The sequence below is a fragment of the Ochotona curzoniae genome, unplaced genomic scaffold (assembly GCF_017591425.1).
Source record: "Ochotona curzoniae isolate NIBS_2020 unplaced genomic scaffold, NIBS_Ocur_1.0 contig_908, whole genome shotgun sequence".
Lineage (NCBI taxonomy): Eukaryota > Metazoa > Chordata > Mammalia > Lagomorpha > Ochotonidae > Ochotona > Ochotona curzoniae.
Genome location: NW_024466607.1, coordinates 37,198,952 through 37,486,394, shown reverse-complemented (window position 1 = coordinate 37,486,394; position 287,443 = coordinate 37,198,952). Strand labels below are relative to the sequence as shown.

Below are 287,443 nucleotides of genomic sequence, written 5' to 3'. Positions count from 1 at the left end.
GTCTTTCCTTGCCCCACGGGAGTCCAAAGGGCTGGTGCTTTGCCTCTATTTTCTGGAGGGCTTGGGCTTGTCATCCTAACAAGATACCCATTTTTCCAAGTTCGGTAACTCACATCTTACTACTGATCATTTTTTGCCTTTTGCAACATCATTTTCTTGTTGCTCAGCAATGTCAGCTAGCGGCCTTCTGCTGTCTCTGATGGTCTTCTAAGGAATAGCTCCATGCTTAGAGGAACTTTATTTCCTCAAAGATCTATTGACTTTCACTTGAGAGAAGCGAGATCTCTCGTTTGCTGTTTCACTCCCCAAATGGTCAGAGCAGCTGGAACTGGGCTGGTAGGAAGCCAGGAGCCAGTAGTTTTCTCCAGGTCTCCCATAAATACAGGGGTCCAAAGAGTTGGGCCATGCCCTGATGCCCTCCCAAGCCACCAGCAGGGAGCTGAATCAGAAATGCAGCAGCTGGAATAGAACTTGCATGGAGTTCGACTGGAGGCATAAAGCCTGTTAAAAATGCACAGCAAGTCCCCCAGGTGGAGGGCATGCGCCAAGCCTCAGGGAGTCCGAGGAGGAATCTAAGAGGTCTGAATGCTGGGGCTGGGAGGTGCTGATGGGAAAGAACTCAAGTGCGTGAGCACACGGCTCAGGCTCAATTCCAATGACCTTGGGTTGACTGCAAGAGGAAGAGGGACAGCGTGTGGGGATGAGGAGGCGGAGGCAGCGAGAGCTTTCTTCCAGATGCTCCTGCTGTGCCCTTTAGAAAACATCTGGCTGGGGCCAATGTTTACCGACTCCTTACAAAGACCTGGGAAACCCGGAAGGCCGAGGGGAACATAACAAAAGGCAGTCAAATTTTTCAGACACATACAAGGGGGGGGAAAAAAAAAAGATGAAGGTACGTCACAGAGTTAAAAAAAAAAATGGAATTAAAACCACACACTTCCCCAGAATGTTTTGGAAGTACTCTCATATTTATGAACGGTACTACAAGAATTCCCAAGTTGGCAAAAAACAAAACTACCTCTAATTAAGGTGCGAATGTGAAATCCTGTCTTTGGACCAAGGGTGGGGATGGGGGTGGGGAGAACCTGTGGCTTCCTCATAACAGGAATTGTTTAGGGAAAGCCAAGCATGGGGAGCAGGGTTAACACTGCTTTTCCAAGCTGTCATGAACGGCTGCAATTACATGAAGTTAATTTTAACTTTTGAGGCAATACTACTAGCCACGTAAGGAAAGGAGTATTACTAAATTTTCCGCCTGAACAATTTATGACAACACAAAGGCTATTTATTGGGAAGGATACAGAGCAACCAACCTGAACCCATCTCAACTTGTCAGTTGCAAAAATCTTTTGAGCGTAAGCCCACAGGGAAAGACTGTATGAAGCAAAGCTCTCCTAAGATAATGCACACAAACCAACATAGTCTATTTAATAAAAATATTTAATGCTGCCAAAAAGGTATAAAAATACAGTAGGAATGGCAGTACAATACAAAGTAATCTCTCCTAATTTATTTCTTTTACAACTTTCTACATTTCATACACGCATTAAAAAACATTGAACAGTACATGAAATTAAAGGGTTCTGCAAAGTCTTCTGCTGGTGGGTGCTCTTCATTCCCTGGATGTAAGGTTTACTTTGTAAACAGACAACTGTGAGGCAATCTACAGGTTTTAGCAAGCCTCACTTCAGTTTCCGGAGTGGGTTTCAGGTCTTGCTTTGCACATCAATGGTTCAAAACTTAGAGCTGCAGAATATTCTCAAGTCATGAATACTTAGGTGTCTGTCAATCTTGGCCTAAAACATAAAATAAGAAGTCATCTATTCAATTCGTATTTACCAAACACACGGACGTACAGAGACACACGCAAACATGAAAGGACTAACAGTGAACCAAAAAGGCAACCAAAAAAAAAAAAAAAATCAATCCAACATAGTCACATCCAACCGCACTAAGGGCTTCACTGGTATTATGGCACAACGACTCAAGTCCTTGATTTTCCAATCGGATGGGTGGTGTGAAGCTGACCCATGTTAAAGCCCCATAATCCACATTCTTCTTCAAGAACTGCTAACTCTGAATTTTCAGGCCATCCTGTCTTACGCAAGAAACGTTCTCCATGCGAGCGATCGACAGACAAACAGGTTTAAAAGAAAGGGATTAAAAAATAAATAAATAAAAGGTACCCACAAGAATTTGGCAAGACTGTTCGGTATGCGCTAGACTTACCAACACTTTGGAATTCAATGCAAAAGTCTAATCCAATTTGGACTTCCAATGTATAACACTGCTAAAAATATTATCAACGTAATGTCTGAACATAAAGTTGGCTTACAGCTTTAAGTCACAGATTGTTAACAGATGTTTTTGTCCTGAAGGAGAATCCTAACAATTACAGCTACAGAACTGCAGAGACATGATACTTCGGTTATTACTAATGTAAAAGAAAAACACACACATAAAATAATTGACAGATTTATTACATTTCATACCAAAAGGTAAAAATCAGTGTTAAACAACGGAGGGAAGGACTGTGCAAAGGCGGTTATTAACCTTATTTCACAACGTATGTAAAGAACTAAACTTCTGGGGAGGTTCATGGTGTTACCACTCTAACGCCTTTCACGACCACCACAAAAACCCAAGTCTAAATGTCCCTCGCTATCCTATCTCCACATACACGCATGGGAGCGCACATCACTGCTACACATCTCGCCAAAACCTTCTAATGCTGAGAATTAGATTTCTTTCTGCCCACTGGCTCCTTCCAACAGGAAGGTGCAACTGTCCCGAGCCCTTCTGGAGTGTTGTCACTAGTCCATTTGGTTCTGAGGGGCCAACGCTGACGGAGAAATGCCTCGCATTCTGCTGAGGAGCCCCTGGGGTGAGAAAACGCTCCATGGACACCCATGACAGAGATCTCCAGCCCTGAACCAAAGTGGCTGTAGGTTCTGACTGCTACAAAATACGTAGTTCCTTCCCATGCTTGCAGAAGGCCTGCTCTTTCAAATCCAGGAACTCCGTGTGACCAGTCAAAAAGAAATCATATGAATGGCTTGGATTACAGGCTATTCATACGATTTCTGGTGTTTTCTGGTTGGAACTGTAGTTCCAACTGTTTCACGCTTTTGTTGTTTGAAAACAAGGCAGGGTGATGGTTCGGCCCAGGGGTCCAGGCTCGGCTCAGGAAGCCTGTGCTCCCTCGGGGTGCCTGGGTTTGACACATGGCCCTGCTCCCGATTCCAGCTTCCCCCACTGGTGCTCTGCCGGGGCGGCAGCGATGACTTAGAAGTGGGGTCTCTGTCTCCCACACGGGAGACCTACACTGAAGCCCTGGCATCCGGTGTCAGTTCCCCAGCCTGCTGCAGGTGTTCACGGAATGAGGCAGTAAATGGGGGGTTGTATTTCTGCCTCTTCGGTAAGCGCAATGTAGAAGCAAGATGATTATTTTGGATCCTAACAGGTGAGAGTGGTTGTCTATATTTTTTCAGCTAAACATCTAGCTCAAATATTCCACAGGAACATAAACTGTGTGACGTACTAGGGAAAGTAGGTGGGGTGTTGTGATTGGAATACTACAGATGGGGCTGAATCTCAGCTCTGGCCTTGACTCACAGGGCCATCTTGGGCAACTTATTTGTCTATCTGAAAACAGGAACAGTGACATCTGCATGGAAGAGGTGTTTTGTGGGTTGGAGTCTGTATTTAAACTGCTGGCACAACTAGGCATGCTCAACATACACTGCTGTTCTTCCCCAGAGGTCGTGTCTTTAAGTGTATCTTTAATACAATTACCAAGATGGAACCATCACCCATGAAACCTGAAATCACTGGGAGGGGCAACCGGCTTATTTGCCCGGCTGGAAAGAAAAGTGAGCCTCCTCTCAGAAATTCTTAATACGTTCATTTGGCTCGGTTTTTGCTGTGTTACTGACAAAAGTAAAATGAGCTGAAGCAAATCAAACGAAGTCTGCTGTGGGTGCTTTCTGTGGAGAATGTGACCTCGCAAGCCTAACCTTCCCTCACTAGACCAGAGCATGGCTGGCTGCCTACAGAGCCCTCCTGCCACGGGCCAGCTCCATCTGGCTGGTGGCAGCCACCCTGCACTTCGTGTCACTTTGGTCTTTTCACAGCAATGTTCCGTGGAAATGAATCAAGGTTATTCACATACTTCTCTATCTCACATTGGAAACGGTGGTAGAGAGAACCTTTCCAAGGACCCTCTCCTCAGGTCACCAACTTGAAATACTGCAAAGTTCTTATAGAAGCCATGTGCAAAACCAAGAGCACCAGCTGTCTGAAAATCGAAGCAAATGAGAGCAACAATGAAGAACAAGTTGATGCTTCTTCAAGAATGATCTCCAAAAAAGGGGGAAAAACAAACATCAGGTGCAACTGTCCCTGCAGCTTCCGCAAACTGCGTCATGCACAACCAGCAATATCCTGAATCTGATAACCCATACTCTACTCTAAATTAAAAGACCAAAACACAGAGAGAACAATGACTTCCCAGAGACGGCCAAGGCTCTTCCAAATGTGTTTTGGTGTGAGGTTTCCAATGCCAAATACAAAGTCATTAGTGCTGGCATTGTAGAGTAGTGCGTAAGGCTATGGCATGTGAGCCGGGTAGGAGCCCAGGTTCAAGTTTCAGCTGTTCCATTCCTAATCCAGCTCCCTGCTAATGGTGTAGTAAATACAGTCAAAGATGGCCCAAGTGTTTGGGCCCCCAATACTCACATGGGAGACCCAGATGAGCATCCTGGGTCCTGGTTGTAGCCTGGCCATGCCTGGCTGTTGCAGCTTATCTGGGGAGTGAACCAGCAGATGGAGGATCATCCCCTCTGTGTATAACTCTTTCAAATAAATAAATACATGTTTAAAATATAACAAAAGCCATTTAAACCAAGCAGAAGTTGCTCACACCACTCTCTGCTTATTCCACGGCTCTGTCCTCGAGTTGAGCAGACAGGGAAAGGATCAACAGTGACAGCGAGGAACAACTTTCCCCAAGACAAGGAGTCTTTCTGAACCCGGACTCAAGGGAGGGAAGCGCTCTGAGGGGAGAGCGACAGTGCTTGTGCAGACTGCTCTGGGGTGTTCTTGGAGCAAATCCCTGCTGCTGAAGGGCAAAATGCAGTAGCCAAAACCATACCATCTTCCCGCATGTATGAAAAACTTTCAAATGTCACCCAAGAAAGAACAACAAAGCTTAAATTCCCAACTCAGGATGTGCCGTGAAAAGGTTGTACTGAGCCCAGGCACACAGGGAACAGTAAATGTGCAGGGTCTGAACTGAGAACTTTTAGGAAGCTGACACAATCTGAGTTTCTTTCTACCCAGGCATGTGGCCATATCCACATACCCAGGGAACAAGAGACAGCTCAACGTCCAGTATGTTCACTGTGTGGGTCTGCTGCTGCTATTAGCACAGAAACACTGCTGGGAGACACAGCTTCGAACAAATCAACCAGGCCCGACATGACAGCCCAGTGACTAAATCCTCGCCTTGCATGTACTGGGATCCCATATGAGCACTGGGTCATATCCCAGCTGCTCTTCTCCCACCTGGCTCCCTGCTTGTGGCCTGGGAAAAGCAGTCGAGGACGGCCCAAAGCCTTGGGACCCTGCACCCGTGTGGGAGACCCGGAAGAAGCTTCTGGCTTCAGATCAGCTCAGCTCTGGCTGTTGTGGCCACTTGGGGTGTGAATCATAGAACGGGAGATCTTTAACCTCCTTCTCTCTGTAAATCTGCTTTTACTATTTAAAAAAAAAATTTTTTTTTAGAATGCATCAATCAAGTCTGAAAACACTGGGAGGAAAATTCAGTGCAACAGGTCAACCCCAAGGTGAGTCATTCAGACAATCACCAAGACCTGTATTTTAGGTCATTAAGACACAGTTCTAGGAGGGAAGGCATGGGGAGGGGATGCGGGAATCCGAGAGCCTATGAAACTGTATCATAAAATGAAATCAAATACATGAAAACAAACAAACAAACCAACAAGGCACAGTTCTAGCACATAGCAACAGATTAGATTTCTCATTTACTTATGAGAGTCCATGCCTTTCTCATCCAAAAACATGCAAGCCAGGGCTGGTGTTGTGGAGCTGCACGTGAGGCCATGCCTGAGAGAGAGCCGACTCATGCCTGGTCGCTCCATTTCTAATCCAGCTCCCTGCTAATGGGCTGGGAAAAGCAGACGAAGATGGCCCACACACTCGGGCCCGTGCCACCCACAGGGGAGATCCAGATGAAGCTCCCGGCTTCAGCCTGACCTCATCCAGACACATGTCTGTTTCTGTCTCTCTTTCATGTAAACAAAACCTTTTAAAAAGCAAACAAACTAAAACAAAACATCAAACACCAAAACAGGGCCTGGCGTGGCAGCCTAGTGGTTAAAGTCCTCACCTTGAATGCACCAGGATCCCATGTGGGCTCTGGTTCTAATCCCGGCAGCTCACTTCCCATCCAGCTCCCTGCAGTCAGCCTGGGAAAGCAAGGACGGCCCAAGGCCTTGGAACCCTACACCCGCGTGGGCGACCTGGAAGAGGCTCCCGGCTTCAAATCAGAGCAGCTCTGGCCGTTGCGGCCACTTGGGGAATAAATCATCAGACTGAAGGTCTTCCTCTCTGTCTTTCCTGCTCTCTGTATCAATCTGACTTTCCAATAAAACTAACTAAATCTTTTTAAAGGAACAGTTTAAAAAAAAAACAAAAAACCAACGTCAAATAAGGTCTTCTTGAAAGTAAAGGAGCCTTTATTAACTGTTAATAGATAGTTGAGAATGCGTAACATGCATAACCTTTTCTGCTATGTACCCAGCTCCAAACTCCGGACAGAGGCACCCGGGACAGCCAGATGAAGGTCAGCCTTGACTTCCTCTCTGGGAGTGTGCAACAAACGGTATGTATACTATACATGGTGTATATCCTACACTATACTATATATAATATAGCAAAGAATAATATACAGACACAATTGCTTACTATTTATCTATATTTATGGATTTATCTACATAGGGTACATATCTACATATATTTGGTTCTTAGCAGACTGCATTAAAAATATTTTTATCAAAGTAACAATCAAGATGGACTAGATTATTTCCACATGTACATCAGCAGGCAATTTGGAAAAGTAAGAGCTCATTACATCCGCAATGGCCAACAAAAACATTCTAATATTGCCAGGCCCTGGTCTTTGTTTATATGGAGATATTTTTCTAAAAGAGAAATGACCCAATTTCTAAAAATAATAAATCTTTTTTCAATGACAGCACCACAAAAGTAAAACCATGGTGTCTCAGGATGATTACCGCTTGAATAACAACACCTACCTCATCAGCTGGCTGCGGGGATTGACTAGGACAATGTAAGAGAAGTGCTTAGCACGGTGCTTGGCACCTTGTAAATGACCAATCCAGGACAGCCACCATCACCTTGAACTGATGCTGAAAGCAGAGAGGGAACTGAAAATAAACCCAAGGAGTGTTCTTCGTTTTCAATTCCATGTATACTGGCTGATCCATATCATCAACTCTAATGGACCAGTTACAAGTTACTGAGGAGTCAGAATCCGTGCTTTGTTCAGCACAGCTCTTGTTAGAAGAAAACCACCAGCAAGGTTTGTTGTTTTTCATTTCCTTTCTTGTTCAAGAAACAAACTTGTTAGAAAAATCTCTAAGATAAATCTTTGAAAATTTACCAATAGCCTGAAGGATATATGGTTTTTATTTACTTATTTATTTAGACACAAAACCATTAAAGTTCCCTGTCTTCCTCTAGCAGCTAGCAGCGCGCGCGCAGGACCAGGGACCCTGTCTGTGTCTGCCTCTCTGACCCGCACACTGCATTTAAAGGCCAAGATGACAGCTGTGGGCACCAGGCCCCACTACCATGCGTCTGCGCTAAGATGACAGCTGTGGGCACCACGCCCCACCACCATGCGTCTGCGCTAATTAGTAGATGGTGCCTACTTAACACTCTAACACTTCCTTGGTCCACACCATGTGCAGGACCTGCTGGGAGTGGGGAGACACGTGACTCTGGAAGAAAGTTCACCAACAGATTACTACATTGAACTTGACTTTTAAAAAACATAGCAACTAACACATCCAGGAAGGACAACAGCAGACAAAAAGCAAAGCTGAAATGCTGAGTCCAGCACAGGTGCTGGGGCTATCCTTATCCATGTGTTTCCTGTAAGGAGGCTTTCCCTCTTTACTGAAAGCACAGCCACCTTCCCTGGCAGCATAAGGCCTACCCACATCGGACTTGCACAGTTCACATACTATATTGTAGCGAGATAAACCAACGCCAAGTGAAATAAAAGATTTTAAACCAATACCATCCTAAAGCCAGAGGGTCTCGATGCCTGAACACACGCCTAACGCAGACGAAAAACGGCCCTCTTATCCCCTCTCTGTATCAAGGTCATGTGACACAGTAATACTGAAATCAGGACTCAGGCATGTGTTATGTCAATCTTATTTAATGTGCAGTACCACCTACATCCTGCTTTCACACTTGCAGTACAAACTAACATATCAAATCAATTCAAAATATCATATATACCAATGGTTTTCAAACTGCTTTTCAATGAGAAGTGCTCTGCATAAAATAACCGAGCCTTATGCAGAAATCCAATGTGCTGCAAGAAGCAATGCAGAGATGCTGTGGTTGGAAATGAAAGCTGCAGGCCTGCCGTCGCCCTGTGCCCTCACACAAACCCAGGAGCAGAGTTTGAAAACCATGGAAATGACGGACACTGGCCATGTCTCTCAGCAAGTAAATTTGAGGCAACTATTTCAAGCCAAACAAGTCAAGCATGAAACGGAATGTTGGACACAGAGAAAGCTAGCACTCAAACCAGCAGAGAGTCTCATTACACAGCACGCTGGAACAAGAGCCATTCAGAAGCCAAAGGGACCGGGAAGGATCTGCATACGGTCTACTCTGTCACTGAAGTTTTAGAAAGAACATGAAAACACTCTTGCTTCAAAACTTCAGTCTAATAAACCAAAATCATGGATCCTAAAATGTGGCTAACTTGCCTCGCAAATCCTAATTTACCAATTATAAATTGAGGGTAACAACATCAAAATCTTCATGGAAAATGGACAGTATCAGTGAGGGGTTTTACAGAATCGACTTCTTTATAACGACTTACCCAACTGTTATCCGACTAACCCAGAAAGAGAATTTTCCTTCAGAAATATTTTTATGAAAACTTTGATTAAAATAGGGAAAATTGTAGGACATAAAGGAAATGCAAATATGTAGTAGAAATGGCTTATTTAGAGCTCTAACTGGTTATATCAAACTTCTCTCCAGGGAAACGCTGAATCAACATACAATTTATTTCATTATGGTAACAGATTTCAAATTGAGCTTTTTAAAAAGTACATTTAGCTACAAAATTAAGCTTAAATAGGTATTTATAAAATATATTCACCCTGAAATGGTAGAGAATATAAAGTGTTGATGGCCATGTCAATAGTACATCGTACATTATACACAAGAATGTAAAGGTCATTTTCTTTGCATTAGTAATGCAGATTAAACCACAATGTTTATTGCTTGTATCGAGTGCAGGTTGAGATCCAGACAGCCTCCAAAACCAAATCCTTGTGATAAAGGATCTCTCGGTGTTGGTCAGGTGAAACACTTAAGTCTGACAGGTAGGAATACAGCTGCAAAATGGACCAGTTTGGAACAAACACAAGTGTCTTTATTTTGGATAGCTGCTTACAGTTTGGGCTTGAGGAACCTGCAGTGAAGAGTCCTGAGATGTTGGCCTGGGGCTGCGGGATCTCCTGGGGCTGAGGTCTAGCCTACTGCACCATTTGGGGGCTGAGGGGGCTCACTGCTAACAAATTCCCTGCGGTTAATGCAGCACTGTCAGCTACCAGCGCAGAAGCTTACCTGGCAACACGGACTGTTTATTTATAGGGCATGTTGTTGAAAAAACAGTGTCCAGCCAACCAGAGCGCCAACCAAAATGACTGACACAAACCCCATCCTAGTGATAAAAGGCTGCCAATATAACCACCTTTTCCTTTTTCGTTCAGTCTCATTTAGCCTCTGTTTCATCTGCTGCACCTTCTGCGCCGTGGTGGCTTTTCTGTCCTCTCGCATGCGTTTCCGTAGAACACTGCGAACAGAGAAAAACAAATGAAAGGCAGTGTGTGTGTGCAGGATCTGCACTAACACAGAAGTTCGAGCACAAACCCCAAGCCCCATGCTCCCTCACGGTATTTTTCATCTTACTGTAACCCTGGAATTCAAAAGGGAAAATGCCTCACATTCTAAATTGGCTCAGGGATGTACTCTTTATAACTCAGCAACATCTCCCGGCACAGTTTCACATTAGTAAGTACTTGTTGTAGCAGGACCTGAAAAATCACCAAGGTACTTGCTTTCTTGAAAGATGAATTGGTGATTGCTGGTATTGACTGGTTGACTGATTGACTGATTTTTTTGCTAAGTAGCAAGCAGAAGACACTGGTCTCCCCCACACCTGACTGTCTTTGATGTATCACAAAGCTCCCTGGCAAAGGTTATCTAATTATGATGGCTACTTATTCTTTCATTTGCCCACACATATTTCTAGCTCCTATTTTCCTCCTCAATATAGAATTTTTACTTCAAAAGAAGCTCCTGACCCCCAAGATACTAGGTCCTAAAATAATGTTTTGAAAAGGAAGCAAATGTTAACAAATAAATTACTACTTCTTGCGTTTAAAGATAGAAATAGAAAACGCACAGGGGCTGGTGTCACAGTGCGGTGGGGTCACTCTGTCAGAGGACCAGTCTGTTTGTGCCCAGGCTGCTGTGTTTTGAGCAGCTTCCTGCTCATGTGCCTGAGAAGGCAGCGGAAGACAGCCCATGTGCTTAGGCCCCCTGCCACCCCGGGGGGGGGGGGCAGAATGTGGAGTTCTTTTTTTTTTTTTTTAAAAAAAAAGATTTATTTTTATTATTTTTTATTGGAAAGGCGGATATACAGAGAGGAGAGACAGAGAGGAAGATCTTCCCTCCGATGATTCACTCCCCAACTGAGCGCAACGGGCCGATTCTGAAGCCAGGAGCCTCTTCCGGGTCTCCCACGCGGGTGCAGGGTCCCAAAGCTTTGGGCCGTCCTCGACTGCTTTCCCGGGCCACAGGCAGGGAGCTGGATGGGAATTGGGACTGCCGGGATTAGAACCGGCGCCCATATGGGATCCCGGGCGTGCAAGGCGAGGACCTTAACCACTTGCGCCACCGCGCCGGGCCCAGAATGTGGAGTTCTTGTCTCCAACCGCTCTACTGTCACCACTGAGGACTAAATCAGTGGATGGAAGATCTCTCTCTTTGGCTTTCAAACAAATGATTAAATAACGAATTTTAAACACTCACAAAATCATCTCCTCCTTTTTACATATTATCTGTATTATGGCAAAAGTTTACATTTTCCTACCCCCAAATTAAACATTACTGTCACAATAACTTTTGCTCTGAACAAATAGCTTGGTTAAAAGTCCTGAATATCTTTTTGGTCTTTACTGCATGTAAGACACAACCTTTTTTCTTGGTTAAAGTGTTTAACATGAGCCAACCCTGAGGAACAATAATGAGAATAAGCCAGATGGTGGGGCGTTCCATCTTTGTGCACAGGACTTAAAAAATACTACAGTCAAGCAAGGGAAAGCAGGTAGTGGAGAACAGATTAAAGCAAACCAAAGAATTCTACCACCCAAACAGTGTGTGGATGATCGCTGACAAGACCCCAAATGAGTTTATTTGAACAGCTGTAGAGACTGGGACCCTGAAAACGTCTGAACATCATGTGAACGCCTACACAATCTTCAAGTACATTAAAATACAATGACACTATATACTTTCAGCGTAATAAGCCAAGTGTGCTTTTCAGACAATCAGAAAAATTTCCATGTGGCATCTACAAAAGAGGGTCCTTGAAGGGCTCACGGTAAAGCCTAGCATTGCTTTCAAAAAAATCCTTGCATCAAAATCAATTCATTTTTAAATTCCACTTCTCATAAACCTTTTGAAGTATGACAGTATCAGGATATCTTTTTTTTTTTTTAATGTATTTTTATTGCGAAGTCAAATATACAGAGAGGAAGAGAGACAGAGAGGAAGATCTTCTGTCTGATGATTCACTCCCCAAGTGACCACAACAGCCAGTGCTGTGCCAAGCCGAAGCCAGGAGCCAGGAATCAGGAGTTTCCTCCAGGTCTCCCATGTGGGTGCAGGGTCCCAAGGCTATGGGGCCATCTTTGACTGCTTTCCCAGGTCACAAGCAGGGAGCTGGATGGGAAGTGGGGGCTGCCAGGATTAGAACCGGTGTCATATGGGATCCCGGGGCATTTAAGGCGAGGACTTCAGCCACTAGGCAACCACGCCGGACCCAGTATCAGGATATCTTACTGCTATTTGTTAATTTATCTGAGTTTCTTTTAAAAGATTTATGTATTTGAAAGGCAGAGTCACAGAGTGGGAGAGATGTGATACTCCATGTGCTGGTTACCTTTCCAAAAGGCCTAAATGGCTTAGACTGGGCCTGGACTCCCCGCCTGCGTCTCCCATGTGGGTGGCAGAGGTCGTGCACTTGGGTCATCTTCTGCTGCCTTCCCAGGTGCAATATCAAGGAGCAGGAATGGCAGTGGAGTAACTGGAATTCAAGCTAGTCTACAGGATGCTGGCTTAACCTGCAGTGACACAGTGCTGGCCCCTCTGCTCATTTCTTTAATTAATGCCGGAGGGAATGTAGAACATTACTGGACAGTTTCTCAAAATGGTAAACAGAGACCTATATCTACAAGTCACACCAAATCTGTCCAAACTTATTAAAGATTAATACAATCTTTAAAAAAAAAGTTAAGTACAGGGTTACTACAGAATGCAGCAATGTTCCTTCCAGGTCTTCACTCAAGGACAGCAGGGTGAATGGCACGCGACCCACCCCAGAACCTTCTGCTCCCCAGGACTGACTTCCTGTCCTAAGGAGTTTTCGCTCTTCTCTAAACTTGTTCCAAATTTGTTCCCTACAAAAACAGAAAACCTTCCCTCCCCTCTGGTCCCTCCGTTGCTAACCTATCCAATTCTCTCAGCTCTCGGGCTGCACTTTTGCCCTCCACGCCTAGGGATTCCACATCCACGGATTGAACTACACATGGATGAAATGTGCAGGCATTCTGTTCCTGCCATTATCCCCGAAACTGAGTAGAGCAACTGCATGGTATTTATATTGTATTAGTTATTATATGTAAGCTAGAGAGGATTTAAAAGCTACAGGAGGGAATGTGTGGGCTATATGCAAATATTACATGTTATATTAGGAACTTGAACCTTCATGAGTTTTGTTACATCTAGGAATCCTGGAACAATCCCCACGGACACCAAAGAACAGTATAGAACTATTCTTGGATGTCTGAATTTTGTCTGAATATCAGTTACAAAGAATTGTCAAAGGTATACCCAGAATTCACTCTTTGATCTCAAAACTCGGTATGAAAAAATATGCACATATTTTCTAACGAATAAATCCGTGTTCAAGTCCAGGCTACCTATCCATCCATCCTGAAGTAGACAGGAAGTGTTAATCCTCCATGGGTCTCTAACCTGCCCTCGCAAGGTGCCCAGAATCGTATCGCCACATTCCACTGTATATGAAATCTTTAATATATTATTTTTGATTTTATGGCAGCATAGAGGTGATTAGAATTTGTATCTTGTATTTACAGTAACATCAATTGCCATACATGCTCAATATGATTAAATAATTACATCACAAGGTGTAGTAACTGTGTAACAGAGACTATCATATCAAGATGTGAACATACAGTGCAGTGTGTGTCTTTACTTCCAGACAGACATGGACTCCCAATGAAACTGTTAAATATATTCTGACAATAGGATGCTGGACACTCTGCCATTGTCCATGCCCACAATGTAAGGATACACTTAAACAGCAGAATGACGGACTTATGACTGCTTATGTAGGACTATACTATTGTAACAATATAGTGGAAATCAGTGGTGCAAGAGAGGGGATTTTGGGAAGGGGTAAAAGGAATCCCAGAGCCTATGGAATTGTATCATAAAATAAAAACTAAAATTAAAAAAAAAATCATAGATTATATGATTAGGCAGTTGGCACTTTAAATGCTATGTAAGAGTTTTAAAGAGTTGGGTTTTTTTTGTTTGTTTTTGTATTTGGGGAAAACTGGTTATGATTCTTGATAGGGCTGGGAACATATAACTTTTATCACTTAAAATATTGAAATAGAAAGTTAGTACTTTCCAAAAATGCAGTATATAATTCAGGATTGAACTTAGAAACACAAAGGCATGCTATCTATCTATCTATCCATCCATCCAATCATTTATCCATAAAAGGCAGAGACATCTTTCATTTACTGATTTACTCCTCCAATTTCCTGTAACAGACACTGCTGGGCTGGGCTACAGTCAGCAGACACAACCTCTCTCCTATGTGATGGCTACACATCCACCACTGAGCCGTACTCTGTGGGCTCCCAGATGAGTTAGCAGGAAGCTGGATCGGAAGCACAGCAAGGACTCACTGTGACATGGATTGTAGGTGTCCCAAGTGGCACCTTAACTGCTGTGCCAAACATCCTCTGCCTTATGTAGTTTAAGAGTACTATTCTAGAGGATGGGTTATTTCCAATTTGTGATCCAACAAAATCTTTTGTCACTTAGCTGGGCCTAAGCAAATTATTTCTATGTAGTACCCTGCCGATTGAGCCTAGCCAGGTTTTTTGCACATATTCTTGCAATTTAGACTACACAGAAAGTCTCCTGTGGACCCTTATCCGTGGGAAATCCTACGTAATTTCTGACAGACTCAGCAGACTTCTGCCAACACGTGCCTTGGCAGGCATGTTGTATGCTGTGCTAACAAGTGGGAGACGAGGCTCAAGAATTTTCATTTAGCCACGCTGCGATCCAATCTCAGTCATGTGGCTTTATGGGTTGTGTGATAACAAGCAATACTGGCTGTCAAATTAAGATTCCAGTTTCCACTATGAAATACCTTATCATCCCAACAAAGCAAAAACATACACATAAATTTATCTATATACACAACATGCATGTGTATGCGCAATTTATATATAATATGAACACATACAAAACTAGGTTAGAATATTCATAGCCAACTATTGGCAATTTCCAATAATTTCTATTCTATTCTTTAAAACACATTTTTTTATAACCCAATAACTGATTTCACAGCTATGAGATTTGATCTTCACTTTGACAAACACCGCTCTGGAGGATATTCAATTATGATGAAGACAAGAAAGTATTACCTTCTATTCTTTTGATGGCTGGAACTTAAGTCAAATTATATCTTGCTCTAGGAGTACTTCTGATATAAAGCTAGCTATCAATATTAAAATTTACCAGAGAAGGCAAGCATTTGGAATAGTGGTTAAGACAGCGTCTGAGAGGTCTGCATCCCGCATCCAAGTGTGTGAGCTGCAGTCAGCTCCCAATGCCAGTCTCCCACTGCTGCAGCAGGAGGCAGTACGGGAGTCTGGACTGACCTCCAAGCTCCTAGCTTTGGCCTGATCCAGATGCCATGCTGGGACAGGAATTTTACTTTGTCTAAATCCTTCTGTTTCGCTTACTTTCAAATACAGAGGAATTTTGAAAAACTTAGTGGGACTCAACAACAAAACTTTTAATGGTCTTTTGTGCAACTGACCCTAACCTTTCCTTCTCTGCCTGTGTCAGCCACAGATGGTCTTTCAGTTAGCTCACCTATTAGAAACCTTATTTCTTTGTTGGGACAGTCCCTCTGCTTTCGAGCATACACCAGTCCGTCACAGGGAAGACAACAAGAGAAAAAACCAACCATGTGAACACATCACGTACACATGAAGACACTCTACCACAGCTCTGAATGGTTTCAAATAACCTCTGAATACTTAAAGTTGGACAAGGATGGAAAGGCACAGAAATGAGCCCAGTATGCTTGGGCCACTGTAACCCACATGGAAGACCTGGAAGGAACTCCTGGTTGTGGCTGGCCTAACCTTGGCTATGGTGGCCATCTAGAGGGAGCCACAGGATAGAAGCCCTCTCTCATTCTCTCTTTCTCCTTGTAACTCTTTCAAATAAATACATAAATCTTAAGAAGTTGCAATTTAAAGCTAAAAAGAGGATAAACAACTTTATACTTTCACTTATCCTACAAGTCATAAACAGTAAGTAACATCACTAAATTGTGATGGATTCTGGAAATGAGATGAATGAATGAATTGGATTCTGAAAATGAAATGGCTTTTATAAAATTTCAGAAATATAATTTTGATATAAGGAAAATATAAGAATGAAGCTATAAGGTCCAGGGGATGCTTATTTACTATCCCAAATCTCAGTCTTAACAAACGACTTCAATATGGAACTTCTTACAATGAAAAGTATATTTGACTTCCTCCCCCTAAAAAAAAATAATAATAAGTTATTCAGGGCCCAGCACAATAGTCTAGTGGCTAAAGTCCTCGCCTTGCACGTGCCAGAATCCCATATGGGCACCAGTTCCCATCTAGCTCTCTGCTTGTGACCTGGGAAAGCAGTTGAGAAGGGCCCAAGGCCTTGGGATCCTGTACCCATGTAGGAAATCCAGAAGAAGTTCCTGGCTCCAGGATTTGGACCGGCTCAGCTCTGGCTGTTGCGCCACTTGGGGAGTGAATCAGTGGATGGAAGATCTTCCTCTCCTCCTCTTGTATATCTGACTTTCCAATAAAAATTTAAAAATAAGTCTTAAAAAAAGTTATTCAGAGATAAAAAAAAAAAAAAGACATACATCTTAGAACACCAGCTTTCTAATGTGTGTGTAAGATAACTACAGCCCTAGAAATACAGGTTTTTTTTTTTTTTTTTTAATTTAAAAAATCTCGGGCTCAGCACTGTGGCACGGTGGGTTAAAAACCTCTATCTGCAGTGCCGGCAACCCATGTGCGTGCTGGTTCAAGGACTTCCACGCAAGCTCCCTGCAGAAGGCAATGGAATACGGCCCAAGTCGCTGGGCCCCTGCATCCTCATGGGAAACCTGGATAGATTTTCAGGCTCCCAGCTTCAGGTGGGCCCAGGCCGTGCTTTTGTGGTCACCTGGGGAGTGAACCAGTGGATGTAACATCTCTCTCTCTAACTCAGCCTTTTAAATAGATAAATATTAAAAAACAAAACCCTTTTGAATGATTACACAGTTACATGGTTAGCATGAAAAAAGGATAATATGGCACTTTATGTAATTTTTTTTAGAAAAACGCTTTTTGCCTGCAGTAATGGAATTAGTTAAACTCTTGTAATTTTATTAGTAACTGTACAGGTGGCAAGTATTCAAATCACTTAGTTACTGTATTTGTACATTTTAGCACCTAATCATAGTAACTTGTACTCTGTCTTTTTCAACATTATTTATAAACAGAAGCTTTATTTAGTTATAAACAGAAGTTCATTTATTTTTCAACTTGCTTATAAAATTGCCTTTTTCGTACAACTCAAAAAATTTTTGAGAACAAATATGTAACACCTACTATCTAAATATTAATTCAACAGACAGCTAATGTACATTGCTTCCTGTCCATTGAATTTTTCAAGCAGAAAGCCTCATTTGCTATGGCATGTACTACCAGGAGGCTTACCTCTCGCTGTCCTCCACAGCTTCTTGCGTTTTAGATGAAAGCCCTGTACATCGGTCACCCGCCAGCTTCTCTTCTTCTAGAACTACCCGGCTCCCATTGTACTTTTCAGTCATTATTTTGTTTGATGAATGATCAAAAGCAGGAGATACATCTTCCTTTGAGAGTTCTTTCCACCGTTTCTAAAGAGGGAGGAGAAATGAGAAAATAGTGCACATGCTAAAATTTTGGCATCCCTTATGAATTGAAATTCTACATTCAAGTTTGAAGAGAATTCTGTAATGCTGAAACATGAATGAAAATCAGTAAGATATATCATACCACAGTACTTTTTACAACTATGCCTAAATTTAATAAATAACAAATCATTTAATTATTTATGTATGTCAGCACGTACCTGAATATAACTTTAATAAAAGTCTAGTGGCCTTTTAACTCTTTGAGACAAACTATGGCCTCACTAAAATTCAGTTAGTAAGAAGTTAGATTTGTGCTCAACTCTTCATACGCCCTAATCCACGGTGTGTAATGTAAAGTATAAACAGTCCAGCCGCTGGATGTGATCTGAGGCAGGCCCTAGTCATGCCAATTGGGTCGTCCCTCATAGGTATACCAGCAACTCCAGAATGCCAGCGCACCAGTAGGCTGGGCAAGCAGCTTCTCAGGCATGCCTCAACTTCAGAGGGGGTGATCACAGAAAGCGGGAATCATACAGAGACAAACGTTAGTTTTTCTCTGAAAGAGGATGTTAGCCCCCTCCTACAGCCTTGGTGGAGCTCAATGCATGTCCAGCAGGCTAAGTCACCTTTGCTTCACCATCACTTCCTAGTAACAACGGCAAGGAAGAGGTACAAGGGGTGTCCGTACCCACCGAGGTGGAAGTTACCACTGCACAGGCCAGAGAAAGAAAGGAAAAATAAACCAGGAGTATGACTTCTCAACTGCTACGAGGGCTGGGAACCCAACAGCCATCCATGCCCTGGAAGTCAGCAGTGAAGAGGCAGAGCAGGGGAGGCAATGGCTTTCATGACTTATGACTGACACTGACCCAAATTACTTGCTGTGGACAAAGGGCAGTCCCCTTGGAGGACACCACCATGGAAACAAGCTATTTTGGATCAAGTTAACAAAGAAAACACTACTAGACTAGCTAAGCAGAATAATGACTTTGAACAGCGTTGTAACACTGCAACTCAAACATCTCTGGAACTTATAAAATATTCATGCCCTAGAGGAACTACTTTTATACAAAACCGTGCCATTAAAAGCAACGCCTGCATATTTAATTTCTAAAACTCCTGGAAAACTCACTCATTCCCTAGATAAACTGATTTCTAATGTGCCCCATTATTATCATATAACAGAGGAATGGAAAAAAAAGCATTTTACCAGCCCCACCTTTCCTAGAAATGGCTATTTTACTTAACTGCATAATAAACATTTGTTTTAGATCAGCTAATTTACAAAATATTCAGAGTGTGAAATTGTGTACTCTGTGTTGCCTGGAAGATGGCAGACAGTGACAAGCACAATTTGTGCAATGTGGCCGGAGTGCAGGGAGCATGGACTCCAGGGGAAAGACATGAAGCTGGACAGGAGGCTGACCTCTACCTGAGGAATCCAGCCAGCAGTCACAGAAGCCCAGACCATGCACCGAGGGATGGGACATTTTCATTCTCAATGACTGTGTCAATCTTCTTCCTTTTGTCTCACAGTTCACAGCCGGAAAGGCATTACTGTCACACCCCTTGTGCAGATGAGTCCAGAGATTTTAGGCTACTTGCCTCAAGTTGTGTAGCAAGAGCAGGGCAAAATTTAACCCAGATGGTTGCGCTGACAATCTTGTAATCCCTCCTAATGCTGTCTGTCTCTGAAAAGCTCAACAATTTCAGACATAGGATAAAGAAAGCACCCAATAAACACGTTCAGCTGTCTCCACAATTCATGTTGGTCGAGTTTTGAAGTTTCCATTTTTTTACTGAGACCCAGTTACAACAACCTGGCCTTGTTCTCGGACAACACTCAACAATGTCAATGAACAAGAACACCCCAAAAATCCAGCCTCACTGGACCACTTCCCAGTACATGCAGCAAATTCAGCATTTGTCAATAAGAAAGGCACTCAGCAAAGTGGTAGGATGGAGGAGGGAGCTGTTTGATGGTAGCGAGCTTTCAAAAATTGACTCTGCCATGTGTGTGTGCAGCAAACTTAAAGTATCTACTCTTCTCCGATACAAAAGTGAGCAGGCAGTCATGAGTCACCTGTCGCAGCTTGTCACCACGGAAGTGTGAAGCCAAGGGATTTGACTGCACTAAATAACAGTTTCCTGTGAGTTCCCATGTGCAAGTCTGGCATGGTTTCACCTTTCTAAAGCTGTACTCATACTGAAGCACACTTCATGTGTGTAACGCCCCACTCAGTCTGGAATCCCCTCTCCATCCAGTTCTCCCACGAAAGAAAGCACCTTCAAGACTGAAGCGATGCAACGAAACTTGGAAACACAGTGACATTTGTTAGAAGTTTATCATTTCACATTTAATATCTTATTAGTAGGATCAGATTATTAACTTTAGATCTTACAGCATCAGTCTGAATTGCTGAACTAGATTATTCAACCCAGGCTGTCCAGTCCTGACACTGGGAGTTTGCCAAGAAACATGTGGCAATACCAGCAACTATCTTATGTATTTATGCCTCAAAGTGTATCAGAGGACAATCGGAAATTACGTAATTTACAAAGGTAGGTCAGGTCACTGCAAATTTCCTGTAGAATATATGCTACATGACTGTAATTACACACACACATATATCAATTAAGATACAATCACTGTATGGGTGGGTGTTTGTGGAGACGTTGGGGGTCAGCTTCTGCTTTTGGCTACCAACTTCCTTTATCAGAGTAGTTGGAGAACTGGCTACTGTTTCTGACCCAGTTGTCTGATAATGCATCCGGGAGGCACAGGACGACAGCCCGAGTACTTGGTTCCTGCCACCCATGTGGAAGAACAGAATGGAGCTGGGGGCTCCTGACCTTGACCTGGTCCCTCAGGCGACTGCAGGCATTTGAGGAGTCAACCAGCAAACGGAATGTATAACCCCCCACCCTTGGTTTCTCTCTCTGCCTTTCAAATAAATCAATCTAAAACAAAACAAAACAAAACAAAAATAATTAAAAGAAAACCCCACACAATCACTTGATTATTGTTATAGGTTTTGATTCACTTTACATTCATGTATGTAAGAAATCATATTATAAAAATTAACGTAAATTTGTATCCCTCATAATGCTGCTGGAATGCCTCATCTGAGTGCCAAATCCTCTGCCTCAAGTCCGTCTCCCTGCAGCTGGTCATGGCTAAGTGCTGCCTCTACAAGAGACCTGAATGCAGTTCTGGAAGCCTGACTCTGGCCTGTTCCAGCCTTGGATGTTGCAGGAACCTGGGGAGTAAACCAGTGGGTGGAAGATTTCTAGCCCTCTCTGTTATTCTTTCAAATAAACAAGTATTTTTAAAAAAGATTAAAAGTATTATCATTAATAACTCTATGCTGACAAATCTGGTCATCCGGATGAAATAAATTTCTTCAAACTGTCATGGATTTCCACACTAACAGAGTAACTTCACATCTTTGAAATAGGCACAGAAACTTTAGGACTTGTGACTTCAAAGGACCTTATTGCAGACTGCTATTCTAAAGCAGGGTTTTAGTAGAGGAGTGTTCAATGATATAGGAGTGTTTTAGTATAGGAGTGTTCAGTGATATATAAGATTATCATTTCTTAAATTACTGAAATATTTCATAGCTTTTCTGTACTAAGTCTTCAAAATCTGGTATACAGTTTAAACACCAAGCACAACCTTTTTTTTTTTTTTTTTTAAGATTTATTTGTTTTTATTTCAAAGGAAGAATCTGCAGAGGGGGAGGAGACAGGGATATCTTCCATCTAGTGGGTCTCTCCCCAAATGACAGCAATGGCTGAAGCTAGACCAGCAGCCTAGCCAGGGGTTTCTTCCAGGTCTCCCATGTGGGTACAGGGATCCAAGCACTTGGGCCATTTCCTGCTGCTTTCACAGGTCATAATCAAGGAACTAGATGTTACGTGGAGCAGCGAGGATATGAACAGGAACCCATATGGGATGCCAGTGCTTGCAGAAAGTTAGCCTGCTGTACCACAAGCTGGCTCCGATTCAGGTACATCTTAAGTAAAGGCACATTTCAAACACCTAGTAACACATGTAATTAATGGCTATAGTACCAGTAAAGTTTGAGGAGGAGAAAATAAACAGAAAGTATCTCCATAGCATATGTGTCAAAGCAGTGCACAGTGTTTGGAGTAAAAAGGTACTTTTATAAAAATAAACATCCATAGAGGTAAATACACGTGTCCAGGATGTCCCTTCAGAATCCATGCTGAAGGCCAACCTGCAATGTGCTGGGACGAAGAGGTGGGGCCCCGGGGCCAGTGCTGTGCTGTACATCTCATCCAGGGGAGCCACTGCAATCCCTGGCTGTTCTACTTCCCGTGCAGCCTCCTCTGATGGCCTGCCACAAGCAGGGAGGGTGGCCCAGGTGTCTGGGCCCTTGCCACCCCCGTGGAAAACCTGCAGGAAACTCTTGGCCCCAGTCGTGACCATCTCAGCAGTGAACTAGCTTATCGAAGATCTCTGTCTCTTTCTCTTTCCACAGTTCTACCTTAAAAAAAAAAAATCTTAAGAAAAAAGAAAAAGAAATGAGGCCTTTGGGTCACGAGCGCTCCTCTTTCATGAACAGGATGAATGCCTGGTGCCTGCGGACACGAAGAAGGCACCCTCTTTGGGGAGCGAACTCACTGCAGACAGTATCTGGGTTCTGAAGTGGGATTTAGAATTTCATGGGTTAGTTTTCCACACAGTTATTCTGGCAGGGTAATTTCATGCTTTATCATTAAATTTTTTCTCTAATGCTTTGTAAAGATAGGGGAAAAAAATCTTACAACAATTTGTTCATTTATTTCTCGCAATACAGATTTATCAGCATTGGGGATCAAACCTCCTCCTTCCTTCTCTTCCCTATGGGGAAAAAAACCCTTTAAAATAAAACCTTAAAAATAGTATTGACAAATATTATATGAAATCTGACTTAAGACCAACCACAACAAAGTTATAACTAAATAGACCAGCTTAAGAATATTTTAAATTTGCCTTTGAAATATATAAAACATTCAAATAATTTTATTTATTATATGATGACATGATGACTTCGATGGTCTACTCTAGGTTATAAAAGAAAGCTTATTCAGGGACTGGATTTGTGGTATCGACAGTAAATCTGCCGCCTGCCACACTGCCATCCTACATGCCAGTTTGTGCCTCAGCTGCTCCTCTTCCCAGCTCCTTGCTAACTGGTCTGGGAAAAGCAGAAGAGAATGGTCCAGATGTTGGGGAGTCACACACATAGGAGACCCACAGGAAGCTCTTAGTTCCTGGCTTTAGCAGGGCCCAGAACCAGCCACTGCCAGTCATCCGGGGAGTGAATCAGTGGATGGATGACCTTTCTCTCTCCCAAACTCTGACTTTGAAATGAATAAACAAATAAATACTTCCAAAGGCTTATTCAAAATATTCCTGTGTTGGTTGGTTGGTAATCACAGAAATGAAAGAACTAGTAAACCAGGGCTGAGACTGTGGTACAACAGGTTAAGTAATTGGCAGCGATGATGACATCACATAGTGGAGTGCCAGCCTGGGTCCTGGCCACTTCACTTATCCAGCTCCCTGCTAATGTGCCTGGGAAACAGCTGAGGATGGCCTAAGTACTTGGTCCTCTCCCACCTACAGGAGCATCCTGGATGCACTTTCTGGCTCCTGGCTTTGGCCTGGCTCAGCTGGCCCTGGCTAACTGAGTCATCTGTCGAGTAAATCTGAAGGATCATTTTCATGCTTTGTTTCCCCACGCCCACCTCTGTTACTCTGCATTTGAAACAAATGAATCTTAAAAAACAAACAAACAAACAAAAAACTCCCAAAATACCCAGTCAGCACGTTCAGATATAAGAAAAACAAGAAAAAGAGAACTTATTTATTTACATTATTTATCAACTTAACACAGAATGCACGGGAACATAAGTATTTCAAATTTCAGTGTGTTTTTGATTCTGGAATATTCATACAACTTAGCCAGCATCACTCATCTGAAAATTCCAAACTTTGAGTATCATGTGAGAGCTCTAAAACTAGGATTTGCATGCCAAGCATGTTCAGCAATTTTTAAAGCTCATTTTTTTTCTTTGCTGTACTTTGTGGTTGCTGATTACAGCAAAGAAATAGAGAGGGTCTGAAGTTATTTCTACTTCACATTTTATCTTTGTATATAACAAAGATTGATGGCAATTCCTCTTTGAAATTACTTTCTGTATTTGTGCAATAAAGATATCTTCATGAGATTAAGCCATCAATAAAAAGATCATAGAATTACAAGATAAGTGTAATTTTGGTGTAAAGCATTTTTAAATACATGCACAGTATTTTTATAATCCACATTTTCCATGAACTTTTGAAGCTCAATCTTCATGTTCAAGCTGCTCACTGATAGTATCTATCACACAAACAAAATATTCTGTAACATCATGTTATTTTTAATGGGGCAAAAAGTACCTAAATTTCCTGGTCAATCTGCTTACAAAAGCCATTTTCAGAATCTTTGATGAAGCTTTGTTCCCATGAGGGCTTTAGGACTTCCCAGCAACACAGCTGATTTAACTCACTACTGGTGAGTAAGTCAGCTTAACTTCTATAATTGTAAGACAACTGTTACCTCAAATCAAACATACTTTTTTCAAAGTTCATTATTTGATATAAACTGTATTTAACAAAACATGTCTTATACTTTCCCAAGAAAAGATTACCTGTATATTTGAATCTCCTTTTATACACTTCGCTCCTTCTATAATAGCCATATATGAGAATCTGAGTTGATCTGGTGTCTGAATAAGTCCCATTCTGTATTTTCTCATATTCAGTAACACTTGTTTAATGTTAATATCATCTCCTTTTTCCATCTGCAGGAAAGGGAAGCATAAATGCAGTCTTTAATCATTAGAGTCCAGCGGGAAAAGCAACACAAGGTCACTGCTGCGCATCTGCCTTTCACCGAGGACCGGGGAACTCCACCCATCCCAACGCACCATCGTTCTGACACCTCAGCTTCAAGCAGCAGGTGCAGGAATGCTGACCCTTCAGCTGGTTCACAATTGGTCTCAAAGTAATCACAGTAACTGAGTTTCCTTTGGCCAGTAGCCAGTCAAAGGAAGGAGTTATGACTAGTTTTGGTTAGTACAGAGGTAAAGCTGCTGTGATTAGTTCTTTTTGTTTGGCTGTGTGTTTGTTTCATTTTAAGGTCTTTTGCCCATAGCCCTTCTCTCTTCTTCTGGCACGGCCTGCACGTACCATGCCTGGAATACAGCAGTGATCTTACAAAAATGGAAAACAAAGAGAAAACCCATATTTCTTATCACACTGCTGTGCTACTACTCCAACTCCAGGCTACTGATCTGATCTCAGAAACCATCCCACAAGTGAACAGGAGGAAACTGTTTAAAATAATGACTGGCAGGGAACAGGTGCAAACACACAATCCAGCATTAACATTCAACATTAATACAAACACCAGGGTTTTTAAATAGGACAAAGTCCACTTTCATGAAGAAAAAAACCAAAACAATGTACTTATCTGAAAGAGAAGGAATTTGATATTATACATTCCTATGGTTGAACACAGAGTGGCAATGTATTACCCCTGGAATAAAAACAACCAGGAGAAAAAGGTCTTCCGGCAATCTCTAGAATCATCTTGGTCACACAGCCACTAGTCACAAGGAAGAAGCAGTTGGAGGGGTGGAAATGAGATTTGCAGATTTTTCCAAGAGAAAGCAGAAGTTAAAGTCCAAAAAGAAAAAAAAACACACCAGAGTTCTAGGATGTGACATCAGAGCTACACTTGCCAAAAGAAACAAAAGCAAACCAAGACTAAGAGGCTATCCCAAGGAGCACTTACCAGGACCAGACAGGTGTCCACCAGAGAGAAGGTGCCAGAGCGCCCAATGCCTGCACTACAGTGGATCACCGCAGGCCCGTGGTCAGGATTCAAGGAGCCAGATTCTCTCACTTTAAACAAGAAATTGAGAAATGAAGCTGGTGATTCAGGGACTCCAAAATCTGGCCAGGTAGTATAATGAAAGTGGGATATTGTTCTGGTTTCACCACTCTAAAAAGTGAAAATCAAGGGGAGGAGGAGTTAGTTCTAATCTTTTTTTTTTTCCTTAAAAAAAAAAAAAGCAAAAACAAAAAGCAGCTACTTCAGAAAGATCACGTGTTTTTTGAAATGCTTTTCATCCTTATGGACTGCCTGTACCACACTTTCCCTGCTTGGATTTGGTTATCTCCTTACAAACATTAGGGGAGATTTTCTTAAGGCAAATTTATAACATATTAATAGTCAACACATACACACACAGGGTTTTGGGGCTCTGTTCTAACTGCCCTTAGCTCAATCATTTTACAAATGAAGCAGCAGAGAAAAAATCTGAAGCAAGCAGCAATTTAATGCAGTTTGGTTCTTAACTACTAAAATGCATCAAATGAGCTACTGGCATTTTCTTCAATTTATGCATCATGATCAGTGTATTCCTTTTTTCCTGTTTTTAAACCCAAATAATTTTACAAACTCTTTCTCTCCCATTTTAAAAATACTAAACTTTATTATTTAAATATACTTTTCCTTTCATATGGTTTTGCTACACAGGCACGGAGGAGCAGTTCGATATGAAGGCTGCAATCTTTCCATTTTTAATGAAAACTGCCTCTCTGCTTGCCCCCTTTGCCCCTGATGGCAATTCCCAGCCTTGGAGGTGTTGTCATGCTTTCCTGATGTGCTGACTTGGTTTACCAACACAGTTTCCTGTCTCAGGTCTGCCAGGCAGGCCCTCACAGTCACTTCCTGGATTCCTAATGATCTTTCCTCCTGACACATTACGAAAATGTTTCTTATCTTTTTGTCAATTATCTTTTAACCCGAGACCTTCTTTTTTTTTTTTTTCCTGTAAACAATGCAGTGCTTTCCTAACGTATCTGCACAATTTTTCAGTTTTATTACAGAACTTTGTTGAAGCAAGGAAGCATTAAAATATCTTGGTATACTTTATGGTTAAAGGCTAAAGATTATTGTTGTAATATCCCACGCCCCTTAAAAATTTGAGATTAAGGACATAGTGTGACGGCTCAGGGGCTAAATCCTCACTTGGCACTCGCCAGGATTCCACTGGGGTGCCAGTTCATGTCCTGGCGCCTCCTACTTCCCTGCACTCACACGCAGACCTGGAAGAAGCTCCTGGCTTCAGATGGGTTCTGATCTGGCCACTGCACTTTGGGGAGTGAACGGGGGCACAGATCTTTCTCTCTGTATCTCTTCAATGTTGGCATTTCCTATGAGCAAGTCCTGATCCTGCTCTCTGCTAATGCATCTGGGAAGGCAGCAGAAGATGGTCCCCGTACTTAGGACCTTGCATCCATGTGGCAGGCCCAGAAGCAGCTCTGGTCTCCTGGCTTTGGATCAGTCCATTCCTGGCCTTTGCGGCCACAGTGAGTCAGGGGATGGAAGATCCTCCCTCTTTTTCTCTGTCTCCCCATCTCTGTAACTGACTTTCCTTTTTTCCCCCCCAAGATTTATTTATTTTTATTGGAAAGGCAGATATACAGAGAAAAGGACAGAGAGGAAGATCTTCCATCTGATGGTTCACTCCCCAAGTGACAGGAGCTGAGCCAAGCCAAAGCCAGGAGCCAGGAGCTCTTCCAGGTCTCCGACATGGGTGCAGAGTCCCAAGGCTCTGGACCATCCTTGACTGCTTTCCCAGGCCACAAGCAGGGAGGATGGGAAGCTGGGCTGCTGGGATTAGAACAGGCGCCCATATGGAATCCTGGTGCATTCAAGGCTAGAACTTTAACCACTATGCTATCGCGCCAGGCCCTGTAACTGACTTTCAAATGAACAAAATGAATCTTTTTTTTTTTAAGTCGTGTTTTAACATTTAGGTTTAGTAATTCCAAATATATCATGATACAAGTTAGCAACATATGAAAAACACATTAAAATTTCTCCATCACTAGTTAAAACCAATCATAACTTTCAGGGTTTGAAACATCCTCTTAAATTCCAAATTGGAGAAGCCAGACTCTGAAGGTTACACATACTGTATGACTCCATGTATATGACAACCTAGAAAAGGCAAAATTACAGGAACAGAAACAGGATCATCAGATGCCAGGGCCCAGGATGGGGAACAAAGCTGCCTGTACATAAGCATCCGCAAACAGTCTGGGGGGATGACGGAATCATTCTGATCCTTACGGTGGGTGGGGTTACACAAGTGAGTGTTACAAAAGACTTACAGCTCCAGTGCAAAAAGTCAATCCCTCCGTAAGACTTGAAAACACGCCAAAACATAGGCTGTGGTTTGACAAGCTGTGGGTGAACAATCAACAGGTAATACCCACACAGGAATGGGCTAAAGAAGCTGCTCCATGGTTAGCCTAACTGTAACTCTAGGACATGTTTTCATTTAATCAGCTGTTAAGACTGCAGCACATGCTTTGATCTCTATCTTTCCCTTCACTGCTGTTAAGCAGTGCTGATTCTGCCCAGCAGTGTTGGTAGGTCCATCTGAGCCTTACCAGGCCCAGTGTGACCACGGTGAACAACCAGGGCACGGCAGGCTGTGCTCAGGCGATCCTGTTACGAGATGCCCAATTATTATATGATGGCGTGGCGTTACCTCGTAATCTCATGCACTGCTGGCATTTTTTTTTTTTTGCTTAACATTAGTGATGTCTTTTTTTCAAATTCAGGTCATGCCTGCGATTCTCAGTTAGTTCCTAGAAGCACTCTTAATTGTACCTTAAGTCATCTCCACTAACTGATTTTTGAAAGTCAGTATTTTGCTTCCTCTAGGGAGCCAGAAGGATTTCTGCTCTTCCTTCTCCTCGGTCCTTCGCTAACGCCCAGTCAGTCCCACTTGCTTCCTGGCTGCTTCACCTCATTACACAAACACTCGGGGGCATCCTCCGTGACATGGCGTCGCCACCCTCATGTGCGACCATACCACACATGCCTTGCATTTTCTTCACAAGATTTTGCAGTATACATACCACATTCTGGACAAAAATGTCTGGGGCTTGCTGCTCTTTCTAAGAAGAGATTCCACTTATACTTTTTTTAAAGGAGAATTCTAAATCTAGAGTCTTTGAATAAAGATGTAAAGTTTGCTATATAAGGAGGCCAGGAAGATAATCTGTGAGATGAGGAAAACGAGGGAGCTGTGAGGTCTGTGGCAATGTAAGAATAGGTTCTGTCCAAAGTAATTCAAATTCAAACTAATTATTCTAAGTACATATTAACATTGCACATGTTTTACCTGTAATAATCTAATTGATATAAAATATGGAAGTCATTTTTTAAATGAGCTATATAAAAAATCTACCGGCACTGAAGCTGTGGTTTAGCACATTAACCCACTACCTGTAGTGCTGGCATCTCATATGGGCACTGGCTCAAGTCGTAGCTGCTTCACGCCACTTTCAGCTCCTAGGTGCAGCAGACGGCCCAAGGGCTTGGTCCCCAGCACCCACTGGGAGATCTGGAAGAAGTTCTAGGCTTCTGGCTTTGGCCTGACCCAGCTCCTAGCTGTTACAGGCATGTGGAGGAGTGAACCATCAGACAGAAGCGCTCTGTGTGTGTGTGTTAACTCTATATAGGTATATATAGATACAGATATATATTCATACACACACACACACACACACACACACACAAAGGCATCAAGATTTTATTGCTAAAAGACTTTCACCAAGTTCCAGTTCTGTCATCTGTGAATGGAGGTAAACAACAGTTCTCACCTCATAAGCCAGGTGTGAGGAACAAATGAAATGGATGTGAAGGACCCGCCCTGTGCCAGCACGTGGTAGATGCCTGGCACTGGCCACCTGTAAACAACTGAACTCACAATCGCCTTTGGCACAGGTCCCATAAAGTGATACTCCATTATAAAAATGGTCTCATTTCAATCTGCTCAAAAGCAACTCTATTTACCAACTTCATTGCCACAAGATGTGAAATCTGTACCTTCCCTGTCACTGTCTTGGTTCACTCTGTCCCTCGTGAATGTCTGCCAGGATCGTATGACATCCCTGTTACTACATGCTGACTGCCACTCACTGTGAAAGATGGAGTAACAGGAAGAGCTAGGGACAGGTTTGCAGCGCAGGCAGAGAGAAAAGGCAACTCGCAGAGACGCGGGGTCCTCTTAGCAGGACAAACCCTGGTGCCTGCACGAGATGTGGGCCTGGTGCCTGGCCCAGGAAGGCCAGGACTGAGTTGGCCCGAGTCACAGACTTCTGTATGGCACCTGCAACTAAATAATGGGAGCCACAGAAAGGTTTTTGTGCCACGCCTGTTTGAGATCCATCACTGAGCTACAGTATTCTTAACAGTGTACTTGGTGTGATGGCAGACGGCAGTGTGAAGATGATTCTATACACAGGAAATTAAAAACCTTAATCAGAGTACACACACACACACACAGAGTACTGAACAAGTCAACAAAACGGCAAAATTTAAGTTACAGAAAGAAGTGAAAGCAGACTCGTGGCGTTAGAAATGAGTACTGCATAGCTGTGTTAGGAAGGACTTCAGTAGGAAATGGGCCAAGGCTGGGTGCTGTGGCACAGGTATCCTATAACAGCTGCTGTTCGAGTTCTGGCTGCCTACTTCTGATCCAGCTCCCTGCTTATGTGCCTAGAGAAGCAAAAGACAACCCGAGTGCTTGCCAACACCCATTCCCCCAGCCAACACCACCATCACCCACATGGGGGACCAGGACGGAGTTCAGTTCTCTGGTTTCTATCTGGCCCAACCCTATCTGCTGTGGTCATCAGGGAAGTGGATCATGGAAGAACTCTTTCTCTTTGTCTCGCCCACTATTTCTGTAACTCTGCCTTTAAAATAAAGTAAGTTTTAAACAGAGAGGAATGGGCTACAAGAGGGTTCAGATGGATGTGTGGAATATACACAAGCAGAGGAGTCATGAGCCCATTCTAGGTGGCATGAGTGGCTTAAACCATTCTGAATCAAATCCCAGCTGAGAATCATAATAATTACACATTCATCCTGTTTTGGGTAAATCTACAGAGACAGAGAAATAGAAGTCAGTCAGCATTATAATAGTGTTCCCGGAACTTGATAAACATAAAGCCAGCCAAGAACATTACGGAAAATAGTGAAGGACAACGAAAAAGAAAAATCTGAATGACAAATAAGCATTCTAGATGACCTCACATTTAAAGAGCCCTACACACTGTCTCCATAGCTCATGCCGGCAGCCACTTTGAAAGAAGAGATGGAATCTCTCCATTCAAGACAAAAGTTCAAACTTGTAAGTGTAAGAAAAACACTGTCAGGGGCTCTTGGCTTACTTCTGCTCCAGGGGATGGAAGCCCTTCTCGAGGAACAGGGTCTGCTTACACTTACACAACACCTTTAAGTCAGTCTCCACTGGAAGGAAACTGTTCCAGGTACCTTGAAAAACATCTGCACACACAGGCTGCCTACTGGTTCCCTACTTGAGCGTCATTTGCTCCCACTTCCTGTTCTTTCCTCCAAATGGCCCTGGCTTCTGAGGCCACTCCCAATTCATTACTGTTGGAAAAGAGCACAGATAAATGGACAGAGGCTAGTAATTGTGGCTCCTGAGTCAGCTGGCTTGGACCCTTAAATTAACCCAATGAGACGCACACATAACTATTTTCACTTCATAAGATTTTAAAGATTCATTTATTTTTATTGGTTCACTCCCCAAATGGCCACGATGGCTGGAGCTGAGCCAACCTGAAGCCAGGAGCCTCCTCTGGATCTCAAACACAGGTACAGGGTCCCAAGGCGTTGGGCCATCCTCTACTGCTTTCATAGGCCACAAGCAGGGAGCTGGATGAGAAGTGGAGCAGCTGGGACCTGAATCAGTGCCCATATGAAATCCCAGTGTGTGCAAGGTGAGGATTTAGCCATTAAGCCATGACACCGGCCCATAAGATTCTAGAAAATGAGAAACTGAGTCAAAGGAGTGCAGTAACAAGACTCAGGTCACTCAGTTAGTTCTGACAGAATCGGGATTTAAATCCAGGCAATCTGGTTCCTTCACCAAGTACAATTCTGCTTTTCCCTTCCTAGTACTAACCAGGCCCGACCCTGCTTGGCTTTTGAGATCAGACGGAACTGGGCACATTCAGGGTGGTGTGGTTGGAGACAGTTCTGCCTCAAACTGAAATAATTCTCTTTTCTTTAGAGGATTCTTTGTTCCTTATAACAGTTTTGCTTCTTACTAAATATTGGTAAAATAGAGCATAAAAAAACTGTCATTTTAGTATGTTAAATTCCAAATGCAGGCCAAAAAGAAACCCAGCAATCATTTCATGATAGCACATGGTTGCTAGCAATAATGGTGGACCAATGTGCATGTGGCCTTAACCTTAGAAAGATCTCAGAATTGGGGATCTTCCTTGAAAAGAAAAGATAACTTTTTAAAAAGATTTATCCCCATTTCAGAAGTTAGGAGACATGCTTTTGACTTCAGTCTGTCACTTAATTAGCTGAAATACCTATGGGGGAAAAAAGCCCTATAACCTAAGGGATTTACAATTTTTTCTTAACAAAAAGAAATAAAGGGATAATAACAGTATGCGTCTACATTACAGAATACTGTAGGTAAAATGATATGCAAAAACTTTTTGTATGCAACCTGATAAATAAAGTATGAAAGCCATCCTGCTTATTATTTGAGGTATAATCAATTCTCAATTCGGAATGTTTCAGAAACAGGAAACCAGCTATGCCCTTCACATAAATCAGTTTAGATTAGATGAGATACCTGGGATAAATCCCAAGAGAAGATAGAGACCTGGGAGAAGCTTTGGAAAGAGCACTGACCCAATCCAGCAGCAAATCCTTGCTGACGTATCTCAGTGCAGTTCATGACATACATAAGTGGAAGAGATCACACGCGTGGAGCAGAGATGGGGTTTTGTACATAAATACAAGCATTATGATTCCTAACCTCGAGCCTTTCTTTGGTGATCCGAGAGATCACATAATAAGCTCATTTATGGATGCCCTGGGAACCACCCTGGGCCTTCTGCACGTAGCATGTATCCGGAAATACTCTGTGCAGTCGTAGGTCAAAGTTAAAAGGCACTTTCACACCTCTGAAGTGTGTGTGTGTGTGTGTGCATATAAAAATGCAAGTCCTCCTCTCTTCTGCTGCTTTGCTAAAATCACATGTGAATTTCTGTCTTGGTGACCACCTAATTCTCTAATGCTGAACTAAAACAGTGTTTCATTTCAGAGACTAGACACACAGCTGAAATTATTTTTTGTTCAAATATTTTCCTGTTTTCTAGTTCACCACGTTTCTATTAGCATCATAGCTTTGCTCTGTATTTTCTAACTAATTATTGATTACAGAACAAAACAGGCAAAAATGCAAATATGAAAGGTGGGGGTGGGGAGTGCCTTGATCCCCAACTTGGCACCAGCAAGTTTACCATCTGCCATGTGTATGGGTTCAAACCAAGAAACAAAATCCAACTCATCCATTTTATGGGAACGGAAAATTCTTGAGACTACATTTCATCATGTTTTCCAAATCAACAAGGACCCTGTGTGTTGAACCGTAGAAGTTAGTTCCAGGAGTCTCTTCTAAGGGAGGTGCTCCGCATGTCCACTGGCCCACCGCTGGCCCTCCGCAGGCCCACCGCAGACCCACCGCAGGCCCACCGCAGGCCCACCGCAGGCCCTCCGCAGGCCCACCGCAGGCCCACCGCAGGCCCTCCGCAGGCCCACAGCAGGCCCTCCGCAGGCCCAGGAAGGCAGGTGTTGCTCGCCCCAACTCTACCAGTGAAGAAAAGCTCCAGGAGGGTAGGGAGCAAGTCAGCACACCTCTGCTGGAACAGGGCTGAGAGCTGAGCGCTGAGCCTAGCTTTCCTGACTTTAACACCTCAATCCTCAAATATCCAGCTGAACTTCATGGTTCCCAAGGTATCTTAAGAGGGCTCAGAGAGCTACGACATCCAGGAACACAGTCTAAGAAGTCATGACTAGACACTATCGTAGATACCACCCAGATCCGTGTGCTGCAACACACTTCAAACCAAATACAAAGAATAATTGTTTAAACTATCGTAAAAATTTCGATTTTGGGGGCCAGAAAAGTCTTACATTGATATTTTCTAATTGCAGCAGATGTACTGTGTAATACGACTTCACATCTTCCGACAAGAGCTTCACACTGAATCCTGTTTCTTTAAACAGCATCTCTCGGTCATCTGTGGGCCAGTACTGTGCACATTTAACCTAAATTCAAAAATATGTATTTTCTTTCAGTTTACAGATATTGTGAAATCATAACAAAATTTAAATTCACACATAACATGTTATGCTTTTTTAAATACTAAAAACTAAGAACAGTAATCCTATAGTCAATATTTACTACATTTTAATAATATTAACACTTCATATTCTTATAAGTGACAAAGAAATTGAAGGTACTAGATACTGTGTTCATAAAATAAAAAGGAACCTGACATTTCAAAGAATGATAATCTATACTTTAATATCGAATAACATGTATTTTATGTCTAAAACAATCAAACTCTCGCCACAATCTCATCCCCAAATAGTTCTGAAAATGCTTTGTTTTAGAAGTACATTTCCACAAATACCCATGACTCCATTATTAAACTCCTAAAAACAACATTGCGTATTTACCGAAAATACAATGGGGGAAAAACAGAAATCTGATCTTCAACTGACTGCTATGCAGGTGAAGTATCCCACTCCAAAACCAGAAATGTTCTGAATTTTTTTTTAAGAACAGAAAACCAGGATTTATTGAAAGGCAACAAGATAGCGCACACACAGGTAGGAGTATAATTTTAGACACTTGCCAAATGGCTGACTTTTTTTTAAGACTATTTATTTATACACAATAAGATATTCTGGGAAATGTTGGGACTCAAATTTAAATACAAAATCTATTTTTTGTTTCATATATGCTTTATAACCTGAAAGCATTTTTATACATTTTTTTAAAAGATTTACTTTATCTTTATTGCAAAGTCAGATAGAGAGAGAGGAGAGAGAGAGGAAGATCTTCCATCCGTTGATTCACTCCCTAAGCAGCCGCAATGGTTCGAGCTGAGCCGATCCAAAGCCAGGAGCCTGAAGCCTCTTCGGGATCTCCCACATGAATGCAGGATCCCAAGGCCTGGCCTATCCTCGATTGCTTTCCCAGGTCACAGGCAGGGAGCTGGATGGGAAGTGGGGCTGCTGAAATTAGAACCAGCACAAATATGGGATCCTGGCACATGCAAAGCAAGAACTTCAGCCACTAGGCTATCGTGTTGGGCTGGCATATTTACACATTTTTCGTGCTCGGGTTTTTAAAATTTATTTTTTATGATTTACTTATTTATTGGAAAGGCAGAGCATGAGGGGGAGAGACGGAGGGAGAGGAGGAGAGGGAGAAGAGTGAGGAGGAGAAGTGGAAGGGAAATATTCCATCTATTGCTTCACTCTCCAAATGCCTGTGGGTAATAGAGGCCAAGTATTCCAGGTACATAGCAGCAAGTTGGAAAAAATGGAGTGGTTGGGACTTGAAACAACTTTGCCAGCATTGGAAGAGGCAGCTTAATTTGCTGAGCCTCAACGTTGATCAGGCGTGCCTGCATTTTGACTGCAAACTATCATATTACAGCAGGTGTGCCAATTTTCCACTGGCAGAATCAGGCCAGCACACACACACACACACACACACAAAATTCTGGGTTGAGGCAAGTGTTTCACACTGCAGTGAGAGAGGCTTACTTGGGACCGCCCACCCTGTATCAGTGCCTGGCGTGGAGTCTCAGTTCCCATTTCCTGTCAACGCACTCCCTGCGAGGCCGCACGTGACGGCTGCAGGATGTGGGTCTCTGACATCCATCAGAGAAACGGAATGAGCTCCTGGTTCCAGCCTCGGCCTGGCCCAGCTCAGACTGCCAGTATTGAGGGGACGAACCAGTAGATAGAAGTACAAGACCTTTCTGAAGTAGAAGTCTCTTCGTGGCTTTAAAAAAAAAATCAGGAGCCAAAGCTCTGGCGTAGCAGGCAAAGCCTGTGAGTCAGCACCCCCTAGCAGGCTGCTCCACTTCGGATCCAGCTCCCTGCTGAGGCACCTGTGAGTCGGCACCCCCTATCGGGCTGCTCCACTTTGGATCCAGCTCCCTGCTGAGGCACCTGTGAGTCAGCACCCCCTAGCAGGCTGCTCCACTTCAGATCCAGCTCCCTGCTGAGGTGTCTAGGAAAGCAGCAGCAGATGACCCAAGTCCTAGGACCCTTGCCCCCCACTTGTGAGACATGGAAGAACTCCTAACCCTTGGCTTCAGAAATGCACTGCTCCTGAAACTGTAGCCACCTGGAGAGTAAACCAGTAGAGAGAAAATTCTCTCTCCCTTTCTATCTCTTTCTGTAACTCTGCCTTTCCAAGTGAAAATAAAGCTTTTTCTCCCCCCCAAAGCCTTATTTTCACTTGAAAGGCAGAGTTACAAAGAGAGAGGGAGAGACAAGAAGAGGTCTTCCATCCACTGGTTCAACCCCCAATGACCTCAACAGCCAGAGCTCAACAGATCCAAAACCAGGAGCCAGGAGCTTCTTCTGGGTCTTCTACGGGTGCTGGGTCCCAAGGACCTGGGCCGTCCTTCACTGCTTTCCCACACCATAAGCAGGGAGCTGGATCAGAAACAGAGCAGCTAGGACATGAACCGGCACCCATATGGGATCCTGGCACCACAGATCAGAGGATTAGCCTGCAGCACCACCATGTCAGCCCCATCAAATAAATAAAGCTTTTAAAGTCCAGATCCTGAAGCACTTCAGATTTTGTCCTTTTTTGCATTAGGGAATACTGACTGTATCTGTCACAAAGACCAGTACAGAATCCAAATTTTTTACAATAAAATCAGCTTCCAAAAAGTCAACTTATGAAGCAATCAGACAAGGTTAAAAAAAAAAAAAAGAAAAAACAAAGGCAAAGTAAATTAGACTCATCTTATGAAGAAATAATACCATAAAAACATTTTTTAGAAAAACAGTCATTTCTGGGCCCGGCACGGTGGCGCAAGTGGTTAAGGTCCTCACCTTGCACGCCCGGGATCCCATATGGGCGCCGGTTCTAATCCTGGCAGCCCCACTTCCCTTCCAACTCCCTGCCTGTGGCCTGGGAAAGCAGTCGAGGACGGCCCAAAGCTTTGGGACCCTGCACCCGCGTGGGAGACCCGGAAGAGGCTCCTGGCTTTGGATCGGCATAGCACCGGCCCGTTGCGCTCAGTTGGGGAGTGAATCATCGGAGGGAAGATCTTCCTCTCTGTCTCTCCTCTCTGTATATCCGCCTTTCCAATAAAAAAATAATAATAACAAAAATAAATCTTTTTTTAAAAAACCAGTCATTTCTAATTTTCCTCTAACTCCTATAAAAATCAAAAATGTCCCCAAACAAATACTATGAACTAACACCTCAAAAGCTGGCAAAAGACATTTGAAAAATTATTTTTATTTTTACTTGATAAGTAGAGTAAGGGAGAGGGCAAGGGAGGAAGGAGGAGAGAGAAAAAAGAAAAGAGGAGAAAAGGAAGTGTTCAAAGATTTATTGAATTCTCTGAAAGGGAGAAGAACTAGAAAGAGAGAGAGAGAGGATAAGACAAAGACAGAGACACAGACTGATTTTCCAGCTGCGGTTCACTCTCTAACAGCTGCAATGGGCAGAGCTGGGCTGGCACAAACCAGGACCAAGGACCTGAGCCAGCCTCTGCTCCTTTCTCAGGCCACTAGCAGGGAGCCGGATCAGAAGTGGAGCAGCTGCGACACACACCAGTGCCCATATGGGATGCCAAGACTGCAAACTCAAGCTGAGTTTACTATGTCAACAGTAATAGCCTGTGTGTGTGTGTCCCAGTGCATTCTATTTATCCTATAAGAAAATATATTTTAATCAACATCATTGCATTCTACTTCCAAGACAAAATCTGAGAACAGTAAAAGTAAGATACCTATTCTGACTACAGCAGAAGTCTAGCAGTAAGGTTCTCTGGGTAAATGTGTAATAGTCTGATCTCCTGATGTTTATTTAACACGCCTTTCAGGGAAACAACTGGAAAATTGTTTAGACAAACTCTGACCTTAAATCTTTACTGGCTGCAGGACGCGTTTTCACTAACTGACAACGAGAAAATTTACATATGGGACACAACATCTCACTTCTTACACTTCAGTAGAAATCAAAAATCACAGTGGCAAGTCTAATTCAGTTCCAAACTACTGAAAGCTACCAACCTACTAAATACATCTGCTAGTCCCCGCTATTTCACTTCTACCCCCACTCCCTGCCAACAGGCCAGGGGAGGAAGTAGATGCTGCTACAGCCCTGCTGCCAGCAGAGCACCCTGTCAAATATTCTCTAAACAATTCAAAACACAGGGAAAAATGAAACACAGATGTTGGGTGCTTTAAAGGGACATCATACATTTACTTTTATTGATAACTAATGTCAAATTGATATCATTTCAAAGTAGCTTATTACAGCCAACGCTCATGGTAACCACAAAGCAAGAACAGATTACCAAAATAAAGCAAGAAATCAAAGCATATCACTACAGAAAAATTGGTTAACCACAAATGAAGATTATAAGAGAGGAAGAAAAGAAAGGAACCACAGTAAAAAATAAAAAACAAATATTAAGCTAGCTGTACTAAAATCTTGCCTATCAAAAACCACCTGAAATGCCAATGGGCTAAATTCTCCAATTAAAAAAATACAGAATGACCAAACATATTTTAAAAAAACCAGGACCCAACTATGTGCTGCTTACAAGAACTCACTTCACCTCTGAGGACACAAGGACTGAACAACAAAGGATGAAGCAAGGTAAACCGCACAAACACGGAAGCAAAAAGAAGAAAGGAACAGCCACACTTCAAACATTTTAAATCAAAAGTGCGAACCAGGAGTGTCATTATAATGACAAAAATCTCAATCCAGCAAGTGGAAATAATATATAAACACAAAATTTAAATATTAAAACTTAAAGGGATAGACAGATTCCAATAGGAGGGGACTCATATTACTGAACTTTGAGACACAGAAAATTAACAAAGAAACAAAGAGTTGAAATGTATCCTCCATCAAATGGACACAACAGATCAACAGAACTTCCCATCACACAGCTACTCTTCTAGAGGCACATGGAACAATTTCCAGTACAGCTCACATGGTAAGCTACAAAACAAACCTGAGAACATTTTTAATAATCAAAATTATATTCCCTAGTTATAGGCAACTGCGTAGGTTGTCATATTCCGATGAAAACTGCTACATTGCTCGGAGAACAGTAGCCAATAGCTGGCAGGCAATCTGGGCCTGATAAATGCCAAATTTGTGTTAACTATATTAGTATGCCAGCATAGTTGCTTATTATTATTATTATTATTATTATTATTATTATTATTATCATCATTATTTTAAAGATAAGTGGGGAAGGTAGAGAACTCTGGCCAGGACATGCCATCCCAGACCCCAGTCCAGGGGTGCTGCAGATTTTCCAGGGAAGGAATGGAGCAACTGAAGGCATGTTTGCCAGAAAAAGAATGAGTTTTAGGGGCTTGCATGGACCCATTCACTGTACTCGCAGGTAGGTGAGGGAACTGAGTGGTTAAGAGGTGGGGAACCAGAAGGCTAGATTTCGTCAGGCCAAGGCACCCACCCACATAGGAGACCTGGGCTGACTAAATAGTATCACCCACCACCCACTGGTGCTCACAAAAGCTGGGGCTAGAGGAGCATGCACTGCTTTGCCCCAGAGCCACGCAGCCAGGAGGTGTCATCAGACTGCTACGGATCATCTCCAAGCAGCCACACAGCCTTGATCCCACCATCTTTCTGGATGTCCACAGGACAAAGTTGTGAGGAGTCAGAAACTTTGATAACTTTGGTAAGCTGATGCAGGGGCCTACTGCAAAAATCCCTTCCCCAGTGCCAGAATATCAACCCGTGGACTGCGAGAATTTTGACATTGCTATTCTATAAAGCCAAGCATCACAGAGGGATGAGGACACTGCCCTCTAAATGGAGAAAAAGGCAGGCCAAGCTTAGACACCTGTTAACACACAGACATTCTCGGCTTGAAAGACAGCACTGAGGCAGCAACCTTAATGGAGTTTAGGGTGAATCGAGTGAGCCGTTCCGACGTGGCTGCAATTACTGCCTCTACCCTGAATGGTATCCTTCGGAAACAGTTGGCTTAGGCATAATCCTTATTTACTATTCTTAACAGTGATTATATGTGGTACACAAACAATTCTATGCTAAGATTCCTCTGCTCTCCCTCCCCATTTCTGAGTAGCATAGGGCCTTATAAGTATATTAGGTTTTACAATTCTTTGATGTAGATCAGAAGCAGTCTGACTCATATCAATTGTTGATTCATTGGTTACTTCACAATATCTTATTGCATGAGATACAGACTGTTTGGGGTTGAAATAATATTACTGTTTTTCGGATTGACATCATTTCATAACAGCCAGAGCAGAGAAATCTTACATCACCCTAGAAGGTGTGAGGAAGACGGGAAGTATAACCTATCAGGATCATAACTGGTAACTCATAGACAACAGACTCAAATCAGATTAGACAACAGCAAAACTACAAAGGCATATAGGGGGAATCAGGAGCAATGCCAACAACCTCTTAACAGGAGGTCATATGCACAGAGCAGGGGGGACCCCAGAGTGGAACAGGGGACAGGAGGAGGCTTGTACCCTGAAGACTCCTAGATCCTCACCAAGGACTATCAGTACGAGCTCCGAGGACTACATCCCAACTGCCAAGGAGACCATGAAGAATTGGAGTGCCTTCGGAGGCCAAGAACTCTGAGGTCACCCACCTCCATTTGGATCTCCCACATGGGATGGAAGAAGTCCAAATCCTGCCTTGCAGGATCCAAGGTCATTGGAATGACAACCAGGAGCACTGTGCGGTCCGCAGAAACAGAACAGTAAACTTCCTTCGGGAATAGGGAGAGGAGCTTTCTCTGGTTCTTGCCTGGTGCCAACTTTGGGTCCCCACCCTCTCTTGTAATGACCATCAGGATCATTCCAGAAACCCCTCAAAACAAACAAACAAAACTAGAATAGACAGACAGAGAACAGCAAGGAAAGCTTAGAATCAGACAGGAAACTGGCAGTGGGGATGCACTTATAACTCACTGGGTGGGACACAAAGATTAGTTACTCCTCACTAGGATTTCTCTGCACACCCCTCCTAAAATTGTTCACCTAAACTGTTGACATATGTCTTGTTAGAGTTATAGAGTTAGACTACCCGAGAAACAGCCAGGTTCTGCAAAATCATGCTTCAGCGCTATGAACTGCTAAATACTAAAATTAAAATAGACATGAGGCAGCTGAATAGTAATCTGTAGCCATTTTAAGGTGTATAGAACCCAGTTGTATATAAACTAATAATTGTAATGTCAATGTAGAAGTCACAGGATGTGGTTCAGAACTTGCACTCTTTTTTTTTTTTTTCTCTCTCTTTTAACATGTTGGTTACTCAATACCATGTCAACTAATTCCATTACGTTATAAATTGTTACTGATGTTATGTCGGGGCTTTTAATTGATTGGGATGATACTCTGCCGGCTCTACCTTCAGACCAGAGATGGTCTCCCCATGAAACTGTTGAACTTATCTGGACAATAAGATGCTGGACTCTATGCTTGGTAGATGCTTGCAATGAAAGAATCTCAACGGAATTTGAACTGTGGTAATGCAACAAGGTGGAGGAATCCACCATGGGGGGAGCCGGGTTTTGGAGAGGGGAGGGGGGAATCCCAGTGCCTATAAAACTGTGTCACATAATGCAACACAATCAATAAAAAAATAATAATAATAATAAAAACAATTCTATGCTAAGGCAGACAATCATTTTGATAATGTCTGAAATTAGCTGTGTTCTTTTTCTCTTTCGACCTCACACCAGTGATTTATGGAGTCAATAGTTGGAATGATTTCTGATACACTTTAGTTATCAGAGAAGAAACACCAGTGAGTTCCTCAAGTATTCCCATGTTTTAGAAGACTAAGGCCAATGAGATGAAGATCTGTGCACTGAGAAATCTTGGGCACAGTAAGTTGTGGGAAAGGAATATTATGAAAACACCGAATATTTTGTCTGGTACGTAATTTGGGAGAACAGATACTCTAGTTTTCAAATGTTTAAATTGTAACAAAAGGAAATTTCGATGTGCTGTTTCAAAAACAAAAGAACATAAGCTATGACTGACAATACAAAAACGGAGATTACTGAATAATGGCAATAAATTTGCAAAACTCAAAGAAATTAACAAATTCCTGCACACATGCACCTTATCAAAACTGAATCATGAGGGAATAGAATGCCTAGACAGACAACTAATGAATGGGGAAGTTGAATCAAATAATGATTTAGTCCACAGTCAAATGACTTCATGGCCGAATTAAACAACAAAGTTTAACAAAGAATCAACACCCATCTTTAAATTTTTTCAAAATGGCAACAGGAAGCAATACTTCCAAATTTGTTATATGAGGCCAGGACCACTTTGATACCAAAACCAGACATGGATGCATCAAAATCAAAAAGCTACAGGTCAATTTCCTTGATGAATACAGACTAAAGATCCTCATCAAAATACTAGCAAACTAAAACTGACAGAGCATCAGAAAAAAGTAAGAATTAGTAAAACAGTACAAGATCTTTTTGAAAAGACCAACTGATTCATTTGAAAGTCAGAGAGAGGCAGGGGAGACAGAGCTATCTTCCGTCTGCTGGTTTATTTCCCTGATGACTGCAAATGCTCGTCGGGCCAGGCCAAAGCCAGGAGCCGGGAGCTCCACTTGTGTCTCGCATGTGGGTAATAGGGGCCCAAATTCTTGGGCTAGCCTCTGATACTCTTCCCAACCCTTTAACAGGGAGCTGGATTGGAAGTGGAGCAGCCGGGACATAAACTGGAATTTACATTTTCAGAATGTTGGTAGTAAGTGACAGAGATCCTGAAAAAGTCTAGGAATTCCATGGATCTCTGAAAATACTAGCAGGTGGTATTTACTGTTTTTTTATTTACATTCTGGAGACTAAGGTGCAAAATAGAAACAACATATTAATTCTTTTGCTGACTAGTTTTAGCAAGTCAACAAAACAAACACGTATCTCCCCCAAAATGGCATCTTTATGAACTTTTATGAACTAATGGTTCTATTCAGAACACTAAATTGTAAATAGTCAATATTACTCACCGATTCTTTCTCTACAGTTCGGTTCAGCATTACAACTGCTTTGGTCTTTTGCTGCCAAACCATGAGCCAGAAGTGACAACATGTATTAGGAAGTGGACCCTGGAAGAGCAGAGCAGAGAACAGATTTTTGATCATGGTTATAAAGGATCAATATTGACTTTACAAGAGGTCTTCAAAAAAATTCATAAAAAATTTGTTACGAAAAACGGTACATGGATTTAAAAACTTTTGTATCAAAAAGAAACAACTGCCACTTCATTTCTCATGAACTTTAAAAAAAAATAACTTTTTCTTCCATTTGAAAGAAAGACAGATCATCTTCCACCCACTTGTTCACTCTCCAAATACCCACACAACCAGAACTGGGCCAGACCACGGCAGTAACAGGCAGCTCAGTCTGTGTGGGTGGCTGGCTCTCAAGTATCTGAGCCATGCCTAGCTGGCTCCTAAGGAGTACAGGAGCAGAAAGTTGGCTCAGAAGTGGAGTGACCAGGACTCAAACCACTTGAATACACAATGGTGGTAACTTAACTGCTGCATAAATCCTGCCCTTGCATGAATTTTTTTCATTAAAGATCATTTTTTTTTATTTAAAGATACAAGAGACGGAAAAAGAGAAATTTTGTCCACTGGTTCACTCCCTAAAAGGTAACAATGACCAAGACTGGCTGAAGAGCTTCTTCTGGATCTTGATGTGTCTGATAGGGGCCTAAGCATTTGGACCATCTACCACTGCTTTCCTGGGGGCATTAGCAGGGAGCTGAATCAGAAGCTGAGCAGCAGGGACATAAGCCAGTGCCCATGTGGGATGCTGGCATCACAGACAATACTGGCCCCGCCTCCATGAACTTTAAAAAAGCACCCCTGTAATTACTTTAGCAAAAAAAAAAAAAAAAAAAAGAAAGAAAGAAAGAAAGTAATAAATAAATAAATAAATAAATAAAATAAAATAAAATAAAATAAAATATCTAGGACATAAGGTAGCTTTTAGAGCTGGGGGATGGAGACCCAACTAGGCTTGTGTGAAAACTGAAAGTTACCGCAGAGGCAAGCTTCTGCTCCAAAGAGTCAACGCCAGACAACTCCAGACACCGTCACACCTAATACTGTTACTACTCTCACCATGCTTTTGCAGCAAATGACAAGGAAACCAGAGGCAAATCACCAGTGGGAGATACCTGCTGAGTCATGTTCTACATGCCAAGGAAACTTTGTGCCTCCTGCAGAGTCTACAGCACAAAGGCCTTGCTTCCCACAGATCATGCAAGTTCCATGGGAAAGGAGGAAGTTGGGGCAAGTCAAATAGAGAACAAAGTTACAACTTAATTGTTCCTGTAAAGTTCATAGCGGCAGGGCCTGGTATTTAAGTCGCTTTCTTTGAACCCTGGCTGCCACAGGGCAGGGTTATAGTAAATCTTGCAATAAGAAACCAGTTGTAAGTGTTGGCAGCAGAGCCTGACTTCTTTGGGTTACAAGTGATGAAAGTCGTGGTCCCCGAGAGCTCACATATAGATTGGAAGGGCAGGAAGAGGGAAAGCCAAATGAAAATCTAAAGACCCATATTCTTAAGGATTAAAAAGAGAAGGAACAATCAATGATGATATTGAAATGATGGGCAAATAAAGAGCTGTAACAAGAGATCTAGGGAAGCCCTTCCTTTCCATTTAGTAGCATAGTTACTTTGAAAAGAAAGTAAAATTTTGAACTCTAGTTCAATTTTTAAAATGTCATTAACATAAATGAGAAAAATTTCAAATATTACAGAGGCAAAAGTGGCAAATTAAAATCCTTATTTGCAAGCCTTAGGAAAAGCCACTATACATGCCAGGCGTCATTGGGATATAGCATCATTTGTGGAACATACAAAATTATCAAATTAAAAATTAGCCTGTTATAGATGTCTTAAATGTCAAGTCCTGCCATGAGTTGCACTGGCAGGGCCAGGACAAATGATTTTGCTGGCCTCCTACAGCCCACGGACTGGACATTCCCTAGCCTACTTCGTTTTGTTTTAGTTCTGTCTATTGTGCTTTGGAATTATCTGCCCTAGCTTACTGGATGAATAGAGTATTATCTCATATACATGAGGACACATTAAAACAGTCACAGAATACTGAATTAAAAGATAAGTTTCAGGCCTGGCATGGTAGCCTAGCGGCTAAAGTCCTCGCCTTGCACACACCAGGATCCCACACAGGCGCTGGTTCTAATCCTGGTGGCCCCGCTTCCCATCCAGCTGCCTGCCTGTGGCCTGGGAAAGCAGTTGAGGATGCTCCAAAGCCTTGGGAACCTGCATCCGCACGGGAGACTCGCAAGAGGCTCCTGGCTCCTGGCTCCTGGCTTTGGATCAGCTCAGCTCTGACTATTGTGGCCGCTTGGGGAGTGAATTGGCAGAAGGAAGATCTTGCTCTGTGTCTCTCCTCTTCTCTGTATATCTAACGCTCCAATAAAAAAAGTTAAGCTTCTTTCAGCACAGTTCTGAAATATTAGCACACAGAGTCTTCAAAATGTTCATGAAGTGGCAAGCATTTAGTACAACTGTTACCATTCTGCATGGAATGTCACGGCCTGTGTCAGTGCATCTGGGTGCCAGCCCCGGCTCCATCTTCAATCCCAACTTCCTAAGACCGTGAACCCTGGGAGGCAGCAGGTGATGACCCAGATGGCTCAATCTCTGCTAGCTGTGTGAGAGACCCAGATCGAGTCCCAGGCTTCAGGCTTTGGTCTGGCCTAGCACAGACTGCTACAGGTGTTCAGGACGTGAACCAGCAGGTAGCAGATCTCTGTCAGTCTGTCCACTTGTAGGTCTCTGCACCTTTCACGTAAAATAAACATTTTAAAGATTTATTTTATTTTTATTGGAAAGAAAGATCTTCCATCCGCTGGTTCACTCCACAGGCGGCCGCAACGGCTGTAGCTGTGTCTATCCGAAGCCAGAAAACAAGAGCTTCTTCCTGGTCTCCCACGCGGGTGCAGGGTCCTAAAGGCTTTGGGCTGTCCTCGACTGCTTTCCCAGGCCACAAGCAGGGAGCTGGATGGGAAGTGGCGCAGCTGGGACACGATCCGGTGGCACCCATACAGGATTCTGGTGTGTGCCAAGATGAGGACTTAGCCAATGTGCCACCACACTGGGCCCAAGTAAAATAAACATTTTAAAGTTCACAGAGAACGCACACCATGAAAAAACCACACACGGATTTCACCACTGTTGTACCAAAATAAACGTCTTTTACTTTCTCTGCTTTAAATATGTATTATTTATTTGTTGTACAGGCAGAGCTGGATAAGGAGTTAATCTTCCATCCACAGGTTCACTCCCCAAACAGCTGCCACAGCTCGGGCTGGGCCAGCCTGAAGCCAGGAGTCAGGAACTCCATCTATGTCTCCTACATAGGTGGCCAAGGCACAAGTACTTGGGACTCCCCCTCTGCTCCCATCCCAGGCACGTTACCAGCAAGGAGCTGGATCAAAAGCAGAGCAGCCGAGACTGCAAACTATGCCACTACAGGCAGTTGCTTAAACCCCTGTGCCACAACATGGGCCCCAATAAACATCTTTTGATTTCATTTTCCATGATTTTTTAAAATTTCCTAAGCTGTCTACCTGTATCTTATTCTTTGAGCTACGAATTTATATCATTTTTATCAATTTTTCCAAAGGCTGATTCGTCTTCTATTTGATTTATAGGAGCTATTGTATCTCAAGTAAAACAAAGCAGTAAATTTTAGTCCCCTGTGAATGAGAAACAGCGTAACATAATATAGCTATTAGAATCTGAAAGACTTCTGACAACATCAAATTTTCTCATATCGTTTCAAATCAGTCATGTTTTTCAAAGTCACTTCTGAAACCGTCTTAAATGGAGGGAAAGCAGTGCTTGCCCATGGGTGTGCCAACGCACTCAGCAGTGGCCAAGGGCAAGCCTACAGAGCCGCCAGGTCCTCCACTCCAGGCCTGCAGCTGGCCAGACACCACCCACAGCACGGGTGCACTCAGAAACCTATGCCATCTGAGGCGCAGAGAAAGGCTTCCGAGGGCCTCCGGGTGTATAGATGGGTCGTATGAGAACAGGAAGGACTGACAGAATATTAGCAAAGCTCTGTGGGAGGTGAAACGCAAGGACCTTGGCCTGAGAAGTGGCCCAAGACATATCAGAAGCACTTTCCTTCACAAAAGTAGAACTCCACAAATTTACTTTGACATTATTAAGTATGCCAAACTTCATCTACACCTTAATCAACTATGTAAAGATCATCAAAATTAAAATAAGTAAATGAACTCTGTCTATAATTCACTACGTAACAAAACAAATAAGGAAGGAAAAAAAAAAAGAAAGAAAAAAAGCACAGATTTCATTTCCCAAAGCAGGCAAGATGTACTTTAGCTCTGCTCTGAAGCAGAACCCCCCCAGATTCTATTTTCAGGCGCCTGCTTGGTACCACACTACTTGCCTGTGTTAGGACGTAACTCCTTTGCGCTTCTTCTATGTCAACTAAACTGGCATTAATATAATCATTTTCTGTATTTTGCAGCTTAACACGACTGTGATCATCTGAAAATAGAGAATGAAAACCATAAATGTCATTGCAAGTTTATCATTTTTTAGAATCCTAATAGTGTTGGTCTACGTATTAACAAATGGATAGAAGAAACTTGAAAAGCTGACCAGAGTTGAGCAGGGTAAAATAAATAAAGCACTTATCTTCCTAGAGGGAAAGGAGCATCTGGCTGTTGTGCCTACAAGTGAATTTTGTCTACACCACAGACACTGCAGTCCCCGGGAGGTGGTGCTTCATTCTCTTCCCCTCTCAACTGACGGGCAGCCAACAAGGTTTCAGTACTTTCTCAGCACTTACCTATGCTTAGGTGAAGTGCTGAAAAATACCAAAACACAAGTGGAATACTTCACTTTTCAAAAGACTAGTGAGGATGTTATATAACTTAAAACTTAACGATTTTGACATATTTCTAGTTTTTTTAAATACATGTGTCTGGTTTGAAAAAATACGTATGTTTTAAATGTTACCTTAAATACGAAAAATACAAAACGTGACTTTATTATCATTTTTGATGGAAATGGAAGACAAGGAGGAAACAGCACAGAACTAACATTAACTTAGAATCCTAAACATTATAAGAGGCACATACTGCATGGTAACTAAGCCTGATGTCTGACAATAACTCTGGAAAATGCACTCTAGTATAAGTTTTCCCCTCAAGGAAGTAAGTATCCACTTTCCTCTATTGCCAAAATTAAAAAAAAAAAAAAACTGGAAGAAAATGTTGGATGGGTTTCCTTTCACACATCAGTTTATCTGAGATGTTTCTGCTGGACTGAACCCAAGACCTTTGTAAATATTACATGTCATTTGCCAACAGGAAAAAACTCAGCTCTTATTATAGTAAATCACATATACTAGTGTTCTCGGAAACATGACGTCAGCAAGAACTTTTTTTTTAAAATCACCTTTTTTTTAAAAAAAAGTTAATCACTCTTCAACCATGTATAAGCATATGAGATGGTAAAAAGGTCAGCTATCTAATTAGCAAGGGAATGACTCTGTATGTCTCTCAACATACCAACAGAATAATTGATGCTTTTACCCAAAGTCCACTTCAGTGTTACAGCAAAGGAAGGTATTTACTCCTGTTGTAATTACAGAAAGAACACAACCCCCAAGGCTGTTACTCATACCTATTGCACAACTAAAAACAGCCACCTGGCCAACAAGCAGAATGGATCCACAAACACTCAGAAGGCTCATCTCTCAGGGCACTGGAAGTTCAATTATCCTGCCTGGCGTTTTCCCAGAACTCGGCAGGGACAAGGAGGAGAGAGGCCTAGCCAAAGACCTCCGGCAGTGCAGTTTTTAGGTATCTGAGATCTAAAGCATTTGATACTTGTGTCAGATTTTGACCCAGAATTCCCTACTTTTTTTCTCTCAATCTTTCAAACCCACTCCAGCTTTCACATTATGCATTATATAAACAGTAACCACAAACCAGCCTGAGAGTATTATTGGAGTGAGCATGGCACAGGTGCTACCTGAAGGTACCTGGAGGCCTCCAGGCTCGGCTCCAGGCAATGCCCTTGCTTCCTGTCCTCAGCCCTGATTTACACACAGTTCACAAAGCGCAAAGGAATATCATGAACTTCTTCAACTTTTTGAATTTTGCCAGCAGATAACACCAAAAAGGAAAGGTGATTGTTAGAACTTCTGGGGGTATTCAGAATTTGTTCCAAATGCTGGATGAACCTATAATTCCACCTTGGGATTCTCAAAAACATATCGACATCACTAGATACGTACTTTAATTCTGTTTATTAAGGAGGTTAACAAAAATGTATTCACTTTTTGATTCAGAGAAGGCTGTGTAGAGGGGGAAAACTTGGAGTTTCTGGTGCTAAGTAAAACACATCACCTTAAAATAACTGTTGAAAAAACATGACAAATACGTGCATTTCAGGAATGGAAACGGTCGCAGTCTCTCAGTAAGACATTGTGACTTCACAGTGTAGATTGTTCAGTAAACATAAAGGACGTGCCTGCTTGTCCAAGGAGGAATCATTCGATGTGAGCTTTGCATTATCTGTACAGCCGACATGCTCCTTGCCAAGCGAGCAGCTTTCCTCCTTTCTCTGCCCTGTTACTTTCAGTCAGCCCCAAAGCCACCAGCTTTTTATCCCAAGGCAAACCACCAGCTTCTGAATTAGAAAACATAAAGTGACTTGTTTTCTCTTTTCCACAGTTTACCCTGCCAGGAACCTCTGAAATCTGAATACTAAGATGAGAGTCCCCTAACCTCTGGGCTGTATGTATAAAGACTACTTCACAACCATTCTAAGTCTGTCTGTCTGTCTGTCTGTCTCTGCCCCATGCTGCAAAGGATCCAGTAAAGGGAGCAGAATGAAGACAGTTTAGACTACATTGCCTGGGGTGCCAGCAAACCACACTTCCACAGAAAAGCCAGGTTTTTCAACAGCTATTAGCGCCACTGGAGGAACTGCACAGGCCTCTTTTCTGCAAGGCCATCATCTGTTCCTGTCACTGAATGAACCAAGAAACGCAATGCCCAAATAGAATTGTGGTTTCTAAGCTGGATGAAGATTAAACCAACTTCTGACGAAGAGTTCGTTTACCTCCTACCCTCAGGGAGTGTGTTTTCTGAGAAATGGTTTCATCTTTCACGAAATGACTAGCTCAGCCTGTGGCCTGAGCTGACAATAAAGATCCACTTCCTCTTCCCATTCTGTCATAACCAGGGTTTTAAAAAACGGGGGGGAGGGCCCAAGGGTTTCATCTAATTTATCATTTTTCATCCTAACTATCCTCAACAGGCTACATGAAACCACAGACTAGGAAGAAGTGGCTCATCAAACAGACGAGAAAACCAACCACACCAGCAGAGCGTGAACCATTGAGCGCTCCTGCTCTGGTCTGCCTATTCTCCTGGAGTAATCCAGTGTTTTACACTGTGATGTCTACCCTGAAATGGCATTTCCTGATAAAAGTCAAGCCATCTCTCTTCAGTCCTGCAAGTAAAATAGCTGAGATACAAATTGTACGATTTTCTTTCATAAACTAGAAGAAGAGCCAAAGGGAAGGGTCAAACCAAGAGCCAAGGCACCATCAACACGACTACATTAACGAGGAAGACAAAGTGGGGGCTGGTGCTGTGGCATGTAGGCTAAGCCTCCACCTGCTGTGTCACTGGCATTCCACAGGTGTGCTTCAGACAATCCTCCTGCTAACGTGCCTGGGAAGGCAGCAGAAGACAGGCCAAGTCCTGTGGATCCTGGATCCATGTGAGAAATCTAGAAAAAGTTCCTGGCCTCCGGCTTCAGCCCGCCTGGCCCTGGCCACTGCCATCAGATGGAGAACTTTGTCTCCCCTCCAGTCTCTCTGCCTTTCAAATACATTTAACACAAAATCCCCAAAAATAAAAACCACAAACTTGAGTACAGAGTGCTAACATTTCAATTATTTGTTCTGCAAAGAAGATTCTGTTTGAAGAAGGGTTTCTCACTGACTACATACTTAACTAGAACTACCACCGCAATGCTGATGGCACGGCGCATCTCACTGCTTGCCTCTGATTCCTCAAACACCTACAATGTGAATATTATGCCCATTGAAGCTCTGAGACAGTCACTGGAATCAGCACAAGGGGGTTCGATGCTAGGGGTGACAGGCATTTCCTCCAGCACCCTGGCTCTCCATCCTGCATCTCCACCGGTGCCGTCGGCAGCCTTCCCACCTGCTCTAGCCTCCTGACATCAGCCTCCTCACCGCCCTTACCTCCAGGCTTAGCTCCAACTTTTCTCTCTCAGACACCATCTCCTTGAAGATCTGGCCTGACTTACTTCTTCACACACATTCTCTGATGGTCTGTTCTGTCCTTCTCACTACTATCTCAGCACTCACACATGATGTGTAGGCAACAAACATTTTAAGGGATATAAGGATAACTGTTATTTGCTTAGAGTCTCTCTCTTTTTTTTTTTTTTTTAAGGTCTTTTTATTTATTTGAAAGTCAGAGTTTCTGAGAGGGAGAGAGAGAGACAGAAGAAAGAAACTTTCTAACCACTGCTTCATTCGCTAGATGGCCACAAGAGCCACAGCTGCACCAGGCCAAGGGCAGGGGTCTAAAATTCCACTTGATTCTAAAACACAGGCTCAGACACTTGGGTCTGTTCCCAGACCATTCCCAGGGAGCCCGCTGGGAAGCAGAGTATCTGGGACACAAATGTCCACATGGAATGGTGGCTTTGCAGACGATGGGTTTACATACTATACCACAATACCAGTCTGCTTAGAACTTTTTTTTGTTTTTAAGATCTTTCTTTATTTTTATTGGAAAGTCAGATATATAGAGAGGAAGAGAGACGGAAAGGAAGATCTTCCGTCTGCTGATTCACTCCCCAAGTCAGCACAACAGCCTGTGCTATGCCGATCCGAAGTTAGGGGCCAGGAGCTCTTCCAGGTCTCCCACGTGGGTGCAGGGTCGCAAGGCTTTGGGCCGTCCTCCACTGCTTTCCCAGGCCATAAACAGGAAGCTGGATGGGAAGTGGGGGCAGCCGGGATTAGAACCGGCACCCATATGGGATTCCGGCACATTCAAGGTGAGGACTTTAGCCGCTAGGCCACATCACTGGGCCCTAGAACTTTTTTAAAGGAAGAAAAAAGCCTTCTGTTAGGTAATAAATCTGAAGACTGTAATTGAAGCATCAAGTATGGTGGGGAAAAGCTTAACCAGCTGATGACTGGTAGGCCTCATGAGATGAGCAGGCTGTGACAGGTGGTTGAGGAAGGATACAGGAAACTAGCCAAAGAACAGATTTCAGGGGGAATAAAAGGCGAATTGGGAAAGACTGAAGAAGTCACCAAGGAGAGGCCCCAGATCACACCCAGAGACTCCACAGGGCGCCATGAGCTGTGCAGGCACCACATTATCACCGGGGCAATTCTTTCAACGTTGTAGCAGTCAGCTATGCCACCTCCTGAGGTGCCAGTATCCCTTGTGAGTGCCAGCTCCAATGGATAACAGATCCTTCTCTCTCTCTCTCTGTAATTCTGCAGTTTATACATAAATAAATCTTAAAAAAAAAAAAAAGTACTGACTCAGGAGCTGGTGGTTCCGGAAGGGCCCGGGTCACCTGGCTTGGTTCCTTGGGCCAGCCTACGCAGTAGGTTCCAGGTCCCTGAGCTCCGGGGGTGAGGGTTCCAGCGGGGCCCAAGTCACCTTGCTTGGGTTCTTGGCCTGCCTGTACAGTAGGTGCCAGGTCTGTGAGCCCTGGGGGCGAGGGGTTGGGGAAGAACCTGGTCACTGGCCCACATCCTTGTGCCTGGGTGCACAGTGGGACCAGTTACCCCCAAGGGCAGGGTATCTGGCAGGGCCCAGGTCACGTGGCCCAGGTTCTTGAGCCCACCTGTGCAGTGGGTACTAGGTCCATGAGACCTGGGGGTGGGGGACCTTGTGGGTCCTAGGTTGCAGTGTACTTGACCTGCTTGTGTGGTGGGTGCCAGGTCCATGAGCCCTGAGGGCAGGAAACTGGCAGGGTCTGGCAAATGGCCTGGGTACTGGGGCCCATCTGCAAGAACTGTCACCCTCAATGGAAAAGATGGAGCAGTGGACAGCTGGCCCAGATCCACACAGAGCATATGGCAGCCCACTGGGGCCTGCAGATCCACACAGAGCATATGGCAGCCCACTGGGGCCTCCAGATCCACACAGAGCATATGGCAGCCCACTGGGGCCTCCAGATCCACACAGAGCATATGGCAGCCCACTGGGGCCTCCAGATCCACACAGAGCATACGGCAGCCCACTGGGGCCTCCAGATCCACACAGAGCATACGGCAGCCCACTGGGGCCTCCAGATCCACACAGAGCATACGGCAGCCCACTGGGGCCTCCAGATCCACACAGAGCATACGGCAGCCCACTGGGGCCTCCAGATCCACACAGAGCATATGGCAGCCCACTGGGGCCTCCAGATCCACACAGAGCATATGGCAGCCCACTGGGGCCTGCAGATCCACACAGAGCATATGGCAGCCCACTGGGGCCTCCAGATCCACACAGAGCATATGGCAGCCCACTGGGGCCTGCAGATCCACACAGAGCATATGGCAGCCCACTGGGGCCTGCAGATCCACACAGAGCATATGGCAGCCCACTGGGGCCTGCAGATCCACACAGAGCATATGGCAGCCCACTGGGGCCTGCAGATCCACACAGAGCATATGGCAGCCCACTGGGGCCTGCAAAGGACATCCTGTACCAGGCCAGAGAAAGGGTGGCAGAACAAATTGAACAACTACCTCAGCCACAATGACAGCAAATCTCTGGGCAAATGGAGACGCTAGGGTCAACCGTGTCAGCCAATGGACGTTGAAAGGGATGCCTCATCTTTGGATTGCGCAGAACCTTCAGAGCATGCGCCACACCAGGACTCTGGGTTGATATCAGGTGGCCATTCCCCATCCCCAGGTAGTGGGGTGATTGAGAGGCTGGGTGTGGCTTCTCCCCTTACTCCCCCCACCCCCGAAACAGGAAGAAATATAAAATTTTGAAACAACGATAACACCCACTTTTCCCTAACTCTGGATCCTTCCCTACCTGATCAACTATGCAAACATCATCTAAAATTTTTTCTTTAAAGATTTATTTTTATTATTTTTTCATTGGAAAGGCGGATATACAGAGAGGAGAGACAAAGAGGAAGATCTTCCGTCCGATGATTCACTCCCCAAGTGAGCGCAACGGGCCGATACTATGCCGATCTGAAGCCAGGAGCCTCTTCCGGGTCTCCCACGCGGGTGCAGGGTCCCAAAGCTTTGGGCCGTCCTCGACTGCTTTCCCGGGCCACAGGCAGGGAGCTGGAAGGGAAGTGGGGCTGCCGGGATTAGAACCGGCGCCCATATGGGATCCCGGGCGTGCAAGGCGAGGACCTTTAACCACTTGGGCCACCGCGCCGGGCCCACATCATCTAAAATTTAAAAACAACTAAATAAAAAAGGAAAGGCCTAAGATTTGACTCATGAAAATAACTTCCAGCAGCACAGGGGATGGTTTGACGCTTGTACAGGATGTACAGTGTAAGCTGAGATTCCTGGAGTGATTTTGCCTATGAATGTGTAATTACTCTAATACTGACTGTTAGAAACACTGGCACTGGCATCACAGCTACTGGGCCAATCCACCACCTGCAGTGCTGTCATCCCATACAATGCCTGGTTCATTTCCTGTTGCTCCACTTCGGATCTAGTTCCCTGCTGATGCACCTGGGAAATCAGTGCAAGATGGCCCAAGGACTTCGATCCCCACTCCCATGTGGAAAATCCAAATGAAGGGCCCGGCGCCGTGGCCTAGTGGCTGAAGTGCTCACCTTGAATGCTCTGGAATCCCATATGGGCGCCGGTTCTAATCCCGGCAGCTCCACTTCCCATCCAGCTCCCTGCTTGTAGCCTGGGAAAGCAGTCGAGGACGGCCCAAAGCTTTGGGACCCTGCACCCGTGTGGGAGACCTGGAAGAAGTTCCTGGATCCTGGCTTCAGATCGGCATAGCACCGGCCGTTGCGCTCACTTGGGGAGTGAATCATCGGATGGAAGATCTTCTTCCTCTCTGTCTCTCCTCCTCTCTGTATAGCTGACTTTCCAATAAATAAATAAATCTTCAAAAAAAAAAATTCAAATGAAGCTCCAGGCTCCTGACTTCAGCTGTGTCCAGCCTGGCCTTTACAGCCACCTGGGAAGTGAATCAGCAGATGGAAGACGTCTCACTCGCTTGCTCTCTTTCTCTCTCTAACTCTAGCTTTGAAATAAATCCTCTTACAAACACACAGTACTATTTTTCCATTAAACTGCTGGGACCTTTGTGGAGGATCGGTTCCTCACACTTGGATGAGACTGCTGACTCCTGAATTCTGCTCCTGACATGGCAACCCTGCCAGGACCACACGGACTGCATGCCATGCGTGTTCCAATCAGCCACGCTGCTTCTTCCACCTTGTCTTTCTAAACCACTGCTGTGCCCATTTTATTTTAGTTCCTTTGCCTTTCATATGAATTTTAGAGTAAGCTTGTTTTCCATCTATCAGAATCTGAGATTTGATCGAAACTGTATTAAACATACCACTTACAAGCTGGGGAGAACTCCAACCCTTTAACAGTCATTCCATTCCTGTAAGTCACCTTGTCCTTATGAAGTTACACAGTAGATATGAGAGCTGAGGAAGGAATGAGTGTAGGCTTCTGCCCTCAGCAAATATGTGCACAGTGGAACCACTTATAAATATAGGGGAAAGCCACTAAAAGCAGGTTTAGGGTTGAGACCAACGGGCTGTATACAGAAGGAATACAAACGCCAGCATCCAGACACACTGAGGATGAGGTAGCTGTAGGAAAAAAGGCAGAAACACACGACCTGCACAGATGGCTCTGCAGCCGAGACCACACTGCACGAGATGTGGGGGTCACAAACAAAGATGTGGACCCACAGACAAGATCATTCCTACGACTATCAGAGTGAGAGAACAGAAAACACCCTGAACTAGAAAGGAAACTGAGAACAAGTTCAGAAAATGAGTGAGCAGCCAGGAAAGAGGAAAAGAGAAAACATACGCTATGGAGGAAGGAAAGCATGGTCAAACATCACAGGTCAAAGAAGAGTTAGAAAGGAAGCCAACAGGCAACACACAACAGCACAAGCTAGGACTGAGGGCAGACCAGGCTGGGCCAGGCTACAGCACCTGCCGACACATGCCGAGGTGAGATGGGCCATGACAGACTGGGCTGCAGCACCCACCAGCACGTGCGAGTCCTGGGGACTGTGGGGGGCAGGGGTGAGGTAGGTGCGAACCCCATACAAGAGATGCGGGACTCCCCTGCTGGGCTCGTGAGCATGAGAGTGGGACTAGGGGCAGACCAGGCTGGGCAGGACTACAACTCCTGTTGCCCTGCATGTGAGCTGGATTAGGGGGAAAGCCAGGCTGGGCTGGCCAATTATATCCACTGGTAAAAGCATGAGCCACAGCAAGGGCACTGACTGGGAAGTTAACCAGCATACAGATTCAATCAATCTCTCCTTACTTCGTTTCTCCTGTCACTCTATTTTTCCAATTAATAAATCTTTGGGGGAAAAAAGTGGGGGGGGGTTGGTTTGAGGGAGGCAACAACAGTGGCTCAATAATCTAATCCTCCACCTGCAGCACTGGCATCCCCATATGGGCGCCAGTTCAAATCCCGGGTGCTCCATTTCCCACACAGTTCCCTGCTTATGGACTGGGAAGGCAATGGTGGATGGCTCAAGTCCTTCACCTGCACCTATGTGGTAGACCCAGAAGAGGCTCCTGGCTCCAGGCTTCAATTTAGTTCAGCTCTGGCCACTTGGCTAGCCCTCTGGGGAGTGAATCAGCGGACAGAAGAAACTGATTTCTATTCTCTCTCTCCATCTTTCTGTAAATCTACCTTTCAAATAAAAAGACCTGCTCCTAGCCATGGGTTCCATGAAAAACAAAGGGGGGAGGAGGCAGGAGACTGGAACCTATACATAGCTTATCATACCCAATAATGATAATTAGAACAAAAATGTAAAACTTGAGGTCAGCTTTGTGGGTAAAGCTCTGCCTTGGATATCAGCATTCCATGGGCAACGATTCAGTCCCAGCTAGTGCACCTCCCTGCTAACGGGCCTGGTAAAACAGCAGAGAATGGTCCAAGGGCTTGTCGCCAAGCACCCAACGGCAGACTCGGAATAAGCTCCTTGCTCTCCGCAGCCTGCCCTGGCCGTTGTGGCCATCCAGGGAGTGAACCAATGCATGGAAGTGCTAGCGCTCTGACTCCTTCTCCAAGTCTGTCTTCCAAATTACTTTTAAATAAAGCTTTTTAAAAATAGTAAAAATTAAAGGCAACAGCAAGGTTTAGGATGGAGAACAGAAGTACAGTGGCTGTGGCCACAGAAGAGTAGTAGTCAGTTGTGATACGATATAATTATAAAGAACTGGAATTGGCGTTTTATTAATTAGTAGGAATAATGTGGTACAGCCCACAATACAGCAGTCTATATGGTTTCCAATTTTCTGTCCTAGTTGCTCTACTTTCAATCCAGCTCCTTGCTAATGTGCTTGAGAAACCAGCAGAAACTGGCTCAAGTACTTTGGAAACTCGGATGAAGTTCCTGCAGACATTTAGGAAGTAAGCTAGAGAACGGACGATCTCTTTCTTTTCTATAATTCCATTTTAAAATAAATTATATATATATATCATATATATATATTTTTAATTGCACAGAGGCCAGCTTTGTGGCATAATGTGGAGAGCTGTTCCTTGGAATAGCAGCATCCCCTACGGGCACTGGTGCCTGTGCTGGCCTGGCTGATGTACTGCTGATCTGCTTTCCACAAGCAGTGTGGGAAAGGCAGCAGAAGACGGTCAAAGTGTTTGATTCCCTCCTATCCATGCGGGAGTTCCTGGCTTCAGCCAGACCCAGCGCTGGCCTTTGGATCTGGGAATTCAACCAGCAGATGGAAGATTCCACTGCCTATCCCCCCTTTCTATGCGCTCTGCCTTTTAAATAAATACATCAACATTTAAGAATGAATACATATACAAACATTTAAGAATAAATAAATATATAAACATTTAAGAATAACTAAACACATTCACACTCAAGTACACGGAAGACAGGATGGCTAGAAGGAATACAGCAGTGTCAATGTCCCCGCTGTGACATTTCACTGTAGTTACATAAGGCAATGCCATGGAGGCGAACTGGGCGAAAGCTCGACTGGATCCCTGTGTTCTCCAGCAAGAGAGAGACAGACAGAAAGGTGGAGGGGAGGGAAGGGAGGGAGGGAGGGAAAGAGAATCTTTCTTCTGCTGGTTCACCCCCCAAATAGCCACAAGCAGCCACGGCTCAGCTAGGATAAAGCCAGCAGCCAGAACTCCATCCAGGTCTCCCACATGAATGCAGGGGCCCAAACATCTGGGCCATCTTCCGTGGCCTTCTCAGGGCGAGAGCGAGATGAGAACCGGAGCAGTCAGTACTCAAACTGACACTCTGATATGGGATTCCAGCATTGTGAGTGGTAGCTTAACCCACTGGAAATAAAACACTGACCCTCTACATCTGGTTTTGTTTGGTTTTGTTTTTCTAATATTGCTTCATATATTTTAAAGGCAGAATTATAGTGAGGGGGGGAGAGATGGAAAAGAATTCACCTGGCTTAGTCCCCAAATGGCCACAGCAGGCAGGGCTGGACCAGATCAAACCCAGGAGCTTCATCTAGGTCTCCCACATGGGTAGAGGGGCTCAAGGACTTGGCCTATCCCAGCTGCTTCCCAGGTGTGTTACCAGGGAGCTGAATCAGAAGTGCGGCAGCTGGGATTCAAACTGGCACCCATAGGGGATGCTAACATTGCAGGTGGCAGCTTAACCTGTTACAACAAATGCTAGCCCCTCTTCTATGTCTTAAACTACATGCAACTCTACAGGAATCAAGTCCACAAAAACCAAAATACAAAGAATTTTTATCCAGGGTTTTAAAAAACCAAACAAGGAATGCAACTGGCAAACACTCTCTTTAAAATCCATGTTAACACCAGAAGAATGTTCCTACAGCCACATGATTTCACCAGAAAACTGGAGAGGGTGAGACAACATCCGGATGTCAGAATTACTGCTCACAGCCCTGAAAGCAGCCCAGGAGAAGTGCTCCAAGGGGGAACCACATGTTTCAGAGGAAGCTTGTCACACCTTCAAATGTTCTAACTGAAAAAAAGCATAGCACTTCTTCTCTGGCTACTTTTCCTTACTAACTTTTTTTTTTTAAGCCAGGAGGAGGGATTTGGATATGCCAGGCTGGGCCGGGCTACAGTACTCACCAGTGAGAGCTGGATTGGGGTCAGTCTGCCCCCAGTTACAGCACCCACCAAGAGCCGAGACCGGGGTGGGCCAAGCCAGGCTGGGCCACCGTACGTGCTGACATGCACAAGATCCAGGGCTGAAAGTGGGGCTGGTAGGGGAACTTGGGGTACTCGCCTACTAGACTGCTGGTAAATGTGACAGCCAGATCTTCAGACATGCCAGACAAGGCTGTAGCACACACTGGCATGTGTTTGAGTCGGGTCTGCGCCTCCACTGGCACACCCAATAGCCAGGCAGAGTCTGGGCTGGGTTGGGGTGCAGCATCCAGCAGTTCACCTGGGGCCCACAGCATCTACTCGTGCGCGTGGGAGATGAAGCTGGGGATATTTCCTTATGTACCAGGCAGCTGCATCCATCAGGATGTGGGCTGGCTGATACGTAAGACAGACCAAACCTGATCTGGCACTAACTGGTGCTCACAAAGGCCAAATCTGAGGTCACCCCAGATGAGGTTTCCTGGGTGACGCCCCAACTGGATGATTGGACTTCAGGTAAAACCACAGAAATGTGATCCAACCTTGGAGTGCACGTACCAGGACTGGGCCTCCTCAGCTGCTGATGCCCAAGCAGTGGCCAACATGCCCAGATGCACATGGGGCACTTAACAGTCAACTCATCCAGACCAGCAGTGGACATCAAGTGCCTCACCAGAGGACAGAAAGCACGACCAGTTGGCCAAGCTTTGCAGCGTGTTTCTGGGCCTGTGCATGGTCAATCAACAGAGCCTGGAAAGATTTTATCAACCTGGTGCAATGAAGCTGACAACTCAGAACTATCAAAACCACTCCTGTAGCATCCTGGGAATACTCCGCCCCATCGGGGTCTCGAAGGTGTCACCAAAGCACCGTTCCCTGTCCTCCTCAACCCTTTCCCTCTCCTGAGACACTGGAGAAAAACAAAATGATCTTACCCACCTTCTTCCACACTTCAGACTCTCGCCACTGTATTCAAAGCCCACATGGATTCACATCCCTCTCAAGTACATACACAATGTTGAAAATTTTGAATTAACAAAAAAAAAGATTTATCTTATTTTTCTCTGAAAGGCAGAGTTGGAAGGAAAGACAAAGACCTTTAGCCGACTGGTTCATGCCCCAAAGGGCCACAGTGGCTGGAGCTGGGCCACTCTGAAGCCAGGAGTTTCCTCTCAGTCTCCCACAGGAGAGCAGGGTTCCACGGACTTGAGCCATCCTCTGCTCTTCAGGCCACAGGCAGGGAGGAAAATCAGAAGCAGAGCAGCTGGGACTCCAACCAGCGCCCATATGGGATGCCAGTACCAGAGATGGGCGCTTAGGCTACTGCACTTTGGTGCCAGTCTCACTTTATTAGCACTTCTAACTGGTAAGGGAAAAGAGTATCTACAGGAAACAAAATAAGTAACATATAATAAATACGAAAAAACTTTTAAGGATTTATTTACCTATCTATTTCTTTGGAAGGCAGAGTTACAGAGAGATTAAGACAGACAAAAAGAAAAATGGTTCACTCCCCAAATAGCTACAATAGCCAGGAGGGCTGGACCAGGACTAAGCCGAGATCCTAGAACCTCATCTGGCTTTCCCATGTGAGTGGCTGGGTGCAAGCACATAAGCCACCTTTTACTACTTTCCCACGAGCATTAGCAGGAAGCTGGATTGGAAGTAGAGCAGCTAGCTGGGACTCAAAACTGGCACTGATATAAAATGCAGGTGTCATAGATGCCACAATGCCAGCCCTAACCTGAAATACTTGAAGAGAACGCTTCTCATTTAATTTGAATATCAGCCAATACAGCCATCATGTAAATGTAGTTGGTCAACATAAAGAAACACACTGTTAACACTGGATTAAGAGAATGGACTTTTAGTGATATATTCAGACTTTAAACATCTGTAGTCCAGCAATGCAATGTATAAAAGTTGTGCAGTCTACGCTCTTGTATGATTTACTGAGCCCGTCCAGGAGACCTCGGCACCATCACCATGTCCTGGTCAACTGGAGGAAGACTAGAAACAAGCAGAAGGCTGAAGGTGATCAATTTGGTTTCTACTGTAAATTCCCTAGTAATAAGCAGTATTAAACAGAAAGTATGTTAAGCCACTGAAACCAAACATGGGGAACCATACTGGACTGGAACTGGAGCCCAGCTATGGCTGAAATGACTTGTATCATCCAGAACACACAACAGAACTGCGTTACGATGAGCACATTCCAAACCCCAGTATTATAACTGCTTACAAAACTCTGTAGTACAATCGAAATGTCAAAACATAGATAACCATTATGTAAAAAAAAAAAAAAAGGAATAAAGTAACATCCAAGGGACCCAGTGCATTAGCATAGCAGTTAAAGTCCTCGCCTTGAACACGCCGGGATCCCATATGGGTACCAGTTCTAATCCTGGCAGCTCCAGCTTCCCATCCAGCTCCCTGCTTCTGGCCTGGGAAAGCAGTCGAGGATGGCTCAAAGTCTTGGGAACCTGCACTCATATGGGAGACCTGAAAGAGGCTCCTGGCTCCTGGCTTCAGATTGGCTCAGCTACAGCTGTTGCACTTGGGGACTGAATCATTGGAGGGAAGATCTTCCTCTCTGTCTCTCCTCCTCCCTGTATATCTGCCTTTCCAATAAGAAATAAATCTTAAAAAACAAAAAAAGTAATACCCAAAACCACTGCCAAAGACTCTAAAAGCATTTAAGATAAAAAAATGTTTCCCATGTATTGCTAAGAGCTACAAATTAGTAGTGATGTACTAATACTGAATTGCAAAGCATGGAGACATATGTGTGCATATGTATATGTATGTATATTGACTGATTTTTTTTCTCAGAAAAAAATACCAGAAGAATATAAATCCCTCGGTAGATGCTAGGCCTAGCAATGAAAACGCCCCCACCCCCCTGCCATGGCCACATGCCGTGTCAGAGTGCCTGAGCTCAGTTCCCATCTCCACATCTCACTTCAGGACCCTGCTGATGCTCACCCAGGGAAGCAGATGAAGGCTGAGGTACCTGGGGACTTGCCACCCCAGGGAGACCTGAACTGAGCGCCGGGCTCTGGGTTACTCCAGCTCAGCCCTCTCCGCTGGCTGTGGGCATTTCAGGAGTGAACTAGTAGATAAGCGATCTAGCTCTGGCCTTCTGCCCTTCAGATAGATGAATCTTTTAAAATGAAAAGAACGGGGCCTAGTGCAGTAGCACAGTGGTTACAGTCCTCGCTTTGCTTGTGCCAGGATCCCATATGGGCCACCAGTTCTAATCCCAGCAACCCCACTTCCCATCCAGCTCCCTGCTTGTGGTCTGGGAAAGCAATCGAGGACAGCCCAAAGCCCTGGGACTCTACACCCACGTGAAAAACCCAGAAGAAGCTCCTGGCTCCTGGCTTCAGGTCAGTTCAGCTCTGGCTGTTGCAGCCACTTGAGGAATGAATCAGCAAATGCAAGATCTTCCTCTCTGTCCCTCGTCCTCTCTGTATATCTGACTTTCCAATAAATAAATAAATAAATAAATTTTTAAAAATAAAAGAAAGAAAAGAATATAAACCCAAAAGTTACTTGCTTTTAAATCATGAGGTTTTCTTTCCCTTAAATCTTTTATGTTTTATGTCTGCTAGAATTAGCCCGCACTATTGTTGCGTCAATAGGTAGCAGGGAATCAAATTACATCAGTAAGTCTTTAAGCATTTCTAACGATGAAGGACTATGACAAGTAATATACATAGAACATATGTAAATGCTCGTATATGATTACAATTCCAAGGAGAAAAAGTACACATTACAGAGAAAAGAAAAAGCAGGGTGGAAGGCAATAACCAAAATAAAGGCGGTTAAATATGACAGATAAAATAACAATGGGCTATAACTTTCTTCTCTACTATTGCTGGAAAATTTGAAAAATAAAAAAATAAAAGTTTCCTAAGAATAATTTTTCCCTTCTGCCATGCTTTGAAAATTCATTTTAAGATTCTACAGACAAACAAAACTACGTTACTTAACAAGCCTGACTCTCAGCCCTCCTCACTGTGCCCTGCACCCTTGGAACCAGGACACAGACGCACCCGTGCACACGCGCTCACCAGTACTTACATGGGCTCACATCTCTGTATCTGTTCCGATTTCTGTTTTCGGGAAACTTGGCCACTCTATGAGGATAGTCATGGGACTCATTTCGAATTTCCTTAAAATAATAAAAATACATTTTAATATTGCTCACTTAACTTGCCAGAGTATAACAATCACACAAACACCTCAGTACTCCACAAAACTCATCACAGGGTCCACACTGCCTCGCTGAGCCTTCACAGCGATGGAAATCACTCGACCTTTTGCACGGGAGGTGCTAGATGGGACTAACAGGTGGCAGCCCCTGGCCCAAGCAAGGACCTTCTGACATCAAAATCTGTGGGTATGATCTGTTCATTTACTATTGATAGGCTCTTTCCAACACCTATAAGCAAACATGCAATATTTTATGTAGCAGAATGCAATGGAGACACTAAAGGTAGTCACGTCACACTCAAATTCTAACTAAAGCTTTCATCTCGCCCCAGTTTTAGAGTTTCTACCTTAAAATTCTTCCTTGTTTCTTTCCCTTCATACCACATAACTGTTACTATACTTTGAAAGCAAAACCTATTTCTGAAACCATAACAGCAGCAGAAGGTGGCAGTTTGAGGCTTGTTTTAAGGTCTGGAAGCTTCTCCATACTCCAGAGTGACAGGAAATCTCTACGAACGCCCTTCGTAAGCAACCAAACTAACCAACCAAGCACCTGGCATCATTCGCCTGTCTCTTTTTTTCTAAAGATTTACTTTTCTTGAAAAGGCAGACTTAGAGAGAGAAGGAGACAGAAGTATCTTCCTTCTGTTGGCTCACTCCCCAAGTGACTGCCGTGGCCAGAGCTGAGCTGATCCAAAGTCAGGAGCTTCTTCCTGGTCTCCCATGCAGGTGCAGGGTTCCCAAGGCTTTGGGCCGTCCTCAGCTGCTTTCCCAGGCCACAAGCAGGGAGCTGGATGGGAGGTGGAACAGCTGGGATACAAATCGGCACCCATATGGGATCCCGATGCAGGCAAGGCAAGGAATTTAGCCACTAGTCTACCACACCGGTCCCTAGATTTTCTCTTCTAAATGAAGCGTATTCTAAGAATTTAAGTAGCAATAAGTACCAAGTTTTAAAAATATGCTTTATCAGTAAAAACTGAGTTTCTGACCATGGTACCATATGAAAAAAAAAAAAAAAACATTTTAAAAGTTAGGACGCAGAGGCAGGCACTAGAAGCGGATGCAAGAGCTGCATCCCACTTTGGAGCGTCTGGTTCGAGTTTCAGCTCTAATCGTGATTCCAGCTCCCTGCTAAAGCAGCTCCTGGGAGGCCGCAGGTTCCGGTGGCTGAGTCTCTGCCTCCCCTGAGACCTGGCCCGCGCTCCCAGTCCTGGCTCCAGCAGTCTCCGACACCCAGGACATTCAGGGAATAGATCAGCAGACAGGCACGCTCTGTCTGCCTCTGTGTGTGTGTGTGTGTGTGTGTGTCTGTGTGTCAGATAAAATGTGTGTGTGTGTGTGTGTGTGTGTGTGTTTAATTTGTAAGTAGGGCTGATGTTACAGCATAGCAAGTGAAACCGCACCATGCAATGCCAGTTCCTATTTCATATCCTTGCTACTCAATTTCCAATCCTGCTCCCTGCTTCTGGCCTAGGAAAGCGTACAAGTCGGCCCGACTGTTCAACCCTGCCTCCAATGTTAGAGAGCCGGAAGAAGCTGCAAGCTCCTGGCTGTGACCTGGCTCAGACGGCTGCTGAGGCCACGGGCAGCAAACCAGCAGATGGAAGGTATTCTGTTTCTTTCCTTCTCTCTCTCTCTCTCTCTCTCTCTCTCTCCCTCTCTATTTTTCTTTCCTTTCTTCCCGCCATCCCTTCTGTTTCTGCTTTCCCTTTGTAACTCTTTGAAGTAAAATAAATAATTATTAAAAATAAGTTTTAAATTTGGGGGTGGTATAAATACGATGCCTTAAAGCCAGAATTGTAACATAAAACCAAAACACACAATTTGGGTTTTAGTTTTTCATGTTTTTTTTAAAAAGATTTATTTATTTTTATTGTAAAGGCAGATATACATAGAAGAGGAGAGACAGAGAGGAAGATCTTCCATCTGATGATTCACTCCCCAAGTAGCTGCAATGGCCGGTGCTGCGCCGATCCGAAGCCAGGAGCCAGGAACCTCTTTCCAGGTCTCCCACGTGGGTACAGGATCCCAAGGCTTTGGGAAGAGGAACTGCTGGGATTAGAACCAGTGCCCATATGGGATCCCGGCGTGTTCAAGGCGAGAACTTTAGCCACTAGGCCAAGGTGCCGGGCCCCTAGTTTTTCATATTTTCAAATCTTTCTTGTGTTAGTCTTCTCAGAAGCAGCTGCTGAGCCCTGCACTGAGCTGTGATGGCTAAGCCTCTGGCTGCAGCACCAGCATCCCTCAGGAGCTCTTGTTAGAGCCTCGGCAGCTCCACTTCCCATCCAGCTCCCTGCTTGTGGCCTGGGAAAACAGTGGAGGACGGTCAAGTCCTTGGGACCCTGCACCCGCGTGGAAGACCCAGAAGAGGCTGCTGGTTCCTAGATTCTGATTGGTTCAGCTCTAGCTGTTGAGGCCATTTGGGGAGTAAAGTAGAAGACGGGAGATTTCTCATTGTCTCTCCTTTCGCTAAAATCTGCTTTTCCAATAAAAGTAAATAAATATTTTTTTAAAAAAGCAGTTGATTTTGTCAAAATCTTTTATCATTTTATATTTCATTATTTCTGTCTGTTTTTGTTCCTATTTTCTTTTGGTTGTTTTGATAATTGTAAATTTTTTTTTAAATTTTTTTTTAAAGATTTATTTTTTATTATTTTTTCATTGGAAAGGCGGATATACAGAGAGGAGAGACAGAGAGGAAGATCTTCTGTCCGATGATTCACTCCCCAAGTGAGCGCAACGGGCCGATACTATGCCAATCCGAAGCCAGGAGCCTCTTCCGGGTCTCCCACGCGGGTGCAGGGTCCCAAAGCTTTGGGCCGTCCTCGACTGCTTTCCCGGGCCACAGGCAGGGAGCTGGAAGGGAAGTGGAGCTGCCGGGATTAGAACCGGCGCCCATATGGGATCCCGGGCGTGCAAGGCGAGGACGTTTAACCACTTGCGCCACCGCGCCGGGCCCTGTAAATATTTTTTTTTAAAATCTCACGAAAAATAATATTAAAAGGTAATTTTATTTTTGTTACAAAATATATTTAAGTCCTGGGAGACCCAGAAGAATCTCCTGGCTCCTGGCTTCACATCGGCTCAGCTCCAGCCATTGCAGTCATTTGGGGCATGAATCAGTGGAAAGAAGATCTTTCTCTCTGTCTCTCCTCCTCTCTGTAAATCTCTGAATTCCTAATAAAAAATAAGATAGTAAACGAAAAATAAAACAACAGCACAACAACAAAAACAGGACCCTACATGGTAGCCTAGCAGCTAAAGTCCCTCGCCTTACACAATGCTGGGATCTGTTTCCCATCCAGCTCCCTGCTTGTGGCCTGGCAAAGCAGTCCAGGACGGCCCAAAGCCTTGGGACCCTGCACCCGCGTGGGAGGCCTAGAAGAGGCTCCTGGCTCCTGGCTTCACTGGCTCAGACCCAGCCACTGTGGCCACTTGAGGAGTGAATCAACAAGACTTTCCAATAAAGTAAATCTAACTTTCCGATAAAAAATAAAAATATTTTGAAATCCGCTCATAGCGTTTTCAATAATATATACTTCCTGACAATCCCTCACATTTTACAAGTTTTTATTACCCCATGTTCTTACTGACAGAACAAAATACACGAATTTCCAATCTGAACTCAATTTCCTTTTTCCTTTCAGTTTTACATTTGAAAGAATTATAAGGAGGGGAGACAGGGAGAAGGAGAGAGAGACCCTCCATCCACGGGCGCTCTCTCCAGTGGCCACAGCAGCCAAGGGGAGGGAGCAGGAGAGTGAAGCAGTGTGATTGCCTTCTTGGAAGCGTATTCAAGAAAATCCGCTCGTTAAGTTCGTGACAAATCATTTGAAATGGGGAGAAAAATGCCTAATATTATGGCAGACATTAGATTCAAGAAATAAAATAAGCACTAATTAATATAACTCGCAGAGGTCTCCAAATATGTTAACGATCCACTTATATTTTTTATAAAACATTCTGTGTTCTTTACACCCCTTCCCAGGAAGTTTGTTTTGTTAAATCACACAATATTTGCTTATTCTGTAATATTTTTAGTTTAAAAATTCGAAAATCCACAGAATGATGTAGAAAATATTTTCTAGATTATTTAGTCTAATTTCTATAGTTTTGTTGCAGTTGAACTTAACGAACACAAATAATCCATCTACGAATGGAGCAAACAAAAGAAATCATACGGACCAAATAAACAACAACAAAAACACACCCTGCTTGTGGCTGTAGCATGCTGCAAAGGCGCTGGCTTAGGGGAGGAGGGAGAATGCTTAAAACCCCATAGGAGAGAAGGCAGGCCTCCCTCCACTGACCAGCCTTCCTTCACTCCTGTTACACACACACACACACACACACACACACACACACACACACACACACACGGCCACAGCTAAGCCCATCAGGCAATAGCCAACTCCCATTTTTGCGCATTCAAACACACTGAATATACCACAAAAAGGCTCAGACGAGAAACGCAATGCAACAGTCAAGACTTCAGATGAAGAAGTACACTCCTCATACACATAAATTGCCTTTTGAGGGCAAACAATAAAAGGAACTCTTGTAGTGAACCCAACACTCCCAAACCTCCGTTACCACTGTAGGCTTTGCAGAAGGTATGTTCTGCACACCTTCCTTTAGGAAGGCCAGAGCCCTCCAGGCCATGAGAAGCATCAGAGAGGCACTGCAGCCACCTATGCACGGAGCTCAACGTCTCCATTTCCCAGCCTCCTTAGGGCTAACAGCCCCGTGACGCAGCCTGCAGAAGCACTATGCCGAGTCCCTAGGCTGGCTGTACAAGTCTTGTCCTCACTTTAGGAAGGGGTACAGGAATGGGCATAGCTAGGAGCCATTCCAAGGAAGCTTAAGCGAAAACCATGGAGCCACAGTAACAGCCCAGAACTCAGATCTCCGGATTTCTCATCACACAAGAAATGTAAACCTGCTCGTTACGTGGACCAGTTAGATCCTCTTTCCTATGTCTCTAACTAATACGGCATAATCAAATCTCAACAATGACCATACCTGACATCAACGAGGCCTTCTCAGGAATACTCAAGACAAAAATAATTTTAAGTACACTACAGTCCAGTAGGCTGTTTCTTACCTGTAGCATTAACAGCCTATAAGCGCACTGGGCCAAGTTTCACCTGCTCCACTTTGGACCCAGCTCCCAGCTTACAGACTGGAAGAGCAGCAGAGGATGGCTCACATCTTTGGGGCCCTACACCCACGTGGGAGACCCAGAGGAGGCTCCTGGCTTCTGATCGACTAAACTCTGCCACTGCAGCCATTTGGGGATTAGATCTCTGTCTCTCCTTCCCTAACTGTGCCTTTCAAATAAAAAGGCAAGGAATAACTGAATTACTAGTACATTTTCCTTTTTTAATTTTTAAAAACATTTTTCTTTATATATTTTATTTTTTAATAATGATTACATGGTTAATCAGGGTGGGAAGGTATGAGATTTAGGGAGAACTGGGTGAAGTCATTGCTTCCAAATTTGCTATTTCTTCTTCTTGTTCCTGGGGGAAGAGGAGACAAAGGGGGAATCCACTCATGACCCAAACCACTTGGACAGAACCCTCGGAATATGTACACGGAGACTCTGGGTTGATACGAGGGGGCGGTTCCTCATGCCTGGGTACTGGCACGTGTGGACAGTCATGAGGGTATAGATTCTTCCTTAATGTCCATGATGCTCTGGGGTGAACGTCCTACCCTGAGATGTCACTGGGACGCCAGTGTCCTGTACCAGAGCACACTGCTTCCAGCTTCCTCGGAACGCCCACTGCGGAGGCAGCAAAGAGGACGGACGCTCAAGCAGCTGGGTTCCCACTGCATTCCTCAGAGGCCCAGGCAGTGTCTACCTCCTGCTTTCCTCTTGGCCCAGCCTCTGCTACCCCTGGCACCTAGAGAGCACATCAGCAGATGGAAAACCTCTCCATCTGCCTTTCAGATGATACAATTTTAAATATCAATTTAACAGGTGATACAGAAACAATGTATCTTTGACAAACACTTACTTACAATGTAGGGAAGCTAGAAACAACCTAAATGTATAATGACACAGAAAAAGTTGTTGAATAACCCCAACTGAGTTTCAGGCCACCATTAAATATACATATATATAAGGGCCTGGCGCGGTGGCGCAGTGGCTAAAGTCCTCGCCTTGCACGCCCCGGGATCCCATATGGGCGCCGGTTCTAATCCTGGCAGCCCCACTTCCCATCCAGCTCCCTGCCTGTGGCCCGGGAAAGCAGTCAAGGATGGCCCAAAGCTTTGGGACCCTGTACCCGCGTGGGAGACCCGGAAGAGGCTCCTGGCTTCGGATCGGCATAGCATTGGCCGTTGCGGTCACCTGGGGAGTGAATCATCGGACGGAAGATCTTCCTCTCTGTCTCTCCTCTCTGTATATCCGCCTTTCCAATAAAAATAAAATAAATCTTAAATATATATATATATATAATATATATATATATATAAATTCACATGGCCCTTTGAAGTATAAAATATGATTTAAATGGAAAAACTGGTAAATAAAACGACCATTAAATGCTACTTGGTAGAAAAATCATTCCTCTCCTAAACTATATTTAAAGTTTATATACATATATGAATCACCTACAGTAATACTGCCTACCACCTCATTTTCCAAAAAAGTCCAATTTTCATAATACTACAAAATGATTCATCTCAACTAAAGTCCTTATAGCTTATCTTCAAGCAAAAAATTCTAACTTTACATTGTGAACATTTTTTTTTTCAAAGATCTTTCAAAGATCTTTTTTTTTCAAAGATCTTTCAAAGATCTTTTTTTTTATCAGACAGATTTACGAAGGAGAGAGAAGGAGACAAAAAGATCTTCCAGCCACTGGTTCACTCCCCAAGCGCCCCAAAGGCCAGAGCTGAGCTGATCCGAAGCCACGAGCCAGGGTCTTCCTTCATGTCTCCCACACAGGTGCAGGGTCCCAAGACTTTAGGCCATTCTCTACTGCTTTCCCAGTCTACAAGCAGGGAGCTGGATGGGAAGTGGAGCAGCAATAAGCCACTGAAATTCAGGCCAGCACTGTGGCACAGTGAGTAAAGTTGCCACCTGCGGTGCCAGTATCTCACAGGACACTGGTTCAAGCCCTGGCTGCTCTGCTTCGGATCTGGCTCCTTGCTAGCACCTGGGAATGCGGCCAACAGTGGCCCAACAGCTTGGGTCCTGCATGTGGGAGAATAGTAAGAAGTTCCTGGCTCCCAGCTCCATCTTGCCTGGCCCCTGCCATTGCAGCCATCTGAAAGTGAACTGGCAGATGCAAGATTTATTTGTGTCTCCCTCTTGCTCTGCCTATCAAATAAAAATAAATAAATAAGAAAAAAAAAAAAAAGGTGGGGGCCCGGCAGTGTGGCCTAGCAGCTAAAGTCCTTGCTTTGAACGCCCGGGATCCCATATGGGCGTCAGTTCTAATCCCGGCAGCTCTACTTCCCATCCAGCTCCCTGCTTGTGGCCTGGGAAAGCAGTCGAGGACGGCCCAAAGCCTTGGGACCCTGCACCCGCGTGGGAGACCCGGAAGAGGTTCTAGCCTCCTGGCTTCAGATTGGCTCAGCTCCAGCCATTGCGCTCACTTGGGAAGTGAATCATCGGATGGATGATCTTCCTCTCTGTCTCTCCTCTCTGTATATCTAACTTTGCAATAAAAATAAATAAATAAATCTTTAAAAAAAAAAAAAGGTGGTCACCTCCTCCCTCTGACTGTAGCATGACTTTGAAAGCATGAGGCACAAAGAAACCCTTTTAAAAAGAGAATTCTTTCATGGGGGTCACAAAATCACAAAGTTCTCTTAAAGAAGACATTCAGTGAATCCTTAGGGTAAAAAGGAAAAGAAACCCTCAAGTTAGAAATGACCTTTGAAACTGATCCAGGAAGCTCTAATAAGTGTATATTTTTTCTCCCTAGAAGACTCATTTATTTTAAAAAGAAAAATAAACAATGCTCAGTATTAAAACTAAACATGTCTATCCTACGAGCCAGCAATTACACGTCTGGGTATTTATTTCCAAGAAAAGAAAAAAAAAGATGTGCTCACCCACACAAGACACATGCTTACAGATTTGTTCACAGCACTAAAACCTGAAGGGGAAAACTCCAAATGTGCATGAACATGAACAGCTTATAGCCACATTATGTTACTGCTTCATGCAGCAAAAGGGATGAATTTCACAGACAAAAGAGAACATACTGTGACATACTGGACCTGGTGGTAAAAGAGACCTGCACCTTCTATTAGTCCAGGGTTTTATTCCTGGCTTTGTGTCCTAATTCCAGCTTCACGCCAGGGCACACCTGAGGAGGCAGCGGGTGATGGGTCAAATGATCGCGTGCCTGTCACCCACATGCAAAACCCGCATTGAGCTTCTGGCTTCCAATTTCAGCATCTTGCAGGCATCTGGGAAGTGAACCAGAGGATGGCGGCTCTTCAGCTCTTAAAATAAAAGACCAATGGAGCACACATTTAACCTAGAAGTGTAGGATGCCTGTATCCCACATCAGGTGACTGAGTTACCAGAGAGCTGGTGTCACAGGCCTCTCCAGGTATGGCCACTGTAACACTTCAGGGCCACGGCCGAGTACCAGTGAGGCAAGAGCGCCCAGATGTTGGGGCAGTGAGTCTCCCCCAGACAGGCTGTTTCACCCATCAGACCTCCCAGAGCCAGGGCTAGGTGTGACCAGAGGAACGTTAAGATTGGGCTTCCCTGGACCAGAGAGCAGCACCTACCAGCACTCAAGAGAGCCAGGGCTGGGGACTGGCTGAACAGGGCACTGTACCTGTTAGCACTACAGGAACCGAACCCGGGGTGGGTGGGACAGGGGGCAGGCACCACAACTCCCCCTTTCTCCCTATCAAGTCACTGCACCCAGCAGCACATATGAGAGCCAGGGCTAGGTGTGAGCTGGGCAGGGAAGAACAATTAACCAGTACCTCAGGCTTTCCCGGGGTAGGCCGTGGCATGTACCCTTGCAGGCAAGGGTCAGGGCTAGGGGTAGGTTGTGAGAGGCCCAAAGAACTGATGTCACAGGTCTCCTCAGACCAGGCTGCAGTACCCACTGGTGTACAATCAGTTGAGGCTGGGTCCGTCAGGTGGGCCCAGTGAGAGCTGATGATGCGGCTAAGGTCCTCGCCCTGAATGCGCTGGGATCCCATATGGTCGCCAGTTCTAATCCTGGCAGCTCTACTCCCCCTCCATCTCTCCTCCTCTCTGTATATCTGACTTTGTAATAAAAATAAAATAAATCTAAAAAAAAAAAAATTTACCCTGGGAAGCAGGCAATGGTTCAAATATTTGGGTCCCTGCAATCCATGTAGGAGACCTGAGTTTCAGGTTCCTGGCTTTGACGTGGTCCAGTCTAGCTGTTACAGAAATTTAGATAATAAATCAGAAGGTGCAAGCTCATTCTCACATGCTCTCTCTAACTTTCAAATAACAAAGTTAAAATAAAATGTAAAAACAAGACAATAGGGCCCTCTGTGGTAGCCTAGTGGCTAAAGTCCTCGCCTTGCACAAACTGGGATCCCATATGGGTGCCGGTCCTAATCCCAGCAGCCCTGTTTCCCATCCAGCTCCCTGCTTGCGACCTGGGAAAGCAGTCGAGGACGGCCCAAGACCTCGGAACTCTGCACCCGCGTGGGAGACCTGGAAGAGGCTCCAGCCTCCTGGCTTCAGATCGACTCAGCTTCAACAACTGGGACCACTTGGGGAGTGAACCAGTAGACAGAGGATCTTTCTCTCTGCTTCTCCTTTTCTCTCAATAAATCTGCCTTTCCAATAAAAATAAATAGATCTTTAGAATATGTGTGTGTATCATGAGTACGATACAATACAAAAATGCAACCAATACACCTTCATCTTTTACTCATCCTCTTTCCTTGAGAGGCAGAGCAAGCAGGAGAGTTGGCTCGTTCTCCAAATGACTAGGATGGCCAACACGGAGCCAAGAGCAAAGCCGGGCAAGGAACTCAATCCAGGTTTCCGCAGGGGCTGGAGGGAGCCACCACTGCTCCCCTGTAGAGTAACAGGGAGTGGAAATGAAGAGCACAGGTTTCTAACAGCATCTTAACCGCTAAAACCAAACATCTGCCTCCCCTCCCCCTTCAGTTCTTTTTAAAGATTTATTTATATATTTGAAAGCAGAACAACAGAGACAAGGGGAGAGGCACTCAGTCTCCAATTGGCCACAGCATCCAGGTCAGGGCAAGTCTGAAGCCAGGATCCAGGAACTCCACCCTTGCCTCCCACAGGGTGACGGCGGCCTATGAACTTGGGCCGTCTTCCACCGCATTCTCAGACGCATCAGTAGGTGGGAGGATCAGAAGCAGGGCGGCAGGAACTTGAGCTGATATTCCAATATGCAATGCCAGCGTCACAAGCAGTGACTTAGCCTGCCGTACGACACCACCCAGCCCAGCATCGTTTGTAATGACCACTGTCATTATTAGCACACTCGGGCTGCTGCAATACTTCCGGCTGCCCCAGCAGTAAGCAACTAACTACCTAGGTTGCCTGTACCTAGGCAGCAAGTGTTAACACTGTTGGGAGAAAAGCAGTCAGCAGCTGGTGGGCATTCACTTGGTTAATGCCAAATTTAACTATGCCAGCACAGTTACTGCTATTTTTTTTTAAAAGATAAGTGTAAATAAATAAATCTTTTTTTAAAAAGGGCCCGGCGCCGTGGCCTAGCAGTTGAAGTCCTCGCCTTGAACGCACCGGGATCCCACATGGGCACCACTTCCCATCCAGCTCCCTGCTTGTGGCCTGGGAAAGCAGTCCCAAAAGCCTTGGGACTCTGCACCCGTGTGGGAGACCCGGAAGAGGCTCCTGGTTCCTGGCTTCGGACCGGAATAGCATCGGCCGTTGCGCTCACTTGGGGAGTGAATCATCGGACGGAAGATCTTCCTCTCTGTCTCTCTTCCTCTCTCTATATCTGACTTTCCAATAAATAAATAAATTAAAAAAAAAAAAAAGGTAAGTGGGGAAGGTGGGGAATTCCAGGTCAGGACATGCCACACTGGGCCTCCAGGTAAGGAGAAGAGACTGCAGACTGCCCAGGAGGGGCCTTGGCACGTACTTGGGGTGGGAACAGCTGAGGGCATGTTTGCCAGGAAAGGAATGACTTCCAGGAGCTTCCACAGACCTACCTGCACTGGTAGGAAGGCAAGTAGCTGAGACAGAGTACTTTAGAGGGAAGAAATCAGACAGCACGTCTGGGTCAAGCCAAGGCACCTGCCCATATGGGAGAACTGAGCTAAATATCAGCATCACCCACCCCTCACAAAAGCTGGGGCTCTGGGGCATTCCTGGCTGGGCTACACCTCAGTACCAGCCCACAAGTGTCAGAGTAGGGTTGGAACATATCAGGCTGGGCCATAGCACCCACCAGAACCTGAGAGAACTGGATCTGAGGGGCAGAGTCTGTAGGGTAATTGTGGACACATCCCTGTGGGACTGCAGCAACCACTGCTTGTCATGGAGAGCTGAAATTGGTGACAGGCCAAGCCAGACTGGACCACAGAACTCACCGGACAGAAACCCATCTGACACGCATAGGAGCTAGGGCTGGGAGAAGGCCAGGCAGGGCCAGGCTGCAGCCCCCACCAGCACATGTAAGAACCAGGACTGAGAACAGATCAAGTCAGGCAAGGCCACCACCTCCACTGAGTTGTGTGAGATCCAGGGCTGGGAGCAGGAACTCTCCTACTAGGACATGTCTTATGCTGGGGGTAGGCCAGGCTGGGCCAGGCCTCAGTACCCAATGGCACGCAAGAGAACCAGGACAGTGTGTGGGCCATGCCCAACTGGCCTAGGCTGTTAACACCCGCCAATGAGTGCCAGGATTGGAAGCCAGTCATGTCAGTCTGGTAGCAGCACCTGCAGGCACGTGCAAAATCTGTTGGGGTTGAGCCTGATAGAGGAACTTAAGGAACTCCCTTGCTGAGCTGTAGCTCCTGCTGGTGTGTGCAAGAGCCAGGGCTGGGAGGAAGCTAGACCAGGCTAGGTTGCAGCATACATTGGTACATGTGTGAGTCAGGTATAGGGGTGAGCCAGGCAGGGTCAGTTCCAGCACACACTGGCATGAATGAGAGCCTGGACAGGGTGCAGGGTTGGACCATAACACCCACAAGTTCATATGAGGGCTAGGCGTGGGCTGGAGGGAACCTAGGAGATACCACCTACTGGTGAGTGTTGAGACTAGGGGAGGACCATCTCAGACTGGGCCACAGCACCTACGGTCACACACAAGACCCATGGCTGGGTGTGGGCCTGGAAGGGCAATTTCGGGAACTCCCTTGCTGTGCTGTTTCTTCCACAGGTGAGCATGAGAGCTGGGATGGAGGGCAGGCCACACTAGCATAGGCTCCCAGAACGGGTACAGCCAGATGAAGAGCCAGATGAAGAGCCAGAATGGGTACAGCCCAGCCAGGCTAGATCACAGCACCAGCTGGCAAGTACTACAGCTAGGGACAAGTCATGCAAAAACTAGGACTGGGGGGCAGGTCTGGTGAGGGTTATTGCAGGTTATTCCAATTAGGCTGCAATATCCACTGGTATGCTTGAGGACTAGGTCTGTGGCAGGCTGGCTGGGCTAGGCCACAGCACCCATCGACTGCTGTGAGACACGGGGTCAAGGTGGAATTGACCAGTCAGCTGTAAAACGACAGACCAAACCTGACCCTACACTGGCAGCTGCATACAAGAGTCAGCTCTGAGGTCACCTCAGACGAGGATTCTTGGGGGCCTCCTTGACTAGACTGCTGGATTCAAACGCCTGCCACAGGGGAAAAACACAATGTGTGTGCCAACTTTGGAGTGCATCTATCAGGACTGGGCCACCTCAGTTACCGATGCCCTAGTGGTGGGCACTATGCCCAGATGCATATGGGGGACATGATAGCCAGCTCATCCAGGCCAGCAGGGAATATCAATCACCTCATTAGAGCATGGAAAGCAGAACAGGTTGGACAACTCCTGGCCAGTCATTCCAGCACGTTCCTGAGTTCGTGGCTGCACTATGGTGGACCTGATCAGCCACAGTGGACCTCAGAAAGATTTCTCAACCCTGGAACACCAAAACCAACAACTTCTCAGAACTAGGAAAACCATTCAGTTAACACCCTCAGAACACAAGTCCCCACACTGGGGTCTCTAGGATGTTATTAATGACTGTCCCCCAGCCCCAGTTGCTGATGTAGTTTGGCAAGTATTAAAAGTTTTTTATTTTAACTGATATCAATATGAGTATATTCTTCTCCTTTAATCAAACAGGATGAATGACATCGCTACATTCCCTTACACTGATAGAATTAAATTAACTCTGGGATGCTGTTTCATATTCAATTTCTAGATAACATATAGCGATAACACATTAAATTTGGAGCCGAGTAAGTGGAGAGAGCAGAAGGGACGCTAATTCATTTAGTTATGCCTTCGGTTTTCATCACCCTTTCCCTTCAAAGCTTTGACTCATCATTTTTTTTTAACTTTTCTAACTGGGATAAAATGTGGTTTTTACATTTTCCCTCTTGTTTTTAAAGTCTTTGGTCAAATTCTGTAAGGTTAGATATGCGATTATATATTTTCTGGAGTTTCTACTAGCAATATCAACTGTTTCGTTAAAAAAAAAAAAAAGATTTATTTATTTTTACTGCAAAGCCAGAAATACAGAGAAGAGGAGAGACAGAGAGGAAGATCTTCCATCCGATGATTCACTCCCCAAGTGACCACAATGGCTGGAGCTGAGCCAATCCAAAGCCAGGAGCCAGGAGCCTCTTCCAAGTTTCCCAAGCGGGTGCAGGGTCCCAAGGCTTTGGGCCGTCCTCAACTGCTTTCCCGGGCCACAAGCAGGGAGCTGGATGGGAAGTGGAGCTGCTGGGATTAGAACCGGCACCCATATGGGATCCGAGCACGTTCAAGGCGAGGACTTTAGCCACTAGGCCACACTGCTGGGCCCCCGACTGCTTCTTTCATATAAAAGTGGTTATAGATTAATGCTTTTTAAGTGATGCCTCATTTTTCCCCCTGCTATCTACTGTATGAATCAAATTTTCTTCATTCCTCTTTCTCTGTCAAATTAGAAATTACCATGGTTAGTATTACATTTTGAAAAGCATGTCCTAATTTAAAAGAATACATTAATAAAGCCATGTTAGTAAATCCTGTCTCCTTCAATAATCAAGAACTGGGGTTAATTTTTTCCCTGTACTTCCCCACTAATTCAAGATATTTCTTAATATCTGTGGTAAAGCTTAGAAGCATCGTCACAATTACTCAGTTAACTTTAGGTTTTGCCTGGCGTCGTTGCCTAAATCTAGTTTCTGCACCTGTTCTTCCCTAAGCCCTTGACTGGCCTTTTTCTGTTTTCATTGTCACAGAGGATTTAGTCTGACGCCCACCTGCTTCATTCCCTTCCAAAGGATCTTTCTGTCTTGCAGGGTTTTTCTTTAATCAAAACACCCAGGAAATTCACAGGGCGCAGGCAGGTTTGGGCTTGTTTACTCCCGTGTAAGCTGTGTCTCCCTTTGCCCTCAGGATCCAGGATGCGCCCAGCTAGAAGCCTCTCTGGTTACTGCGTCACTTCCCTCCCATCTGCTCCATGCAGGAACTCTATCACATGGATTTCCATCTTCACGTGTTCTAAGTGATGTCTCAGAATATCCACTTTACACTTTTTCTCTAAGTTTTGAGAGACTTTTCCTATGCTAATCTGATATCGTGTACTATCCACTCTGCTACTTGGTCCTAACTTTCTGGCTCATTTTTCATATTCTGATTTTCAAATAAGGTATTATAATTTTAAGAACTCTTCTGGGGCCTGGCGCAGTAGCCTAGCAGCTGAAGTTCTCACCTTGCATGCATCAGGATCCCATATGGGGGCAGGTTCATATCCCAGGAGCTCCACTTTCCATCCAGCTCACTGTTTGTGGCCTGGGAAAACAGTCGAGGACGGCCCAAAGCCCTGGAACCCTGCACCCACGTGGGAGACCTGGAAGAAGCTCCTGGCTCCTGACTCCCGGCTTCAGCTTAGCTCAGCTCTGGCCTTTGGGGCCACTTGGAGAGTGAACCAGAGGATGGAAGATCTTCCTCTCTGACTCTTCTTCTCTCTGTAACTCTGACTTTATAATAAAAATAAATAAATATTAAACAACAACAACAAAGAAAGAAGTATTCTTGTCCTCTGTTTGACCAACCTGATTTTCTCATTTTGGGAAGCTACATAACCATTTCCTCTGTTTGTTTGTTTTTTATCTTAAGAGACAGAGATGGGGAGAGGCAACTTTGTCCTGCTGCTTCACCTGCCCGACGGCCACCCTGACCGAGGCTGGGCCAGGCTGAACCCCAGGGCTGTGGACTCCATGAAGGTATCCTTGGTGGGAGCATCGACCCAAGCACTGCGTGGCTTCCGGAGCGTACGCAGCAGCAAGCGGGAATCAGGCTGGACTCAGCGCTCCTGCTGAGGACACGATGCAGCACCCCAGGCAGTATCTTAAATGCTGTGACACACACCAGCACCTTAACCCTTAGGCTGAACAGCCTCTATCTATTTCTTATACTATTTCACATTCTCTAAGTTATGGGGTTTAATTCTCTGGTGATTAATTTTCTGATGTCTAACATTTGTTTCATCTGTGTAAAGTGCATAAACACATACATCACTGACATCAGGTCTGTGACCAAACCTGCACGGATGCTTACACTGCTACATCATCAAAATCCCGAGTCTCCAACAGGTGAGTGGGACCTTCCCAAGCATCAGATCATCTTCTACGACTTTCTTAGTGGCATTTCACATTATTTCAGTAATAAATTAGGACACCACAATAGCTACCACTTAGTTTCTAGTGAAGAGGATTACAGGCCCGGAATGCTAGGGTGACAGGGCCCAGCGCAATGCCTGAATTGGATAACTCCTCGCCTGGTAAGCACTGGACTCCCCTATGGCTTTGGATCCCCTAGGCTTAGGTTCCTCTTCCCATCCAGCTCCCTGATCGTGGCCTGGGAGAGCAGTGGAGGACGGCCCAAGGCTTGGGACCCTGCACCCGCGTGGGAGACCCGGAAGAGGCTCCTGGCTTCAGACTGGCTCAGCTCCAGCAGTATTAACCACTTGGGGAGTAAACCAGCAGATGAAGATCTCTGTCTCTCCTCTCGGTCCCACTGCCTTTCCAATAAAAATAACTAAAATCTTTAAAATAAGAAATACTGGGGTTATGGAGATTGTCCAAATTTCCTACCACCTTCTTCAATGTCTTTTTTTTTTTACTGCTAATTGTACCATTTTGTCTAACAACTTCCCTTTTCTTAAAAAAAAAAATCAGACTTCAGAATTTTCCTTGGGATTACCACGAAGCCCATCCAATAAGTACAAGCACAGCATGATCACACGTGAAGGCAACCCAGAATGAGGATTTATTTTTGCCTCAGGGAGAAGAGCACAGTGTATGAACGGACCAAAAGAATGAGCAGCTGAGCGGGTGGCGGTTCCCCGGGCACTGGGGCGATGGGAGGCTGAATATGCTCCTCCCCTTATCTCTTCCCTTCCCCCAGGAACAGGAAGAAGAAACAGAAAATTTGGACACAATGATCACACCCACTTTACCCTAATTATTGACCCTTTCCACCCTGGTCAACTATGTAAACATCATCCAAAATAAAATTTTATTTAAAAAAAAATGAGCAGCTGTATGCCACATAAGCAAGTGGGGAAAGTACGTGTCACAAAAAGTAAATAATAAATAGCTTATGTGCCAACAAGTACAAGCAACACAGACTTGTGGCTCAAAAGAGAAATTTAGGAAATGAAGATAAACAGGCAGAGAATGAACAGATTATTTAGGCAATTATTCATGTGTCAGTTACCCAATACATACAGAAGAATTCTATAACTTATGGGAGAACATACATAACTCAACAGCCTAATAAAAGTAGAAAGTTATTGAGGAAAAAAATTAGTAAGACAAGGAGAGCTGACTAAATCCATCCAACACAGTATGGAATGTTCTAGGCAGAATACTAAAGGGGAGCCGGCATCTTCATTGGAAAGGAAGGTGTCAATCTTTCTGTACTTGCAAATGGCACAATTTACAGAAACCTCCAAGAATGCACCAAAAAACTGCTGGAGCTAGTAAACTCAGCAAGGCTGCAAAATACAAAATCAACACACAAAACTCAGCGTACTTCTAATACAGTAAGCAATGAACAATCAAAAAAAAAAGGGGGGGGGAGCTATGATAGTATCAAGATGAATAAAATACTTGGTAATAAAATGTAAAGAAATGGAGGACCTCTACACTCAAGAGTATAAAACACTCCTTAAAGAAATTAAAGACAACCTAAATAAATGGAAAGATAACCCATGTCCAAAGATCGGAAAGCTCCATACTGTTAAGATGGCAGCACTATGCAAAGTAATACACTGATTCAAGGCGATCCCTAACAAAATTCCAATAGCAAATGTTGCCAAAATGGAAAAGATTCTTTCAAAAAGTCTTATGGAATTTCAAGGAATCCTAAGTAATATACTTGGAGGACTTTTACTTCCCAGCTTCCCTGATTCAAAGCGCACCACAAGGCTTACTAGATGAAAATCACGCTGCAATGGCAAGGACATGAACGATAAGTCAACGGGATGAATGGTCCAGAGATGAACTCACACCTCCACAGAAAAGTGACTTTCAACAAGGGTGCCAAGAGCATCTTCCTGGCAAAGGGCAGCCTTTTCAACAAACTGTATTAGGAAGACTGGATATATAAAGAATGAAACTAGACCCTTTAATCTATAGCTCACACAGAAATTAACTAAAAAAAAAAAAAGATGTAAGTCAGGAGCTAAAACTACAAAACTTAGAAGAAAACAAAGCAAGTGAAAATTTTCAAGAGGTTGGAATCAGCACTGGTTTCTTATCTATGTTACCAAAAGCATAGGCACAAGAGAGAAATTATACTTAAATAAAATTTTAAAAAAGCTTTTATATTTCAAATAATACCAGTAGACAGTTCAAAACAAAAAAAAAAAAAAAAAAAAAAAAAGAAGAAGAAGAAAGAAAAAAGAAAACTCACAGAACAGGAAAAAAATACCTGCAAATCAAATCCCATGCCTGATGAGGGATTCTAGAATCTAAGGAACTGCCACCCAACACAGAAAGACAACTTGAAAATGAGCAAAGATACACAAGTGGCCAGTAAGTACATTAAAAATATACCCAACATCCACAGTCACCAGGAGAACACAAATCTAAGCCACACCAAGACACCATTCACACTTATTAGTTTGTCTGTTATAAAACAAACCAAAAGGGGCGGGGGGGGATTAATGAGGATAGAGAAATCAAAATAAACTGACGGCAAGAAGGTAACATGGGGGCAGGTGACACAGCCACCCACATCACCGACTTCCTGTGTGAGTGCCAGTTTGTCTCTCGGCTGCTCCACTTCTAACCCAGCTCCCTGCCGACGGCCTGGGAGAGCGGCGGAAGGAGGTCGGGATGCGTGGGCCTCTGCCACCAGCGTGCAGGATGAACATGAAATTCCCAGTTTTGGCTTTGGCTCAGCCTTGACAGTTACGGTCAACTGGGGGGGCGGGCCGTAGGGGAAGCCAGGACATGGAAGAATTATACAATCTAGCATTTCTACTTCTAGGACTGTACCTACGGATCTGAAAACAAACTCCTTCGGATCCTTGTATGTCAATGCTCACAGCAGCATTTTTCAGACAGTCAAAAGGTGAAAACAGCCAAAATTCCTTCAACAAATGGATCAACAGAGTACCCACATTCAGACTGTGGAATATTATGCCACAACAAAAGAAAATGTGGTTCTGATGCAGCTTATGATATAGACAAACCTTGAAAATATTACATGAAATGAAAGAGGTCACGGTTCCTTTTTCATGCGGTAAACAGGCAAACTCACAGATGTTGAAGGTCGAAGTGGCTGGCGGAAGGAGAGATGGGAAGCGACTGCCTCGTGGCTACAGTTTCTGTCTGGGGTTATGAACCCGTTTGGAAACAGCTGTGGTAGTTGCACAAGACTGCAGATGGGAGCAATGACATTTAAAATACACAAGTACCTTAAAATGGCTAAAATGGCAAGTTGTTATATATTTAACTATGTCTTACTCCTTACACTGCGAGAAAATCCTGGTTTACCAATGATCTGAACGTGAAAGAAAGAAAAAATGTACAAAACTGTGTAAGACATACTGGCTAACCAGGGTAGGGGGCGGGCCTGGTGGGGGTTATTGTGGGCTAGGCTGCAGCTCCCACTGGTTTATGCGAGGGCCGAGTATGTGATGGGCAGAGCCAGGCTGGACTGCAACACCCTTTGATTCCAGTGAAAGTCGGGGCTGGAAACAGAACCAACCCAGCAGTTGCAACCACCAGCTGATTGGGGCGATGGACTGTGCCAGGCCCTGTACTTGCTAGTACATACAAAAATCTGGTCTGGGAACACCTCAGACAAAGTTTCTTTTAGGATCTCCCCAATCCAACTTTCGGACTCAGAACCCTAACCATCAAAAGACAGAGGACAGAACAAGTCAACCAACCATCTCAGCTATATCTTGGCAGCGAAATACAGGGCAAACAGAGACTCTATGAGGGACTATATCAACCAGTATGGATTCTTCAAAGACCTCATAGTGCTTGGAGTGGCAAGATGGCAGTGATTCATAACTGTTAAAATATCAAACCACCTGAGCAAGAACCTCAGAGCATACCCTACATGCGGGACCTGGGGTGGGTGGGAAATTGGCTGGGCCTTCTCCCTTAATACCCCCCTTTAAACATGAAGGAAACAATATGGAAAAAATAATAGTCGTACCCACTTTCCTGTAGCCCTCGACCCTTTTTACCCTAATTAACTTTGTAAAGATTGTCAAAATATAACAATAAAAAAAAAAAAAAAACACCTGTGTAAGAAAATACTGGAGAGAGGGCCCTGCGTCGTGGCCTAGTGGCTAAAGTCCACACCAGAATCCCATAGGGGCGCTGCTTCTAATCCCGGCCGCCCGCTTCCCACCCAGCTCCTGGGAAAGCATCGAGGACGGCCCAAAGCCTTGGGACCCAGTACCCGTGTGGGAGACCTGGAGGAAGTTCCTGGCTCCTGGCTGCGGATTGACGCAGTACCAACTGTTGCGGCTGCCTGGGGAGTGAATCAAAGGATGAAAGATCTTCCTCTCTATCTCTCCTCCTCTCTGTATATCAGACTTTGTAATAAAAATAAATAAATCTTTTAAGAAATATATTTTGGAGAGGCTTTTTTTTGCTTTTTTTGTTGTTGTTCCCCCCACCCCCACCTCCCCAGAATGGGAAGATCTTTTGAGGCTATAATCAGAAGAACCTGAAAAAGAAAAGTTCAATCAGTGTCATAAAAATTTAAATTTTGCAGGGCCAGTGTGGTGGTGTATCAGTTTAAACCACCACCTGCAAGGCCAGCATCCCACAGGGTGTGGGTTCGAGCTCCAGCTGCTCCACTCCAGTCCAGGTCCCTGCTAATGCCAATCTGAACCAGGCTGAGTGGCCCACATCCCAGTGCTTCTGCACCCCTGTGAGGGGCCCAGCGGAGGCTCCCAGCTCCAGCCTGCCATGGCCTTTGTGCCCATTCAGGAAGTGAACCAGCAGATAAAAGCTCCGAGTAACTTTGCCCTTCAAAGAAATTAAATCCTTCTTAAAATTTTTAAAATTTTTGACATCAGAAACACTGCAAGCCAAGTTCAAGAGTAAACACTTGCGATAAGAACTCTTACACACTATAAGAGGCAATACAAAAGACTAATACAACTGCAAACTATTTCCCAAAAAGGGGCTGGAGCTCAGCCTGGCAGCTGACACCAGTCAAGGTGCCTGTCCCAAGCACTGAAATGCCTGGGTGGACTGTCACCTCCTGACACCAGCCTCCTGGTACTGTACACGCTGGGAGGCACCGTCCCTTCTCCCCACACGAGAGACCCACGTTCAATTCCTGCCTCCTAGCTTCAGCTTAGCTCAGTTCCAACCGTAACAGGCATCTGGAGGGTGAGCCCAGCAGAGAAGCATGTGCGTGCGTGCCGTGAGTCTCACCGCCTCCCAAAATACATACATCAAATTCAAGCTGCGAAACAACACGCAGACACACTGGCTCGTTCACACAGGCCACGGATGCGGGAAGAGAAGGGACCTCACTCCTTCCCTATACAACCTTCCTTACATTTAATTTTTACTATTTCATATAATCCTAACCAAACGACTGACGTATTAAAATACAGCTTCTGAAATTCAAAGTCCTAGATTTCTGCCTGGATCAAATATTCGACTAGACTTTTCTTGAAAAACTGTTCTCAAGTTGTAACTACCTGTAAGCTAATCCATGGAGGACATGCCTAACACAGCAGCAAGATGAGCTGCTCCAAGACTTCCTTCGCAAAAGCCCTTTCAAAGAAGGTGAGATACAGGCACAGGCGTGTTAAGGACCACAAACAAGCCTAAACATACAGAAATCATGGGCTTCCCAAGTACAAAATATACTTGACTGCTCCTTATAGGGGCAGCACAGTGGCTCCCAGGCTAATCCCCCGGCGCTCAGCACCAGCATCTCACATGGGCTGCAGGTGGTGCCCCAGCTGCTCGACTTCCCCGCCACTTCCCTGCTTGCACCCACGAGGGAGACCCGGAGGGAGCCCCTGGCTCCTGGCTCCCAGTCAGTTCAGCTCCAGAAGATCCTGCTCTCTATCTTTCTGTAAATCCACCTTTCCAATAAAAATAAATAAATCTTTTAAAAAGCAGTATCTTTTTGTAAAGAATATGCACACTTGATTAATAAAAAGAAAATAAATAACCCCATCATATAATTTAGGATTCACTTAGGAACCCAAAGTATGAAGAAACTTGGGTGCATTCTCCCTTAAGGATTATCTTAAAGCTCTAATTTTTTCTCATAAAATCAACAGATTACGCTTTTCTGATTTCCTTAGTTCTTATTTGCTACTCCAATACGAGAAAATAAAGTTTTTCTGTATTTTACATACAGAACAAAGTGAGGTACTGCATACTGCAATAGTATTTGATTACCACACTGCACGACGACATTTAAGCTACAGTGATAGTTTTTTTTTTTCTAAAATTTGTTAAAGATCCAAACGCAAGTTTATGTTTAAAATGTAGCTTCACTTGTTAAAATATAAATCCAGCCTGTAGCCCGGCTGTGGCTGCCTTGGGGAGGGGTGCCCATGGGTGGGCCTTCAGGACCCCCTGCTCGGAGGCTTATCCAACCAGCACAGGTACGCACAGCTGAGCACACTGGCTCCTTGGGGGGAAAAGACGCCCAGCGGGCTTCCGGGACCACCCAATCATGGAAGGTATTACACAGGTGCCTGTAGCCGGGCCACGCGGCTCCCTGCTGAGGGAACCTGGTGGGGCCCAGCCAAAGGCACTGGGTGAAGCCCCTCAGGACCGCCCTGTGCGGAGCACCCTCACAGTTTGAAGGGTCTTGATTTACAGGGGGACAATGGGATGGCACAGGTGGTTGTGAGAGATGACTGTGGTTTTTACGTCCAGTTTAGGAATGACAGCTGAGGGACTTCCACAGACAAGTCCACAATATGTGGATGTAAGTAGGGGACTGACAGCAACTTGGAGGGGGAACAAGAACACAGCTGGTGCTGTAGCAACAGGAGAACAGAACTGGACAACCACCCCAAATAAACGAGGACAATCGGAAGCAACTCCCACTGCCAAGGAGAAACTATCATTTTCTAACTCTGCCCCCTGTTCCTTTAGTAGGGACAGAGTGGTACAAAGTATGGAAGCCATCTAATCTTACTTCAATCCACCAAAAGAATTCCTGGAAGCAGTATAAAATAAACTAAAAGGAACTGAGAGTTTTCAGAGTATAAATGTTCAAATAAAGAGAAAGGAGAAAAAACATACAGTATGATGTGTTCTCAGAGGAATGAAAGTAGTTTCAAATGAGGTTATCAATGATCAGTGTCATGAACCAATCAAAACTTACAGAACAAAGGCACATTAAATTGGATCTATAGGAATTCAAAAGGAATCAGAAGGATCCATTAAAAAAAAAAACAAACATGAACCAGTGATAATTACTGCAATGAAAAATGATACCAGAACTGCACAGATAAAAGCATTTAATTTGAAGTCAGTTTCTTGACCAGGACTCCTTACCCTGACAATCACCAACTACAATGTCTTTTTTTTTTCCTGTGGGGGGCAGGGACAGTTTCGAGAATTTATAGAAATTCAATGCTAAATTTACCACACCCATAGACATACACATTTCATCTTAAAGATGTCAAAAGCCATCCATGATATTTAAAAATATTTTACTGCTGCAAAACAACTTCTTCAGCCATTTTTACTTCTGTAGCGTATATTAGAAGACGTTAGGGGCCAGTGTTCCGCCGCGGCATCCCATACAGGCACCAGTTCCTATCCCAGCTGCTCCATTTCTGCCCAATTCCCTGCTAATGGCCTGGGAAAAGGGAGGTGTAGCAAATGCTTGGACTTCTGCCACCTATGTGGGAAAGTTAGATGAAGCCCCTAGCTCCTGGCCTCAGGGTGGCCCAAGGCTGGCCATTGCAAACAACTGTGGGTGAACCAGCATTAGAAAGATGCTTCTCACGTTGTCTCTCATCTCTCTACAACCCTTTCAAAATACACAGAATCATTATATGTTAAAATATCATACCTTTAAAAACATTACACTCATAATTTTTTTTTTGAAGATTTATTTGACTGGCCCAGCACGGTAGCCTAGTGGCTAAAGCCCTTGGCCTTGCATACGTCAGGATCCCATATGGACGCCAGTTTTAATCCCAGTGGCCCTGCCTCACATTCAGCTCGCTGCTTGTGGCTTGGGAAAGCAATCAATGATGGCCCAAAGCTCTGGGACCCTGCACCCATGTGGGGACCCAGAAGAGGCTTCAGGCTCCTGGCTTCATATCATCTTAGCTCTGGCTACTGCAGCCACTTGGGGAGTTAATCATTAGAAAGAAGATCTTCCTGTCTCTCCTCCTCTCTGTATATCTCACTTTCTAATAAAAATAATTCTTAAAAAAATTTTATTTGAAAGGCAAAGTTCAAGAGAGAGACAGACAGACAGACAGACAGAGATCTTTCAAATGTATGCTATGGCCAGTGCTGGGTTGATCCAAAGCCAGGGGCTAGCAGCTTTTCCCTGTCTCTTGTGTGGGGGTGCAAGTGCCCAAGGTTTTGGGCCATCCTCTGTTCTGCCATCCTCTGTTCTGCCATCAGCAGGAACCTAGACTACAAGTGAAGCCTGTGATGGAATGGCAACCTGTTCCACCACAACAGCAGCCCTGTTCTGGTTAAATTCTTAACAGAAATTATACACTACCTTGCAGAGCTATTGTCTAAAATAAGTGCTAAGAATAAATGTGCACACAGCATTGTGGTGAAGTGGATAAAGCCAACAGCACCGTTTTGAGTCCCAGCTGCTCCACTTCTGATCCTACTTATTACAACATATTCTATTCCTTCTTCACAGTGCAAATGTATTCCCTCTGTAAGACTTATCTCAAGTGGATCACAGAGAGAAACTAAGCCACATTAGCACATTAGGGCACTGCTGAAATGAGAAGCAGAGAACTGGTCTAGGTCACAGCTACTGGACACTGGAACACCACACAAGCCAAGAGCATGCCTCGGACTAGCGTCAGCTGTAACTAAGGGGTTTGAAGGTGTTGACCATTGAAAACAGAAGCAGGGTTTAGCAAACGCTTACTGGGCACACACATGCTTCAGGCCCAATCAGAGGATGAGAAACAAAGAAAAATGGGGCCGCCCTCAAGGAGTCAGTGAGTTATAACACAATTTGACACCAGCTAGAATAAAAAACATATAGCTTCACTAAAGTTGACTAGAAAGTCCATCCTGGAAGCTGTATACCAGATCCCTATGCCATCACATAAAGTGAGTAGTAAGGTTGGGCAGCTCGTAGGCAAGGGAAGCGGGTCAGTAAGATTTGGTTTTGTTTGCTTGTTTGTTTGATGTGTTTATTTGAAAGGCAGAGTTACAAAGACAGGCAGAGAGCTTCCATCTGCTGGCTCACTCCCCAAAGGGCTTCAATGGCCAAACCCTGGAGCTTCACTCAGGGATCCCACACGGGTGGCAGGGGTCCAAGCACCCAGGCCATCTCTCACTGTCTTCCCAGACACATGAGCAGGGAGCTGGATCAAAAACAGAGCAACGAGACTAGAACCAGCACCCACATGGGCTGCCTACATCACACTGGCATCTTAACCCATTACGCCACAACACCAGTGCTGAGTAAAATAACTTTGATTCACATGTAAAACTGGTACCCATAGCAAATACAGTTGAGCGTCTCTTATCCAGAATGCTTTTTGGACCATATACATTTCAGATTTTGGATTTTTCTTTAGACTTTTGCATATAGAACTCAAATTTGAACATATAATTCATTTGCAGTTCATAAATACAGTGATTTTGTACAACACCTTTAGCGTGCATTTGGACTGCCAACTGTGTTAAGAGGTGAGGTAAGGAATTGTCTACCATCGTACCACGTCAGTGCTTAAAAAGTTTGATTCTGGGGCACTTTGGATTTTCAGATTACGCATACTTAACCATAAAAAAAAAGAGAAAGAGAGAGAGAGTGTCCTTGATATCTGACCTCTAAAAATCAACTGAATGCATGCCTGTGAGCCCCAGGAATGGGGGGGGTCTAGTGGGACCTGGGTCACCTGGCCTGGGCCCTTGGGTACAGGATCCATGAGACCCAGGACAGAGGTCTGACAGGGCCCAGATTGCAGAGCCTGTGTCCTCTGGCCCACTTGCAAGAACTGGTCCTCCTCAGTGGAAAAGATGGAGCAGTGGACAGCAGGCCCAGATCCACACAGAGCATATGGCAGCCCACTGGGGCCTGCAGAGGACACCTGGTGCCATAGCAGAGGAAGATCAGAGCAAACTGGACAACCACCCCCAGGCAAACGATGACAGCACAAATCTGGGTGAATGGAGACGGTAAGGTTGACTATGTCAGCCAATGGACATTGGACTGGCGAGATCGACAGCATTTCAGAACTGTCGAAAGCACCTGGGCAGAACCCTCAGTACATGCGCCATATTGGGACTTTGGGTGGCCGTTCCCCGTCCCCAGGTTCTGGGCTGGTTGGAAGGCTGGGTGTGGCTCCTCCCCTTCCCCCAGAAACAGGAAGAAGAAATACAAAATGATCACACCCACTTCTCCCTACCCCTCATACCTTCCCATCCAGATCAACTACGTAAACATCATTAAAAATTAAAAAACTGCTAACAATAATTAAGCTGCAAATGTCTAAGGAAAATAATCAATTAGGAAGTCCATGGTTCAGAAGCCTTAATAAATCAAATTCTTCCTGAACCACCACTTACTAGAAACAACCCCATGACTTGACCTGAGCCATTTCCTTAGTTTTATTCCTTTCCCCGAAAAGCTTACAAAACTCCATCCCTTTTCCTTTCCTCTGCCCGATTCGGTCAGCAATTAGTGGTGACTGAGGAGAGGCAGAAAAGCATCAGAAACACTGCTCAGAAAGCCAGACTTAACTTCAGACTATGCTCACATAAACACTGTGAATCCAACCAAATTTCCCAGAAGCCTTACTTCTGCCGATTACACCCTTTCAAGGCCAATTCCTGCAGACAGGCTCTTGATTCCACTGCCTGTTGATTTCTGGCTCTAAAGCTCGTTCCTTCCACATATTTCTCCAGCCTCTACTTTCTCTCTTGTGGCTCACCCTCACAATCACATGAATGTATCAAATTGCACTTTTCTTCTGAGGAAGTCATTCATTCAACAAACACTTCTGGAGTGCTTAGCAACGCCTGATCCCAGGCACAGCGCAGGCGCAGTCCAGGCGCAGCCCAGGCACAGCCCAGGCGCAGCAGCGTCCTGGTTCAGAGTCTGCTGGACTGCAACCCCAGAAATCACTCCTAAGAAATCCGTTAGCTGAAATCATGTTATAAAAACAACTGCTTTCCAAAGAGATCAAAGGAGTCAGGCGCCAGTTGTAGATTCAAAATAGTAAGTGTATTCTTATTGCAAGAACTCCAATTAGGCATACATAAAGCAAAAGTCTTACACCACTAAGCTCTTAGTTGCATGCAGTTTTTGCTCAAGAGCAACCGTTTTCTTTCTCTAGTACTAGCAGTATTACCGAAAAGCAGCACAGCTCTTCACAGCCTTTAGCCACCACGGAGGTAACAGAGCAGAGAGCCCGTTGGACGTGCTTCCCCACTCCAGCAGTGAGCCTTTCAATAGCGGGTTTCTTAATGCAATTTGTGTCCCTGAAATAATCTGCTGCTGAATCATGGCCAACTCCCCCGATGAGGGGGGGAAGTCATAGAATGCTGTAGACTTAACGGGGTTCAGACCGAGCACTGCATGGTTGGGAAGGCCCTCCCCACCCACCCCAAAGGAAGTGAGACTTCAGGAGTGAGTAGAAGGTAATTAAGCAAGAGGGGAACGAAAGGGGGAAGATGCCAACACACACACACACACACACACACACACACACACACACCCCGCAAAGGGGAAGCAGGCAGCCGCCGACACCCAAGGGCCTCATCAGCCACCACATGTAGATTACCCATTTCTCCACTCCTCCCCCTTCCAGTCGGGCCTCTGGTAGAGTGTGCCACGCTGGCCTGCTGGTACTCCGCCCCACCCGTCTGCTCCACTCCAAGCATCTCCCTTCTGGAATCCACTGAAACGGCTCCCTTGAAGGCTGACTTCCTGGCTGCTCCAGTCAACAGTCATTTCAGCCTTGCCATGATCTGTCCTCTGTGCGTGCAGCGCCTGGCCCTGCTGACCACACCCCCGACCGTGACCGTCACTTCGCTCCCCATCCCCACGGCTACTCCTCTCCGGTCTTGGAAGCTCCTCTTCTCCACCCATCCTCTTAAACGTTGCCGACTCCGCCATTTCCAAATCCCCTGGTGTCTTCCCTGAAGCCAGCACCTTATTCAAGTCTGAGACCTCGAAATGTCAACAGCCTTCTCACGATTTCCACAATTGTATTTAACACCCCAGGCCTCTGTCTCTCTTGAACTCCAAGTGCATATTCAACTCTCTCCATTTCAGTGTGTTACAAGCACCCCGAACTGAACTGCAGAGTTTCAAAACCAAGCGCATCTACTTCTGGAACATTCTGTATTTGTACTTCCCTCCCACCCTACCTACCTCAGGAGTGTGTCACTTCTCTCAGCGTTCGCCACAGATGACCTCCCTGCCTAAGCTCGGCCCCACGCAAACCACGCTAAGTCAGTAAGACCACCGCACTCCCAGGCCTGCAAAGCCTCACTACTCCAGTTCCTTAGTCGGCCGGCCTTGTCTTCCAGTTCCCCAACTTCACAGCAGACAGGAAGGGGGGCCATTCTGCCGGTAGCTCTCGGGATTCTGAACTGTGCTCCGTGCACACAAATGTTTCCCACCCTTTCAGTTCTCTTGGCCAGGCCAAGCTCCCCTTGAAGAGATGGGCAAGGCCCCGCTCCTTCCAGGATCTTCAGCAGAAGCCAGGGGCACCCTTCTGCAGAAACACAAGAGTTCCAGGTAGCTACTCCTAAGCACACACTGTTTTACACAAGCTTTTCACTGATCAAAACTTCATTTCCTTGTGTGCGTACCACTCCCCACTAGGTCGAATCTGAGCCAGGACAACACCTTCGGTCAGGAGTCCTCAGAGCCAAAAAAAATGGCATGTATCAGATATGTTGTGAGAATGAATGAAAACCTGGAATTGTGGGTCGGTGCTCTGGCGTAGCATGCTAAGCCTCCACCTGCAACATCACAGTCCCATACAGCTGCCTGCTGACAGCCTAGGTCTTTGAGCCCCTGAATCCACGTGGAGACCCAAAAGTTCCTACCCTGGCTTCAGCCTGACACAGTTCCGGCCATTTGGGGAATGAGCCAGTAGTTCTCTGTGTCTGTCTCTTCCTCTCTAACTCTGCCTTTCAAATAAAAATTAGTAAGTTTTTAAAAACGGATTTTGAATGAGGTCCTTCTGGAAACAGCAGTCCATCAAGCGCATCCTCAGAGGAAGGCTCGAAGCCGGAGCCAGAGCTGCCGTGGCACGGGCAGGCAGCAGGCACCTGCGGGCTGCACAGAGGCCCAAGAGCCCCAAGAAAACAGCAAGCACCCACTCTCCCCCACCTGCTTTCCGAACTGTACCGTCAGTGCGGTGCGTCCGTCTCACACGAACCAGCACGTTGTTCTTTCACAAAGCAGGAAGACAGCAGGAACCGACCAAGCAAACCACAGGGCCCCTGGGTGTGAAGCCGCACGGTGGGTCCCTCAGCTCCCTGAAACTCGACGCTGAATGCTCAAGGATCCAAGTGTGGGCGCCTCTCTGGCAAGGAGGATCATAATTTGCCTTGAATTCTAGAGGATACCACCAACAAACCCTACCGACCAAAACGTCAACCTCAACTCAGCTGCATTCCCCTTTCTCACATCTGTATTTACATGTGTCAGTGCGACGGTGAGCGGTAACGGTCACGGTGAGAGCAAACGGACCCAGACAAGACGCAGCCGGCACTCTCTCACGGAATCTACCAGAACACAGCACTCTCTCTCACAGGATCTACCAGAACACGGCACTCTCTCACATGGAATCTACCAGAACACGGCACTCTCTCACACGGAATCTACCAGAACACGGCACTCTCTCACATGGAATCTACCAGAACACGGCACTCTCTCTCACACGGAATCTACCAGAACACGGCACTCTCTCACACGGAATCTACCAGAACACGGCACTCTCTCTCACACGGAATCTACCAGAACACGGCACTCTCTCTCACGGAATCTACCAGAACACAGCATTCTCTCTCACACGGAATCTACCAGAACACAGCACTCTCTCTCACGGAATCTACTAGAACATGGCATTCTCTCTCACATGGAATCTACCAGAACACGGCACTCTCTCTCAAGGAATCTACTAGAACACGGCATTCTCTCTCACGGAATCTACTAGAACATGGCGCACTCTCACACGGAATCTACCAGAACATGGCACTCTCGCTCACACGGAATCTACTAGAACATGGCACTCTCTCTCACGGAATCTACCAGAACACGGCATTCTTTCTCACGGAATCTACCAGAACACAGCACTCTCTCTCACGGAATCTACTAGAACATGGCACTCTCTCACATGGAATCTACCAGAACACAGCACTCTCTCTCACATGGAATCTACTAGAACACGGCACTCTCTCACATGGAATCTACCAGAACACGGCACTCTGTCTCACATGGAATCTACTAGAACATGGCACTCTCTCTCACAGAATCTACTAGAACATGGCACTCTCACATGGAATCTACTAGAACATGGCACTCTCTCACATGGAATCTACTAGAACACGGCACTCTCTCTCACATGGAATCTACTAGAACACGGCACTCTCTCACATGGAATCTACTAGAACATGGCATTCTCTCTCACATGGAATCTACCAGAACACAGCACTCTCTCTCACATGGAATCTACTAGAACATGGCACTCTCTCTCACAGAATCTACCAGAACATGGCACTCTCGCTCACACAGAATCGACCAGAACACGGCACTCTCTCTCACAGAATCCTACCAGAACACACATCAGTATTTTCTATAACTGGAAGAGTCCTTCACCAAAGTTAGCACTCCATTCTAACCCAGTCAAGGTAGTTATTGTACTGCCAGTCAAGGCTCAAGAGGAAAACACTACATTCCAACATGAACTACAGGAGACATTTTATTGTCAGCTACTTAAATAAAATGGGATGGGCCTGGCACGGTAGCCTAGCGGCTAAAGTCCTTGCTTTCACATTCCCAGGATTCTGTCCCAACAGCCCCACTTCCCATCCAGCTCCCTGCCCGTGGCCCGGGAAAGCAGTCAAGGACGGCCCAAAGCCTTGGGACCCTGCACCCGCGTGGGAGACCCGGAAGAGGCTCCTGGCTTCGGATTGGTGTGGCTCCAACCATTGCAGCTACTTGGAGAGTGATCAGCAAATGCAAGATCTTTCTGTCTCTCTTTTCTGTAAATCTGACTTCCCAATAAAAACAAATAAATCTTTAAAAAAAAAAAAAAGAGGGGGGAGAGGGGAGCCCAGGATCATCCCAACTCAGAGGAAAGCCTTCCTTTCTCCTTTCAGTCTCTGCAGTATCAAAGTGGCATTTGATGAACCCATTTCATCTCACTAATATGCTCATGATTAGACAGCACGGAAAAAGCAACTACAGCCCCTTAAAGCAGATTAATAAGTCCTCTAAATTAAAATGCTGTTTTAAAAAAAGCTGATCAGAGAGTTCATGCTACAGAATCAGTTCATCTGATTTTAAAAGAGAAGACCATGCCAAAGGGACAGGCAGGTGGGGCACAGACATAATGACGCCTTCTCAGGCGATTGGCTCCGTGTTTTAACTTGACTGGTACTTGCACGAGTGTGAAAGTTGTTGCTACGCATAGGCAAAATCCCTGTGTCCCTGTGACTTATCACATTAGAAAACATGCCTTAGTAATCTCCTCCCCCCCCAAAAAAAGTTAAAAAGAAAACAATCCTCTTGTCACCAAAGCCTCCCTCCCTTCCGGGAAGGTGACCCACACCCCACACTCTGCGAGCCTGTGAGGACCTGAAAGCTGGGTGTGCCCGGGTGGGAGGCTGGGGCAGGCCAGCTCCGACAGGTCCGCGGACACCAGCTGCGGTGCGCTCGGGAACCCCAGCCCGCGACAAGGTGCCCACGCACACACGGGGCGCTGGGGCCACCGCCACGCTGCAGCCCGGAGCTGCGACCGGGCACCCATCTCACTTCTCCGCCACGCAGGTCTCCCGGGGACCCGCTACCCGAAACCCCTCACACCGGCTCCCCGCACCCATGCCCCCTCTCCCGGAGACCCGCACCCAAGCCTCCTCTCCCGGGGACCCGCTACCCGAGCCCCGTCTCCCGGGGACCCGCTACCCGAGCCCCCTCTCCCGGGGACCCGCTACCCGAGCCCCGTCTCCCGGGGACCCGCTACCCGAGCCCCGTCTCCCGCGGACCCGCAACCATGCCCCCTCTCCCGGGGACCCGCATCCAAGCCCCGTCTCCCGGGGACCCGCTACCCGAGCCCCGTCTCCCGGGGACCCGCACCCAAGCCCCTTCACACCGGCTCCCCGCACCCATGCCCCCTCTCCCGGGGACCCGCACCCAAGCCCCATCTCCCGGGGACCCTCATCCAAGCCCCGTCTCCCGGGGACCCGCACCCATGCCTCCTCTCCCGCGGACCCGCACCCAAGCCCCCTCTCCCGGGGACCCGCACCCAAGCCCCCTCTCCCGGGGACCCGCACCCAAGCCCCCTCACACCGGCTCCCCTCGGCCTCCCACCCCCGGCCGCGTCCCGCCAGGACGCCACCCGCTCCCGCCACCAGGCGCCGCTGCGCCGCCGCCTTGCAGAACGACCTCCGCGCTTGCGCCCACGATCAGATCGCGGCTCTAAATTTTTTTTTTTTTTTCCAAAAGGGGCAAGCAAGCGGTCGGCGCAGGCGCGCCCCTGACGCGGCCCGCGCTCCGCCACTTCCGCCCTGAGCGGGAGGCGGGGGAGGCAGGAGGGAGTCGGCGGGCGCGAGCCCAGGTCCTCGGAGGACGCCGGCCGCCGCGCGGTCCCGCAACTCACCAAGTACAGTGGCTGCCAGCGACACTGGGCATCCAACTCCTCGAACTCCCGCTCGATGGTGGCGGACATGGCGGCGGGCGCGAGCGGAGCCTCCGCCGGCGGAGAGGCTCGGGCCCCGCACGATCCGGGCAGCGCGCTGGCGGCGCCGCGCATGCGCGCGCCGCTCCCCGCCCCGCCCCCCGCGCCGGCCCGGCCGCCCGGCCCAGGGAAAGTACCTGCGGCGTCGGACGTCAGCGCGCCGGTCCTGCGCGCGCGCGCGCGGGGTGGCCGGGCGGCGGGGCGGGGCCCAGGTGCGAGGGGGCGGGCCCTGGGCGGGGCCTAGGGGACGGGGCGGGGCCAGAGGGAAGGGCGGCCAAGTCGGGACGCGCACTGCCTCACGTGTCCCACTTGTCTTTTTGAGTTTTGGCCCCCTTTTTTTCCTAGTACAACATCTTCACTTTAAACATCTAGGCCAGTTTATCGGCTTGTGGCCAAATTTAGGAACACATTTTTCAGTGCTGATGTCCTGTGCAAATAGCTCACCGCCCTTCATCCCGAGAAACAAGAGAAGTTTGTGCCACCCACTGTTGAAATTTAATGTTGACTAACCAAATGAACTTGATTCAGTTCTTCAACCACATTTCAAGTACTGAACACCACGTGAGCAGGCATACAGAGAACATGTCTGTCACCAAAGACAGGCCTGCCTGAGAGGATAGAAATACTTTTCAAGAAAGATATTTACTTGAAATGCAGAGTTACAGAGGGAGGGTGGGCCAGACAGAGAGCAGGTCTTCCATCCGCTGGTTGACTCCGCAGATGGCCAGAACACCAGGAGCTTCGGGCTCCTGCACGTGGCTGGACCATCCTGTGCTGCTTTCCCAGGCGCATTCGCAAGGAGCTGCATTGGAAGTGGAGCAGCTGGGACGTGAACCGGCGCCCGTATGGGATGCTGGTGGCAGCTTTAATGCCTAAGCCACAGTCCCACTCTGAGGATGGAGATGCTTCATGGAAGCTGAATAAAGAGAAACAGAAGGCTGAAAGAGCTAGAGGGGAAAAAAAAATAACAAACAGTTAAAGAATCAGCAAGATTTTTCCACGGATAATGTATTTTAAGGATGCATGAGCGCTTCCTCCGAAGGAGCGCCATGCAATTCTGTCATTAAGACTGACTAGATGAGAGGCGTGGTAATCTCCCAGGATGTCCTGGCATCCGTCGGCCCCTAGGACCGTCCCGTGCCACCCAGGAAAAGCCATTTGCCTTAACACCACAGTTGGCACTGGTGGAGGTGTTACGTGACAGGTGCCCTGTCTGCTGTGAAAGCGATGGGTTTTTTCACCCCGTATTCACCAACCTGTGGGACTCACTTGTCAGCACCCCCTAGTGGCGGGAGCTCTGCTTGCTCCTTGCTTCTCTGGTCATTTTTGTCTGATTTCTTTACTGAGGTGAGTGTGGCGACGCGGCTTGTTAGCTTGTTAGGCTGCGTGGGTCGGAATTGCTGGTGTGAGTCCCCCACCATACTTCAGTGGAGCATCCTGATCATGTGCCTGGGGGGCAGCGGGCTATGGTGCAAGCATTGAGGCCCTGCCGTCTACATACAAGACCAAGGAGGAGTTCCTGGCTCCTGGCTTTGGCCTGAGCCAGCCCCAGCTAGAAATGGTCTGTTTTCCGGATCTCTTGCTAAACAGCTGCAACGGGAGCAGGCATCCGGGTCTTTGCCGGCTGACAGGTGTCATGCGTTGTGGTCGAGGGGAGCGAAGATGACTCACTGTAGGATGCGGGACTCCCATCTCAATCCCAGCGTACCTCAGGAGGCCCCGTGGAGCCCAGCAGCCACTGGTCCCCGGTGTTGTCTTAGGCAGCCAGTTCACGGTCACATGCTTGGAAGCCACTCTCAGCCGCTGTGTGGTCCCTCCTGCCCACCTGGGACACACACCTCTCATCCTCTGGAACCTCAGAGGGGGCGGTATTGCATTGCTGTGTAACCCCAATAAAGGCCCTGACAGGGAGGGGCTCGCTCTCTTGGTGCTTGCATCGCTCTGACACTCTGACTTTTGCCTCCCCAGGACCTGCTTGCTCTCTGGCCTTCCTGCAGGCAGACTCTGAGGACAGGTAGCCCCTCTGCATGGCCCCAGTATGTCTGTATTCCACACCCTCTGTTCACTGCTTGGATGGGACAATAAAGATGTTGATGCTAAGATGCTTTGTATTTATTTTCAAGATTTTCAGAAGAGGTGAGGCCTAGCGGTAATGGAATGTGGGCAGAGCAGGCAGGGAAACGCGAATGTCTGCAGCCCTGTCAGTGTGTCCAGCTTGTTTGCTGTATGTCTGTTAGATTCGTATCGCTGGGGAAGCTGGGACATAGGTCTTCAGTGTAACAGATGGACTTCAGGGTAGTGACCATTTGTTCCTCCTGGGGTTTCAGTTTCGACTGGCTTGCCACATGGACTTGTCATTTGCTGCTGGCTGTAGGACTCCAGCCGCAACATTTCCAACCCAGCGATGCAGCCGGGAGGACAACAGAAGATGGCCCAGGTGGGTCCCTATGCCCACGTGGGAGATCCAGAGGAAGTGCCTGAATCCTGGTTTAAGACTGGCTCAGTTCTAGCATTTGTTGCCATTTGGGGAGTGAAGCAGCAGAGGGAAGATCTCTCTGTCTCTCCCTCTCTATAAAGTTTTTTTTTTTTCAAATAAAAATAAATCTTAATGTAAAAAGAAGAAACCCTTAAGAGGGAGCACAGCTGTGCAAACATCTTGATTCTGGTCTTCTGCCCCTAGAACTGTAAGAACATAAACAGATGTTGTCCTAAGCTACCACATTGGTTGCGCCTGGTTAAGGTGGCCAACTGCACCAAGAGTTCCAGCAAGTTCCACCAGTGTAGCAGCACGTGGACAGGCCTTCTTCGGGAAGGTCTGGGTCTCAGCCCCGCTGTAGTGTGGGCATGAAGAGGCAGGGTTTGCCCTCCCCTGAACACTGCATCCCAGCCAGATGGGCAGTGGCTGTCCTTACACCCCAATTCCTGTAGTAGTCTCCAGGGTCCTCTTCTTACTAGTGAATTGCTGCCAACTCCAGCATGCTCCAGTTATTAATTTACCATGTTGGGGCAGATATATGGTGCAGTGTTGAGCCACTGCTCGGATGCTCCCATCCCATGCGTCTATCTAGATTTGAATCCTATCATTCACACCTTGGGAGAACAGTGATGGCTTCAACAGTTGGGTCTCCACTGTCTATTGCGGGAGGCTGCAGCTGAGTTCCAGGATCGTGGCTCGATTTGGCCCAGCCCGGTCCCAGATTGCTGTGGGTGTGGGATCTGGAAATCCTTTCTCTCTCTCTCCTCCCAAATGAATCAGGAAAGGAAAGAAAATGGCAGCAACACTGGAAAGACAGCAGAGCATGAGCAAAAAGAATAGTCGTTTGGTTCCTGAAAATCTTACCCAATGCGAAGAGCCGGGCAGACAAAGCAAGCTCTTTGGGTGAAGCAGGGGCGGGGGAAAGAAAAAGAGGTCCAAGGTCAGTGCCTGCTGTCTTCCCACATGAATCCTGGCAGCAGCAAGGTGACAGGGCACAACCTGGGTGACCAGAGCAAACCTCCTGCCCTGCGAGTGGCACATAGACGTGACTTGACCTGTGCTATGCATGCTGTGGTGCAGCAGACCCCTGCAGGAAAGTTCTCCGTGGTGTCTCTGGCAAAGCACCCCAACCAAACCTACAAAGTGCTGGAGACAGTGGGGCCTTCGCAACAGGGGCTGTCCAAGTCTGACATCTACCTGGGAACTCCTCTTGAAACCCACGCAAGCAAAGACCAAGCATAAGATCCCTCTGGCAGGAAACGGCAGCTGAGGAGCACCTAGGACAGCCTGCCTTCGTGAAATGGAGGAACACCTTGGACTGCCAGGCAATCTGTTTGTTTGTTTGTTTGTTTGTTTAAGATTTATTATATTTTTGGGCCTGGCAGCGTGGCCTAGCAGCTAAAGTCCTCACCTTGAACGTGCCAGGATCCCATATGGGTGCTGGTTCTAATCCCGGCAGCTCCACTTCCCATCCAGCTCCCTGCTTGTGGCCTGGGAGAGCAGTCAAGGATGGCCCAAAGCTTTGGGACCCTGCACCCGTGAGGGATGCCTGGAAGAAGTTCCTGGATCCTGGCTTCAGATCGGCATAGCACCGGCCGTTGCGGTCACTTGGGGAGTGAATCATCGGATGGAAGATCTTCTTCTCTGTCTCTCCTCTCTCCTCCTCTCTGTATATCTGACTTTCCAATAAATAAATAAATCTTTTTAAAAAATAAATAAATATTTATTTATTATATTTTATTTATTGGAAAGTCAGATATACAGGAAAAAGGAAAGACAGAGAGGAAGATCTTCCTGCCAATGATTCACTCCCCAAGTGACCACAATGACCGGAGCTCAGCCAATCTGAAGCTAGGAGCTTCTTCTGGTCTCCCACGCAGGTGCAGGGTCCCAAGGCTTTGGGCCGTCCTCGACTGCTTTCCCATGCCACAAGCAGGGAGCTGGATGGGAAGTAGAACAGCCAGGATAAGAACTGGCGACCGTATGGGATCCTGGGAGCACATAAGGCGAGGACTTTAACCACTAGGCTACCGTGCCAGGCCCTGCAATAGTTCTTGGCACCCTTTCCACCTCTCTGTGGCCTGTTGTGTGCCCAACCACAAAGTGGATTTCCTTGGGGAGACAGACTCACCTGTCGGCAGCAGTGAACACGGCAGGCCAGCCAAACTAAGCCCAGATTCTCTGCAAACACAGTGTCCTGGAAACCTGGACACTTTGGAACTGGTGCTGAGTGTCTTCACAGAAGATGATTTCCTGACTTAACCTACAGAAACTGCAAAAGACAAATCAGGGAAGCACAGGAGGTGGTGGTCATCTCCGGTCACTGTCCAGTTTCAAGACGGAGTTCCCTTGTTTTCTGTGTTGCCCTCTACTGCCCCTCGGGGAGTCCCTCTTCATCACAACTCCCTTCCTGGGGTTTAATGTCGCATGTGTGCAAAGCTCCCCCAAGTCTCCTGCAGCAGGGGTCCCCTGGGAAGTCCTGGGGCCTTGCTTAGAAGAGACCTGAAACACAGTTAGGACAACAAAAAACAAAAGCAAGTGTGCAGTCACCCATTCTGGGCAACGTGTTCCAGTTCCCCAGGACACGCTGGCAGGCTGGCAACTGATCTGACGCTAAGTGGATCCGGGACTTCAGGATGCTAGTCTACGCCTGGCTTAGTCCTTTTCTCCAGCTCTGGATCTCAGAAGGACCCCGTGCCGGGACAATATGCATGCAGTCAAAGTTTTGCTTAGCGCCTTCTCCACAGCGATCTATATTTCTTAGGTAAAGAAGTTCTGCTGGAGTCTCCAGGGCCCGATGCCCCTAGTCCCCTCCCATTCAGGTCTTAGGGAAGATCACAGCTTACTGAAGTCATTTTTCCCTTCAAGCCAACTGGGTGCTGCCCATTAAGAACAGAGTGGCGGATTGGGTTGCTTGCCACACTATGCATGACTCCAGGAAAGGCCCACCATGTTTCTATTGAACTTTGTGGTGCGATTTCCTGGTTTCTCTGCTGAGCAGTCACTTCTTTCAAAGCCCAGATCAGCGGGCTGGCACCATGGCACGATAAACTAAGCTTCCACGCATGGTGCCAGCATCCCGTGTGGTTGATGCTTTGAGTCCCAGCTGCTCCACTTCTGACCCTGCTCCCTGCTGATGGCCTGGGAAAACAGCAAAGCACGGCTCAGATCACTGGGCTACTGCACCCATGTGGGAAGCCTGGAAGACATTCCTGGCTCCTGGCTCCTGGCTCCTGGCTCCTGGCTCCTGGCTCCTGGCTCCTGGCTCCTGGCTCCTGGCTCCTGGCTCAGGACTGGTCCAGCTCTGCTGTTGTGTCTAGATTTGGGGAGGGAACCAGCAGATGAAAGATCTCTGCTCCTTTTTTCTGTAGCTCTGCTTTTCAGATAAAAATAAATAAATCTTTATGGGAAAAAAAATGCAGATGTGGAAGGAGTGAGGCATTTCTTTTCATTTGGAGTATGAATGAGATTGCGGTACTTGGTTTAGGCCCCAGGTTGATAACTAAATAGGACCTTTTCATTCTGTATTTTGGACTGTGGAGTGATTATTCTTTGTCCTGATATTAAGACAATAATGGCCCTGCTTATGTTTTTTTGTTTGTTTTGTTTTGTTTTGTTTTGTTTTTATCGGTGGCTACCCCTGACTGGGCCCTCCTTTTGTTCCACGCCATCTTAGCTGGCCTTCAAAGCAGGAAGCAAGGATGTACTGGGCCTAGGTTAAACTTGAAATCATACCGGTGTTCCCGAGTTCTTCAAGGTCAGCTTTGCTGTGGTTTGGCTGTTGAGGCCCTAGAACAAAGCTGTGAAATTGAGTTGGATGGCTTAAAATTGTGCCAGGCTATGAGGTAATCAATTAGGTTGGTTGATTTCAGAGAGCACCTGCCAGGGGTAGGCATTATAGATATTATTCTTGCACTGCAAAGCATTGTTGAATCAGATTGCCACTCCAAAATAATGTATCACCAAATCATGGAAAAGCAGGTGTGTGTATGAGAGCATGGGATTTGCTCACCAGGTCTGTCTTATACTAACTGTGGGAACAGTGTTTCCATGCATGCCTGGAAAATGGAACTTGTGTCCTTTAGACTTTCTGCCTCACACAGTTGCTAAAAGCACTAAGCAAAAATAGTAATCCGAACTTAAATGCCATATAATTAGAATGGATTATCATTAAGAAGAGGGAGCAGGAAGAATGACATACCACACAACAGATTTACAATAGACACATTCAACAGCAGGCAGGCCCGCTGGGCTAAGGGTTGGCACAGCAGGATTGGCTGGGATGTTTGCACCCTGCTCAAAGGGCCTGGCTTTGGTCCTGGCAACTCTGACCCAGCCTCTTGCTAGTGCGCATCCTGGGAGGCAACAGATAATGGCTCAAGCACTTGGGTGCTTGCTACCCATAAAGAAGATCCAGACTGAGTTTCAGGCTCCTGGCCTTGACCCGGCCATACCCAGCTAACGGAAGTATTGGGGGCATGTAGGAAGTAAACCAGCAAGTAGAAGCCATCTGTCTGTATGTGTGTGTGGGTGGGTGGGTGCACGTGCGCGCATGTGCAAATCTGTGTCTACTCTTTCCATAAAAATGTAATAAAATTTTGAAAATAATATATGCTAATAAAGGAGGACAAGCTCAATAATAAAAATTGTCAGTCGATGTAATTAGGTCTTTTATGAAGAGAATAGCCAAATGGCCGGTCAACGCCTCGGTGACTAGGAAATGGAAAGTAACAGGAAGTAACACCGCACCCTCCGGAAAGGCAAAAGCATGCACCCACTGCAGCTGTGACCCTCGAGGACAAGGGGGACGGCAGGGACTAGGAGGTACACCTGTGCAGGATGGGCCCAAAGGACAACGGGTGAAGCAAAAACAAACAAACACCAAATCTTTTAGAAGGACTGGATACAATGGCGCAAGGGCTAAACCCTCACCTTGCAAGCACCGGGATCCCATAGGAACTCTGCTCGTGTCCTATCTAGCACAGTTCCCTTCTAGAGCCCTGCTTATGGCCTGGAAAGGCAGTAGAGGATTGCCCATGGCCTTGGGGCCTCTTCTTTTGGAAGAGGCAGCCAGCATGCACAATATATAAGCTGCCACCTGCCACACTGAAATCTCCTGAGTATCAGCTCAAGTCTCACCTGCTAAACTTCCCCTCCGACTCCCTTCCAACATACCTGCTAGTAAAAGTTGACACAAGACTTGGGCTCCTGCTGCCCACACGGGAGACCCAGGTGGAGTTTTGTAGCCATTTGGGTAACAAAGCAGCAAATGGAATAGCTCTCTCTCTCTCCCTTTCAAATAAATAAATCTTTATTTATATTAAATGAGTAATAAAGAATTATTCCTTTTTATTGCACAGTCAGATATACAGAGAGGAGGAGACACAGACAGGAAGATCTTCCGTCCGATGATTCACTCCGCAAGTGAGCACAATGACGATGCTATGCCAATCCGAAGCCAGGAGCCAAGAACTTCTTCCGGGTCGCCCACGCGGGTGCAGGGTCCCAAGGCCCTGGGCCATCCTCGACTGCTTTCCCAGGCCACAAGCAGGGAGCTGGATGGGAAGTGGAGCTGCTAGGATTTAGAACCAGCGCCCATATGGGATCCTGGCGCGTTCAAGACGAGGACTTTAGCCACTAGGCCATGCTGTCGGGCCCATGATTCACTTTCTAAGTGACTGCAATGGCTGAAGCCAGGAGCCAGAAAATTTCTCTGGGTCTCCCACACGGGTACAGGTTCCCAAGTCTTTGGGCCGTCCTCAACTGCTATCCCAGGCCACAAGCAGGGAGCTGGATGGAAAGCAACCTGCTGGGATTAGAACTGGCAGCCATATGGAATCCCAGCATGTTTGAGACAAGGACTTTAGCCGTTAGGCCATTTTGCTGGACACTAAATAAATATTTTTTTTTAATTTGGGGTCCGGCGCGATAGCATAGCGGTTAAAGTCCTCTCTTTGAGCATGCTGGGATCCCATGTGGGCACCGGTTCTAATCTCGGCGTCCCTGCTTCACATCCAGCTCCCTGTCTGTGGCCTGGGAATGCAGTCGAGGACAGCCCAAACTTTGGGACCCTGCTCCCATGTGGGAGACCTGGAGGCTCCTGGCTTCATATTGGCTCAGCTCCAGCCATTGCGGCTGCTTGGGGAATGAATCATTGGATGGAAGATCTTCCTCTCTGTCTCTCCTCCTCTCTATATATCTGCCTTTTGAATAAAAATAAGTCTTAAAAATATATATATATTTATTTTTATTGGAAAGTCAGCTTTGCAGAGAGAAGGAGAGACAGAGAGAGATCTTCTACCCACTGGTTCACTCCCTAAGTCGCCCTACGAACTAGTGCTGAACAAGTCCAAAGCCAGGAGCCTGGACCTTCCTTCAGGTCTCCCATATGGGTGTCAGGGCACATCTTCCATTGCCTTCCCAGGCTCCTTAACAGCAAGCTGGATTAGAAGCAGAGCAGACAGAACTCAAACTACCACCATATGAGGTGCTGGCCCCATAGGTGGCAGCTTTACTTACTATGCCCCAGCACTGATCCCCAAAACTTTACCCTTAAAACCTGTTTCTGGGGCCAGCACTACGGCTCATCAGGCTAATCCTCCACCCTGTGGCACCAGCATCCCCTATGGGTGCTGATTCATGTCTCAGCTATTCCACTTCTGACCCGGTTCTCTGCTTATGACCCGGGACTGCAGTGGAAGACGGCCCAAAGCCTTGGGACTCTGCACCCTCCTGGGAGACCTGGAAGAAGCTGCTGGCTCGCAGCTTCAGGTCGGCTCCGCTGCAGTTGCTGCGTCCATTTCGAGAGTGAACTAACAGATGGAATATCTTCTCTCTCTCTCTCTTATCCTCTCTATGAATCTGCCTTTCAAATAAAAATAAACATATCGGGCCTGGCGCGGTGGCGCAGCGCCGTGGCGCAAGTGGTTAAGGTCCTCACCTTGAACGCCCAGGAACCCATATGGGCGCCGGTTCTAATCCCAGCAGCCCCACTTCCTTTCCAGCTCCCTGCCTCTGGCCCGGGAAAGCAGTCGAGGATGGCCCAAGGCTTTGGGACCCTGCACCTGCGTGGGAGACCTGGAAGAGGCTCCTGGCTTCGGATCGGCATAGCATCGACCGTTGCGCTCACTTGGGGAGTGAATCATCGGACGGAAGATCTTCCTCTCTGTCTCTCCTCTCTGTATATCCGCCTTTCCAATAAAAAAATAATAAAAATAAATCTTTAAAAAAAATAAATAAATAAACATATCTTAAAAATATAAGTCTCTCTCTGTATTTGTTATCCTACATAACGACATCACACGCTGAATTGATGCAGGCCACAAACCTGGAAGCCATCTTCCATGTCTCTCTTGGAGCAGGTGTTGCGGGGCACTAGGTCAGTCTGCCACTGGGGAAGCCTGTACCCTCTACTGGAGTGTTTGATTTGTGGACTTATCTGCAGCTTCCAACCCAGCTAACTGATAAGACAAATGGTTCAAGTGCTTGAGTCCCTGCTGGATGGAATTCTTCCCTCTGACTTTGGCCTGGCCCAACCCTGGCTCTTAGGAGCATTTGGGAAGTAAATCATTGGATGGGAAATCTCATATTCTCTCTCTTTCAGATAAAAATATTTTTTAAAAACCTTCTTTGTTCTTTATCCTGTATGTCCAACAAGTACTTTGTTGTGGTCTTTAAAAATATATATATTTATTTATTTATTTATTGGAAGGTCAGATATACAGAGAGGAGGAGAGAGGAGAGACAGAGAAGAAGATCTTCCATCTGATGATTCACTCCCCAAGTGAGCGCAACGGCCGACGCTATGCTGATCCGAAGCCAGGATCCAGGAGCCTCTTCCGGGTCTCTCACACGGGTGCAGGGTCCCAAAGCTTTGGGCCGTCCTCGACTGCTTTCCCAGGCCACAAGCAGGGAGCTGGATGGGAAGTGGAGCAGCCGGGATTAGAACCGGCGCCCATATGGGATCCTGGGCACGTTCAAGGCGAGGACTTCAGCTGCTAGGCCATGCCACCGGGCCCTGTTGTGGTCTTTTAAGAAGTGTCTCCTTTGCACACTCTACTTTGCCTTCCCAAGCTGCTGCCTTCTTTCAGAATTCAGCATCTCCCTGTCCCCTGCTCCATCAACTCAGTGACCTGCTGTGGTACTTAAGTAGTAGCCCAGTATATAGAGCAGAGGCACACTCAGTGTGATGCAAACAATGATAGAACAAGCTTTTGGTGGACATTTCCCCAATTTTCTTATTGGAAAACCTGTAATATCTTGGGCCCGGTGCAGTAGCCTACTAGCAAAGTCCTCACCTTGCATGCACTGGGATCCCATAAGGGCATCAGTTCTAATCCTGGCTGTTCCACTTCCCATCCAGCTCCCTGCTTGCGGCCGGGGAAAGCAGTTGAGGACAGCCCAAAGCCTTGGGACCCTGCGCCCACATGGGAGACCCACAAGAGGTAGGTTCCTGGCTTCTGGCTTCGGATCATCTCCATCTGTCATGGCTGCTTGGGGAGTGAATCAATGGACGGAAGATCTTCTTCTCTGTCTCTCCTCTCTTTATATCTGACTTTGCAATAACAAGAAATGAAGAAATCTTTTTGTTCATTCTGTAATATCTTTTTTGGATATCTTTCTCTGTTCTTTTAAAACTTTATTTCCTTTGGATAAGTACCCAGAAGCGGGCATAAAGGTAACTATGGTTACCTCCACTTGAGTTTTCCTGGAGGTAAACCCGGCAATGGAGATCTGAATATTTTATGTAGGAGGAAATGCCAGCCAACACTGGGAAGCAACATGGGTAGAAGGCCTGGGCAAGAGAGGAAACCAATAGAGGGTTCATTATCAACTAGTTGCCATGTGGGTGGTTGGACCTCCGTCAACCGGCCCATGCAGAACCCTATGCGTCCATTTTCCAAACCAAGCGCGAAGAGGCAGGGGCCGGGTGTAGCCCCTGCTCCTGCCAGCTTGGCTGGAAGCGTGCTTCTGGAGCTGATTACACTCTGCCCCGTGTAGAAGCTGAGCTCCCACGGGCAGGAAAACAAACAAAAACCTAACAGAAAATAGCGTCTGATTATAGAGGCGAATGCCCAGGGTTACGCGGGGAAGACGTTTACAGTATCTGCTACAGATATTTTTATAGCTTTGAAATCCATTGCTAAATTGCTTTCTGAAAGAATAAAGCCATAAAACTGCTGTAAGTAGCCATTTTAAAACTATAGCAGTTTGCCCACATCCCTTTGAAACTCGGTAATTAGAGTATTTTGAACAAATGAGGTATCTGAATGTGCTTCATTGCTTATATTTTTTTCTGCAACAGCCCCCACCCAGCTCCTACTATTTTATGCTTGTATGCACATAGAGTTGCTTCTAAAGTGAAATATTCTTATGTTCATATGAAAACACAAAAGGGTACATTTGACCTAGAGCTGAAAATGCCCCATGCCACATTGTATGTCTGATTTATTCCTGTTGTAGACCCTGGGTGGCAACAATGATGGCTCCAGTGACTGGTTGCCTGCCACCAACGTGGGAGACCTGGACTCAATTATTTTCTCCTAGCTTTGGCCAAGCCAAGACCATTGGGGGGATTGAACTACCAGAAAGGCGCTCTCTCTCTAATTTGATCTTTATCTTTCTCTGCATGTATTTTTGCCTTTCAAAAAAAAAAAAAAAAAAGAACCAACAAAAATGTTTCAAATGGCTCTGCAGTGGCATGGTGGGCTAATTTTCTGCCTGTAATGCCAGCATCCCATATTGAGCTGGTTTTAGTTCCAGCTGCTCTGCTTCTGATCCAGCTCTCTGGTTGTGGACTGGAGGGAAAGGAGTGGAGGATGGCCCAAGTCCTTGGAACCCTGTACCCACATCGGGGATCCAGATGAGGCTCCTGGCTCCTGGCTTCAGTCAGCTCAGCTCAGCTACTGAGGTCATTTAAGCAGTAAATGAGAGGACGAAAGAGCCCGTCTCTCTCTCTCTCTCTCTCTCTCTAACTCTGACTTTTAAGTAAAATAACTAAATCTTTAAAATATTGCATACATTTATTTTTATTGGAAAATGGTGACAGATACCAAAGCTAATTACATTCATTTCTGAGATACAGGATTAGGTGGGGTGAACAAGCTGGGGAAATGACACTTTAAAAAATATTTATGTTGGGTGTGACATTACAAATTACTTAATGTTGACTAGTAGCCTGAGAAGATTTGGGTTACTCTAAGCCAGGAGCTGCAGCAGCCTCAGGATGACAAGCCAGGAGGTGTGGGCTGCGTCACGGAGGATCTGGAAGATGCTGAAGACCCTCGTTCACCCCACCTGTGCTTCTGGGCCCCACGGCCTTTAGTTTCTGCTGCTGTGTATCTGTCTTTTTTTCCATCCTGTCGAGCTTCTATACTGCTCTTACCTGCTTCTTTCCTTTCTTTCTTCCTTTTCTTAAAGATGTATGTATGTATGTATGTATTTTAAAGCATAGTTATTTCTCTTTTTTAAAGATATATTTCTTTTTATTACAAACTCAGATATACATAAAAGAGGAGAGACAGAGAGGAAGATCTTCCGTCCGATGATTCACTCCCCAAGTGAGCGCAACGGCCGATGCTATGCCGATCAGAAGCCAGGAGCCTCTTCTGGGTATCCCACACAGCTGCAGGGTCCCAAAGATTTTGGGCCATCCTTGACAGCTTTCCCAGGCCACAGGCAGGGAGCTGGAAGGGAAGTGGAGCAGCCGGGATTAGAACCGGCGCCCATATGGGATCCCAGCAGGTTCAAGGCGAGGACTTTAGCCACTAGGCCACACCACCGGACCCAAGATTTATTTATTTTTATTAGAAAGATTTACATAGTGAAGGAAAGACGTGGAGAAAAATATTCCATCCATGGGTGCACTCCCAAAGTAGCTACAATGGCCAGAGCTGAGCTGATCTGAAGCCAGGAGCCAAGAGCTTTCTCTGGAGCGCAGGGTCTCAGGGCTTTGGGCCGTCCTCAACTGCTTTCCCAGGCCACAAGCAGGGAGCTGGAATGGAAGCAGAGCAGCTAGCAAATGAACCGGTGCCCGTATGGGATCCTGGCGCGTGCAAGGCAAGGACTTTAGTCACTAGGCTATTGCACCGGGCCCTCTTACTTGCTTCTTACTTACTTGCTTTCTGTTAGTCTGTTCTCTGTAGAGACAGCAAAATACCCAAGGTTGGGTAATGCATAAAGAAATTTCTTTAGGTCTCAGTTAAAAGGTACAAGAGTGGGGTGCCAGCATCGCCCTGGCCCTTTCGAGGTGTCACAGAGGGATCAGACGGCGGAAGTGCATGATAAGACAGGAAGCAAGGGAAATCCAGGGGCCAGGCTGCTTCTTTTCTATCTTCCTTTTTTTTTTAGGGGGGGGGGATTTGTTTATTTTTTATTGGAAAGTCAGATATATAAAGGAGGAGACACAGAAAGATCTTCCATCTGCTGAGTCACTCCCCAAGTGGCCACAAAGCCTGGAGCTGAGCTGATCTGGAGCCAGAAGCCGGGAGCCTCTTTCAGTTCTCCCACAGGGGTGCAGGGTCCCAAGGCTTTGGGCCATCCTCGACTGCTTTCCCAGGCCACAAGCAGGGAGCTGGATGGGAAGTGGAGCAGCCGGGATTAGAACCGGCGCCCATATGGGATCCCGGTGCGTTCAAGGCGAGGACTTTAGCTGCTAGGCTATCACGAAGTTATATGCTATTTTATACCAAAAAGATGTTGACCAGAGTTAGAAAAAGATTAGATATATTTTTAGCATTACTCTCCCCCCCATTTTATTTTTAAGTTTATGGTTACAACTACATAGGCTCTGGAATTCCGTTACTCACCCCCCAAAATTCCCTCTCCCTCAACTTTTTACCCCATGTTATTACAATAGTACATTCTTAGCATTACTTTTCAAATTATCTTTTTTCAGACTTCTCTATTTGAAAGGTAGAGTTGCAGAGAGAGGGAAAAGAGAGCTTCATCTTCCGCCTACTGGTTCATTCCCCAAATGTCCACAATGCCTAGGCTAGACCAGAATGAAGCCAGGAACCGGGGCTTCTTCCGAGTCTCCTGTGTGAGTGAAACAGACAAATCCTTGTGCTGTCCACTGGTTCGCTCACCAAGTACCCAAACAGCTGAGGTTAGGCCAGGCTGGAGTCACCAACCTGGAGCTCCATGCAGGTCACGCATGCGCGTAGCAAGGGCCCAATCATTGTTGCTTTTCAGGTGCATTAGCAGAGAGCTGGACTGAAGGTGGAACAGGGGCCCAGCACGATACCCTAGTGGCTAAAGTCCTTGCCTTGAACGCCCAGGATCCCATGTGAGCACCGATTCTAATCCTGGCAGCCTTGCTTCCCATCCAGCTCCCTGCCTGTGACCTGGGAAGCTCCCTGCCTGTGGTCTGGAAAAGCAGTCGAGGACGGCCCATAGCCTTGGAACCCTGCACCTGTGTGGGAAACCCGGAAGAGGTTTCTGGATCCTGGCTTCAGATTGGCTCAGCTGCAGCCGTTGCGGCCACTTGGGAAGTTAATCATCGGATGGAAGATCTTCCTCTATGTCTCTCCTCCTCTCTGTGTATCTGCCTTTCCAATAAAAATTTAAAAAAGAAAGAAAGAAAGAAAGAGAGAGAGAGAGAGAGAGAAAGAAAGAAAGAAAGAAAGAAAGAAAGAAAGAAAGAAAGAAAGAAAGAAAGAAAGAAAGAAAGAGAAAGAAAGAAAGTGGAGCAGGCAAGACTTGTCAAACAGCTGTCCATAGGAGATGCTGGCCACAATACAAGCCAGCATCTGCATCTGTTACGTAACCTTCTGAGGATTTGCAAAATGCATCCCTACAGAATACTGATATCCATGATTCTATCATAATTTTCAGGCACATGTTGCTTGGAACAAAGTTGCTTGGAACAAAAGTCACTACTGGATGTCTTTTTATATCCTGACTACGTAATGATGGTGTAGAAAAGGCTCAAACTTACTCGTTTTTAATGTATTCCAATTCTAGGATTTGCAGGCTGGAGTTATGGTGTAACAGCTTAAGCCGCTGCTTGCAATGCTAGCATATCCTATGGGCACCAACTCAAACTCCGGATGCTCTGCTTTTCGTCCTGCTTCATGCCAGTTATCCAGGAAAGACAGAATACGGTCCAAGCATGGGGCCCCTGTATTCACATGGGAGACCTCAAGGAAGCTCTTGGCTCCTGGCTTCTGCCTGGTCTAGCCCCAGCCGTTGTGCTCAGTTGGGGAGTAATCCGACAAATAGAAGGTTGGGTGTGTGTCCCCCTTTCTCTCTCTCTCTGCGACTCTGCCTTTCAAATAAATAAAGCAGAATTTTTTAAAAAATTCTAAAGTTTTAGTGGAAATTTCAGAGCTCGATGAAATCAAATATGAACCAGGAAAAAGAAAAGCTGATTCTTGGGCGTTCAGCTGAGCGAGTAAGGATGCACGGGGCAGTGGGGATCTTGGGATCCGTGGCGCAGCCCTGGCAGAGCCTCCTGGCTGAGCTGCTGTTGACATCAGAGCCGAGTTGAACTGGGGAATTAAGCAGCTCAGCGTGCGGGAATTACTGCTGTGATATCATCTGTGTTAGGCTGCCAGTAAGTGTTCTGAAAATACCCTGCTCCGGAAAAGCAATGACTGAATGAAAGTCACTTTTCCAAAATGATTCTCTCCAACTCCTGCCCCCCAAACAGCTGAGCTGTATCAACCAGGGAGCAGCCGGCAAGCAGGATTTGCAAAAAAAAGACATTACTGGAAGTATTGTCTGCTTATGATGTCCTGTAAACGCAGCTGTAAAATGCATCTAGTGAGATGGTGTAAACTGTGATTCCAGAACTTTCCACAGTCCTATTCTCTCTCTTTCCTGTCTCACTCTCTCTCTCTCTCTCTTTTTTTTTCTTTTCTGTCTTTCCTCCATGGAAGAAAATTAGAAGAACAAAACTGCTTACATAAAGTTTCTATTTGAAAACTGATACTAGAGTCTAAAAATCTAGGCTGGTCAAAGATTTCAAACTTTATCCCGTCTAAAAATCTATGAGCTAAAGAAGCAATTATTGTTCATTTTCATAATGTAGGCAAAATTTCCTATCAACCTGCAAGGGATAAATATTAGTTTCAAAAATCCCAACAGCTCCTTAAAGTAATTCTTTAAACCACATTTTTTTTGTTGTTCAAGAAACCATTATTCTTGCTTTAAAAGATTCCCAAAAACACTGTTGGGAACACCCACAGAGCATTCTCACAAATCCAGATTCTGAATTCTTTGTTTAAAATAAGTCACTGCATATTTCCTGGAACTGTTATTTTTTCAAAAAAAAAAAAAGAAAGAAAGAAAGAAATTAGAAAACCATCCCTATCTGTTTTGGCAAGCCCAATGAAAACATTAGCCTCGCTTGCCACAAACCCTTCTTTGCCACAAAGTCAGTCTCAGAGCTTAGTGGAGGAAAGTAAAGGATCCAACAGTGTGAGAAGGAAATTTATAGCTAAAAAAGAAATAAGCATTTCAAGTTATTTTTAGTTGATGAGAACGGTGTGTTCCCCTACTTCCCCTTCTTTAGTCTGTAAGCTTTTGCCAACAATCTGGCTCAACAGAATACCAAGGCAGCCCTGGTTGGAAGGCAAAAGGCTTTCCACATTTGTTTCCCACTGGTGTTGGGCCCACCACCAATGATGGCAATATCAACAGCTCCCCAGACTTAGCAAATACATAGCGCAAGTCAGCATTCAGTTGTTGCTGTGGGCGACAGTTACATGTTGGCCTTTAGATCCAGGACCACAGCTCAGAAGCTGGCTTTGTCTTACCCACTCCCCAGATGTTGTCACGGTCTCCCACCAGGGCTAGGCCAACCGAGTGGACACCCTAGGCCCAAGCTGGGTCTCTCTGGGTATCAGTACCTATTTCCGTTTAGAACACAGGGTGACCCGATGCTTCCCCCACTGAAGTATATAGCTCCTCATCCTAAGGAGGTGACCAGGAAGAATGGGACAGGGACAAGTGCTTGACTTGGGGCAGTTCCAGAGTCTCTGGCCTCTAGGACTCCAGGAGGAGGAGGAACTGGTTGGCATGCTTGCTGGTGACATTATTTCTTTCATAGAAAAGACTGGGCCACGAATGATGCTAACAATACTGGGTTTTGTGAGTTTCAATCACTGTAGACAAGTTCAGGGCTCTGAGCCCATGTGTGCAGAACCATGTATGTAGCCCACTCGGGTTGCAGGATGCCTGTGGTCAACAGGGAGTGAAGGCAGAACATGTTGCAGCTGGATCTGTTATCTTACATTCCCATCTCTGGCACACAAAGTAGTAAGCTCAGCTCCTCTGTGCACCCCGCCGGCTGTCTCCTTTGGGGGTTTGCATAACTCATGCTATCCAACATTAACAAAAACTGCAATTGTCCTCGCTTGCCTCCAGTCCCCGTCATCTTCTCCGATAAAACCTGGTCCTTCAGGATGACTTTCTTGTCTATTCCCACTCCACTGGTGTCAGAGTGGAAAGCAGAGATGGTGGGGTTAACACTGACCCGAGTGATAGTGGCCAAAAAGAGGTCCCAGAAGATATCGGATGCGTGGGTGTCAATTGTCCTGAACTTCTGTGTTGCCCATTAGAGAACAAAGAGTTGGTTTTTCCTCCCAGTGGGAAACAAAATGCATTTAGGATGGGAAGCACAAGGCCTTGCCTGGGGCACAATTAGTTGTTCCACTGTGGTCATATTCAAAGTCTTTCATGCCTGATATAAGAAATCCGAAATATAATCCACTCCCTATAAGGCTCAATCGAGCCATATCCAGAACTGAATTTTTATGAGGACTGGCTAGCATCACGGTACAGCTGATTTGTCCGGCAGGGAATAGTGACTTGGCTACTGATCCCCGAAGGTTCTGAGGCCACAATCACTTGACTTTTTATTGGGCTATACTGGTCCAGTCATCCTTGCTCGGACACAGAAGCACACGACAATGTGTCAGAAAAATCCCCCCCGGGGTTTCACACAATCCTCCCTGCTACATTTTGTTAATTCAATCCCAGCTGCTTGTGGTAACCAAGGCCAAAGATCTCTACCAAATTAACAGTTGGCTTCCATGCCGCAGCTCCGCTGGCATGAAGAACTTAGAGTGGCAGTTGGCAGTTGCATGCTTACACACGCAGGAGCTATGAATTTTGCTCCTGATGGAGACATTTTCCACCATGAGAAGTCAATATTTCCCAGTGAGTCTATGTTTGGACAGCTCATTGGAAATGGCAGGGTTTTAGCTTCCTGTCTTCTAGCTGCAGGAGTCCGTGGCACCAAGGTATCAGACGGTGCTTCCAACATACATACCAAGTCATAGAGGACAAAGTTTCCATCTGTAGGGTTTTTCCCCCTCAGAGTGACACCTTAAAAAAAAATACTTTACCGGGGCATCCTATGGTATTATATGAGATATATGGGAAGAAGAGCGGATTTCAGGACTACTTGGTGGTAACAAACCCTCCTTTGCCGTAGCTTGGGTCCCTAGGTCTGAAGTAAGGCCGTGAAGGAAAATCTGTGGACAGAAAAGGCATTATCATCTACTGCGGGCTAGAGAAAGTGCAGTGACATAAAGGTGCCATTAGTTCCTGGCCAGTGTGTCCTCCTGAAGGACATTGTGAACCATGGCCCTAGGAGCAGTTAATATGGGAATGAACAGACAGGAAATTTCCTCATCCGCAGGTTAACAGACCAAGGAAAGGAACCTGCTAGAGGAACAAATTGTGTGTTAGGGGACTGTCTCTTGCTGTTGAGATGTAAATCTCTCAAACCCCCTTGATGCCCGCATGACAACCTCCTTTGAAAAGTCTGATGCTAGCAATAAACTTCAGCCATCTGACTATCACGGCAGTCCACACGTGTTATTATTGGCTCCATGCGCCCAGTCCATCACTTTTGGACAGAGAACACCCTCCCAAGGCTGTGTTGTGTTGAAGACCAACACTGGTCTGTTCCTGCCCGACAGGGCATTCAGCAGGGCAAAAGAAGGCCTTGGAGAGAAGCGGGCTGTGCATCGGGACTTGTCTCTGGCCCACATTGTGAGTCCACTGAGCAAACCCTGGAGTGAGCGAGACAAGGTCTGCTCTGAGCGCCCTTTCTCTCATAGATGTTGCCTGGTACACAGTAATACGAGACAAATATCTCTAACTGTTGGGTTCCCACCCTAACGTTCCCTGTCTCTGATCTTTGCATCTTACATCTTCAAGATGCAGATAAACTAGTTGCTGACCAGCCAACTTACTCTCCACAGAGCCAAGTTCAGTCCCCATTGTCCCAAAGGCACGCCCAAACAGGATCCTTGCAGTTTTATCCACCAGGAGAATTCCGCTTCACATTGCAGATTATCTGCAAAGGAGGCTGTGTCTGCAGTAGTCCATTAGCAGGTGACACAACATACCTTATAGGCCTCCCTGTGAGTCAAACTCAAGTTTCTTCCTACTCCAGGAGTAGGTCATAGGGAGTTCTGGATGCGGCCAAAAATGCAAAGGAGGAGGAGGCATTGCCGTGAGAATTGAAGACTCTTGTGTACACAACTGCCTATGGTGTATTTTCCTTCTGGATCTCTCAGGTCTGACCTTAAATCTAGGATGTGACAAAGCTCTGTTATTCAGCTTCGGTGGCTCCTGGAATGATCGTCTTGTGAGAGGAGTCAGACTGGGTACTAGGCAGTTAGGGCATTCTGCGTCCCCAAGTCATCATTATTTTATCAAATATAAAGGGGTATTTTCCCTACTATGTCTGAATTACCCAGCGCGTCTTGCTTCCCCAAGCGACAAGCGCGACATTAACATATCAATTCCCCACCTGAAGCCTCAGCCCCATTCTGTCTCCAGCCAGTGCCAAGGGGGAGGGCTTCAGACTGGCCTCTTTAGCACTAGAAAGGGACCAAGGAAGTTGGCCAGTGACACCTTTCTGGCCTTTTGTCCCAAGGCCAGGTACCATGGTAACCAGGAATTTTCTTTGTTTATGGAGAAACATCTTTGAGGGAAACCTTTAAAAGATGCTTTCCCCACCATTAATATGGTTCTTTTCCTCCTGCCACTGTGGCAGAGGACTAGGGTCTCTTTATTTCCACCTTTCCTGGCACAAACAGAGCTTCTGAATTCTGTGACCCAAAAGCCATCACCCAGACTGGGTACGAAACCCCACCTTGTTCTCAGCTCCACTCAAAACTGTAAATTGTTTTACAGTCTAATAAATGAGTTCAACTTGAATCTCTCTCTGTTTTTAAAGATTTATTTATTTTTATTATAAAGTCGGATATACAGAGAGGAAGAGCTTCCATCCGATGATTCACTCCCCAAGTGACCGCAATGGTGGTGCTGTGCTGATCCGAAGCCAGGAGCCAGGAACTTCCTCCAGGTCTCCCACACGGGTGCAGGGTCCCAAGGCTTTGGGCCATCCTCGACTGCTTTCCTAGGCCACAGGCAGGGAGTTAGATGGGAAGTGGAGCTGCCGGGATTAGAGCCGGTGCCCATATGGTATGCCCGGTGCGCGTTCAAGGTGAGGACTTTAGCTGCTAGGCCACGGCGCCAGGCCCCAAACTACTTATTTTTATTTGGAAGGCACATCTACCAAAAGAAGGAGAGGCAAGATCTTTTACTTGCTAGCTCACTCCCCAAATGGCTGCAACTACTAGAGCTGAGAGAATCTGGACTTAGGAGCCAGGAGCTTCCTCTGTATCTCCTACATAGGTGCAAGGCACCAAGGGCCATCCTCCACTGCCTTGTCTGGGTAGAAGCAGGGAGCTAGATGGGAAGAGTAGAAGCCAGGATAGGAACCAGTGCCCCAGAGGGGATGCCAGCGCTTGCAGGAGGAGGATTAGCCATCATGGCAGCCTCTCAACTTGGATTTCTAAGTACAGTATATGATCCCTCCAAATTTTAAAATGATCACCAAATGCTATGCTTATAAGAAGCTTGTCCTTTCTTCTAGAATGTTTTACGATATCTCAGAGTTTCAGATATTTTTTTCTAAGCTTTAGCATGTGGTAGACTTCTCAATGCTTACAGACGTTACCTCTTATACTCTGATACCAGGTCCAGTTAACATGAGACTTTTACATAATGGGCATGGATGATATTGTGTAGATGTCAAAAACAAGTCCCAAATAATCATATTGTGGCAGAAAGCCCTGGAACAAGACAGTGCATGTATATTGCTTTTCCATCCAAGCTAAAAAAACAAAAAAACAAAACAAAACAAAAAAAAACCTTGTTCCTTATCCTCTTTATGCTTGATATTGACAAAAATGACATTCATGGTTCAATCTTTTTTTTTTTTAAAAGATTTATTTTTATTATTTTTTCATTGGAAAGGCGGATATACAGAGAGGAGAGACAGAGAGGAAGATCTTCCGTCCCATGATTCACTCCCCAAGTCAGCGCAACAGCCGATGCTATGCCCATCCGAAGCCAGGAGCCTCTTCCGGGTCTCCCACGCAGGTGCAGGGTCCCAAAGCTTTGGGCCGTCCTCGACTGCTTTCTCAGGCCACAGGCAGGGAGCTGGAAGGGAAGCGGGGCTGCCGGGATTAGAACCGGCGCCCATATGGGATCCCGGGCATGCAAGGTGAGGACCTTTAACCACTTGTGCCACCGCGCCGGGCCCTCATGGTTCAATCTTTACATAATAGATTCTGGAGGCTGTGTTGATTGGTCAATGCACACCGCTCTGGGTGTGGAGGCTGTGTTGATTGGTCAGTGCGCACCACACCGGCACGGAGGCTGTGTTGATGGGTCAGTGCGCACCACAGCACGCATGGAGGCTGTGTTGATGGGTCAGTGCGCACCACACCGGGCATGGAGGCGGGCATGGAGGCAGTGTTGATTGGTCAGTGTGCGCCACACTGGCATGGAGCCAGTGTCCATGGGTCAGTGCACATCATTCTGGGTGTGGAGGCTGTGTTGATGGGTCAGTGAGCACCACAGCAGGCGTGGAGGCTGTGAGTGGGGCTATCAGTGGCTTCTCCTTGTCTTCTGTGATCTGATTTTCCTAAGAGCCAAATGGGTAAATTGAGGGGGACTTCCTCCCTCCATCTTAGAAATCTCTTCGGGTGGCGCTAACCTCTGAAATGCCTCCTAGTATTGCTTCTGATCTTCATCCTCTTCCCTAGCCTATTCAAATAATTCTAAGGGCCTTGTTAGCAACTAAGTATGTGTCTGTTCCAATTATGCAACTAAGACAATCACCACAGGAAAGTTCCTAGTCCCAGAAGTCCCTTTCAGGCTAGATTTGGGTCAGAACTCCATTTATCATCTGCTTTTCCAAGGCCCCCACACTAACGGGAGGAAGAAATGGGATTTTAGATCCTGTGGCATCTGTGTCAATACAGAATTTAAATCCATTTCCCTAGGCGTCATTATGCTGCTAAATGGCTCTAGGTTCCACTAGGGAAGGACTGGGGCAATACTTCCATTTATACTTTTAGTGGTATTGCAGAATTCCTCATCATTGAGAACTGGCAGCCTTCCCTTCAATCAATGTGCCCTAGGTCAATACACTGACTTGATTTGGACATTGAATGAGGGAGGCTGATCTTCCATGGCAGTGGCTAATTTCAGCATCAGTTTTCCACACTTGATTTTTTTTTCCCCATTGTTCAAGTCAAGCCGCATTCCAACAAGTTGTCTATCTACCTCACGCCCTAGAATAGGGCCCTGTGATTTCCTAGTCACCACCCCAGATCCTCGCAGTAGGACTGCTGCTCTGGCCTTGCTGCCTTTTACGGTAATGCCATTGCCCTCTGCCGTCTCAGGGGCTTAACACTCCCATTGACACTTGGCATCGCGTTGGCAGCAGTCCCTTGTCAGGTCTGCTTTGCAAAGGGCATTTCACAACAAGGTTCTAAAATGGGCCGTGAGTGGCCTTCAGGTTCTATGAAACGGTTTCTCCTGAAATTGTGATGGGTTTTCTGATACCACACAAGAAACTCATTCTTCTTTTTTTTTTTTAAATTCTTTTAAAAGATTTATTTTTATTATTTTTTCATTGGAAAGGCGGATATACAGAGAGGAGAGACAAAGAGGAAGATCTTCCGTCCGATGACTCACTCCCCAAGTGAGCGCAACGGCCAATGCTATGCCGATCCTAAGCCAGGAGCCTCTTCCGGGTCTCCCACACACGGGTGCAGGGTCCCAAAGCTTTGGGCCGTCCTCGACTGCTTTCCCGGGCCACAGGCAGGGAGCTGGAAGGGAAGCGGGGCTGCTGGGATTAGAACCGGCGCCCATATGGGATCCCAGGCATGGAATCTTCTTTTTTTAAAGACTTATTTGAGTTTATTGGAAAATCAGATATACAGAGAAGAGGAGAGACAGAGGGGAAGATCTTCTGTCTGTTGATTCACCACAATGGCCGGAGCTGAACTAGTCTGAAGCCAGGAGCTCGGAGCCTCTTCCGGGTCTCCCACGCGGGTGCTGGGTGCCAAGGATTTGGGCCGTCCTCAACTGCCTTCCCAGGCCACAGGCAGGGAGCTGGATGGGAAATGGGGCTGCCAGGACACGTACCAGCACCCATATGGGATCCCAGTGTGTGCAAGCTGAGGACATTTTTTTTTAAAGCTCATGTCTACTGTTTCTCACCAGAAAAGGGCATCACTTCTTCAAAAAAATTTTTGCCCCATCGCATTTTCTCTCATGGACACTTCTTACATATATGCTAAATGCTTGTCATTATCCTAAATATTACTTTCTCTTGCTTTAGCCTGGGTAATTCCAATGAACTCTGTGTTTTTCTTTTTTCTTCCACTTTATATCTTTATTTGCAAATTGGAGTGTTGGAGAGATACAGAGAGGAGAAATAGAGAGAGATCTTCCATCGATTGGATGGCCACACACAGCCGCAACGGTCCATCCTAGGCCAGGTCACAGCCAAGAGCCTGGAACGCCATCTGGGTTTCCTACAAAGATGCAGGGGCCCAAACGCTAGGGCCGTGTTTGGCTGCCTCGCAAGGACTTATGAAAGAACATTATGAAGGGGCTGAATTGCAAGCAGAGCGGTTGGCATTTGAACTGGCACTCCTTTGGGACGCTGTGCCACAGTGCTAGCTGTAGGGAATTATTTTTTTCATTCTATTTGTTTGTTTGTTTGTTTAAAGATTTATTTATTTTGGTTCTTTTCAGCGGGCAATCAGGGCAAAATGCAGATCTTGGTAATGACCTTGAGGGCAAGACCATCCCCCTCGAAGTCCAACTCAGCAACATCATACAGAATGTCAAGGCCAAAATCCAAGACAAGGAGAGATTCCCTCCCCTACCCCCCAGCAGCTGCATCTGATGTTTTGCCAGCAAGCAGCTGGAGGACGGCTGCACATTGTCGGACTACAACATCCAGAAGAGGTCCACCCTGTATGCAGTGCTCCGCCTGCGTTAGGCATCATGCATCTCTCCCTGCGCCAGAAGTACAACTGGGACACCTGCGCCCAGGCGCTTTCAACTGCCGCAAGAAAAATGCGGCCACACCAACAACCTGAGCTCCAAAAAGAAGGTCAAATAAGGCCCTGTTCCCAAGGGTGGCTGCTCATGCACGATAGCCCCCACAACTTCAATAAAATTTCCCTAGCAGTGTAAAAAAAAAAAAGGCAAATTATTTTTATTGGAAAGGCAAAGAGAGGAGGAGAGACAGAGAAAGTGCTTCCATCCACTGATTCACTCCCCAAGTGGCCACAACAGCCAGAGTTGAGCTGATCTGGAGTCAGAAGCCAGGAGCCTCTTCCAGGTCTCCCACGCAGGTGCAGGGTCCCAAGGCTTTGGGCCATCCCCGACTGCTTTCCCAGGTCATAAGCAGGGAGCTGGATGGGAAGTGGAGCTGCCAGGATATGAATTAGAACCCATAGGGGACACCAGCACTTGAAGGTGAAGGATTAGCCAGTTGAGCGAGTGTGCTGGTCCCAGCATATTTATAATATTGTTCTTGAACACTCTCATTTGCCAATTTCTTTCTATCTTTTTTTTTTTTTTTTTTTTTTTTAGTGAGCCACAAAAGAGGTCTTTATTTCAGTAGAGAAGGTAGCCATGGGGTAGGGAGAAAGTGGGGACAGAGAGAGATTATTTGCCAGTTTTCATAACCAATTTTTTGTGGACCTGCACCTATTTAGTTTGTTGTCTCTCAAATATTTGTCTCTCAAATATTTGTATTTATTCATTTGAGAGACAATATGTGTGAGAAAGACTTTGGGCTGTCCTCGACTGCTTTCCCATGCTACAAGCAGGGAGCTGGATGGGAAGCAGGGCCCCTGGGATTAGAACCAGCGCCCATATGGGATCCTGGCGCATGCAAGGCGAGGACTTTAGCCACTAGGCTAATTGCCGGGCCCTGCTCCTTCACTTTCAAAATGTGGGGTGGGTGGAGATTAAGCCAAATGGTTTGTATTTGTGTTGGGGGAGTGACTCTTACAGCTTCTAATTGAGAGTTCTAGCGCTCACGGTCACCTAAAGCTTAGCCAACTTCTCCCTCTGTAAGTCTCTTCCTATTCAGCATGCTTATTTCTCTTGCTCACACACCAGCCAACTGCCCACCTCCCAACATGAGACTTGATGCCAGGAAAAACTGACCACCAGGGAAGGCCTCTCAAAGGTGCCTGAGGCTCACCGTTCACTCATAGAGAAGGATTTGGTTCATGTTTTTCTCACTGTTACTGTAAGGAGGACTTTCCATGTTCTGCCACATCCTTGTGGAAAGCGGACTTGGCAGTGTCTTGATTTTCTTCTCTCCATCATCCGTGGCTTCTCTGCAGGAAGCTGGCAGCCACGTCTGTAGTCTGGTACCCTATGTCTCTACCTCAGCCGGCAAGTATCATTTGCCTGGGGGCACTGAGTGAGCCTGCACTAATTCACCTTGTGTTTGCGTTCCGGCTCATCTGTTGGAGAGAGGCTGGGATGCCCACTTAGATGAAAGTTTTCTCTTCTGAAAGCCAGCTTGCAGCTGGACTGCCATCCAAATTCCTTCTCCCAGGCCACATCACCTGGCCCTGTCTTCACCTCCGATGGCGTCTCATACCACCTGTCACAGTGTGAACTTCTGCTTCCCTGCGTCTCTTTCTTTCCCATCACACGCCAAGGTTTTCCATCTTGCTCCTCACTCACTGATCTTTTCTTTCAGTCACTTCCCAGGAAGTTTCTGCCATCTCATCACAGCTTTTGACTCTCACAGCCACGCCCACTCCCGTGTCTCGCTGTATTGCCTGGTAGCAAAATCATCTACGAACATGTTTCCTGAGAATTCCCTTGCCTGTTGGGTTCTGGTTAGCTTCAACCAGCGGAGACACTTGAAAAAAAGATCAGCCTTGGGGGAGGCGAGAGAGCCCGGCACTCCTCTCACCTCTCTGCTTCAGGAAGTGTCTTCAGCTGGATGGCATCCCCCCTGCGGTTCCAGCTCTTGCCAGGCAGCCCCTGGCATGGGCTACCATAGAAGAATGCCTCCTTTGTCTCTTTTGTGGTGAGGACTGGTTTCCTTCCTGGGATGCTGTACCACACCCTCCCTGCTCTTCGGTATGACTCCTCCAATACCCATATGAAGTTGCATCTATTTGAGTTCCAGGCATCAGTGTTTTTTTTTTTTTTTTTCTGCTGAAATGTGGCCCATGCCCTTGGCTAAATGTCATCACTCAGTTCTGAGCTGGGAGACGTCTCTTCAGAAGTTTCTTCTGACCACTCTGCGGGAGTCTCCTGATAACCCTCAGCACCAGCTTCTCCAGGGGTGTCTGTCTTTCCCCCCAGGGGATCCAGCTTCTCAGACTACAGATCTGTAACAAATGCCTGGGGCATTTTCCTCCTGCTGAAAACAGTTTTTTGAACAGACTCACACCTCAATGGATATTTGTGAAATAAATTCATCTTTTTCTACTACCTATGTGATTTAAAGCTCATTTTAAATTTTTGGTTCATCTGATATGTGCTTATTATTTTTATTTTATTTCTTTTTTTTTTTAAAGATCTACCCATTTTTATTGCAAGTCAGATATGCAGAGAGGAGGAGAGACAGAGAGGAAGATCTTCTGTCTGATGATTCATAGCCCCACCCCCCCAAGTGACCGAAACAGCCGGTGCTGCACGGATCTGAATCCAGGAGCCAGGAGTTCTTCCATGTCTCCTGTGTGGGCACAGGGTCCCAAGGCCCTGGGCAGTCCTCAACTACCTTCCCAGGCCACAAGCAGGTGGGTAACTGGATGGGAAGTGGAGCTGCTGGGATTAGAACCGGTGCCCATATGGAATACTGGCGCATCCAAGGCGAAGACTTTTTAGCTGCTAGGCCACCGTGCCAGGTCCTATTTTTATTTTATTTCAAAGATACACACAGAACTCTTGTATCACTGGTTCACTTTTCTCGAGCACCTCAAAACAGCCAGAGCTGGGCCAGCCTGCAGCCAGAGCCAGAAGCCCAGAATTCTATCCGGATTTCCCATCTAGTTGGCAGGGATCCAGTTCCTTGAGACATCACCTGCTCCGTCCCTGGTTTGAAGAAGCTGGCAAGAAGCTGGAATTGTGAAGGGAACAGAACTTGAGGCCAGGCACTATGATGATGGGATCCCGTGTCTCGACCACTCTACCAAATGCCCACCCCTGCTCCATTTCTAGAACTTGTTAATAATGGAAGCTATCATCAGGGGTTGATACGGTAAGATACAAAGAAGTGAGAAGGTCCAGCATGCGGTGAATTTCTGCAGTGCTGTACACTTAAAACTCTGGCTTCAGAGCAGGAGTCTTCCCCTCGTGTCATTTTTGCTGGCTTGAGAGAGAGGCAAGATGCTGTCTGAAGGTGTTAGAGTCTGGGCCAGAGCCCCCCGCCCGGACATTAGGGTGCGAGCCAGTCAACCCCCAGAAAATGACAAAGAGTCTTGCTGGTAATGCAAAAAGCAAACAGAGTTTATTGTGTCAGCATGCTGGGGTCAGCCAGCCAAGTGGATCGGACCCCGACTTAACACAAGGCTGGAGATTATATACCCCGTCTTGGCTGTAACATATCAAAATCAACAAAATCAAAAGTAACAAATTTGGGTGCAAGCAATCTGTTCCATTCTCACACTCATTATTTACGTTCCCACACTTATTGTTTACATTCCCACACTTATTATTTACGGCTCATCCCATCCTGACACCCTTGTCTTTTATGGCTCCTCCAGTCTTTTATGGCTCCTCCCGACCCTGGCTCCTCTGTCCCTGGGGCCGGGGAACTGTGCCCCTGCCTTCCTGCACCTGGGTTAGATGGTAGATAAAGAAACAAAGGAGACAGATTGATCACTAAAGTGGAGCTTTCCCACAGTTCAGGCGCCTTCTGACCTAGTGAAGTAGTGGCTTCTCACCCGAAAGGGCCTAATATCACCTAACACTAATATTCTTAACATTTTAACATGGTACCATTATACCAACACTCTAACAATGGTGGCTTCCAATTCCATGAGCCTGAAAGGTCTTACCTGGTTCGCAGGGAGCTTGGCCTTCTCGGTGTGGTAAGAAATGAACAAAACCACGTCCCGGGAGCGTGCGGACCACTGTGCGGACCATTCTCGAAGGCCTTTGCCCTCAAGGTCTATATTTTAAGCTGTGCAAAAGCTTTTTTTTTTTTTTTTTTCCAAGCGGCTCACGAACTTCATCTTTCTTCTTGATGCTTTCCATTTTCTTAGCTACACTTCACTCGCTAAGCCTGTCAGCGATGTCTACGCTAGGGTTACTCAGTTCTCCGGAAGTTGCCAGCATCAGGCAGGGATGGTGACAACAGTGGGAGGTGCTGCCCCCGCTGCCGCATGAAGCCTTCGGGATTCTGTCGTCCTCTTTCTGGTCTCCCATCTGGCAGAAAGTTTATCATTTCTTTCTGGGTTAGAGCGAAACATCTGACACCCATGTCTCAAAGCGTGTGTGTAACCAAAGAAAGATCCTTTTTTTCTCCCGTTAGCTTGATAATATGAGCCTTTTCTCCTTTAAGAAAACTCTATCCCTTATGATTTCTGCACATTTTTAATAGACTCGACTTACAGTTGATCTCAGAGTGAAACAGGCTCCATCACTCATCTACGTCCTATGGCTTTATGAGGCCACGAACGCGGCGTTACTGAATTCTGGCACGTGTTCTGTTGGCTTGAAGGCCTGAATTTAGTCAATGGTCCTCGCAAACCACTTCAGTTGAGAATTAGTTAATAACGCCTCAGTTTGACAGTTACACTCGCTTTAGCTAGTAAGATTAATTAAATTTGGCTGCATCAGTTCAAGAGCATTCTTTGGAAATTCACACATGCACAACTACTTATGTAAGGTGCAATGAATTGTAAACTGTCAAATCACGACATTGAAGATTCCTGGATATATTGAGGGCTTTTAATAAAAGCTCCTGAGCTCACCGAGCCTCTTTTCGTAATTAAAGGAGTACTGCGTTCCTCATGCCCCTTTGCCAGCTTTGTGCCAACCTAAAATGTTAACAAGGATCGTAAAGAAAACTTTCCTGGCCAAACCACAAACCACGCTCTGGAAGTACACAACAGCGAAAGTCAAAAGTCAAACAAAAACAGACAGAGCAAGCCAGGAGAAGCCACAGGCCCTAGACAGACAAGCTCTCCTCCCCAGGCCTCTGCAGCAGACTCAGGGAGTGCGTGAGAAGAAGGGTGTCTGAAGGCCCAGCGGCGTGGCCTAGCCACTGAAGTTCTCGCCTTGAACACCCCGGGATCCCATATGGGCGCCGGTTCTAATCCCAGCAGCTCCACTTCCCATCCAGCTCCCTGCTTGTAGCCTGGGAAAGCAGTCGAGGACGGCCCAGTGCTTTGGGATCCTGCACCCATGTGGGAGACCCATAAGAAGTTCCTGGCTTTTGGCTTTGGCCTGGCCCAGCCTTAGCCACTGCATTGCAACTCTTTGGGGAGTTAATCAGCAGGTAAAAGATCTCTGTCTCTCTCTCTGCTTAACTTTGCCTTTCAAATAATTAAGATTCAAAAAAAAAAAAAATCCAGTGTTTAATGATAAGAAAAAATCTCATATGAGGTGAATTAAAAAATTGTTTATTCATAGGCCTTGCACAGTAGCCTAGTGGCTAAAGACCTTGCCTCGGATGCACCAGGATCCCATATGGGTGCTGGTTCTAGTTCCGGATGCTCCACTTCCCATCCAGCTCCCTACCTGTGGTCTGGAAAGCAGTCTGGAAAAGAAGATCTTCCTCTCTATATATCTACCTTTCCAATAAAAAAAATAAATCTTAAAAAAAATCTGTTATTATTTATAATAGCAACACACTATAACTTAAATATCAATATGCCTGATTGAATGGTTGAGTGAACGGATGTTATAATTTCTATTGCCTCCAAAACTGTCTTGCTTCCTACTCATTTCCCATGTCCTGTCTTCCAGTGCCCGGTTTTCCCCTGAGCCTTGATATAGCTCTCTGATCAATTTTGCTCTCTGATTAAGATTGCAGGCAGCCCCCCAAACTGCTACAACACATTAAATACGAAAAAAATCAAAAATCACTTTGTATTGTATTCCTCTCTAGGGAACATGGTATTGTATTTTAATTGCAGTATATTTATAATGTTACACGTAAGTTTCTGAGTTGGTTTGGCCATTTGCTGATACACTAAAATCCCCCTTGGGTCTCTAAGTGTTTGGCAGTGCAGTAGCTCATTGCCTGACCCAGATATCAGAATGGCGCACCCACACATGGGAGGTTGAGATGCCCAAATGCCCACAGAATGAACCAAGGTACATCCGGTGGGGGCAGGGTGATGCTGTAGTGGCTAAGGCGCTGCTTGCAAAGCTTGGATCACACAGTAAAGTATCTGACTTGGATTTCCATCAGGCTTCTTGATTCCAGCTTCCTGTGAATTGTACTCCGGGAGGCAGCAGGATGGCTCAGGTACTTGGGTCCCCTGCCACCTCTATGGGAGAGGTCCCGACTCCTGGCTTCCATCTTGCCCAGCCAAGGCTGTTGCAAGGATCTGGGTTGTGAATCAGCAAATGGTTAGATCTTCGTCTCTCTACCTCTCTCTTTTTCTTTCTCTGTGCCTCTCAAATAAATAAATAATGAAAAAGTTAAAAACAAACAAACAGGGAAGAGCTACACCCAATCCAAATTAAAGATACGTGTTTGTCTTAGCTTGGAAGCCCAGGAGGCAGAGCCTGAGGTGCAGGGTGTTCGGTTCTTTCCAGAAGCAGTCACAGAGCACAGGAGGGGAGACCAAGGGGCACCCAAAAGGGAAGGAAGAGGTGCCCGTGTGAGACATGGAATAAGCACCATGATGGATGAATCAAAAAAAAAAAAATGATGTAGGCTGAGGTTTATGTTTGAATGTGATTTCATCATTGCTGCAGGCCACTCAATGACCACTGAGTTATTAATCGCAAGTTCTGTGAGTTGCCTGGAAAGCATCCATCACGGGCTGGTACAGCCACTGGAAGGCAGCAACTGGAGCTGTGCTGAAGTCCCCCTGCGTCATCCTCCAGCGTCATCAGAGAGAAATGACTGCCCGGTGATTCCTCGTGAAGGCGCGGACTGCAAGAGGACTTTACACGGAGCAGAGTCAGCACCTCCGTTCATCACAGCTAGAGCTTAGTATGTGTTTTTTTCACGCAACTTTCTAAGAATAAAAATATGTTCCACTAGGAAAAAAGACTGGTCATTTATTCTTGTTGGAGTTCTAATTTACAATCCTGAAATCAATCATCTAATTTGAATTTACTTGCTCTTCTTACCATCATCTCAATCGTTATTAAATGAAAGCCTCCGAGACGCTTCTCTTCATCTCTAAGTGGAAGTGCCCATTCAATTTGTTTTAAAACATTTTTGCCAAGCAACATCACTTTCGGAAAACACTTAATAATTGCCTGGCAAATTATCCTCTCGGGGCTCAGAGCTATTCTTGCTGTACCAAGGAAGAGTCTGTTTGATGTACGGAAGCCTCAGGGACTAGATGAGCAACCAAGGGGGTGGGGCGGGGAATCAGGCTTCTACCTCTCTCATGCAAAACTTACACCTTAAAATAGCTGAGCTTCCCCAACTTAATGTTCCTGCCTCTCCCTCTGCAAATAGCTAGGTCTGCTCCCCATCTCTCTTGCACCCCCCTGGGGCTGAAAGTGCCCCCTTGTGTGCCGCAGAGACATGGAGAAGCTCAGAGACCCATAGAGTACCCCGCTGCACGACGCTTGAGGATGTGACCGTCTGCAGGGCCTGGACTCAGCGCAGCCTTTCTTCAGGCACCTGCAGTCACAAAACCTGCTTCAGCATCCCAGCTCCTAGGGGAGAAATTCAAAAGATGCCAGAGTACCACTGGACTGGCATGTCCCCGCTAATTACTAGCCCTGCTCACATCCCTGAACTCTCCATCCACCCTGGCTCGTTGTTGGCACTGCCAGGCGCCCAACAGCAGCCAGAACACTCCAGAAAGCGAGGCCTCCTGCAAGAAATGAAGGATCTGGGCTCTGATCTGGATAGAAGGCAGAGTCGATGGGCATCAAAACAGACAGAAGGAAAAGAGAGAGGTGCCAAAGAAAGTAGAAAAACAGGTAGTCAGGTAGACACACACTGCAATGCCACATGCTGGTGGGGCAGACCTTCAGGGTCTTCTCACATCTGGGCCGGTTCCTGCCAGACAGCTGCGGTTGGCAGGCAGTGAAAGGGCTGCTGTTTAGCACGTTGCACCTGCAGGCACAGTAGCTAAGAACAGGCAATAGTGGGCAAGGCAGGACAGCTTGTTCTCAAGGTCAAAGGGCATGCTGCTGGTGCCCGATCTCACCGTTTTCTTCTGCAGGGGGCTTTTCAACAACAGCTGTAATGCCATAGGGAGGATTTGGGAAGCAGAGGGGAGGATGCCCTCGGTAGGGTCTCTGGATTTCAACATGTTTCTGTGCACTGACGCCTTTGCACCCGGTTTGCATCTTGTGGTTACTCACTCCCTGCTGTCACCCCCAACACTTCCATGTGCTGATATGTTTTAAGATAGATTCCAGAACAAGCGCCCTCCTCCCAAGCTGAAGAAACTGCCTCGTCCACATTGCACCTTCTCTCCCACTGTGACAATGAGGCTCACTGACTCCGGTCATCCACCTGCCCCTCATACAGAATCTTCAGGGATAAGAAACAAGAGCTCCATCTCTCTAGACCTGTGCTTGAGAATCTGCAATCCAGCAAGCCCCCTCGGTGTAGTCACTGATGTGCATGGCACTTTGAGCAGCCCTGATGTGGTGGGTGAGGCACTGGACTCAGAGCTGGTAAATTTGATTTCTTATGCCAGTGCTAAATGTCATTGACCCTGTGGCCTCTGAGTCACAGCTCTTTTTTTTTTTTAAAAAAAAGATTTCTTAATTTAGCTATTAAAAAGGCACAGAATGTGTGGAGGGACTAGAATGGAGGGGAGAGAGGAAGACAGGACACAGATAGACATATATTTCATTTCCCAAATGCCTGCAATAGAGAGGCCTGGATCAGAACAAAGCCAGGAGCCAGATATTCATCTGAGTCACCCACGTGGGTATAATACAAGCACTTAGGGCATTAAATACTGCTTTCCCAGGGTATTTGTTAGCAGGGAGTTGGACCAAATATCTGACAGCCATAGCATGGCATAGCTAGCTAAGCCTCAGTCTGCAGTGCCAGCAGCCAATATGAACACTGGTTTGAGTCCTGGCTGCGTCACTTCCAATGCAGCTCTCTGTTAATGGCCTGGGAAAGCAGCGGAGGGTGGCCCAAGGCCTTGGGATGCTGCTCTTATGTGGAAGAAGCTCCTGGCTCACTGGCCGGTTCACACAAGAATCAACTCTGACATCAATCCAGGCAATGTATCTTGGGGACTCCCTGACTAGACTGATGGACTCAGACCCTAGAGACAGGGAAACCACAATACATGTGAGCTGACCTTAGAGTACATAGTTCAGGACTGGGCCTCCTCGGGTGCTGAGGCCTATGCAGTGGACAGCACGTCCAGATGCACACGGGGGACGTGACAGTAGCTCATCAAGGCCAGCAGGGGATATCAGCTGCCTCCTCAGAGAACAGAAAGCAGAACAGGTTGGACACTGTCCTGCCTGCTCTTTGCAACCTGTTCCTGGGTCTGTGGGTGCACTAAGGTGGACCTGGTCAGCCAGGAGACCTTGGGAAGATTGTATCAGCTGTGCAGCAATGAAACCAACAACTTCCCAGAACGATCAGAACCACTGCAGCAATGCCTCAGAGCTCTCTTCCCCATATGGAGGTGTCTAACGTGTCATCAAATGACTGGACCCCGTCCCCGGGTGCTGATGTAGTTTGACAGCAAGAGGTGGATCTTCTGCTTCTGCCTTTGCACACGCAGGAGAAAAACAATTTAAAATATGTGTCTCACCCACTTTCTTCCATACCTGGAACCTCACCACCCTAACTGAAGACCCACATGGGCATGCATTCCTCTCCACTATGTAAACAATATTAAACAAATAAACAAACAAGCAACAGAAAACTAAGTTCATTTTTGTGCATAAGCTTTTTTCCTAATTCATATTATCCATGAATGGCCAATAAGCGCAAGAAGCAATAACAGCATCATTGGTCATCGAAAGGGTCAAAGTCAGACAGCAGTGAGATGTCTTTCACATCACTTGGTAGGCTGATATCAGAGATTGACAGCAGCAACGCTGGCCGAGATGTGGAACAATTGAAACCTCCAGCGATGTGTACATTGAGAGCTCAAAACACACAGGACGACCAGACCAGAGAACTGGGGCAAATTTGCATGGTAGAACACTGACCTTTAACCTAAGAGTTTCACCCCCTCAACAGGTCCCCAGAAAGGCCTTCTCCAAGAATACTTAAAGCAATGTCATTCCAGCTCCCCAGTGTGACCCCCAAGAAACATCTCCCCAGGTCTGGGGTATCTGGGGTAGATAATCAACATTTCTTACACACACACACACACACACACACACAAACACAGAGGCCCCAGTCCATCACAGACAGCTCATCCACTCACACTCATGTTTGGACTCTGGGCTATCACGTCTGAAATACGCACTCAGCATAGTTTTCAAGCAGGCTGCTTGCAGATCCTCTGCAGCACGGTGGTCTCAGGGTAGCCAGACTTCTTCCACAACAGCTCAGGTTCAACAGCAAGTGTCCCGGGCAGCTTCAGCTCTAGCCAGCTGCCCCAACTTTTTGTGTGTTTGCTTGCGCGGTTGTGCATGTGACAGCCTTAGAAGTCACAGTGTCACGATGTCTGCCCAGGTTTCCTGGGACGAAAACACACAGACGAGGCTCCAGCAGTAGTGTCTGCTTTTTCACAGTTCCGAAGGCTCAAAGGCCAGGCTAGACCCAGGTGCCAGGAGGGCTGCTTCTGTTGGGGCGCTTCTTGCTCTAAGAGTGAGCTGCGAGCGCAGGAGACTCCTGTTGGCTCCTCATTCTCCGTCTTCCCATTTTTTATTTATTTACTTATTTTTACGATTTATTTGTTTTTAGTGGAAAGACAGATTTACATAGAGAAGGAGAAACAGAAAGATCTTTCATTTGCTGGTTCACTCTTCAAGTGACCAGAAATGATAAGAGTTGAGCTGAGCTGAAGCCAGGGACCAGGAGCCAGGAGCTTCTTCCAGGTCTCCCACACGGGTGCAGGGTCTCAAGGCTTTAGGCTGTCCTCGACTGCTTTCCCAGGCCACAAGAAGGGAGCTAGACGGGAAGCAGGGCTGCCGGGATTAGAACTGGCACCCATGTGGAATCCCGGCACGTGCAAGACAAGGACTTTAGCCACTAGGCTACTGCATAGAACTCCCCCCCAAAAGATTTATTTTAAGAAGGTTTGTATAATTATTTGAAAGACAGTAACAGAGGAATAGAGAGAGAGAAAGAGATCTTCCAGCAGCTGACCCACTCCTCATGTGGCTGCAATGACTTGCCTGGTTCAGGGCAAAGCCAGGGGCCTGGAACTCTAATAGGGTCTCACACACAGCTAACGGGGACTCATGTGTTTGGGACATGATGTGCTGCCTCCCTGTGTGAATTAGCAGCAAGCTGGATCAGAAGCAGAGGTAAGACTTGATCCCGGGCAGTCCGGCATGGGATACTGCTGTCCCAGCAACAGCTTAATTAACTGTGACGCAACTCTCACCACACTTCCTCTTCTTACAAGGATACCAAATCCCACTGTTCCGGCTCCATTGAACCTTCATCACAGCCCTAACGGGCCACTCTCCAAAGGCAGGGATGTGGAGAGTTAGCACGCCAACACTTGAATTTGGGGGAATAACCTTCATGGTTACTGATACTGTTTCCCCTATTCTGTATCAATTGGACTAATTGCCACCCCGATCACTGTGAGTGGGAAAAGGCATGGAGCCAATTCTGATAAGAGGTTGTCAAGCATTAAGATCACTACACAGTCAGGGCCTAGCGTGGTGGCCTAGCGGCTAAAGTCCTCATCTTGCACACCCTGGGATCCCATGTGGGCACCGGTTCTAATCCCAACAGCTCCACTTCCCATCCAACTCCCTGCTTGTGACCTGAGAAAGCAGTTGAGGACGGCCCAAAGCCTTGAGATCCTGTATTCATATGGGAGACCCAGAGGAGGCTCCTAGCTCCTGGCTTCGGATTGGCTCAGCTCCAGCTGTTGCAACCACTTAGGGAGTAAATGCGCAGATGGAAGATCTTCTCTGTCTCTCCTCCTCTCTGTATATCTTTCCAATAAAAGTAAATACATCAATAAACAAATAAATAAATCTTTAAAAGCACTACACAGTCATATTCATAATGTCCCAGACTGTGGACAATCCAAAACTCCATCAACATCAGATAGACAAGTAAATTGTGACACTGTTATATAAACAAATGCTGTTTCATAATGAGAAGGGATGTATTCATTCAGAGATGAATCTCAAAAAGACTCACAAAACGAATCAACAGGCACACCATTGGTGTGAGGTCTGAGAGCAGAGAAGACTCAACCACTTGTTGCCCTGCAAAGAAGCATCACCTGGCTTTCTGCTGTGATGGGAATGGCCCGCATCTTGCTCTGGATGGCTGCTGTTACACCTTCTGGAACTCAACGCATGCTATTGCCATGTGGATGGTGTCTCTATTTAATGAACAACAAAACAAAACAGATCTTATCCCTGGTCCCAGAGAAATTTGGAAAAAAAGATTTATTTATTTTTATTGGAAAATCCGATATACAGAGAGGAGGAGAGACAGAGAGGAAGATCTTCGGTCCGATGATTCACTCCCCAAGTGGCCGTAATGGCCGATGCTATGCCGATCCGAAGCCAGGATCCAGGAACTTCTTCCGGGTCTCCCACACAGGTGCAGGATCCCAAGGCTTTGGGCCGTCCTTGACTGCTTTCCCGGGCCACAAGCAGGGAGCTGGATGGGAAGTGGAGCTGCCGGAATTAGAACTGGCACCCATATGGGATCCCGGGCGTGCAAGGCGAGGACTTTAACCACTACACTACTGCGCCGGGCCCATAGAAATTCTTTTCTTAAAAAAAAAATCTAAAAATTTATTTTTGGAGCTAGTATTGTGGCATAATTGGGAAACAGGTAAAAACACTACTTCCAATGTTGACATCCCATATGGACCCCTGTTTGTGTTCCATTTGCTCAACTTCTCATCCAGCTCCCTGCCAATGGTCTGGGAAAAGCAGCAGAAGACGCAAATGTTTGGACCTTTGCCATCCACGTGGGAAAGCTGGATCACGTTCTTGGCTCCTGACTTTGGCCTGGCCCACCCCCACCGTTGTGGCCGTTTGGGGTGTGAAGAAGTAGATGGGAGAGCTCTCTGTCTTTTCCTTTCTCCCTTTAACTCTTTCAAATAAATAAATAAACAGATGCAGCTTTTAAAAACATTTATCTTAACTTGTAATCACTAATAATGCTGAGCACCAAATACCAGTCATGCAGAAGCTATGGCTTGGGGCTTGTCCTGCACAAGTAGCTCCAACAGCTGGCCAAAGTGTCAACTGGTAATGGAACAGAGTAGATTAGGCACGACTGAGCAAACCTTAGCCCACAAGTAAAACTAGAAACCAGGAGGGAGCAGAGGTCATGCCGAGCTAGGCTCTTGTACCTGCTGGTCTGTGGGAGCCTGGGACGCTAAGCCACAGTGTCTAAGGCAGAGTTCGGGACAGGGGAGGGGCTGTGCCAAGCTGAGTCAGAGCATCCATTGGCAGGCATGTGATCTATGGCTGGGAACAAACCCGGTTGGGGAGCAAAGGGGACAACCCTAGCTGGGCTGAGGTTCCCACAAAGAGGCGCGTGGCCCGGAAGGGGGCTGCGTTCTGATCTGGAAACAGTTGTAGTCTCCCTTGGCACAAGTGTGGACTGGGATTGAATGCACCGAACTGGGCCGGACCCCGACTCCCCCTGGTGCTCTGGAGGACCAGGGCAGATGTGGGATGGACTAGGCAGGGTCTCAAACCCCTACTGAGCCATGTGTGAGCCATACGTGGGTATGGACAAACCATGGCTGGGCTGGAACATCCAACAGCAAGAACCAGATTGGGTGGAAGGCCAGTCAGGAAAAGCCACAGTTCCTGCTATGACAGGAGGTGGACTGAGTAGGGTTGGCTCATGGACCCACTGGTAAGCGTGAAACCTGGCATTGGGAGAGGTTCTGATGGAGGAGCCTGGGCAACTCCTCTGGCAGGGCACAGACCCAGCAGGTAAACGCAAGAAACATGATAGGAAACAGCCCAGAAAAAGCCATGGAAAACTACCCACTGGCATACAATTGGCAGACGTGGGGGCAAGACCAGGCTGAATCTGTCCACATCATCCACTGGCAAATCCAGGCACCAGTGTGGGTCGACCCAGGTTCGGTCGCAACAAAGACTAGTGCACATTATGGAATGCCGAGGTGAGGTTGCCTGTACCGGAAGGGACCGCAGCGCCCAACCAGCCTGAGAACAAGAAAGGAAGTGGGCAGAGCTGGCAGGGGAATAAGGGAGGGTTCCTTTGCTGGACAGCTACTTCCACAGGAGAGCATGGGCTGGGATGGGGGCAGACCAGACTAGGCAGAGCTACCACACCTGTGCGCCTCATGTGGACTAGATCAGGGAAAGGCCAGGCTGGGAGGATTATTCCTACTGGTGCAAACAAAATTAAAGTGGGCGAGGTTTGTTTGGGCAGCATCAACTGGAATCTGGGAGTGGGAGAGGCCTGAGAGGGAAATAGTGGGCTCATCCCTCTTGGGTTACCACTTCCATGGGAGGACATAAAACTAAGACAGCGGCTGGGGTGGAATGGGATGTGGGACAGACTGGATTACTGCTACACTTACTGGCAAACCAGGGTAGGGGGTGGGCCTGGTTGGGGTTATTGTGGGTCGCTCCAACCTAGGCTACAGCTCCTGCTGGTTTATGTGAGGGCCAAGTATGTGCTGGGCAGAACCAGGCTGGACTGCAACACCCATTGGTTCCAGTGGAAGTCGGGAGTGAAAACAGAACCAACCCAGAATTGCAACCACCAGCTGATTGGAGCGATGGACGGTGCGAGGCCCTGTACTTGTTAGCACATACAAGAGTTTAATAAAAAAAAAAAAAGAAGTTTCTTTGGAGATCTTCCTAATCTAAATGCTGGACTCAGAACCCTAACGAAGAAAAGAGAGAAGACAGAACAGGTCAACCAACCATCTCAGCTATGATGGACTATGTCAATCAGTGGATTTTTCAAAGATCTCATAGTGCTTGGAGTGGCAAGATTGACAGTGATTCATAACTGTGGCAATATCAGGACCACTTGAGCAAGAACCTCAGAGCATGCCCTATATCCGGGACCTGGGGAGGGTGGGAAATTGGGTGGGCTTCTCCCTTAAATACCCCCCTTTGAATATGAAGCTAACAATATGGAAAACATACTAGTATTATCCACTTTCCTGTAGCCCTTGAACCTTCTTACCCTAATTAACTATGTAAAGAATGTCAAAATAAAATTTATTAATAAGAAAAAAAAAAGAAAAAAAAAAACATTTATCTTCATTTTGTTTGAAAAGCGGAAAGACAGAAAGAGACAGGTAGGGAGAGACAGAGAAATCTTTTCTCTGTTAATTCACTCCAAGAAACATCTGAGGGCCTGGTGGCGTGGCCTAGCAGCTAAAGTCCTCGCCTTGAATGTGCCGGGATCCCATATGGGCGCCGGTTCTAATCCCAGCTGCTCCACTTCCCATCCAGCTCCCTGCTTGTGGCCTGGGAAAGCAGTCCAGGACGGCCCAAAGCTTTGGGACCCTGCACCCGTGTGGGAGACCCGGAAGAGGTTCCTGGTTCCTGGCTTCGGACTGGCATAGCATTGGCCGTTGCACTCTTTTGGGGAGTGAATCATCGGACGGAAGATCTTCCTCTCTGTCTCTCCTCCTCTCTGTATATCTGACTTTCCAATAAATAAATGTTAAAAAAAAGAAAAGAAATATCTGAATCAGCTGGTGCTAGGCTGGGCCAGGGAGAAGCACCAGGAGCTCCAGTGGGGTCTGGCATGTGAACAGCGGGCAACCAAGGCCATCTGTTCCCTTCTGGGAGTTACGTAAGGGGGAAGGTGGTGATGGGAGCAGAGCTAGGACCCGGAGCAGGCTCTCAGCTGTGGGTGTGACCATCCCACGCAGTACGTAAGCCACTACTCTAAAGCTCCACCTTCTCAGACATTCTGATTCGATTCCTCCGGGCCGAATCCTGAGCAGGAGAGAAGCCTCACAGGAGTCTGCATGATTTCAATGCCAATCACATCTCTGGGCCCGGTATGATCACTCAAGTGGCTAATCCTTCCCCTGCAGGTACCAGGATCCCACATGCGCACTGCTTTGTGTCCATTTCCAATCCGGTCCCTTCCCGTGGCCTGGAAATGAAGAGCAAGTCGTAAAGGCTTGGGACCCTGCACAGGTTTGGGAGACTGAGAAGAAGCTCCTGGCTCCTGGCTTTGGATCAGCTCACTTTGGCCATTGTGACCACTTGTCTGTAAATTTATTTTTCCAGTGTAAATGAATAAACCTTTTTAAGGGGGGGGGGGTTTCCCTGGCGCAGTAGCCTAGAGACTAAAGTCCTCGCATTGCATGCTCTAGGATCCCATATGGGCGCCGGTTCTAATCCCGGCAGCCCTGCTTCCCATCCAGCTCCCTGCCTGTGGCCTGGGAAAGTAGTCAAGGACAGCCCAAAGCCTTGGGACCCTGTACCCACGTGGGAGACTCAGGAGAGGCTTCTGGCTTCAGATTGGCTCAGTTCTGGCCATTGCGGCCGCTTGGAAAGTGAATCAATGGATGAAGATCCTCCTCTCTGTCTCTCCCTGCTCTCCCTAAATTTGTATATCTGTGTATATATCTGACTTTCCAAAAACAAACAAACAAAAAACAGCCCAGAGAGTGATTCCAAGTCTACAGGAAGAGGTGGGCCTCTACAAAAGCCTTCTTTAGAAACCAGTCCTTGGTGTGTCACATGCCACCAGCACTGAGCATAACACAGCTCAGTCTTAACTCTCTTACATTCTGCAGACAAGAATCTCTAACGGAACTAAGACCAAGGTGTGGAGGGGGCTGTGTGCCCCAGGAGGCTGCAGGAGGAGACCGCTTCTGTCTGGGTCCATGCTGGCTGCTGTAACCAAGGACTGGGAACGGGGTGACCTGCAAGCGACAGATTCACCTGTGATGGTTCTGGGAACGAGCAAGGTGGAATGGTGTCCACCGAGAGCTCGTGTTCTCACCTGACTCTGTCATGGTGGAAGTGACGGAGCTAGCCTCCTGCAGGGGGTCTCTGCAAGCCAGGTTCCCATCCTAATCACGTGGCTCCAGGACTGAATCACCTCCCAGGGCCCATGTCCTGCCACATTCAACTTGGGGGCTAGAATGGAACACGTGGATGTGGAGGGAGACGAACATTCAAGCCATGGCACGCTCTAGTTTCTAATAATTCCTAAAGGCTGTGCACGTGGCTTCAATCTCTGCTTCATCTGCTGTTCTGACTCCAATCCACAGACACCCCCCCTTTAAGTTCTGTGGTTACATGGGCCCCCACCCAGCACCTCCAGTTTTCTCCGTAATCACACCTGTGCACAGGTTCCCAGGATTAGGATGTGGACATATCGGTATGCCTCTGTTTTTCTACCTCTCATAACTGTGCTGTTCAAAATGCATGTTTTGGGCCCGGCGGCGTGGCCTGGCAGCGTGGCCTGGCAGCTAAAGTCCTCACCTTGAACGTCCCGGGATCCCATGTGGGCACCTGTTCTAATCCCGGCAGCTCTACTTCCCATCCAACTCCCTGCTTGTGGCCTGGGAAACCAATCGAGGACGACCCAGGGCCTTGGGACTCTGCACCCATGTGGGAGACCTGGAGGAAGTTCCTGGATCCTGGCTTCGGATTGGCATAGCATTGGCCGTTGCGCTCACTTGGGGAGTGAATCATCAGACGGAAGATCTTCCTCTCTGTGTCTCCTCCTCTCTGTATATCTGACTTTCCAATACAAATAAAAATAATTTTTAAAAAGAAAAGAAAAGAAGAGAAGAGAAGAGACGAAAAGAAAAGAAAAGAAAAGAGAAGGAAAGAAAGGAAAAGAAAAGAAAAGAAAAGAAAAGAAAAGAAAAGAAAAGAAAAGAAAAGAAAAGAAAAGAAAAGAAATTCATCACCTAGCATATTGGAGCCCAAAGGGCTTAGGAAATTTCCACAGCCATCTCAAGCTATTTCTTCAAACTGACCTACAAAAATTTTTCCACATCTTCTTAGGTTATAACATTATGCATTAGCTGTCCCAAATAACCAGGCCCTTGGGTAGTGATCGCATTAACTGAAAACTCAATTTCCTTTATCTGCTCCCAGGACAACAAACCCCATTACCGTGTAAGAATTTGAGAAAGCGAGGGCCCAGTGAGGCGCAGGTGCTAACCACCAGGCAATAGGGAGCAGCTACTTGTAAGGTGTGTACTCTCATCTCCCACTTCCCATCAGGATTGGAAATGAATACTAACAGAGTCACAGAGCCCCCTGTGGTGGTGGGACCCATGGGTGAAGCCCCTGCGCTGTCCTGTCTGCACTCCCACCCCGACCTCCCCCGGCCCCTACCATGTGCTCAGCAAGAACGCTTGGCCATTCTCACGCTTCCAGTTTCCTCCAGTGGAACATTCCTTGGGTTCCTTTACATTTGCTGACACTCGTCTCCCTGCACGTGAAAAAACGCTGCTGTCAGCTTCTATTCTAGGCCCACACAACCAAGACAGAGGCCCCAGCCTGGCACGTGGGTCTCCTGCTTGTCCATGCAGCACTCTCCACCTGGGTATTCATGACATGAATTACGTACTCTGGCTGCCAAGCACACGCGACCAAACCAAATCAAGCAGGGATACTTCGCTTTTCCTATGGTCGCTTAAGTGACAAAATCTTTCTACAGATGAGGCTCCTGGGTGCCATGGTTACCACATGGTGCAGTGGTTTGAGGATGCTCTTCCCCACGTGTCTGATTCTTATTCTTCCTCAAGCTCAGGGCAGCTTCCTGACACTCAGACCTGTTCACTGTCAGGCCTCGCTCTTTAGCCCCACTGTTCTGTCATTGAATGGCCCACTAGAGTTGTTTGCCTGCAGTTCATGGCAAACTTCAGGAAGTCCAAATGTGTCACAGAAATCTTGACCTTAAAACCAGCCAGGACAGGGCCCGATGCGATGCCTCAGTGGCCAAATCCTCACCTTACGTGTGCCAGGATCCCATAGGGGCGCCGGGTCATGTCCCAGCTGCTCCACTTGCCATCCAGCTTTCTATATGTGGACTGGGAAAGCAGTAGAAGATGGGACCCTATACCCACATGGGAGACCTAGGCTCCTGGTTTCAGCTCAGCTCAGCTCCGGCCACCGCAGCCATTTAGGGAGTGTTTGGGCTCCTGCCACACTTGGTCTGGGTGGAGCTCCTGGCTTCGGGCATCAGCCTGCTTCAAACCTACCTGTTCTAGTCATTTGGAGAGTGAAAGAACATCTCGCTCCCTTCCGGTCGCTCTACCTTTCAAACAAAGACTTTTTTTTTTTTTTTTCAAAAACAAAATAAAACCTGTGTTGGACAGGCTTTGACGCTGTGGTCCATCACTGCTCGGGATGCTTGTGCCCCACGTCAGAGTGCTCGGGGTTAAGCCCTCACTCTGCTCTCCATTCTCATTTCCTACCGGTGAGCACCTGCTAGGCAGCAAGTGATGGCTCAAGTCGCTGGATTCCTCCCACTCACACCAGAGACCAGATGAAGTTCCTGACTCCTGCCTTCACCTGGCCCAGCCGGGCCTACTGCAGGTACCTGGGGACTCCAACAGTAAATGGGACATTTCTCTGTGTTGGTCTTTGTGTTTCTTTGCCTTCCAAGGAAAATAAATATATATATTTCTAAAAGCATACTTATGTAGTAAACAACCTCCAAAGAGAAACAAAATTTCTGCAAAGGGAAGGGCAATTTGCTTCCACCCTGGGGGAAATGGATGGCAGCCCTACAGAGCAAAGAGGTGGGCAAGTCCCCAAGCACATAGAGGACCCGAAGTGCCAGTCTCTGGCCCCCATCCTTTTGGGGATCTGGGAGAGAAGGCAAAAAAATGTGGGTCCTCCGGCCCAAAGCTTTGGGATCCTGCCCCCGCGTGGGAGACCTGGAAGAGCTCCTGGTTCCTGGCTTTGGATTGGCTCAGCTCCAGCCACTGGGGCCTCTTGGGGAGTGAACCATCAGACGAAAGATCTTCCTCTCTGTCTCTCCTCCTCTCTGTATATCCGGCTTTCCAATAAAAATTAATAAAACTTAAAAAAAAAAAAAAGGAAACGTAGGTCCTCTAGCTGCTGTTGTCATTAGTGTCATTAGGAGTAAGTCCCCAAGTGTGAGAAGGCATGAGTTGTTAACTGGAAAGCCAGGTGAAGTCTCGGGCCCTTTCCATCACTGCATTCAGGGGAATATGTGGCTGATTTCTGGGTCTTTCTCTTCCTCCTGTGTTCTGAGTATTTCAAGTTTATTGAGGCAATGATCAGGTTCAGTCATATAAAGACGTAATTTCCAGTTTTCCAGTATGCTGTGTTGCAGCTTCTAGCCACTCACAGGGCAGTCCTACGTTCTGTGGGGGATGTTTTGGTGCCACCTACTGGTTTCCGTCTAACCAGAAACGCTAGATTCCCCCAGGTCTCTTCAACAGCCCTTTCAGCTAGGGATGGACCAACAAAAAATAGGGATGAATCATAAAAACAGAACATAAAGTCTAAGAAGCTAGATAAGGGAAGAAATAACCTATTGCACAATTGTATCACAAAAACAAGTGAAACTGTTCGTAGCATGCAGGAGTTTCTGGAGAAGCGGAATAGAAATATATAGAAATGTTTACGATTTTTATTTATTTCAGAGGAAGAGAGAGAGAGGTGTTTGCTGGCTCTCTTTCCAAATGCCAGGTCTCAGGCCAAAGCAAGATCTCATTCTAGATCTGCCACATGGATGGTAGGGACCCAATCACTTGACCTCGCAGGTCTGCATCAGCAGGAAGCTGGGGACAGGAGCTGGAGCCGGACATCAGACCCAGGTATTCCACTGTGGGACATGGGCCACGCAACTGGCATCTTAACTTCTGATGCATTTTTAAGGGATTTACATACAAGAAAGTTTCATGTGACTATGGAAGCTGGCAAGGGCGGTGTGTGTGGGGGGTGGTTAAAGACTCCAACAGGATTTCTGCACTACAGGCTTGAGGCACAATTCCTTCTTTCTCCTGGGAACCCTGTCTTCCCACTGCTAGTCTGTGTATTTCATTTTTAATATTGTCTACATAGTGGAGAGGGATGCATGCCCACGTGGGACTTCATGAGGGTGGTGGGGTTGCAGGTATGGAAGAAAGTGGGTGAGACACATATTTTAAATTGTTGTTCTCCTGCGTGTGCAGAGGCAGAAGCAGAAGATCCACCTCTTGCTGTCAAACTGCATCAGCACCCGGGGACGGGGTCCAGTCATTTGATGACACGTTAGACACCTCCATATGGGGAAGAGAGCTCTGAGGCATTGCTGCAGTGGTTCTGATCGTTCTGGGAAGTTGTTGGTTTCATTGCTGCACAGCTGATACAATCTTCCCAAGGTCTCCCGACTGACCAGGTCCACCTTAGTGCACCCACAGACCCAGGAACAGGTTGCAAAGAGCAGGCAGGACAGTGTCCAACCTGTTCTGCTTTCTATTCTCTGAGGAGGCAGCTGATATCCCCTGCTGGCCTTGATGAGCTACTGTCACGTCCCCCATGTGCATCTGGACATGCTGTCCACTGCATAGGCCTCAGCACCCGAGGAGGCCCAGTCCTGAACTATGTACTCTAAGGTCGGATCACATGTGTTGTGGTTTCCCTGTCTCTAGGGTCTGAGTCCATCAGTCTAGTCAGGGAGTCCCCAAGATACACTGCCTGGATTGATGTCAGAGTTGATTCTTGCGTGCACCAGCCAGTGTATGGTCAGGTTTGGTCTGTCACCTGCACCAGTTAACGCCCACAGACCTGGCCCTTACCAGCCAGGCATGCCCCCAGCCCTGGTTCTTGTGCTTCTCAGTGATAGATACGGCCTAACAGGGGAGTGCCCATAGTTCCCCTGCCAGGCATGTTCCCAGCCCTAGCTCCTGTGCCTGCCAAGGGGTATTATGGTCCAACTTAGTCTTGGTCAGTTCGTACAATCTTGCCAGCTGGTACTGCAGCAGACTCCACATAAAAATATCTTTCCCGGGCCCGGCAGTGTGGCCTAGCGGCTAAAGTCCTCGCCTTGAACGTCCCGGGATCCCATGTGGGCGCCAATTCTAATCCCGGCTGCTCCACTTCCCATCCAGCTCCCTGCCTGTGGCCTGGGAAAGCAGTCGAGGATGGCCCAAAGCCTTGGGACCCTGCACCCGCGTGGGAGACCCAGAAGAGGCTCCTGGCTTCGGATCGGCATGGCATCGGCTGTTGCACTCTTTTGGGGAGTGAATCATCGGACGGAAGATCTTCCTCTCTGTCTCTCCTCCTCTCTGTATATCTGACTTTCCAGTAAATAAATAAATCTTTTAAAATATATATATATATATATCTTTCCCAAGTCAAATTCTTGTCAAATTGGCCACCAGTATACCATATTTAATCTCTAAATAAAGATAATAACAAAATCAGGCTTCTCCTTGACCTGCAGTAGTCATACTGGACACAACAAATAATGGTACCAACCAGAAGAGAATTCAGGGTCCTTGGGAGATGGGCAGGCACTGTATCCCAGTTATGTCATTGCCCTCAATGTCACTCTATGAGAGTGCCAGTTTGGGTCCTAGCTTCTTTGCTTCTGGTCTAGCTCCCTACTAACATGCCTAGAAGGCAGCAAAAGATTGTCTACGTGTTTGGACCCCTCCTATCCGCATGGAAGACCTGATGGAATTCATGGTCTTGGTTTAGCCCGGCATTTGCTGTTACGGCCATTTGGGGAATGAACCAGTGGATCTCCCTCTGTTTCTCTCTCTCCTTCTGGGTTACTGCCTTTCTTTTTCTTTTTAAGTCCTTGAGAGAGGTTTACTCTTTGATAATGCATAATTTACATAGCAGGATGCAAAACCAATAAATTACATGCTACATACATATAATGACATATAATATACATATTATTACATATATATAATAAGAAACCTACATGCAATGTGTGTGTGTGTAACCAAACAAGTCATAGTAATAATTCCAGTCCTCATTTCTGTAAAGATCTGGGAGTCACAGCTGCCATTTAACTACCTTGTGCTGTGACGCAGTCCACACGCCCTTTGCCCTCATCTGGCACAGCAGCTGGAAGTATTGTTGCTTTATCCTGGTGGAGTGACCCAAACCTCTTTCCTGAGGGCCTGGCTCATTAGTGGTCCTGTCCGAGTTGGTGTGTCGTGTTGAACCACTGACATTAATTGCAGGACCCTGTAACTCTGGGAGATGTCCTAAGGGTCTTTGTACTCAGCACACTTATTCAGCTGCAGCCCTGTTTCTCCTTGGAGGTCTGTATCAATTTCCTCAACAAGCAACATTAAAGCACCTTCTTTGAGCTCAGCACGGTGGCCTAGCAGCTAAAGTCCTCGCCTTGAAAGCGTCGGGATCCCATATGGGTAACGGTTCTAATCCCAGCGGCCCCGCTTCCCTTCCAGCTCCCTGCTTGTGGCCTGGGAAACCAAGCGAGGACGGTTCAAAGCCTTAGGACCCTGCACCCACGTTGGGAGACCCAGAAGTGGCTCCTGGCTTCAGATCAGCTTAGCTCCGGCCATTGCGGTCACTTAGGGGATGAATCATCAGATGGAAGATCTTCCTCTCTGTCTCTCCTCCTTTATCTATCTGACTTTCCAATGAAAACAAATATATCTTGAAAATAAAAAGCACCTTTTTCTTTTGCCTGTTGACTCAAATGCCCGAGGAACCCAAAAGTGGCTGTGTGCGCCTTAGCTCCCAGTTCGACGGAATCACCATGCCTTCTGGTGGAAGTCTTATTCCTAAGACTTCTAGATCAACAGAAGAGCAGAGCAGGAAGCATCATGTAGCTAGTGGATCAGTATGGACCATCGTAAGCAATACCACTGCCCTTTCCACCCCTTGGCTCCAGACCTTTGCATCTGGCTGGGAGAAGTAGCTAAAGCCTTGTGGAGAACTTGGCCCCTAGACTTTGCTGCTGCTGCTGCATCTGAGCCTTCAAAAGGTCACTCCTTGATTCTAGGAAAGCAGCTGCTTGGGAATGATGGAACATTGTCAGTAAATCCAAACATGGATCCAAAGCCACACTTTGTTTGCCCTGGCCAGCATCAAGGCTGTGTGGAAGACCATGACAGTGGTTACGGTATTCGCTAAGTTCAAGGACAGCATGTTTGGCAGAAGCACAGAGTGTTGCAGGAGGGACAAGGATATTCACCCTACCACAACGGAAGCGGTGCTGTGTGGTCAACTGCGCCATCTGCTGGCTGACTGATGACGCCGGGGGACGGAGCTCCATCAAGGACCGCTGACTACTGCTCACAGACAGGGCCCTCAGCAGCCGCAGCGGGGCCGCATCAGCTTCTGTGTTGCTGAGCCCAAACGTAACCTCCGTCCCTGTTACCAGGGCTACTTAGTCATGGGCGCATGGGGCAAGGACGGGGGTCCCTGGGGGAACAGGCTGATCCACAGAAGGGGTCCTCCTGTCTACTCAACTGTTAAAACCCTCCTCTTCTGAGGCCACCTGCTGGTGAAAATCGACAGGGATGAACACATCTCCAAATATTTTTTAAAAGATTTATTTATTTTTATGGAAGAGTCAAATCTAGAGAGAAGGAAAAGAGAGAGAGAAAAAAATCCTCCATCTGTTGGCTCATTCCCCAAGTGGCTGCAACGGTCAGTGCTGAGTCAATCCAAAGTCAGGAACCAGGAGCTTCCTCCAGGTCTCCCACACAGGCGCAAGGTCCCAAGGCTTTGGGCCATCTTCCACTACCTTCCCAGGCCACAAGCAGGGAGCTGGAAGGGAAGTGGAGCAGCCAGGATGCAAACTGGTACCCATATGGGTTCCTGGTGCATGCAAGGCAAGGACTTTAGCCACTAACTAGGCTATTGCGCCAGGCCCTATCTCAACATTTCTTACCTATCAGAGAATTTCATCTACATATTCCTTTCCAAATTCCTTCGCCAATTGTCTTTCTTTTTTTAAAAAAAATTATTTATTTATTGGAAAGTCAGATATACAGAGAGGAGGAGAGAGAGGACGATCTTCCGTCCGATGATTCACTCCCCAAGTGAGCTCAACGGCCAATGCTATGCCGATCCGAAGCCAGGAGCCAGGATACCTTCTTTCAGGTATCCTACACGGGTGCAGGGTCCCAAAGCTTTGGGCCGTCCTCAACTGCTTTCCCAGGCCACAAGCAGGGAGCTGGATGGGAAGCAGAGTTGCAGGGATTAGAACCGGTGCCCATACGGGATCCTGGCACATTGAAGGCGAGGACTTTAACTGCTAGGCCATGGCGCTGGGCCCTCTTCACCAATTTTCCAAAAGTGTGCTTCCCGCCTCCCTGACCATCAGGCAGTCACTCACATATGGGTGTAGTTACAAGCTCTTGGCAGTTCTATGCTAGTCGGGGTTGTTCCCGCTAGGAGGGGTGCTCCTTATTATTGTCCCTGAAGCAGCTCGAATGCCACTTCTGGGTGGCACCTGCATGCCAGACAAAGCCATCTGTATGCCAAGGCCGAGTTTTATCTTTCTCAGTTAGCTGGATGTAGAGGTAAGAAGCAGAGCTGAAACAGAAACAATCCCCCTCAAAGTGAGCACGTGTTAGGGTCACTCGGGTGGCGGGCTGGAATGACACACCCAAAGGAGTCACCTCTAAGACCAAAAGGCCCCAGAGTCATTGTCCCTTTTTGGGGGTTGTTGGAGGAGCCATGGGCAATAATCCTTCATTTTGTTTAAAATGATTGTTTTTATAAAGCAACTGTGAATTTTCCATTCTAAATGTTGTTTACTTAAGGAGGGGAGAGACAGGAGAGAAATCCTCCATGCTGGGTCACTACGGTCCCCAGTGAGTACCACACTCCAGGGCCAGGTCACCCAGGTCCCCAGTGAGTACCACACTCCAGGGCCAGGTCACCGAGGTCCTCAGTGAGTACCACACTCCAGGGCCAGGAGCTCAGTCCAGGTCTCTAGCATGGAAGGCAGAGACTCAGTCCCTTGAGCTATCAGAGCACTGTTCTAGCCGGAAGCTAGAATTTGAAGCAGAGCTGAGTACTGAGCTTAGGCATTCTGGGTGGCAGCTGTCTGCTAGGCCAAATGCCTGCACCTACAAGGGATTTATAGATATGTCCCATACTCCTAACAATCTAGCCATTTCAGTAATGTAAGTGGTCCCTTCATTTTAGTTGAACTTATATCCTGTCCTTTTTTTTTTTAAGATTTATTTTTGTTACAAAGTCAGATATACAGAGAGGAAGATCTCCCATCCGATGATTCACTCCCCAAGTAACCGCAACAGCTGGTGCTGTACCAGTCCAAAGCCAGGAACCAGGAACTTCCTCCAGGTCTCCCATGCGGGTGCAGGGTCCCAGGGCATTAGGTCGTCCCCGACTGCTTTCCCAGGCCACAAGCAGGGAGCTGGATGGGAAGTGGAGCTGCCGGGATTAGAACCAGCGCCCACATGGGATCTTGGCGCGTTCAAGGTGAGGACTTTAGCCGCTAGGCCTACGCGCCGGGCCCTCCTGTCCTCTTTTACATAAACGTCTTACATGGATCACTGCTTCCTATCCCTGGATCCAATCACCCCAATCTTCAACGTGACAGGCCAGTGTGATATCTTACGGAACGAGACTTAAGAGTCCTCTATAATGATGGACTTAAATACTTTGGTTAAATGTTGTTTAAACATTGATTTTGTTTGAAAGACAGATTTTCCAGACAGAGAAGGGACACAGAGAGATCTTCCAACCATTGGTTCACTTCCCAAATGACAACAAAATTCAGACTTGAGCCAATCCGAAGCCATGAGCCTGGAACTTCTTCCAGGTCTCCCACATGGGAGCAGGGGCCAAAGACCTGGGCCGTCTTCTGCCACTTTCCAAGGCCACAAGCAAGGAGCTGGATAGGAAGTAGAGCAACTGGGACATAAGCTGGCACCCATATGGGATGCCAGTGTTTGCAGGCAAAGGATTAACTTGCTACAACACTGCGTTGGTCCCTTGAAATTATTCTTAAAGCAGGGCCCGGTGTGGTGGCCTAGTGGCTAAAGTCTTAGACCTGAACATGCTGGATCCTATACGTGTGCCGGTTCTAATCCTGGCAGCTCCACTTCCCATCCAGCTCCCTGCTTGTGCCCTGGGAGATTTTGGACCCTGCACCCATGTGGGAGACCTGGAAGAAGCTCCTGGCTCCTGGCTTTGATTCGGCTCAGCTCCAGCTACTGCGGTCTTGTGTGGGGGGGTGAATCATCAGACAGAAGATCTTCCCCTCTGCCTGTCTGACTTCGCAATTAAAAAAAAAAATCTTAAAAAAATTACTTTTATAGCAAAATAGAAATGATCAAAATTGACTTGATAAAAGGCAGAACATATGAAGAGATTAATTTTAAGACAATTTGAGGCTGATGTTGTGGTCCAGTGGGATAAGCCTCCTGTGTCAGCAGCATACCACAGGTCAGCTTGACTGTTGACTTTTCCACTTTTGATCCAGCTTCCGGCTAACGCAGCTGGGGGAGCAGTGAATGAAGGCACAACTGCATGGGGATCTGTCACTCACACGAGACACCAAGACCGAGCTCCTGGCTTGTGGCTTCTGCCTGGATCAGCCCTGGCTCCTGTGGGCATGTGCGGAGTGAGTCAGCAGACGGAAGCTCTGTCCCTCCCTCTCAGTCTGTTGCTCTGCCTTCCGAGTGCTTGGACCATCCCTTGAGACTGAATCAAAGGTGAAGTGGCTGGGACTTGAACCAGCACTGTGATACGGCATGCCAAGGTAGCAACTGGCAGCCTAACACAACGGTCTTAAGTAGTTAAAATGAAATAACCCTGCCTGCAAAGACACTCGGACTATATATTTTACGTTTGTCATCTATAACATTTTCATAGAATAATAGTTTCTATATTAATTGTCCCAGAGCAAAAAAAAAAAAAGTGAGAGCATCTAAATTCAGTATAGTTTAACAGACTTCAAAAAATATAAAAGAAGCAAGGTAGCACCAATGGACAGCACACACCAAACCCCCACCAACATTCCTTACGGAAAAGTAAAACCTTAAATGGAAAATGGATATAACCCTGGTATGTATTTAACAAATATTGGTTCAGCATTAGGAAATTTATTAATATACTGATGGCGAAAAGGCAACACAATAAAATACTATTTTTAATGAGTAGTTCTCAAAACCTGGAAGTAGAAATTTAAGCTTTCAAGAAACTCTACCCTGGGCTTGGCGCAGTGGCCTAGCAGCTTAAGTCCTTGCCTTGAACACGCCGGGATCCCATATGGGTGCCGGTTCTAATCCCGGCAGCTCCACTTCCCATCCAGCTCCCTGCTTGTGGCCTGGGAAAGCAGTCGAGGACGGCCCAAAGCTTTGGGACGATGCACCTGCGTGGGAGACCCGGAAGAGGCTCCTGGCTCCTGGTTTCTAAGTGACCGGCCATTGCGGTCACTTGGGGTGTGAATCATTGGACAGAAGAACGTCCTCTCTGTCTCTCCTCCTCTCTGTATATCCACCTTTCCAATACAAATAAAATAAGTCTTAAAAAAAAAAAAAAGAAATTCTACCTTGGTCAAGGTAGTTTATTTAACACCAAGAACAAGAAAAAATGTTCGTGCATGTTACCTGCAACATACTACGGATAGCACTGGTTTCAGTCTCTGCCGTTCTTTGTTCTTAAAATACAGAGAACTTGAAGCTTACCAACATGCTTCCCTGTGTCTTATTGGCTTTCTGTTTCTTTTTCAAAGATTAGTTTATTTGAAAGGTAGAATTCTAGAAAGAGAAGAAAATCTTTCATCGATTGGTTCACTCCCAAATGGTTAGAATAGGCAGGGCTGGGCTAGACCAAAGGCAGTAGCCAGAGCTTCTTCTAGATCTGCTATATGGATGCAGGAATCCAAGCACCTGGACCACCGACTGCTGCTTTCCAGGCACACATGCAGGGACGTAGACTGGAAGTGGAGCAGCTGGGACATCAAGCTGTGACCATTTGGGATGCCAGTGTTGCGGGTGGCAGCTTTCCGTACTATGCTACAATGCCAGCCCTAGCTCTCCTTTTTTAGTTGGGGTCTGCGTACGAGAGGACACAGGCAGGGAGAGGAGAAGCGTAACCTTTCTCCCTGTGGAACCATCTTAGAAAGCTGTGGTCATGCGGGCAGTGGGGAAGTCCGGCTTTCTGCCCAGTGGCCTTTGAAAGCAACACCGGGCTCTGACTACAGTACAGCAGCCAGGTCCTGGGTGAGCAGCTGGCCAGAGCTTTGTTACTGCTGGCTCCTGACTTCCCGCATGTTTTACTAGCAGCAGCGTGAGAAGGCTGGGGACGGCTGGTCTTGGGTAGAACTTTTTTTCCACTTGCTTCTGTCAGCATGAAGAGCTTAGGCGGAATTGCCTGTAGTTGCTTGTCTCTGGGTAGTATCCCATGATCTTCTACTTTCCATGAACCTTTCCAATATATTGGTAACCATATTTCTATTATTAAATTGTTTGAAATAACTAGAAGGGACACTCTTGTTAAATTAGTTGCTGATACAAAGTATATGCACCATTATTTGTTTTGTTTAGTTGCAGACAGGAAAGTTTTATCTGAGAACAGGGAATGGGAAAGAAGGTGGTAAGGGAAAAGCAGCTGCTGGGAGGGATCCAGGAGGTGGGGTGTCCCTTCAAAGGAGAGAGGGAGAGACACCAGATAACATCATTTTATTGCAAAAGTTTTATAGGGGCTAACATTACAGAATAGAGAGTTAATCCATCTGCAATATCAGTATCCCTTTTGCACGCAGGTCTGAATCCTGGCGACTCCATTTCTGATCCAGCTCCTGCTCATGTGCCTGGGAAAGCAGCAGAAGATGGCCCAAGTACTCGGGTCCCTGAAGGAGACCTAGACACAGCTCCTGGCCTTGGCCTGCCCAGCCCTGGCCAGTGTAGCCATCTGGGGGTTAAATGAGTGCACAGAAGACAATCTCGCTCTGTTTTTTCTTTCTCTGAAACCCTGCTTTCAATTAATTCACTTTTAAAATTTTCGGGCCAGGCGCCGTGGCCTAGCGGCTAAAGTCCTCGCCTTGGGCGCGCCGGGATACCATATGGGCGCAGGTTCTAGTCCCGGCTGTTCCACTTTCCATCCAGCTCCCTGCTTGTGGCCTGGGAAAGCAGTCGAGGATGGCCCAAGGCTTTGGGGCCCTGTACCCGCGTGGGAGACCCGGAAGAAGTTCCTGGATCCTGGCTTTGGATCGGCATAGCATCGACCGTTGTGCTCACTTGGGGAGTGAATCATCGGACGGAAGATCGTCCTCTCTCTCTCTCCTCCTCTCTGTATATCTGACTTTCCAGTAAAATAAATAAATCTTAAAAAAAAAAATTTCAGTAGCAGACCATTATTTTGAAACCAATTTTAAGTACCCAAGGATTAAAGCTCCAAAACCAAAACCAAACATCAGTGCCACAAGTTGCAGCTCATCCGCTGTTTAGTCCAGGAGTCAAAGAGAGAATTCTGCTTAGTGGCAAACAAAGGGAGTCCCTCAGCCAGAGACAAATTGAGGACCTTGTTGGTGTGTCATCGTTGGAGTGATCAGCTCTTAAGAGGAATCCAGCTGTGACTTTCTCATTTAACGAGCCTCTGGTTTTCACTAACAAAGCATCCCTTTTCCTAGAGGAAAAGACTAGTAATAAATAGTTACCTACAGTGTATTAATATTTCTTCAAATGCCTAGTTTCACTATTATTACCAAAGGTTTTATGAAATAGAAAACTAAGCTACTCACTAGAAGAGCACGTGCCACTGGTGAATTAATTATTATTTACTGAGTGATGACTGTCTTTGAAGTTCATTTCTATATGTTATTCTGCTCCAAAAACTTAGGACTTGAGTAAACTCCATTGGCTGCTAGCTTGGTAACGAATTCAAACAGGGCTAGCAAGAAAGCTAGTTCATAAGACTTACAACAGAAGCACTGGGGCCCAAGCCAAGTAATCTAGGTATTTACACAAACTAACCCCACAGGCTAGCTGTGGAAAAATGTAAAAAAATTTACAGAAAAATCAAGAGCTCAGCATCCAAACACACTACGTGTTACTCCTCTAGGATCTACTCCTAGCTGGCACTTGAGACTTTTTCAGCCCGTTTCACTTTTCCTTGATCCTCTACTTTCTTGATGGTTGCTTGCACAGCCTCTTGGTCACCCAGGAACTGGTCGGGGCCCAACAGCATGCAGGTTTGCACCCAGTGCTAGTAGAATGGGGACTCCAGTAGGCGGAGTGACATTGATAATGTCTTCACCTGGGACACCTTCAAGATGCTTCAGGAGTGCCCTGCTGCTGTTTCCATGAGCAGATATCAGCAGTGTTGCCATTTAAAACTTCAGGAGCAATCCTGTCATTCCAGTAGGGAAGCAGTCTCTCCAGAACATCCTTCAGGCTTTCAGATCGCGGCAGCTGATCCAAGGGAACGTCACACACTTTATACCCTCGGTCATTATAGATCTCATGGCAGCAGGGATGCGACTGCTCCGTGGCGGGTGCGGTCACATTGTAGCTTCTTTTCCAGATCTTCACTTGCTCCTCACCAGGATTCAAAGGCCTTTTCTCCCTGTTGAGCCCAATTAAGGCCCCATAGTGATGCTCACTGAGATGCCAACAAGAGCTTTCCACTGGTACCCATTCCTGCCCTGGCTCTTCCAAGATCAGCCAAGCTGCGTGAATAGACTGATTAAGAACAGATGTGGGGCCCGGCGCGGTGGCGCAAGTGGTTAAGGTCCTCACCTTGCACGCCCGGGATCCCATATGGGTGCCGGTTCTAATTCCGGCAGACCCACTTCCCATCCAGCTCCCTGCCTGTGGCCTGGGAAAGCGGCAGAGGACGGCCCAAGGCTTTGGGACCCTGCACCCGCGTGGGAGACCCAGAAGAGGCTCCTGGCTTCGGATTGGCATAGCATCGGCCGTTGTGCTCACTTGGGGAATGAATCATCGGACGGAAGATCTTCCTCTTTGTCTCTCCTCTCTGTATATCCACCTTTCCAATAAAAAAATAATAAAAATAAATCTAAAAAAAAAAAAAGAACAGATGTGAATACTGGATCAAACTCAAAGTTTAGAGCTTTGGGTTGTTTCCCACAGTTTTGAGCTTCCTCCATTCCTTCATTGTTCAGTTTCTGATCTACCCAGCTACAAAAATGGTTCTCCTTATTCCAAGCACCCTTTCCATGTCTTAACATAGTCAGTTTGTACTTGGACATACTGATGGTTGAGCTTGCCTGGTGTTTTCGAATGGGTGAACGGTCAAGGACAGCAAAACTTCTGCACAGAGCCCACCAGGAACAGCCTCTATGCAGCCGGCTTCTAGACTTCCCCCTGCAGCCCGCATCGAGGCTCTTTTCTAGGCCCAGAGCCCCAATTAATTCACTTATAAAATATACTTGAGGGCCCGGCATGGTGGCGCAAGTGGTTAAGGTCCTCACCTTGCACGCCCGGGATCCCATATGGGCGTCGGTTCTAATCCCGGCAGCCCCGCTTCCCTTCCAGCTCCCTGCCTGTGGCCCGGGAAAGCAGTCAAAGATGGCCCAAGGCTTTGGGACCCTGCACCCGCGTGGGAGACCCAGAAGAGGCTCCTGGCTTCGGATCGGCATAGCATCGGCCGTTGCGCTCACTTGGGGAGTGAATCATCAGAAGGACAATCTTCCTCTCTGTCTCTCCTCTCTGTATATCTGCCTTTCCAATAAAAACATAATAAAAATAAATCTTTAAAAATATATATATATACTTGAGAGGGCCCGGCGCCATGGCCCAGAGGCTTAAGTCCTTGCCTTGAAAGCACTGGCCATTGTGCTCACTTGGGGAGTGAATTATCGGACGGAAGATCTTCTTCTCTGTCTCTCCTTCTCTCTGTATATCTGACTTTCCAATAAATAAATAAATCTTAATATACACACACACACACACATATATATATATATACACTTGAGAGGCAGAGCAGTTGGGGCAGGAGACTCCCAGCCAATTGTACACCTGCCAAAATGACTGCCACAGCTGCGGCTGAGAACTGAGACTTGAGAGCCTGAGAGCTTCCCAGTTGAGGGGCAGAAACCCTACTTCCAGAGGTACCTGAGGGTCAGTGCAATAGCGTAGTGGTTAAAGTCCTAGCCTTGAACACACTGGGATCCAATATGAACACTGGTTCCAAATGATTCTTTTTTTTTCCAAGATTTTATTTTTATTGGGAAGGTGGATATACAGAGAGGAGGAGAGAGAGAGGAAGATCTTCCGTCCAATGGTTGACTCCCCAAGTGACCACAAAGGCTGGAGCTGAGCGAATCCAAAGCCAGGAGCCAGGAGCTTCGTCCGGGTCTTCCACACGAGTGCAGGGTCCCAAGGCTTTGGGCCGTCCTTGACTGCAATCCCAGGCCACAAGCAGGGAGCTGGAGGGGAAGCAGGGATGCCGGGATTAGAACCTGCGACCATATGGATCCAGGACATGCAAGGTGAGGACCTTAACCACTACACTATTGCGCTGGGCCCTGGACACTGGTTCTAATCCTAGCAGCTCCACTTCCCATCCAGCTCCTTGCCTGTGGGAAAGCAGTCGAGGAGGACCAAAGCCTTGGGACCCTGTAGACATGTGGGAAACTTAGAGGAAGTTCCTGGCTCCCAGCTTTGGATCAGCACAGCACTGGCTGCTGTGGTCACTTGGGGAGTGAATCATCAAATGGAAGATCTTCCTCTCTGTCTCTCCTCCTCTCTCTGTATATCTGACTTTGCAATAAAAAGAAATAAATCTCAAAAAAAAAAAAAAACCCACAAAATCAGAAACTAAAAGCCCTACCCAAGTTAACCCTTTAGCTGAAGCTAAATAAATGAAGCTAAACAAAATTTTAAAAATATACAATATTATTAGCATTCTGCTACAGGTCATTATCCTTGATGAATACATGCAAAAATTCTCCATAAAATATTAGGAAACTGAATACAAAGCGCATTAGAGAGCCTGGCATGGTAGCTTAACAACTAAAGTCCTCGTCTTACACACTCCTGAATCCCACATCGTTCATGGCCAGTTCTAATCCCAGTGGCCCTTCTTCCCATCCAGCTCCCTGTTTATGGCCTGGGAAAGCAGTCAAGAATGGCCCAAAGCTTTGGAACCCTGCACAAATGTGGGAGACCTGAACAGGCCCTGGGCTCCTGGCTTCGGATCAGCTCAGCTCGGATTATTGCAGCCATTTGGGGAGTGAATGAATCAACGGAGAGAGGGTCTTCCCCTCTCTCTCTCTCTCTCTCTCTCTCTCCTCCACTCTGCATACCTGACTTTTCAATAAAAATAAATAAATCTTCGAAAAACAAGGCACATTAGAAAAAATTATTCTCCATGATCAAGTCGGATCCATTTCAGGATGAAAGCATGATTCAGTATATGGAAACCAATTAATGTGATACACTATGTCAGCAGAAGGATCAAAATCATATGATCAACTCAGTAGATACGAAAATGACTTGATAAAATCCATATAAAAACTCTGAACAAATTACGTATAGAATGAACGTAACAATATAATAAAGGCCACATGTATCTAACCATTAACTAAAATTAACACTAAATGGGAAAAGCGAAAGACTTAGGCATGGTAGCCCAGGGGCTTAAATTCTTGTCTTACATGTGCTGGGATCTCATATAGGCACAAGGCTCCGGCTGCTCCACTTCCCAGCCAGTTCCCTGCTTACGGCCTGGGAAAGTAGTCGAGGACAGCTCAAAGCCTTGGGACTTGGCACCCACGTGGGAGACCAAGAACCTTCTAGTTCCTGGCGCCTAGCTTTGGATCAGCTCAATTCTAGCCATTCATCGTGGCCACTTGGGGAGTGAAGCGACAGGCAGAAGATATTTCTCTCTGTCTCTCCTCCTCTCTGTATATCTGCTTTTCCAATAAAAATAAATAAATCTTAAAAAAAAAAAGCTAGGGGCCCGGCGCGGTGGCACAAGTGGTTAAAGGTCCTCGCCTTGCACGCCCGGGATCCCATATGGGCGCCGGTTCTAATCCCGGCAGCCCTGCTTCCCTTCCAGCTCCCTGCCTGTGGCCTGGGAAAGCAGTCGAGGACGGCCCAAAGCTTTGGGAACCTGCACCCGCGTGGGAGACCCGGAAGAGGCTCCTGGCTTCGGATCGGCATAGTATCGGCCCGTTGCGCTCACTTGGGGAGTGAATCATCGGACGGAAGATCTTCCTCTCTGTCTCTCCTCTCTGTATATCCGCCTTTCCAATGAAAAAATAATAAAAATAAAAATCTAAAAAAAAAAAAAAAAAAAAAAAGCTAGACTTTAAGATCTAGAAGACAAAGATGTCCTTTCCAGCCCTTTCATTCAACACAGTATCAGAAGTCTTTTGACAGAAAATTAGGCGCGAACAAAAGGCATCCAGTTAGGAAACGAGGAATTCAAATTGTGAATGTGTGTAGAGGACATGATTTTTTTTTTAAAAGATTTATTTTTATTTTTTTTTATTGGAAAGGCGGATATACAGAGAGGAGAGACAGAGAGGAAGATCTTCCGTCCGATGATTCACTCCCCAAGTGAGCGCAACGGGCCGATACTATGCCGATCCAAAGCCAGGAGCCTCTTCTGGGTCTCCCACGCGGGTGCAGGTTCCCAAAGCTTTGGGCCGTCCTCCACTGCTTTCTCAGGCCACAGGCAGGGAGCTGGAAGGGAAGCGGGGCTGCTGGGATTAGAACCGGCGCCCATATGGGATCCCAGGCGTGCAAGGTGAGGACCTTTAACCACTTGCGCCACCGCGCCGGGCCCGAGGACATGATTTTATAGAACAAAATTCCAAAGACTTCACCCAAAAGAGTATCAGGCAGCTGACACTGTAGGCAAAGAAGTAGTACTACCCCCTTGGGACACTGGCAGTGCGTGTCGGGGCGCTGGCTCTAGTCCCTGGCTGCTCAGCTCCTGATGCAGCTCCTTGCTGAGGTAGCTGAAAAGCAGGGGATGGCCTGCACGCCTGCGCCCTTGCCGCCTAGGGGAGAGCAAGGTGGGCGTCCGGGCTCCTGGTTTTACCTCTAAATAGCCCTGGCCATTCTGGCCATTTCAAGAGTGAACCAACGGAGGGAGCATCCATCCCTCTATCTCTTGGTCACTCTGTTTATCAAACAGAGAAATCAATATTTTAAAAAAACATTTGAATACATGAATTCAGGAAAATTGTAAGATATAAAGTCAACATGTAACTATTGTTCCATACCAGTAGTGAATTATCTAAGAAAATCAATCAAGAAAGCAATCCTTGCTAAAATAGCTATAAAAATAAGTAAAGGGGCCCAGCGTGCTAGCGTAGTGGTTGAAGTCCTCGCCTTGCATGTGCCAGGATCCCATATGGGCGCCGGTTCTAATCCCGGTAGCCCCGGTTCCCATCTAGCTCCCTGCCTGTGGCCTGGGAAAGCAGTTGAGGACGGCCCGAAGCCTTGGGACTCTGCACCCGCGTGGGAGACCTGGAGGAAGTTCCTGGCTCCTGGCTTTGGACTGGCTCAGCTCCAGCAGTTTCAGCCACTTGGGGAGTGAATCATCAAACAGAAGATTTTCCTCTCTCTGTCTCCTCCTCTTTCTATATCTGACTTTGCAATAAAAATACATAAATCTTAAAAAAAATAACTAAAATATGTAGGAACAAATTTAACCCAACAGGTAAGAGCTGTACAATGATAACTAATACACTCACTGAAGAAACAAGAGTACACTAAAAAATGGAAAGGCATCCCACACATTAATGGACTGGAGAATAGCTGTTACAATATCCATCTTACTAGAGCACAGGTTCTCAGTTTAACACACCGTTCTGCTGCGTCACATTGATAGCGTCGCTGGGTGTAAATAACTGCACATTAGAATTCGACTTTTGCTCAACTTCATTGTGAACTTGAAAATATTGTGAAAACTAGCCTTTTTCTTTTTTAAAAAAAAAGATTTATTTTTATTATTTTTTTTATTGGAAAGGCGGATATACAGAGAAGAGAGACTGAGAGGAAGATCTTCCGTCCGATGATTCACTCCCCAAGTGAGTGCAACGGCCGATGCTATGCCGATCTCAAGCCAGGAGCCTCTTCTGGGTCTCCCACGCGGGTGCAGGGTCCCAAAGCTTTGGGCCGTCCTCGACTGCTTTCCCGGGCCACAGGCAGGGAGCTGGAAGGGAAGCGGGGCTGCCGGGATTAGAACCAGCGCCCATATGGGATCCTGGGCGTGCAAGGCGAGGACCTTAACCACTGTGCCACCGCACCGGGCCCAACTAGCCATTTTCAACACCAGTTATAATCGATTAAATACTGCATGGCATCTCAGATGATGCCTTGGCAAATGACTCGTCCTTTTGTTATTTTTAGAACTTATTTAAATAAAATTGGACCTTTTGGGACTCACTTTCTTCATAAATGAGTGTCTATGATCTTAAATCCTAGGTTAAAGAAAACGGTTATCTCCAACTTGCAGATATGGTGTCTCTTAACCCAGCAATAAAGCCTCAATTTTAGCTTAAAAAGAGGCAATACAATTTCAGAAAAGGCAAGTCATTTCCCACCCCTCCTGATGCAAGTCATCAGGGGACAACTGGTACTTAACCTCTTAAAAACTTGGCAGGCTCCGGCGCGGTGGCGCAAGTGGTTAAAGGTCCTCGCCTTGCACGCCCGGGATCCCATATGGGCGCCGGTTCTATCCTGGCAGCCCCACTTCCCTTCCAGCTCCCTGCATGTGGCCTGGGAAAAGCAGTCGAGGACAGCCCAACGCTTTGGGAACCTGCACCTGCATGGGAGACCCGGAAGAGGCTCCTGGCTTCGGATCGGCATAGCATCGGCCCGTTGCGCTCACTTGGGGAGTGAATCATCGGACGGAAGATCTTCCTCACTGTCTCTCCTCTCTGTATATCCGCCTTTCCAATAAAAAAATAATAAAAATAAATTAAAAAAAAAAAAAAACCTTGGCAGGCTGCTAATCCTATCACGACAGGCATTGTTGTCATTGCGGGCCAGGACCCAACCTACACATGCCTATAGGGGATGAATATCTTCCCTTATCTTCACTCATCCTTTCACTTACGGAATGTGTTCCCCTCCTAAATAAGAACATTCTTTGGGCCTGGCTCGACGGCTCCATTGGCCAATCCTCCCTCTGCAAGCGCCAGCATCCCACATGAGCATTGGGTCACTTCCGGCTGCTCCACGTTCCTGCTTCTGACCTAGTAAAGCCGTGGAAGCTGACCCAAAGCCTTGGGACCCAACACACAAAGCAAGACCTGGAAGAAAACTCCGGTCTCCTAGCTTCAGATCAGCTCTGTTCCAGCCACCGTGGCCATGTGGGAGTGAACCAGCGGAAGAGCTCTCTTAAATCTGCCTTTCCAATAGAAAAATATATTAAAAAAAGAGTAATGTTCCTTTACGTTTACGGCTTTGATTGTGAATGAGAATCTTACGGTTCGGGTCTCACTCGCCAAGCCCTGGCTCTATTTTCTCCTTTGAGGACTCTGTTGTAAATACTCCAACTCCACCATTTTCTGCTGTCACTCTCCACCCCTTAACGTTTCTACAAACACAACCTTCCAGTTTTCTGGCATTTCCTTTGCGTTCCGCTTCTCTTCAAAGGTTTGCAACCATGACTTCTAGACGCTTTCTTTTAACCTCCTCGCTCCTGCTTCCACTTTACATTAAAGACTGCGGAGCCTGGACGCGTGGGATTCCTGCACTCAGCGACTCGCAGGACCTGCCCAAGCCCACCGCCCGTGCGCCTAAGACCCGGTCTGGGATGAAAGACTGTGCTTCACACATAAACAATTCTTCAAGTTTCCTTAATTCTCTGAGTTCCCACGGCTGCCAGCCCAGCACTGCTGTACCGAGGAGCCCGCAGGGAACAGGGCTGCCTCTCGGTCCCTCAGCCCCGCCGCTCGCCGGGGAGCTGCCTGGGGCTCGGGGCAGCAGGATGTCGTGCACGGGCTCAGCCGAGCGGGGAGCCGCCCGTCACCGTCCCCGCCCCCGGCCCCGATCCCTCGGCCCGTCGGCTCCTCAGCCCCTCAGCCCCGCCACCCCCGGCCCCGATCCCTCGGCCCCTCAGCCTCTCAGCCCCGCCACCCCCGGCCCCGATCCCTCGGCCCGTCGGCTCCTCAGCCCCTCAGCCCCGCCGCCCCCGGCCCCGATCCCTCGGCCCGTCGGCTCCTCAGCCCCTCAGCCCCGCCGCCCCCGGCCCCGATCCCTCGGCCCGTCGGCTCCTCAGCCCCTCAGCCCCGCCGCCCCCGGCCCCGATCCCTCGGCCCGTCGGCTCCTCAGCCCCTCAGCCCCGCCGCCCCCGGCCCCGATCCCTCGGCCCGTCGGCTCCTCAGCCCCTCAGCCCCGCCGCCCCCGGCCCCGATCCCTCGGCCCGTCGGCTCCTCAGCCCCGCCGCCCCCGGCCCCGATCCCTCGGCCCCTCAGCCTCTCAGCCCCGCCGCCCCCGGCCCCGATCCCTCGGCCCCTCAGCCTCTCAGCCCCGCCCCCCCCCGGCCCCGACCCCTCGGCCCCTCAGCCTCTCAGCCTCGCCGCCCGCTGCCGAGCGGCCCGTCGGCGAAGACGCGCTCGCGGCCTCGCGGGGCATGACGGGCCGGGGGCGGGCCGGGGGCGGGCCGGGGGCGGGCCGGGGGCGGGCCGGGGGCGGGCCGGGGGCGGGCCGGGGGCGGGCCGGGGGCGGGCCGGGGGCGGGCCGACGCGTCTCTGTGCGTCTCTGCGCGTCGGGCGCGGGGTCCCGGCGGGCTTTGGGCCGCGCGCCGCGGCCTCTCGCGAGGCGGGAGGGGCACCCGGCGGCGGCGCGGGCGGGCGGCAGCCATGTTTGTGGCGCGCAGTATCGCGGCGGACCACAAGGACCTCATCCATGATGTCTCTTTCGACTTCCACGGCCGGCGGATGGCCACCTGCTCCAGCGACCAGAGCGTCAAGGTGCGCGCGGCTCCCTGGGCTCGGGGTCGAGCCTCGAGGAGCGGCCGTGGAAGGGACGCCGCAGTGGCGGCGGCAGCAGCGGCAGCAGGCCTCCATCGCTGGCATCCTCCATCGCCGCCATCCCGGCGGCAGAGCCCCCATCACGAGGCCTGGGTCACAAGGGGAGGTGGCGGGCGGGTCCCCCCGCGTCCGCCGCGGGATTGTGGGGTCGCGGGGGCGTCAGGCCGCGTGCGCGCTCCGCCTCCGCCCGTGCGTGTGCCCCGACGGCTGCAGTTTAGGGGTGCGGCTGGGGTCGGGGTGCTCGGGGGTGGCCCGCGCCCTCGGTGTGCCATAGTTTCTCACCATCCTCCCAAGAAGTGCGCTCATCACTGCCTGGGAGGGTCGAGTGGTTCTTACGGGCTCCTGATAAGCAGCGTGTCCATACTAGGATCGCGTTTGTGATTTAGGGATTTCAGAGGTGCGGGCTGAATGGCTGCAGACTTGAAGATGAAAGCTGCAGTCTGGATTCTGTACATTCTTGAGAAGTTCAAAATACCTGAGAATTTGAGGGGTACTTTGTCCTTTTCGATAATTCAGATTTGATACCAGTGATCATGAAAAAGCAGTGACTGTAAAAGAATAACCATACTGCTCACATTCGTAGAAGAATTGGTGTCAACGTGAAAAATATTCCTCCTTGGTTAACTACATACATAACCATTTTTAAGTTAAATGTAATGTTTACATTGTAAATTTTTTAAATTGACATTTACTTCTTTACTTGAAAGAGTGACACAGAGAGGTCTTCCACCTGCTGGCTCACTCCCCAAGTGGCTGACCCACCAGGGTCAGGCCAGGGAGGCCAGGATTTGGAATCCCATGCTGGTCTCCCATGCCTGGCACACTAGCCGGGACCTGCATGGAAGTGGGGCAGTGTGTCTCACCCGCGCCACCACTGCAGGTGGCAGCTTGCCCTGCCAGGCCGCCATGCCAGCCCCTGTTACAGAGCTTAATGGTGCGTGGAAACTACCCAGGAACCTACTGCTTTCTGTGAGTGGCCTGTTCTGTCTGTGTATGCGTTTGCCTATTCTAGGCGTTGGATTTATTTCACTTGGCATGACGCATAGCGTATTTCAGAAATGTATTTTTTTTTGAAAAACGAATAGTATTTTGTTGTAGGGGCTTGATTGCGTTTTGCTCATGTTTTCATCCATTTCCCATTGTGGCTGTTACGTGTAGGGTGGCTGCAAACACTGATGTACAAATACCTGTTTGAGTGCCCACTTTTCTTTCTTTCTTTTTTTAAGTTCTATTATTGTTTTTAAGATTTATTTTTATTTTTATTACAAAGTCAGTTATACAGAGAGAAGGAGAGACAGAGAAGATCTTTGGTCCAATGTTTCACTCCCCAAGTGACCACAACGGCTGGTCCTGCGCTGATCCAAAGCCGGGAGCCAGGAACCTCCTCCAGGTCTCCCACGCAGGTGCAGGGTCCCAAGGGTTTGGACCAGGCCACAAGCAGGGAGCTGGACGGGAAGCGGGGCTGCTGGGATTAGAACTGGCGCCCATATGGGATGCCGATGCGTTCAAGGTGAGGACTTCAGCCACTAGGCCACGCCGCCGGGCCTAAGTCCCCACTTTTCCATTGCCATCTGAGCTAGCCATACAGTGGATATTTTAAGCAGTCTAGATACATTGATTATATATGTGTTGAATTTATACTCTGTGTGACAGCATCAGGTGAGGTGTGCTGACTTAGAAGTTCTATATTTTCAGTTCATTCATTGTGTAGTATTGAGCCTCTCTCTGCTTCTTCCTGACTACTCTTTCGAAATTTTTACTTGTAAATGAGTTTATCCATTGCATGTAGTTATACATGTATGGATGTGCACATACATTTGTACACATGCTTTAAAAATTTATTTTACTATTTTTTTAAGATTTATTTATTTTTATTGGATAGGCAGGTATACAGAGGAGAGACAGAGAGGAAAATCTTTGTGCTGGTTCACTCCCCAAGTGACTGCAGTGGCTGGAGCTGAGCCAATCCAAAGCCAGGAGCTAGGAGCTTCTGGGTTTCTCGCACAGGCGCAGGGTCCCAAAGCCCCGGGCTGTCCATGACTGCCTCCCTAGGCCACAAGCAGGGAGCTGGATGGAAAGCGGGGCCACCGGCATTAGAACCAGGGCCCATATGGGATCCTTGTGCATCCAAGGCAGGGACCATTGCCATAATGCTATTGCACCGGGCCCCACATACTTTTTAAAATTTGTATGTTATAAACTTTTGTACCTTTTTAAAGGAAGAATTACAGGCTCATTTCTAATGAATACCACTAATTCATAATATTTGTTAATTTTCACTATTCTTTTGGAATTTAATTGTAATGATCATACACACGCACCTGTTAAGAGAACATAGCCATCATGAATAATGAGACTTGACCATAGCTGTCATTTTCTTTGTAAGCTGAACTCGGGCCCCTGGTTCTTCAGTGCTTTGTATGATGTCTGGGCACATTTTGAGTTCTCAATAAATGCTTTTAAGAATTTCAGTAACTGGGCCCGGCGGTGTGGCCTAGCAGCTTAAGTCCTCGGCTTCAAAGCCGGGATCTCATATGGGCGCCGGTTCTAATCCTGGCCAGCTCCACTTCCCATCCAGCTCCCTGCTTGTGGCCTGGGAAAGCAGTCGAGGACGGCCCAAAGCCTCGGGACCCTGCACCTGCATAGGAGACCTGGAGGAGGTTCCTGGCTCTTGGCTCCTGGCTCCGGATCCGCATAGCACCGGCTGTTGGGCTCACTTGGGGAGTGAATCATCGGACAAAAGATGTTCCTCTCTGTTTCTCCTCCTCTCTGTATATCTGACTTTGTAATAAAAAAAAAAAAAGAATTTCAGTAACTTATTTGGGAGGCAGAGAGAAAACATGCGGAAAGACACAGAGGTAGAGCTTCCATCTGGTTCTCACTCCATGTCTGTCTGTTGTCTGAGTTGGGCAGGCCGAAGCTGCGAGCCCTGTTTTGGTGTTCCCTGGGAGGGCAGGAGCCCGGCTTGAGCTGTCATCACGCATTTACAAGGTCTGCATTAGCAGGTGGCTAGAGTTCAGTTAGAGGCAAGAATGGAACTCAGGTACACCGGTGAGTGGGAAGCAATTGTCATAGCCAGCGTCTTCATCATTGGGCCAAATATCTGCCCCTTAGAAAGGTTTAATTGAGGGCAGCACTATGCCTTAGTAGGTTGACGTCTTGGCCTGAAGTGCCGGCATTCTACGTGGGTGCCAGTTTGAGTCCTGGCTACTGCATTTCTCATCTAGATCCTGCTAATGCGCCTGGGAAAGCAGTGGAGGATGGCCTAAAGCCTTGGGCCCCTTCATCTGCGTAGGAGACCTTGAAGAATCTCCAGGCTTTGGTCCAGCCCAGTTCCAGCCCTTGCATCCATTTGGGGAGTGAACCAGTGGATGGAAGGTCTCTGTCTCTCCCTACCTCTCTCTTTGTAAATCTGTCTCTTTCTCCTTTCTGTGTAATGTTGCCTTTCCAATCAAAATAAAGGTTTAAAAATTGGATCAAAAGAGTTTTTGTTATCTTCTGTGATTTTGATCTTTATTTTGCTCATAAACCCAGTCAGTTGAATAAGAATTTCTATCAAGTGATGGAGATGTTTTTAATGTAAAATACCTGCTTTTTGTTTTCTTACAGGTCTGGGATAAAAGTGAAAGTGGGGAATGGCATTGCACTGCAAGTTGGAAGGTTAGTATTTGCCTATACAATGATTTAAAAAAATATTTGTTTGTTTTTATTGGAAAGACATGTACAAAAGAAAGAGAGACATGTCTTTCATCTGCTGATTCATTGCCCAAGTGACCACAGTGGCCACACCTGAGCCACTCCAAAGGCAAGAGCCAGGAATTTCTCCTGGGCCTCCGAAGTGGGTGCAGGGTCCTACTGCTTTCCCAGGCCACCAGGAGAGCTGGATGGAATGTGGAGCAGCTAGGGCATGAACCAGTGCCCATATGGATTCCCAGCGCTTGAAGGGGGAAGATTAACCAATTGAGCCATTGTGCTGGGTGCTACAATTATGTGTGTGTGTGTGTGTGTGTGTATTTTTTTTTTTTTTTTTGGAAAGTCAGATATACAGAGAAGAGACAGAAAGATCTTCCGTCTGCTGGCCCATTCCCCACGTGCCTCAGCGGCTGAAACTGAGCCACTCTGAAGGCAGGAGCTATGGTCCCGAGGCCTTGGGCTGTCCTCTGCTGCTTTCCCAGGCCATAAGTAGGGAGCTGGAGGGGAAGTGGAGCAGCCATAATACAAACTGGCACCCATATGCGTTCCTGGTGCGTACAAGGCGAGGGCTAAGCTACCATGCTGGAACCCTAGCAGTGATATTTGTGAACTAAAACTTCTGTTGTTTATTTGGTGATGGTTACCTTTGAGGAAATTATACAGTTTGTGCTCTGAAAAGGTTCTAGAAAGATATTTTAGGTGTTTTTGTTTGTTTTCGTGGTACTAGGAAAGGAGTGGCAGAGAGACCTTTCATTTGCTGGTTCACTTTCCCAGGTCTCTCAGATGGATGGCCAGGGCTCAGATACTTGGGCCATCCTCTGCACTTTTCCCAGGCCATGAGGAGGGAGCTGGCTGGGAGTGGGGCAGCCAGAACCTGAACCAGTGCCCATACATGATGCTGGCATTGCAGGTGGTGGCTTAAGTCACTACACTACCATGCTGGCCTCTATATTTCTTCTTAAAATAACAGATACATTTTGGCAATTCTGTTGCCTAAATAAATATTTTAGCGTATTTTTTTACATTTTTCCATTGCATATGTTTAAGATTTATGTATTTTTAAAGGCAGAGTGACTGAGAGGTGGAAATTTAAACACACACATGCGCGCACACACCCCCTCTTGCCATTTGCTGGTTCATTCCCCAAATGGCCACAACAACCAGGTTATGGCCAGACCAGAGCCAGGAAGTCTGTCTCCTGGCTGTTGGGCCCATTTGGGCTGTTTTCCATGAGCCCTTCAGGCATATCAGCAGGGAGCTGTTTGGGAAGCAGAGGGTAGGGTTTAACTTTTAGCACTGCAAATAGTTGACTTTATCCTATTAGTAAACAGAAAAATTTTACTCCAGAAGGCCCCAATACTAAATATAAAGTCTTCTCAAGGTTGAAAAATTTCAGAATTGAACTTTTTCTTTAAATGTTTGATTAACTTTTTCCCTGTTGCTAAAGTCAAAATACCTGTCTCTGTTTTCTCCGATAAAACCTTGTAGAGTGTGAAATGTGAATTAGCTCAGTGCTTGGTTTGGAGTGGAGGTCGGCAGGAAGCAAAGCCCTGGGACACTGATGACCTGTTTGTCTTCTTCTTAAACTGCAGACACATAGCGGATCTGTGTGGCGGGTGACCTGGGCCCATCCTGAGTTTGGGCAGGTGTTGGCTTCCTGTTCTTTTGACCGAACAGCTGCTGTTTGGGAGGAAATAGTAGGAGAGTCAAATGATAAGCTGCGAGGACAGAGTCACTGGGTAAGCCGCTTGTTAACATTCCTGGGGGGGGGGGAGTGTGGAGGGGACCTGCGCATCAGTCATCTCAATTCAGTGCTGCCACTCCCCTCTGGATTTACCACTTCCCCTTTTCTGTCTCCCATGTTGGTCTTCTACTTGAGAGAGAGAGAAGCAGACTCAGCAGCAGACAGATCTTCTGTGTGCTGGTTCAGTCCCACATGCCCGCAGCAGCTGGTTCGGCCAGGTAGATGACAGGAGCCCAGTTGACCATGAAGGGAAGAGCTTTTGTAGACTGTTCTTTTCCATTGTTCTATTAAGATCTTCATGTCCATGCAGCTATTTTAATTACTGAACTTTGTGTTTTTATTTTTATTTTTTTTTTTTTTGAAGATTTGTATGTTTTTGTTGCAAAGTCAGATATATAGAGAGGAGGAGAGCCAGAGAAGAATATCTTCCATCCGCTGATTCACTCCCCAAGTAGCTGCAATGCCTGGAGCTGAGGCCATCCAAAGAAAGGAACCCAGAGCTGCTTCTGGGTCTCCCATGTGGGTGCAGGTTCCTAAGGCTTGGGGCCATCCTCGACTGCTTTCCCAGGCCACAAGCACGGAGTTAGAAGGGAAGTGGGGGTGTTGGGACATGTATCGGCACCCATATAGGATCCTGGAGTGTGCAAGGCGAGGACTTTAGCCACTAGGCTACCGTGCCAGGCTTGACAGATCAGATTTTTACGGAGATAAGGTGGGTGGAGAGAAAGATCTGTCCCTTGGTTCACTCCCCAAATGGCTGTGATGGCTGGAGCTGAAGCGATCCAGAGCCAGAGGCTTCTATGTTTCCCACGTGGGTGCAGGATCCCAAGGCTTTGGGCCATTGTCTCCTGTCTTTCCAGGCCATTAGCAGGGAATGGAATAGCCGGGACCTGAACTGGTGCCCATGTGGGATCCCAGTGCTTGCAAGGTGAGGCTTGAGCCATTGCACTGGGCCCAGTTTTCGTACTGTTTCACGATGAACAGCTTCATACAGCGAGGAAAAAGGGAAAAATTTAGATTTAGTAGGGATGTTCTGGTGGCATTGTTACTTGTGAGATTCTCTGTCCTTTCCACTCTGCTGTGCTTGCTTTTCGTATGTGATTAAGTTGCTCACTTTGTTTTTCCAGGTTAAGAGGACAACTCTGGTGGATAGCAGAACGTCTGTTACCGACGTGAAGTTCGCCCCCAAGCACATGGGTCTCATGTTAGCCACTTGTTCAGCAGACGGGATAGTGAGGATCTATGAGGCCCCGGATGTGATGAATCTCAGCCAGTGGTCCCTGCAGCATGAGATCTCGTGCAAGCTGAGCTGCAGCTGCATTTCCTGGAATCCATCAAGGTAAGTTTTTGGTATCAAACCTCGGAAAATAATGATTCTTAGAAAGCAAGTTAGTTTTGTTGTTATTGTTTTTAAGGTTTATGCATTTGAAAAAGAGAGGGACAGGGATAGATCTTCCGTCCGTTGGTTCACTCCCTGGATGGCTGCAATGCCCAGTGCTGGGCAAGGCTGAAGCCAGGAGCCGGGAAGGCTTTTTTCTAGGTATCCCAAATGTATGTAGAGGCCCAAGCACTTGAACTAGCTTCTGTTGCTTTTCCCAAGCTATTAGCAGTGAGTTGATTGGAAGTGGAGCAGCCATGCCTCGAACTGGTGCCCATGTGGGAAACTGGCATTGCTTCACTTGCTGTACTACAACCCTGGTCCTATTTCATTCTTTTTTTGTGACTGTACTAACATATGTACTAATATATAGTTGCTTCTTTTTAATCCATTTAAAAAACTATTAGGATCATTTGGTGAAAAAATTGAAATAATTCAGAAGAGTATAAAATGAAAGAGAAGTTCTGCTATCCTTACCAAAATATACTGTTTATAGTTTTTTTTTTTAGATTTTTTTTTTTTTTTTTATTAATTTGAAAGGCAGAGAAGAGAGAGAATCTTCTGTTTGCTGCTTCACTCCCCAAATGACCATACTGGCTAGGCTTGTGGCAAGCTGGAGCCAGGAGCCAGGAGCTCCGAGCCCTGGCCAGGTCTCCCATGTGGGTGGCAGGGCCCAAGTACTTGGACCATCTTCAGCTGCTTTTCCTAGGTCATTAGCAGAGAGCTGGATTGGAAGTGGAGCAGCTGGTACCTGAACCAATACCCATATGGGATGCCTGCTATGCCACAATGTGATTTCTGTGTTTCTGTAATGTTATATTTTTCTACTCGTCTTCCAGATTGTAGTTTGTTCTCTAGGTGCACATTTTATTCTATCGTTGAATTGTGGGATGACTGACACTTTTAAGATTATTTACTTATTATTGTTATTTTTTAAGATTTATTTATTTTCACTGGAAAGTCAGATATACAGAGGGGAAGAGACAAAGAGAGGAAAATCTTCTGTTTGATGATTCACTCCCAAAGTGGCTGCAGCGGCTGGAGCTGTGCCGATCCGACGCCAGGAGCCAGGAGCCCTGAGCCTCTTCCAGGTCTCCCATGCGGGTGCAGGGTCCCAAGGCTTTGGGCCGTCCTTGACTGCTTTCCCAGGCCACAAGCAGGAAGCTGGATGGGAAGCAGGGCCGCCGGGATTAGAACCGGCGCCCATATAGGATCCCTGAATGTGCAAGGCGAGGACTTTAGCTGCTAGGTTATCGTGCCGGGCCCAAGATTATTATTTTTTTTTTAATTGAAAAGGCAGATTTATAGAGAGAAGGAGACACAGCAAGACAGATAATTTGCCTGCTGGTTCACTCCCCAAGTGGCCATAAGAGCTGGAGCTGAGTCGATCTGAAGCCAGGAGCCTTGAGCAGGTGCAGGGTCCCAAGGCTTTGGACCATCCTACATTGCTTTCCCAGGCCACAAACAGGGAGCTGGATGGCAAGTGGAGCAACTAAGATATAAATTGGCATCTCTGTGGGTTCCTGGTAGTTGCAATGTGAACATTTAACCCCTAGGCTATCGTGCTGAGCCCAGCAATCATTTTTAATTTTTAAGAAATCTTTGTTTCTTTCTGATCACTTTTTTTTATGTGAGTCTGTTTTTGGTACAGGTATGTGCTATTTCCCTCAGAATCCTAATTAAGACAAAAGGAATTTTTTTTTTTATTTGTCCCCTGAGTTACAGCAGCTTACATTATTGGTAATAGTCATATTCTACTAATCAACTAAGTAAAAGAAAAAAAGTCATATTCTAAAAAGTTGGCAGGAACACTGAAGTATACCTAAGGGAATACCTAATAGCTAACTCCTAAGGGAAATGCGGAGTTTTCCAACCTAACTTTTTTTTTGAAGAGTAAAGGCTTTGTGTATCCAGTTGGAAGAATGTTAGGTGCAGTGAGAGGGGAGGAAGTTTGAAAGGGTGCGAGGGGGTAAGGGAATAGAGAGAGAGAGAGAGCGAGAGAGAGCCTGACTGACTTCCATTCAGTGATTGGCTTGCCGAATGCCCGCAGCAGCACGCAGCAGCCCGTGCTCAGCTGGCTCAATAAGCCAGGCTGACGCCAGGAGCCCAGCACTGCATTCAGGTCTCCCACAGGATGGGCTGGAATTCTAGAACTTGGACCATCATCTTTTCAGAAGCATTAAGAGGAAGCTGGTTTGACGGCGCAGTAGTGAGGGATTGAAGCAACACTCCGGTGTGAGATTCGGGAGGCCTGAGCTGCAGCGTGACCTGTCGTCTTACAGCACGTGGCCCCGTGTGTTTGTGTTGAATGGTAGCTCGCTTCCGTGTCTGTTATCAGTTATGCGGACCAAGAGGTAGCTGCTGTCCCGGGCGCTTGCCCACTGCTGAAGGAAGAGGACTCGAGTATGCGGATGGAGCACTTTGGTGTCATTTGTTCCTCTGTACCCTTCCCACTGCCGGCTTTGGTGTACTAGTTTTTTTTTTTTTTTTTAATTTTATTATTTTCTTATTGGGAAGTCAGATATACAGAGAGGAGGAGAGACAGAGAGGAAGATCTTCGGTCCGATGATTCACTCCCCAAGTGAGCGCAACGGCCGATGCTATGCCGATCTGAAGCCAGGAGCCTCTTCCGGGTCTCCCACGCGGGTGCAGGGTCCCAAAGCCTTGGGCCGTCCTTGACTGCTTTCCCGGGCCACAGGCAGGGAGCTGGAAGGGAAGTGGGTCTGCCGGGATTAGAACCTTAACCACTTGCGCCACTGTGCCGGGCCCAACTAGTTTATTTCAAGATTTTGTTGTTTTATTCATGTTTTATTCATCTCACTGGTTTGTTCCTCATTCTGTGACCTTGAGCAGGTAGTTGCGTACCTTCTCTGAGTCACTTCACAATTGCCCTGTGACTCATTACATGTACCAGTTGGAGTTTGATGCTTGTGGAATTTTCTGCCCTGTGGTGATGATATGGAGTCTTTTTATTTGTTTGTTTGTTTATTAAGGTTTATTTGCTTGAAAGCATTACAGAGAGAGACACACAAAGAGAGATAGGGGGATCCTTCATCCTCCCCACTCAAGTGCTGCAGTGGCCAGAGCTGGGCAGCTTTGAAGCTTGGAGCTAGGAGCTTTTTCTGAGTCTCCAACATGGTGCAGGGGACCAAGGTCTTGGGTCACCCTCTGCTGCTCTCCCAGGCTACTACTAGCTGGAGCTGGATCGAAGCTTGAGCCGCTGGGAGCTGAGCAGTGCTCATGGGACGCCAGCACTAGAGGCTGGGGATTAGCCTGCTGTGTCACTGCGCCAGCCCCCTGATATGGACTGTATTCCCTTGGCCTTTTTCCTTCAGTCTGATTTCCTTCTGCTTCATGGCCTGCTGAGGTTCCTGCAAGTCTCCTGGTTTCAGATGGCGTCTGCTGATTCCTAACGTTCTCTAGGTGCTGTTCTTTCATCTGCAGGAGATGCAGGTGACCTCAGTTGCACAGCTATGTGGCTTTTCTCACTGCTCAGTTGGGAATATTTAGGAAGTGGCTTAAACATAAACATGAGCATTTTTAAATTTGGTTTAAAATGATACTGAAATCTGAGAATATGTGGCTATTGAATATGTTATTACTTTTGGTTCTTATTCAGATTAATATTGTAAAATCAACATCTTTGCAGAATATTGGAAAAAGTAATTTGTGGGGCTGGCCCATTGGCTCAATTGGGTAATCCTCCCCCCTTGAAGCACACAGACATCCCATGTGGGTGCTGGTTTGTGATTTCCATCCAACTCCCTGCCTGTGGCCTGGGAAAGCAGTAGAGGCCGGCCCAAAGCCTTGGGACTCTGGAACTACATGGGAGACCCAGATGAAGCTCCTGGGCTTGCATCCACACAGTTCTGGCCGTTGTGGTCATTTGGGGAATGAACAGTGGATGGAAGACCCTTCTCTGTCTCTCCTTCTCTACAGTCCTTCTCTTACAAATCTGCCTTCCCAATAAAAAGAAATAAATCTTAAGGGGAAAAAAGGGACACTTGTGAGATGTAGCAACTTCTGTGGTATTTATCTCTGCTTCAGTGGCCAAGAATTATTATAGATACCAGTTTTATTATTATTTATTATTTATTTATCTATTTATTTATTATTAGCTCCTTGCAATTTACATGGTGAATTTATTAGGTTATATTTAAATACCCAAAGCTTTAGTAATATAGAAGTGAAATTCTTTTTTCCCCAGCTACCATGCTTTGTTTTTAGCTGTGAGAGATCAGCACATCCTAATAATGATGTCGGAAGTGAGGCAAGGGAGCCAGGTTCAGAGAGAAGCACAGTGACCTGGATGAGGGGGCGAAGGAGAGCACGGCCGGGCAGTTAGGCATAGGGCAGGAAAGGGCCCCGAGCCGTGCACTGTGCTAGAAGCAGTCCTTGCTGCTCATTGTCGACCCTGCTTCTGGAGAGGAACGGGACCCGTGGGCAGTGCCATGTGTGGTGTGGGCTTCTCCGCTTTCCTCCTCGCGTCTCTGTCTCTTCTTTTTTTTTTTTTTCCAAAGCACTTAACCTTTGTCATAAAATTCGTCCCACTAATGATAACTTCGTAAGGAAAATTGCTGACACCTCCCAGGTATCCTTTCAAAAACGTGCTGTTGAATGGTTAACATCTTGCCATTTGGGGAAAAGAGTTCAGTTTCTGAGCCAGAGGGAAAGGAGGTTAAAACCAGTCTAGAAGGGTGGTGCCTTCAGTTCCTGTGTGTAGAACCGGCATGGACTTGGAAGGGTGACTGTGTGAAGTGATGGCAGCTCAGATCATAGTAACAACATAGCAGCTACAAGTTTTCTCTTGGCTTTGGTCTTTAAATTGTCTTAATTGAAAGTATCTCAATTTTACCATTGTGAAAATAAATGTTTACTGTTTATTTCTAGCTCTCGGGCTCATTCTCCTATGATTGCCGTAGGAAGTGATGACAGCAGTCCAAACACAATGGCCAAAGTTCAGATTTTTGAATACAATGAAAACACCAGGTGAGTCCTGCTCTTATTTTAGTTGAGAATTATATTTACTTTCTTCAAATGTTGTTTGTTTATTCAGTAATTGTGCATCATCAAGTGTGCTGACTTGGTCTTCTCTCATCCACCAAGTTCTATTGCTAGGTTGTGATGATTCGTAGTGGAATAACAGAGGACAGGATAATGGCTTTCTTGGTGTGTGCCATCTTTCAGAGAAGCCACCAACAAAATAGTGACTTGTGTGATCTCAGGGAGTTACGCCTCAAGGACACTCGTTTGGTTTTGGGGGCAGAAATCTTTGCCTAGAAGATACCTGTTGGGGAAGTAGAGGCGAGCCAGGGAGGGCCAAAGCACTCCTAATTTGGAATTTCTGAGAAGCCTCCAGGTTCTGCCAGCCACACAGGGGAGAAGCAAGGATGTGAATGAGATTGCGAGTGAACAGGGTTCAGGAGGATGAGTAGGGTAACGAGCTGTTTGCAAAGAACTCTGTTGAGTGAAAGGTGGAGCATAGAACACTGGAGACAATAGTTTAGAGCAGGGTGGTAGAAAGGTGAGATGGGGACTTTTTCTACCGCCTTTCTATGCATAGGCTTGTATGCTTCTGTTCTCTCTCTCTCTCTCTGTTTTATTCTGTTTTTATTTGAAAGACAGAAAGGTATTCCATCCACTGGTTCATACCCCAAATGGCCTCAGTGGCAGAGCTGAGCTGATCTGAAGCCAGGAGCCAGGAATTTCTTGTGGGTGCAGGGGCCCAAGGACTCCCATCCAGCTCCCTGCCTGTGGCCCGGGAGAGCAGTCGAGGACGGCCCAAAGCCTTGGGACCCTGCACCTGCGTTGGAGACTTGGAAGAGGCTCCTGGCTTCGGATTGGCATAGCATCGGCTGTTGTGCTCACTTGGGGAGTGAGTCATCGGACGGAAGATCTTCCTCTCTGTCTCTCCTCTCTGTATATCCACCTTTCCAATAAAAATAAAAAAATAAATCTTTAAAAAAAATGGCAGTGGGAATGGAGAGAAGTAGACCATTGGCGAATCAGAAGTATTGTTAGTATCTGGGGAATTATTAGATATGGACTGTGAGGGAGAAGGGGAGGGGTCAGGATGATTGTCAGGATTCTGACTTACTGCAGTGGGTGGGACGTAGAAGAAATGTTCAAAAGGAGTATTTTGGGTGGAGTGTGCCAGCATTTGCAAACCAAGTAATAGTGATCACACTGAGATATAAGTATCGTATAAATCCTGGGAGCCAGAAGCATTGTATAGCTAGAAGAGAGAGCACCCAGCCAGGCGGACCAGGTTGGCTCCCCAGGAGCTGGGCGGAGCTCCTGGGTCCTGGGTCCTGGGGGAAGCAGAGGGGAGAGATGTGTGTAATTATCATAGCTTATGCAGTTCAGGATGCTACCCCTTCAGTTTCCAAACGGTTCTTAACCCAACTAGCTTCTTAGATTCTTGATTTCTTAGTGGCTCTAATTAAGCCAACTAGCTTTGTACGTTCTTGATTTCTTAGTGGCTCTATGTAGGGGCGCTGTCCTGGAGGACTTGCTGTGGTGATGGGTGTGGACTGTCCCTTGACATCCAAGGTGACAGCCCTTAGCTACCGGCATCTGTGGGAACTTGACATGTGGCAAATGCAACTGAGAAACTGAAATTGTTAATTTTTATCAATAGCAATTTAAATTTCAATAGGCACATGTGGCTACAGGCTATAATACTGTTCTAGGAATCTTTATGTGTTTAGATGTCTTCATGGTTTTTTCTTTTTTGTTTGTTTGTTTGTTTGTTTTTGTTTTTCTTTTTTGGTTGAAAGCTGTTAACCAGCTTCTGGTGGTTCCTGGAATTACTGGCTTGTGGCTTGTGGCAGCGTCATTCCAGTCTCTTTTTTTTCTGTGTTCACATGACAAATTTCTCTGTGTCTCTGCTTTCCTTTTTTAAGATTTATTTGTTTTTATTGGAAAGTCGGATTTACAGAAAGAAATAGAGACAAAGATCTTCCATCTGCTGGTTCACTCCCAATAATGCCTCAATGGCCGGAGCTGAGCCAATCTGAAGCCAGTAGCCAGGAGCTTCTTCCCAGTCTCCCATGAGTGCAGGATCCCAAGATTTTGGACCATCCCCTACTGTTCTCCCAGGCCAGAAGCAGGGAGCTGGATGAGAAGTGGAGTAGCACCCTTGAGGGATCCCAGCGCTTGCAGTAGGAGGATTAGTCAACTGAGTGATCACACTGTCCCCTCTCTGCTTTTCTTTTTCTGACTTGTAAAAGGACACTGGATGCTGGTGATCTCAGCCTGAGATCCCTAACTACATCTGCAAAGACCTTCTTCTTTAAAAAAAAGTTACTGTTCACTGAGGGTGGTAGAGTTGGACATAAGTGTTTTGGGGCCATTATTCAAGTAGGTACTACTTGGTTATGGACAGGCTGAAAAAAATTAGACGTAAACTAGTGGGAGGATGTAAAACTATGAATTTTTTTTTTTTTTGCAGTTATTTTTTTGAAAGATTCCATTTTTTAAAAATTAATTGTATTGCATTATGTGACACAGTTTTATAGGCACTGGGATTCCCCCCTTCCCTTCCCAAACCCGCCCCCCCCCCCATGGTGGAATCCTCCACCTTGTTGCATTACCACAGTTCAAATTCAGTTGAGAATCTTTCCTTGCAAGCATCAACCAAGCATAGAGTTCAGCATCTTATCGTCCAGATAAGTTCAACAGTTTCTTGGGGAGACCATCTCTGGTCTGAAGGTAGAGCCGACAGAGTATCATCCCGATCAATTAAAAGCTCTATGAACGTCTTTTCCTGAAAATTGTTGATGCAGATTGTTCTTTTCACAGGAAATATGCAAAAGCTGAAACTCTTATGACAGTCACTGATCCTGTACATGATATTGCATTTGCTCCAAACTTGGGGAGATCTTTCCATATTCTGGCAATTGCAACCAAAGATGTGAGGATTTTTACATTAAAACCTGTGAGGTAAGCTTTAGAAACAATGATGATTATTTTTATTTGTGGAGAAAATAGTAGGGGTAACTATGATTGAAGATTGAATTCTGTAATGAATGATTTGTGCATTACTGTATGGCTTTGAAGTGAGGAATTAAGTGTGGAGAGAGCCATGCTTTGATGTTTTATTTAGGATAATGAGCATGAATTACATCATCAGAATATATTTGGTACACTGTCAATTCTTGGTACACTGTCAATTCTATTAAAAGTTTTATTTATTCAAAGTGAAGATTGATAGAAAGAGGGAGAGACATTGCGATCTCACACCTGCTTGTTTTCTAGCAAAGGCTAGTAAAGCCAGGACTGGGCTTGGGTAGCCTGGAGGCAGGGATCCTGAATTCCAGCTGGGTATGCCACATGGATGTCAGGCGAAACCCACTGCTTTTCCAGGTACATTATCAGGGAGGGGAGCTGGATTGAAAGTAGAACAGCTGGACCTGGAACCACCATTCCATGCCAACATTATTTTTTTTTAATTTATTTATTTTTATTTGAAAGGGGGATTTTTAGAGAGAACGAGAGACAAATATCGTCCATTCACTGATTAACTCCCCAAGTGGTTCCCGCAGTCACAGCTGAGCCAATCCAAAGCCAGGACCCAGGAGCTTCTCCGGGTCTCCCACATGGATGCAGAGTCTCAGGGCTTTGGGCTGTTCTCTACTGCTTTCCTAGGCCACAAGCAGGCAGCTCAAAGGGAGATGGAGTAGCCGGGATATGAATCGGCGTCCATAAGGATTCCCTGTGCATGCAAGGTGGGATTTAGCTATTGAATCATTATTCCAGGCCCCATGCCAACATTTTTTTTTCTTGATAATCTGACATACTTGATTAGGGTAGAGAAAGGGTCAAGGGCTACGGGAAAGTGGGTAAGACCGTTGTTCACACATTAATATTATCATTTCCCCCCCCAGTATCTGGGTTCAGGGGAGAAACAAAGGGAGAAGCCCCACCCAGCCTCCCACCCATCCCAGGTCCCTGATGTGAGGCACACTCCGAGGGTCCTGCTCAAGCAGTTTGGACAGTTCAATAGTTCTGAATTGCTGCCAATCTCACCATTCCAAGCATGATGAAATCTATTCAGAATCCACTGCCATGTCAACATTTTAATTGCTAGCCTAACCTGCTGTGTGTCACAGTGATTTTTGCTGTCATTTGTCTCATGAAACAATGAATATCCTTTATCTGCTGCAATCACTCCAGGTCCAGGGAATCCAGTGGCAATAATATCAGCCAGCTCAAAGCCTAAGGGGTGGGGGAATCCAGATGTGCGTGTTATAAAATCATATATTATATATGTTATATATATTCTAAGTTATATATATATTCTAATATGTCTGTATATAGTGTGTGTATATATATTTATATTTATACACACACACTAAAATTTTCCTCAAAATTTCCATGAAAATTTTTTACACTTGAACTTAGTCAAAAGGTTGAGAAGTGATCCATGAAAACTTCTTTATTGACAGGAAAGAACTTACTTCCTCTGGTGGGCCAACAAAATTTGAAATCCGTATAGTGGCTCAGTTTGATAACCACAATTCTCAAGTCTGGCGAGTGAGTTGGAATATAACAGGAACGGTGCTAGCATCTTCAGGAGATGATGGCTGTGTACGATTGTGGAAAGGTAAGATTAAGGAAAAGAGTGATTGTTTGATATTTCTGCTTGGAATTAAAAAAAAAAAAAACCAAAAACTGAAGCTCTGCAATATTTTGGAAAAAGATTCTTTTGTAGCTTGTTTTTTTCCAAAATTTTTGCAGTTACTTTCAAATTACTGTCCCATTAACTTTTATTACATTGAGCATTTTGCCTAGTTCATAGAGCAGTTAAAGACTAATTAAACTGCTTTTCAAGTGTCAGTATGGTGCAAAACAACTTTTTCAGAAAAAAGTTTTTTTTAACGAATTATTTGTTTTGCTTATAAGAGGTACACACACAGAGGGAAAGATAGAAAGATCTTCCATCCACTGGTTTATTTCCCAAATGTTTACAATGGCCAGAGCTGGGCTGATTTGAAGCTGGGAGCCAGGAGCTTCTTCCAGATCCACTAAATGGGCCCGGGGTCTAAGGCTTTGGGCCATGCTCTGCTGATTTCCAAGGCCATAAGCAGGGAGCTGGATCAGCAGTGGAGCGGCCAGGACTTGAACCATATAGTATGCCAGTGTCCATGCCGGCCCCACAAAAGCAATCTAAAGAAAGTATTTGCTTTTATTTGAAAGGAAGAATTACAAGAGAAAGTAGCAGAAACAGCAAGAGAGATTCTCCATCTGCTGGTTCAATCCTCAAATGGCCACAACAGCTAAAGCTGGGCCAGTCCGAAGCTAGGAGCCTGGAGTTTCTTCCATGTCTCCCATGTGGGAACAGGCTCCCGATACTTGGGTCACCATCTACTGATTTCCCAGGCATGTTAGCAGGGAGCTGGGTCACAAGTGGAGCAGCCAGGATTTGAACCAGTGGCATTATGGTGTTGGCACCCTAGGCAGATGCTTAACTTACATGCCATGGTATGATCAAACTTCTAAACCTAACTGTAATGAAAGGTGATAGGAGCACAGTCATCTTTTATTTTATTAAATAATTGATTTAAGCAATTAGTTCTTAATAAGAAAGTCCAGCATCTTGTGGTTTTCTTTTTACTGCTTCGCAAATTTCAATAACCTTGGGATCCTGATGTAAGTTGGTTTTGGGTGCCTGGTGGAGGCAGAAGTCGGCCTGGCCTGCTGATGCTGTGGTCTCTGACCCTGGGTTCTGTACTTTTCCATGGGGGGTTATCCACTGGACAAAGATGTTTGTGATTTGTGCAGTGTCATTGTGGATGGGGTCCAGCCCATGCGTTCAGAATTAAAGTTATCCTGAGCAATTACTGTTTCCCAAGTGCGGTTGAGCTAAGCTTGCAGACAGCCCAGACCCAGTTTTAGGCTGTGATGGATATTCCTTTCCTGCTAACCCATTTGACCATTTCCCTTTCAGCTAACTATATGGACAATTGGAAGTGCACTGGTATTTTGAAAGGTAACGGGAGCCCAGTCAATGGGAGTTCTCAGCAGGGAAACGTAAATTCTTCCTTAGGTTCAAATATTCCAAATCTTCAAAACTCGTTAAATGGATCGTCTGCTGGCAGGTAGGCAGTTTTGTGAGGAAACTAGAAATTATCTTCTTTTAAAATAATCCTGGTGGCTATATATATATTTTTTTATTGCTTTTATTTTGACAATCTTTACATAGTTGATTAGGGCACAAAGGGTCAAGGGCCACAGGAAAATGGGTAAGACTATTACTTCCACATTTTTTTTTCTGTATCTGGGGTAAAAGGGGAGATAAAGGAAGAAAACCACCCAGTCTCCGCAAAATAACCCTAGTAGCTATTTGAAAGTTGTTTTATTTCATGAAGTTGAAGGTGGAATGAAGAAATTTCTAAATAATTATGATACTTAGATTAAAAGTTTACTCTTCATTTGATCTTTGCCAAAATGCCAAGAAGGGATAACATTTATTCATCACATCTGTACTGGCTGAACTAGTCATATCCTTACCGGTTGATTGTGAGGTTATTAAAGTAAAATTTCTTGTAAAAGTCCGTGGTCCAGCAGCTGAGATGTTTATAGATTTAAGATCTTATTTTGCTCCTACATTACTGAAGGGGAAGTACGGTTTAATAGTGAGGCCTTCCGTCCGCATGAGCACTAGTGTTGGTAGTGCTTCTGCTGTGGAAAACAAAGTAGACATAAAATTTTAGGTAAAACACATTCATAGCAACTTGTACAAGAGAATGAGCCAGATGCTTTGGGTTCTGTATTTAAAATTTTAATAGACATTACTATATATATACTGTGTGTATATATATATAATATATATAAGATCTTGATTTTGAGGATGTTTAAGATATGTAAATTTCTTGTTTATATGAGCATTTATGGTCTAGCCATCCTTTTGCTTTCATGTTCAAGTTTAAAACATGCATTTTTGAGAGGAAAGTATTTGAATATGCCTTTGAATATAGATTTAGAAAATTTAATACAATTTTTGTATCTTAAATAAGAAGTAGTAAAATTTCTGGGACTATTATCTTCTGTTTTTAGAAGGAAATACTATTATTTGATTTTGAGGTTTTTAAGTGTTTGCATGAATACTATTTCACATTACCATAGAAGATCTCAGATTATAAAGGTGGTTTCATGAAGCAGAGAATATCAGAGTTTATTAAATTTTGCTTTGTTTTTGGTCACTGCTTGTACCGCACATTTTCTTTTCTAAGTAGCTTTGGCGTTTTGATCTGTATTACTGTCAATAACCACGTGTGTTAGCTCTGTGATGCATTTCCCTTCTCCGTTTGTATTATGTCCTTTAACAGAAAGCACAGCTGAGTACAAGCTAACTGGAGTGACTTTGCTGTTTTGCTGCTTGTTGCATGCACACAGGAATGGGAAGAGAGCTCCTTTTCCCTTACCCAGCGCCGACTGACCTCTCCCACGATACACCAGCAGCCTGCTCACTGCTGAACAGTCCAAAAGGCCTTTAAGATGCAGCGGATATCATTTCTTTTGTACTAGTCAGTTTATTGACACGATTGGAAATTTTTCAGATATGAATGGAGAGGTTTTTTTTGTTGTTGTTGTTGTTGTGAATTGCCACCAAAACAATTTTTTGAAATGTTCTTGAAACTAACTTGGTCCTAAAAATGGAAAGAATCATTATCCTTCTAAGTGGTTGGGAGGAGGGAAAATTCCATTTTACTCCCTTTGGAGAATATAGGCACGTTTCCTTTATTTTCTAAAACAGCTAAAATGGTGAATTTTTGTAATTTTAATTTCAAGATTGAATAAATATCTTTCATAAAGATTGTTTTGAGTGCTAATTTATTTACCTTGTTTAGAATTGCTTTATACATATTCAGTACAACTTTGTCATTTCTTTGAATTATTTAAAAAATACTAGTAGAAGAGTAATAGTAAAATGAAAATAGCTTGACTGTACAGTTTGTAGCCAAGGGAAGCATCAAGTATTATGTGACTTAGAATTTTTGTAGTAAAAGGGAAACATCTTTGTAAGTTTCCATTCATGTTTGGTGAAGAAAGAAAAGTTTATAGTATGTGTTTGTATATTTTTATGGTTTCATTCTGTGGCTTAATGTTTACTACAGATGGAAATCTGGAAACATAAGAGAAGCAATTACAATTTTGCTGAAACTGTACATGCAAGTTAGCATTCCTTGTCTCAGGATTTTCCTTAATTTAGTTTGCTGTTTCAATTAGTTCATGTCCTCTAAAGCTCTGATGTTGATAACAAAGCTGAAAATTCTGTGTTTGCTAAAATGCATAACTATTACGGGTAAGTCCTAAAATGGTAAAAGAATAATAAGGTGTAATAATTCTTCGAACATTTTACTTGTCAGAAACTCTGCAGCAATTCTAACGCTTTGTCTGAGGAATAAATGCATTTGATCATTGTATTTCTTGAGGAGCATGTCAGAGGTCTAGCCATGCTATGTGGAAGTGTGTCTCACTGTGTGTTATGTGTGGCTGCTGTTACTACGGATGGAATATGGCTCAAAATAAAAAGATCATTAGATCTGTAAATTTATAAAATAGTACCCAGTGTTTCTAAGAGAGTTGAAAATGTATCAGATTAATGTCTTTCTTTTTAACATTCATAGTGATGATTTTTCTTTGACATTTTAAGTTTGACAGAAAGTATGCCTTCCTTTCAGCTTTTCTGCATTTGCCTGAGCAGTCTTGATTTGAGGCAGGGTCTTGGTTTGTGCTGCGTTTTGTTAGTTTGGCATGAATACACTAAAGCTTTTTTTTTCCCCCCAGCATGTGGTTTCTCCTCTTTGGTTCTCTTTGTATTTACTGCGTTTCTCTCTTTTTTTTTTTTTTTTTCTGTTTTGTTTTGGTGTTCTGTTCTTGTTTTCATTGTTTCAGGAATTTCTTTGCCCCTGTGGATTCCCCACGGGCTGGATCGAGATGGTCCAGTTACGCCCAGCTCCTTCCTCCTCCTCCTCTGGTAGAACACGCTTGTGATGCTGACACTGCCAACCTCCAGTATCCTCACCCTCGCAGACGATATCTTTCTCAGCCTCTTAATCCGTTACCTGAGAATGAAGGGGTTTAAAACACTGGTTTAACATTTAAAGGCCTTAATCACATGCTTGTAAATGCTTTTACTCCTGACCAATTTTTTTCTTTTCATCTTCTTTTAGAAGGTTTCTCTGTCTTGCATGTATTACAAGCTGACACACAGCATTTGGAACCTGCACCTGTTTGTGGGTCTGCATCAAAGGCAGCTGTTCACTGGTGGCTCAGCTTGGATGATCCCACATGTGTACAAGGGACTGTGAAAGTTACACATAGTAGCTCACTTCAAAGTGCCTGTTTTGTACATTTTGAACTGTTACTGTAGTAGTCTTAAGGTTTTTTTATGCTTACCATACTGATTAATGTGATAGCCTATCATTGTACCGTCTTCTTTGCCTTTGAGACAGAATAAGAAATGTCTTTTACAGGCTCATGTTGTAACTGACTAGTATGTAAAATAAAGTATTCCTGTGTATGAAGCAGCAAAACATTAAATGGACTTTTTGGTGTTTTTATTTTTCCTCTTCTAAGGAAAATTACCTTTCACTACTTGGAATTACTGTTTCAATCTTTTGTAATTATTATCCAAATAGGTATTTTAAATAAAATACATTTTAAAACCTATGAATCTATTGCCTTTAAGAAATAGAATATACTTTATTTAAAGTAGTTGGCTAGGCAGTCTTTTTACCATGTCACAAAAATAAGTCCAAAGAAAACTCGGGGAATAAGGAAATATAACATATGAAGTTTGTGTGTAAATTGATATCTAGTCAACATTAGATTTTCTAAAACATTTTAACAGTAGAACAAATGACAGTAATTAGAGTAAAATAATCAATTCTCTGGGACTAGTGCATGGAGTTGTGGAAGATGAATGACTTTGCATGGGCCTCACCTCCAGTTATCTGGGATGCCCCCCTTGGTCTTGAAGCCTCTGTAAATTCTACCGATGAGGAAACAAGGGAGGTCTAGCCTTCATTTCCAGATGGCAAGCAAGGTTAGATACTGAGGAGTAAGGTTCATGAGCTCAATGGCGTAGATGTAATTATTTTACACCCTTAGGACAAGCCTCTGTGCCAAATGAGGTAATTATTTCCGTCTTGCAGATGAGGAAAAGTGGCGTTAAAGCTACTTGTCCACTAATTACAGTTTTCTCATGTTTCTTTTGAGAGGAGAATTCAGTTGTCTTACAAGGAGTCCTTTCTGTCCTGGGAGCTGGAAGTGGTGTGTGAGTTGGTGCCAAAGTGGAGGGAAGACTCCGTATTCGGGTCCAGCAGTCCAGCCTTTCTGTCTGAAGGCCCGTAGCTCACCAGCAAGTGAGATCAGAATGCAGGGCAACTGGGGAGAGTTTTGGAGACCTGAGAACATTTCTAGAATGGGGGACACAGAGTTGTATCCCTAGAAGGCAAGATGACCAAGTCCTGTCAGTACGCTCAAGCGGCCTACCTCCACTGTGTGGCCACTGAGGTTCATGTGCTGTCTGAAAGAAGGGAGGCTCATCAAGTAATTTTTCAGCTCTAGAATTATTTGGTTTGTTTTTTTTTCAAGATACAGGAAATCTTGAGGTTTTCTGCACTCACATTTGCCCCCAGTGAGTGTGGTCAAAGGCAGAAAAGGGTCAAATCCAAGTTTGGAGGCAAGACATTGCTGAGTTTGACAGCTGATAGCTGTCAGTTTGACAGTTATAGTGGTGCCCTGGACCACACTAAACGACATGGAACGAATGAGGCGCTTTCAGCAAGAATCAAGAAGAGGTGTGTGTGTAGGGCTGCACTGGGGGCAGCACTCTTGTAGGCAGGTGCGAAGGAACTAGTGGAAAAGTTATCCAGAAATGATAGCAGCGGTTTGCAGACAAGAGACTGCAGACAGTTCTCCACTAGGCTAAAATTGAGGTCTCCTAGGTGCACTATTATTTTTACATTAAGTTATGAAGGAGTTGAGCCTATCTGGAAGAGATTTTGGCAAAGGGAACTGCGCGAGAAAAAAAAAAATGAATGTCGAGCGAGAGCTGTGAACAACTGTTCCGGGGCTATGTACAGCGGTTTAAAAAAAAAAAAAAAAGGAAAGGCTGGTGCCAGGTACGTGAAGTGAGTGGGCTGAGGAGAATGGGAGAAAGCATGTCTCTAGTTAGTATTCCAAACCGAGGCCTCTCAGGGCACTTTCCATTATCTGTGATGCTGGGCGAGGGCTCCAACCTGTTCGCGACAGGTCCTAAGCCGGTCCGGTGGTGGTTTCAGGAGCATTTCTCTTGCGTACGGTGGCTTGCGGTGCTGTAGGGTGCCAAACTCAAGGCGGAGAGCTAAGAAGTGACCGTGAGCAACGCGTAGCTCTTGTGCAGACGCAGGCCCGCGGTTTACCTCGCTTCAAATCCAGAGACGCCTCGTCCGGACCAATCGGCGGGCTCCTGCCCGCTACGTCCCTTCGCGCCGTCCAATCCGAGCGCAGCGTAGAGTTCCCGCCCCTCGCCTCGTGCCGCGAACAGACGTAAACCCGAGGGGCGCGCCGTACGGCCGGGTCCGGCGGTCGCGGTGCGGGCCGTGGCGCACGCGCAATTGCATAGCGGCTGGTCGCGCCTGTTCTCCGCCGACATTCCCGCTTCTCTCGGCTTTCGCAGTCTGTGTTGGTGGCCGGATGAGTAAGGGGCACGCCTGGGCGGGAGGCGCGGTACTGCCTCTGGGCAGCGTTTCTGCTGTGGGTCAGGCGCGATACTGACGGTAGGGCCGGAGGCCGGGGGCGCAGGTGGGGGTCCTGGGGCCGGAGGCTGGGGGCGCAGGCGGGGTCCTGGAGCCGGAGGCTGGGGGTGCAGGCGGAGGGCTGGGGGCGCAGGCGGAGGGCTGGGGGCGCAGGCGGGGTCCTGGAGCCGGAGGCTGGGGGCGCAGGCGGAGGGCTGGGGGCGCAGGCGGAGGGCTGGGGGCGCAGGCGGAGGGCTGGGGGCGCAGGCCGGGTCCTGGGGCCGGAGGCTGAGGGTTTAGGCGGAGGTTCAGGGGACCGGGGACGTAGGCGGGGTCTTGAGGGCCAGGGGCTGACGGCACAGGAGGGTTCGAGGCCGGGGTGCAGATGGTTCAGGGAGCGAGGGCGCAGGTAGGGTCCTGGGGGCACAGGAGGAGGGCTGTGGGCCAGGGGTGCAGGCGGGGTTCAGGGGCCGGAGACCGGGGTGCAGGTGGGAGCTCAGGGGTCGGGGGTGCAGATGGGGTCCTGGGGGTCGGGGTCTGGGGGGCACAGAAAGAGGGCCGCGGGCCAGGGGTGCAGGCGGGGGTTCAGGGGCCGGGTGCCGGGGGTGCAGATGGGGTCCTGGGACCGGAGACCAGGGGCGCAGGCGGGGGTTCGGGGACCAGGGGTGCAGGCGGGGGTCTTGGAGTCGGGGTCTTGTGTCTCCCTGCTGCACCTGCGCTTGTGTACTTAGGGTCTAGGGTCTGTATCTAGAGTCTATGAGGTTAATGATGTTCCTCTGTGGCCAGGGGTCTTGCCGGGCATCGAGGGCTGGACTTCTGGGGTAGGAGGTTGTGTGTGTGGGAAAATCGCATGCTTCCTCCTCTCCCCTCCTCCCTTTCTTGGAAAGTTCTGCGTTGACCCTCGGTGTTTGCTTTTTTTTTTTTTTTTATGTTGAGCAGTTCATTCTGTTTCTGGGTTTTTTGTGTTGTGTGTGTGTTTGGCTGGAACTGATCCAGAAAGTACCAATCTTGTTCACTTCTCACACCTAGAAGCCTGTTTTGACTTTTCCCTGGGTTGTGATTGCTACTTGTAATGAGATCTTAATCTGCATTCCTTTCCAATAGAGCTGGAATGAGATAACGTTTAAGTCACTCTGCTTTTTGGTTTTGTTCTTCGTTTCAGAAGTTTAGTAGAATATGAGGCCACTTTGGATGCAGTCATTTGGATGACAGCTGTTTATATGACAATAATCCCATTTGTGGTTGCCATTCTGAGGTCATTCTGGTACTTCTACTACTCCAGATTTCTGTTCTGTGGCGAAAAATTAAGGTAAGCTTTGAAAAGCAATATACTACATGGCCAAATCTCAAAGATACTGTTCTAAGCAGTGCTGGGGAAGTTTGACTAGGTTTGGTTTCTGTAACTTACTGTTAAGTGTATTTAATGGTGCACACAGACTTAAATTCAGATCTACAGTAAATAGTGTTTTTTATACACTCAGAAATGTAATTAAAATAACACTGCCAAACCGAAAAAGTGAAATTTAAGGTCACTGCTTTAAGGAGCAATTGCAGTGGTTACTTGTTGACATTGATCAATTTAGATGAAGGGGGCGGAGTAGGCATTGCGGTACCAAGGGTGTCAGGGAGTTCTCCCACGGAAGGCTGGGAACAAGTGTAATCCTGTTGGAAGGCAGAGAGCTGAGGTGTTAGGAGGCTCCCCGTGGGTTGTGTTACCATCACACCTGTCATCAAGTTCTCAGAGCAGTCCACTGAGGCCATCCACAGCGATCTCAGCTCCCTAGGAGATGCTTCCTTATCTAGTCACTGATTTGTTGCATTGTTGATATCCTGCATGTTTGGTGTTTGATAATGATTGGCCCATACATGATCTTTGTATAGTATCTGAGTCTTTTTGGATTTAATCCTTTTAGGGTAAAGATAACCATGCAGAGTTTGGTGTGTATTTTAAGCTGATCTGTCTGGGAGTAAATAAACAACTTGATAGTTGTAAGACTAGTCTGAGGCTAGCTCTGAGATTGGGCAGTGTTTCAGACAAAAAAAGTGGGTCTTAGCTTGAGCAGTGTGTGTGAAGGTGGAGCAGTGAAGTTTGGTAGCTAAGGGAGCTAAGGGGGGACCAGCAGGTACCAGGAGTCCAGCTTCTGCAGAGGGCTAGAGATGACCTGTATTCTTTGTACTAGTCGTGTTCTTTGATGCTGGGCTGAGGAAGGAAGGAAGACGGAGGTGTCAGGAGGTACAAATGAAAGGTCAGGGAGCTTGCTTCCCTAGCGCCCATCCTGGTGTGGGAGTTGGAACACGGGCATGGAAGCCAAGGTCAGAGCAAAGAGGAGATTGCTGTGCTCATATGAAAGTCTGTGATGCAGTCATTCGTCCTTGCAGTAAATGTGTTGAGGGTCCGCCCTTGCCCAGTCTTAACCAGGACTGCAGTGGCAAACCATCTGGGCGGAGCCTGTACTCTGATAGAGCTGACATTTTAATGAGAGGGAGAAAAACACATGAAGAGTTGAATTACAGGGGCTGGCATTGTGTTTCAGTGGATTAAGCTTCTCCCTGAGATGCTGGTGTCCTGTAGGAGAGCTGGTTCAAATCCTGGCTGCTCTGTTTCCGATCCAGCTCCTTGCTAATGCACCTGGGAAAGCAGTGGCAGATGGCCCAAGTGCTTGGGTTCCTGTACCCATGTGGGTCACCCAGGTGGGGTTCCAGACTTCTTGTTTGGCCTGGCCCACCTCTGGCTGGCTGGCTGGCCATTTGAAACTTCTCTGTCTCTTCCTTTCTAGATCTTTGTCTTTTCCTTTCTCTCTGTAACCCTACCTTTCAAATAAATATTCGAAAGGCTGATTTACAGAGGCAAGGAGAGGCAGAAAGGTCCTTCATTCACTTGTGCACTTCCCAAATGGCTGCAGTGGTTGGAACCAAGCCAATCTGAAGCCAGGGGTCTGAAGCTTCTTCCAGTTTTCCCACACTGGTGCAGGGTCCCAAGGCTTTGCTCCATCCTTCACCGCTTTCCCAGGTCATAAGCAGGGAGCTGCTTGGGAAGTGGAGCAGCTGAAACATGAACCAGCACCCCTATGGGATGCCAGTGCTTACAGGGAAAGGATTAGCCAGTTGAGCCATTTATTTTCCCCAAATGGACTCTTTCATAAAATTGAATACTTGTTTTAATAATCGCTGAAATTAAGGGACTAGATTTTGCTAGCTCTACTTTTTGTTTTTTAACCCTGTGTTGAAATAAGTATGTAACTACCAAACTTTAAATCTTTGCTGGATAAGGTGGTAATTCATATTCCTTGATAAACCAAGCCAAGGGTAGATTATATTTTATTATGTTAGTGAAAGGAAGGTAGGTTTAATGTTTATGTTCTCAGTTGTGAAGTTGTAAAGTATTATGAGAATTTGGGAAGAATAATGTGATGTTCCGAAAGATTTTTTCTTAAAATTTATTGTTTTCTAGGACTTATAGGATTTGTTGTCTTAATTATTTCAAGAGCTTTGTGAGTAGTGTTTAATTTGTAAATACACTTTTGTTACAGGGAGATGGAAGATTTTCAAGGGATAGCAGAAGAATCATTTCCAAGCTTTTTAACCAATTCTTTGTTTGGTAATAGTGAAACTTTTGAAAATGTAACTCTTTCTTCAAATCTTGGCTTGCCTGTTGCTGTTTCTACACTTGCTAAAAATAGACCCAGCTCTGAGGATAACAGGTAAGATTTGCTTGGCAGAATTTTTTCCAGATTCAAAAATCTATAACAGATTGGCTGGTCTGTGAAGTTTCTTAGTCCAGTGAGCTGTTGCGTTCTATTCAGAGGAAGATGACCAAATATACAGAAAAGAATATAGAAAAAAACGGAACTGTCCCTCGTTTTATTGCTCTATCAATGAATGCGTTGGTTGTGTTTGGTTTTTGAATGCCATTGACCTGTTTTTGGTTTACAAATTATTTTTTCTGTCTGTAGTGTTTCGGATTTGTAGTAGTTCTGATTTACTGTTGGCATGAAATCTCCCAGTTTGTGCTGCTGAAGTTCAAGTGCCCCGGAATATTTTATGAAAATCCAGGCCAGCAGTGTGGAGCTGTATTGCAGGGAGGCACAGGACCTGGGTTCCTCCTCCCACTCTCCTCTCTCGGTCCTCTGGTTATATTTGTTTTTCTGTTCTGAGGTGCAGAAGAATACACCACAGACTCAAAAGACCACTGTGAACTTAGGTTTCTAGCTACATAAGTAGACTAAACTGTCTTGGGTCCAGCTGTAGGTAAGGCTTCTCCCTGCAACAGCAACATCTGTATGGGTACTGGTACATTCCCAGCCACTTCACATCTGATCCTGCTCCCTGCTAATGGCCTAGGAAGGCAGTGAGCCTGAGAGCGTGAACCATCTGCTGATGCACTCCCCAGATGGCTGTGACAGCTGCAGTTGGCCAGCCCAAAGCCAGGAACCATGAGTTTCCTCCTGGTCTCCTATGTGGGCACAAGGGCCTGAGACCCTGGACTGTCTTGCACCCGTTTCCCTGGTCATTTGCAGGGTGCTGGATCAGAAGTGGAGCAGTGAGGACATGAACCACTGCCCGTATGGGATGCTGGCACTGCCCCCTAGAGAGAAGTTTAGCTAAAAGTCCCTTTTGGTGAATTTGACCTTGTGGACGTGCAGTGCAGTGTGTGAGGCTTATCCCTGCGCAAATGGCAGGGTCATCACTGTTACCTTTGGCGGGAAGGGGCTGGGTTGTCTGAAAGCTCTTTAGTGCTAAGATGACTGTGTTTCTGAATGTGGATCAACAACCTAGCCCTGGTGGCAGGTCTGAGTCTTACACAGAGCAGGGGTGTTGAGTGAATGCTGTTGGCCTCTGTGGTCATTGTTTCTGCTTTCACCAAGCCATTTGTGTGAATCTTACATGTGCGTATTAATTCTTAGAGAATGAAATTTTCTTTGTAGGTATCATGATGTCCAGGCATCTTATTTAGTAGAAAGGAGGGTTTCAATTCCATCCGAGTCATCTCCCAGTTGCCAGAGTGATGTTCAACTGAGAGAGAGGTTACAGCTTAGCTTCCCGGATGACGAGTAAGTTCGTCTTTTCGTTTGTTGCACTGCGTTAAAAACCAGTCTTAATTTTAAGGAGTTTGAAATTGTTATTTTGACTCTGATTAATGTTAAGAATTCTTAAGAATGTTTTTAATGTGGCCTTTTTTTTTTTTCAGAGATGTGTTTATTTGAAAGTCAGAGTTAGGCAGAGGCAAAGAGACCTTCCATCCGTTGGTTCACTTCCCAAATGACTGCAGCTGTCCAACTGGGCCATAATAATGCTTTCCTGGCGCATTAACCGGAAGCTGGATCAGAAGTGGAGCAGTCAGGACTCCCAACTGGCACCCTTCTATAGGATGCTGTTGTTGCAGGTGGTGGTTTAATTCACAACACCACAATACTGCATCCTTTTTAGTGCATTTTAATCATTTAGTTAACGTATTAAGATTTCCTTTTGTTCCTTGATACAGATTTATATGTATAGGGGATCATTCCTCCCCAACCTTCTCTGATTTATTTTTAAGTTATTATAATGGCATAGTCATTCATTTCACTTTTTTTTTGTTAAAGATTTATTTATTTATTGGAAAGTCAGATATACAGAGAGAAGGAGAGATAGAGAGGAAGATCTTCCATCCAATGATTCACTCCCCAAGTGAGTGCAACAGCCGATGCTATTCCGGTCCGAAGCCAGGATCCAGGAACTTCTTCCGGGTATCCCACACAGGTGCAGGGTCCCAAGGCTGTATGCTGTCCTTGACTGCTTTCCCCAGGGCACAAGCAGGGAGCTGCGTGGGAAGTATAGCTGCCAGGATTAGAACTGGCACCCACATGGGATCCCGGGGCATTCAAGGCGAGGACTTTAGCCGCTAGACCACGCCGTCGCAGACATTTGCAGAGTGAACCAACTTATGGACGTTCTCTCTCTCTCTGCTTACTTCTATAAAAATCTGCCTTTCAAATAAAAATACATAAATTTTTTTTTCAGAAGTAATGGCCACACCAGTTTGCTGAGCAGATAGATGGGTCTTGTCGCTCCTCCTCTTTGCATATCTGCCTTTCCAATAAAAATAATTTTTTTTAAAAGAAATTAATGGGATTTAAGTTGTTGGGTCTTTAAAGTTTTGTTTTGTTTTTATTGGAAAGTCAGATATACAGAGAGAAGGAGAGAGAGGAAGATCCTGTGTCCGATGATTCACTCTGCAAGCGGCTGCAATGGCCGGAGCTGTGCTGATCTGAAGATGGGAGTCAGGAGCCTCTTCCGGGTCTCCCACGTGGGTGCAGGGTCCCAAGGTTTTGGGCCATCCTCCCAGGCTTTCAGAGGCCACAAGCAGGGAGCCGGATGGGAAGTGGAGCAGGTGGGATGTGAACTGGCGCCTATATACAGTGTAGGCTTGTGCAAGGCGAGGATGTAGCCAATTGAGCCATCACACCAGGCCCAAAATTTTAAAAAATTTGAAATAAGATTTTATTTATTTGAAAGATATAAGACAGAGGGAGAGACAATGAAAGCAAGGTCTTCCATCTGCTGATAAAATCCCTAAATAGTTTCAACTACTGGGGCTGGGCCAGGCCAGAGCCAGGAGCTTATTCCAGGTCTCCCACATGGGAACAAGGGTACCAGCACTTAGGACGTCCCCTGTGACTGCCAGACACTTGAGTAGGAAGCGCATTGGAATAGAAGCATCTGGGTCTGGAACCGGCACACATGTGGGATGGCAGTGCAGCTGTAAGCGGCTGTAAGCTGTAAGATGGCCACAGTGCCATCACCACAGAAATAAAAATTTTAAAATGCTTCTATTTGAATATTTATGGGATTATACATACTTTAATTTCTGATTCACTTCTTGTAGTTGTGTTGTGTTTTTACCCTTTATGTAAGTGATTTCTGTATATTAAACTTTTAACCAGTTATATATTCATTCATTTACGTTGTGGTTTCAAGTGAATGTGTATATTTGCTGGATACCTTTCCAGGTCCTCAGATAACAATGCACAAAACAGGTCTTAAAAGCAGTAAAATTTTGCAATTACAGTGTTTTAGGTGGGAAAGGTGTTAGAATGAAAAAACACATTAAGAAAGATTATCATGAGGACTAAAAGTGATTCAAGGGTCTCATGGACGAGGTGAAAGCTGAGGCAGAGCTGTGGGGAAGGGTGTAGCCCTGTGGACATCAGCGGGTGGGGCTGCAGTGGAGCGTGCTGCCAGGTGAGGGTACTGAGGTGGGTTCGACCCAGTGGGCTCACAGAGCATCAGGGAGGCAGACCTCAGCTCTTGCGCCATGGGAAGTACGCAGAGCCCCATCCAGGCTGTGTTTACAAGCTCATTGCTGTTCTGTAAAGCGTGTGTGATAAGCAAGAGTAGTAGCAGGAAGACCATAAAAATGAGGTTGATTCAGCTGTGTGAGCTAGAATGATGACTAAGAGCAGGCCATGTAGGGTAGTATTGATTTTCATCATTAGTGACCTCGGTGAAATAGCTTGGGTACAAGTCGAGCCCGCTTAGAGTTTATGGGAGAGTAGTGGGCTAATGTTGGAGGTCGAGTGGACGAGTCCTGGAGATGCTCTCACCGAGGAGCAGAGAAATGGGTTTGTAATGGCGTGTACCTGAAGTGGGTCAGGAAAAGTTTATTTTTGGGTGGCGTGGGGTGGTGGTGGGGTGGAGAAGTTGCCACCTGTTTCCATGCTAATAGGAAGGATTCCCTTGGAAAGAAGAGGTTCCCTGGGCCGCCAGTGTCTGCGTAAACTAGAGACAGACTAGATTGCAGTGGAGTGAGTAGCTTTGCTGGACAGGATGGTGGGCAACTGCTTTCTGAATCTGAAAAGGTGATGCGGTATATGTAGTGATGAGAATCGGCCAGGTGCCTTTTCAACTGTTTCCAATTAGAATAGAGTTAGTCATGAGAGCATAGAAAAGTGAATGGATGGGACATAGTAGGATTGCCAAGCGGCACAGGGGGTTTCGCTTGGGGATCGTGGCATGTATTTTGAGTCTATTCAGTGGGATTGCGATGTTTTCACACAGTCTGTTGTGATGGTGCAAGTGATGGGTAGGTACAAGGTTGAATTTAATCAGAGTTGTAGCTTTTTCACACTTAAAAAATAGTCCCCTGTTTGCACCCGCCTGCCACCCCGACTTGTTGCGGAGATGGAGATAGGTGAGGAAGAGAGTGGTTTTTGTGATATCCATTTTTCTTGTAAGAGTACCTGAGGTCGGTCCTGCTCTTGCTTCTGCTCTGGCTCTCTGCTTGTGCCTCGGAGGCGGCTGAGGATGGCCCACATACCTGGGTTCCCCTGCTCACCTAGGGGACCCAGATCGAAGGGCCAGCCCTGACTGTTGAGGAATTTGGAGGAATAAACCAATGCTTGGAAGTTGTCTCTCTCTCCCTGTTTTCTTCCTCTCTCTCACGTTCTCTCTGTCACTCTTGTCTTTTAAATAAACTTTAAAAGTTGATAAATACAACTCAGAAAGTAGAAAAACTTAAAAAAGTATTTTATAGAGTTACCCAAGGTAATTGATACTATTGTTATTTTGTTTCCTAATAAAATAGGAAAAAGAACTACATGGAAAGTCAGCATTTGTCAAGTGGGCACTGGAAGCAGTTACCGTGTCAAGGTGCTGCAGCAAGGGCAGAAGAGGACCAAGCTAAAACCACAGCACACTTCCAGGACCAAGATTCTTTTGATTCCATTTTGCCGCTGGAACAAGAACAAGGTAATGAATTGTTAGAAATTTATTTCCTAATGTATATATTTACATTTTCATTTTAGCCATTTGGGGATTGATATAGATGCTATCCTATGGAGAACTGAAAAATGCTTTGGCATGAAAATAATAATGTACTGACAGAACTTTTATAGGAAAAGGTGTCCTAACCAATTTCTAGCTGTTTCACGGGTTTCAGCAAATTCTCCTTCCTCCAGCAACTGTACTTTCGGAGAGCCAGTGTCTGCTGTATGATTAAAACCAGGAGCCTGTTTATTTATTTATTTATTTTAAGATTTGTTTATTTTTATTGCAAAGTCGGATATATACAGAGAGAAGGAGAGATACATATCTTCCATCCGATGATTCACTCCCCAAGTGGCCACAATGGCAGAAGCCTATTGTTTTTTTTTAAGATTTATTTGTTTATTGGAAAGTCAGATATACAGAGAGGAGAAGAGACAGGAAGATCTTCCGTTCAATAATTCACTCCTCAAGTGAGCACAATGGCCGATGCTATGCCAATCCTAAGCCAGGAGCCAGGAACTTCTTCCAGGCATCCCTCACGGGTGCAGAGTCCCAAAGCTTTGGGCTGTCCTCAACTGCTTTCCCAGGCCACAAGCAGGGAGCTGGATGGGAAGTGGAGCTGCTGGGATTAGAACCGGCACCCATATAGGATCCTGGTGTGTTCAAGGTGAGGACTTTAGCCGCTAGGCCACGCCACCGGGCCCAGAAGCCTATTTCTAATATACCTTTTCTTTTTCCTCACATTAATTTGTACTTTTTAATATGTGTTTTCATAAAAATTATTTTTGATACTAAACTTATGGGTGAATTAGAAGTTCTAAAAGAAATGATTGTTTCTACGAAAACAAAATTGAGTAGTTGGGAAATGAAAGTCGTTTGAGAAACTCTTCTGGACTAGATGTGGTGGATAAACTACACACACAGAGAACATTGTTAAAGTAAAATGACGGGCTTGGGCTGATTGCTCTGAAGAACTGCACATCGCTGTAACTCAAAAATTCAAAACTGGATATAGGAAAGTATAAGCTCTAGGCTTATCTATAGCAATGATATCATTAACCCCTGTGCTTCAGAGACTTTTATCATAGGCTATAAAATTGCTGAGTTAATGCACATTTGTCTAACTTAAAATATTGCTGGGGCTGGTGTGATGGCTCGTTGGCTAATTTTCACCTTGTAACCGTTGAGATCTGATACGGGTACTGGATCATGTCCTGGCTGCTCCACTTCCCATCTTGCTTGTGGCCTGAGAAAGCAGTAGAGGATGCGCCAAAACCTTGCTTGGGACCCTCCACCCGTGTCGGAGACCCAGAAGAAGTTCCTGGCTCCTGGCTTCAGATCGCCTCAGCTCCAGCTGTTGCTGTCATTTTGGGACGTGAACCAGCAGATGAAGAATTTTCTCTCTGTCTCTCCTTTTCTTTAGAAGTCTGATCTGCCTTTCCAATAAAAATAAATAAATCCCTAAAAAAACACATAAAAATAAACCATCTTCATGGCTGGTGAGAGGACTAAGGTATGATTACTGATGGCTATAGTGCTTAATGATGAAGATAATCTAAGGATAGCTGACGCTAAAGGTTGTACAATCTCATTAATACACCAAAACCCCCACTGAATTGTATTTTTCGAAAAAGTGAATTTGAAGGTGTTATGACTTACTAATAACTTACAATAATCCTTAGTTTCTGTGGGCATAAAACTTTGCCATATCTGCTTTTGCCCTTTTTTCCCCTACTTTTTCTAGTTCTGTGATTTCCTGTTATTTTATTCCTACTTATTTTATGATATATAAAAAATATGCCCAGGGAGAGGGTCTGGGGATGAAGCACCGACAGGAGACCAGGATGGTAGAAGCGTGGCTTTGTTGTTCCTCACCTCTCCTTATGTACTACCTCCCACCCTCATTTAGCAGGATATTGGGTATAAATGAGTCCAATTAGTCTAGGTGTTTTTAGCCACACGCCCAGTTCCTGTTCCTGCCCAGACTAACGAGCACTAATCAGTTCCATAGCCCACAATATGTACTGGCCCAGAGCTCTGTCCACCCACTGGGGTCACAGCTCCTTGGCGGTGGACATGTGCTATTCTGGGACCTTGTCCCTCTGCTCTTCCAAGATCCAAGCCCATACAAAGTTATTCAAGTCTGGTCAACCAGCACACCATGCCAATGTGCTAACCTAGGGCTCTCCCCTCACCTCTCCCCTGCCCAGGAACAAGCATGTGGGGAAATGCCTAGGCTTGCTCTGCCTGCCTGGACTTGAGCCCCCAGGTCTCTGCAGGCCCACTGCCCTGGTGCCACCACAAAGTGTCAAGGCTGACGTGTCGTAGCAGTAGCCGCCTATATTGGTTTGCCTGATTTGGGTCTGAAAATGTTATGATTATGTATATGTTATCTTTCTTATTGTTGAAATGGGTTGGACCAGTCATCCTGTAGTCTGTTCTTCTGTTTTGAGTATCTTTTTGCTTACAGGGTACGGTATTATTGCTTGTTTCTCTTCCTACAGTCCCGTGCAGAGCCTAAATCGGAGTTAAAGTCTTGATAAAATGCACATTCAAGTTCTCTGGCTTATAATTTGCTTTTGGTGATGTATATTTCTTTACCATCTTTCAAATGTGCTCTTATTCTAAGATAAATCCTTTCAGTTATTAGCTTACTATTTTTAGGTAGTTTTAAATAATCTAGTTCCTAAACTTTGGTTTTTGTTTTCCTCAGAAAATTCATCTGTTGATTTTTGTTCACAATCATGGATGAATAATAAGGAACACAAGGTAAGCTTTGATTTCTTGGCAATTTTTAGAGTGTTACAGGAGGGAATTCATACATCTTATTTTGTGTTGGAGAACACGGGTGGTTTCAGCAAAAATAGAAGTTCATGTCAAGTAATTGGAAGGTCCATAGGAGACTTTGGTCTTGGCATTAATGCTGTGCTCCAGGCTGTCTCCATCTCTAGAGTGTCGGTTCTCTGAAGGCAAGGATTTCCCCGTTGGCCACAGTTCTCGTCACGTGATTTTATCTCAGACATTGTGTGCGATTATAAGTAAATTGTCTTCATTCTTAGGCAACTTGAGCCTATATATTTTTTTTTAAATTTTATTTTGACATTCTTTACATAGTTAATTAGATTAAGAAGGTTCAAGGGCTACAGGAAAGTGGATAATACTAGTATGTTTTCCATATTGTTAGCTTCATATTTAAAGGGGGGTATTTAAGGGAGAAGCCCACCCAATTTCCCACCCTCCCCAGGTCCCGGATGTAGGGCATGCTCTGAGGTTCTTGCTCAAGTGGTTTTGATATTGCCACAGTTATGAATCGCTGTCAATCTTGCCACTCCAAGCACTATGAGATCTTTGAAAAATCCACTGATTGACATAGTCCATCATAGCTGAGATGGTTGGTTGCCCTGTTCTGTCTTCTCTCTTTTCTTGGTTAGGGTTCTGAGTCCAGCATTTAGATTAGGAAGATCTCCAAAGAAACTTCTTGTATGTGCTAACAAGTACAGGGCCTGGCACCGTCCATCGCTCCAATCAGCTGGTGGTTGCAATTGCTGGGTTGGTTCTGTTTTCACTCCTGACTTCCACTGGAACCAATGGGTGTTGCAGTCCAGCCTGGTTCTGCCCAGCACATACTTGGCCCTCACATAAACCAGCGGGAGCTGCAGCCTAGGTTGGAGCGACCCACAATAACCCCCACCAGGCCCACCCCCTACCCTGGTTTGCCAGTAAGTGTAGCGGTAATCCAGTCTGTCCCACACCCCATTCCACCCCAGCCGCTATCTTAGTTTTATGTCCTCCTGTGGAAGTGGTAACCCAAGAGGGATGAGCCCACTATTTCCCTCCCAGGCCTCTCCCACTCCCAGATTCCAGCTGCTGCTGCGTCTAAGCCCAAACATCCCTCACCCACTTTAATTTTGTTTGCACCAGTAGGAATAATCCGCCCAGCCCGGCTTTTCCCTGATCTAGTCCCATGAGGCGCACAGGTGTGGTAGCTCTGCCTAGTCTGGTCTGCCTCCATCCCAGCTCATGCTCTCCTGCGGAAGTAGCTCTCCTGCAAAGGAACCCTCCCTTATTCCCCTGCCAGCTCTGCCCACTTCCTTTCTTGTTCTCAGGCTGGTCGGGCGCTGCGGTCCCTTCTGGTACAGGCAACCTCACCTCGGCATTCCATAATGTGCACTAGTCTTTGTTGCGACCGAACCTGGGTCGACCCATACTGGTGCCTGGATTTGCCAGTGGATGATGTGGACAGATTCAGCCTGGTCTTGCCCCCACGTCTGCCAATTGTATGCCAGTGGGTAGCTTTCCATGGCCTTTTCTGGGCTGTTTCCTATCGTGTTTCTTGCGTTTACCTGCTGGGTCTGTGTCCTGCCAGAGGAGTTGCCCAGGCTCCTCCATCAGAACCTCTCCCAATGCCAGGTTTCACGCTTACCAGTGGGTCCATGAGCCAACCCTACTCAGTCCACCTCCTGTAATAACAGGAACTGTGGCTTTTCCTGACTGGCCTTCCACCCAATCTGGTTCTTGCTGTTGGATGTTCCAGCCCAGCCATGGTTTGTCCATACCCACGTATGGCTCACACATGGCTCAGTAGGGGTTTGAGACCCTGCCTAGTCCATCCCACATCTACCCTGGTCCTCCAGAGCACCAGGGGGAGTAGGGGTCCGGCCCAGTTCGGTGCATCCAATCCCAGTCCACACTTGTGCCAAGGGAGACTACAACTGTTTCCAGATCAGAATGCAGCCCCTCTTCCAGGCCACGCGCCTCTTGGTGGGAACCTCAGCCCAGCTAGGGTTGTCCCCTTTGCTCCCCAACCGGGTTTGTTCCCAGCCATAGATCACATGCCTGCCAATGGATGCTCTGACTCAGCTTGGCACAGCCCCTCCCCTGTCCGGAACGCTGCCTTAGACACTGTGGCTTAGCGTCCCTGGCTCCCGCAGACCAGCAGGTACAAGAGCCTAGCTCGGCATGACCTCTGCTCCCTCCTGGTTTCTAGTTTTACTTGTGGGCTAAGGTTTGCTCAGTCGTGCCTAATCTACTCTGTTCCATTACCAGTTGACACATTGGCCAGTTGTTGGAGCTACTTTTGCAGGACAAGCTCCAAGCCATAGCTTCTGCATGACTGGTATTTGGTGCTCAGCATTATTAGTGATTGAAAGTTTTGCTAAGGAAGAGTTACTGCCTGTTTCAGGTGCAAGAAGCACAGTGGGTTCAACCTGGAGCTAATTAAGCAGCAACTCAAAGAACCAAATCCCCAGAGCTCCCCAGCCGGGCGGCCAGCAGGCAAAGCCTGGAAACAAATGGCGCACTGGCCGCCCGTTAACAGCTCACCATGTGCACATGGCGGCTGTCCGGGATCCAGGCATGAGACGCCTCGTCCTGAGACCCACCAGCTGCCAGGAGGCTGCTGGAGGTTTAAATAACCCAGGCCCAAGGTCGTGCCCCTCCCAAATCCCATTCACCGCCCCATGAAGGCGGCAGGTGGGTCCCGGACCTGCCCAGTCCCGGAGGCCTCCCCTCCCCTCGGTCTACTCACCCCTAAGGAAGCGGCCCCCGAAACCCAGCAGGCCCAGGGAGAACGGCTCACCAAGTGCCCATGGCGGCCGTCCGGGATCCAGGCATGAGACGCCTCGTCCTGAGACCCACCAGCTGCCAGGAGGCTGCTGGAGGTTTAAATAACCCAGGCCCAAGGTCGTGCCCCTCCCAAATCCCATTCACCGCCCCATGAAGGCGGCAGGTGGGTCCCGGACCTGCCCAGTCCCGGAGGCCTCCCCTCCCCTTGGTCTACTCACCCCGAAGGAAGCGGCCCCTGAAACCCAGCAGGCCCGGGGAAAACAGTTCACCATGTGCACGTGGCGGCTGTCCGGGATCCAGGCATGAGATGCCCCGTCCTGAGACCTACCCGAGCCTATATTTTTAACAGTCCCATTAAAAAAATATATGAACTAAGGTAAGTGAATAAAAGCTCTAATGAGCTTATCTTGTGCTACAGCCCTCCCTATGGAGAGCCACATCCTGGATAGGATTTAAATTAAAAAATTGCTTTCCCATATCAGGCATTGGCAATCTTGAGCTTATGCTAGAAATCCAGTCTAGTATGTGTTTTTGTAGTTTGATTGGAACACAGCCAGTTCATTCGCTGTATTTATTGCTAGTTTCATGTTATAACATTGGAGTTGAGAAGTTTTCCCTGAGATTGTACAGCTCACAGAATCTCAAATGTTTAGTCTTGGATAGAGAGTGCTTGTCAGTCCTGCATGGTCTACTGGATTCTGTATAGAACCATTGAGGATTTCAAGTGTGAGCAATGCTGTATGGAAGAAGTTCAGGTGTCGTGACATTGAAACTTAGAAAGCCTGATTTATTCACTTAGAAAAATGGTTTCTGAAGAGAGAACACAAATTTTCCCTGTGGAAGAGAATTGATTTTCTTAGAGTTGCTGAAAGATTAACTTTCTCTAAGTGTGAGGAATTCCCCATCTGTAAAGATCACCTCGTACCTGGTTAAGTATTCACGTTCCTGGGAGAAAATCAGCCAGTAGCTTCCGGGCATTCTGGGGCTGGTTAATGCCCTCTCTGTTTTAATGATACAAGTGTGCCAGCGTAGTTCCGTATTCTTTTAAGATTTGCGGGTGGGGGTCAGGCTGCCTGTTGCACCAGTGCGGCTTCACACTAGCCATGGCCCCCGCTGCCATTGCTGCAGCCGCACCATGCAGGAGGGCTATACATTCTCCAGGGTCGGGACTGGGGAGAAATGGAACTAGGGGCCACTGCAGTCTTAGTGGAGATGTATACAATGATTTGTAAGGGGTCCAGTGGACCTGGCCACTGCACCTGCAGATAACTGAGGGAGCTTAAGTGCGGGGGATCAGATGTGGAAATCCAGAGATCCTCTCTGGGTCACATCATGGCACTGCCAGTGTGCACGAGACCTGGAGCTAGGGGCAGACTGTCAAGCCAGGCTAGGTCACTACACCTGCCAGCACTTGTGAGAGATGGCTTGGGGGACGACCTGGAAGGGGTTTTTCAGGGTTGTCTCTAATAAGCTGCAGCATCCACTGGTGCACAGTATTGTCAAGGCAGGGAGTGGATCATGCTTGGCTGGACTGAGCTGCAGCCTCTATTGGCAAGAGCTGGACTGGGTGCAGCACGTGTGAAAACTGGTGCCAGCGGTGGCCTGGTAGTGTTTCTTCAGGTCACCCTGATGAGACTGTAGCATCTACATGCGAGAACCAAGCCTAGAGGTGAGCTAGCCTGGGCTGTCTTGCAATACGCACCAGTACACTCGGGGTGGGACTGGCCAAGTAGTTGTATCTACCAGTACCTGTGCTGGTGGTTCAGGGAGTGGCCGGGCCTGGCTCTGCATTGGCTGGGACTGAGCCAGGTCTGAGGACCTTCCAGGAGAGGTTTCTTAGGGGGCTCCTCAACTAGGCAACTGTGGTCCATCCCTGTCTTCGGGGAAAATCGCATAAATTTATGCTCCAGTCCCAGAACACATGTTGCAGAATGGAGCCACCGTAATTGCTGATTCCACGCCAGAATAGAGAGCACAGCCAGTTACACATGAACGACAAGTCAGCCAGCTCATCCAAGCCAACAGCGGAATTTGAGTACTTCTTCAGAAGGTGGAAAGGACAGTTGACTATCACTCCTGACCAGGCTTTATAGGAAGTCCCTAGTTCTGTGGACACACTGAGGTAGACAGACAACAGACCTTAGAAAGGATTTCTCACCTCTGGTGCAAGAAAGCTGACACCTTCTCAGAACCATCGAGACCACTCAGGTGAGAACATTGTTCTGCTCATCAAGGGTGGCATCCAACTGTCTCATCCCACAGGCACTGATGTAGGCTGAGACAGCAAGGAGGGGTGCTGTCCACGCCCACCCCCAGCCCCTCCAGCACATTTATCTCCTCCACCTTCCCATCCGCCCTCACCCTCCTCATCGTATTCAGAGACCCTCATGGATCTGCAACTCCCTCGCCTTTGTAATGAGTGTTACAGTAATTATAATAAAAGCACTCTGAAACTGGACAGCAACAGTTTGATAGCCAACAAAAGGAAAAGCAGTGAGGGTAGGGGAAAAGAAATATATTAGAAAAACGTGACTGCAGGAGGCTATTGCAGCACTGTATTTTTTTTTATAGATTGCATTGTCTATCTTGAAGGGTAACTGATCAGAATAGAGACATTCGTGGGGGTCTCAGTGTACAAGGGACTGAGCATGGCAGAGTTGTGCGTTATTAATATAGATATGAGCAGAAAGATCGGGATGTTTCAAATATTATTTCCTATATAGAGCTTCCCCCCTAAGTTTTTATTAAGAAAAATAATAGTTTAAAAAAGGATATATATTCCTAACTGTCATATTTGTCATGGACTGGGTGAGCATCTGGTTTAGACAGCGTATGTCTCAGTAGCCCGTTGCTGTCCCTTGCCCAGCACTGTTCTCTGTAAGGACAGAAGTGTTTTGGGACTTCATGTCATCACCTTAAAACTAGTGTCCGTTTTGTAGGCTCTTTGTTAAGCTAATATATATATATATATATATTAATATGTAATACTAGTCTGAAATAAAATTGACACAGGGAGATGTTATAATTTTCATCCCAGCCCTTGATCATCCTTAGTATGGTATGCAAAGTATACTTAGATACTTATTTTACCCCTTAGAGTTACGTGGTCCTGGGATTAAAAAGCAGAAAAATATGTTGTTCCAGTATGTTGGTACTAAAGATTAGTAAATTTTCAGCTAAAGTTTGCTGAGCCAAACTTGGCTCATTATTTTCACTTTTTTCTGTGAGCTTTCTGTCGGTTTTCGGGATTTCTCATTTGGTGAGAGGAGAGAGGAGACTTGGGGCAAGAAGGAAGGTTATTAACTCAGGTGCAACAACTAGCCCCTCATCGCCTGCTTTGTGATGTGCTGAGTACGGTGGGGGTGGAGAACAAATTTCCGTATCCTGTTCTTCAAAGTGATGAGTGTTTCTCTTACTGTCTTTTTTTTTTTTTTCTTTCAGGTGGTCTTGCCTGCTGCTAGAAAATACTTTGAGCACAAAATTCTCAACAGTGATTTAAGCCATAGTAACTTCTTAGAAAATGAGAGACTTATGTCCTTGACCAGCTTTGAAGATTCATCTGGTATTCCAATGTGATTGGGACTTTCCTGGTCTTTCCTTTGCCACTCTGTTGCTTTTGTGCCAGCTTTTTGTGTTTTTTGCCCTCCCCTTTGAGTTCTTTTCAGCGCTCAGATGGGTTACTTCTGTTAAGTGTTGGGATTTAAAAGCTTCGTTCTGCATATCAATACTGCAATTATATTCACCCCTCCGTTTAACATTATTGGATGCAAAGTAATCATCTATTGGTGCTGCTCAGTTGAAAGCACTGTGTTTCTTTTTTCTTTCTTGTTTTTAGATTTTACTTATTTGAAAGGCAGGGTGGTTGTGAAGGATATTCTTGGTTTTATCTTTTCTATCCTCTGCTTCATTCACTTTTCTTTCTTTTTGTTTTTCTTTAAGATTTCTTTTATTTAAAAGAAGGAAGGAAGGTATTAAAGGAAGGTATTTAAAGGAAGATATTACTAAGAGAGAAGGACAGACAATAAGACTGGGCCTTCCATCCAGTGGTTCACTCACCATATGGCCACAGTGGCTGGGCCTGAACCAATCTGAAGCCAGGAGCCAGAAGCTTCCTTTGGGTTTCCCACATGTGTGCCACGTGCCAGGACCTGGACCGTCCTCCTCTGTTTTCCGGGCCACAGACTAGGAACTCTGCCGGAAGTAGAGCAGCCGAGACAGGAATCGGCACGCACAGGATATCAGTGCTGCAGGCGAAGAATAGACTTGCTATGCTACTGCACCAGCTTTCCCTTTTATGATCTGCGTATCTGTCTTATATTGTTAGTGTTGACCACTTGCCACATCATCTCAGGAAGAGTTGCTTGGCTCTCTTCATGCCACATTTATTGCTGCTATATGCATTTAATCTGTTGCTACTATATAATATTCTGGGGCCTATTTCTTTACTGTCAGCTTGCGTTAAAATGTTTGTAATCATTTAAAATGGACTAAAATGAGTATAGCTTTCTCATGTCAAATGCGAAAACAAGATTAGCCCATTGGGCCATTGGCTTTTTGGACTAAAAATCATTTGTAGTTGAGTCACTGCCTTAAAATATTCCTGTATTTTTCTATGTTTTATCGATAGATGAAGATATCAATGATGAAGAGTTTTATGATGATCATTTGGAGGCTTATTTTGAACAACTGGCAATACCAGGAATGATCTACGAAGACCTACAGGGACAGGAACCTCCAGAAAAAAATCTCAGGTTACCTAAATGTGAGCCTCACCAGGTGTGTTCTGCTTGTTATGGTCCTTCAGAAATTTACCTAGAAGAATTACTGTTGATCTCATTGGTTGTTAACGTTAAGTCTCTGGTTTTCTTTTTTTAGATAGGAGAAATACCTATTTGTCCCTCTTCTCTTTCTCTACTTTCAACTACAGCAAATATTGTTAACATTTTCCATTTTGTGTTTTCTTTCTTCTCAGTGCTTTCTCTCTGAATCATTTGCAGATAAGCTGAAGATTATATACTATTTCACCCCAAGCATCATCCTTTATCTGTTTTGAATAAAGACATTTCCTTTCGTTGGCATAGCCCTGTTAACTTTCCTTTATTGTTTCTGATCTAGAACTTAATTAAGATTATGCTTACCTTTGGTCGTCCTATTTATTTATTCTGGTTTTTTGTTTTTTTAAAGACTTACTTGAAAGGCAGGGTGACAGAAAACAAGAGGAAGTGCAGGAAAGAGAGGTTGTCGTCTCTGACTCGCTGAGCAGATGGCTGTAGCAGCAGGGTTGGAACACCATCCGGGGCTCGCATGTGGGTGGCAGGCCCAGTCACTGTGGCCATATTCTGCTGTTTTCTCAGGCTTATTCTCTGCCGGGGTTGGAATTGGAGCAATGGGGCTTGAACGGATAGTGGCTTATCCCACTGTACCACAACGCTGGCTTCTCTGTATTTTAATTTGGAGTAGTTATTTTTGGGCATTAAAACCTAGGCAGTCTTGTCTTTGTTCTGTAGAATTGGCCATGTGTGGATATGTGTGATTGTTTTTCTCTCAAATTAGATTAAGCATTTTGTCAAGACATCAGGCGAAGCATTTTTTTTATGAGTGGGTTCAGATTAAGCACCAGGGATATTGTGTTGTCTCTTATCAGGAAGCGTGTAAGCCTTTTTGTCCAGTGTCTTGTCATTGCTGTCTTTGATAGTTGTGGTTAAGGTAGTGCTGGCCTGGTGGTTAGTGGCAAAGACACATTTTCCACTTCGCTGTTTGTGGGATTACACAGGAAGGCCCTGTGATCATCTGGCTCCCTGGCAGCCTTTTGTGAACTGGTTGTATTATATCAACTGAAACCTCTGAAATGCATTACTTGGTGCTCCTTTGAATTCTCTAATCCTTTTTTGTTAACGAGTTGTCATCTTTCAGAAAAGCATTCTCTGCTCCCCACCTTTGCCCTGTCACGGTGTGTAATTTTAATGTAAAAGATGAATACAACTAACATATCCTTTCAACAGGAGAATGAATACAGTAGCGTGGCTGCTACACTTCAATCCGACAGTAACAGCTCTGTGATTTCCCGTGATTCACACTTTCCAAGAAATTGTGAAATGGCACGGAAACAGAACGAGGAAGCTTGTGCTGCTTGTCATCCTGGAGCCAGTAAGAGTGAGTACTGAAATAGGATTCTTAGTTTTTAAATTGTGTATTTGACTTCACCATTTTTCTTTAGAGTGTTTACTTGAAAGGCAGAATATACAGAAAAACGTGGATCTTGTGGGCCTGCCGCACTAGCCTACTGACTATGAAGTCCTCACCTTGCACACGCCAGAATCCCATATGGGTTCTGGTTCGTGTCCCGGCTGCCCCACTTCCCATCCAGGTCCCTTCCTGTGGCCTGGGAGGGATTATAGAGTATAGCCCAAGCGTTGGGACCCTGCACCCGAGGGAGACTCAGAAGAAACTCCTGGCCTCTGGCTTCGGATCAGCCCAACTCTGGCTGTTGTGGCTATTTGGGGAGTGAACAGAAGTTGGAAGATCTTTCTGTCTCTCTTTCTGTAGCAATTCTGACTTTTGTAATTAAAAATAAATAAGGAAATCTTTAAAAAAGATGGGGGGAGGTCTTATCGCTTCCCAAATGGCTTGCATGGCTGAGGCTAGACGAGGCTAGCGCCAGGAAGCTGGAACTCTTTGTGGATATCCTACATTGGTGAGCGGGGCAAGGACTCTGCATCTGCTGCATAAGCAGCGCCTGGATTGGAAGGGGAATAGCTAGGGCACATGCCAGTGCTCATGGGATGCTGACATTGTAGACACTAGCCTCAACTGCTGCAACACAGTGCGAGCCCCTCTCCTTGATTAAGAAAAGAGTATTTGAAAGGGAGTGGGGTGGGCGCTATAGCTCAACAGGCTAATCCTCCACCCTGTAGTGCCGCCATCCCGTATGGGTACTGGCTTGTGTTGCAGCTGTTCCGCATTTGATACAGCTCCCTACTCATGGCCTGGGAAAGCAGCAGAGAATGGCCCAAGGCCTTGGGACCCTGCACCCACATAGGAAAATGAATAGAAGCTCCTGGATCTCAGCTTTGGATCAGATCAGCTCAGCTCTGGCTCTTGCAGCTAACTGGGGGGGGGGGGGGGTTTGAACCGGCAGATGAAAGACATTTGTCGTCTCATAGAAAAATAAGTAAATAAAAAAAGAAAAAAATGAGAGTGATAACTATGAGAGAGACAAACAGATAAAAATGAGAGAGACAGACAGAGATCGTCCATCCACTGGTTCATTTTCTAAATGATAGGCAGGGATAGACCAGGCTGATGTGAGGAGCCAGAGGCTCTGTGGGTCTCTTATGGGACTGGTAAAAACCCAAGAAGCTGGACTCTCACCCCTGCCTCCCGGATGCATTTGCTGGTCGCTGGAGTCAGCAGCAGGAGGAGGACCATCTCAGGCACTCCAGCTGGGATCTGGCTTAGCTTGCTGTGCCACAATGCCTGTCCCCAAGAAGGAGTTCTTTATGATGTATGTGCATTCATCTTCCAATCCCTTCATACTTTCAGATAGTCGAAGAGTTGTAATGAATTCTGTATGACAGGTTTTTCTTTTTCAAGATTTATATATTTTTATTGGAAAGTCAGATAGAGATAAGAAGAGACAGAGCGAAGATCTTCCATCTGATGATTGAATCAGTAAGTGGCCGCCGGAGCTGAGCCAATCTATAGCCAGGAGCCAGTAGCCTCTTGCAGGTGTCCCATGTGGGTACAGGCCCCAAGGCTTTGGGCCATCCTCTACTGCTTTCCCAGGCCACAAGCAGGGAGCTGGGATGGGAAGCGGCGCTGCCAGAATTAAAACATGCAAGCCGAGGACTTTAGCCACTAGGCTACTGTGCTGGGCCTGTGACAGACTGCCTCTTCTTAATGCTGTCTTCTTTCATACACAGTTACTAAATTGGTCAGTGAATGCTGGGCATTTTGTTTACGTGAATTAACTTGACCATGAAGAAGAACTTTTACATTGGAGTATCTGAACTTGACACTGTTGCACTTTTTCTTTTCAGTTAATTCTGTGGGTGCTGAAAATGGTAGAACACAAACAGATGATGTATTGCCGTTTGCCTGCAGTACTTGGAGAACTGAGGAAAAAAGAACAGAAGGCTCGAAGGGTATTGTTCCAGAGCAGAGAAGAGTAAGTTAATATGCCTTTTTTTTTTTTTTAAGTTTTCTATGAAAAGAAATACATCTTTTGTGTTTATGATACCAGTTTTTTGTTTTTGTTTTTTTCCCTAAAACAGCAGGTATGTTGAGTTCTGGAAAATATAGAATACATACATGTCACTAATGCTTATGTGTATGTATTTGCTTTATATCACCAGTATTATAGAATTGTATACACTTTATTGCATTTAGATTATTCAACTGAAAAGTTCCTTAGTGTCTATTAAGTAAGAAAAGCAAACTGCTAACTTTTTACTTGGCTCCAGCACATTTGTCTCCATTCTCCAGTGTTCTCTGTTAGTAGTTAATGTTACTTTTCTCTTGGGCTTGAAGCTTTGTACTCCCCCCACCCCCGCTTTTTTTTTTTATTTTATTTTTAATAGTGTTTACATAGTTGAGGGATGCATGCCCATGTGGGCCTCTGATTAGGGTGAGGAGGATTAGATTTGGAGGAAGTTGGATGGGACCCATGTTTTTGTTTTTTGTTTTTGTTTTCCCCTAATGTTTCTGTTGGGGAGATGGGGGATGGGACCACTCCTTGTTGTCCAAGTTCCCTAAGTTCCCCTGCCAGGCCTGTTCCCAGCATGCATGGCGGGGGCTTGGCATGCTGTGCGCTCATCCCCGCACTCACATGCCCCAGTGGGTGCTGCAGCCTTGCCTCACTCGGCCTTTTCCCAGTTCCAGCTGCCACGCGTGACAGGTGAGGTGCTGTCAGCTTGGTTCCGTGGTCCTCCCAGGGTGAGCTCTCCGCTCTCTCACACAAACCCTTGTCTCTACTTTTTTTTTTCTGGCTTGCTTCCCTAATCCGGATGATGACTATCTTGTTTCAAGTCACACACCTGGGAACTTTTAAATAACTGTAGGCTATACCAATATGGACTCCTGTTGTAATCATATACTACAGAATGCGACTTACCTAGAGTTTACCTTGCAGCTCATTCAAGAGTCACTTGAGTAGAAAGGTCTTTCCTGGTCCCTGGAGCAGATGCTCTAGAGTTCATGGGTTTTTCTTCCTAGAATCGTGATTGGGAGAGAGAGAGAGTGTATAGTGGTGGTACCTGTTTACATAATGCTGTAGTGTTTCTGTTGTCTGTCTAACGTATTTCTAATCCTCAAGCAATTAAAATAAGAAAATAGGAAAAAAGTAAGAAGAGACAACATCTTTAATTTTTGTTTTTGTCTGAATGTATTAATTGTGAAGTCTTACAAATATCTCAATCTGTGACCATAAAGTTTTGGTCTAGGAGTGTTGTTCTGTTGTAGTAGAATTATCGTTAAAATAGTGACTATTTGCCATTAAAAATAGAATGTTTAGATTATTTTTTTATTTGTTTAGATTATTATTTTTTTTTTATTGGAAAGGCGGATATACAGAGAGGAGAGACAGAGAGGAAGATCTTCCGTCCGATGATTCACTCCCCAAGTGAGCACAACGGCCGATGCTATGCCGATCCGAAGCCAGGAGCCTCTTCCGGGTCTCCCACACGGGCGCAGGGTCCCAAAGCTTTGGGCCGTCCTCGACTGCTTTCCCAGGCCACAGGCAGGGAGCTGGAAGGGAAGCGGGGCTGCCGGGATAGAACCGGCACCCATATGGGATCCCAGGCGTGCAAGGCGAGGACCTTAACCACTGCGCCATCGCGCCGGGCCCTACATTATTATTTTTAAAGATTATTTTTATTTGAATGGTATATTTACAGAGAGGAGAGACAGGAGGAGAGAGATCTTCCTTCCTTTCATTCACTGCCCAAGTGACCGTGCACTCATCCCATTCTGAAGCTGGGCCCGTTGGAAGCCAGGAGCTTGTAGCCTCTTGCAGGTCCCACATATGTGTTCAAGGGCCCAGGTGCTTGGGCATCTTTCACTGCTTTTCTAGGCACCTTAGCAGGAAGCTGGATTGGAAGGATTCCTGTATTCTAGGATTTGAACCAGAGCTTTTATGGGATGCTGGCACCGCACGTGAAGGCTTAAACTTGTACTCTAGGAGACTGGCTCCAGCTTATGTGAGAGACAGGGAGTGAGTATCCAGCTGCTGGTTCATCCCCAAATGCCTGCCATGGTTGGCGCTGGGACCGGGCTAGGGCCAAAGCAGGGAGTTGGGAATACATTCTCTCTCCGTCTGTCCGTGGGTGGCAGGTACACCATTAATTAAGCCATTGCGGGCCCGGTGGCATGGCCTAGCAACTGAAGTCCTTGCCTTGAATGTGCTGGGATCCCATGTGGGCGCCAATTCTAATCCCAGCAGCTCCACTTCCCATCCTGCTTGTGGCCTGGGAAGGCAGTAGAGGACGGCCTGGTGCGTTGGGACCCTGCACTCATATGAGAGACCTAGAAGAGCTCCTGGCTCCTGGCTTCGGATTGGCTCAGCTCCAGCCTTTGCGGCCACTTGGAGAGTGAACCATCAGATGGAGGATCTTCCTCTCCGTCTCTCCTCCTCTTTGTATATCCGTCTTTGTAATAAAAATAAATCGATCTTTAAAAAAAAAAAATTAAGCCATCACCCAGCCTCCACAGTTCTTTCATTGAAGGACGAAGAGTCAGCAGCCCATGCCTATAACTGAACCTAAAACTCCAGTGAGGGCTTCCACTTTTTTCTGTATTTATGTTTTGTGGGTTTTTTTTTTTGGTATTTATATATATGTGTGTGTGTGTGTGTATTTATCTTAGATGGTTTTAACATAGTAGATCAGAATGGAGTAGATCAAGAGTTAAGGAAAAGTGGATATTATCGTTGTTTCCAAGTTTTCTGTTTCTCCTTTTTGTTTCTGAAGAGTGGGGATATGGGAAGAAGCTAAACCCAGCCTCCCAGCCGCCCCAGTAGCCAGGGATGGGTAACGGCCACCTGCTATCAACCCAGGATCCCAAGGTGGCACACTGAGGATTCTGTCTAGGTGGTTTCGATAGTTCTGGAATGTTACGGATCTCACCAATCCAAGGATGAAGAACCCCTTCCAATGCCCATTGGCTGACATAGGCGACCTCAGTCTCCATTCGCCCAAATATTTGCTGTCATCGTTTGGCTGGGGTAGTTGTCCAATTTGATCTATTCTCCTTCCTCTGCAATGGTACAGATGTCCCCTGCACGGCTCAATGGAGTGGCGTATCCTCCATGTGGATCTGGGCCTGCCATCCACTACTCCATCTTTTCCACTGAGGAGGACCAGTTCTCACGTGGGCCAAGGACCTGAGCCATTCGACTCGGGTCTCACGGGACCCATACCCACACTGGCTCATGGGCTCAGCACCCATGACTCAGAGTGGCCCGTGGACTCAGGCGGGCCTTGCCGGGCCCCGCCCCCATGGCTCACAGAACCTGGCACACACTGCGCAGGCGGGCCAAGGACCCAGAACAGGTGAACTTGGTCCTGCCAGACCCCACCGCCTGGGCTCAGGGATCCAGCACTCACTGTAAAGGTGGGCCAAGGACTTGGGATTCTGGTTACCTTTTGTGTAACATTTAACATGCCAAAGTGATAACATTCTCATTTGCATTTGTACCAGGCCAGCAAACAGAATCCCTGCTTCTGTATTTCTTCCTGTTGATGTCACAGATCACATCTTTACAAATAGTGTGCCCAGTTGTGTGGATTAGTGGGATCTTTTGGTAGTTGTCTTTACATCATGTAAGAAATCAAAAGCGGAGTTCCAAGTTAAAATAATATTAGCTTTTGGAGCCGGCGCGGTGGCGCAGTGGTTAAGGTCCTCGCCTTGCACGCCTGGGATCCCATATGGGCGCCGGTTCTAATCCCGGCAGCCCCGCTTCCCTTCCAGCTCCCTGCTTGTGGCCTGGGAAAGCAGTCGAGGACGGCCCAAGGCTTTGGGACCCTGCACCCGCGTGGGAGACCCGGAAGGGGCTCCTGGCTTAGGATCAGCATAGCATCGGCCGTTGTGCTCACTTGGGAAGTGAATCATTGGACGGAAGATCTTCCTCTCTGTCTCTCCTCTCTGTATATCCACCTTTCCAATAAAAATAAAAAGTAAATCTTAAAAAATACTAATAATATTAGCTTTTATTATCACCCACATGTTGGTCTTTACTGGAAATCTTTACAGGAGTTACTGTCTGCTTGATGCATTCTTTTTTTTTAATTAAAGATTTATTTTATTTTTATTGGAGTGAACCAGAGTATGGAAGATCTTTCTATCTCCTTCTATCTGTATATCTGCTTTTCCAGTAAAAATAAATCTTAAAATACAAATATGCTTGTTACCATTGTGGAAACTTTGGTTGACAATTATGAAAGTTAGCCTGAAGTTTTGTCATCCTGTAATGGGATGGACTCTGAAGACCTGCGTTAGGTGTCTGATACTGTGGTGGAGCTGGTGTTGGTGAATCGCTCATGTTGGCTTGCGAATGGTCTAGAATACAGTGGGGACCGTTCACTTAAGCTGATCCTTCAGAAATACTCTTTACCAGATACATGATTTTTCCCTGTGAGATTTGAGAATAAAAGCTTACTGAGGAGATGTCATTGGTTTTTTTGTTTATTTTTTTTTTAAGGAAAGCACCAGAGAAGGTGTTCTGATGAAAACACTCGCCTCTACCAAAGAGAAAACGAACTCGGCTCGTTTACAGGATGCGGACGCCGGTTCTAATGGGAGTGTTGACGGGACTGACCGCTTAAAGCAGGGAGCGGGAACTCCTCAGCAAAACAAGGATTTGTCATCAGACTCGGAAGCAGCTCTGCATGTGGAAGGATGCTTAGACCCTGGCGCGTCTGTGGCCTCTGTTGAGAAGCCTGTGGACGTGGTGTCATGGAAGCCGGTTAGTAAGGACGCAATTCATTCCAGTGAGACTCTGCGGTCGCCAACCTGTGAGAGGCGAATGTGCGAATTGTATGCATCCACTGAAAAGAGTAAAGAGCGTAAGTACTTTCTTTCTGGTACGATGAAACTGCACTCTCCGGTCTTCTGTGTTTCTTACATTTGAAGCATCTTAAAAATATATTACTTCAGGGGCCCGGCGCAACAGCACAGTGGTTAAGGTCCTCGCCTTGCACGCCCGGGATCCCATATGGGCGCCCGTTCTAATCCCAGCAGCTCCACTTCCCATCCAGCTCCCTGCCTGTGGCCCGGGAAGGCAGTCGAGGACGGCCCAAAGCTTTGGGACCCTGCACCTCTGCAGGAGACCTTGAAGAGGCTCCTGGATTCTGGCTTTGGATCGGCATAGCATCGGCCGTTGTGCTCACTTGGGGAGTGAATCATCGGACGGAAGATCTTCCTCTCTGTCTCTCCTCTCTGTATATCCGCCTTTCCAATAAAAATAATTTAAAAAAATAAATCTTTAAAATATATATATATATTACTTCAGAATGGTTATTTACATGCTATTTTTAATGTTTTGTTTTTTTCTTTGAAAGATAGAGATCTTACATCTGCTGGTTCATTTCCCCAAATGCCTGACCCTGCTGGACTGGGCCAGGCTGAAATGGGAAGCCTGGAACTCACTCCCTGTCTCCTGCATGGTGGCAGGGACCCGGGCACTTTGAGTCATTGTCTGCTGCCTCTGAAGCTTGAGGTTAGCGGAAATCTAGCATGAACGAAGGTGGAGGAGCCAGGATTCGAAACCAGGGTGGGATGTGGATGCCCAAAGTGATGCCCCCAGGTGTTGGACCAAACGCTTAGAAATCGTATCTTTTAATTAGAGAGATAGTGGAAATATATATATATATATGTGTTTGTTGAAAGTTTATTTATTTATTTGAAAAAGCAGCGTAAAAGATAGATGAAGAGACCTGAATCTCCCATCTGCCGGCTTACTCCCCAAACGGGCACACTCTGGGGAGCTGAGCTGATCTGAAGGCAAGAGCCAGGAACTTCCTCTGGCCATCCTCCACCGTGTTCCCAGGTGTGTTAGCCGGGAGCTGGGTTGGAAGAGGTGTAGCTAGGAATCCAACCGGTGCCTGTGTGGGATGCCAGCAGGCAGGGGCTTTACCTGTTACCCAGCTGCACCTTCCCTGGAAATACATGTTTCCCAATCTTAGTCTTCCTTCTCTTTATCCCTCATTTTCCACTAGAGGCTTTTACAATGCATAAGCGTTTCTGTTTATCGGGAAGGAGATACTTTTCTTTTAGAGAAATGCATTTTCCTTTTTTTTTGAAAGGCAGAATTACAGAGAGAGGAGGAGACACAGAGAGAAAGATCTTCTGTCCGCTGGTTCACTCCCCAGGTGGCTGTAACAGCCGAGGCTGAGCCCATCCAAAGCCAGGAGCCGGGGTATCCCATGTCGGGGTAGAGTCTCAAGGCTTTGGGCTGTGATCTGCTGCCTTTGCAGGCCACAAGCACAGAGCTGGCAGGGAAGTGGAGTGGCCAGGGTACGAACTGGCATCCATATGGGATCCTGGGTGTGAGGACTGTAGCTACTAGGCTACCACGCCGGGCCCTGATTTGTTTCTTTAAGCAAAGTTGGAAAAAGAGGCCAAGCTTCCAACTGCTGGTTCATTCCTCAGACGGCCACAATGGCTCAGACCCTGGGGTAGTGACCCAAGTGCTTGGACTATTTACCATGGATTTCCCGGGTCTGATAGCAGGGTATTAGATTGGAAGTAGAGTAGCTGACACTCCAACCGGTGCCCACATTGGATGGTAGCTTTGGCAGGTGGTGGCTTTACTTGCTGTGCCACACTCTGGCCTCTTCCTGGTTCGCTGTATATTAGTACTGTTGATAACTCAGTTAACTAACATTATTTGAGAATGCTTTCTCATTGTAGTTGCTTGATGTGCTATTACCTTTTTGGAAATTTTATTTTGTAGAAGCACACCTCCCACAGGATGTGGTCTCACAAGATGAGGAGGATAAATGGGACACTGAGTTGGCCTACTATACATCTTTTACTAATGAGCAAGATTTTAATTCCTGTCTAAACGAGCAGATGAATGAAGTCTTCGCATCTGGCAGTAAGTATATAGATTCCTAATTTTCTTGTATTGTTTCTTTGTTTTGCTGGGACTTTTTGAGATTACTTATATATATGTCAGCAGGGCCCTTCTGTTCATATTCCAGAAGTTCCTTGTTTGTTTTTACAGGAGCAAGTTCTTTGTTGTTGAGGAATAAGCTGGTCTGTTCCCTTCCGCAAGAGTGATGAGTTAGATTAGCAACCTTTTTTATATAATTCCCACAATATTGCTGGGTTTGAAGGACATTATGGCTTTACTTGGCCATTTTTAAAATGTTGTCCTGAGTAAAAAAAAAAGTTGAAAAGTGAATCCATTTCAAGTTAAGATTACAAAAGTAAAGTGGAAATCATAGAAGAAAAATTAAAAAGTGAAATATCAGAAAGACGAGACTATTCAAAAGAAGTAACAAGACTGCTTGATGAGTTTCTGGCGAAGGTTTCATAAGCTGGCGAGGCCTGCGGAATGCTGAGTCCCGCGTGTTCACAGGCCCGTGCTGGGCCGATGCTGTGCTGCAGCCCTCAGCGACTGCTCTGCCCAGAGTGAGTCCTGGCCGGTCAGCCCTCAGGGCAGCCGCTCTACCCGGAGTGAGTCCTGGCCGGTCAGCCCACAGAAAGTGCCCAAGACAGAAGTGACTGCAAGCATTGCTTGAGCTGGTCTGCACCTGTGATTCTTCGGCAGTGCAGAGATAAATCAGCTGTTACTGCAGTCCTTGAGAAGTTATCCTTCGGGAGAAGGCTGGGCCAGGCTTTTCTGTTTGGGCCAGTGTGTACAGCTTGAGGTTGTGTGAGGATGCAGGGATGCTTCCTCACGGAGCTGTGGTGCCAGCAGGGACACGGAGAGCAGGCAGATGGCCACCTGCCCTCATTTGTCCAGCCTGAGGTTTCCTCAGCCTTTCTAAAGCTTAGATATTTTTGAGTGAGCAGGTACCTGGGCAGCCTCGCAAACATCTTTGTGGTGAACTTACGTAATCTCTTAGTCTGATAGTTCAAATGAAATTCCTTAAGTATTCATGGGCGTGTACGTTAACTTAGGGCTGTCAGACCCTTCAAAGCTGATATTAATTTGAAACTTGAGAAATGAAAAATTGACACAGGGGGCTGGTGCAGTGGCTCAATTGACTAATCCTCCACCTGCAAGCACCTACATTCCATATAGGTACCAGTTTGTGTCCCGTCTGCAACACTGTACATCCAGCTCCCTGCTTATGGCCTCAGGTGGCCCAAAGTCTCAGGACACCGCACTCACATGGGAGACCCTGAAGAACCTTCTGGCTCCTGGCTTTGGACTGGCTTGGTTCCGGCAGTTGCGGCTACTTGGGGAGTGAACCAGCAGATGGAAGATGGTTCTCTCTGCCTTTCCTTCTCTCTGTAAATATGCCTTTCCAATAAAAATGAATAAACCTTACAAAACTTTTACAGACTCTGGTACACGAGAACAAGTTGAGGATGCAGTCAGTCAGAATCCTGTGTAGACCCGTGTTCTCCAAGCAGCTGCAGTGTAGGGTTTATGTCCTTCATGTTGAGTTTTTTTTTTGTTTTTTTAAGATTCATATTTTTTCCTTGAGTTACTGCTGACAGAGAGAGAGAGAGATTTTCCACCCGCTGTTTCACTCCCCAAATGGTCACAATGGCCAGAGCTGGGCTTCTTGGAAATTGGGAGCCAAGAGCTTCATCCAATCCCCACGTGGGTACAGGGGACCGAGGCCTTGGGCCATCCTCCGCTGCCTTCCCAGGCTATTAGGCAGAAGCTGGATTGGAAGTAGAGCTGTTAGGACTAGAACCAGTGTCCATATGATGCGGTGCCAGTGCGGACACTTCTGGTTTTGTTATTTGACTCAGTTGTTGGTGTGCTACTGCTTAATTAGGCATTATTGTAATGTAATTATATGAACTTCTTTTTAAGCTGAAGCATTGGATTTGATTGCTCAAGATGAAGCAGAATTTAATAAGCAACATCAATTTATGCAGGTTTGCAATTATTTCCTTAAAAACAGTTTAAAATCTTGTTTCTATGGGCAAAATGTTTGTTTCTTCCTGACTAGATATTTAATTAGTACAGAATTTTTATTCTCATGTTTTTAGCTTCTTTTTCATTCATATTCTAAATTGTTAATTGAATATTATAATACTGGGGTAAATCTTTTTTTAATAATGATGGGTTTATATTCTTTTAAATTTTTTTTCAATTTTTTTCATGTATTTGAAACTCAGAGGCAGCAATCTCCCAACCATTGATTCCCTCCCAAAATGCCTGGTGCTGACAGGTCTGGGCTGGGATGGCTGATGGTGTAGACGAGTCTGGGGTGGGATGGCTGGTGAAACAGATTGATCTGGTCCGGGATGACTGGTGGTGTAGACAGATCTGGGCCGGAATGGCTGGTACAGCCCCAAGCTTTGCACACTGATAACAGTCTGTGAGCTGCTAGCGCATGCCACTACACCAAGTCTTCCATTCACTTAGAATAACTTTTAATAGTGTGCACAGATAGGTCCACAGTTTTTTTTTTTTCATTTAAAAAAGAGGAAATTATTTTAAAACAGATGCAGTGTTTTGTAGTTGTACAAATGTAGTGGTATCCCCCTTGTCTTTTCCTCTCTCCCATCCTCCTTTCATTTGTTATTTCTTTAGAAATATATTTTCATTTTACCAATTAGTGAAAGGGTTTAATACTTTGTTGATTAAGAAGTTGTATAAAAAGTATAAAGAACCTAGTTAGTGCGAATATAGATAATAATTGAATTGAAAAGTGACTGCTTGACCCATATGCAGTGAATTTTTAAGTAATTACAGATCATTAAAACAATGGCAGTCTAACATTCTTAACCATTGATTGCATAGTTTGTAAAATATGTTTTAAAATAAGGTAATGCTGTTTGTTTCTAGTAACGATCTAGGTACAGCTTAGTAATGTGACAGTGTTTGACTAAGCAATATGCATTGTAACTGAAGTATTCAAAAAGTCACCTTCCTGATTTCATTAACTACATATGTTTGAATGTGTTCAGGTTTTGTTTTTGGCCTACCCTCTTCAAAATAGACTTTTTAAGTTTTCTTGTTAAAATCTTCTGAAAAAAATAATTAAGGAGTGGAGAGAGAATGAGCTCTCGTCTTCTGACTTACTCCTCATGTGCTCAGTGGCCGGGGCTGGGCCGGGGCTGGACCGGGGCTGGGCCGGGGCTGGGCCGGGGCTGGGCCGGGGCTGGACCGGGGCTGGGCCGGGGCTGGACCGGGGCTGGACCGGGGCCACAGCTAAGAACTGCAAACGCAATCCAGGTTTCCCATTTGGGAAGCGGGAGCCCAGTTACTGGGTGCTGCCTCTGAATCTGCACTGGCAGGAACCTGTAGTTAGGGGTTGAGGTATCGAACCCCGCTGCCCTGCGGGGCGGACTGTGGAGTATCTTACCTGCATGTTAGTGTGGCAAACAGGTTTGATAGGGGAAGAAGAAATGGAATAATAACTTTTTGTTTGCCAGGAAGAAAACATAGATGCTCAACATACTTCAGTTGCAGTGGAGAATACGTCCTGGTTGCCTGCAGTGAATTACAATCTGCTGAGGAAATCATTCAGCACGCCTGAGCTGAACAAGGGCGATGCCAGCTATTTACGCCTGTCCTTAGGGGAGTTCTTTGCTCAGAGATCTGAAGCTCTCGGATGCCTTGGTGGCGGTAGCAATGTGAAAAGAGTAAGTATGAATATGCTGGAACCTGTGAAAGGGATCTGATTCTTGGTCCTTTCTGGGTTGCCATACCAAAATATTCAAGACTTGGCAGGTTATAAAGGAAAGTGACCTGTTGTGGCACAGTTTTGCAGGTGAAGATGTTGAAGATTGGGTGGGGCATCTCATTGCATTTCTGTGAGGACATGGGAAGGTAGAAACTCGGGCCAGAGAAATAGGTTTGCAGGAGAAGGACGTGCGAGCGAGAGGAAACAAGGCAAAGCTGAAGAAACCAAACTTTGTAACGAGGCTGCATGCTGTGCCTGAATGCTGGGAGCAGAGGCATCTGGGAGCTCTGAGCAACTAGATAAGAGACTGCTCTAGGCCCAGTCCTCAAAGCGCTGTGCCCCTCAGGGCTTCTGGGCCGGTGACAAGAGGGGCCCTGAGGGAAGCCCTTGCGTTCTGACCACCAGCGGCTGGCTCCATTTCAGCCTGGACCGAAGGGTTGCATGGCCAAAGTTTCAGTATTCTGTGCAAAATTCCTGTTTTCTATTGGTACATGGCCTAATGGTTTTTTTCAAAAATGTTCGGTCTACTTCCGTTTCTTTAAACATCAGTATTTCTTTTGTTTTTTGAAGATTTACTTATTTTTATTGCAAATTTAGATATACAGAGAGGAGCAGAGACAGAGAGGAAGATCTTCCGTCCAATGATTCACTCCCCAGGTGACTGCAATGGCCAGTGCTGCACTGATCCAAAGCCAGGAGCCAGGAACTTCCTCCAGGTCTCCCTCGTGGGTGCAGGGTCCCAAGGCTTTGGGCCGTCCTCAACTGCTTTCCCAGGCCACAAGCAGGGAGCTGGATGGGAAGTGGAGCTGCTGGGATTAGAACCGGCACCCATATGGGATCCTGGGGCGTTCAAGGTGAGGACTTTAGCTGCTAGGCCATGGCGCCAGGCCCTAAACATTGGTATTTTAAAAAAATGCTTTGCTTGAGAGTACAGTGTGAAGGCTCAGTGGCTAAATCCTTGCCTTGCACATACTGGGATACTATATTGGGTCACAGTTCACAGACTGGCTGCTCTACTTCCCCATCAAGCTTGATGACCTGGGAGAGTAGTTGAGGACAACCCAAAGTGTTGGGACCCTGCACCCATGTGCAAGACCCAGAAGAAGCTCCTGGCTTGGGATTACCTCAGGTCTAGCCTTTGTGGCCTTTTCAGGAGTGAACCAGCAGATGGAAGGTCTTTCTGTCTTTCCTCTCTGTAAGTCTGCCTTTCCAGTAAAAACAGATCCATCATAGGGCCTGGTGTGGTAGCCTAGAGGCTAGAGTCCTCACCTCGTATGCGCCAGGAGAGATGTTGCACGGGTTCATCTCCTAAATCCCTGCAGTACAGCCGTGGGTGGGCCTCATCTGATTCTCCCACATGGCAGGCAGGAGCCAAAGCGTCCGAGCTCCTGCAAATGTCTGCTGCTTTTCAGGAAGCATCAGCTGCACACTTACTTGGAAGTGAAGTAGCAGGGGACTTAAATTGGAGCTCTGATGCGGAATTGTTTATTTGTCTACTTGAAAAGGAGAGTTTCTCTCTCTCTCTCTCTCTCTCTTGCTCTCACACACACACACACACACACACACACACACACGGACAGGGAAGGAGAAGAAATCTTCCATCTGTTGGATCACCCCAGATGCCATGTTAGCCAGGGCCGGGCCAGTTCTGGTAGCCTAGAACTCCATCCAGAGCGCTCACATGGCGACAGAGACCTAAGCATCTGAGTTGCTGTGCGGCGCGTCTGGGCATACAGTACAAGGAAACTGAATTGGAAGCAGAATAGCTGGCACTTGTAAAGGAACGTTGACTTGGGATGGGGCCTTACAAGTGTCAGAATAGCATACTGTGCCACAATGCTTGATCCGACTTCCTTTTTCCTTATCCATTCTGCCTTTACAGAATTCCATTCCTTGCTTGCTTCAGTTCAACAGCCCAAATGTTTCTACTTAGTTAATGTTTCTGCCTGATACCTTTTTCATCAGTCTGAAGCTTTTCCTACGTAAAAACTTAGGGTGTGGACATAACACGGCCAAGTGATTGTTACTCTCTATCAGTGCTGGGCTTCTACTCCACTTTCCAGTGGGTTCTTTCTCATTTTCATCGAAAATCTTGTGAGCTTGGTCTTCGTCCACTGTTGTGTCGGGCTAGTCACAGCCACATTGCTGTCTTAAGTTCCAGACATTACTGTTCTGTTTTGTTCTGTTTTTTTTTCATCTTCTAATCCTGCACCGGAGTTGGCTGTAAGAGCCTTTTAGCTGGCCTTTTTTTTTTCCAGCTGTGCTCTGTACTCAATTACAAAGCTGCATCTGTCTTTTGGGGCGTTGTTTTAACGATACCCGATCTTTGGTACTTTGTCTTAGTATTGAGCGACCATAACAAGGTGCTTGAGGCCAGTTCTGGGGGCCGGCAGGTCCAAGACTGGGTGGCTGTGTTCCTCAGGTTCTTGTGAGCCTTGAGCTCCATCAGCGCAGTGCAGAGAAAGGAAGAGGGAAAGAGAATGTATGCACAAGGAGCAGCTGTGCACAAGACAGGCCCAAGAGACGGTCGGTGAAGGCACGCTTGCTTCGCAGCAGCCTACTGTTTTGGACTGCACTGATCCCTGAGTGAGGGCTGATCCTCATGACCCGCATGTTTTAAAGGCCCCGTTGCTTAACACCCTTACACTGTGGGCCAGTAGGGGAAACCATATTCAGACCGTAGCACCAGATACCTATTTACGCTAACAGAAAAGGCAGAGACACAAAAGGAGCAAGATAGTAAGATTAGGTTTGATGGTCAGACTCAGACCTCAGTCCTACGTCTGTGTATTATTAACCAAATTCTAGGATATTGAAGCACCACAACTTGTCTGTGCTTTCCCTTTCCATTTTTATTGGAAAGGTGGAGTTAGGAGAGGTGGAGAGAGAGAGAGAGAGAGAGAGAGAGAGATCTTCCACCCACTGTCTTGTTCCCCAAATGGTTGCAACGACTGAAGCTTAGCCAGTCAGAAGCCAGGTGCTTCCTTTAGGGCCCAAGTGCTCTGCCTTCTGCTGCTGCTTTCCCAGGTGCATTAGCTGGGAGCTGGTTTGGAATTGGAGCAGCTGAGATTCAAAGTGTTGCACATACACGGCACTGTAGGCAGTGGTTGTATGTGCTCTGTCCTAACAACGGCCCTCTTGAGGTTCATTTTTAAGGCTTAAATATCTAAAAAAGATGTTTCAGATATAGGGATATTTTGGCTTAAATATAATGTCATACCTACAAAAATTAAGTATGAGTTGTTTAAAATCTAAGTGCTAGAAAGGACTAGGAAAAGGAGGTGCTTCCTTTGTGCTGCTCAGGGAGACATGAGGGATGACGTGGACTTGCATCTAAAGGATGCAGCACCCCAAAAATACGGAGCAGGAGTGTCCCCAGCACTGGGAGAGCAGGCAGGTGGAGTTACTGGCGAGGCCAGGCTGAGGAGTAGAGTGCCACATTGATACAAGATGACGAGGTCCGAATTGTAAGGGCTCCTTGTAGGAGTTGAGTTTTATGCCACATGCAGCAGGCAGAAGTGTTGTTGTGTCTTGCCTTTTACCAGGCAAGGATGCCACCCACTGTACGTATCACGACCCCAGAGGAACAAGTCAGGGAAGCCTGAAGAAGGAATAGAAGGAAATAGGTAGAACCTTAGTAAGCAGGAAGAGAGGGGATAAAGGCTGGGGCCTGGGAAGATGTAGAGAAATGGGAAAAAACAAGATTTCCAGATTTATACGGAGGTAGTGTCAAAGGACTTGTTGAAAATGTATTGTTTTTTAAATTTTATTTCAGTTTTTATTTTATGATACAATTCCATAACCTCTGGGATTTGCCTTATCCCCTCCCCAAACTCTTCTCCCACCCCACTGATTTCCCCCCATATTGTAACAGTAGTATGGTCCTTCATAAGCAGTCAGGTGTGTTCTGGCATTGCGGGTATGGACAATGGCAGACAGTCCAGCATCTTATTGTCAAGATACATCCAGCAGTTTCATTGGGAATCCGTCTTTGGCTTGAAAATAAGAGATGCATACTGCATTGTATCTTCACATCTGAATGTGCTAGTCTCTTTATTACACAGTTAATATACATTCCCTTAAATGAGGAGCCATAAAACAAAACTAGCAACAGGACTAAAGTTAAAAAAATTTCCAGTGCCATGAAATTAAATGACATAACCAGTAGTCACTGAAGAAATGAGAAAGAAAATAAAAAGCCTTACTGGAGCAAATGATGCTGCTGGATGAACCATGAGGCACTGAAGAATTTAATCATGAAAAAGAAGCTGTTTTGAAGAAATGAAAATAAATACAAAAATACCAAAACCATGAGTTGCAGCAAAAACAGCGTCGAACAGACTATTGGTCCTATATTTTGCATGAAGGTTGCTAATTTAGTGTTGGTAAGTTCCATAGAGGAAACTGAAATTATTGGGGCGAGTATTAACTAGATTTCACTACGAGTAAAATATTGAAATAACAGATGCAGGGGTTAGATAGTGCAGCAGGTAAAGCCAGATCTCATGGGGGCATTGATTGAGTGCTGGCTGTTCCAGTTCCTATCCAGGTTCCTATTAATGAATGCACCTGGAAAATTAGTGGGAAACGGCTCAAGTACTTGAGCCCCTGCACCCATGTGAGACACGTGAAAGAAGCTCCTGGCTTCCGAGTGGCCCGGCCCTCACCGCTGGGATCATTTGGGCTGTGAACCTGCAGATGGAAATCTGTCTCTCCTCTCTGCAACTCTACCTTTAAAATAAATATTTTTTAAAAACACATTTGATTGAGATTTACATTTGAAAATGAATATAAAAATGAGTCTTAAATTAAACAATAGCAAAATTAATTAATGCATGAAATTTTTTTAAGTTTTATTTGAAAATCAGAGTTATACAAAGAATGGGAGACAGAGAGGTGAGAGAGGATGTGCTTCCAGTGAATTACTTTTCGTAGGCTGCAGTGGCCAGGCTGGGCCAGGCTGGGCCAGGCTGGGCCAGGCTGGGCCAGGCTGACGCCAGGAGCTTCTTGCAGAACTCCCACATGGAGAGTGGGGGCCTGAGCATTTGGAATATCGTTTACTGGTTTGCTCAAGGCTTTGACAGGGACCTGATTGCCAGTGGAGCAGCCAGGACACTAAGCAGTTCCCGCGTGGAATGCACCAGTTTGCAAGTGATGGCTCTATTTGCTCTGCCACAACACCAGCCCCAAGAAAACTTTTAAAGAGGTGGAGTTTTTTGTGCATAGCTTGATTTGGATTAGGGAAATTAAAGGAGTAAGTGAATTCCTTTTAAAACAGGTGGCACTGTTTCATACAAACAAATCTATTACTCAGACATGTAATTTTGGTATTATGAAATTCTACTTGCAGTCAAATTGGGTAAAGGAAAGAAATTCCCAAACAGTGGAAAATAACAATTGGTTCATTTAATAAAACCACAGCTTAGCGCTCATGTGGAAGTTATATAAAAAAGTGGGAATCTGTTCGCTGATCTTCAACCAGCTCCTTCTCTGTCAACTGAATTGAAATGTTCGTACATATCAGGAGGAACATACCTAATCTTAAAACATATTTACATCTTTTCAAGGGCGTATTTCTTCCGTTAATTAAAATATTATTGTCTCAATCCTAGGAGGGAGGAATTTTTCATTTTTTCTCTCACTGAAATGAGCCCCCAGTTTTTAGGTTAGTGTATAAGATTTTAGGAGGTGTTCAGCAGTGATAATTAAGGAATAAAGTATCGTTTCTGTGTTGTTTTAAATTTAGGTTTCTTAGGGCAATTTATTTGACAATATTCCAATGGTTAGAAGGATAGGTAGCATTAAGTAAATAAAAGTTTCTACCTGGATTTTTAAAGTTCATCTTGTAATTTAATGTCAAATGGCAAATACAGTTTTGATAACTTCATCAAAGCTGTTCTTCCTATTTCATCCTAAATTGCAAGATTTTTTGAGGAATTTTGATGAAGCCATCAAAACTGTATACCAGTATACAATAGTCAAGAGTGTCTCAAAGCAGTTAAGAATGAAGGAAGTAATTCATGTTTAATTGTTTTGTAGCCATCGTTTGGTTATTTTATTAGATCTCCAGAGAGAACGGAACCCATTGCTTTAATCAGAAAATCTGATGTATCCAGAAGTAACTTAGAAAAGGAGATGTCTCATCTCAAGGCCAGTCTGTGTTCAGGTAAATGGTTAAATGAAAAGGGTTACTAGGAACCTATTCATTAAAACCTGTGACTTAGTAATTGTGTGGTTATGTTCTGTGTGTATACCGTTTCGTATGTTTTTAGTGTTCTAAGTTTGATTCATATGTATTCACTTCACTCTTACTTCCTTTGTGATCTGAAGAGGAAACAGGTCAGCCAGCATCCACCTAGTTCCTTTTATGAAAACCATGGGAAATGAGCCAATTACAAAGAGTTAATGTTGGCCTTTTCATTACTGAGTGAATTAATCATAGCTATAGTGTTTATTAATAGAGTTTCGGTTTTGTTTTTCATGATTTATATATTTATTTTATTGGAAAGGAAGATACACAGAGAGGGAGGGAGGAAGATCTTCCATCTGCCGGTTAATTCCCCAAGCTGGAGCTAAGCCAACCCAAAGCCAGGAGCTTCTTTTTTTGTCTCCCACGCAGGTGCAGGGTCCCAAGGCTTTGGGCTGCCCTTGACTGCTTTTCCAGGCCACAAGCAGGAAGCTGGATGGGAAGTAGAGCAGCCTGGACACGAACCAGCACCCATGTGAGATCCAGGCCGTGCAAGGCGAGGATTTAGCTATGAGGGCGTCGCACCAGGCCCTTAATAGAACTTTGAAATTTAGAGTATGATAGTCAAGTGTGATGTCTATAAAAATTTATTTTGAAAATATTTATTTATATGAAAGATACGGAGAGAGCTCCATGCATTGGTTCACATTCCTGATGCCTGCAGTGGTCAGGGTATGCAGAGCTGCAGCCAGTAACAGGGACTTTAATCCAGGTTTCCCATGTGGGAGGCAGGAAGCCAGTTGCTTAAGTAAGCTCTGCCGCCTCACCGGGTCTTCATTAGTAAAAGCTGGATATGATCTGTATCTTAAGCCCAACTTTCCTGACCCACCTAAGATCGCTGATCAGTAACTTTTTGTTGATATAGTCTTTTGCTGTTATATAAAGTTATACGAACTGTGTTCCATTTCTTGTAAAGCCTGTATTCCAGTGGGGAAATAGAACTCAAGGAATTGTCTGTACAGTTCGTTCACGTCGTTATGATAAGGAAGGACCTTTGAATTCAGTTTACTGTGTATTTATGGAATGTTCAAAGCTGACAAGTTTTAAATGAGCTTGTAAGTGTATTTGTAAGGGAGAGATTAAAATGCACTTTGCAGATTGTCTCTGTGACATAATATATACTTATTAACTGAATGTTGTGTATTTCCTGCAGGAAATTCTATTGAACCGTCGGAAACACAGCTAAGTGAAGGATCCGTTACACTTCAGGTGGAAGCGCTGGACAGTGCTTCACAAGTGTGTGAAAGTGACGTGACGTTGACCTCCAGTAAAGGCAAAACAGAGGTAGCTTCAGCCTTCCCCTGAAGGAAATCCAAGATGATATTGGTGTAGTTCCTGTGTGCAATGAAGACAAGATCTGTAGAGCAAAATACGAAATTTCACCTGAATCTTTCCTGGTTTCAATTTTAGTGCAAGTATTCTTCACATGTGGAAAACAAGCAAAAAACCCTTTCATCAATGTCTATTGTGCATGCCAAAGAGCTTATAAAAGAAATATCATTAGTGCATTATCATAGTTTATAAATCTGTGTGCATCCCCAGTCTAGAAAGCACATCACTAACAGCCCAGGAGCCAGGCATTTCATCTAGGTCCCCTCCCTGGGTGTCCGGGTTCAGTATGTGGGCCGTCCTGTACTGATTTCCTTGGCACATTAACAGGGAGTTATGTTGAATTTGGAGGAGCCAGCACTCATATCTGTGCTCTAACATGGGATTGCAGAGTAGCAAGTGGCAGCTCAGTTTGCTGCAAAACACTGGCCTGTAAGTGGGAAAAGATTGAGGCTTCTTCACTGATTGATCCACTTAAATGATGGCCTGTGGTCCATTTAAGGCCTGCAGAGTCATGTGGTCTGGTCCTGCCAAGGCAACCCTAGGTAAGAATTAAAATTCAATTAATCTTCAACAGGCTTATATTTTTTCCTTACCTCTCCATCCCTCCTCCCTTCTTTTTTTCCCTTTCTTCCTACCTATGAGATTTGAAGGCAGGCTTGCAGCGTGAGAAGGCGAGGCAGAGATCTCTTCTATCCGTTGGTACCCTCCGGAATGGCTGCAATACTTGGAGCTGGGCCAGTCCAAAGCCAGGAATGAGGGATTTCTTCGAGGTGTCTCCTGCAGATGTGGGGATCCAAGGACTTGAGCCATCCTCTGCTATTTCCCAGGCCATCAGCAAGGAGATGAATCAGAAGTGGAGCAGCAAGGGCTAGGATTGGAAACTATATGGGATGCTGGTATCACAGGCAGAGGCTTAACCCACTGCACCATGGCACCAGCCCTAGCATGGTTTTTGTTTGGTTGGTTGGTTTGCAATTTTTTTGGCTTTTGAATTTTATGGTACAATTCCATAAGGTCTGGGATTCCCCACCCCCCAAATTCCTACCCCTGACTGATTTCCAGTATTATCAACAGTAGTATAGTCCTTCATCAGCAGTTTTGAGTCCATCAATCTGTTATTTAAGTGTGCCCCGACAGCATGTTTATTTTCAAGTTTGATAATTTTGTCTGGCTCCCAAATGATGTAAATATCCATATGGCCGTCAGTGGAAAAAAGTTTTCTCATTCTTAAATGCATATTTAGAAAAAAAAAAAAACAATCCTGGGGTTTGAGACATGCACTTGGGACATGCCACTCGGGGATAAGCGGGAGACTGCTGTGAATAGAGGTTCAACCAGCATGCTCACATCTGCGGGACTGGGCAGGCATGTCTGACGGAGGTGTTCTCTTCTAGGAACCTTTTTTTGTGAACAGCGAGCATGTAAGAAGCGATGAGAAGTCAGCTGACAGTAGTGATTCCGTCCTTAGGATAAGCACCATTGCCTCAGCCATCGCCGATGCTTCCGTCAGTACCGACCCTTCCCAACTGGTTGCCATGATCAAGGCACTTAAAAATAAAAGCAGAGACGAGGCTTTTCGGGAAGATGATAAACCAGAGGTCTGTTCCAGCATGGCTAGTTTCTCTCCAAATGACTTAGAGAAGAGCTGTGGGTCTAATGCATTTGATATGGAGAAATATCTGATCAAAACTGAAGTCAGCAGACATGTGGGTGGACTGGAAAACCTTTCCAGAGCTGGCGTGTCTGATATTTGGGATTTGTCTGTGCCAAGAGAACAGAGTACTCAAGATAGCCTGGTACAGAACTTGGGAGCTACTAATGTGGACGTAAGGGAACGTGCAGAGAATACAGGAGCTAGCTTGTGCGGTGCAAACGGTGACAGTGAGGACCAGGAATCAGTTCGAACAATAAACTCGGCTCTCACTAACGTAAGAGAGAATGCAGGGGGAATAGTGAACGTGAAGACAGACACCGCGGACAAACTCCCAGATACTGACGACAGTGAGAAAGCTACTCCAACGCCTCATTTATCAGTACGGAATCCCAGAGTCGAAACTCTCTGTCTGTTGGCAGAGTGTGACGAACTGCGAGATAATAGAGTGCGTCCTAGGCAGCACAAGTACGCTGGTGAAACCAGCAGTGGTGAAAAACATGTGACTTTTGAGAAACATTCCATAGTCTCACCCAGAACTCTTGGTAAGTATCTGAGCAATTGATCACACTCATAGGAGTATGTCCGGTTTTTTGTTCTGTTCTCATTGAAAATATTTTTGTGATAGATTTGGAAAATACCTCTCCTGAACGAGGTGAGCATGGCTCAGAGGAAGACGAGGAGAGCTTCCGGCCTTCAACGTCACCGTTGAGTCACTCTTCCCCTAGTGAGGTTTCTGGGACCAGCTTATCTGGGTAGGTACTCACTTCTTTTCCTTTCTTTCTTTTTTTTTTTTTTTTTTTAACACTTATTTTGTTTGTATTGGAAAGTCAGATATACAGAGAGAAGAAGAGACAGAGAGGAAGATCTTCCGTCCAATGATTCACTCCCCAAGTGGCCGCAAAGGCCGGAGCTGAGCTGATCCGAAGCTAGGAGCCTGGAGTCTCTTCCAATAGGTGCAGGATCCCCAGGCCTTGGGCCGTCCTCGACTGCTTTCCCAAGCCACAAGCAGGGAGCTGGATGCAAAGTGGGGCTGCCGGGATTAGAACTGGCACCCATATGGGATCCCAGTGTGTTCAAGGCGAGGATTTAGCTCCTGAATCCATCCTATTGGTCCTCAGGTGACTTCTTTCCTTACACTGGAACTTTCTGTGGATTGTGTCACCATAGTTTAGTTTTGTCTGTTTGTGAATTTCATATAAATATCCATATAGGATGTTGCATGCAGGAGCGTGTGTGTGTGTGTGTGTGTGTGTGTGTGTGTTGTGAATTATTGGTTGGAATTCTGTCTAGTGGTAACATTCTCATAGGAATATACTTTCCCAGTACATTTTCTGCTTCTTAGCATGTCTGCACACTGGTGTTTGGCTTCTGGCTGGTTTCCAGCTGGTCCAGTACGCTGACTTAATTCCAGATCTGCCTTTGAATATCTGTTACCAGTATCTTTTCAGATCGACCTTTCAACTGATATGTCTCATTTTTTAAAAAATGCATATGTTTATTTACTTAAATTTTTATCAGAGTCAGATATACAGTGAGGAGGAGAGACCGAGAGGAAGATCTTCCGTCTGATGGTTCACTCCCCAAGTGGCCGCAGTGGCTGGAACTGTGCCGATCTGAAACCAGGAGTCAGGAGCCCCTTCTGGGTCTCCCACATGGGTGCAGATTCCCAAGGTTTGGAGGCCATCCTCTGTGGGCTTTCCCAGGCCACAGACAGGGAGCTGGATGGGAAGGGGATGGGAAGTGGAGCGGCAAGTATATGAACCAGTGCCCATGTGGGACCTGAACCAGTGCCCATGTGGGACCTGAACCAGTGCCCATGTGGGACCTCGGCGCATGCAAGGCAAGGACTTCAGGTACTAGGCTACCATGTTTGGTCCTGAAATGTCTCATTCTTTGCATTTGTATTTTTGTGGTTCATTTACGAAATTACTGAATTACTTGAGGTAATGTAAGTACACTTCCCTCTGTCAATCAAAGGAGCTTAAGTAGTATATCACCACAGTGACCCAGAGCTGTGTCTGTGTGCACAGGAACCCACGTAGCTGCATGCCGTGTAGACATGAAGACAGTTTGGTTAATCGTGTCTTGCCCCAGTTGGTTATTGTTTTGCTAATTTGTATTTTGTCAGTATTGCTTTTGATTGGGGGCTTTTTAAATGTCCAGAGTTAGAGTTTCAATTTTGTATGTATGTCCATTGTTTAGCTCAGTCTTTAAAACTTTATGTCAAAAATGAGTTTTCAGCTTGCATACACCGGGATCCCATATGGACACTAGTTCATGTCCTGGCGGCCCCACTTCCCGTCACTCTCCCTGCTTGTGGCCGGGGGAAGCAGCCGAGGACAGTCCCACTGTGTGCTTATCATTGATTTTTTTTTCTCTCTTCAAATGAATTCCTTAATGTGGATTATCTGAGTCCAGGGGTTTAAAAAATCTTACTTATTTTTTTTGAAAAGCATATAAATTGTGAAAGCAAGACATCTATTTGCTGATTCACTCTCCAGATGCTTGCAGTAGCTGATCTGGCTCCACTCAGAGTAGGAGCCTGGAGTTCAATCCAGGTATTTTCTGAGGTGGTGGAGATCCCAGCTGCTTGAGCCTTCACTGGTCCAGGGTGTGCGTGAATCTGAAGCTGGGATTGGAAATAGAGCTGTGTGTGAAATAGGCACTGCGCTGGGAGGCATGGGGTCCATCCCAGGCAGCTTCCTTCCACTTGTTTGGCTAAAACTTGTGCTACATTAAGCTCCTGTCATCAGCAAGTGTGTGACTGTTTCCACTTCTTTGCCATTTTCTACAGCATGCTCTTCTCTTTGCTCTTTAAAGCTAGTAATAGCTGCATGCTTCTAGTCATTGCTCTTGCTGGGTGTTTATAAATTTTTATTGAATGAATGCCGTTGTTAAATGTCTATTTGGTATTTATTAAGAAGATACTATAGCATATTTTCTTTGACAAATAGCTTATTAGGTATTTCATTCTGTAGAAATCATGAACAGTTTTTCTATAATTAAACAGCGAGCCTGGTTCTTCTCAAGGTTGTAGGCAAGCAGGAATGACTGCTTTGCTGATGTAGATGATGTTAGGTAAAGGAAGGGTCAGTGCATCGTAAGATCTTTTGCTTTCCAGATGTGCCTTAGAGTCTTACGGCTCAGCAGCTCGTCAACAGAAGCCCTCCTGTGAGAGTGAGCAGTCTCGGCTGGGCAGCTCACCTGCAAGCATGAGCAGGCTGACTTACGTGTCTGAAGCCGAGAGCACCTATCCTGCCACAGCCACAGACCACGGCCCGGAGGACCGCAAGGTGGGCAGACCTCTAGTTGTTTTTCTAGTAAGACTTTTCACAGGACTGTGTGGAGTTAAGCAGGGAGGAGGCTGAGTGGTCAGGGGGAGAGTGTGAAGTGGTGGGATGTCCACGGCATCAGAGGCACATCAAGAAATCCAGAGTGGCTGCACGGACAGCAGATAGAGGCAGAAAAGGAGGAAGAACCAAACTGCGTGGGAACTTTAAGTCCTGTGAACAGGACCCTGACCTGATTGATTTCAGTGCTTTCAGAGATGGTTCCATCAGCCTTGTGGGTTCAGGGGATCAAGCCCGAAGCCAGGGAGATCTGCTCATGTCAGCCAGAAGCAGTGCACTGCCTCACCCAAGTGGGAGCCATGGCGACAGAGAAGCAGATCTGAAGGACTTCTGCCGGCGAAGCCAACCTCTTGTGTTCTTGTTGGTGTTGTAGATAGTGTTCAGTCTCTAGTGAATTCAGTGTGACTGCGGCAGGTGGGTCCTGCAGGCTGCTTCTCCGGAGCACTGTGTGTGTGCCGTGTGCACCTCCAGGTAAGGTCACGTTGGGATCTTACGTCCAGCCCTGAGAGCCGTGTGCCGTGACGGCAGCAGGCACCGCACCTCCAGCTCTTTGGTGTGGTAACAGCAGAGTCGGTTACTCCTCTCTGGTTCCTCAGCTCACTAAGCCTCCCTAACCCGATTGTTTTTGACACATAGAGGTGATTGAGGCAGTTTTTACCATCTGTCAGTCATCCTGAATCCATGCTCTATTTTATATGCAAAACCAGTAGGTAAGGTGCTCTGTTTGTTAGTATGTTTGTTTCTAAAGCTTTGCTGTAGGGAGCCTTCCCAAGCAGGTAACGGTGGTAGTCAGGAAAGGTTGCGTGTCTGCACTTTTGGCCATCTCAGCCAGTCCCTCCTGCGAGCTGCAGGTGTCACTGTTCAGGTCGGACTCTACCCAGAAGTGAATATGGAAACGTACACTAGGAATGTTAACTAGTATTTTCACTCTTAAGAAAACAGAATCACACATGTCGAGACACTGCAAAAAGCTTAATACACATAAAAATCCTCATGCCTGTGCAGCTGTCTGCTGGGAGTAGGAGCCAGCAGCTGTGTCAACCTCGTGCTCCTGTCGTTTGAAAGCTTGCTTGTTCTTTACTGCTTTGTTACTGATTTAGAACTCTTATGAAGTTTACACCAATAAATCTGAAGTTGCCCTCCCCCAGATCATTTGATTTTGGTTCTGTATCTGAATTTTTCAGATGTAATTGGTGTGTACCTCCTACTTTTTTTTTTTTTTTTCACTCGGTCATTGTAAAAGTCTGAATGTAGGATTTTTAACATAAGCTTGCATTTCACAGCTGCAAAACTCCTTTAGGTGTAAAACAAGTTTTTAAAAAGTTTTTAACTTTTGTTTGTTTGAAAGAGTGAAAAGAGAGATGGCCACAGTGCCAGCACTGCGCCAGGCCTGCATCCAGGTCTCCCCTGTGGTCGGGGCCCAGGCACTGGAAGCCTGCTCCCCTGCCTTTCACCAGCCGCACGTGACTCTACACCTGTATGGGATGCTGACATCTTAGGTGTTTGGTTTGCTCACTGCACCAAAATACCATCCCAAAGTCCCCAAAGCAGCTCTTTTTCAAGGGGTAATGTCATTGAACTCCGTCATGAAGTGTGAGATTAGACCAGTACAAAGTGGATTTGGCATATTTCTTTTATCTATGGATTACTTAAAATCATGTTTTGTCACATTCAGAGTGATCTCACCAGTGAGTTGAGCACCACGGTTATTGAGACCAGTCCAGCGCCCTCGGAGGAGCAGGCTGTGGGAAAGATGAGAGAGAAGGTTCTATTTCAAAACGGAGGACAAGGAGCATTATCCTACGTTATCCCGAGCAACTCTGATATGACAAGAGTGAGTGAACCTGCTTCTGTGAGAAGCAAAGCTGGAGTTGTGGATCAGAACTTTAGATCAAGTGAAGATCCTTCCTCAAAGAGTGAGGAAATGGTGGGGCCCAGCGAGATGGGTTTGACATCCAATGTCAGTGAGTCGGACTCAGTCCCTCCAGATTGGCTGAGCAAGTCAGATCGGAGCCATCAGACCAGGCCGGCCGCCACACACCTGCCCGCGTCCTGCCAGGAGTCTGAGTCTGTGAGCGGAGGTCAGAAGACCACTTCGGAAGATGTGTCCAGTGACAGCGGCGGATTTAGTGGCCAGCCTCCACATCACAGCACCTCCGGGAGCCAGCGCGTCACCCTTCCTGGCATGCTGGCCCATGGCTCTGCTGCCGAGGTGCAGAACGTCTCCGCTGTGCTGCCTACACTCCTGACTCAGCCTTCCCTTAGCACAACCCCGTTTGCACAGCAGTGTCTGGGGACTCTTCCTGGAGGCGTGGCTGTGCCTCAGTGCTACGCGGGCAGCACCCCCGTCTGCGGCTTCTCCGGGTGCTATGCCTATGCTGCCGTCACGGGAGAACATGCTAGAAACCCGGCGGCTCTGGGCATTTGTCTGGGACCAAATACAAGCTCTGGCTTGATGGGTGCCAGTTCCCTTGGCAACCCGTATGCTAATGCCATAAATCAGAACCTGCTAAATACAGCTAAACCTTTTCCTGCTCATTCTGTTGGCGGAAGTTGTGGAGCTGAAGCATGGAATCCAGGAATAGCATCGGGATTTGGTAAGATGTCTTTTTCCCTCTTGTAGCAATTGCTTACTGCTATTCAAAAGTCTTAATTATTTCCATTGAGATTGCAGAATTGGTTTCAAGAAAATACTGGCTGGCCTTAATTGCTTGTTTAATTTTTTTTTTTCTTCCTGTGCCTTAAACTGATAATATTCTAATATATTTTTGTACATTAGTTACTGTGGTGGGGCGGGGCCGGTATTGTGGCATAGCAAGTTCAGCCTCTGCCTACATCTCAGCTTTTCACATGGGTGCCACTTTGAGTCCGGTTGCTCCATTTCTGATCCAGTTCCTTACTTATGCACCTGGGAGAGCAGCAGCAGATGGCCTAAGTGCTTGGGGCCCTGTGCTAACTCGGGAGACACAGAAGTGCAGTGCCCTGGCTTCAGACTGGAACAGCCTCAACCATTGCAACCATTTGGGGAGTGAGCTGGTGGACAGAAGACCTCACTACCTTCCCCTTCCTTTTCTCTCTCTCTTTTTTAAGATTGATTTATTTTTACTGGAAAGACAGATTTATAGAGAGGAAGAGAGACAGAAACAAAGATCTTCCATCCACTGGTTTTTACTCCCCAAGCGGCCACAACGGCCAGAGCTGACCCAATCTGAAGCCAGGAGCTTTTTCTGGGTCTCCCACTTGGGTACACAGTGCCAAGGCTTTGGGCCGTCGTCTACTACTTTTCCAGGCCACAAGCAGGGAGCTGGATTGAAAGTGGAGTAGCCAGGATGTGAACTGGCACCCATATGGGATCCTGGTGGCACATGCAAGGTGAAGACTTTAGCCACTAGGCTACCACACTGGGCCCCGTTTGCCATTCAAAAGAAAAAAAATTAAAAAAGATTCCCTATAGTTAGCTTAATAAACCCTTAAAACTTAAGCAGGTTAAAAGCTCTCTATGTTTTTGTTTATTTTGTGTGTGTGTGTGTGTGTGTGTTTGTGTCTTTTGTTTCTTTTCTTGGCTTTTCATTACTGTTTCAGTTAGGAAATGGCCATGTTAGAGTTGGTTCCCAGGATGCACAAGTCACTTTGTGCCTTTGCAGGAGGCATGGCTCTGGTGGTGACCGAGTGCTCACCAGCGTCCCCCCGTGGGGCGTACTGCTGCAGGCTTCTGTTGCACAGAGCTGGATGCTCCGCTTTTCCTGCGCTGTTTGCCCCCCGCCGGACTGCTGTCCTGATCAGCTGTCCCCAGCGGCCGTAGTGCAAAGACCAGTGATGGTAGCACCCACATACACCTCAGGAAAATCTCAAGCCTCTGCAGCTTCTTTCGACCTCTGTTACTTGTTTTTTTGCGTGTGAGAGAATAAAAGAGGTTACTGATCATAACATCAAATTATTGGCTAGTCGCTGATTCTAAGTTCAGTCCAGTTTTTTTCTTCCTGGACTAGGTGGATTACGAAAGAGTTCGTACGCGTCCACGGAAGCTGGTACCACATCAAGGACTCCTACACATCTGGGCCCCTTGCGTTGTAGATCTTGGTTTAAGGATTTATTGATTTTTACTGGAAAAGCAGATTTACAGAGAGAAGGCTAGATGGAGAGAAGCATCTTCCGTGTGCTGCTCCGCTCCCCAAATGGCCAAAACGGCTGGAGTTGAGCTGATTGGAAGCCAGGAGCCGGGGACTTCTTTTGGATCTCCCATCCTGACACCAGGATCCCAAAGCTCTGGGCCGTCCTCTGTTGCCTTCCCAGGTCACAGGCAGGGAGCTGGCTGGGAAGTGGGGCTGCCGGGACACAAACCAGCACCCACTGGAATCATGGCATTTGAAGGAGGAGGAGGAGTCAGTTGAACGACCGACCCAAGCCACTGAGTTTGAACCAACGTTTTGGCTTGAACTTCCTTTTGACTTGTTCCTTCCCAGGTGTCAAAGTGCCCGAGGAGCTCAAGTTCCCGCATGCGTGCTGTGTCGGGATCGCCTCCCAAACCCACCTTAGCATCCTGAACCCCACCGACCGCTGGCTGCAAGTCAACATTGGGGTTCTCAGTGTTAGTGTTAATGGTGAAAAGGTAAGTGTTTTCTCTCGGTCGACGTCATGGTTGCTTGTGATGCAATGCTGGGTTTCTCCTTTCCCTGCCACTTCCTCCACGCAGCTTTCCCCATGCCCTTCTGTTGTAGCATGTACAGTGTAAAGTGCAATCTGGGTGGTTGTACTTCATCAGTTATTCACATGTTGTTGTTTGTGAGACTGTGCATTTGTTGGCAGGGTTTTCAGCGATCGCAATGAGAGCGTGTTCATTGTTCTTAAAACTAACAGTGCACTTACGTCAGTTTGTTACATGCGATGAAATGCGAATTTCTGGAGTTTATCAGAAATAAAGCAGCAAGTTACTTGTGAGATCATTCGCTCTTCATTCAGTCCGGACAGTGTCCTTTAGGCTAATTTGTCTAGTTTTTCCCTTCGATGATCTTTTGAAATATCTGAAGATGCCCCCGGTGTTAACGTGGGTTCTTACAGCAAGGACCCTCAGCACAGCTGCCGTAACTCTGCGCTCTGAGCCTCCTGTCGTGGTTGCAGCGACCATTTGAACGGCAGGGTGCAGAGAGCCTAGAAGTGGTCGGCATGTTTGGTTTTGAAATGTTCTGGCTTTGTCGCTGCCCTGGGGACGCAGCACTCGTGCGGGGGCTTGCCTCCTCCCCCTCCTCCCCTGTAGCAGCATTGATGTACCCTGCCTCCTCCAGTGCTTAGCTTTTCTCTTCATTCGAGTGCCCAGGTTGGCGGCAAAGCAGGTGATCGGAAGGCAGAGTTGAGGGTGGAAGGTGAGATTTGAGGCTATTTCAGGGTCGACTAGAAGTACGAGTGAAGATGTCGGTGTTGTGTGCGCGGAGGGACGGGATGGGAGAGGTCCCCCTGTGGAGGAAGTGGGGCGAGATGTGACGGAGGCCACAGCAGTGCTTGCAGCCTGTGGAGCTCCCTGGACATAAGCCTGACACCTCTGCCCTCCTCACCTCCTCCAGCACAATGTATTCCACAAACACACATCCTGGACAGATTGTGGGGCTATCAAATAGTGTGACTCAGAAAAATTGAGCTTTAGGCAAAAGTGTTTTAAAAAGACAGGAAGGATACAGTCCATGCACTGAGAGCCGTTCAGCTCATGAAACATCTGCGCATAAGGAGCTCTCTGATTGGAGATCTCTCATGACGTAATCAGTGTGTGGGTGTGACATGTCCGAAGTGACTGGGAAAAGAAGTCCTAGATGAGGTGGTTCTGTTTAGTTTTCCTCATGAAGCCCTTTCTTAACGAATCATGCGATTCTTTTTTTAAAGGTGGATCTTGCAACCTACCCGTGTTTGGTTTTCAAGAATAAAGTCATCATAAGGCCTCATACTACAGAAGAGATAAGAGTGCTTTTTATCCCTTCCTGTCCCGGGGTTTTCAGATGTTTGTTCAGTGTTGCTTCTTGGCCGTTCTCGGCAGACCCCGAGACCATGGTGCAGGCAGAAGCCTTGGCCCGTAGAGTCGTTCTCACTGCTCTCGCCGAGGACCCCGTCATCGAGGTAACTGTGTGTAAAGAAATCTTTGTCATAATGGGGGTTTGAATGGAGGTTGTTTAACCTCAAACGTTAACAGTTGGAAAAGATGGGCTTGGGAGCACACGTGTTGGATTCATTCAATGATTACTATCTTCCCATAGTAAAATTTAAAATGATTTCTGTTGTTGCATGGTGACACAGATGTACTTGAAAAGATGTTTGTAATGCAGAATAAAACAGTGAATCCTATCTTCCAGCCCATTTTCATTGTGTACTTACGCACTCATGTGGGAAGGTATCAGTGATGCATATTCTCCCTTGTCCGTACCTGGAGATTAGGTGCTACCTGGAAATACTTCCTTCCGTAGTAACCCATGTTGTGAAAGCCAGTAAGTTTATTGTATTGCCCAATGGAATCCTTGAATCATGTTGGAATCACGGAGGGCCTTGAACTGCACCCCAACCCCAGAGTTCCACTAAATTGAGGTTGGAAGTGGCTGTGTGTATTAGTGATTTTTCAATCTTCTCAGGTGATTGCAGATTGTAGCCTCGTTAACAGCATCATAGGCAGACAGTTAGACGTCTGTCTGATTTGAGTAAAGGGTCTCCAGGAACCTATAGTACATACGTATTTGACAGTGTGGACCTTTGCTTGGGCTGCATATGTCTAAGCTGACTCCAGTTTACATTCTCAGAAGACGTGCTTATACTTGCTGTTTTTATATTTTGTTTGTTTCCTTGAATTATGCCTTTGATGCAAAAGAACATTTTAATTTGCAAGCTTGGATTCCTAGTGATATTGAACTTTTTTTTGTTTTTATCAGGTGTTCCGTGCACTGGCTGTTCAGATTTTGTGCCATTTTTTTTCCTTCTATTTTGCGTGTCTATCAGGTTTTTTTTTTTTTTAAGATTTATTTATTTATTTATTTATTGGAAAATCAGATATACAGAGAGGAGGAGAGACAGAGAGGAAGAGCTTCCGTCCGATGATTCACTCCCCAAGTGAGCGCAATGGCCGATGCTATGCCAATCCGAAGCCAGGATCCAGGAACTTCTTCCGGGTATCCCACACAGGTGCAGGGTCCCAAGGCTTTGGCCCGTCCTCGACTGCTTTCCGAGGCCACAGTCAGGGAGCTGGATGGGAGGTGGAGCTGCCGGGATTAGAACTGGCGCCCATATGGGATCCCGGGGCGTGTTCAAGGCTGCTAAGCCATGCCGCCACCGGGCCCATCTATCAGTTTTTGTAGATATTCCTTTCAATTGTACACTGTAATTCCTTACTACTTTTTCTCCTTTAGAGTTATTTTCTCCTGTTTTGGATTGTTTCGATCTCAGTGTTGTTTTTGTTGGGTTGAAATTCTCTTTTTATTGTTGTAAATAGTTATTTTTATGTGAAAGGCAGGTTGCAGAGAGAAGGAGGGAGACACTAACTTCCATGCCCAGTTTACCCGCCATGCGGCCACCATGGCCAGAGACGGACCGATCTGAAGGCGGAAGCTAGGAACTTCTTCCTTGTCTTTCCCATGGATACCTAAAACTTTCAGCCGTCCTCTGCTGCTTTCCCATGTTATAAATGGGCAGCTGGATTGAAAATGGAGCAGCCGGAATGCAACCTTGTCCCTGTATGAGACGCTGATGCTGAAGGCAGAGGCTTAGCCCCTTATGGCATTGTCCTGTCCCCTGGGCTGAAATGTTCAGTGTTGCATAGATCAGATCTGTATCTCAAATAAAATACTGGGTTGGGTTTTGCACCTCCAAAAATCAATACCTCTTCCTTCAGGATGATGCGTTGGCCTGTAATTCCTGCAGGGGATATTGGTTTGTCTGTTCTGAAAAACTTGACTGAGTAGTTTAAAAAGAAAGAAAATGTATGTGTGTGTGGCATTTTTGTTTTGTTTGAAAATTTATTTGCAGTCAGAGATATTATGATTGTCACCCTCCAGTCCACTTTCCAAATGACCACAGTGACTACAATGGCCATGGCTGGGCCAGGCCAAAGCCAGGAGATTGCTCCAGGTTTCCCATGGGTCTGGCAGGGGCTCAAGCATTTCTCTGCTTTTTCAAGCTGTCGGCATGGAGCTGGGTCAGAACCCAAACCAGTGCCTCGGTAACATTCTGGTGTGGCACATGGCAGCCTTCCCAGCTATGCCACAATGTCAGTCCCAGAATAAGTTTCTTAAAGATACATTTATTCAAAAGGCAAAGTTGCAGAGGGAGAGAGTTGGTCACTGGAGACTTTAAACTACATTTACCCACACGGGTGCAGGGTCCCAAAGCTTTGGGCCGTCCTCGACTGCTTTCCCGGGCCACAAGCAGGGAGCTGAATGGGAAGTGGAGCTGCCGAGATTAGAACCGGTGCCCATATGGGATCCCGGCGCGTTCAAGGCGAGGACCTTAGCTGCTAGGCCATGCCACTGGGCCCCAAGGCTTTATTTTGTTTTATGGTGTCTGATATTTTTATCTGCCCATGGTCTTTCAGCTACTGAGAGAAGTGGCTGAAATTGTGAAGCTCTCCCATTGGGAGATTTGCAGCAGCTGTATTGCTCTGTTTGCTTAGGCTCTTAGCTGTTCTGTCTTTTGAGTGAAATGTTCCCTTTTAAGTAAAAATTCTCTTTATCCCCTTTGTATTAAAATCCCTTGCGTCTGGTATTTAATTTTCTGATGTATCTATTTCCGTCTCTATTTTTTCAGCTTTCAGTGTCTATTTTCCTCACAATGTCTCTGACAAACTCAGCCAGAAACGTTTCGTTTGTTTCCCCTCTTCTCTCTTGATGTCTCTTGCATGCATTAAATCTGGAAGTTCCGTATTTCCATTCCCACTTTTTCACATCACTCATCCAGATCTAAAGTTAGGAATTCTGTACACTAAGCTATGATCATTTTTTAAAAATTACTTATTTCCATAATCTCTTGGAAAGTGAGGGAGAAGGTGCTTTTCCCTGCTTGTTCACTTTCCAGATGCGTGCAACATCTGGGACTGGCTAAGGGCTTAGAACTCCATTGCTTTTCACGTGAGTGGCGGGGTGCGAGCACTGGAGCCATCGTGCTACCTTCCAGAATGCCTTAGCTGGGAGCTGGATTGGGAACAGAGCAGCCAGGACTCAGATCAACACTCCAGTAAGTAGTCAGGAAGTGTCAGGAAGCAGTCGTGTTAACATGCTGTGCCCGCAGTGCCTGCTCTAGCATGAGCATTCCAATGCTTTTCCTTCCGTATTACCTTTGGCTAAAATTTTATTTCCAAGTATTTTTTTTTTCTTACTACTGCTTCACGCTTCATGAATCTTCCTTGCTTTCTCTGGTAGGGACTTTATTCTCCTACATGTATTTAAAATGAACTGTTAGGGCTTGGCATCATGGCTCAGTCGCTAAACCCTTGCCTTGTACACTCTGGGATCCCATATGGGTGCCAGTTCATGTCCCAGCTGCTCCACTTCCCATCCAGCTCCCTGCTTGTGGCCTGGGAAAGCAGTCGAGGACGGCCCCAAAGCCTTGGGACCCTGTGCTCGCCTGAGAGACCCAGAAGAAGCTCTCCTGGCTCCTGGCTTCAGGTCATCTCAGCTCTGATCTTTCCAGCCACTTGGGAAATGAACTAGCGGATAAAAGATCTTTTTCTCGGGCCCTGCGCAATGGCACAGTGGTTAAGGTCCTCGCCTTGCACGCCCGGGATCCTGCAGCCCCACTTCCCATCCAGCTCCCTGCTTGTGGCCTTGGAAATCAGTCGAGGACGGCCCAAAGCCTTGGGACCCTGCACCCACGTGGGAGACCCGGAAGAGGCTCCTGGCTTTGGCTCAGCTCCAGCTGTTGCGGCCGCCTGGGGAATGAGTCATCGGACGGAAGATCTTCCTCTCTGTCTCTCCTCTCTGTATATCTGCCTTTCCAATAAAAAAATAAATCTTTAAAAAAAAAAGAGATTTTTCTCAGTCTCTCCTTCTCTGTAAATCTGCCTTTCCAGTAAAAATAAACAAATCTTAAAAAGATTGGATCAACAGAATGGCACATGTGTACAGGGTCTGGTTTGGCCGCCTTGCAGAGAAGCACTGAAGTGTTTTCCAGGCTCCTGGGAGTCTCAGCCCTGGGTTCCTACGCCTGGAGCGGTCAAGGCTCACCTCCGTGAAAGGTCTCCTGTTGTCTGCATGGAGTGTGAGCAGAGCTTTCTCAATGCCCTTTTCGTTTTCAGATGGGGCACTTTGGGGTTCAGGTTCCATCCCGCTTCCCTGTGCACAGCGTGCTGGAGGCTTAGTCCTCCAGTGCAGAAAGGTGTGATGCTTGACCTGCTTGGAGACAAGGCCTAAGTCGGCTCCCCTTGCCATTCTGCCTTTGATTTCCCTGTATTTTATATTTGACCCAGGCAAAAAAAAAAGGAAGAAAAAAGAGAAAGGAAGAAAAGAAAGGTTTTTTTTGTGTTAAATCTTATCAGAAGAGATTTGAACTCATTCTTTTAGCCTGTAAGCATTCTCAATATTTCTGAAGGCAATTCTAGTAACAGTTGAAGGGAGATTTGTATCTTTTGTAAACTTGTTAGTTCATTCTGAGATCTACTAATCTTTACAAAGTAGTGGTAGTGTATTTGGATATAGAGTACCTCACCAGAAGAGTTTAATGTTGTTTTGGAGAAGATTAACAAGTGTAAAGCAATCCTGTTGTGGTTTAAGGAGTCAGTAATGTGAATAAAAGCTGTGATATTTATTAATATGTTAGTTTTCATAAATCCAACCCACTCCTCCCTCCGATTAGGTAGAAACAGAAAAGAAAGATGTTCTTGATTTTGGCGACCTGACTTACGGAGGCTGGAAAGTTCTCCCACTGAAATTGATCAATCGGACGCACGCCATGGTGCCCATCAGACTGATGATTAATGCCGTAAGTACTAACACGCACTTAGACATCTTGGGCTGTGATGAACTGGCATTGTAGAGATTGCTACTACCGTCCTTGGTCCATTTTCCTTATGATAGAGAATTAGCTCGTGATTCTGTTCATCGTGATTGACAAGGTTCTGCTCATAGCTCGTACATTATGCTGTCTGCTTTACTGAAAGGGATGCTTCTGTTTCTGGACAGGACGCGATAGCCTGGCGCTGCTTCATGTTTTCCAAGGAGCCCAGCCACGCTGCTGTGAAGGCCGCTGCTCGGGCCGACGTGGTTAGCCAGCTGGCAGCCCCTTCTGTTGTCAGTCACCTGATTCCTGCCAGTTACGACGGACAGGTAGGTGGAACAGCGCGAGAACTCGCTGCAGTGTTAGAGAGTAGATGAAGTTTCTGTACTGGTTTTCTTTTGTTAAGGTTTCAGTAAGTAGTCATTTACCAAAGAAAAATATTTCTTTCTATTTTATAGGAGCCAGAATTTTTGGTCGTTTGGGTTCTTTTCCATAGTCCAAAGAAGATAATCTCTTCTTCAGGTATCTTTTTTACATTGTGTGGGGATGGTTTTATTCAGCTAAATCTTATCTTCTGATAAGATTTAACACACACATTGCAGACGGGTGGGGGGGGGCGCGCTTACTCTGTCAATCAGTGTGCGTTTAGATGGTTTGTCAGGTATTTTGTATTTAGAAAATGACGCAGACCCCACACTGGTTTGATGTGGGCAACTAGACCAATATCTTTGGAAATATAACCAAGAATATTAATAATGTTATCACATCTACCACTTGGATGTTTCCTTTTTTTTTTGTCTTCTACTTGCATTCATTTCTATTCCTCTTTTACTTCTTTTAAAAATTGTCTTGCCTACATTTTCTTGTGACTCCCTTTAGAGATGTGTGTTAAAATGCTAGTGGCACTTAGACTGAAATAACACTTTGGTCTCTGAACTGCAACATGAACTTTTGTAGAGATTCTAGACTCGGCAGAAGAATTCTTGGCAAGAGTTGATATAGAAGTTGACAGCCCGAATCCTACCCCGGTTCTTAGAAGTGTTGGTCTCCGAGCAAGAGCAGGAGTAGCTAGGATACATGCGCCGAGGGATTTGCAGGTACCCTCCCACTTCTCTTTGTCATTATCATCCTGTACTCAGGTGCATTTCACTTGGTGCCTTTATCCTTAAGTACCTGTATTCCCTCATCCTCTAGACCATCCACTTCCTGGCCAATATGAATTCCTCAACAAAGCAATACTTACCTCTGAAAAATGCTGGGAATATTGAAGTTTATCTAGGTATCAAGGTAAGAATTCCTGTCAGGGTGCTTTGAGGGGGTCTCCCGTCAGCAGGCTGTTGATGTCTCTCCTCTTTGGGGGGTTTCTCTGTTGCCTGCCTTGCCGGAGGCTGTCAGTGCTTTAAGCACTGTTGGAAGAACACGCTACAGCACTTTAATTCTAAGATCTAATGTTGTGAATGTAAGCATCAAATTTTGCATTAGTTTCTAAGAAGTGTGTATGTCATCCTCTGGCTAGGTGGAGTTGGAGAGGGGTGCTGTATGTATGGAGAGGATTTCAGGAGGTGTCAGGATTAGGAATGGGATGGGATGGGATGGGTGGGGTGGGGTGGGGAGGGGCGGGGTGGGGCAGGGCGGGATGGGATGGGATGGGATGGGGCGGGGCGGGGCAGGGCGGGGCGGGACTGGAGGATGACAGAACAGCCTTTGCAAGAGAGTAAGAGTTCTCATGGTGATGGACAGGAGGAGGTGGCAAATGCTGTGTCGTGGTAAATGACAGAGCAAAGTGGAGGGAAAGCCGCGTTGTTTAGTCACCAGTTAGTGATATTTATGTGTTAATATTTAGGTCTCTGAACCAGGAAGTCACTTTTCAGTGGATCCAGAGCATTTATTCCTTAAACCTGGAGAAGAGCGTGAAGTTAAAATTTCATTTACTCCAGAGGACCCCAAAACCTGTGAGGAGAGGTAATATGCAAATGTTTATAGTGAGAATTTTAACTGCGAAGCACTCACTTAGATGAACTTGAAGTCTCGATGATAAAGGTGGCGTGTTTTGCTGCACCTTGTAATGATAGCAGTAACGTCGACTTAATTTCTGCCATTTGGCCTCAGATTTCCTTTCTGGTCTTTGAAAGACTAGAAAGAATGTTTTAAGTCAGCTAAAAAGAAATGGAGGAGTGACTTTTTTCCAGTAAGTTCTGACAAGAGTGAATTACAAAACATCAATTTTGATTTTCCTCCCAGGAAAATTGAGTTGACCTCGCCAGTTAATTTGCCGTTCTCCAGGCTTGTGTCTTTTGGCACCTAGAAAAGAAGTATTAACTTATACAGTGGTCAGAGCGCCAGTGCTATTGGCATTTGAACTGGCTTGTATAAACCTAGCTCAAAGTGTGCTGCAATCGAGGACTTCCGCAGCTCTGCCCGAAGCCTGGGCTGCACAGTACCCCAATGTGCTTGGTCTGCCGCTCATTCTCTGTGGAAGAAGCCAGGAATCTGGCTGTACTCCTGCAGATCATGTGTCTGGAATCCTTGCCCTCGGCTTGCCCGGGCTAACTCATTGAGGCAGACCTTCCTCAGGTCTCCCCAGTTCCTCCAAAGTCCTGTTCCTGTAGCACTGTGAACGCCTCCTGTCCTTCCATGATGCCATGATCGCTTCTTGCCTTGTCTTTCTCGGGAACCTGGTCTGGAGGGGTGGGACAGTCACTGGATCCTCAGTGTCTCGGACAAAGGAAGCATGGAGGAAGTAGTCATCAAAGGAGCTGAAGATAGGACAGTTCCACTGAGTATTTTTGTTTTCTTTTGTTAGCTTCTTGACAATATTTGTGCAACCGCTTGGACCTCAGTATGAAGTAGTGTTAAAAGGTGAAGTCATTTCTGCAGAAAGGAAACCTGTGTCATCTGGATCTTGCTTCTCTGATGTTCCATCCATTTTGTCCAACAAGCAATTCCTGACTTGGGGAGGTGTCCCCCTTGGTAGAACACAGTAAGTATGCCTGCGCGGCTTAGAGCACTGGTATTTTGATAACATAATGGTTATTTCCTATTGTTAATTATGATCAAGTTATTGATATTGGGATTGATATAAAGAAATGATTAGATTTGCTTAATCTCCCATTTTTGAATTTCAATTAAAAATTTGCCTTTTTAACAATGCATCCCAAATAAATTGGCTTCTGTTTTCCTAAGCTCTTTGGTGAATTCTCTACTGACTATGAAATTAAGAGCATATATATTCTTGCTCTTTCTGTAAAATCACTATGGAAAAATCAGAAAGAAAAAAAAAGGCAAAAATCTTGTTCCTTTTTATTTGAAAAGCAGAGTCAGGGCTAAAGAGAGAGACTTAACAGAACGAGATCTTGGGTATGTTAGTTCACTTCCCAAAAGGCTCAGTAGCTAGGGCTGGGGCAGGTGGAAGGCAGGAGCCAGGAACTCTGTCAGCATCTCTCACGTGCGTGGGAGGGGCCCAGATCTGCCACTTTCCAAGGGACATTAGCAGGAAGCTGAACTGGAAGCAGAGTTGGGAGAACTCGATTACCACGAATGGTAACTTTTCCTGCTGTGACGTAGCATGTACCCCGCGCACCTGCCCCAATCTTGTTCTTTTTTGACACGTAGTTGGTCCTATATTCTCTGGCCCTTTAAGTCAGAGGTCCAAAGGAGATGAATCGGAGTCCTTGGCAGTCATGTGCGGATTCTGACAGGACTGTCCTCACTGATGGTCGAGGTAACCGTTCAAGCCATCACACACGAAATTAACATGTAGTAAATGTTCTTCACAGAATTACATTAAATTGTACACAAGAGCACTATGATGCTTTTGGGTTTAACAGTGTCTCCTTCTTCTGGCTGCAAACTGAAGCTGGGGGCCTAGAACTCATCCCGGATCTACATGTGGGTGTCGGACCCCTGCTGCCTCACAGGGCCTGCGTGAACAGGAAGAAAGCCAGAGCTCTGCCTCATCCCCCTGGCGTGGGGTTAAACTAAGGGCTCACCCACTCATCAGTGCATTATTTTATCTTTTTTTTTTTAAAAGATTTATTTTTATTGGACGGTCAGAGAAGAGGAGAGACAGAGGAAGATCTTCCATCCTATGATTCACTTCCCAAGCAGCCAGTGATAGCTGGAGTTGAACTGATCTAAAGCCAGGAACCCAAAACCTCTTTTGGGTCTCCCACGCGGGTGCAGGGTCCCAGGGCTTTTTGGCTGTCCTCGACTGCTTTCCTAGGCCACAAGCAGGAAGCTGGATGAGAAGCACATATGGGATCCCGGTACATGTGAGGCATGGACTTTAGCCGCTAAGCTACTGCACCAGGCCTGGATTATTTTATCTTGTTCCTTCCTGAATTAGGGGGCTTCACTTCTTCATTTTAAATGGACTTGACTCATGGAATTATACATATTTATAGAGTATATACTTCAGTGGATGTATTCAGTGTGTGAAGATCAGATCTGAGTGACTGGCATATTCATTGCCTGAAACGTGTATCGTTTCTTTGAGTTAGGAATATATGACAGTCTTCACTACTATTTTTATGAAATCTTCAATTAATTGTTGTCAACCGTAGTTATTCTGCTGTGTTCTGGAACCTTAGAGGTTACTCCTTCTGTGTTACTGCACCGCTGCACCCATTGTCCGCCCTGATCTTCCCCCTTCTCCATGCCTTTCCCAGGCTCTGGTAGCCAGTGTTCTGTTCTTTTGTGAGACAGCTTTTAATATATAAAGGTAGTTCAAAAAGTTAATTTTGTTCTATAGGTAAGTTTATTTTGGAGCAAGATTTTGTTTTTGGTTTCTGAATGGTTTTTCTTCATACAAAACATTAGCCCTGAACATTTTGAAGACCCTTCATAAGTGAGACTATGCTTTATTTGTCTTTGTCTGGTTTACTTCACTTATCATAATCGCCTCCGGTTCCTTCTGTGTTGTTGGAAATGGCTTCCATTACTTTTTATGGTTAGTGTTATTCTGCATCTGTGTGCATGGTCTCTGCTCAGACATCAGAGCACATCCAGGATGATTCCGCGTCTTAAATATTATGGAGAGACCCTTCAGTAAACACGGAGTGCAGGTGTCTCTTCAACAGGGCAGTTTCATTTCCTTTGGATGGAGACCCAAATTGCTGAGACCCAAATTGCTGAGAGTATGGCTGCTCTAGTTCTAGTTTTTAAAGGACCTTCTTACTGCTTTGTGTTAGCTGTCTAGTTTATATACCTACCACAAGGGTATGAGCGGTCCCCTTTCTCCACATCCCAGACAGCATTTGTATAAAAGCCGTTCTACCTGGGATGAGGTACCATCCCATTGTGGTTTTGGTTTGTACTTTCCTAATGATTTGTGATGGACATTTTTTTTTAATGTATGTACTTTTGGGCATTTCTTTTCTTTCTTTTTTTTTTTTTAAAATTTATTTATTTTTATTGGAAAGACAGATTTACGGACAGAAGGAGAGATAGAGAAGGGTCTTCCATCTGCTAGTTCACTCCTCAAATGGTTGTAATGGCCAGAGCTGAGCTGATCCGGAGTCAGGAGCTTCTTCCGGGTCTCCCACGCGGGTGCAGGGTCCCAAGGCTTTGGGTCGTCCTTGACTGCTTTCCCAGGCCACAAGCAGGGAGCTGGAAGGAAAGTAGAGTAGAGGGGGGTGTGAACTGGCACCCATATGGGATCCTGCATGTGCAAGGCTAGGATTTAGCCACGGAGCCATTGCACCAGGCCCCATTGTGTTTTTTGAAAATTGCCTATTCAGGTCCGTTGCCCAATTTTAATCATTTTTTAAGGAGTGGATTGTTGTTTTTTGCTATTGTACTGTTTGGGTTCCTGACACATTCTGGTTCTAAATCCTTTGCCAGAAAAATAGTTTGCAAATGTTTTGTCCCATTCTCTGTCTTTTGATAATTTCCTTTATTATGCAGAAGATTTTTAGTATTTTGTTGCCAAGGGATCATCTCCAAAACGTATTTGTAGCAGTCAGTGTCTTGAAACTTTTCCTCCTTATTTTCTCCCGTTCGTGTTTGAGTCTGATCCATTGTGAGTTGTTTTTGTTTATGATGACAAAGATAGACCTTGTTGCCTCTTCTGCATATGGATTCCCAATTTTCTCAGCACCGTTTGTTGCAGTCACTGTCCCATATTCACATTATGTTTTTGACACCTTTGTCGAAATAATTTGTTGGAAAACACACGGACTTATTTCTGAGTTCTCTGTTCTGTCCTTTGGTCTGTGTCGTCTGGTGTGATGACAGAGCCAGGCTTTCCAGGCAGGCAAGGAGAGGGCTCAGCAACTGAGGGCACACCGACTGTGTGACTGCTGGGTGCTCTTTGGGCCATGCATACCCTCCTATCCTGCCTTGGTAGAGAAGGTGTGTGATACAAGGGAAGTCTGAAGAGAAAAGTGTGGGCTGTGGAGTACAAAATACGTGATTTGGAGTGGATGGGGCATGTCATTCACTGCATTTTGTCTTATTTACAAGTAACTTTAGTTGGTTGATTACAGCTAGATTTTACAAGTATAAAATGTTTCAGTCATTTTAACTTAAAATTTTTTGGATTTCTGGTTCTGTATTTTTCTGTCCATTTATTGATTATAGTTTCTTATGCATGTGCTTCCATGGCCGTAGGTTAGTGTTTAGTGGTTTTTTTTTTTTTCTTAGTAATTTGTGTGGATTATAGATGTTAACCCTTTGTTAAGATGGATAAGGCATGGATCACAGTGTAAATAACTTACTAACTGCTGGTCTTTGAAGTAAAATAGAGATGCTGGTGTTGTGACGTAGCAGGTTTATTGATATCTCATATGGGTACCAGTTGGAGACTTTCAGTCCAACTTCCTGCTGCTGTTTCTGGGAAAGCAGTAGAAGGTGAGCGAAGTGCTTGGCTCCCTGCACACATGTAAGCGACGGAGACGAAGCTCCGGGTTTCAGCCTGAGCCAGCCTCTGGGGAGTGAACGGCCATTTGGGGCAGGAACCAGCAAATGAAAACCTCTTTCTGACTCTCCCTCTGTCTAATTCTTACTTTCAAATAAATCTTGACACACCTGCTCCCCCCATTAAAAGGTACCTTTTTTGGGGGTTGACATTATGGTGCAGTGCGTTAAGCTGCTGCCTGAAATTCCCATGTTAGAACATGAATTTGTGTCCCAGCTGTTCTGCTTCTGATCAAGCTTCCTGCTCGTACATCTGGGAAGGCTCGAATGCTGAGTTCTTGACACCCATGAAAGGAGACCCAAATGGAGCTCCTGGCTCCTAGCTTCAGCCTAGCCCAGCCTTGGCTGTAGTAGCCTTTCTGAGACTGAAACTTCAGAAAGAAAAATCTGAGTCTCTTTCTTCTTCCTGACATACTCTACCTTCCAAATAAATAAATGTGTGAAGCTTTAAAAAAAAAAAAAAAGAAAGAAATTGCAACACGTTGGAATAAACGAGCCTTTTCAAATTGTTTTCCAGAAAAAAAAAAAAAAGAAAAAGAAAAAAAATTGTTTTCCCATTTACCAAAAGCTTTAGGTCAAGTTGTCTGTTTCAGCTAGGTGTAGTGTTGATAGCTTATTGAACTTCACCTGGATCTTTGGTTTATGCTTTTACGAGACAGGAGACTGAATAAAGTCATTTGAGGAGCTTTAATTGGAAAGGGATTAAACCAAAAAACTTCTCCGGCTAAGGTGAGTCTTGCACTGTATTTTCAGAAACCAGAGTCCTAGGGCTCTGTACAGGCAGCTCTGGCTTCTCAGCTGGCACGGGCAGTCAGTCCATCGCAGGACATGGCGGTCAGTCCATCGCAGGACATGGCGGTCAGTCCATCGCAGGACATGGCGGTCAGTCCATCGCAGGACATGGCGGTCAGTCCATCGCAGGACATGGCGGTCAGTCCATCGCAGGACATGGCGGTCATTCCATCGCAGGACATGGCGGTCAGTCCATCGCAGGACATGGCGGTCAGTCCATCGCAGGACATGGCGGTCAGTCCATCGCAGGACATGGCGGTCAGTCCATCGCAGGACATGGCGGTCAGTCCATCGCGGGACATGGCGGTTGGTTCTGCTTGGCCTGTCTGGATCATTGTAGTCGTGTCCTGGAGGACAGTCACATTCACAGTATGTAATTGTTTTTAGGCTTCAGAAACTAGCTCTAAGAAGTAATTCTACATCTGCAACCCAACACTTTCGACTGCTTATCAGAGGTCAAGATCAAGACTGCTTTCAGGTCTGTAGAGTGTATAGTCTCCTTTTTTTTTCCCTTACATTTTATCATTATTATTATCATTTTATGATACAGTTCCATATTCCCTTATCCCTTCCCCAATCCCTCCCCCCCCCACACACACACCTAGTTCCTCTATATTATTACTAACATATAGTTCTTCATACTCAGTTATATGTCCATCATTGCGGGCATGGACAATGGCAGAGAATCCAGAATCCTATTGTCAAGATATAATAAACAGTTTCATTGTAAGTCCATCTTTGTCTGGAAGCAGAAATGCATACTATACTGCATCCTCACATCTGGATGTTAGTCTCCATTTTACAGCTACTGTATATTCCCTTAAATGAAAAGGGAATATCAACAATAGAAAGAAAAATAGGAATTTACAATGCCATGAAGTTAAATGGCACGTTACTAGATATGACAGTCTCCATTACACAGCTACTATGAGTGTATAGTCTCTTATTCTGGTGTTTTCATCTGGGTCCAGGACACTTAACATATTCAGACCAGTTTGTATTACTTGTTGTTTAAAAAGTTATGTTAACAGCATGTTTTCTTTGGGTTATTGCTTTATTTTATGTATTCTGTGTTTTTAAATTGTAGCTTCAGAATAATTTTGGTTCAGAAGAGCGATTGACCAATAACTGTGAGATCAGAATTCGCCCAAAAGAAGACATTATCGTCTCTGTATTATTTGCACCTACTCGATTATCTTGTATGGTAGCTAAACTAGAAATCAAGCAACTTGGAAATCGATCACAACCAGGCATTAAATTCATGGTAAGATTATTTTATTGCCTTTCTATGTTGATGTATATGCTCTTTGTTGTTGTTTGCTTTAAAAATTTGTTTGAAAATCAGAGTTACACAAAAAGAGGAAAATGGGGGGGGGGAGATGATTTCCATCCACTGGTTTACTCCTCAAATCACTGCGATGGCCAGAGCTGAGCCAGGCAACACCTAGGCAGGTAGAGCTTCTTCCGGTTTCCCAAGTGGTTGCAGGACCAAGCATTTGGGCCGTCTTCCACTGCTTTCCTTGGGCACAGAGAGCTGGCTCAGATGTTGGACCAACCAGGATATGGACCTGCACACATTTGGGATCTTGGTGCCACAAGCAGCAGTTTTGTTTTGTTTTTTTTGAAGATTTATTTTTATTGGAAAGGCGGATATACAGAGAGGAGAGACAGAGAGGAAGATCTTCCGTCTGATGATTCACTCCCCAAGTGAGCACAACGGCCGATGCTATGCCAATCCAAAGCCAGGAGCCTCTTCCGGGTCTCCCACGCAGGTGCAGGGTCCCAAAGCTTTGGGCCGTCCTCGACTGCTTTCCCGGGCCAGAGGCAGGGAGCTGGAAGGGAAGTGGGGCTGCCGGAATAGAACCGGTGCCCATATGGGATCCCGGGCATGCAAGGCGAGGACCTTAACCACTGCGCCACTGCGCCGGGCCCACAAGCAGCAGTTTTAACCATTGCACCACAGTGATGACCTCTACTCTGATTTTAATAAGTCAAAGTATACGATTGTCCAAACTTAAGAAAAGTCGAAGAGTAAATGTTATGTTATATAAAACCAACTATCTTAGGGGCCTGCGCTGCAGGCAGCAGATGAAGCTGTGGGCTTGCAGTGCTGCCGTCCCGTTTCGGCCCCGGTTGGATTCCCGGGTGCTTTGTTTCTAGTCCAGCTCCCTGCTAATGTGCCTGGAAGAGCAGTGTGGGATGGCCCAAGTTCCTGAGCCCCTGTGTCCGTGAGGGAGCCCTGGAGAAAAAAGCTTCTGGTTCCTGCTTTGGCCTCGCCCAGTCTCAGCCATAGCAGCCGTTCGGGGAGTGACCCAAATCTTGGATGGAAGATCTCTCTCTCTCTCTCTCTCTCTCTCTCTCTCTCTTTTTCTCTCCTTCTCATTCTGTAACTCTTTGAAATAAATGAATTTTTTTTTTCCAAAAATCAACTAGGTTTGTTTATTTGTTTACTCATTTGAAAGAGAGTTAGAGAAAGAAATAAGGGAAAGACTGATCTCGCTGAGGCAGCTCTGTTGGTTCATTCCCCACTTGGCAGCAGTAGCAGCAGTAGGGTTCAGCTGGAGCCAGGAACTTTTTGTGTCTCCCTCCTGCATGGATGCAGAGACCCAGCACTTGAACTATTCTTTGCTACTTTCCCAGACCGACAGCATGGAGCTGGATTGGACAACTGAGCTGGAATTTTCACCAGTGCCCGTATGGGGTTTTGGCACCTTAGGTTGGGGATTTATCCACAGCGTCACAGCTTCACTGTCCCCACCCCACCATCTTTTTTAAAGCTGTTACTGGGAAACGGATAGAGAGATTCTCCGTTTACAGTTCACTCTCCACATGGCTACATACATGCAGGAGTGCGTTAGGCCAAGCCGGGAGCCAAGAACTCCATGCATGTGTTGCAGGGTATAAGCGCTTGGCCTGTCCTCCACTGCCTTCCCAGGCGTGTCAGCAGGAAGCTGAATCAGAAATGGAGTAGTGCCCAGCGGCTTGGCCTAGCGGCTGAAGTCCTCGCCATGAACGCCCCAGGATCCCATATGGGTGCTGGTTCTAATCCCGGCAGCTCCATTTCCCATCCAGCTCCCTGCTTGTGGCCTGGGAAAGCAGTCAAGGACGGCCCAAAGCCTTGGGACCCTGCACCCACGTGGGAGACCCGGAAGAAGTTCCTGGATCCTGGCTTCGGATCGGCATAGCATCGGCCGTTGCTCTCACTTGAGGAGTGAATCATTGGACGGAAGATCTTCCTCTCTGTCTCTCCTCCTCTCTGTACATCTGACTTTGCAATAAATAAATAAATCTTTAAAAAAAAAAAAGAAAGAAATGGAGTAACCAGGACTTTGTCAAAAGTGGCAGCTTAACCACTTGTGTCACAGCATTGAGCTTTTTTAATGTTTTTGTTTTATTTTTGTTTGAGAAGTTTGAAACGTTTCCAGCATTTTAAGAATTGATATATATATATATAGTATATATATATATAGTAAATCTAGCTAGAGCTGTTTAAGATGCCAACATTCCAAGTATTATTTTTTTTAATTCATTTTAAAATTTTTATTTGAAAGGCAGAATTACAAAGAAAAGAGAGACAGAAGATCTTCCCTTTGCTGGTTCTTTCCTCATACGGCCTCAGCGGCTAGAGCTGGCCAGGAGCTTCTGCACGCGTGCAGGAGACCCAGCAGAAGCTCCTTGCTCCTGGCTTCAGATCAGCACAGCTCCAGCTGTTGCAACCACGTGGGGAATGAATCAGTGGATAGAAGATCTTCCTTTCTGTCTCTCTGTATACCAGACTTTCTAATAAAAATAAATCTCTTAAAAATTAGGAATGAAAGATAATTTTTGAAGCCATGTAGTGAAGGTCTGTAAAAGTTTGGTATGTGTTCTGGGAAGCCTTTGTTTTCTGGAAGGGGTGGGGCCCTGAGCCGGCCCAGGCAAGCTCTCCGTGTGTCTCTGTCCCCGGGGAGCGGTTCAGGTTCTGACTTCATTCTTTCACCTTTGGTATAGCTGTGTTTGAAACCAGTAGATCATCCCCCAGAAAATCTTTTATTGTCAAAATTTTGAGAATTACTGAGAAGTTGAAAGGACTGTGAAGATCCACCGTCTTATAACTGAGCTTGTCTAGTTCACGTTTACCACATATCTAACCATGCATCAATCGCCATGTTTTCATGTATCACAAATTAAATGACAAAAACAAATTACAAAGTAAATTAATGTGGGTTTCTTCCTCACAACATTTTGATATAGCTTTTTTTTTTTTTTGGACAGTTTAAAAATGTTATAGCAAGAGAGGGAGAGACAGAGAGATCTTCCATCTCCCAATTCAGTCTTCAGATGGCGACATCTGCTAGAGCTGAGCCAAGCTGAAGCCAGGAACCAGGAGCTTTTTCTGTGTCTCCCACATTCCTGGCAGGGGCCCCAGCACTTGGGCCATGCTCTGCTTTTCCAGGCACTTTAGCAGGGAGCTGAGTTGAAAGTGGAGCGCGTGGCTCAATGGAACTGATGCCACAGTGCCAGCTCCCACCTTCAAAACTGCAATCTTTTTTAAAGATTTATTTATTTTTATTGGAAAGGCAGATAATACAGCAAGGAGAGACAGAAAGATTTTCCATCCGCTGGTTCACTACCCAAGTAGCCACAACAGCCCAAGCTGAGCTGATCCAAAGCCAGGATCCAGGAGCTTCTACCAGGTCTCCCAGGCAGGGGCAGGGTCCCAAGACTTTGGACCGTGCTCTACTGGCTTTCCCAGGCCACAAGCAGGGAGCTGGAAAGGAAGTGGAGCAGCTGGTATATGAATTTTGCCCATTTGGTATTCCAGCACATGCCACGAGAGGACTTTAGCCACTAGGCTATGGCGCCAGGCCCCACCTTCAAAACTTCTTAAGCAAGCAAGCAAGCAAGCATCTCGCTATGAGACTTTTTATTGTTCTTCTGTCTCCCGAGCTTGACTTATGTAACTTTGAGATAATTATTAAGTGTTGAAAGGTAAGTCATTTGTGGTTTTTTGGTTTGATTATCCTTGAAGCAAAGTCTTTGCTGTAGTGCTGGCCTGAGAGAGGGCTTAACTGTTAGCCAGAAAATCTAAAGTGTAAAGTTAATTCTGTTAGGTCTTTCTTCTGACTGAAATTAGATATAGTTTCTTCTTTTGTAACCATTATTTTTGGATGTGTCCTTCCTTTTAGATACCTTTGTCTGGATATGGAGGAACAAGTAATCTCATTTTGGAAGGTGTTAAAAAATTGTCTGACAGTTACATGGTAGCAGTGAGTGGCTTAGTGCCTGGCCAGGAAAGCAAAGCTGTTGTTTCCGTCCGCAACACGGGGTCTCGGGCAGCTTTTGTTAAAGCAATAGCTTTTAAGGATTCTCAGAAAAAAGTTGTGCTGGATCCTGAAGTACTGAGGATTATTCCAGATAAATTTGTACTCAAGGAAAGATCCCAAGAGGTAAGTACAAAATTTTTGCTATACCAAAGAACTCGTTTTAGTTAAATTAATAACTTAGTTTGTGCCCTACACCTAAAATAGTGCTTAAAAGTCACATGGAAGGGTGATTGCTTATCTGAGTGTTCAGAAATTCCACACATACGTGTTTGTGTCCATATGGAATTTTTGAGTCGCAAGAGTCTTTATTCTAGATGCAATAACTCGATGTCCTCCTTTTTCTGTGGCATCAGGACGTTACTTTAATATATAACCCGTCAGACAGAAAGAGTGATGGTAAAACTGCAACACAACTGTCAACTATATACTTCTTTGGTGGAGACGAAATTTCCAGACAGCAATATCGAAGGTAGAGTATTTTCCTCCGCTAATCCTCGAAACTGCTTGGTACAGAAAATTTAAAGACAGAATCGGTTTGCGGGTGTGGAATCTCTGGAACATGCTTCCCTCTTTATCAGTGACCTGATAGAGGAAAAATCGCGGTGAGCTGTGTGCTGAGAAGCTGCCACAAGTGCAGAAAGCTCACCAGCAGATGGATGCTTCCTATCTCTTTTCCTCGACCCAATTAAAGCATCGTCCTGCGTGCCGAAACCCTGTGCAGAGTATCTCAGGAAAGCCAAGAGCCTCCAAGGAATCGTATTCTATAAATGTGGCTCATTTGGCCTATATGTGGGAATGCTGTGCATTACTTGAGCCAATCAGGTCGTATTGTAGAGATGTGTAGGATGTCTAATTACTTAACGCATATATATATATATATACTTCCTGAAAGTCTGTTACACCTAAGGTCATATGTTGTCTTGTAACTGTCCTGAGCTGTTGCCAGTCTAGGACATTGATTTACGCCTGGGTGTGGTGTATGCTGAATTCTTGCATGGTGAACCCTGGATTGGTTGATTATAAACCTCAGTCGCTAAGCCTGAGATCCTTGTGTTGACGGACGACCGGTTGCTCCATAGGGCACAGCTCCGCTTTTCCAGTGGCCTTCCCCGCTCTGCTGGGTTTTGGGCTGCCACAGAGTTTGAGAAATGGTTTGGTTTGAATTGTTGAGGAACTGACTATGACTTGCCGCATTTTGCTAGAATAGGCAGGATAGGAAGAAGGGTCTTTGGACCTAGTATTGTTTTTTAGTTATGTTTTAGAAGTAGACAGTGCTATTTAGAGAAATCAGAACATTAGGTTTATTGGGTTTGTCTTTCTGTTCGGATGTAGAATCAGTGTGTTGCTTCAGAAGTCTTGTTGACCATAAAGTTAGAGTAGGAGCTTTTTAAACTCGTACATGAGTGTTGTGGAAATAGCTGCCTTCCACTCTCCTCGTTCAGAGAAGCTCCAGAGGAAGCCAAGTAATCCCAGTTCCCCTGCAATGTCCTACCAGTTTTCTCCTGAGCTATATATATGTGTATATATATATAACATATATATATATTTTTTCTAAAGATTTATTTATTTTTGTTGGAAAGTCAGATCTTCAGAGCAAAGGACAGAAATATCTTTCGTTTGCTGCTTCACTCCCTAAATGGCTGCGGTGTCTGGAGCTGAGCTGATCCGAAGCCAGGAGCTTCTTCTGGGTCTCCCATGTAGCTGCAGGTTCCCAAGGCTTTGGGCCATCCTTACCTGCTTTCCCAGGCCACAAGCAGGTAGATGGAAGGGAAATGGAGCAGCCAGGACATGAACCGGTGCCCGTATGGTATCCCAGTGTATGCAAGATGAAGACTTTAGCCTCTAGACTCCTGTGTTGGGCCTCTGAGCTATATTTTTAACTACAACCAAGTTATCATAAATATTGAGCCATTAGAAAATAATCTGATTTACTCTTCTTGTATTAAAAAGTTCTTGTTTTGATAGTATTTGCTGAGACTTGATTTCACTACCGTATGTAACTTGTAAGAGAATGAGTTGTCTCTTAAAAGAGCCTAAGATACAAAATCTGTTACTGCTTAAGACACGAGGTTTCTGTACTAATTGGGAATGCTGTTAGATTTGCCACAGGCTTTGATGAAAATCTTATTAGGGTCATTTACAAATCATTTTTGAATAAAACTCTCTCCTGGCAGAGTCCTGTTGCATAAACCAGGAATTATAAAACAGATACTTCCAGAACATAGTATTCTACAAAGCATCAATTTTGCTGAAGCATTTCAAGATGAACTGCTGGTAAACGAAGGTAAGAATTTGGAAGGAGCTCTGATAAGGAATGTACGGACAAAGCCAACATCCAGTTCCAGGTACCTGAGATGCGGTCAGTTGACACTAAGGCTCAGGCTTTGGGGCGTATGAATTCCTTCTCAAAAAGCCCTGTGTTCCCCAAAATGGACAATTTATTAGCATGATGAATGGAGAGGCAGTTCTAGTTATTTTATATAGGTTGGTGCCACAGATCATGTGTTGTAATTGAATGTTTTTCTTTGTTTTGTTGCTTTTTTTTTTTAAAGATTTATTTATTTTTATTACAAAGTCAGATATACAGAGAGGAGCAGGAGAGACAGAGAGGAAGATCTTCTGTCCGATGATTCACTCCCCAAGTGAGTGCAACGGCTGGTTCTGCACCAATCTGAAGCCGGGAACCAGGAGCCTCCTCCAGGTCTCCCACTCGGGTGCAGGCTCCCAAAGCTTTAGGCCGTCCTCAACAGCTTTCCCAGGCCACAGGCAGGGAGCTGGATGGGAAGTGGAGCTGCCTGGATTAGAACTGGCACCCATATGGGATCCCGGGCTGGTTCAAGGTGAGGACTTTAGCTGCTAGGCCAAGCTGCTGGGCCCCTTTGTTTTGTTTTTAGTGATTTTTTTTTGTGATTGAATGACATTTGTAGTAAATATCTTCATAGTTCATCTAAACTTTTGTAGGTAGAGGTCCCGTGATTAATATAAATGTAAATCTATAGTTAAGGAGTTCTTTTGAATTTCCATTAAAATACAAGTTGAAGATGATCTACGTTAGGTATAGCATGTAGATACTTGTATTCTCCTAAATTTTTTGTATTTACAGATTTGAATGGTCTCGTCTGGGTTCATCTGGAATAGCGTTTTATTCATCTGGAATTACTTGGCAATATTATCAGTAGCTAGTTTCTAAATTGGTTTAAATTGAATATCTGAAATTGCCACTTGCAAATTATATGCCTCAGATTGCTTCTCTATAAAGTCTATATTCCTGTCTATGAAGTATATATTCCTGTCTCAGAGGATTTGTAAAAATTATAATTTCATACAAAATAAATCTGTGTATGCGTGTACATTTATGTGTGTGCGTCTACGTATGTACACATAGACATGCATGTGTGTATATATGTGTACAAAACAGTTCCTGGCTGATAGGAACTTTTATGTTTCTTGTACCTTCCAAAGTTTCTTAATTTGACTAAGATAAACTTTTACGCATTCAGCGTGCTGAAGTCCTAAAGCTGCTGCATGGTAAAGCGGTTCAAAGAAAACCCTCAGCCAAGGGTCTTAACAATAATAATTTTTCTCCCCCAGCCTAAGAAAACAGTATTCTACAGTGCATTTACCTGGTTGTTTCATGGTGCACTTATGTTGACGACTCATGTTTTTAAAAACCTTGCTTTCTTTTCCAGTGTATGATCTTCCCCAGAGGCCTAATGACATCCAGCTGTTTTATGGAAACATGCGTAAAATTATACTTTCAGTAGTTGGTGAATTCCGAGAGTCTGTGTCTAACAGAGAACTGTTTCAGCCGCCTTCTGATGCTCCTGCCGAGTCACAAAGGTACACGAAACAAAAATCTCTCGCCAGCTCGGTGTTAATTGATGCGTTGGAGTACTGATCCTTTTTCCCTGTGCTTTATTATTATTTTGTCTCCAAAGTGTTTTTCACCTTTTAGAAAATACTTGCTTATTTATGTAAAGCTTTATTTTCATTATTTGAAAGAGAGAGAGAGAGAAAGGAAGAAAAGGAGGGACTGAGAGGGACTGCGTTCACTGGGCCACTCACTCCCTTAACGGCTGTAACAGCCAGAGCTGGGCCACCAGCAGCTTTTTCCATGTCTCCCACGTGGGTGCAGGGTCCCAAGCACTTGGGCCGTCTTCATTCCCAGGAGCTGGATTGGATGTGTAACAGCCTAGTCTTGAACCAATACGTGTATAGGATTCTAGTACGGCCACTGGTGGCTTAACTTGCTGTGCCGCAATGCCAGTCCCTACACCTTGGTCTTTTAGTTTAAGTTGAAACCATTTCAAACTTTCAAGAAAGTTTTAAAAACAATTCTAAAAGCTCCCTTAGACCGTTTTATTCAGATTCCTCAGTTGTTAATATTTCTTCAAGTTTACGATTTTAGTTGTTTTAATCAATGTGCTTTGAAGGCATAGTGAAGAGGGGAGGGAGGAAAGGAGAGATGAAAGAATGAAAAGTAAAGAGAGAAAGAAAAGGAAGATGGGGGATGGGAGCAAGAGACAAAGAGGGAGATCCTTCCATCTGTTGTCTCACTCCCCCAAACACCTACCGTAGCCAGGCTGGGGCAGGCTAAAGGCAGGAGGCCAGAATGCAATCTAAGTTCCCTCTCTGGGAGTCAAGCAGCCAAGAACTTGGACCATCTGCCACTGCCTTGCCAGGCACGTCGTCAGGAAGCTGGATGGGAAGGGGAGCAGTTGGATCTCTGCCATCCCTCCAGTATACGGGATGCCAGCATCCCAGCCATGTCTTAATGCAGTGTGCCACAATGTTAGCGCCACTACATGAATGCAACCGTTCTTTATTTCTCTGATCATAGAATTTAATCCGTAATCACTTCCTATTTAATAAGCTTGTCCCTCACTTTCAGTATAGAACAGCTCCTAAGGATGATCTTTCATAAGGAAGGTAACAGATAGGGTTCGATGACCAGATTAGAATTACAGAATTAAAGGTACTGTTTAGAATCAAACTTTGCTGATAGTAACTTCAGATGAAGCAGTCTTTATTGCCATATTAGTCCTTGTGTTCCGGTTTAAATTTAACGCAGCTGTACATATGTATACTGCTTACATAAAAGGAGGAACCATTTTAAGCGTAAAAGTTATATTTTATAATTATGGAATTATTAATTAGTGTAATTTTATTTTAAACAATTATACCCCTTAAAATCATTAATTTTAAGGTTTTTTTTTGAAAGATTTATGTATGTTTTATTGCCAAGTCAGATATACAGAGAGCAGGAGAGGCAGAGAGGAAAATCTTCCGTCCGATGATTCACTCCCCAAGTGAGCGCAACAGCTGGTGCTGCACCAACCTAAAGCCGGGAACCAGGAACTTCCTCCAGGTCTCCCACGCGGGTGCAGGGTCCCAAAGCTTTGGGCCGTCCTTGACTGCTTTCCCAGGCCACAGGCAGGGAGCTGGATGGGAAGTGGAGCAGCCGGGATTAGAACCAGCGCCCATATGGGATCCCGGGCGTTCAAGGCGAGGACTTTAGCTGCTAGGCCATGCCACTGGGCCCTAAATTTTAAGTTTCTTACCACAAATGATTTTAGAGCTAGTGCATGTTGCTCAAAGTCTCCCATGGATGAGGGCCTTCCTGGGTTTCTGGAGGATCTGTTTTTAGCAAGGTCACCAGGAGTCATTGAGTATTTCCTGGCAAAGTTGTTGCTATTTTTGTTGAGTCCAGGACATTTATTAACGATTCAGTTCTTTTGCAAATTCAGGTTTCAGCTTGAGAAGTGTGACCAAGGAAATGATGCTGTTTGTTTTCTCCGGCACACTTTTTAGGCTTTTAATGTGAATTTGTCTTATTAGTCATTTATTTTTCTGAAGATTTATTTGTTTTTATTGGAAAGACAGATTTAGAGAGGAGGAGAAACAGAGAAAGATCTGCTGTGCCCTGGTTCACTCCCCAAATGGCTGCAGTGCTCAGAGCTGAGCTGATCTAAAGCCAAAAGTCAAGAACTTCTTCTAGGCCCCCAAATGGGTGCAGGACCCCGAGACCTGGTCCATTCCCCGCTGATTTCCCAGACCGTAAGCAAGGAGCTGGATGGGAGATAGAGCAGCCGGAACATGAACCTGCACCCGTAGGGGATGCTGGCACCCTTAGGGGATGCTGGCACCTGCAGGTGGATGATTAGCCAATTTAGCCATTGTATTAGCTCCTCACTATTCCCGTTTGATCATCCAGTTAAAATATCTGCTGAGTTTTTCCACTGTAAAGTTAATTAGTATTTTATGCAGAGATACTTGGAGGTTCTAAATCGTCTAATTCTTCATCAGACTTGGACAGTCCATGTATGATTGTTGCCGGAATTAGATGATTACCATCGTGGTTACCAAAGTGTGGTGATCTTCTGATTCCGTCTTTCTACCTTTCAGATGCCCTTCCGGCTTCAGTGTTACCCTTCACAGTCACTACGTGGTGCCACCTTGACCCTCTCGATCAGTCCCTCCTCGCTCTCTGAGCCCACCTTATTCACAGGCATGGAATACTCTAGTCTCATTTCCATCCTTGCAGTCCACTCTTGAAGTAGCTATTCACCTTAGGTTCAATTCCCTTGGGCAAAGAATGGTGTTAGAAAGCTACTGAGGTTCCTTGCTTCTCGACCATCTCCGCTAAGAAGTCTACAAATTGGCGTCTCAAACCTCCCACACCTGTATCTGTGTCTGTCTGTAAGTGTGTTGAGAGCCGTGCTTTCTCACTGGGACCTCGCCGCAGTTCCGATCTGTCATCACAGTCCCATGCTCCTCCGTCCTGGGAATCCCGACCTCACTGTGGTCAGTGTATTTACACATTCTCCCAGTTCTCCTAGTTCTAAAATTCCTTTCACGCCGCCCTGAGCCTGGTGCCCCAGTTCATGCCAACATTTATTTTTCCCATGCTTTTAATGTTGATCTTTCTTCAAAGATATCCAAACAGCACATTAAAGATTGACAAGTGTGTATATGTGTGTTCATATGTGTGTATATAAAATTATCTTGAAGTCATGTAAATTGTGAGGAATTGGTTCTTAGCCAAAAACTGACCTTGAAAACCTTCATTTCGGATTCCTGACTGGTCCTTCCTCTGTGTTTTGGGGAAAGTGCAGGATCTGTCTTGAGGGTGAAGACAGCATGAGTATCAGACAGCGATTTTTGTGTCCGGTCAGCGTGGACTTAAACAATTATATGATCAGCTACTGAATGTAGGAAAATTGGGTCACCATGCAGTGAAACTAAAGTTTTCTCATGTACTCCAGTGAAGTTCAGTTGAAGGAGAAGCAATTAGTCAAGCTCTGAGATGCCATGTCACACACTGGAGTGCCCGGGTCTGATACCGGCTGCAGTGGTACCTGCCTTTCAGCTGCTTGCAGAAAGGCCACGTCGCGGGTGACGGCTCCCGTGGCTGGGTTCCTGCTGCCCACACGCGAGACCTACATCGAGGTCCCTGCCCCTGACCTGGTGGGCATTTGGCAAGGGGACCAGTGGATATGAGCTGCTTCTCTTTTTACATCTCTCTTGAGTTCTCACATGTAAAAAAAAAAATGCAGAATTCGGTTGAATTATAATTTCTGAATCTGTGGCTAATGAGAAAATGCTTTCAAAGTAATGGAAACAAAATTCTTCCAAAATTATTTACTGTAGCATTTCGCCCAGAAGATGCTCCTTTTCAATGTTTTTGGTGTCAGCATGGTGAAGCCACCTATCGTACTGATAAAGCTAAATAGAATGTTTTGTTTTTCTTAATTTGTAATTCCAGCTGTTTTTGTTTATTAAACCTTTTGAGAGATTTTAGATGACATGCAAAAGTCAACCCGGAAGAACAGTTTAAAACCACGGATTGTTTCAGTTAAAGGTTATTTTAATATTTACCTTATTCTGTACTGTGTTATTTTTGAGGGTTCTATTCACTGAGAAATATTTGGAGTATAATGTACTTACTGCTTTTAGATTTATGAGCAATTATCAAAATCATGTGACACAGTCTGGCTTTTTATTGCTTTTTAACTTCCCTGTCTGACTTGCTGATTTTTCAGCCATTTTCCGAGTGACCCAGGAGCTGGCGGAAAGCACAGTGGCAATGTGTCTTTGGATGTGTTACCGGTGAAAGGCCCTCAGGGTTCCCCGTTTCTCTCACAAGCTGCTCCCCTGCCTCAAGACTCGTCAGTTGCTGAGGAGACCTGGACTGTCCACCCTGAGCACTTGGTTTTAGTAGCTCCTCCTGCTTGTGAGTATGTCGGCCATGACATGGCACATGTGTATGCTGCAAATTGGACCTGTGTGCTCTCTGCCCGCCGGCTCTGCTGCAGTAGGCAGATGGCCTTGGCGACATTTCCTGGTGGTTTTCCCACCTCTGAGACCTGACTCAGACTTTGCCTCAAGCTGTGTCGTGATCCCGTGGTCACATTTCTCAGCCGAGCTCCTGGCTCCCAACAGAGGACCTGTATGTATCCCCACCCAAAGAACTCACTGGGGCACTTGACCTCTTGTTATATATATATTTTTAAGATTTATTTATTTATTGGAAAGTCAGATATACAGAGAGGAGGAGAGACAGAGAGGAAGATCTTCTGTCCAATGATTCACTCCCCAAGTGACCGCAACGGCCAATGCTATGACGATCCGAAGCCAGGAACTTCTTCCAGGTCTCCCACACAGGTACAGGGTCCCAAGGCTTTGGGCCGTCCTCGACTGCTTTCCCAGGCCACAGCAGGGAGCTGGAAGGGAAGTGGAGCTGCCAGGATTAGAACCAGTGTCCATATGGGATCCCAGCGTATTCAAGGGCGAGGACTTTAGCCACTAGGCCACTAGGCCGCTGGGCCCTATTTGTTTTTATTGGAAAGTCATATATAGAGAGGAGGAGAGATAGAAAGATCTTCTGTCCGCTGATTCACTCCCCAAGTGGCCGCAACAGCTGGAGCTGAGCCAATCTGAAGCAGGAGCTTCTTCTGGGTCTTAAGGCTTTGGGCTATCCTCTACTGCTTTCCCCAGGCACAACATGGAGCTGGATGGGGAGCATGGCCAGGATTGGAAGCAGCGCCCATATGGGAACCTGCCACTAGGCTACCACACTGGGTCGCTCTTGTTATCTTTAATACTGATATCAGTGGCTCACAGTGCCAGCAAATTGGCACCGTCCTGCTTGCCAGGATTTCCAGCAGGCAGTAACAGCGTTCACATGTCCGTTCCCTCTGTTCAGTGCTCCCAGTGTCTGTCATTTCCAGGTGGAGGAGTGGGCTCGTCCTCTCAGAAACTTGAGCTGCTTGTGGCTGAGCAGAGCAGGGAGCAGGTGATGCGCTCGCTGTGTCAGCATGGTTATTTAGATTCTTAGAGTTGTTTTTATGATCTGGTGACTTTTTTTTTCGCTATTCTTAAACGTAACATTCTGTTTTTCTGATGTAATAGGTGACACGGCAAGCCCTGGACGCTTTCAGATTGTAAACAGTTCTGGTAGGCTGCTGAAATTCGAGCTGTATTGGCCAGCGCATTGCCTGACGGTCACACCACAGCACGGACATATTGCCCCGGAGTAAGTGTGACTTCTGTGTTCTTGCGTTGTTATTTAGGTACTGTTGTGACACTGTAAGGTTCATTTTATTTATTTGAAAGTAAGAGTGCGATAGAGACAGGGAAAAGGAGAGTCATTGACTGGTTCACCTTCCCAGATGAGCTCAGCAAGCCAGCGCTAGGCTGAACCAAAACCAACCGCCTGGAGCTCCATCTGGGTCTCCCCTGTAGGGAGCAGAAGTTGGAGCGGTTGCGCCATCCTCTGCTGTCTCCCCAGGTACCTAAGCAGGGAGCTGAATTAGAAACAGAGCAGGTGGGACTCAAATGCCATCCTTCAATAGTGTGCTGGTATTGCAGGCGTTGACTTAACACTGTGCCACAGTGCCAGCCCTGTATGGTGGTGCCTTTTGAAGGATCACATAATCTGTTCTTTTCATTTATCCACTGCAGTTTTGTACTGTGCTGACCCTTCAAAGGCTGTGCTTGATTCTATGGAATGAGAGTCTCCAAGACTCACACCCGTTAGTGAAGAACGTCACGCACGTAGCTTGTTAGGCTGTGACCCAGGAAGGTGAAGGGACAGAGTGTCCCCAGAGGAGAAGACCCCAGAGCACTGGCTGACCCTCCCTTCTGTCCACACAGTTACACAGTTAACTTTTCCAGAAAGTTAGCTTTATTTTCTACGCTAAATAAATAACATACACACAAGAAAAAACAATCAAAAGATTTCTATCCAAGTAAAATATACAGAGGTGTATCAGCTATTTCAAATCCAAATGTCAAGCATCCTGAATATTAAGAAATTGCCTTTATCAAATACTTTCAAGTTGAATTATCCATATTAAATATTCCAATTCAGGGTTGGATTAAACAGGTACCAGCTTATTTATTTATTATCTTTAAAAACCAACTATGGCTTAAAAATCATCAATTGCTTCTGCATCTTAGCACAAGCACCCTAGTTATTATTTTGCCTTATCCATTTCTTCTTAATTCCAGCAAGCATCCTGTTCATCTATAGGCAATAAAAATCAAATTACTCTGTCCCAAATAGTAAAATATTCAGATGCTGTTCAAGTAAATCATTAATTTACATTAATTTTGGTAGACAATAAACACTAATAAAATTCAAGATATAATATCTTTAGAGCTTTTCCCTTCCCTTTTCACCCTAACCTTTCTCTGCAGAACTTATCTGATGTGGAAGAGTACAGGAAACAGACACAATTTGTTCCATTATTCTAATTATACATTAAAAACTTAAAAAATTATGTAATCTTCATAAACTAATTCCTCACAAATCCAGATAATACTTTCTTTAAAACGGCAAAGTATGATCACTGCTTTAACAGAACATAATAGTCCAGAGAAAAGCTATTCCTTAACATTCATTCCAAGGCAGAAATTAACATGTAGATCATCCTGTTGTGATGGGCCCATCACATCACGTTGGCTCTACAGCCTCAATAATTAAGCATTGCATTTCCTTGGTTTGGATTGCACTCTGCTGGTTTTGTCTGAAGGATGCTTCTCAGATTAAATTTTCTCACTTATAATGTGTTTGAGCCATAACCTGGCTTCCCATTTTCTGTGTAGAATATTTTGCTACCGGGGCAAGCATTGGCATAGCAGGTAAAGCCATTTCCTGTACCACTCACATCCTGCATAGGTGCTGGTTCAAGTCCTAGCCACTCCACTCTGCTCTGCTCTCCTGCTAATGACCTGGGGAAGCAGAATGGGATGGTGCAACTGCTTGGGACCCTACACATCTGGGAAGGTCCAGAGGTAGCTCCTCGTTTTCACCTGGCTGAGCCTTGGCTGTTGTTGCCATATGGGGAGTGAACCTTTGTGTGTGTCTGTGTCTCGCCTCTCAAACTCTGACTTTCCAATAAATAAATAAATTTCTAAAGGGAAGAAGTGTATTCTCACAGAGGGGAGGACACAGCTGGATACATAGCTGGGTCCCTAGTAGGAGAAAAAGCCACAGCTCCTTAGCTTTCCAGGCACTGTGAGTCAGCATGGAGTGCCCACTTGTGGAAGTTGCTTCAGATTAGAGACGAGCAGCTTTGCAAGAGAATGTGAAGGCTCATTTACTTAGGCATATGCTGAGTGTGCATGTTGGGGCGTCCTGCGCCTATGAGCCCACGTTAGGTCAGCAGCAGTACTAGGTCAGTGTTGCTGGGACCGCAGCAGTCAGTGGAGGTACAAGGAGTGCAGCGTTTCCTTTTCAGCTAATGGTTGAAATGACAGGGTGTGATGGACTAGGTTTATCACAAATAACTCTTCCCATATAGCGCTTTTTAAGTTTCCTCTGTTACTGTTATCAGTGAAAATTCTGCCCTGCCATTTTTGGCATTTTCTGCCATTTTTTGAGTCACAAATTTGATCAGATTGCCTGTGTTTAAATTTTCACTGGAATTCTGTGGTTCTTGAAGAGAACACCGAGTACAGAACTACTGGCTAACTAGACACGGCTTCCTTCATTTCTTCTCCGCATCTCCCAACCCGCACCTTTTCTTTCAGCTTCCTCCTCCTCTCTGCCTTCTCTTTGTATTGTGACTTTATCATGCTCAATTACACAGTGCTTTGGAGCTTTGGTACTACCAATAATTTTTTCTCCAGTATTTATTTCTGATCTTGGAGTGATGTTTCTGTGTCAATTTATTTTGACGTCAGTTTTGCTGTTGGTTCCTTGGTTCATTTCATGGTTAGCCCCTGCGGGGACCTTGTGTGCAGCCACAGTGCGTGGCCGCGTGGGGGGCAGCTGGTATTCCCTGCTGTTTCTGAGCAGTGAGGAAATCGTTGGTTACCAGCAGAACAATTTGTATAGCTCTTGTGATTATTGCTGTTAAAGTACAGAATGTCCTTGGTTTATATTGTTAAATTCTTTTTTTGTTTTTTTTTTAAGGAGTAAGCTACAAATTCTTGTGAGTCCTAATGCTTCGTTATCTACAAAACAGTCGATGTTCCCATGGAGTGGTTTGATCTATGTACACTGCGACGATGGGCAGAAGGTACGTTTTCAATGTTGTTTTGAGTGTCTGTTCTCTTCATTTGTGGCATGATTCTTATCAGTACTTATATTTCAGAAACCATGTGAAACTATTTGGGTTTTTTTTTTTTCCAGCTCTGTTTGAATGATTTAGTTACCGCACTTAGTGTAGAATTTTGCTATTAATGACCTCTCTTAGGGAATGAGGCAAATGGAGAACAGGGCGTAGAAGCTATTGCTAATCGGCAAAAATTTCTTGTAAAGAAAAAAAGTTGTGGTAGGTGAGGAAGATACAGGGTCAGAGAGATTGACCTTGGTTCAAGATCTGAATGAAACACTCTAAATTCATTAGCATTTCGTTTGGAGTTGCTGAGGCCAGAGCCATGGAGTAGTAAGCTGAGCCTCCACCTGTGGTCCCAGCATCCCATAAGTGCTCCTGGCTGCTCCACTTCCAATCCTGCTTCCTGTTTATGACCTGGCAAAGCAGGAAAGGATGGATGAAGTCCTTGGGCCGCCTTCACCCACAACGATGACCTGGAGGAAGCTCTTTAAAATGTCAGCAATATTTATGTCATATGTCTTTATCCATCTCATTTCAGAAAATTGTCAAAGTTCAGATTCGAGAAGATCTGACTCAGGAAGAGCTTCTGCCACGTCTGGCCACCTCCAGCACATTAGAAATTCTTACCTCAGCATCAGAGCCTCCAATCAGTCATCTGGTAAAGCCAGTGACAAAACCACCTTCCACAAAAGTTGAAATAAGAAATAAGACTGTTACTTTTCCTACAACAGAACCTGGTAAAACTTCAGGTATTGTATCACAGAGTCACGTGGCTCAAAAGTTTACTGACACGTGGAATGCAGTGCTCCGTTATCAGTGAATTCACGATCGGCACACATTTCCCCCCGTCCTGAAGACAATCCAAATAACCGCGATGATGGGCTGCATTTGAGATCAAACGATCTTAAATTTAGTGATTATACCCCAGGAATATGTGGTGGTCTGAGCATCCAGATCTCTCACTGGAGTTGTTAGTAAGTTGTGCATGAACAAGAGAGGGTGTGATGGAGCCTGGCTCTGTCATTTTCCTGTCGTAGCGAACGCCATCCACTGAGGCTTTGAGAACACATCAATTCATGTATTTAGGAATATTTGTAAAAGGCCTGTGCTGTAAGGAGTTTTCTGCTTTGCTAATCTGTCCTTCAGAAGCCCTGAGGTAATTTTTCTGTTTCCATCTATTTTCTGTCCGAACGTCTCCCCCATCTCCTCCCTGTTTCTTGCTTTTCTCTCTGTGTTTGTCTTTCCAGTCGCAGAGCAGGTGGAACCTGTCAGTTTCGCCAGTGCTTCCTAAAAGCATCACCCTCTTCTCCATTACTCTGGTCTGGGGGTTGTTGGACAGCCCTCTGACCTCGTTGTGACCTTCAGTCTCCTGGCCCTGCCATCCCTGCTGCCTCCTCCAACTGCTGTGGCGCTCTTCTCTGTCATTTAATGTCACTGTCTCACACACTCCCTCCACATTCCTGCAGTCAGACTGTGCACCTCTGTGTCCTAGCAGCAGGAGACCGCTGGACAGAATGGCACTGTCTTGCTGATGGGTTCATAGCCATGAATCTCACCATGGGTTTTTCTGTATCCCTCCTCCCTGTGTGTCCACACCCTCCCCAGGGGTGTCCCCTTCTGCCTTGTTGGAGCTCTGCTCCTTCTCCGCTGCTCCTGACTTTGCCCTGGCCAGGATGACAGAGAAGCCATGGGATTCAGTGACTTTCCGTCACAGATAAAGCCTTGTGTTTGGAACCTGGGACTCAGAGCTTCCTCTGGTCCCTTCTCACTCGTGGTTTCCATTTGCAGTCATTGCTTTCTCACATCAGCACACCCAAGCCTCTGCCTTGACAATTGAAGCAATATGTGCTTTCGCATCTTCCCTTCCTGAGGCTGCGCCTTTGCTGCTAACCCTGCTGATGAAAGAGTCCTGCTCCTGCCTTCACTCCTCAGGCTGCTTGAGCTGGTGTTACAACCTTACCCTGGACTGGCTCCTGTCCAAGCCATGAAGGAGCTTCATTCTGCTGGAACCACGGCCCCCTTTAGTTGCCTTTGTTTATTTGAACTCTCTCGAAAGTGCCTTCTTACAGCCTCTGTGGTCCCAGTGCCCCTGCTTCTTCTCATGTTGCTGTACTGGTTCTCCTCTGGATTCACCTGTGTCTCCCCTTCTGGCCTGTGGATGATTGACGGCCATCTGTAACTCTGAATCCTGGTGTGCTCTCTGGCCTGGCCTGGAGCTCAGACAAGTGCATCCCAGAGCCTTCTGTTCCATGTGCTGGTGTGTCAGGTGTGATGTGCCAAAGCCTGCTTCACCTCTGGCCTCACCCACACTGCTAAGTGGCACCACCATCTGCCATCTGTTGTTTGATTCCACTTCTCTTTCCTACCTGCCCACCTAGTCCAACACTCAGGCCTCTGGAGCCCATCTTCAAGGCAGGTGGGCTCTTCACGACCCTATGGGCCTGCCTGCTTCACTGCCAGGCTGCTCTCGGTGGCTGGTGCTGGGCGCCCTGTGTGTCATTCTTCAGCCGCACCACTACAGCAGTGTGCCTCCTGGGCTCCCTTGTCCCCATGTCACTTACAGTTCCTTGTCTGCACCTCAGCCTGTAATTCCTTCAAAATGTCAGTTCTTTTTTTTTTTTTTTAAGATTTATTCATTTTTGTTACAAAGTCAGATATACAGAGAGGAGGAGAGACAGAGAGGAAGATCTTCCATCCGATGATTCACACCCCAAGTGAGCGCAACGGCCGATGCTATGCTGATCCGAAGCCGGGAACCAGGAACCTCTTCCCACATGGGTGCAGGGTCCAGAAGCTGTGGGCCATCCTTGACTGCTTTTCCAGGCCACAAGCAGGGAGCTGGATGGGAAGTGGAGCTGCCAGGGATTAGAACCGGCGCCCATATGGGATCCCGGGGCGTTCAAGGCGAGGACTTTAGCTGCTAGGCCACGCTGCCGGGCCCCAGTTCTTTTCTTGTTCAACCTTCAGTGTCTGTGCATCATGCTCAGAACAGAATCCAAAACAGAAGATCTGCCATGCCTGGCTGTTTCTGAAAGCACTGTTATCTCCCACAGGGACCTCTGTGCTACAGCGGTGGGTATGGCAGAGGTCTGGTGAGTGGCCCTCTGTTAGGCAGATGGCAATGAAGTGTGTGATTTTTTTTTTCTTCCTTTTAGAGAGCTGTGTGGAACTTGAGAACCATGGCCCCACAGACGTGAAGTGGCACCTGTCATCTTTCGCTCCACCTTATGTCAAGGTCGGTGATGGTTTCCTCCGGTATATCTGTTTTAGTGTTTAAACTTTAGCCAAGATGTTTAAGAGTTGGAGTGTGGGCATGGGCTGGTTTCACTGGGCTGCCTGCTCTTCCAGGTCATTTACTTGGTTTTCTGTGTAGGTGGGAGTGATCCCAGGTGATTCCGAAAGGCACATTAGACAATCTGCGTGAAATACGTACTGCTTCCTTTTCATTCTGACTCCTGGCTCTGATTTTTATCTGAAACAGCCTTATTTTGGAACAAGCTGTGTTTATTTTACTTGGAAGTATTTTTATTCACAAAGTGATGGGTTTGCATACCCACTTTCTTTCCACGTTCAGAGAACTGTGGTGCCTTCAGCCGCTGGGAGCTGGGACCTGTGGGGGCCTTGAGGCTCGCCCAGTGTTGTGGGAGTCCCTGCTGCTGGCACTGGCCTGAGCGGGCCTGGCAGTTGTATTGCTTACAAAACTCTGGCCTCTCTGCCTTGTTTTTGGTGTGAGAATAACAGTTTTGAAGCAGAATACTAATAAAATGTGGCAAAGGTGGTCGCTGGCTCTACCACAGGGACCTAAACAGATGGTGCTGCCTGGTGGGGAGGGGGAGGAGAGGGCACGGGGTGGAAATGTGCTTCCCAGTGTCCTCAGGGTCTGCAAGGAAGCGACAGCTGTTAGATGTTACGAGGAGCGTGGTCCAGGGAGGTCATAGCTGCGGTAGAGGGTAGCATGCTGGACTGCAGAGCTCAGCTGGGAGGCTGGGGCTTTATCTGTCACCTTGGATGTCTTGAGTGGATTGTTTAAATAATTTCTTTGCAGGGAGTTGATGAAAGTGGAGATGTTTTTAGAGCTACTTATACAGCATTCAGATGCTCTCCTATCTCTGGTGTACTGGAAAGCCATGGAATTCAAAAGGTGAGTTCCGACTTTTCTCCCCGCCTCCCCGGCCCCCAGAGGCAGTTGTTAAAAACACACTGTTAACCATCTGGTAATGCTTTATTGAGCTCCAGCCAATTACGTCTGTTTCACCTAGACCAGTGCTGCGCCTAGAGCCAGTCTTCCCACAAGACAAACAACCTGCCTCAGTATGAGGCCGCATACTCACCCTGCACTCAACCAAAAGTCTCCACACCACGCTTGGTGATGAAGGCCGCGTCTGTGCATGTGGCGTAGTTCATTGATCCAAATGAGCGTTTTGTCTACCAGGCAGACCTGGAAAAGCTTATCACTGCCAAAAGGCAACTCAATGCCTGTGGCCTCGTCGGTTGAATTATCTTTGTGGACAGACCCCTTCGGCACATAACCCTCTGAAGTCTGGATTCATCGTCAGGCCTGACATCCGCCGTGGGTGTCTGTACGTGACGCTCAGCATCCCTGGGCCTCACTACCATACTTTTTCAATCTAACTGTTGAAACTCATTTAAACTGTAGTACAGATGACATAGACCCACTTATTCAGACTTTCAGACTTCTAATAAGCTCCAGAGTATAGCTGATAAACTTGGACTGATTGTATACACAGTTTCTACATTTTTAGAAAGACACATACATAGTTCTACAAGTGTAGTTTATTCCATTTTCCAAACCATAGGAGAAGCAAAGCAGCACAATAGGACACATTGGTCCAGAACAGTTTGACGTAGCAGGAGGATTTGCAGAATAAGGAAGGCCTGCAGGAAAGGCACCCTAATCTGTAGGTTGAGAGACCAGATGTGTGGAGACAGTCCTGAACCCGACTCGACCCGTAGGCCCACACAGTCCCAGTCAGAACCCCCGCTGAATTGTTATTTTTGTTGTTGTTGCATGTTGAAATTGACAAGGTGATCCTATGATTCATTCAGGTACACAAGGGACCGAGGATAACCAAAACAATCTTGAAAGAGAACGAAGTAGACAAAGCAGTAGGGGTGGCAGTGTGGTATGGTGCTAAAGCCGTCTGCAGCAGCACTCGGATCCTATGTAGGAGCTGTTTGGTGTTCTGGCTGCTCAACTTCTGACCCAGCACCATGCTGATGTCCTGGAAAAAGCAGTAGAAAATGATCCAAGGGCTCGGGCCCCTGCTACTCATGTGGGACGCCTGGAGGAAACTCCAGGCTACTAGCCTCATCCTTGCTCTGCCCTCGCTGTTGCAGGCTGAGGAGTGAACCAGTGGATGAACAACGTCTTTCTCTGTCTCTCCCTCTTTAAATCTTTCTAAAAAAGAAAAAAGATAATGAAGTAGTAGAATCTAAACATCTCATTTAAAAATTATTATAAAGCTTTTGGATAAAAGCTTTATATGTATATGTATATATAACAATGGTGTTGACATAGGATAGATGCACAAGATACAACAGACATGGAATGATATTTAGTCACAGAATAAACTATCAAATGTATGACCAGTTGGTGATGGTGGTGATAGTGGTGGTTTGTTTTTTAAGAAGGACACCAAGACAGTTTAATAGGAAACAAATATTTTTCAAATAAATGGTACTGAGACAACTTAGATATTCATATGCAAAAGAATGAAGTGTGAACCCTTGCTTACTCAGGAAAAAAAAAACCCAGAAAATGGACCCTGCGTTGTAAGAGCAGAAAATTTTGAAACACACTAGAGGGTGAACTTAGCAGAAAAAACATGACCTTAGGCTAAGCATTGGGTTTTTTTTAGGTATGATACCAATATTTTCTTTTTTTTTTTTTTTTTAAGATTTATTTTTATTATTTTTTCATTGGAAAGGTGGATATACAGAGAGGAGAGACAGAGAGGAAGATCTTCCGTCCGATGATTCACTCCCCAAGTGAGCATTCAAAGTGAGGACTTTAACTGCTACACTAGGCCATGGGGCAGGCCCACTTCATTCCATTTTATGGCAAATATTTCATTGTATGGTTATACCACATTTTGTTGTATCTGTTCATTACGGAATTGAAGCTATCTCTTAAATTTTTTGGCTACTATAAAATAACATTGCTATGAAATGTTTGCGCAAGGTTTTATTTGAATAGCCACTACAAGCTTTTAGGTACACCCCCAGAAGTGGGATTGCTGGCTCATGCAGTAATTCTATACTTAGCTGAGGAACCGTCAAAGCTTTCTGCAGGAGCCACCCTATGTGGCATTCTCACCAGTAACACATAGGAGTCCCATGTCCATTCCAACAGTTAGTTTAAAAACAACAACAACAACAAAACATATAACTCAGTGTGTGTGAACTGACATCTCAACTAGTTTTGATCAGTTTCACTGATGACCAGTAATTCTCTTTCCATGTGCTCTCTGGCCACCTATATATCCTCTTTGGCAGAACCTACTTGAAAAACATTGGCTCCATTTAAAAACGGAGTCATCTTATTTTATTGTGCTATAAGAGTTTTTAGCATATTGTGGATACAAGTCCTTCGTCAAATCTTTGATTTCAAACCACTTTCTTCCATTGCGTGAGACAGCATTTTTTTGATTTTATGATGGTGTGCCTTGATGTACAAGTAATTTTAATTTTGATAACTGGCCTGTTTCTACTTTTGTGGCTTTGTAAGAAAATATTGGTATGGGGCCCGGCGCGGTGGCGCAAGTGGTTAAAGGTCCTCGCCTTGCACGCCCGGGATCCCATATGGGCGCCGGTTCTAATCCCAGCAGCCCCGCTTCCCTTCCAGCTCCCTGCCTGTGGCCTGGGAAAGCAGTCAGTCGAGGACGGCCCAAAGCTTTGGGAACCTGCACCCGCGTGGGAGACCCGGAAGAGGCTCCTGGCTTTGGATCGGCATAGCATCGGCCGTTGCGGTCACTTGGGGAGTGAATCATCAGACGGAAGATCTTCCTCTCTGTCTCTCCTCTCTGTATATCCGCCTTTCCAATGAAAAAATAATAAAAATAAATCTTAAAAAATAAATAAATAGATCTTCATACAAAACAAAAAAACGTAGACTCCGCACTGGTAAGTATTACCAAGTGCTATTTTTAAATACTGCAGTGTTTTCATTACTGAGCTTTTAAACAGATTGTACAAATGCAGATCATGTATATGTGACCAGGGCAGCCGCCCTCGCCGGCATTCTCACGTTAACCGTAACGTGAGTTGGGTTTGTGTCTGGGAAGCTCCTCTTGTTCTGCCCGTTACCACCCGCCCTCCTCCATAATCACTCTGCACAGCTTCCTCTTCCTGTGTGGCTGTTGAGGGGTCTCGCCATTGGCACGACCGAATGGACTGCCTTCCTGCGGTGGGACCCTCCTCATGCAGACCCTGTGCCTGGCCGCTCCAGTATGCTCTAGTACATTTTGACAGTATCTTTCTTTCCTTTTCTGGTTTGGTTTTTTTTTTTTTTAAGATTTATTTATTTTTATTGTAAAGGCAGACGTACAGAGAGGAGGAGAGACAGAGAGGAAGATCTTCTGTCCGATGATTCACTCCCAAGTGAGCGCAACGGCCGGTGCTGCACCAATTCAAAGCCAGGACCCAGGAGCTCTTCTGGGTCTCCCACATGAGTGCAGGTTCCCAAGGCCCTCCTGGGCCATCCTCGACTGTTTTCTCAGACCATAAGCAGGGAGCAGGATGGGAAGCTGGGACCGCTGGGATTAGAACCAGCGCCCATATGGGATCCTGGTGCGTGCAAGGTGAGGACTTTAGCCACTAGGCTGCCGCACCAGGCCTTGACAGTTTCTTTTGCCTCCAAAAATAATCTGCTTTTCATTTTGAAGAATGTAGTTTATAAAGTCATAAAAATGTACTTTGTGGGCCTGGCGTGATAGCCTAGTGGCTAAATCCTTACCTTGCATCTGTTGGGATCCCGTATGAACTCAGCTCCGGTCATTGCGGTCCCTTGGGGAGTGAACCAGTGAACAGGTTTTTTTTTTTTTTTGTCTTCTTTCTGTATATCTCTACCTTTGCCATAAAAAAAAAAATGATAAATCTTTGAAAAATGTACTTTGGATTTAGTATAGTAGCAAATGCATGGAAACATTCAAATTGTTTTTCATTTAGTACGAAAGCCAGCCAATGATCACTAGTTGTTCCAGTTTTTTTCATGCCGAAGCTTTGGATTGGTGAGCCGACTGCATGCGTGAGATGCTCAGTGTCTGAATTTCTCCTGCCCTGTGTTTCACAGGTCTCTGTCACGTTTTTGCCCAGGGATAGAGGGTGTTATGCCCAGTTTTGGGATGTTGAATGTCACCCTGTTAAAGAGCCCCACATGAGCCACACGTTGAGATTTCAGCTCTCTGGACAAGTGAGTATTGCTTGGGGTGTAAGTAAATTATTGTGCCTATTAAAAAGACCAGGAGGAGGTTGGCATGGTGGCATAGAAGGGTGATCCTCTGCTTATGGTGCTGGCATTCCATGTGGGTACCGGTTCTAGTCCCTGCTGCTCCACTTCAGATCCAGCTTCCTGCTGATGACTGCGGAATACAGCAGCGTATGGCCCAAAGCCTTGGGTCCCTGTGCCCGAGTGGGAAACCCCAAGGAAACTCCCGACTCCCGACTTCAGATCAGCTCTGCCTGTTGTGCTCATTTAGGGAGTGACTCGCAGATGGAAGATGTCTCTATCTTTATAACTCTTTCAAGTGAAATAAATCAATCTTTAAAGACAAAAAAGAAAAAGAATATTGGGAGAATTAAAAAATATTTACTGAAAATGCAAAATATTCCCCTGTGTTCTTTTACTAATTTCATTGCATAACCCAATTGGACCTTTTTTGTCTCTTAATTTGTATGTTTGAGATCTGTTTGCGCTAGTGTTCTTGCGACACACAAACCTGTTTGATGTTCTGTATACGATATTTCAAGAGATCAGACAGTATGCAGAAGAAGTATGGCTTGCAATTTATGGGACTTGGAAAGCTGAAATTTCCTTTAAAAAAATTTTTAAAAGAAATGATAGAATTAAAATAGGTAAAAAGTTGATGTTCGTTTTTCCTACTCCAGTGTGGTCATTTTTTTTTTCAATGCAGAGCACCAGAGCAGAAAACGTGTCTGAAAATGCGTGTGCTTCTGCGGATACTCTGGTTAAAATCGACGCCGTGCCTACACCCCGAAGACGGGCTCAGTCGGTGACGTCTGCTCTCCTTCCTGGGTACGCGCTTTGATTGAATGAATCCTTCCCCTGCTTCTGGAGGTGTAGTCACAGACGCTGAAATGCTCAGGGGGGCAGCCTGTGCGCACACTTCACTGACACCCCAGGACTCTGTGTCTGGGGGGCAGCCTGTGAGTGCACTTCACTGACACCCCAGGACTCTGTGTTTGGGGGGGCATCCTGTGCGTGCACTTCGCTGACACCCCAGGACTCTGTGTCTGGGGGGGCAGCCTGTAAGTGCACTTCGCTGATACCCCAGGACTCTGGGGGGCAGCCTGTGAGTGCACTCAGTGACACCCCAGGACTCTGTGTTTGGGGGGCAGCCTGTGCGCACACTTCACTGACACCCCAGGACTCTGTGTCTGGGGGGGCAGTCTGTGACACCCCAGGACTCTGTGTGTGGGGGGCAGCCTGTGAGTGCACTCAGTGACACCCCAGGACTCTGTGTTTGGGGGGCATCCTGTGCGTGCACTTCACTGACACCCCAGGATTCTGTGTGTGGAGGGCAGCCTGTGAATGCACTTCACTGACACCCCGGGATCTCCTGTGTCCCTGTGCAGTCCAGACTTGTTCTCTGATGTCTTAGGTCAGTTTGCTTGACTTTTTTTTTTTTTTTTTCTTGAATTTTCTTTTTTTTTTCTTTTTTTGAAAGTGGGTAATATCATTGTTTCCACACTAATATAATCATTTTGCCATGTATCTAGGGTTAGGGGAGTAACAAAGGGGAAAGCCCCACCCTACCTCCCACCCATCCCCGATCCCCAACATGAGGCGCGCTCCAAGGGTCCTGCTCATACAGTTTTGATAGTTCATCAGTTCTGGATTGCTGCCAATCTCTCCGTCCCAACCGTAATGAAACCTATTCAGAGTCTACTGGCTGACAGTCTCTTGATGGTTGGGGTTCCAAGATCAGCAGTTCAGTTCGAGAAATATCCAAAGAAACTTCATCTGAGTTGATCCCAGATCTGATTCTTGAGTGAGTTTGCTAGTACAGACTCCAACACTGTTGTCACACCAATTAGCTTATGCATATGCTGGTCGTTGCGATTGCTGGGTCCGTTCGGCTTCCAGCCCTGTCTTCCTTGTGAACCAATGGGTGTTGTAGTCCAGCTCGATTCTACCCACTTCATACTCGGTCTTCATGCAAACCAGTTGGAGCTACAGCCTAGTTGGGGCGACTCCCCAAAACCCCTACCAGTTCTGCCCCCTACCCTGGTTCCCATGCTTGCCAGTATGCACTGCAGGCTTGTCCAGTCTGTCCCACATCCCAATTAGCTCTCGCACACGTCAATGGACATTGAAGCCTGGTTCAACCCAACCAACCTATTATCCAGCCCATACACCCACTGGCAGGTGCCTTTCTGTCAAGCCACCCCTGCTCCTAGCCTGGGTTTCATGCTGTCCAGTGAGGGTGGTAACCCTGAGGGAGGTGCCCACTATTTCCCTACTAGGCCACACCCACTCCCAGAGTATGCAGTCTCCAGGTAGTTTTGGCATTTGACTTGTCAGAATTGGCTCCTAGTACCAGCCTCTGCCAGTTAACGCTGTGGCTAAGCCCAAACACCCCTCAACCCACTCTAATTTTAACTTGCACCAGTCAGAACAGTCAGCTCACCGTGAGGCCCACAGGTGCTATAGCCCTGCCTAGTCTGAACTGCCCCCATCCGCATTCACACTTTCCAATGGAAGTAGTTATCCAGCAGGGGTGCCCACGTTCCCCTGTTGGCTTTGCCTCCTCCCTGATTGTCACATGTGCTGTTTGTGTGCTGCAGCCACATCTGGTACGGCTCATCTCACCTTGGCATTACTTGTTGTGTACTGGTATGTGTTGCAACCGAACCTGGCTCGGCCCACACTCTGTTCTGGTGCTCGGATTCACCAGAAGGTAATGTGAACAGATTCAGGCTGGTCTGCCCCCAACCCATGCCATGTGTATGCCAGTGGGATAATTTTCATTGCCTGTTCTGGGTTGTTCCCTATTGTGCTTCTTGCGCTTACCTGCATGGGACTGTGTCCTGCCAGAGAAGTTGCCCAGGCTCCTCCACCAGAACCTCTCCCAATGCCAGTTTTCGCGCATACCAGTGGGTCCATGAGCCGGCACTACTCAGTTCGCCTGCTATCCTAGGAGGAACAGTGGCTTTTCCTGCCTGGCCTCCGACCCAAGCTGGTTCTTGTTGTTGGATATTTCAACCCATCCATGGCTCTTCCATACCCCTACCCAGCTCACACATGGTTCAGTAAGGGCTGAGACCTAACCTAGTCTGTCACACAACCCTCCCTGGTCCTCCAGAGCACCAGATGGTGTTGGAATTTGGCCTGGCTTGGTGCTTCCCATCCCAGTCCACAATTGTGCCAAGTGAGATTACGATCGTATCCTGATCAGAATGTAGCCTCAGTTCCAGCCCATGCGCTCCTTGGTGGGAAACTCAACCCAGCTAGGGTGTCCCGTTATTTCCCCAACCGGGCCTCTGCCCTGCCATAGAGCAGGTGTAGGCCGGTGGTTGTTCTGTCTCCGCTTGGCAGAGCCCCTCACTTGTCCTGGCCCCTTGGATGCTGTGGCTTAGTGCCTCTGCCTCACACAGATCAGTATGTGCAAGGACCTACCTGGCATGAGCTGTGCTCCAACCTGATTTCTGTTGTTACTTGTGAGTTAAGGTTTGTTCAGCCCTGCCCATTCTGCCCCCTTCCAGTGGCAGCCCGGCCCACCCCACATCTTGTTTAAAGATGCACATTTGGGTGCTGCTGCCTTGACCTACCCTGACTGTTGTGGATTCCTTTACCCATGAGTGATGGCAGATGGCGTGGTCACACCTAGCTTAGACCATTGCAACCCCAGCTTGGGAACTAACCCGGGGGACTTGTATTCCAAAGGGTTGGGCCCACACAACCCCACAGAGCCTACCCCCAGCCCAAGTTCTCTTGTGTGCTGGAGAGTGTCTTGATCCTGCCAAATGTGACCACTCCACACCTCCAACACTCAGTCGGGCAATGGTACCCAACACTGCCAAAGAGGCCCCCATCCATAGCTTCGGTGTGGGCTAGTATGTGGTGATCAGTGATGTTCTATACTAATATCCCATCTCTGTATTCATAATTGAGCTGTTGCATCTGTCTTACTAAAATTATCTTCTGGACACTTCCCCCAAACCATTAGGTCTTGGTCCCCTTGCCTGCTTAAATCTTTCATGACCCTGTCACTGAGAATACCCGAAAATTCACTTTGCACCTACACTCAACCTAGTCTTAGTCATGAGTGACCCCAGGCAGCAACTACATATCTTGAAAACCCCAGAGTTTGCCCTTCCGGGCGGCCAGCAGGCAATGCCTGGCACCATGTGGTGCACTGGCCGCCCTGGGGGAGGCCGAGGACTCGTTCACTGCCTTGTGGCAGTGTCTTTGGCGTGAGTCCCCCGCATTGGGTCCGACCCGGCAGGGGCACCCCCCACAGTAGCCACACTGCAAGGAGCGTCAGTTGCCCCAGAGCCCAAGGACCGAACTCCTCCCAAACTCCCCCAGCCGCATGGTCTTAGCAGCTGGGCGGAGCTAGGAATTTCCACCCAGTTCCCAAGTTCCCTCATGGCGGACTTACCCTGAGGGAAGAGCTCTCTTGGGTCCTGGGGGAGGCCGAGGACTCGTTCACTGCCTTGTGGCAGTGTCTTTGGCGTGAGTCCCCCCGCATTGGGTCCGACCCGGCAGGGGCACCCCCCACAGTAGCCACACTGCAAGGAGCGTCAGTTGCCCCAGAGCCCAAGGACCGAACTCCTCCCAAACTCCCCCAGCCGCATGGTCTTAGCAGCTGGGCAGAGCTAGGAATTTCCACCCAGTTCCCAAGTTCCCTCATGGCGGACTTACCCTGAGGGAAGAGCTCTCTTGGGTCCTGGGGGAGGCCGAGGACTCGTTCACTGCCTTGTGGCAGTGTCTTTGGCGTGAGTCCCCCGCATTGGGTCCGACCCGGCAGGGGCACCCCCCACAGTAGCCACACTGCAAGGAGCGTCAGTTGCCCCAGAGCCCAAGGACCGAACTCCTCCAGTTTGCTTGACTTTAATGTACTTTATGTATTCTTTGTGGCTGCCTTCCTTGAGCACAATTTCTTCGGCATCCATGTGTATTACTGAATGCATCTGTAGTTTCATTCTGTATGAACATGTCACTTTTTGTTCTCCTAGTTACCGATGTGCATCTTATAATTTGAGGCCAGTCTGAAAGTGGTATGGGTGTAATTATTGGTGCATTTCTGAGGACAAATATTTTCATTTCTTGTTGGATCAATCACAGGATAAACGCGTTTAAGATAAGCTGCGCAGTAGTTTTTGGAAAGTAATTGTTGTTTGTTCCTACCTTCAGTGTGTGAAAATAGATTATTAGGAACTAAAATGTATGTGCTGAGCATTGTGGCACAGTGGACCAATCCACCCCTTGGAATGTCACATCTCATGTTAGCATGATAGTTCAAGTCCCTGCTCCTCTGCTTCTGACTCAGCTCCCTGCCAGTGTGCCGGCGAAGCAGCAAGCCTGGTGCGGGTACTGGGGTTCCTGCGGCCACGTTGGGTATCTGGATGGAGTTCCTTGCTCCTGACCTCAGAGGGAGCCAGCAGATAGAAGATCTCTCTGTCTTTGTCCACCCCTCCAATCACTCTGCCTTTCAAACAAATATTTTACAAATATAATTAAAGATATGAATTTTAATTATGCATTTATCTTTTAAAACTTTATACATTTTTTTGAAGACTTATTTATTTTTATTGGAAAGGTAGATTTACAGAGAAGGAGAGAGAGGAAAAAAGATCTTCCATCTGCTGGTTCACTCCCCAAATGGTCAAAATGGCCAGAGCTCCACCAATCCGAAGCCAGACACCAGGAGCTTCTTCCAGGTCTCCCACACGGGTGCAGGGTCCCAAGGCTTTGGTCCATCCTCTGCTGCTTTCCCAGGCCACAAGCAGGGAAAGTGGCTGGGAAGTGGAGCAGCCAGGATACAAACCAGTGCCCACATGGGATCCTGGTGGATCCAAGGCAAGGATCTAGCCACCAAGCTATCACACTGGGCCCTAAAGTATAAATCTTATAAATCTTATAAAGCTTTTACAGCTTTAATGAAAATACTTATCCCATCCAATGAAAATGTTTCTAGTAATCCTAATTAGCATTTAGGTCTAATTTAATTCTAGAAGAAATCACTTGGGGACAAAATACTCATACATGCCGAATACTTGTTGAATTTAAGATAAATTTTGTCTCTCGTTTTCTCATAGTAGCAAATAACACATTTTGGAAACGGTGATAACCCTTGAAAGAGTATGCTGTGCCCACAGTCCTCTCCATGCCAGCCTTCACCCACTGAGGCTCAGCCGGGTTAGGTATACAGGCCTGCCCTGGCCCTGCTTCTGCGGCCTCCCTTGGAGGAGGAGCCTCGTGAGTCCAGGCGTCGCATTGTAGGGTAGGAAATGAGAAATGTGGCAAACCATGGCAGGGGCAGCTTGGTGTGCGACAGGTGGGAAACACTTCCCTGGCCCTGTTGAGGAGGGTGAGTGGGAATGGCCGTGCGAGGTTTCCAGCAGCAACAAGACTGGGCAGTGGAGATTGTTGGCTCCTGTGGAGCCACATGATGCCCAGAGAGGTTCCGAGCGCAGCTGGAGCCTGGCGCAGTGTGAGGGGAGGTCGCACAAGGATGTGGTCAGATGGGAGGATTGTACCTTCTGCTTAGTATGGACTGACTAGAGATGGGGGAGACTAGATAATGATTACAGGAGTCAGCATCTGTGTTTTCCGTTGTCCAGGAGTAAAACCATCTTAAGAATTATGAAGACAGTGACAGACTTGGAACCTGAGAGAGATCAGGATTTCATGGCAGCTCCCAGCTAATGGCTCTCCAAGACAGGATGGCGAAGAAATGATTGTGTCATGAGTGAATAGTGGAGGTAGAGGAGGGTTTCCTGGCAGAGTGCCCGGGAATGGTTAGGCCACGGGGAGGCCAACCCTTGGAGAGCAGGGACAGACAGTGGGAGCGGGGATGAGACTTCCAGGTGGGCGTGGCTGTAGAAAGGAGCATGGGGGACCCAGAGAGGCCGTTGAAGTTTCTGTCTTCACTAGATGTTGCTAACAGGCTTGCAAAGGAGCTAACAGCGTGGAGCAGCCCAGAACCTCAGTGTGGGGGAGTCCAGGTGAAATGAAGGAGGGTAGACTGTATCAGAGGCAGGAGGCAGGGAGAGGCGCCTCACCCCTCCTTCTGTGCACGAGTGGCCCTGCAGTGGACAAGGGGCCGTGACGGAACTATTTCTTTAAGATAAATTGTGAGACAAAACACAGATTGCAGCAATACTGCATCATTTAACATGTAAAAGCACTTTACATTTAAATGGTTAACCTTTACCCCTATTGCCTGAGCAGGCAGCCTGATACGACCCACCGTGGGGTCTATGCCCCAGAAGACGCGTATGAATTTCTGCCAACCAGAGTTGGAGAATCAAGAACAATAAAAGTCAATTTACGAAATAATTCTTTTATTACACACTCGGTAAGTTGGAAACAAAAATGTGGGTTTTGGGAAAAATCGGCACAATCAGTTGGTATTGCTGTGTAACCTTTGGTACACAGAAGTGTTGTCTAGTTTAAGTTGTAATAATGTGTTAATTTTCAAGTGCTCTAATACTGTTTTTGACAACAAACTCATTAAAAGTTCATGATCTTGTGCCTGAAACATTTTTCATACATGTTTTTGAACTTTTTTCCTCTCCATTTTCTGAACTTTTAGACATATTTCCAGATAATGCTTACTTTAGTCAAAATCAGAACGAATTTATGTTAAAAATCCCTTTAATGTATTTTCCTTACGTGAGCGATTGTTCTTACTTAGTTTTGTGACTGTATTTAAATTTATAAAAATATGTGTAAAGAAATGCATGTAGTATTTTTTTTTTGTTTTACATATTACTGTGTCCAGTTTGCGTGGCTTCATAAAGTATTTCTTGTTAAATTCCAGCTGAAGTTTTTAAGTCCCAGAGACCCATTCTACATCAAACATTCCAAATATTCTTTGAGGTGAGTTTACTGTCAATGTTATCATCCGTGGGCAGGATTGATCTCTTGGGAGTGTGAGCTGGGAGTCTGCTCTGTTGCATGCGACAGCCTTCCCCCGTTGTTCACATCCTTAGCTTCTGTAAGCCTGGGCATTCTGGCCAGTCACCAAGGAGGTTAAGGAGTCTGCGGGAAATAGTCCCTGTGCATCCGGAGTGGCTCTGACAGGGTCCTCCCCTGGTGTTTGCACCTAGCGTGTGATTTTTTTCAGACACATCAATTATCTAGTGACTAACTTCTAGAATAACCCCTACATCCCATGTTATTTTCCCTGGAATGTTAATAATGAGCATTTAATTTTTTCACTAATGGAGACGAAAACTTTGCCACGTTCATTGGAAAAATTTTGTTGTTTTTCGCAGTCGGTAGTCTTAAAAAAACCATGTATTGTTCATATGGGTCTGTTTTTTTATCCTTGCTAATTTCCTCTTTGTGATGAACGCTTAGTTTGAAATCTTAAGCTGGGTTGTTACTGTTACTTAGAATTTGACAGTGGGATTCTGTTGGGCTGCACGCTGAAGATTTTTAACTTCATTTTTGATCATTTAAACCCTTTAATGACTGTAAGATCTGACACGTTAGCATTAGGAGACTAGCCTAGAAACATGGTCTAGTCTGAAAATTTGGACTGCTCTGCAAACTGCTAATGACTGACGCATAGCTTCTCTGGAGGCTGGGAAGTTGCCCTGATGGAGAGCCTTCTGTCTCCTCCTGCTGCTGGGGACTGTCGAGCACATCGCCGGAGGACACGACCTCCTTTTGTTCCCAGGAGACTGACCGAAAGGCACGGAGTGTAAATTCAACAAGGAGTTTCTCTAGAAACCTGTCGTCCCTTTAGCCTCCCTGAGCCTCGTTTTCCCTGTGTCTGAAGTGGAGGTGCTGCTGGTGCTGACAGCTGGGACTCCTGGGGGGCGTGCGAGATGTGCGCCGTCTGATGTTCTGATATCCAGACGTGGTAGCAGATCCTGACGCTCGCCGTCTTCCTGAGCTCCCGGGAGGCTGGTCTGCATTGCCGGTTTCCTCAGCACTGTAGATTGTGGCAGAAATCCGTGTCATATCAGTGCTTCTTGTTTTAGTCCCTTTAATAACAGCTGTGTAGAAAGGAAATTACCGACTTTGAAAAACAACGAAATCAGATTTTCTGACTAATGTGGTCCCAGTTCTAGTTTGACAGTAGTCAGTGGCTCTCTCCAGTGGGTGCGGGATTCCACATGATTGAGACTCACTGATGATGTCACATGGGCAGCACGCAAAGTGTATGTGGTCTCATGCACCGTAGCAATCAAGTTATTTTGTCTTTCTGAACAAAATAAAGCCCCCATTGGGTATTTTGGTGCAGTGGGTTAAACTACTACTTGGATGCCTGTGTCCTAAATTAGAGCGTTGGTTCAAATCCCAGCTGCTACTCTTTCAGTCCAGCTTCTCTCGTGGGAAAGCAGCAGACGGTGACCCTGGTATCTGAGTACTGGTCACCTGTGTCCGAGACAGGATGGAGTTACTGCTTCTGGCTCAGCCCCAGCTGCTGCAGGCATTGGAAAAATGAACCAGAAGACGAAAGATAATATTCTGTCTCTCCTCCCTCCTCTCCGTCTCTGCCTCTCTGCTTTATGACACAATCAGGATTTTTTAAGCCTCCAAGATAGATTTTTTTTTTTTAACAAGGCAGTCATTAATTGACTCTATATAATCTGAATGTAAAAATTCAGGAAGATTTTCAAGGAAAGTTTTCTGAATTTTCAAGAAAAACATCGTTAATGACAGAAATGCAACATGTGTTAATGTTCTTTGCTGTGGAGCAAATGAAGTGGGGATATTTGGAGCATTCTAAAACCTTCTGTCATATACATGCCACCTGCTTTTTGCAGATAAAATACAGTTCTCTGTGTGAAGGGGGGTGAGCCTCTTATTTCCCTTTTTCTGTTTTTATTAGATAGCAAGAAATATATGTGTATACATATATGTGTATATATATACATTAATCAGATGTTAGGTTTTTCTCCCCTTGGTGCCACTTCTTACTAAAGAATGCCATCAAAGACGTAGAAATAAATGTGAGCAGCCCACTAGCAGGCCGGTACCCTCGTCTAACCCTGTGCCAGCCACTGAGCAGACTGGGCGTCGCTTGCTGCTGCCGTGTCACCTGCCGCCTTCTCTCTGTTTCAGAGCCCGGCATTACATCCACATCCCTGTGCACTTCAAGCCAAAGTCGGCAGGCAAGTTTAAAGGGCTGCTCGTCATCCAGACAGACGAAGGCAGGAGCATTGCCGTTCAGCTGTTCGGTGAAGCCCTTGGAAAAGATTAACCAGAATACACTTTGTGGAAAGTCAATTTTGCAACTTATGTTTTGGTAACTTTCATTTTTCTACACTACAGTGATGCTGTTGTATTTATTTTGTATGATAAATTGGCTGATTTGTTTTGTTTTGAGAATCTAATACTGAAAACCTAATATATCATGTAATTAGTCTAAGTAATTAACTTTTACAGGAAAGAATTATATTTTTGCATTATGATATTGTGAATAAATATTGTATATATGTTTTAATGCAGTATATCCAGAAATAAACTTTATTTTCCACTGCACTTATCTGTTTTTATGTGATGTCATAGAAAAGTTAGAATATCACCTATGACGTTATTTTCCGTCTTGCTAGTTAGATGCAAGCTGTTCTGTGGGGTTTTCCCTCCATGACGTTTTCCTTTACTTCGAGAAATTCTCCGTAGCTGGTCACGTCGAGTGAAAGGACAGCTTTGTCAGTTTTTCTCCAGGGCAAGTCTTCATATCCTGTGCAGAAGCTAGGAAGAGACCCATAGGTCTTTGAACGTTGCTGTTTTTTTTCATTCGAGCTGGACAGAACTTTGCACCTGAGTCCAACAGAGAAGGGTCCTGTGCCAGTCAGTGAAAGAGAGGGACATGGCTGAGGAGAGAGGGGAGTGGCCTGCAGGGGGCGTGAAGCCACGGCAAGACATGAGCTAAAGACAGCCTAGGGTTCCAGGCAGAGAAGCCCTCCACAGAGCAGGGCACGGCGAGCAGTTGCTTCCTTGACATGAGTGGTGAGCCTTGGGAGAGTTTTCTGAGCCCATGGCCTTCTCGCAGGAAGCGGTGCCATCCCAGGTTCTGAGCACTGTGCAGTGGCTAGTGGCTTCTGGGGATCGTGCTTGCCTCATCAACTGTACCTCTGGGAGCCGTGTCCCTCTGCCATTCCTTCCTCCCACCTCCCCACCCCCCGGGCATTTCTAGTTCACCTCTTCCGAGTTCCAGACCCTGTCCAGCTGCTCATGGCCATGTGGTTGTAGAGTAGGCACCTCTCGACTCCTGTCTGCCTCCAACTTCCATCTGGATTTCCTTGCCTCAGTAGATGTCACTTACCAGTACCCTAAATTTTGGTATCTTTTAAACCATCACCCCATATCAATTTTCTCGAAAATGTATCAAGAACAAATCCCACAGCCTAGACCTCGGTAATCTCTCTGTGTTACCCCGCTGCTTGCTCTGAGCTATGGGATGCCTCTCCACTCATCGGTGGAGGTTCATCTTTAATACCCGTGCTCCCTGCTCGTGCATCAGTAGAATTACCTTGACTGTTCTGAAGCCCAGACTCCTCCCTGCACAGGGAAATCTTACATCTTCTGGCCTTGGCTGCCATCTGACCACCTCCCACCCCTGACCACCAGCCAGCCCCTCACTCCTCACATCACACTAGCTTATTTGCACTCAGTCCTCCTCTTCCCCTGATGCCGCTGTGTGTTTGTGGTTGCTGGGTGACAGTCTCCCTCCTGTAGAATGTGAGCTGAGAGGCCACAGTTCTGGCCCTGCATGCCCTTCAGGCATTCTTACAT

The 287,443-nt window shown here is 46.2% G+C and overlaps 3 protein-coding genes, 1 long non-coding RNA gene and 1 pseudogene across 8 annotated transcripts; 2 read left to right on the top strand and 3 right to left on the bottom strand.

Moving 5' to 3' along the window:
• Positions 1-1,432: 1,432 nt before the first annotated feature.
• On the bottom strand, positions 1,433-96,603 carry PTPN2 (protein tyrosine phosphatase non-receptor type 2). Of its 4 annotated transcripts, XM_040994865.1 has the most exons (11): positions 96,441-96,570; positions 63,610-63,700; positions 47,569-47,669; positions 43,118-43,216; positions 33,955-34,104; positions 27,699-27,767; positions 25,708-25,917; positions 24,560-24,712; positions 17,679-17,857; positions 10,052-10,153; positions 1,433-1,796 (listed from the first exon to the last, which is right to left on the bottom strand). In XM_040994865.1, the coding sequence occupies exons 1-11, from the start codon at positions 96,507-96,509 to the stop codon at positions 1,775-1,777; spliced, it is 1,245 nt and encodes a 414-aa protein (XP_040850799.1). In that variant the 5' UTR covers positions 96,510-96,570; the 3' UTR covers positions 1,433-1,774. The 4 variants fall into 4 exon arrangements, with proteins under 4 accessions (XP_040850799.1, XP_040850798.1, XP_040850800.1 ...); XM_040994864.1 differs by lacking the exon at positions 27,699-27,767 and having other exon boundaries at positions 33,970-34,104; positions 96,441-96,595; XM_040994866.1 differs by lacking the exons at positions 10,052-10,153; positions 27,699-27,767 and having other exon boundaries at positions 33,970-34,104; positions 96,441-96,603.
• Positions 11,278-16,404, bottom strand: LOC121165868. The gene is made up of 3 exons (XR_005885330.1): positions 16,395-16,404; positions 15,393-15,394; positions 11,278-11,786 (listed from the first exon to the last, which is right to left on the bottom strand). It is a non-coding gene; the product is annotated as an uncharacterized LOC121165868 (long non-coding RNA).
• Positions 96,604-152,633: 56,030 nt separating the features above from the next.
• LOC121166048 lies at positions 152,634-153,797 on the bottom strand (annotated as a pseudogene).
• A 7,412-nt stretch (positions 153,798-161,209) lies between these two features.
• SEH1L (SEH1 like nucleoporin) lies at positions 161,210-182,831 on the top strand. Of its 2 annotated transcripts, none has more exons than XM_040994862.1 (9): positions 161,210-161,413; positions 165,083-165,133; positions 166,759-166,905; positions 168,038-168,249; positions 173,179-173,277; positions 176,092-176,232; positions 177,738-177,895; positions 179,240-179,390; positions 182,191-182,831. In XM_040994862.1, exons 1-9 carry the CDS (start codon positions 161,303-161,305, stop codon positions 182,378-182,380), a joined length of 1,260 nt encoding a protein of 419 aa, XP_040850796.1. In that variant the 5' UTR covers positions 161,210-161,302; the 3' UTR covers positions 182,381-182,831. The 2 variants fall into 2 exon arrangements, with proteins under 2 accessions (XP_040850796.1, XP_040850797.1); XM_040994863.1 differs by having other exon boundaries at positions 161,216-161,413; positions 180,621-182,831.
• Positions 182,832-184,909: 2,078 nt separating this feature from the next.
• On the top strand, positions 184,910-286,182 carry CEP192 (centrosomal protein 192). Its single transcript, XM_040994861.1, has 46 exons — positions 184,910-185,060; positions 186,181-186,327; positions 188,549-188,719; positions 189,944-190,069; positions 193,582-193,745; positions 196,477-196,532; positions 202,770-202,890; positions 203,956-204,104; positions 205,331-205,481; positions 207,368-207,495; positions 212,023-212,386; positions 214,276-214,419; positions 216,322-216,386; positions 217,893-218,102; positions 224,183-224,309; positions 225,544-225,674; positions 227,117-227,918; positions 228,002-228,128; positions 230,498-230,669; positions 232,402-233,323; positions 235,190-235,335; positions 236,598-236,828; positions 241,539-241,664; positions 241,865-242,008; positions 242,138-242,201; positions 242,637-242,776; positions 242,874-242,966; positions 243,523-243,641; positions 244,483-244,659; positions 249,774-249,864; positions 250,474-250,650; positions 254,555-254,815; positions 255,046-255,161; positions 256,867-256,976; positions 258,382-258,532; positions 262,735-262,925; positions 264,104-264,227; positions 267,114-267,219; positions 267,797-268,007; positions 270,414-270,493; positions 271,304-271,399; positions 275,570-275,689; positions 276,411-276,532; positions 282,917-283,043; positions 283,509-283,567; positions 285,767-286,182. Exons 2-46 carry the CDS (start codon positions 186,224-186,226, stop codon positions 285,903-285,905), a joined length of 7,755 nt encoding a protein of 2,584 aa, XP_040850795.1. The 5' UTR covers positions 184,910-185,060; positions 186,181-186,223; the 3' UTR covers positions 285,906-286,182.
• The last annotated feature ends 1,261 nt before the right edge of the window (positions 286,183-287,443 follow it).

Excerpts from the sequence above, each read along its gene's own strand:
- CEP192 (XM_040994861.1), top strand. The coding sequence starts at position 186,224 with ATGACAGCTGTTTATATGACAATAATCCCATTTGTGGTTGCCATTCTG. Across the intron at positions 242,777-242,873 it reads ATGCGCCGAGGGATTTGCAG|ACCATCCACTTCCTGGCCAA; the intron begins GTACCCTCCCAC and ends CTCATCCTCTAG. Across the intron at positions 242,967-243,522 it reads AAGTTTATCTAGGTATCAAG|GTCTCTGAACCAGGAAGTCA; the intron begins GTAAGAATTCCT and ends GTTAATATTTAG.
- PTPN2 (XM_040994864.1), bottom strand. The coding sequence starts at position 96,593 with ATGCGCGGCGCCGCCAGCGCGCTGCCCGGATCGTGCGGGGCCCGAGCC. Across the intron at positions 34,105-43,117 it reads GAACTGTAGAGAAAGAATCG|GTTAAATGTGCACAGTACTG; the intron begins GTGAGTAATATT and ends TTTTGAATTTAG. Across the intron at positions 1,797-10,051 it reads ACTGAACGAAAAAGGAAAAG|GCCAAGATTGACAGACACCT; the intron begins GTGGTTATATTG and ends TTTATGTTTTAG.
- SEH1L (XM_040994862.1), top strand. The coding sequence starts at position 161,303 with ATGTTTGTGGCGCGCAGTATCGCGGCGGACCACAAGGACCTCATCCAT. Across the intron at positions 161,414-165,082 it reads CCAGCGACCAGAGCGTCAAG|GTCTGGGATAAAAGTGAAAG; the intron begins GTGCGCGCGGCT and ends GTTTTCTTACAG. Across the intron at positions 173,278-176,091 it reads GAATACAATGAAAACACCAG|GAAATATGCAAAAGCTGAAA; the intron begins GTGAGTCCTGCT and ends TTCTTTTCACAG.